This window comes from Colossoma macropomum, unplaced genomic scaffold (assembly GCF_904425465.1).
Source record: "Colossoma macropomum unplaced genomic scaffold, Colossoma_macropomum, whole genome shotgun sequence".
In the NCBI taxonomy this organism is placed as follows: Eukaryota; Metazoa; Chordata; class Actinopteri; order Characiformes; family Serrasalmidae; genus Colossoma; species Colossoma macropomum.
The window spans coordinates 26,704,187-26,984,989 of NW_023494792.1; the positions used below are offsets into that span (position 1 = coordinate 26,704,187).

General features: G+C 39.6%; 3 protein-coding genes and 1 long non-coding RNA gene across 7 annotated transcripts in view; 2 read left to right on the forward strand and 2 right to left on the reverse strand.

Annotated features, from left to right (window-relative positions):
- The window catches only part of fam135b (family with sequence similarity 135 member B), a 113,964-nt gene extending 79,829 nt beyond the window's left edge, over positions 1-34,135 (reverse strand). The window contains 1 exon segment of the mRNA XM_036575334.1: positions 34,031-34,135. The gene's annotated coding sequence lies outside the window, so the exon portion shown is untranslated.
- Positions 34,136-42,091: 7,956 nt separating this feature from the next.
- LOC118812045 (collagen alpha-1(IX) chain-like) lies at positions 42,092-115,995 on the forward strand. Of its 3 annotated transcripts, XM_036576724.1 has the most exons (38): positions 42,092-42,258; positions 51,455-51,537; positions 61,824-61,895; positions 64,311-64,440; positions 74,427-74,823; positions 75,702-75,782; positions 77,645-77,662; positions 78,723-78,815; positions 80,570-80,605; positions 82,390-82,461; positions 83,859-83,903; positions 84,431-84,466; positions 84,655-84,678; positions 86,106-86,159; positions 86,493-86,564; positions 90,078-90,119; positions 91,586-91,642; positions 94,493-94,546; positions 96,157-96,210; positions 96,369-96,422; positions 97,703-97,756; positions 98,663-98,716; positions 98,941-98,994; positions 100,519-100,572; positions 100,902-100,955; positions 103,423-103,467; positions 103,601-103,654; positions 104,196-104,249; positions 105,106-105,159; positions 105,719-105,790; positions 106,014-106,049; positions 106,139-106,183; positions 106,782-106,814; positions 106,923-107,069; positions 108,165-108,219; positions 108,552-108,746; positions 113,106-113,183; positions 115,266-115,995. In XM_036576724.1, exons 1-38 carry the CDS (start codon positions 42,230-42,232, stop codon positions 115,463-115,465), a joined length of 2,841 nt encoding a protein of 946 aa, XP_036432617.1. In that variant the 5' UTR covers positions 42,092-42,229; the 3' UTR covers positions 115,466-115,995. The 3 variants fall into 3 exon arrangements, with proteins under 3 accessions (XP_036432617.1, XP_036432619.1, XP_036432618.1); XM_036576726.1 differs by lacking the exon at positions 90,078-90,119; XM_036576725.1 differs by lacking the exon at positions 77,645-77,662.
- A 4,226-nt stretch (positions 115,996-120,221) lies between these two features.
- Positions 120,222-243,250, reverse strand: col22a1 (collagen, type XXII, alpha 1). Its single transcript, XM_036576727.1, has 64 exons — positions 242,847-243,250; positions 236,467-236,618; positions 233,659-234,225; positions 215,051-215,131; positions 202,799-202,910; positions 201,003-201,126; positions 198,180-198,455; positions 196,929-197,009; positions 193,698-193,817; positions 193,343-193,387; positions 193,165-193,227; positions 188,027-188,065; positions 179,722-179,775; positions 178,775-178,828; positions 178,617-178,670; positions 176,527-176,580; positions 175,962-176,006; positions 173,810-173,863; positions 173,573-173,626; positions 168,570-168,605; positions 166,663-166,716; positions 163,927-163,980; positions 162,850-162,903; positions 161,267-161,320; positions 161,119-161,172; positions 160,954-161,007; positions 160,684-160,737; positions 160,135-160,179; positions 159,901-159,963; positions 158,266-158,319; positions 155,315-155,356; positions 153,219-153,251; positions 152,939-152,992; positions 149,204-149,257; positions 148,406-148,459; positions 148,260-148,313; positions 146,901-146,954; positions 146,377-146,481; positions 140,608-140,652; positions 139,750-139,827; positions 138,114-138,149; positions 137,969-138,022; positions 136,399-136,443; positions 136,184-136,219; positions 134,710-134,823; positions 133,661-133,714; positions 133,371-133,424; positions 132,378-132,431; positions 131,353-131,406; positions 131,147-131,200; positions 130,902-130,955; positions 128,864-128,917; positions 128,723-128,767; positions 128,179-128,232; positions 126,897-126,950; positions 126,730-126,783; positions 126,330-126,401; positions 126,083-126,118; positions 125,949-125,993; positions 123,845-124,024; positions 123,661-123,727; positions 123,207-123,389; positions 122,968-123,045; positions 120,222-121,862 (listed from the first exon to the last, which is right to left on the reverse strand). Exons 2-64 carry the CDS (start codon positions 236,552-236,554, stop codon positions 121,669-121,671), a joined length of 4,839 nt encoding a protein of 1,612 aa, XP_036432620.1. The 5' UTR covers positions 236,555-236,618; positions 242,847-243,250; the 3' UTR covers positions 120,222-121,668.
- A 12,552-nt stretch (positions 243,251-255,802) lies between these two features.
- LOC118812048 lies at positions 255,803-265,512 on the forward strand. Of its 2 annotated transcripts, XR_005007519.1 has the most exons (5): positions 255,803-256,033; positions 256,135-256,168; positions 256,732-256,838; positions 263,761-263,819; positions 265,325-265,512. It is a non-coding gene; the product is annotated as an uncharacterized LOC118812048 (long non-coding RNA). The 2 variants fall into 2 exon arrangements; XR_005007518.1 differs by lacking the exon at positions 255,803-256,033 and having other exon boundaries at positions 256,086-256,168.
- The last annotated feature ends 15,291 nt before the right edge of the window (positions 265,513-280,803 follow it).

Sequence of the window (280,803 nt, forward strand, 5' to 3'; positions counted from 1 at the left end):
CCAAATGCAGTCGGTCAGCTAGGACACGTTTGATGTTTGGTTCATTATCTACACACATTCAAATTGCTGTCAAGGTATCTGGTAAAATTCTGATTCTCAAGTGTTTAGGGTTAGGATTAGGACCAGGGCTAGGTTTAGGAGCAGGGTTAGGGTTAGACTTCAGGGTTAGGGCAGGGGGCTGGTGTCCAGCACAGTTTGGAGGTTTCCCTGCTCAAACACACCCTCTTGACCTGGCAGTTAACAAATACGTGTAATCAAGTGTGTTGGAGCAGATAAATCACCAAACTGTGCTGGACACCGGCCCTCCAGGACCGGAGCTGTGCAGCCCTGGGTTATGGTTAAGGGTAGGGCTGGGGTTACAGTAAGGAATACCTAAGGTGCAAGTTAGATATTTAGTTGAATGTAACGCTGTTGTCCGAAGAAAACCTTGTATCTCCACAATGGTAACTTTACAGTAGAAGGAAAAAACATTCTTTACTTTTAATGTAAGTCAATGGAACCAGATATCTTTCCAAGTCATTTTGGGCCGTTTCTTTTGGTCCATTCAACATGAAATTTACAAACATTGTAATACACACATTGTAAATGGCAACAGGTATTTTCAAATTATGTCAAAAACTGAAAAGTGAGAAAAATGGAGCTTTTCTTCTGACGGCAGCGATAAGTTAAATGTGAGGTAAACATCTTAAAGCATCGGCAGTGGGCTATTCAAAGAATATATTACCAATAAATATTTGGATGAAAATAAGTTATTAGCTGTCTACCAAAGCAAACTGAAAGAGCTGAAAATAAATAATGAATGTGAGTTTAAAGTGCAGACTTTCAGCTTTTATTTAGGCGTAGTTGCATCCAGATGGCCTGAACGGTGTAGGAATTAAAACCAATCTAATACATACCCCTTAATTTTTAGAGGCTCAAAAGTAATTGAACACACATTTTCTAAGCCACTTATCCTTTTGGGTCACGGCGGGAGCTGGAGCCTATCCCAGCGGTCATTGGGCAGAAGGCAGGAAATCTGGACAGGTCACCTGTCCAACGCTGGGCAGACAGACAAACATAAATAGTCACACACACACACACACACACACACACACACACATGCACACTCACACCTAAGGGCAATTTAGCGTGTCCAATTGGCCTGACTACATGTCTTTGGGCAGTGGGAGGAAACCAGAGCACCCAGAGGAAACCCACACAGACACAGGGAGAACATACTCCACACAGAAAGAACCCTGGTTGCCCAGCCGGGAATCGAACCCAGGCCTTTACTGCAACTGTCTTCAGTTACTGCTTGCTCTTGGGGCGTTTTACCCTTAGTGTTGCCTTCAGTATGTGAAATTAAGGTCAGGTGATGGACTTGGCCATTACAGAACACATAGAACACTGCACTTCTTTGCCTTAAAAAAATGTTGGGGTGCTTTCCCAGTACACATCAGGCCCTGTCCATCTGCACTGTGAAGCGCTGCCCAGTTATTTTTGAAGCATCTGGCTGATTTTCACAAGATAATATAGCCATGTACACATCATGCAGAGTTCATCGTGTCAGCAGCCACATAACCAATAAATGCAAGGGAATCGGTTTCACTGGCAGCCATACATGCTCATGCCATAATACTACCTCCGCCATGCTTGACATCTGAATTGATATGCATGAGCTGTTCCTTCCCTTCTCAATACTATTCTCTTTACATCATTCTGTTATAATAAACTTTAATCTAGTCTTCCTATTTCTGAGGTTTACCAACGATTCACATCTAGTGGTAAACCCTCTGTATTTCCTGGTGAAGTCTTCTCTTGACTGTTGATTATGACACAGATACGCCTACCTCCTGGATGGTGCTCTTGATCTGGCCAACTGTTCTTCACCACGGAAAGAATTCTTATGTCATCCACCACAGTTGTTTTCCCTGGTCTTCTGGGTCTTTTGGTGTTTCCGAACTCATCAGTACATTTTTTCTTATTAAGAATGTACCAAATAATTGATCTGACCACGGCTAATGTTTTTGCTATTTCTCTGATGGGTTTGTTTCGATTTTTCAGCCTGTTATGGCTTGCCTCACTGGCATTGACAGCTCTTCAGACTTCACATTGAGAGTTAACAGCAACATTCCACATCTGGAATGTTGCATGAAATCACATCTAAACCTTTTATCTGTTTACTTGGAAGTGAAACAATGAGGGAATAACACACATCCAGCCATGGAATTTGGAAGTAAATATCACACTTCCAGCCCGAATTTGGAAGTAAATATCCTCAAATTAAGCTGAAAGTCTGCTTTCTAAACCCATATTCATTACTAACCTCAAGTCTAATTTGTTTTGGTAGATAGCAGAAATAATAAAAACTTCGTGGATGTCCAAATATTTATAGACCTGGCTATATTTCATTTCTTCAAAAGCTCCTTATGGTGATGCAGGCTTGGTGTGACAGTAGCTATGTATTCACAATAATTATTCACACATTTTACACAACACTGGGACTAAAGTCATCCAACTGGGAGTAGGTTTACCTGTTAGCTGTTCAGGATAATTCAGGAGTTTTGAGTGCAGTTCAAGCCCAGCACAAGAAAGCACATGTTGGTTTTAATGTTATGTTCCCACACATCTAATCACGTCACTCTGGCATTGCACGTGTAAGGTAATTTAATCCATTCTGTCATCACAGCCCTTAATGACGATTTTTATCACAGAAACTCAAATCATGACAATAGATATATGGTTTTTCGCACAGCCCTACTTATTAGCTACATTCATGGTTCCAGTGCTAAACTGCAGCTGCCAAATTAAACAGGAATATCCTGGCTGGCTGACACATAAGAATATGAAAAGCACTGTTTGAGCATGTTTGGTGAAGACGTATGTTAATAAAAATGTAAATCTGTAACAGTAAAACAGGCCATTTTGCGTTCAGAGGTCTTTTCCTACCCTTGGCTCAGAACTGGAGCAGATTTTCTGTTGGCAAACAATTTAACAGCCTGCGTTTCTCAGGGTCAACCGCAAAGACAAACGCACTCACGCATATGCAGAGTATACGCACTTCAGACCACTTCTGATACGTGTCTAATTTTGCAGGAAAACTGGCACAAGCACATAAACCTACAGGGTTTGGGCACATTTCTGTGAAAGCTCAAGCCTGATCAATAGCCCCCTGTTGCCAATAAAGCTGTTACACCACTATCTCCTCTTCGAAGTGCCAGTACATAAAGGTGCCCTGTACTCTCAACTTGGCAGGCTTTGTTCGGAGCTGAAACCCATGGCCACTCCAGAACTAGCTCCACTCTGAAAAGCTTGCTGCTGTTTGTAATTGTGATATTGCTGGACTGGCAGATGTCCAGACTGGTACACGCCAGCAGTGCAGGGACATTTAGATGGAGCAGAAGGGCCAGTTGGCCCGAGGCACCTGGGTGGACGTTTTGTCCTCTAGCAGAGAGGGAGAAGGCGATCTGAACAGAGAGAGACAATGACACAAAGCATGCTTATCTGCATTCAAACATTGACTCCGGCTGTACTACTATTCATGCAATCTGACTCTGACACTCTTCACAGCTCTAACACATAATGCTGAACATAAGCTCCCCGGACAAAAAATTAGTCACCTTGCAGGTTTAATGTGGTAGTAGGCTCCTGCAGATGGTGCTGCACGAGGATGATCGGGCTAGAAATACCCGCAGAGAGTGTGACGGGATTCATAGATTGAGAAAAGGTGGTACAGCACAGTGAAAAATGTGTGGAAAATGGGTCACTAAGCAGATGTTAATGATTGGCAAAAGGAGAGATTGCATTTGGGCAGCCAAAGATCAAAGTGTGAAGGAAGTACCTGAATTTGCAGGTATATCAAAGCATACTGTCATAAGGATCAACAAGCAGTGGCAAAAATCCCAGTCTACAGGAAATTCTCATCAGAATTGTGTCAGAAAGACAAAACTGAAAGACTGGGACTGTCAGCGTGTTTCACTGCTTGTGCATAAAAATAGCTTCGCTTTCTGGCAAGAATTGCTTCTAGAAGTCAACACACATCCTTCACAACCAATTTCTGAAAGAACACTCACAGGGAACTGCACACCATGAACATATGGAGCAGAGTGGCTCGCAAGAGGCTTTTGCTCACTTCTGCTCACAAAGCTGCCCGGCTACAGTGGACGAAGACACAGAAAAATGGACCGTTCATGACTGGAAATGTTATCTGGTCAGATGAATCTCGTTTCATCACACATCTAGACTGGCCTAGAACTGCGCAATTCTTTGATGCAAGAGTGGCTGAACATTGATGTCGTCTACATCCAGAAACATGTCCAGTCCATGCAAAATTGAATCGCAGCTGTTATTCATGCTCATTGAGGTATTACATGCTATTAGGTATGTTTCAGTCACAAAGGACTTATTTTTGTCAGGTGAGCTAATATTACACATAAAACATATAATGCAGCAGATCCTTCACTCTCTTTCTGTCTTTCTCCATTGGTCTGAGTGATTCTCTCTATTTGTCCTGTTTTCCAATCACTTTTTTGTTACACTTTTCCCACTTTGACCTTTCTACTCTGCTTCTCTTCTGACAAGCAATTGCTAAAGTTGACTCCTGGTCTGAAGACAAATTCTCCCATCCACCATGGGATCACAGTTTGGGTTGAAGGTTGTATATCATCTCATTTCAGTTTACCAAAAGTCATAAACCCAAAGTGATCCTTTCCATGGCAACCAGGTCTTTCAAACAAACAGGGGTGCACCATATGTCCAAAAGTGTCTTGTTAGCCCTTCTAAATAGTGAATTTAGCTACTTTAAGGTGCACCAATTGCTAATGTGTCAAGTTTTGCATTTAAAGCTTGTATAATCTCCATATAAAGCAATGAATGCAATACAATGGAGCAGCCACACATGGGCCTATGGTCACCATGCCCAATGTCAAATAGAGGGTTCTTAAGTCCCACAGCACTGGACTGTAGAACAGTGGAACTGCGCTCTCTGGAGTGAGGGAGCTCCATTCAATATCTTAGGGATGAGCCGGAGTGATCCAGAACTGATCATCCAACATCAGCACTTGACCTCACTAATGCTCTTGTCAAATCCTCACAGCAATGTTCCAACGTTGAGTGTAAAGCCTTCACAGAAGAGCAGAGGCTGTTACTGCTGCAAAGGAGGACTTCAGAAGAAGTGCTGGAGGAGCAGGACATACTTTTGGACATAGTGTGTAGTCGCCATGACTTGATGTCATCAGCACTCGCTACCTCACTTTCTTAGAAACTCCCACTTTGTACTTCCACTCTCTGGCCACTTTATTAGAAACCTCTACCTGGAGCTTCTACTCACTGGCCACTTCAATTGAAAACTCTACATTGTGAAAAAGATAAGAACTCTCACTAAATTATCACAGAAGAATATAAAAATGTATTGTTGTAATAAATCTCACGCACCTGTGAGTCTAAGAGCACTTAGGTAACTGCTGAACACTCTTATTGTGCAGCAGAGAAACAGATTAATGACTCCTGTGGCTTTCCTTACTGGGGAATTCGTAACTGGAGCAGCTTCAACAATGCCCGTCCCCATTATGCTCAAGTCTGCGACAGCTGAGGAAGATTATGCTTCCCAGGAAATCTTTCAGGCTTCCTTCATTCTACGCCTTGAATATTCACACTGATGCTGTCATCGTTTATCATCTTGTTCAAATTGTCGGGAGCTGAAGAGTGTCATTGTGTGGCAGCTGCCTTTTAACGAGTGATCATGATAAAAAGATTAAGCAGCGATGATGCTTCCTTGAAAATGTTTGAGCAGGCATGAATTTTACTAGTTCTTTTGTGCTATGTTGCTGAATGAGTGGCTAACACTTTATGTAAACTGCTGCCCAAGCATGTTAGTATCTGTTGCATGTATCTGACAAAATGTGACCACAGGCTGGATTTACACTGTGAAATGTTTATTCAACTTTAGCCACTTGAAATCTACTAAACTGCGCTTGATTTGCATAACGTAAAGCTCTCTGCAACTCACTTGAAACTCAGATGCAACAGTTGCAAGCAGGTCAACTTTATGTAATTAGTTTCATGAAACAGCCAATCAAAATCAAGCATCATGTGATCACGTCAAATCACATAGTTTCAAGCAGTTGAAAAGTTTTCAGAGATATGACAACAAATCTGAACTTTTCAAAGCTAATGTCTCTAAAATCCAGCTGGTAACTAGCCAGCTAACTTCTCAGAGTCCTTTTTTAGCCTGATGTTATAGTGATCTAAGTTGCATAGTTATATTCATTTTCTCCTCTTTTGACACCCTCTAATTTTACACAGAGCTCAGAATTCACTGAAGATGCAAATGATAATAATTATTACAAAAAGGAGGCCTGAAAGATGTAGTTCTAGGGCAGGATGAGTGAGGCATCTGGTAGGCTATAACCATAATGTCTACTCAAACATTCATTTTCAAAGACTTAACAAACATACAACAGATAAAACCTCAAATATATAACAAGAACCCTAGATACACCTTGCAGATGACTTTATATCAAGAACAACATGGTGAATCAAAAATACAAGGTGATACTTTGGCTAACTAGTGAAGTAATCAAAAGTGTTGCATGCAACTTATACTGCTTTTGAATTACTTCGTGTAACTGTTTATTTGCACAGAAATTATACTGAAGGCAACTCACAACATGCAACTAGTTGCATTAAAATTTACCTGTGTAAAGCCAGCCTAAATGGCACATGAGCTTCATAATGTAAAGTGTTCTGCAACTCACTTACAACTCACCCGAAACAATGGCAAGTGTCTCAATTTTATGGAACAAGTTTCTTGAAACAGCCAATAAACTTCTCTTGATTCCCAAGAGAATCTGCACTTAGGAGCATCAAGAGAGTAGAAAATTAACTATCTACATAGATCATGACAACAGCAGGCTAATAAGGATAAACAATGCCACAAGCAGCCACTTAAACAGCTGTTTGTGTTAGCTGGCTAATTATACCAGCTGTTTCAGAAAACATTAGCTTCCAAAACTTGATCTTGTTTGTTTACATGGCTCAGGACAGTGACAAAATTAAAAACAACCAACCTTGCATAAAGTCATAAAGTCACAAAGTCCATTAAGGCATTTTTTTCATGTCTGTTGATCCCGTCATCAATCGTTCAAGATGATCATGTGAAGCATTATCATTATTTTGATTTATTTCAAGAAGCTTGTTTCAGGAAGTTGAGATGGTTGCAACTGTTGCATCTGAGTTTCAAATGAGATGCAGTACACTTCACATTACACAACTCAAGTGCAATTTAATTTCATGCAAGTTTCAAGCAACTGAAGTTGCATGTATGTTTCACCAGCATAAAAGTAACAAGTTAAAAGCTAAAATAACTAAAAGTTTACAAATAGTCCAACAGTGAACCTTATTGGGTTTAGTCTGCTTTTGCATAAAGTGATTGTAATACGACTACAATTACTCTTACAGGGCTAAGTGAGTTTATTTACTGAAGAATAGCTCTCTGGAGTTTCTTAATGCTCTTTATTACTTCTAATAAGGAACCTTTCCAGGTCAAAGCTGTTTTCAACAGTGAGTAAACAGCCCCAGCACATTTCTGTACACAAGCTCTAAATCCTAAACTCTTCCCCAGTTCAGAAGCATTTCAGTGACAGCTACTTGCTGTTTTAGGGGAAGAAATAGTGGGTCAGTGAAGAAATTCAATAAAAAGCTGTTTAAACCCTTAACATTCCAGGCTTATTACATACTAAGGCTTACTATTCAGTAACTACAGGGACTTCAATGCAAAACAATGGAGCTCTTCTTAGGTTATAGAAGTGTGTAACAAGTGGTTCAATAGGTAAATGACTTATGTTATCCATGCACATCATGTAGTTTGAATACCCTGTGTAAACTGTCTGTTTTGCAACAATGTTTGTAGCGACAAGTGCTAAAAAAACAAATTGGAATTAAATGACCATAAGTATGTGTTACATGTAAAACAAATCAAATGTTTATGCTTTTAGAATATCATCACTGCCATATCAAACCCTCGTAACTATATATATTTTTTTTCAATTTGTATTCTTTTTAAACCATTTTTAAACCACCTTTACACTATGTGAGCATTTCATGATGAATGGATCAAAAGAAATGGTCCAAAATCACAAAATCAGTCAATTCAGAGATGCACTGACATGGAATTTCTGGGCCAGATAGATAATTAACAATTATCCCTTTATCGTGGCTAATACCAATATCATAAATGGATAATTTAAGTTAATGATTGAAATTTAATTCATTATTTTAATGCTTTACATAACTTCATGTACACATTTTCCATTATTTATCAACATTATTATTATTTATTAACAGATTACAACAACTAATAATGTTAAAAGATCATCACTGCCTGAAAGACTGAAGATAAGTTAGTGGAAAAACATCAAAATGATAAAAAAAGAATAGCCCCCAGCAAGTTCACACATTTGGCTCTAGTTTTGACAGCATTCAAAGTGAAACCGAGAGCAGTCACTCACCTCTCCACAGTGTTTCTAAAACAAATCTGAACACAGAGTTAAAAACAGGTTTAGCTGATTCATACAAGTTATCCTGTCACTCATCGTTCTCTGTATCTATAATACACAATTTCATCTGACCAGTCTTGAGTAATGTATGCCTCTGCCTTTTTGGAGCTTGTTGTAAAAATAAGTGTAGAAATGTGTAACACTGTTTGTTGGTAATCAAAAACTAAAAAAGTGAAGTACAACTAAATATCTAACTAACTAACTGGAACTGGAACGGTTTTCGGTCAGACTTCACAATGGTAAGGCAGTGGCCACTAAAGGGAATTCAGAGCGGCCAGCAGAGGCTACTGTGGGGTCTAAAAGAAGCGAACTATCCACCACGGATGACTACACACACTTTTACACATGCTTCAGATCAGGCGCTAAACAAAAATAGCATTCCAAATTATTGGTTGTAATTCTCTGCCATCATTTCAATATAGAAACAACAATAACTTTAAGTTGTCTTGACAGAGCCAGCTAATAATTCTTTGAACGCTGAAGCATTCGGAGAACACTGCTGACTGTTTCTGAAAGCTTGGTTCAGTTTATATAGTAATTCTAGGTAGTTGTTATGGTGTTGCTATAAAATTGCTATTGTATTCCAGTTTGCTGGTAGGGTGTTGCTTGGTGGTTGTTCAATGGTTGGTAAGGTGTTGCTAGGCTAATGCTGTGGTATCCCAGGTGGCTGTTACGGTGTTACCAGGCTAATGCTATGGTATCCCAGATGGTTGTTAAGCCATTGTTAGTCCATTGCTATTGTACCACAAGTGTTTGCAAATGTGTTGTTAGGCCATTGCTGTTGTACCCCAGGTGCTTGCAAATGTGTTGTTAGGCCATTGCTATTGTATCACGGGTGTTTGCAAATGTGTTGTTAGGCCATCGCTGTTGTACCCCAGGTGGTTGCAAATGTGTTGTTAGGCCATTGCTATTGCACCACAGGTGTTTGCAAATGTGTTGTTAGGCCATTGCTATTGCACCACAGGTGTTTGCAAATGTGTTGTTAAGCCATTGCTTTTATACCCTAGCTGGTTGCAAATGTGTTGTTAGGCCATTGCTATTCTCCCACAGGTGCTTGCAAATGTGTTGACAGGCCATTGCTATGCTGTCCCAGGTGGTTGCTAAGGTGTTGCAGGATGTAATGTATATGAGGACAAGAGTGCATGTCTTTTGTGACACAATTTGTGGCAGTCAGAGCTGAGTTTTTTAATGTTCCACCCTTCATTTCCTTTAGGGAAAAACTGTTTAAACTCACTGTACAATAATGTATGATCAGTAAAAAAGCACAATCAATCTATTCTGGAATAGGCTCTATTATACTAAAGGTTATAGCCTGAACTTAATTACATTTTCTTTTTATAGCCATATAATATATCAGCCAGCCAGTATGTGCATCCCTAAATTAAAACACTGTTTCATTCACATAAAAGTTTGTCCTTCTCCTATAAGGTTACCATTTCAGTGCCTGGTACTCCACCTTCTGTTGTATTTTCCTCGGAGATCATTGGACTCATGACGGCTGTGAAAGGAAGCTGTGGCGCTGAATGTGTACTAAAGCAGGACACTCCTCTGGGACTGAGACTCAGCTTACAAAATAAAACAGGCCTGTCATCAGCTCACATTAACATATTGAATGGCCTGAGGATGATGAAATTCTCAACTGCCTTCACTTTTTATGCCTCCTCTGATGTTTTGCAACTGTGTGTGTGCGTGCACGTTGTAATAAAATTCTTCCTGATGCCAAACACTTGCTTGAGCTGTGTGCTCAATCAATGAAATGCGCTGCGGCTTTGCGCTGAGCGAGCCGCGGTTTAATTCTGCTGAGAGTGAGTTACAGGCCCGTAGGCTGCACATGCATGTGTGTTAGACATGTGCTGGTATTCACTAATTCAGTAATTCGGTACACCTAGGGAATGGAATTCATTCTGTTCTAAAGTCTGTGCATGAAACACAGTGTCTGCTGAGAACACCTCAAGTGCCCGCCCGTCAGGTCTCTATAGCAATGACTGTCAGTAGGCCATGTGTTTGGAAAGTGAAGGCAGCCAAGTGGGCTAACTATCCTGTTATCAGCCATTGTGAGCTAGCTAGGTATCTATAAACGTATCTAAGGTAAAAGTTCGGGCCACTGTACACCGGACTCTTCGCATTGCGTAATGCCCAAACAATTCAAAACCATTGTTTTTAATGACCTCTGAGCACTGCTCAATTCCTTCTTTACTAATATTTAAGATGGACTTTCAGTGGTATGTATACATACATTTAAAAAAGCTGTATTCCTGAAAAGACCTAATGTTGTGGACACCCCAGCCCTATACCGTCCACCTCATGACCACCCCCCAAAGCCCCCAGCCTCTCAATAACACCCCCCACCATCCCTCCACCCACCAAAATCTCAGTCTAACAAAAAAGTAAAAGTTGGCAGCCCTGAAACATTAAGCAGTTTTATCTTGCTATGCATGTCTGATGCACATTTATGATTGTGTGATTAAAAGATTATCAATATTGTACATTTGTAACCACCTGCACTGTACTGCTACTTACAAAAGGACAGGGAGAATATAGTCTATCATTAAACAAGTAGTTATTTTCTTTAAATACAATATTTTGATAATGTCATAAACCATGATAGAAGGTTAGGTAATCATTGTGATGTGTTTATATCGTCACATGCCAAGTGTGTGTGTGTGTGTGTGTCTGTGTGTGTGTGTGTGTGTGAGAGAGAGAGACTTTTGTTTGTATCTCAGGCTTGTAATCAGTGTGTATGACTCAGTTTTATCACGCATTTCAGCAAAGGACACATTACATCATCAGTCCTACAAAGTGGACAGTACAGCATCATCCCAAACTACAGTGGCCAGAAAAATGGACAAAACAAATAAAAAACACTCATTCATACACACACACACACACAGTTATTATGACACACTAAATAAGCAAACTAAGCAGTGCCCAGTTTCCCCAAAGCATCTCAGAACAAAGATTATATTTAAATGGGTGAGTAAGCATCACACTGCACACTCTCTCTACCAGTTAAAATGATGTTAACATCTTTGCCAGCTGATCAGGCTATAGACCCAAACACCGCAGAACAGGTTCAATGTCGCCTTTGAACTAAATGATTAGCTGTTGACTATTAAATTAATCAGCAACTATTTTGGTAATCGATTAAGCAGTTTGAGTAATTTTTAAAAAAGTAAGTAAAAATTCTGATTCCTGCTTCTTAAATTTGAATATTTTCTGGTTTCTTTACTCCTCTGTGACATCAACCTGAATATATTTGGGGTGTGGATAAAAGAAGACATTTGAGGACATCATCTTGGTCTTTGGAAAACACTGATCGGCATTGTTCACCATTTTCTGACATTTTATAGAACAAACAACTAATCGATTGACCGAGAAAATAATCAACAGATTAATCGACAATGAAAATAATCGTGAGTTGCAGCCCTACTCCAGAATCAACAAATTTTGAAATAACAAAAATGAGACGGCACAAAAGCAACAGAAATGCTTTTAGGCCGCTTTTGCTGGAGCTTTTTCTTCATTCGTGAAAGACGCAGCACTTAGAGATGACTGTGATTGGCTGAGAGGGACCTGAGACTGGCCCTTGTCAGGTAAAGCCAGTGTAAAATTCTGAAAAACTGGTGAACCTTCTCTGTAACGTGCAACTGCAGCATGAATTGAGCATAGCTTGGTTTTGGTTGAGAGGCTGCAGCTCTGATATTAGAGCTAATTTAAAAGACTGCTGACACCCCTACAAACAGCACTGTCCATCTGAAGCAGAGCGGAACGCTGCCCAGTGCAGCGAGGACAAATTTATGGATGCTGGTGAATGGACGGTTTTGCACAGTACAGTACAGGGCCATTTTTTTGGCATGACTTTTAGTTAGCAGGGGGTCCAGTGAAGGCCACTGCAGCACTGCGTCAGCTGAAAGGGGATTAAAACCAGCCCGGCACTTTACAAAGCAAAGAGGAATTAGACAATGAATCGTTTGAGAAGCGAGTATTAGGGAATGTGCGGTTGTTATGAAGGCCTATTGTTAAGCTGTTGTTGCATCATAATGTGTATTGTTGTCTCTGTTACATCAGGTGGACCTCTAAATTAAAGCCTACTGTAAAAACACGGGGACACTCTGTACAGCTGCCCAAAGGCTTCTATGGTCTGCTGGAGGTCCATCATGAAGACCCAGGGCTTTAGATAAGCAAGATCTAATGTTTGGAACAGAAAATGAATCCAGACTAGTGTTTGATCATGTGGGAAACGCTGCTGTCGTTAGATGACATATCCTTGTACATTGTGCTTGTGCTTGGTATCACTGCTACTGGCTGCTGTCTACCGTTCCAAGTTGCTCTGAGTGATATAAGAAAGGATATAAAAGTAAACCTGGATTTATTTTTTAATGTAATGCCAGCAATGGCAGAATGGAGCTGCATATTGATGTGATGAAGAGGAAGTGGTCTCACTATATACAGGCAATCCAAGGAGTTATCAACATGTTATTTATGTGAGGTTTATGTTCTGTGGCTGAGTAAAACTTGCTGATTTTCTTAAATATTCTGTTTTCAGATTCTGACTTTAGATTCTGCAGCCTTCTACATTAATGGCTTTTCCAAATGGTGCAATTAACGTAATATGTATTTCAGTGATGCAATATAAATATTTAATATTGTTGACGAATTGGAGCCAGTTTCATACACAACACACAAGCCAAACGCATCTAATTTACACCTGGAACTGAAGCAAAAAAGCTTAACACACCGGGACCAAAGTCTGTTGTAAGAAATGCTGTACAAACAAAACTGAACTGAATTTAATTGAATTAGACGTAACTGAACTGATCTAAACTAAACTGAACGGAACTGAATTGAACTGAATGCAGTTCAATTGAATGAAACTGATTTGAACTGAACTGAATTAAGCTAAATTGAATTTAACTGAACTGAAATTAATTGAAGTAAACAACAGTAAACTAAACTGAACTGGATTATACTGAATTTGGTGGAACTGAATTAGACTGAATTGAATTGAACTCAACTGAAGTGAAGGGAAATGAACTGAAATGAACCGAACTAAACAGTACTGAACTGAACTGAAATGAATTAAACAGAAATGAACTGAACTGAACTGAAATGAACTGAACTAAAATTAACCATACAGAATTGAGCTGAACTGAAGTTAACTGAACTGAACAGAACCTATCTGAATTGAATTGAACTGAATGATGATGGAAGAGCTTGGAGCCGTGCCTGGGAGGGGCCAAATTTCTGACTGCTCAAAAAGAAAAAAAATTCAAAATGTAATTCATCCTGCTCTCATAACACAAGATGAACCCAAATGTGCTGAGTTCTTGCATCAAATTGCCTTTATTTCCACCTTAATCAAATAAAAGTGACTCGAAAGCTGTTCCTTGATCACCAGTTTTTGGTGGCCTTGGTCACCATGGCTTTGTGGCCATTAATAAAGTCAGTTTTAGAACAGCTCTGCAAATAAGTCACAGAAAAATGTTTTTTTAATGCCAGCATGTAAACACAGAATCACACTGCTTCACTGTTTCTGCAGATTGTGGGAACCTGGCTGAGCTGTGCTAGTTTCTAGCGTAGGCTGATATTTTCCTAGTTAGTGAACTGGGTAAGGAGTAAGGTTGATATTGGCAAAAAAAACAACAAAAAAAAACAAACATAAGTTCAATATTACGATGGCGTTTTAGGGCCACTGTTAAAAAAAATAAAAACTGAGAATAAAGTCATCACATTTTGAGATAAAAAGTCTTGTGGTATGATATTTTGAGAATAAAGCCATAATATTTTGAGATAAAAAGTCGTGCAGTATGACATTTTGAGAATAAAGTCAATGTTTTGAGAATAAAGTCATAATATTTTGATCATTAAGTCATAGAACTACAACATGAAAGTGGGATATTACCAGGAAAAGCCTGGTAATATCCTCGTCGTGTTAAATGAGGGGTGTTGAGTTGGTGGAGATATACTTTCATATCGATTCACCCATAAAGAAACACTCAGTCTCCCTGTCTCTCCTGCACATCAGCACCAGCCTGTTATTAGTATAAGAACCGGCTGAAACGGCTGAGCAGGAAACTGTATTTATTTAGATGAAAGAACCAAACGGAGGAAACTGTCTTTTTTGTTAAAGGAGACCAGGCAGTGTCGTCTACACGGCTATCGCTGGTTACATCTCCGTGCCATTCGAAGAGGGCATGAAGTTTCACAGGAGACAATGATGATCAAAATGATCAATCCCAAAGGAGGGAGCGGGACTCTGGCGCACTCTGCATCTTCATCATCACCAGGACAGCAACTGAGGCCCCAACACGTTATGGTGGCCCCCCATGACAATTAGCCTATTTTATCCTCGCAATACCGCGAGTTTATTCTTGTAACTTTACAACTTTATTCTTGAAATATTACGACTTTATTCTCAAAGTCTACTACTTTTATTTTTTTAACAGTGGCCCTAAAACGGCGTCAGAGCAAACCGATGAACAGTCTTCAATCAGGCAGCCCAGACATCTACACAGATCTACATACCTACAGATGCCTCTGGGACACAATGCTTTCAAAGCTTCCCTGCCAAACTTGTAACCAGGCCCCCTTAACCTCTTTCTGCAGATCCTCTAGTGTCCACTCTACTGGCGGAATTAACACTGACTGATTTCATTTTTAACAAAATAATACGTTTTTCCCCTTAAACTCTGCTATCAGACTCTACTGGCTCTCTGTGTGTGAAATGTGGCTCTATGTTGAGCTGCTAGTGAGCAATGTGGGGTGAATAACGGAAGGGGGCGAGAACCCCCTAAAAACAATTCACACCTCTCCACAAAGGCCGCCGTGCCGAGATAAAACAAACACGACTGCAGCTTCCTTCACATCGAACAATCCTGAACAACTGCCACAATAAATAAATAGAATTTAAACACAATAAAAACACTTCTACAAATGCTGACTTGCTTTCTCACCTACGAAGACAAAAATCAAGTTCACTTACTGAACTATGTCCATCAAACTCTATTCCATTAATGTTATTGAAGAAAAAAGTACAGTTTAACTGAGGGACCTCCAAAGCATCACGTAGTCCATGATGAAAGCAGTGTGTGTACAAACACTAGCTGCATGGCCCATGTGTGTCAGTGTTCGCGCAGGCAGCTGTTTTCTATGTGCGGGCGAGCACGTCTGCGTGTCCTTGTGCATGCAGCAGTGTGTGTACACACGTGTGTGTGTCCTTGTAGATGTGCTTGTACGCATGTGTCTGCTTCCTTGTGTGCGTGAGTCCTTGAAAATACGTGAAGGCCTGTCTGTGCCCTTGCATTCACATCAACTGTATTATACCGCAAATGGAGCTAAACTCATCACTAATCATTACAGAAGGACCATCTGCCTTCACCTCAGAAAGGTCAACGTAGTTCTGTCTAATACACAGATCACTTCCATAACAGGGGAAATGAGGATGTAACCTTGCATATAATAGATACCACTCCTATCGGGTCAGCGTGAAACTGCCTGCTGCTTAGTCGCAGCTAAACTGCTCAATTATGATTCAAATGTAAGAAGTAGTAATGTAAACGTTCATAACGTCACTGGCCGCTTTATTAGAAACCCCTTTCTTGTGGCTGTACAGTAAGAGACAGTAGCTTATTTGTTGTTGCACAGTTTGTATTAGCCATCATCTAGTCCTTCATCAGTGGTCAGTTTCTGACCATAGAGCTGTTTTTGTCTGGACATTTTTGGGTGGTGGACCTCAATCACTCTAGCAGTTAAGATCACTTGTGTAAATATCCTAGAAACACTGTTGTGCCAGATACACTCACATCAACACTACACACACCTTGAACACTACAGTGAACACTAGGGATGCAATAATGCATATGTTATCAAATAGTTTGGTACGCCCCCTACGGGTCAATACGATATGCCTATAATTTTCCTAAACCTGCTTATTATGCTGGACACCACTATGGACAATACCATGAACACCACCATGAAATGTAGTTATGTTATAACTGAAGTTTGAGGGGAGAAGCATGGCTGAAAATCCTCCTTCTTTAAATCTATTGCCCTATAAATTCACATCCTCACCTTCCGTTCCCGTGACGACGTGTTCGCAATGCCTACCGCCACCCCATCTCCTCCCCATGCCTCAGTCCTGCATCAGTCCTACTACAGCTATGAAGGGGAATCTGGCCTTCTAGCTACAGGCAGAAGCTGCCCAGAACTCCAGCCCAAGTTCTCAGAGTTCTCCCTCCTCCCTCAATCAATTCTTCCTCATACTACCACCACCATGTTGAAGGCATGGTCTGAACTCACAAACACTACCATAATCTCTACCATGAACACCACTATGGACACTACCATGAACTCCACCATGAACACCACCATGAACTCCACCATGAACACCACCATGGACACTACCATGAACACCACCATGGACACTACCATGAATTCCACCATGAACACCAACATGAACCCTACCATGAATGCTGTAGACTACATGCACATACATACAAGTTAAGGCTACTGCGCACCAGACGAGCCATGTCATGCAATGTAAAATCTTTGTTTTTAATGGAGGAGCCGGCACCAGCACTCTAAGTCGATATGCAGCGGTGCTCGGCAGCCAGTCTTTTAGGTGAACAGCTAATGATAAGTTACCTCAGCCAACGTTACAAGCCTAGCCTTTTTCAGCTTGTATCTTTCAGCTCGAAAACAGCCAGTTTGTGAAGGGGTAGTAAACAGGTGCCAAGCACAATAAGTGATGCTGATCGCTTTATTTTATTCAAGTTACACAAGTAGAGTGTAAAAATTAACTCTTAAACCTGGCTTTTATTAGCTGTCCTTGCCAATGTTCTATAGCAGCACTCTGTTACGTGACCCTGCACTACCCGACTGGCCTTTACAACGTCCCCTCCCGCACACATTCCAGCAGCAAAGTAATTCCCGAACTCTATGAAATATCACGGAGAGAAATTGAAAACAAATTGACACAGACACCCTATCTAGATCTAAAACAGAGAAGACAAAGCACCTACAGGTTGCCAAAGCCGAGATGCACTTTTAATTTGAATGTTTTTCTCCCCTTGATTTTAAACAGTACACACAGAAACCAGGCCTAGTCAGTCATGCTGCCATTTTTCTGAATGGAAAGTTTTAATTGTCTACAGGGCAAAATAAAGAGTTTATTGATCAAAGGGTGACATTTTTGTTTTTTAATCTAAAGATACCTCAAAATGGCCAAAAAACCAAGATACATAATGAACAGTATCGTTGCATCCCTAATGAACACCACCATGAGCTCTACTACAAACACTAACACAAACACTAGCAGGAATACTTTAATGAACACTACCATGAACACCAGCAGTAAATCTACCACAAATACTATCACGAACACTACCATGAACACTATCACAAGCACGACCATGATCACTACCATGAACTCTAACATAAACACTACCATGAACTCTACCATGAACACTACCATGGACATTACCATGAACTCCACCATGAACACCACCATGAACTCCACCATGAACACCACCATGGACACCACCATGATCTCCACCATGAACACCACCATGGACACCACCATGAACTCTACCATGAACACCACCATGAACACCACCATGATCACTACCATGAACTCTACCATGAACACCACAATAGACAATACCATGCACTCCACCATGAACACCACCATGGATGCCACCATGAACTCTACCATGAACACCACCATAAACACCAGTATGGACACTACCATGAACTCTACCATGAACACCAAAGTGAACTCTACCATCACCACCACCACCATGAACACCATCACAATCACTATCATTATCAGTATTTTCTTATTTTAAACTGCAGAGCTTATCACTGACTTATCTCATGGCTAGCAGATGTCTATCTCAACTCCTCTCCATCAGATACACACAACACTCAGAATCTCAGTGATTCTGCTCCTTGGCACAGAAACAAGGACACAAACACAGCCATGAACCACTATGTACTATGAACACTAGTAGGCATGCTGTAAAGACTGAAAAATTAGTTAAATTAGCAATTATCTATCATTTAATTTTTAAAAAGTTCAGATTTTAATGAACAATTATCAAGACCTTATAGTAGGAAATGTTTGTCCAGCAACTACTTTGTGTTAATTACATAAAAGACAGGAATACAGATAAAATTAAAGAAATTGCAAGAATATATTGTCCCTGTCCAAAAAAACATTGTATACTATCAATATGCCATTTGAACACAGCAACTGCCCTTTTATAATTTTAGAAAATTTCACCAATAGCATTGCTCCAAAACTGTATGGAAAAAAAGTCTACATTAACTACATTAAAAGGTATATTGTTTTTTGCTTTCTACTGCAAAGTTACCATTTCAAAGATACTTGTTTTATTTATTTTTTTGGACAACAACAACAACAACAACAACATGTAAATATACACCAATCAGGTATAACATTATGACCACCTCCTTGTTTCTATGCTCATTGTCCATTTTATCAGCTCCACTTACTATACAGGTGCACTTTGTAGTTCTACAGTTACAGACTGTAGTCCATCTGTTTCTCTGCATACTTTGTTAGCCCCCTTTTACCCTGTTCTTCAGTGGTCAGGACCGCCATGGACCCTCACAGAGCAGGTACTATTTGGGTGGTGGATCATTCTGAGTGGATCAGACACAGCAGTGCTGCTGGAATGTTGCTGGGTGGACTGAGAATAGTCCACCAACCAAAAATATCCAGCCAACAGCGTCCTGTGGGCAGCGTCCTGTGACCACTGATGAAGGACTAGAGGATGACCAACACAAACTGTGCAGCAGCAGATGAGCTATCGTTTCTGACTTTACATCTACAAGGTGGACTGACAAGGTAGGAGTGTCTAATAGAGTGGACAGTGAGTGGACACAGTGTTTAAAAACTCCAGCAGCACTGCTGTGTCTGATCCACTCATACCAGCACAACACACACTAACAGAAACAGATGGACTACAGTCTGTAACTGTAGAACTATAAAGTGCACCTATATAGTAAGTGGAGCTGATAAAATGGACAATGAGCGTAGAAACAAGGAGGTGGTCATAATGTTATGTCTAATCAGTGTATACATATTATATATCATTAATGCTATAATAATAATAAATACTGGAGACTAAAAAAACTAGGATTATGATGTTTTTCAGGTATTCTTCAAGGGCTTGGGCAATGCTGGAAAACTCTGATTGCTAAATTGAAAAAAAATTAAATTAACATTCAGTTGTGCTCCTAAGTTTTCTGTCTGCCCTGTTCATTTCAGACCCGCACCAGTGTTCCTTAGCAAAAAAAGCTTACCATAGAACCCTTCCTACACTCCAGTAGACGATAACTCAGCCTAGTGCTACTCAAGTGCAGTTTAGCATTTTGACAAACAGATCTGACTCACATATTATGACTCGTTATCTTTGTTCATTCTGAATCCAACAATGTCTGCAGTGATTTCCATCCCTGCTGCCTGAGCGTAGCACAGTGTGGGATGAATCCCCTTAAATTCACTGAACAAAACCTCTTCATAACATTCAACCTGAATTTGGCAAAAACAGTCTGTATGTAGAGCAGATCAGAATACTGGATAAAAAAATTACCATTACAGCATCTTTGTTTGGAGACTTCTTGGCTTCAGCTTGAAGGCTCAACACATGAGACGACAGCGTCTGGCTATGCAAAACTAATCCAATGGAAACTTGGACGGGTGCACGCTGGTGTTTGGTTTGACAATACAAAACGAAGAGAAGGCAAAACAGTGAATACACGAGCAGGGCCGCGGCTGGAGCAGAAATGCCTCAATCCTCCCGCTCATTATGTCTGCCGCTAAAAATAGCCCCAATCGACTGAGCAACAGCTTTGTTTTCTCTCCTGAAGACGACTGAAGAGACCTGCTTCATTTAACACACACACATACATGAATATAAAGTTCAAATTAGGCTTGAATCAGGGTATTTGAATATTTAAATAGCCACAAAAAAGAAAAAAGAAAAGCAAACTGGGATGCTGGATTATATGCAAATTCAATGTTACTCTTCTCATGTTTACGCATCATGACATGTCTGAAGTGCACTGTTTCTCAACCCAAGCCACAAACTCGTGGCATAAACACGCCATCGAAACGAACGTGCAAGACCTTCTTTCAACTTACAGCAACGGTGCTAATGTGGACAAGAGCTCTGAACCTGAACCGAGCAAAACAACTGAAGTAGCAGCCAAGACACCAGAAAAAGACAACACATCAGTTGTGCTATTTGTGAATCCGACTTTAGCTGGCATGGGAGCACATCCTCCATGCTGGAGTATCTGAAGAGGAAACACGATGGCCCACTGTGTGAAGATCTGTCTCTATAAGACAGCTGTGCTAGCGAGCTAGTTAGCTAACGTTAAGGTCAAAAGCCGTCCTGTAACATCTTCTATTCCGAAATGCTGTTCTCTGGAATCGTTTATGGAGCTGGAACAGAGAAGCAAGTGACTACTATTCACAGTGACGCTGTTCACTTTCCAAATAACGTTTACACTTTTAAACACTGCATCAGTGTCTTAACGTCGAAGCCACGGGTGTGTGAGTTCTCCGCTAACCTTTGCCACCACTCACAGTTTCAGGAGGCAGTTCTCAACAAACATAGAGGGGAGCTGGACGAAGGGTTACCGTTGAAATTGAATGTTTACACAAAATCGTTCAAATTTAACTGTTCATAAAGAACAAGTTTGCCACAAACGTTCACCACCGCTTGCCGAATCTGACCGCAACTCATGTTTATGGCTGGAGATATTGTTGCTCATAGATATACATACCTAGATGCCGTGTTGGGTTCAGCCAGACAAGTCAACGGCGGCAACATTTTGGCGCAGTCAACATCGTTGCTGGAGTGCATTCAGCATCTTTACAGAGGGGCAGTTTGCTGTCCAAAATTATACTATTTCAAGAATATTGCACTCAGAAAGCGGAATAGGATTATATAACGGAGGGAAGCTAATTTTAAATGCTGATAGGTACATAAGAGTTATTTGGTAAGTGAGCGATTCATAATCTGAATAATCGATTATCCATTTCAACAATCGATAGATTATTCGATTATTAGAACAGTCGTTTGTTGCAGCCCTAGTTACAACACAGAAACAACAGAACTGGCTCAAGCAGAACCTCAGCAGCACTGCAGGGACACGTGGACACGACTTCACATGGATCCCCAGAATATGAGAAATGACTGAAATGTCCATCCCCTATTCAAATTCCTAATGCAACTTACATGCCTCCTATTTATTTGGGATTGTTGAATGACTTCTATTTACCAACTCACCCACTGCTTTTTCATTCTGTAAGCTATACCTTCACTGAAGAGCATTACAATAGAAGGTAATATCATCCAGGGGAGTGGTGTGTCATTACACCATTACAGCAGAACACAGCCGCTGTTCAAACATTCATATCGCAAGTGCTCGGCCTTGGTGATTTGATGTGCCAGTGAGGGAGATTATAGAGATCACATGAGAGGCTGAATCATGAGACTGCACCACTGCAAGCCTTACTCACTCAAAACCCTCAGCTCAGCCTTCTGCACACCAGCACCAGCCCAGATCTGTACGACATGAACAAAATACTGTTGTGATTAAACTGCCACCATACTGCACCTGCAGTACACCTTCTAATGTTTAAAAATGCACTGGTGAGTCAGTAATGTAACATGGTTTCAAACTGACGTGCAATATTTTGACTTTAGCTGGACTGCATGAATACTCTGACATCAAAAAACTCTCAGAAACTCATCTGGAACTGTGATCGGTCAGGGTGCTCACAAACACTGTGACTGGTTTGAGTCACCATTGCATCAGTGTTATCCACACATAGGTTATACTTTAGCAGTGCGCCAAGGTATATGTATGCCCGCCTAAGTGTATTCTGATCGTCTAAAAAAAAAGCGTTTTCATTAATCTTTGAAAAGAAAAAGTGCTTTTATTTTGACCGCTATGTGAACGCAGCTGAGATCAGGGGGCGAGCAAGACAGAGTGAAGGAAAAGGCAGAATAAGCAACACTTGCGAAAAAGTTAGATAGCTACCCATATGGAAAAAAAATATACGGACATATATTTTTATATATTTGGTTATGTATTGTATGTCAAATACACCGCAGTCCATGCTGAAATGTATTTTACTGTATGGGGAAATATTACACACAGACAAAAATAAACATATGTAAATGTATTCATCAAGTTCATTTGGAAATGTACGAAAACAGCCACAGTACTTATCTAATGCACTTTTTGTTTGTAATACATTTTAAAATTTATTTGTGTTCCAGTATCTTAAGTATTGGCAAAGGAACCTATAACAAGGAAAAAGCAAGTGTTGTAGGTATGGATATACTGTGAAAAGGTAGATGGATGATTTGATATCTTACATTTACATTTTGTGTGAGCGCTGTTTTATCGCATACAATGGCACAGCGTACAAACCAGTGGTACAGTGATTAATGCTAAGTCAGTACGGTTCATTCAGCTCATGTGTAGTTAGTTAAATTCTTTTTAAAACTACATAAAATTGAAAAAAAAAGATAAAAATACAAATAAATACATTTTAAAAATATATTAAACAAGTTCATTTTGGCCATCTTCATACACTGCAAAAACATATTTGATAAATACATTTGGAATATATATTTTTTCCATATAGGTACTACACCTAACCAGCAAAACTGCCTTGGCTGAATTTGCTTTTTCTTACCTCGAACAAATGCCTAGCTGCAGTTACACTACTTACTGATCTAATACTGACATAACAGACTAGTACTGAGAAAATTTTACCAGAGAAACAGAGAAGCACTTTGTAGACATGAAGCTAGATTAAAGCTTACTGACATACAGTCAGAGGAAAGGTCTGAACTGCTCACACCTTTGTGCTCTCGAGTGTGTGTAGATTCTGTTCTTACCTAAGAACAAAACCCAAATAAGAAACACTGGTGAATGTCAGAACTTTTCATAAACACTGCGCAAGTGGGTTTTAAGAAGAAATTTCTTCTTAAGAACGGATGGTGAATGAGGCCCGTTATTGGAGTTTAGCTTAGATCTTCATTTTCACCGTGTTTAACCCCTTTTCCCAGTGATTGTGATTTCTTCTGTGAGTCATTAAACACTTCAGTCCACTGTTATTCTCCTGCCAGAGTGTATAAAATGGCCGGTAGGCTGTAATGTAACCTACCAGAGCGGAAAGGCTCAGAAACGTATCTAAATCAACCTCTTTTCCAGCACTAACAAAGATGCCAGGTTAAAACTGAGGCAAGCAGTAGATCAGACTGTGTATAGACAGATGTATATATTTACATGGTGGTAGAAAAACTTTAATTTCAGGGTACCGTGAATGCAGTACACTTGCTCACATACAAATTTTATAATACCAGCTTCTGAGAGCTGATATTATACAAGTGAAGTATCCTCACGCTGGTCTTCTGTATCCTACCTATCATTACTGAGCATGAGATTATTGTCAGTCTGGGTAAACATGACATCCTCCATATCCCGCCTGTCTGTGCTGTTTGGAGTCAGAGGCCTGATATAACACAAAACCTCTGTTCCATCACCAACGTCATAGATGCTTTAATTCTCACATTATTTAGAGGTGATTAACGTACTGTAAAAGAAGGATCGCTGTAAGCAGACTGGAACAGAGTTTTCAATCATCTCTAATAATTTACATCTGCTTCATTGTTGTTGGGAAACTGGGGCTTGATATCAGGAAATCTGCATTATTGATGCACCGAAATGAAAATCTTTGGCTGAAACCAAAATTCAGGACACACTAGGCCAAAAAAAACGAAAAGATCTGACAGTAAAAAAACTAAAATGATTACAGTATGTGCTTCCAAATCCAACGTCCTTGACAACAGAGAACGGTTGGACATTCAAAGCATTAACTAATTACTTGTCTACGTTCCTCGCAGACACAGTGAAATGGTTCCCCACGGCTGACGTTTTTTATTGTTGATCTACTGCGGCTCAAACTGTTTCCAGCACGTCTGCGCTGACCGGCACAGGAAAGTGAAAGGAACAAACAGCGCTTGTAACCAGTGTTTCTCATTTTCATCACCACTAAGATTATTTGTTATTTGACTCATCGTTAATCAAGTTCTGAGTTCTTTAATGCTAAGTACTGGTCGACGGTACTTAGTAAGTCAGATCTGGTAATTGTATTTTTTGTAAATAAAGCCACACGGCAGGTGCGAATGCAGCATATCCACGCGCCACACAGGAGAAAATAAAAAAGCTCAGAAAAAAACTGGACAAGAGATTTACAGTAGATCTGTCCAAAGGAGCAATACATTCGGGAAGGAATCAACAAGGGAGCTACATTTACAGCAAGCTTAATTTGGAAATCTGACACAACATACGATGCTTATGAAAACAGTAGCTGCACAGTTAATTTCACTTTATTTGTTGCCATCGGCAGCAATATCCAAAAAGTAGTGGGCGTGTAGTGGTCATTCCGTTCGCCTAATTCACCAACGGTCCTCGGTTTAAACCAGGCAAAAAGAAGACGTGGCTTTTTAGGCACTGGTGGCTTAGTGGTTAGACCTTTGGGCGAGTGAACACAGGATTGTGGGTTCAATACCCTGGTCTGCTAATTTGCCACTGTAGGTCCAAGGCACTTCACCCTCTCTGCTCCAGGGGCATCATTTCATGGCTGACCCTGCACTCAGCTTTCTAAGCTGGGATATGCGCTGTACTGCACAAGTACAATGATAATAAAGGTACTTAACTTAGTTGGGGATGAGGATTTGTTATATTAAATACACTAAATCACCACCTGACACCATGACTGCAAAAGAGGCATGAATTGTGAGCAAATGAGTAAAACAGCAGGGCCTGAAATTCATTTTTCAAAATGGAATTCCCCCATAAATGTTTCACATAGGGGGGATTTATACACTTTGGGGGGATAATACTTGTGAGCTGAACTACAGGGTTTACTTTGTCCCGTTCTTTTTGAAAGCTTTTTGAAAGAAGGACAGTCCATCTCTTTCATGAATTTAACCAGACGACCAAGTTTAGAATGAGCCAATTCGTTTTCTGCTATAAAGTAGGCGGTTTTGAGAAGCCCCTTCGTTTCCTCCTCACACCGCAACTTCAACAGCATTAGCCATCACATTCCTTTGCCGAATCTGCCTCACACTTTCTTTTTTTAGGCTGCGGTATGAAAAACGCCATCTGAGTGGCACCTTAAAGTTGATGTTTTGTAACATGAGCTGGTAAAAGGCGCAAGTTTTGTTTTTGGCCTAGTTGTCCCGCATCCCACTGTCATGCAAACATTGGCTGAACATTATTAAACACTGCTGTAAATATCTGCAGGAATTTCCCGCATCGTAAGTGTTAGACTTGCAGGAATCGATGAAATTATGTGCAATACCCACAATCCCGCACTGAAATTCAGGCCCTGAAATCAGCCTTAAGATGAACAGGAATTAGACCTGGCTTACTATAGCCAATACTGACTCATTCAAGTATGCCTTCATTTGCCTATATATCGATCAATCAGGCTGGACTGGGACATTAGATTGGGACACACTGAGCAGCCAAATCCTAAAACTTTCCTTTCCATCTTGTAGGCCTGAATGAATCACATGTATATTCATATTAAACTGCGCAACTCTACATGGCTGAGACTGCAGAACACCGGTCAGCATTTTGAAGCAGTTAGCTTGACCATCTGACCTGGGTTTCTCCACATCATAAACGGTTTGCTGGTGCCAGTGGCTTTCTTCCAGCCCCGGCGAGCGCGACCCATGTGTTTAGAGGAGTGGACAGAGTGTAACTCAGCATACAGGTCTCTGGAGACACGCAGTGTTTAATGGGGATGTCAGTAGTAATTCAGCGCAATCTCCCATCACTGCATTATTCAAAATGCCTGTTTAAATTCCAGACTATTCCAGTTTTTTTTTTAATATCAGGGCTTAAATGCCAAGGACACTGAGTCAAATGCCACAAGCTGAATGTTTTGGTCTTCTCAAAGGCATGACTAGGCTTGTGAGCCTGGGTGCACGTGAGCCTGTATGTGTGCAGCATACATATGTATGTATTTGATAACCTATATAACACAGCAGGACGTGGCTCCTGGGGGGGGAGAACACTGAATGTGAGAGTATTATAGTGTACGTCACATGCACGGATTCTCACTTAGAAAGATGTCGTAGTTAAAGATGCATGACCAAAGTCATGTTTCCTGCTTCAAGACAGTGCTGTGGATGCTAGATCTGTCTAACCACACTGCAGAAAGGTTTTACCATAAGTAGAGATGGCACCAATCCAATACTGGGTATCGGTTTTGGGTCAATATCAGCAGAAAATGCTGTACTGAATATTGAGGGGGTAAAAATGAACAGATCCAACCCAATACTGTGACTAATTCAGCCTGAAAAGAGCAGAGAATTGATTTGATGATTGATCACCACAAAACCCAAAGCGAAGCAGGTCACGTGACATCAGTAACCACATGATAGTGTCATGCGATAACAGCAGGGTTGGGTAGGGTACAGCATTTGAGTAGTCTGAGCATGATATGTGAACAAATACAGAGCTGCCACTTTTAGTGCAACACTTTCGCTGCCATTTTCAGTTTAAAAATATTTTATGTGAATATCAGTGAACTCAATACAATACACTGACTTATTCATGTTCTACTCAGAGCACTGCAGCACAAGACAATACAGTGCCTTATACATAACTTAGCAATGTTTCCCACTCACACATGCCCAGTAGCGACTTTCGCCTAAGTATAAGTTATTAATCCCTGCTTCATGATATTAATTACTCACACTGGTAGCTTGCGATTTCAAAAATGCATAGAGGCAGTTAGCTTGTTAGCCACAAGAGCCATTACAGTACTCATATAACGTTAGCTAGCAACGTTGTCCTGTGTAACTCCTTAGTTTTTCCTGGTAGTTAGAAAGAACACCTTGTTAAGGTCACTATATTAACGTACAGGGTGATTCAAAAAGATTCATCCAATTTCAAAATGATTTATTTCACTTGTGAATCATTACAGAACAATGCAGTAAACTTTAAATGGTTTAAATGAGCATAAAGTTTATTAAGTAATTTTAGAAGTGCTCAGTATGAACCTCCTCCAGCTGTACAGACAACATCAACGCATCAAACTCATCCCATACTCGATTGAGCATGTCGGGTGTCGCTGCACTTTCAGTGCGATTTCGGAGATCATCCAGTGATGTGGAACCAACGACGAACGCTCTGAGCTGTTGGAGCTTCACTGCCCCACGAAAATCACCCTGCACAGTTATGCCGGATTCACTCTTATTGAAGTGGAGAACGCAGAACGCTTTCTGTTCAGGGGTCTCCATCTCCTCGCAGACTGAAGGAAGCCATCTTCCACTGACAGTCAGAAACTCTATGACCCCCTCTTTCAACTGGTGTGTGATTGGTTCCTAGACACTTCATGATTGTAAAAATCTGGCGCTTTGAAATCGGATGAATCTTTTTGAATCACCCTGTATTTAACAACATCAGAGCAGTTGGATTATTTTTAAAAAGAGTTTGTGTGAGGAGTGTGTAGAAACTGTTGCTTATAGAATAATGTGATTTAACTCAATACATTTCACATTAAGAGGCGCTGAATAAATGTCTCACTATAGAAGTTAATGCACAAATAGTAATCCTAGCACTTAACATGTCAATATTAATTTGTGAAATTACAACTGCAGTCAACAATAAAAGGAAATGCAAATGCAACTCTTCAGGAAATGCTGTAAATTTCAGGATTCAGTCAGTGAGGGAGATGGCATGAGCAGTTAGAGCAGGGGTGTCAAACCCAACCACTAAAAGGGCCATATTTAAAAATCTCAACAAGTCCGTAGGCCAGAAGTGTTTTTATTGTATTTTTACTTATCATTTTGCCATGAGCCCAACTGGCCATTGTGCCATGTCCCCAACTGGCCACTGTTTGTTCAACATATGCCAAAACTACAATGGCAAAAATCAGGCACTGAATATCTGAATAATTCAAAACTAATTTTAAATAAAACTAATTGCGTTATATAAAACAACAGACTACATTAACTGCAGATCACAGTTAAACCACCTCTTTAAATGTCCCCAATGTACAGTAGTTTAAAACTGCCTATTCGCTTGAATGTTGCTGTTTTTGTGGTGCTGTCCCATAGATTGTTGGGGACGGGGTGAGAGCACGCATTACATTGCAATGCATGATGGGAACTGTAGTGCAGCTCATTGGGAAATGGGCTAATATTAATAGAAAATTAAAATAATTCCACAGGCTGAGCAGGATTGTGCCACGGGCCTGACTTGGCCCGCGGGCCTTGTGTTTGACACATGGGAGTTAGAGAGAAAGAGAGAGCTGTAGCTGAGGACCAGGGACAGTAGAGCTGAGAGTGCTCGGGGTGAGTTCAGTACAGTTGGGAATGACGCAGTCGATGACCAAGCCAATAAATATTACTATCGCACTAAGACCTGCTACGACTACAGACATTTGAATACTGGAGTTCTGTACACTAAGTTAGTCTCAGTTATTTGTAATGTCTGTTAGGGTTTAGAGTACAATGGTAATAAGATATAAAATGGTTTTTAAAATGATGCTGGATGGTAATTCAAAATTACCAAGTGTCAGATTTCTATTCCACGCCTGAGCGGCCAAATAAATACCACAAATAATGCATTTCGACTGTGCTCACTGAACCGGCCTAAGATTGTTTCAAACTAACCATATACAGGTTCTGGCTTAACCCTGGAGAGATATGAGATTAACCACTGAAGGTTTTAGCCTACACACATGCTCGTTTCAGTTAATACTACAGCAGGTTTTAGCATTTAGGCTAATAAAAAAAAAATTAGTTTAAACAAACAGGTTTTCAGACTACGCACAGATATGAGCCCAAACACAGACAGGTTTTAGCGTAAACACAGACACGTTTTGCGTAAACACCCACAGGGTCACCTTACAGCTAAAAGATGACCACAAAAATGCTTTAACCTGACCACATACAGGCATGAGACTAACCTCAGAAAGGTTTTAGCCTAAGCCTCAGACACTCATTAGCCTAACCACAGACTTGTCTCGGTTTAATCAAAGGTAAATAACTACAGACAGAAGTGAGCCTAACCACAGAAAGGTTTTAGCCTAATCATAGCCAGGTTTCGGCCTAACCGCCTAACCACCTGACAGAGAGAGCCTCTTTCTCCCATGCATGCTTCCTTTATCTCTCCCCAGTGTTAGTCACTTGTCCTTTGCCAAACCTGTTATGTAGGTCTCCCCTATCGCACCAGCCATGGAGAGTGAGGGCTAGCATGTGCATCTCTTCAAACTGCTACTCACGCAATGTGTCAAAGGGCAGCTGAAAAGGCTTGAAGGAAGGTGCTGACTGTCCAACTCTGTACACATCACCTAACAGACACACACGCCAGCCTCGTTGTGTATCGACAGTGAAAGAGAGAAAATAAGCCATGCTATCCATCCAGACAGCAGGACTAATCGTACTCCAGTTAACTCCAGCTGCAGGATGACTGCAGCATCACTGGGAAAAGATTTCAGACCCTTCCAATGGGACATCTTAACTCAATTAAACGTGCAAAAATATCCCTGAACCTTCTTTTTTAAGATCTGTTTAAATTCAAATGTATTAATATTGAATTTGTCACCCCTTTGGTACTTAAGTATGTGGAATAATTAGTTCTGGATCAAAAATGCCGCAGTGGAGCTTCATTTATCTGACTCATCCCAATTTGTTCAATGAAGCTTCATCCTCTCAACTGATCCCAAAGGTGTTCAGTGGAGCTTCATCCTCTCAACTGATCCCAAAGGTGTTCAGTGGAGCTTCATCCTCTCAACTGATCCCAAAGGTGTTCAATGGAGCTTCATCCTCTCAACTGATCCCAAAGGTGTTCAATGGAGCTTCATCCTTTCAACTGATCCCAAAGGTGTTCAGTGGAGCTTCATCCTCTCAACTGATCCCAAAGGTGTTCAATGGAGCTTCATCCTTTCAACTGATCCCAAAAGTGTTCAATGGAGCTTCATCCTCTCAACTGATCCCAAAGGTGTTCAACGGAGCTTCATCCTTTCAACTGATCCCAAAAGTGTTCAATGGCGCTTCATCCTTTCAACTGATCCCAAAGGTGTTCGGTGGAGCTTCATCCTTTTGACTGATCCCAAAGGTATTCAATGAAGCTTCATCCTCTCAACTGATCCCAAAGGTGTTCAATGGAGCTTCATCCTTTTGACTGATCCCACAGGTGTTCAATGGAGCTTCATCCTTTCAACTGATCCCAAAGGTTTTCAACTGAGCTTCTTCAGTCCAACTCACCTCAAAGGTGTTCAACGGAGTTTCTTCAGTCCAACTCACCCCAAAGGTGTTCAGCAGAGCTTCATCCTTTCAACTGATCCCAAAGGTGTTCAGTGGAGCTTCATCCCTCCAACTCGCCCGAAAGGTGTACAATTAAGAGTAATCACTTCAATTCATCACGAAAGTGTTCAACAGAGCCTCATCACCTCAACTGATCCCAAAGGTGTTCAATGGAGCTTCATCCTCACAACTCATCCCACAGGTGTTCAGCTGAGCTTCATCCATCCAACTCATCCCAAAGATGTTCAATGGAGCGTAATCACTTCCAACTCATCCCAAAGGTGTTCAGTGGAGCTTCATCCCTCCAACTCATCCGAAAGGTGTATAATTAAGAGTAATCACTTCAATTCATCCCAAAAGTGTTCAACAGAGCCTCATCATCTCAGCTCATCCCAAAGGTGTTCAATGGAGCGTAATCACTTACTTCAACTCATCACAAAGATGTTCAATGGAGTGTAATCACTTCAACTCATCCCAAAGGTGTTCAATGGAGCGTAATCACTTACTTCAGCTCATCCCAAAGATGTTCAATGGAGTGTAATCACTTCAACTCATCCCAAAGATGTTCAATGGAGTGTAATCACTTCAACTCATCCCAAAGGTGTTCAATGGAGCGTAATCACTTACTTCAGCTCATCCCAAAGATGTCCAATGGAGCGTAATCACTTCAACTCATCCCAAAGATGTCCAATGGAGCGTAATCACTTCCAACTCATGCCAAAAGTGTTAAACAGAGCTTCACCACTCCAACTTATCCTAAAGGTGTTCCATGGCGCTTCTTCACTCCAACTCTTTCTAAAGGTGTGCAATAAAGCTTCATCACTCCAACTCACCCCAAAAGAGGTCAATGGAGCTCCATCACTCCATCCGTCTAGATTCATGACTCCAACTCTTTTCAAAAGATTTCATTTGAGGTTCATCTTTCAATCTATTCCCAAAAGAGGTCAATGAGGCCTCATCACTCCAATCCATTTTCTGTGGCTTCTCTATGGAAATTATAAGGCACTCCGAGTACATTTTACCCTTCAGCAGTGAGTGAGTGTGTGCACCTTAAAGTAGTCGATTCCATTAATGACACGATGTGTCTTCATTTTGGACCTACAGGATTTGCATGGTCACTTATTTTCCATTCGCATTGCGATGAAACTTTGTTCTTGGATAAAACAAAGTTTAAAGGTTGACAAAAATCATCTTCTAAGATCTAAATATTGTAAAATCTTCTTACAGAATTCAACAGTAGAACCATACAGTTGTTCTACGACGTGCTTTCTGGTAGCCTATGCATATTAAAGTAACTTTCCTCTCCCACAAGAGGTCAGTTTGACTTATTCAAGGTGAACAGTTAAGCCGGAATCTCTTATGCAGGCTCTGGTTGGTGTACAAATTCAAACACAGCTCAGCCACATGGATTTTTCCTTTTTGAGAGCTGTGGGCCAGAACAGATTTCTTTCTCCTTCATTATGCAAGCCTGAGTTTCTGACTGCACTTGCAGTTTGAGGCAGTTCAGACATCTCAATGTGCTCCCACTCCACACGGTGTAAAAATAGCTGGAAAATCAGCGATGGCAGGACTCGGACATGAGCTGCTCATCCATGAGAACCGGAGACAATTCAATTAAATAAAAAGAAATTGTCTTTGGTGAGGCCTCACAAACCTACAGCCTCCTCTTCAAATAGATATATAACAGAAAATAATTTATTTTCTTAAATGATTATTATGATCGTACATTGTCTGAGAGTTGAGCACTCATGACATATCTCAGTTTTACTGGTGGATCCAGAATGAAAAGCAAAAACAGACTGGAATATAACTATAGATTGTTATTAAAAAATGTACCCAATCACGTTTTATCTCTTTTGTCACTTCTATTTGCCTCCTCTCACTGGCCCAATGACCATACGGTGCCACCAATCCCTAAAGTTATCCAAAAAATGCACAAATGACAGTTCCTCCGGAGCGCCGGCTGCATTATGTTTGTCCCATTACTAACCTACACTTATAACTCTTATCGTTTCATCATCGGCTGAGTATCTGCAGGCTGGAAAAACAGAAAGATATTAAGCCGGGGCGAGACAGATGGCCTGTCCTTCACCCTGGCAGCATGCGCATCCCATATGGTCATATCAGAGATGTGTGCAATGTCATTCACTCCCTCTGCCACAATGGACACTGGACACAATGGGCAACATGACTTGCTTGACTGAAGCAAAGAAAAGACAAACAAGCATCCACACCATTGTTTGAATCAGTTAAAGGGGAACTCCACCAATTTTTCAACAAAAAAATATATATATATAATTTAATGGTTAAGATGTAAACAAAGTCATTCAGAGTGGTTTGGTGTGAAATGCTTCGTTTTAGAAGAACTTGAGTCAGAATTGTTCACAGTGGTGGTGATAGGAACCAGACGTCCACCTCTAAAAGCTCCTTCACAGAAAGTTATTACATGAAATGATTATGAATTCACTGCCTAAGGCAAGGAAAACTTATTTTTTCAGATTTTCCACTATTTTGCCATTATCAACGTGACATATAAACACTCAGAAGACACGTGTAGGTTCAGTGGTGGTTTTGGATAGTAAATCAAATGGCTATATTTGTGTTGTAGACACTGCAATCCCTGGTTCCTACTGCCACCACTGTAAAGACATTTTCTCTACAACTGACCATTTCACACCCAACAAACACTCTCAACGACTTTGTTTACATCTCAACCACTGAATACCGCAGAATTTTTGAAAAATCGGTGGAGTTCCCCTTTAAGTCATTTCAAATGACACCACTTCTCTCAAAACCAGATATGAGCCAGCTTAGGTGTTTCACAACAACCACAGGCAAAATCCCAATACTGAATACTGACACCCACTAATGTGGGTCCAGACGGACACAGATGAAGCCGGTGAGGGTCGGTCCACCCCTGGGGGTGTTTTAATTCAGCGCAGTTTGTGTAAACCCAGCCCTGAGAGAGTCATTTCAGCACTGTAGCTAGGTGTTCATACAGCAGCACTGTGGCACTGCGCCTGTGGGACTGGACGGAGCGGCTAACGTTACATTTCGCCGTTTCGACGGTGAACAAAGAGGATTAAAAATGAAATGACCATTTTACCATCTTACCCGACACGACGACGTCTTCTAGCCCTTCTCCTGTTGTCATTTACGCTCAGGGTGCCGGCTGCTGGGGGGGTAATAAGGCGAGAGAAAGCGGCGAGCTGCTGCCACTACGGCCACTTCTCTCACTAAAACAGCCGTTATTTTTTTGTGGTTTAACCCACCCGTATTCGCAAACGTCCCGCCCCTTGTGCGCTAGGATTGGCTCGTTGATCGTTCCTCAAGCCATTCACTGATTGGCGGACGGCTTGTGTGTAGAAAGCACTGGCGAATCATAGCACAGGGAGGGCGGGGCAAGCGCAGAGGGCGAGACACTATTAGCCAATAGCAGCACACGAAAGGCGGGTCTCGTCTGAAAACAGGTAGAGAAAGGAAATAATTTAAAAAATAACGGCTGCTGCTGCTGCTGCTGCTGCTGTTGCCATGGTTATCATTCAGCTCTCGCCTCTCGCGCTTTTTTAATCTTCCTGAGTGCTTGGCGAGTTTGTTTGGGTTTTTATTTATTTATTTATTTATTTATTTATTTATTTATCCTTTGACTTTTGTTGTTGCCCTTCAAAGTTGAGAGTCGTAACGTGGATGGTTTTGACCTCTCAGAAAATAAGTAAACAAAGACGAAAACAACAGTAACAAAAAATTAAAATTAAAAGAAAGGAGAAAAAACAGGCCATTAGAAACAAGCAAACAAAAACAAAAAGAAAAGTAAAAACAAAAAAAAAAACAAACAGGTCCTCCAGGAATGAAAAAAAATCTGTACAAAGATCTGTTCCACTACTGCAAAAGTTAAAGGAGAATCCCACCAATTTTTCAAAATTCCTCCATAATTCAATTGCTGAGATGTAAACAGTCATTCAGAGTGGTTTGGTGTGAAATGGTTCACTGTAGAGAAACTTACAGAATCTGATTTCTTTACAGTGGTGGTGATAGGAACCAGACATCACAATGACTACAACACAAATATAGACATTTTATTTACTGCCCAAAACCACCAGTGAACCTGCACGTGTGTTTATGTGGAATGTTGAAAATCTGAAAAAATGAGTTTTCTTTGGGGTCTATTTTACGCTAAAACACTCTTCATGTACCTCTCCACCCTGAATGGATAAAAAATCAAATGATTAAACTAAGTTTTAGACCAAAACCTATTACACATTATCACAAAACAGTCTCTCAGTCTTCGTCTCCACTGCAGACCAGTTTCTGCTCCGCCATGTTGAACGTTATAAACTTTCACTATGACGTTATGCACATGATCAGAACGTACTTAAACTCTCCGATTGGGAATGTAATCAGATACAGGTGTTTACACGGTTATTATTCTTCTATTTAACGGATTATTTACAGGATTACCCACCTCGTTCAGTCGGATGGAAACTGTATTCTGAATGGCCTCAATCTGACTATTCTGACTGAGGTGTTTACATGGACGTATTCTATCAATCAATCCTATCACTATCAATCTGATTATTAAAGGATATTACTATTAGACTGCGTGTAAATGTGGCTACTGACAGCTTGAACCTTCTTCATCAGCTTAACTGGAGATCTGAGTGGGATGCATGTGGGATAAGGGACACTTAGTTTACAGTAAAACCAACTTCTAACTGAAAGTGAGTCTCCTGAAAAGAATGGAAACTGGAATAAAGATAAAGAGTGGAAAAATAAAAAAAAGAAATACTGAAAAATGTAAAGCTATGTTTATTAGCTGAGACGTCTGTGTAGCTTTAGATGTTAGAAACATGTTTGCTGCTTTTTCTTGATGCTGCTAAATGAATATCCTGTACTTAATGGCTGTTTTTACTAGAGATTAAATCAGTAGAAGGTCTCGGACTTCAGCACCGGTGCTTTGTGTTTTGAACGAACATTTAAAATACATAAATATAAAATAAACAGTAAGTGTTGTGCTCTCTGACTGGTTAACGTTCACAGTGCTGTGTAATGCTGCCCTCAGGTCCTCTCAGCGTATTGTAATTATAAGGTAAATGTACAGCAACACCAGCAGTGAGAAACTCCCGTTTATTTAATGAGCCTTATTTAACGAGCGCAGGATCAGATTCTCTATGGTGTAAATATAAGGAAAAAGAAAAGACCGAAACAGTCCGATCACAGAAGGTTTTCAGCTCTCAGAGACTTTCTCACAGCACTTTATCAATACAAACGTCATTAATGCAACATTATTAACTTTACTGATGAAAACTTAAACCAAGTTTTATTAATGTTTACTTTATAACTTTAACATTAATTCAAACTTATTCACTTTATTAATGCAAGATTAGATTAAGTTTTGTTAATTCAAACTTATCAGCAATGCAAACTTATAAAACTGTATTAATGCAAACCTACTAACTGTATTAATACACATTTCTTGATTAATAAAGCAAAGGTAACTTTGTTAATGCAAACATTAACTATTTTAATGCAAATTTATTGACTGTATTAAAGCAGATATATTCTCTTAATAAAGCAAAGTAAACTTTAATAATGTATTAACTTTATTAATTCAAACTTTTTTTTAAGTTTTATTAAATCAAACTTATTAGTAATGCAGATTTTTTAAAAACTTTTTTTTAATGCAAACGTATAAAACTGTATTAATGCAAATATATTGCCTTAATAAAGCAAAGTTAACTTAATTAATGCAAACTTGTTCACTGTATTAATTCAAACCTATTAACCGCATTAATGCAAATTTCTTGATTAATAAAGCAAAGTTAACTTTGTTAATGCAAACTTGTTCACTGTTTTAATGGAAATTTATTGATTGTATTGCTGAAAATGTATTGACTTAATAAAGCAAAGTTAACTTTATTAACGCAAACTTGCAAATTTATTGACTGTATTAATACAAACTTATTCACCTTATTAATGCAAACTTATTGACTTAATCAATTCCAAATGATTATCTTTATTAATGCTAGCTGATTAACCTGACACAGTGAAACCCTAATATACATTTACAGAGTATTAGAAACACACACACTGTAGATCCACAAGTATCTGAAAATATAATGATATTTAATTGTAACAGTTCCACAGTAGCAGTAGGGCTGTCCAGCAGGGCTGTCCGTTATCTCCTCTCTGATTGGTCAGAGTTGATTTGGATGTTGTTTGGCTGACTGACAGGTCTCTGTGAAAGTCCCCCTTAATGGCCTGAGCGTAATGATGAAGCCCTTCAGGAGCCGTCAGGCGTACGAGGCGCCGCCTGTTTCTCTATGTCCCGCACCATCTGCTCCCGCACAGGTGAGTCCAGCTGGTGGGTGTTCTGATCCGCTGGCTGCAGAGAGAGAAGCTCCTGTCGTACGCGAGCTCAGCTCTGAGTGATGACTGGAGCTCATCGCTGACGTTGGTGATTTATATCCAGGGTGACGCTGACGCCTGTTTCCCAGCGTGCGGGAGACGTTCACAGCCATAACGAGGCAGAGCCGTCGCAGGTAGCGATGACGACAGTCAGAGTGATAATGAATCTGTGTGAGTGAGCTCACTTCATCTTTATTTACAGGAGGCTTTCAGGAGATTTGACAAGAAAATGTACAATATATTTCAGGATGTAAAAGAAAAAAATTAATAAATTCAGTCTCTGAGGTGTAAACAGTGTCATTCAGAGTGGTTTGGTGTGAAATGGTTCATTTGTAGTGAAACTTACAGACTCAGATGTCTTTACAGTGGTGGTGATAGGAACCAGACGTCACAATGTCTACAACACAAATATAGACATTTTATTTACTGTCCAAAATCACCAGCGAACCTACACGAGTCTTGTGAGTTTTGTGGGTAATGTTGATGATGGTTAAACAGCGACAAATCTGAAAAAAATATATATAAAATATGTTTTCTTTGGGGACTGTTTTGCCTTAGAACACCCTGCATGTATCCCTCCACCATGAAAGGATTTTAATACATTTTAGGCCAAAATCATCTCAAAACTATCATAAAGCAGTGTCTCAGTCATCAGGCGATGAATTCATAACCATTTTATGTAATAAGTTTCTGTGAGGGAGCTTTTAGAGGTGGACGTCTGGTTCCTATCACCACCACTGTGAACAGTTCTGAGTCTGTAAGTTTCTCTAGAGCAGAGCGTTTCACACCAAACCACTCTGAATGACTTTAATTCTGCCAAAACATCAGCTTTGGTCTGTTTTACTTCAGTAAAAGCTGCAGTTTTTGAAGGAATAAAGCATTTTTCATTGTGAAGATGCAGAATAATCTCCCAGCAGCCACTGAATGTTCATGTTTTCATCATCACACAACCCGACAAGCGGATAAATACACACGCTGCACTCTCTCACACTCAGGCAGAGGAGGAGAGATGAAGATCACTGTCACGAGTTTTGAGCATCACAGTCATGAGACCTAAAATCACAAGTTGTTTTCTCCTTAATAAAGCATCTCTCTCTCTCTCTCTCTCTCTCTCTCTCTCTCTCTCTCTCTCTCTCCCTCTCTCAGTCTAACTCTCTTTCTCTTTCTCTTTCTCTCAGTCTAACTCTCTCTCTCTCTCAAACTCTCTCTCTCTCTCTCTCTCTCTCCCTCTCTCAGTCTAACTCTCTTTCTCTTTCTCTTTCTCTCAGTCTAACTCTCTCTCTCTCTCAAACTCTCTCTCTCTCTCAGTCTATCTCTCTCTCTCCCTTTCTATCTTTCTCTGTCTTTATCTCTCTCTCTCTCTCTCTTTTTCTTTCTCTCTTTCTTTCTTTCTTCCTCTTTCCATCTTTCTCAGTCTGTCTTTCGTTATCTCTCTCTCTCTCTCTCTCTCTCTCTCTTTAGATCTCTCATTCTCTCCCCTCTCTTTACATCTCTCATTCTCCCCTCCCTCTCTCTCGTTCTCTCTCTCCATCTCTCTCAGTCTGTCTTTAGCTGTCTGTCTCTCTCTCTCTCTCTTTTTCTTTCTCTCTTTCTATCTCTCATTCTCCCCTCTATCTCTCTCTTTTTCTTTCTCTCTTTATACCTCTCATTCTTCCTCCCTCTCTTTCTCTCTCTGTCTCTCTCTCTCTCTCTCTCTCTCTCTCTCTCTCTCTCTCTCTCTCTCTCTCTGTAACTGGCTCAATCTGTCTCTCTCTCTCTCTCTCTCTCTCTCTCCCTCTCTCAGTCTCTCTCTTGCTAACTGATGGCCGTGTCCCTTTTTTGGCCGGGTCCTCAAGCTTTTAGAAAAGGACACAGGGTCATCAGTCAGGTGTCCAGGAACTTTGCAGCAGTGAGGTGCTCACTCTGCCAGTGAGCGTCCAGTGAATGCAGTGCAGGCAGTGAGTGAGTGTGGCTCCAGTGCTGTCTGTGAACGCTGTGCTCTTTTTCTCCTGATCACTCAGCTGTCTTCATTCAGCAGCTCGTCTGCCCGACTCTCAGGAGCCTTGAAAACATCACGACTCAAACTTTGTGTGTGGTTTGTTTTGATTTTTTAATGTTTACAGCAGAGAAATGGGTTTGATTATCATCAGCTCTGTGATGGCACAATGAAAAATGAGCCAGTCAGAGAATCGTCCCGGGATTAAAGGTGTCAGTAATTGTATATTTCTGCAGATGAAAACACAAGACTGTGTGTTCCTGTAGGCCCTAAAACAGGTGCGTCCTAAATCTTCTCATAAGGTATCAATTACAATACATTTGATGTGCAAAGGAGACGGATACCAGCGTGCCTTCAGGAGGACGACATTCACTGAGTTCTGTCATAAATACATCACTGACAGACCCTCATTTAACCACTCGTTCAGGACGAACTTCCGGAGCTTTATGTATATATATATATATATATATATATTCAGTTTCCCCAAAATAGCCTCTAAAGAAAACTTATATTTTAGATGTATTACTATTTGATCATCATCATCATCATCATCATTACATATAAAACTCAGAAGATGTATCGATTTGGATGGTGGTTTTGGATAGCAAATAAAATGTCTACATCTGTGGCGTAGTCAACTTCTGGTTTCTATCACCACCACTGTAAAGAAAGTGAGTGTCTACAATCAACCATTTCACACCAAACCCCTTTGAAAGACTTTGTTTAAAGTCAACTAAATCAAAATCAAATTAAATCAAAACTTTTAAAGCTGCACCATGTAGCATTTGGGGATTTGGAGACCTCTGTGGTGATAATGTGTAATTGCACGCAGCGTGTGGAAAAACATTTTGAAAAATAGGCTGTGCTTCGAACCCCCCAACCGAGTAGATGAATCTGATATTTGAGTGTGCATTGAAAGAGAATTCAAAGAGAACTCAGTCAAAACCTGGTGAAGGATGTGTCTTCTGAGAATACGAGTGAATGATCTACTGTTGTTGTCATCAGCATAATGACACTTAAACATCATTTGACACTTAAACATCAAGCCAGACCTTCTTCTTGAGCCTGTGTGTGTGTGTTGTTAATATGTAAAGACGAACGACGTGGTGTGAAAAATTCTCAACCTGACGCCTCTGACTTTTAAATGATTATGTCAGGCTTTATGGGGCGACTCACAGCAGCACATGCACAACATATTTTGGCCTGATTTTGTTCTCATGACTCAGTAATGCTGATACTTTCGATTTTAATATTCGAATAAGAACATCTGAACATCTTACACAGTGCAGCTTTAAGAATGAGTGGAATTCCTCTTAAAAGACAAACAACATAGTTGCAGGTACATGTTTAAAATGATTTTATTTAGATGTTGTTACTTTACAACACCAATTTCAACTCATTAGTAAGAAGCTGTAAAAAAAAACAAGTAAGAAATGTTAGATGTGTCCAGAATACTAAACTACTCCTACTACCACCACCACCACTACTAATAATAATAATGCTAATGAGATTTTTTTAGATAGCACCTTTTCAGAGTGACTGCTGATATAATATGATTGCATATCATCAGAATAGCAATGAAAATTAAGGGCACGACATCTAAGAATGTAAGCAAGGAGAAGCATGTAAATATTGAAAAAAAGAGAGCCAAGAACCGATCCCTGGGGGACACCTTGAGTAAGTGAAGCAATGGAGGATGTGCGTGGATAGAAATACAATACTGTCTATCAACCAGATACTAACCAGCGCTGTGTCAGTAATACCAACGGCAGAAGACCTGGTCGACACCAACACTGTCCCCGTCAGATAATCAGCACTTAAAGCTTTCATCTCTGAGAGAGAGGAGAAAATCAAGCTGCTTCAGATCTGAAAACATCCACAGGTGTTTCTGTCCATCCTTCCACTGTGAGAAGACCACTCAGCGCTGTGGGTCTGAAAGGATGTGTAGCTGTGAAGAAGAACCTCACTGAGAAAAGGAGACGGACACATCAAACAAAGAAGCTGAGCAATGGACTGACCACCCCAGAGTCCAGACCTCAACACCACTGAATGGGTTTGATTACTTCAGAAAATGATCAACCAGCTTCTAAGACTGAACTTTGGAGGTGTGGAAAATATCCCTGCAGGTTTCTTTGAGAAGCTGAAAGTGAGACTCCTGAAAAGAATGGAAGCTGGAATAAAGGTGCAGAGTGGACACAATAAAGACTGAACAAAATAACATTATGTTTAGTTGTTGAGGCTTCTGTGTAGTTTTACATCAAAAGTCTCGGAGTCTTGCACTGTACTGCACATCTGCCCAGATATTTGTGTTGTTTGGGCTGGTTGACCACACTTGTGCTTTTTGTCTTCCTTAATCTACCCCAGTAACGAGGTTAAGAGCCTCAGTGGGATTGTTGGTGGATAAATAATCAGCAGTTATTGAATTCAGGAGTTAAAGCCTGCGAATCTCTCCGGCTGCTTACTCAACAACTCTTAGGGCTTCTTTGATGGGGATTTCTGCACGCGGCCGCGAGTCTGTATGCAAACTCCCCTCACGTCTGTTTCAGGGCCTCCCCGCAGCGCAGCTAACCATTAGCAGAATTACTGCTTGTGGGATGTGTGTTATTACCCAGTGCGGAGGGGCACAGTTGTAAATGTGCCCCAGGGCCTTTAACCATCTTTAAGTAAGGCTCATAAACGCATGCCACCGCCCCTCAGCGCTCTCTCAGCCAATGGGGACTCTGGAGGGCGTCTGGGTGGCCCGGGCCAAGCCGCTTTAATGTGGGGCCACCGCCGCAGTGTCCCCTGCACAGGCCTGCTGGAGCCACTGCGGGTCATGAGACGAGTCTGAAACTCACTTTCCTCCTCCTGCTGCTGCTTTTTGCCAAAACTTACCAGCCCCTGCTCTGCCTGACCAGACTGCACCTGTGCCTCCCTTGCTGAGGGTTGTGGACATGGCGCTGCGCCGTCTCAGCACCACACGGTAAGACTGCATCTCTGGAGCTGCTCAACGTTTAGGCCTACCAACAGCTTTCCATGACTTTTCCCCATCTTACTTTCCTTTTACCTGCTTTTTTAGTGCTATTTTTCCAAGTTTCTGTATATTCTACCTGTTGAAGTGCAAACAACGTCATTCAGAGTGGTTTGGTGTGAAATGGTTCATCGTAGAGAAACTTACAGAGTCAGATGTCTTTACAGTGGTGGTGATAGGAACCAGGGGTCATGGTGTCTACAGCACAAATATAGACATTTTATTTACTATCCAAAATCACCAGTGAACCTACACGAGTCTTCTGAGATTTTAATGATGGTCAAACAGTGATAAATGAAAAAAAAAACATATAAATGCATTTAACTCTCCACCATTAATGGATTTGAACCTATTTAATGGATTTTTTAGGCTAAAACTTTCTCAAAACTATCAGAAAACAGTGTCTCAGTCATCAGGCAGTGTATTCATATTATTATTTCATGTAATAACTTTCTGTGAGGGAGGTTTTAGAGGTGGATGTCTGGTTCCTATCATCACCACTGTGAACAATTCTGACTCTAAGTTTCTCTAGAACAGAGCATTTCACACCAAACCAGACTCAATGACTCTGCTTACATCGTTGGAAAAAGGTTATTATCCCATTTAAGGTCAATGCAATAAATTTGTTATTTTTGGTGTTTAATGTGCTCTTCTGTTAAAAATGTGATTTCTTGCATTTACTGTATTTTGCTGTGTAAATAATGAGATCTAACTAAGCTGAAAATGAGTTTTGTATTTTGTTTGTATCACAAATGACCTCTTTGGGCAAACACATGAACAAGAATCATTGTCATACTTCAGCATTAAGTAAGCATTTCTATAGCAATCTGACTGAACTGCATTCTGAACATGTGCGCACGCTCAGAAACTACCTAACAATGAAGGCAGCACAGAGCTTCTTTTACACAGTGATAGGAAACACAGTAGCGCACAAACAGCTGCCGTTCCACATGCTGGTCTATTTTACTACGAGCAACGTGGACATGCTCGCTCACCAGCTACTCTAGGGGCAGGTTTTAATGAGTTAAAGAGGACAGAGACAAAGACTCTGAATGTGTCACTAGTGAGACGTCAGGTTTGAGAGGGTTACTTTGGGACTGTGTTGCCCCTGAGGGCAGGAGAGGAACACCCTGAAGCATATGTATTACTAAGTCCATTACAGGCCTATTGTATGGGTTTCCTTTTTACCCACCTCAAATGGTCAGGCCAAGTAAATATAATGACCATTGTTTATCAAACTTCACAGAGTAATAACACTGACCTGAGATCAGCTTATGATTTTTATCTAACATTAATGAAATTCCATGACCTTAGATCAATGCTCTAGCTCTGAGGTGCTTGATGAACATGGGCCAATGTCATTTATTATCATCGTCAACTGATTTGTTTCCATTTTAATTTCTATTAACCCCTTATAATCCCACTCTTATTACATACTAAAACTTATTATTCGGTAACTACAGGGACTTCAATGCAATCTGACTGAGATTCTTAGATTATAGAAGTGTGTAATAAAACTTTGGGCCCTCTGGTGGAACTATAGCCATTCAAGGGGGTTAAATAAATAGTTTGATAAAAAAAAAAGATGATATGAACAGTTACCCTAAATGTACAGTACTGCGCAAAAATCTAGTCGCCTGAGTAAAATTGTGTGCTAAAAAGCTATTCAGTTGGCCAATTTTGTTCTCAGAAAAAAATAAACTAATAATGTTCATACAATAAAAAGTAGTTATTTTATGTATGTCAATACCATTTCCAAACCAAGCCCAGTATCATTTGTAGTTATCATCCAATACCTGGTTGGGCTAATCAACACATAATTAAATTAAATCAAGTGTGGCAGTGATGGAACTTTACAAATCAATTTGAAGGAACCAAGTTTTTCTAACTAGATCACAAGATATCATCCAAAAACAAATAAATAAAAAAAAAAACAGGAAATCAGGAAATTCTTCAGGAAACTTTTCACTGCATTACTGTTTGTTTGCATTTGCTCTACACTGTAAAAAGTGTCTCGTCGGATCGTGGTAAAAATAAAGGAACTAGTTTTTTTTAACCTAAATAAACACTTTGAATGAATGATTCTTTCAATCGATGTAGTTTTTAAGTTGAATAAAACTGGTTACTTTACTTGTTACCACATAAAGTCATTTTTTTTACATAGACCTGACGAGACACTTTTTACAGTGTAGTGGTGTGTTTTCACTAGCAACAACAAAAAAAACTCATGTTTTTAAACAGTTTACTTATGTATGACTTCTGCATGGTACGGTAATCGGTGAGACATGTTTAATGTCAGAAGTTTGCTTTTTTTAGTTTTGTATAAGTGTGCAAACTGTACAAGCACCAAATCATCACATGCTTACCTCAAAGCATGTTGAGCTGTTAAGTGATCTCAAATAGAGTCGTCAGAGCGCAGACAAACACAGGCTTCAACAGGAATTTTACTACATTTTTGTTACTGTGACATGCTTTGGTCCATGTTCATAGACAACAGTGTGTCATACCGTCTCAGAAACCACATAATCAGGTCTATTAGAGATAAACTCCACACAGTCCGAGGGAAGGGTGTGATGATTTAAGCACGCAGTTTACATGATGCTAATTGTTTCCATAGTCTTGTTTTTGTGGTTTCTGACACTATAGGATACTATGTATTAAAGTAGATGAGCACAGAAAACATTAAAAGGGTTCCCCTCAGATTTTTAACAAGTTCTACATTACTGGTTTGATGTGAAGTGCTCCAGTCTAGAGTCAGGATTGTTCACAGTAGTGGTGAAAGGAACCAGACATCTGAACAGTTTAATGCCCCTAAAAGCTCCCTCACAGAACGTTATTACATGAAGACACTGCCTGATGTCTGAGACATTGTTTATGATAGTTTTGAGAAGATGTTGGCCTTAAATTTATTAAAATCCTTTCATGGTGGAGGGATACATGGGTGTGTTGAGGAAAAATAGTCCCTTAAAGGCTTATTTTGTCAGATTTATCACTATTTTACCATCATAACAATCCATATAAACACTCAGAAGACACGTGTGGGCTCACTGGTGGTTTTGGACAGTAAATAAAATGTCTATATTTGTGCTGTAGATATTGTGACGTCTGGTTCCTATCACCACCACTGTGAACAATTTCACATCAAACCAGTAATGTAGAACTGTCTGTAATGTCTGTGAGTTTCTGTATAATGAACCATTTCACACCAAACCACTCTGAATGACTCTGTTTACATCTCAACTAGTGAATTATGCAAAAATAAAAATGTCCACTTTAAGGCTTCTACTGCTATTGTTGTGTTTAGCCATGCTACATACTTTTGTACATTACTTGTTAGCCACGTTAGCCTAATAGCTCCAGTGCAAAGCTGAAGAAGCAGACATGTCTTGGCTAATAGACCACATTTGAGAAAAAGAGGAGCTTGTGTACATTTTTGGCTGAACTCTCTCTTTACAACTGACTGTTGGATAATATCTCTATTAAAGGTTCAAAGAAAGTTTCTTACCTACATTATTAGACTACATTAGACTTTGTTGCCCCCCCCACACTCCACCCCACCTCTCCCCCCGCATCACTGAATCCGCTTTTAATGGAGAGATTTTATCGGCTTTGGTCGCTGTTGACCCAGGTTTGGGTTCACGCTCAAGCCTGTGATATGCCTCTCTTAGAAATACTTTACATTCATCTTTTTCTCGATGTGCAGCTTTGTAATTATGGCTAAAGTATTAGTTACTGCGGCAGGAAGCGTCCTTCAATCATAACACCTGGATAGGGGGAAGCAGTTGGCAGCCACGGTCTCCAAACTACAGTGCGTGAGTTACGAGTGCTAGGCTTTTAAGCACGCCTATAAAATATCCTGTCCAAGCACATTCCACATTCAGATCCGCACACTTCTGTCCTGCACATGAGCACAGAGACAATGATTTATTAACATAGCATGAGCTAAATCAATAAAACTGCACTTGTAATAGTTTCACAAAGTGATTCTGTGATTCTGGTCTTGTGGAGAATCACAGTTCTATGCTATCACACTATACGCACACACACACACACACACACACACACACACACACACACACACACACTGAACACAGTTCAGTCTTAGAAGCTGGTTGATCATTTTCTGAAGTAACCAAACCCATTCAGTGGTGCTGAGGTCTGGACTCTGGGGTGGTCAGTCCGTTGTTCAGCTTCTTTGTTTGATGTGTCCGTCTCCTTTTCTCAGTGAGGTTCTTCTTGACAGCTGCACATCCTTTCAGACCCACAGCGCTGAGTGGTCTTCTCACAGTGGAAGGATGGACAGAAACACCTGTGGATGTTTTCAGATCTGAAGCAGCTTGATTTTCTCCTCTCTTTCAAAGATGAAAGCTTTAAGTGCTGTTTATCTGATGGGGACAGTGTTGGTGTCGACCAGGTCTTCCAGGTGGTTGTTAGGAGACACATTTTCTCTGTAGTTTAATAATTTTTTAAACTTAAGTTTTCCTTATGTGGATTATGTCATCCCTAAACTCCTCAGAATATATAGTTGAATAATATATATAAAATAACATGTATATATATATATATATATATATATACATATATATATATATGTATGTATGTATGTATGTATGTATGTATATATTCTGTGTGTGGTGAAAGAGAGGTTCTGACTGATAGACTGGTGGTGGGGGGTGGGGTGAGGTTAGTCCTGACTGTGTGGATTATGATTATGTCAACTGGAGAAAATCCAGCATTTACAGAACACAGCACTGATAATCAGAGAGAGAGAGAGAGAGAGAGAGAGAGAGAGAGAGAGAGAGAGATGGAGAGAGATGGGATGGAGGAGGAGAGGGAGTTAGACAGATGAGAAACAGAGGAAGTGAGAAAGAGGGAGAGAGGGAGAGTAATGGACAATAAAGGGGGGAGATCTATGGGGGGCTGTTCAGAGTGAAATACACTGAAAAAGTTGCACACACACACACACACACACACACACACACACACACACACACACAGCTGTCCATTCTGCACAGTGTAAGACATTAAAAATATCCTCTCTCTGACTCTGAAAGGCTGATTGAACTGAGTTTTTGTTCATCCTTAAAAGAGTTTGAAAGGAGTTTTTCCAGAAGCCCTTTTCCTTTGTGCCGCTCTTATTTTGTAAAACTCTGCCTTCCTGTCACAGTGAAACGAGCAGATCACGCTAAAAACTGTGACACACGCACTAATGACTGCAGTCTGTACAAGTGTTTCATAGCTGTGTGCGAGTAGTGTGAGTGTGTGTGTGTGTGTGTGTGTGTGTGTGTGTGTGTGTGTGTGTGTGTGTTTGCGAGGGTTTCTGTTTTTCACCCTAACAGCCCCTCATACCCATAGAGATCATCTCTATTATCTCTCTCTCTCTCTCTCTCTCTCTGGTCTGTTATTAAATGTGAGTCAGGTGTTGCTCCCTCACAGTCCAGCAGCTCTGTGTGTGTGAGTGTGTGAGGGCAGTGCAGAGCTCTGGTTTGTGTAATTAAGACAAATGAGGAGAGAGAGAGAGAGAGAGAGAGAGAGAGATAGAGAGATAGAGAGAAAGAAAGAAAGAGAGAAAGAGACAGAGAGAGGGAGAGAGAGAGAGACTTTGACTTTTAACCCCCTTTTTATTGAAGCATAATAATTAAAGATTTTACATCCTATGTTTAGAGAGCTATAGGTATATTAATAATAATGAGGATCCCCAAAGAGAATCCACCCATCCACAAAGATTCACCAATGAAATGATATCACACCCAGATCACTGACAGATACAACACTTTCACCAGCACACCACTTTCTCTCAAAACAGAAAATGTTTCTGAGTAATTGGTAAAAAACAAACTCACTCTAAGGCGTACTCTACTAGAGCTCGGACCAGTTTTCAGAACATCCCCTCCTGCCCTTCAGACACCGACCTGAGGACTTCCACACTGATAACTTCGCTTGTCCCCCCTAAAATTAGCCAAGGTACATTTATAACGCTGAGCTTTAGTGTATTTACAGCCAAAGATAAACAGAGTCCGGGTGAAAAGACCCCAGCCCTCTGAGCGCCCTGTCCAGGAGCTCGAACAGAGACACAGCCCTCCGAGCGCCCTGTCCGGAGTTTTAAAAGAGGAATCAGTCTTTGACAGTCGGAAAAAGCATGAAAACAGTATCAGGGTTAATACAGAAAATGCAAAGTGGTTGAACGCCGGGTGTTAAATTTTGACACGCACCCATTTGTGGTACAGCACAGTGGAAGGATCCTCCACTGGAGGTCTCCTGACCGTTTGGGCAAGGGTCTTTTGTACAAGAGCCTCCATGAGGCCGCAGACCCTCAGGGACAGAGAGATGGGCTCTCCATTTGGAGTCACATCTCTCCTTCAGCTCATGAAAGTGCAAGTATTTAACACAGCTCTGGTATAGAGCCTTCTTTCCAGCTGTTGAGAAAGGCAACTTCTGTAACCCACTCAGAGAGAGAAGTTGCCCCTCAGTAATCTCAGGCTCGAACAAGGGGCTAACAATCAACTCTGGAAATAGCATTTCGGCCAATCCACCAGCCAGAGCCCCAGCCACAAAGTCCTTCAGATAGAGTGGAGGCAGAGAGAGAGAGATAGAGGGAAGAGAGAAGAGAGAGAGAGAAGAGAGAGAGAGAGAGAGAGATAGACAGCCCTCTCCAAACTCTCACACCACGGGGGCTATGGACATATGTGTGACAGACTGGTAAACACACATACACACACACACACACTCACACACATACACACACACACACACACACACCACACACACACACACACAGTACAGTGTAGTGTAGAGATCTACAATAACACAAACCGAGACACAGTCATACAGTCATCCATCCTAACACACTGCACCTTTGTGACCCCCCAACCGCACCTGCACACTAGACACTCTGTAATCTGTCATACCCATACATGCAGTAGTAGCTACCCAACATGGGACCCCCCTGATGGATGGATGGATGGAGGGATGAATGTATTGATAGATAAATGGTTTGATAAATGGATGGGCAGATTGATTAAATGATAGATAAAGGATAAATGGATGTATGGATGGATAAACATATGGACAGATAAATGAGTGGATAGCTGGGAGGATGGATGGTTGGATGAACAGAAGAGAGGAAAGTAGAGTTTAGCTCTATGAGGCTACATGAACGGCTCTTACTGTAATCGCTCTCTGCACAAGACAGCAATAAGACCTTTCTCTCCTTTCACTCTCCTCACCTGTCAGTCTTTCCTGCTTCTTTCCTTTTTATCATTTCATGTCTTCTTTTCCTCTCTGTGTTTAAGAATTTCCAGTTTGTGGAATGTTACGCTAGCGGGGTGGACTACGCTGTGGCTAATCCAAACTAAGCAGGTTGGAAACAACGAGGAATTTGCTAATGTGCTAATGTTAGCTCAGTTAAACAACAACTGCACCCCATCTATCCTAACAGTGTGACCCTCCACAGGCACACAAAACAATATCTGACATTTATTATGTACTGTAAATGTCCTTATTTAGATTTTTGACAAGTTTGACAGTCTGCAACCAACCATCCAACAAAGGAACACATTTCTAGGGCAGAGCATGGACAGTTCAAATGAAAGAAGTGCAGTTTAGTAACACTGTACACTGTACAGTGTAGTTTAGTGATATACAGTAACAACTGTATTAATGCATCTTAAAGTGTACTTTAGTCATCTACTGTAATAACTGTATTAATACACTGTACAGTGTGGTGTGGTGACATATAGTAGCAACTGTGTAAATGCACTGTACAGTTTTGTGTAGTGATGTACAGTAATAACTGTATTAATACACTGTACAGTGTAGTGTGGTGATGTACAGTAATAACTGTATTAATACACTGTACAGTTTTGTGTAGTGATGTACAGTAATAACTGTATTAATACACTGTACAGTGTAGTGTGGTGATGTACAGTAATAACTGTATTAATACACTGTACAGTGTAGTGTGGTGATGTACAGTAATGACTGAAGTACACTTTAAGTACACTTTACCAGTCTGTCACACATATGTCCATATGTCCATAGTCCCCCGGTGGTGTGAGAGTTTGGAGAGGGCTTTGTCTATCTCTCTCTCTCTCTCTCTCTCTCTCTCTCTCTCTCTCTCTCTCTCTCTCTTTCTCACATCACCACACAAAACTATACAGTGTATTTACACAGTTGCTACTATATGTCACCACACCACGCTGTACAGTGTAATAATACGGTCATTACTGTACATCACCACCCCACACTGGTGGTGTGGTGACATATAGTAGCAACTCTGTAAATACACTGTATAGTTTTGTGTGGTGATGTACATTAATAACAGTATTAATACACTGTACAGTGTAGTGTGGTGATGTACAGGAATGACTATTAATACACTGTACAGTTTCAGTGTGGTGATGTACAGTAATAACTGCTTTAATACACTGTACAGTGTAGTTTAATTATCCAGAGTAATGTCTACATTAATGCACTGTATAGTGTCGTTTAAAGATCTACTGTAATAACTGCAATGTACAGTGTAGTAATCTATTATAATGTCTATATCAATGCATTGTACAGTGTAGTTCAGTGATCTACTGTAATAACTGTATTCATGCACTGTACAGTATAGTTACCTACAGTAACGTCTAGTTTAATGCAATGTACAGTGTAGTTTAGTGATCTACATTAATGCATTGCTCAGTGTAGTTTAGTGATCTACTGTAATAACTGAATTCATGCAATGTACAGTGCAGTAATCTATTATAATGTCTACATCAATGCATTGTACAGTGTAGTTTAGTGATCTACAGTAATGCACTGTTCAGTGTAGTTTATTGATCCACTGTAATAACTGTATTCGTGCACTGTACAGTGTACTCACTTACAGTAACATCTATATTATTGCAATATACAGTGATCTAAACTAATGCTCTGTACAGTGTAGTTTAGTGATCTACTTTAATGTCTATATTAATGCTCTGTATGGTGTAGTTGATTAATGTAAACTGTATTAACACACTGCACAGTGCAAATTACTTGCCCATAGTAACAACTCTGCAAATGCAGTGCACAGTCAAACAATCAGCCGTTCTCTCTCTCTCTCTCTCTCTCTCTCTCTCTCTCTCTCTCTCTCTCTCTCTCTCTCTCTCTCTCTCTCTCTCAGGTCGTGGGTGTGTCAGCGGGTGATGATGGGGTTCGTGACCCGTTTGGCGCTCATCGTGACGCTGTGTGCTCCTGCTCTTGCACGTAAGTCACCTCTAACAGACTTTAACACCCCTTAGTTACTCCAATAGCCACAGTTCATTATTTTGCAGACAGTTTAAAGCAATGGCCAAACAAGCTCTCCCATTGGTTGGATCTTCAGAAGCTGGAGTGAAGGCCTAACCTGTCAGATTAACCACCAACATAATTAGGCATTATGTCAGGAACAGTAGAATGAACCAATCACACTCTGAATTACAATGGGACCAAGTTCATGAAAAGAAACTGACCGTCAAAACGAGCTGTAGAATAACCAGGTTTCAGCCAGTCAAACGCACTGGAAACACAGTCATATTACACTGGTATTATGATATTTTAAAGGATAAGAATACAGAAAGGATAATGAAGGACTGTCATGTGTACAAACATGTTTAGTATTAATAACAGTGTAGTGTGCTGGTCTGCTGTCAGGCTCGGCGTTTCTAAATCAGGGTGTTATTGTTGTGCTGGGCTGTTGCTCATTGACTCTAATGCTGATGGCTCTGCTGGACAGAAATAGCCCCTGCGTCGTACTGTAAGATTATGACAGATAATCTTTCTCCTGATGATTCGTCAACTCGATAAGCCCTGAAACGGTGAGGGGGAAGCTCAGACAGGCCGTGCTGCTCTCTAACTGTTCTACTGTTCATGCATGTTTCACAAAGGCCTTCCTTCTTACATAATACAGGTTTTTCCCTCCTGTAAGGGTTTTGTGGCTTTAATGGCAGTGGGTGGTCCTGCCGCAGAGTACAGTCTGGCTGTATTTTCACTTACAGCACCTTGGAAATGCATTGTCATGTGTTTTTCAGCACAGATGTAGGCGCAGAAAAGCACAAAGAGCTGACTTAAAGTTCATGTTTTCAACACGCTGCTAGGATCTGGTCCTCACAAAGGCATGAATACACAGACAGAGCTCAGCAGTGTGGCTACTGCTGCTGTGTCTGTACCTCATTTGCACTAATGGGGGGCTTTTAACTGGCTTGCTGTGGACATGTGCGGATTAAGCCGCTCACTCTGGTCGGGAAGACACGAAGGCCCATAAAGATGAGGTGGAAAAGCCGTTTTTATTTCTTTCCTGCTTGTTTACTCCAGGCTGTGAAGCCTGTGAACAGTTCCAGATGTGATTTTGTTCACACCGCGTCGCTGTAAAACATTGGCGACTGTGCGGACTCAGAAAGCTGTCAGATGTAATTTCATTAGTTTTAGTTAGAGTCTTTATTTTTCCCCCCTGTGGTGGAAAAAAGAAATCTGTGTCAGTTATCCTCTAGTCTTTTATTAGTGGTCAGTTTCTGACCAGCGCAAGGTGGAAGTACAAGGTAGGTGTTTCTAATAAAGTGGCCAGTGAGTGGAAGTATAAAGTAGGTGTTTCTAATAAAGTGGCCAGTGAGTGGAAGTATGAAGTAGGTGTTTCTAATAAAGTAGCCAGTGTATGAAGTTGGTCACTGTTTATGGGTTCGGCTCTGCTCAGAGGGACGCTGGTCAGCTCTCCTTGTTTTGTTTTTAGGCCTGTTAGAAGTTCGAAGTGTTCTAACTTGAATAAATCACAGAATATGACAGACGCTAAATTGGTCTTCTCTATCTGTGCTAAATCTCCGAGGGCCTTTGCAGAAAATAAAAAGCGCCACCGTTTGATTGATAGTTGTCATATTTGTTTTCCCCCAGCGAGCTGACAGATTAATGAAGACGAAATAGTCTCGCAGCGCCTGTCAGGCTGACCTTCCCGGGATGGGCTTCCCTGCATGGACGAAAAGACGTGCAGTGTAACTGGCGCTTCCTGAAAGCCCCTGTCACACGGCAATCAATAATAAATTCATCAGTGCTCGGCCCTGTAAACAATACACGTGTCTTTTGCTTAAAGGGATAGTCCGACTGAACATTAATGCTCAACAAGAGCCTTTATCCGCTGTTAGCCACGTTAGCACAGGATTTTCTGATTTAAAGGCAAGGAAAGCCCCCTTCTGATGATGTATCTTGAAGATGGGAGGGGCTTCTGAAAAGACTCCAAGTGCTTTGGGGTGGGCACATGAGGGGGGGCTGTTTAAAACGTTCTGCAGATATGTAATGCAGAAAGAATCCGGATGCTGTCTGTATTTATTAGCCTCTATATCAGTGGATTACTTTAACACTGTGGCAGGTTCCCAGTGGTTTTATGATGCAGTGCATGCTGGGTACTGCAGTGAAAGAACACAGATGAATGAATTTGATCTAATCAATACCCAAACCTAGATGACGGTAGCTCACACTGGCCCACACAGTACCCAACCAAACTACTTCAGTGCTCATATAACCTGCAAACATTAACATCACATACTTGAAAATGCAACTAAAAAACGTTTACTTACTGTTTTAAGCCCAGCTAAGCATGAGCAAAGCATCATGGGAGTCAGAGCATGCTCGGACATCACTGATTTCTTCAAAGATTGTTTATGATTCAGTTGTTGAGATGTAAACAGAGCCATTCAGAGTGGTTTGATGTGAAATGGTTCATTGTAGAGAAACCTACTGACTCAAATGTCTTTACAGTGGTGGTGATGGGAACCAGACGTCACAATGTCTACAACACTAATATAGCCATTTCATTTAAAACCAGAGTGAACCTACACGCGTCTACTGAGTGTTGATAATGGTGAAATGGTGGTAAATCTGAAGCAGTATGTTTGCCTTTAAACCCTGCATGTATCCCTCCATCATGAATAGACTTCAGAAAAATGTACCATTTTAGGCCAAAAGCTTATTGTAAAGCAGTGTCTCAGACACCAGGCAGTGAATTCACAACCATTTCATGTAGTAACTTTCTGTGAGGGAGCTTTTAGAGGTGGACGTCTGGTTCCTATCACCACCACTGTGGACAGTTCTGACTCTGTAAGTTTCTTTAGAACAGCATTTCACACCAAACCTCAACCATTTAATGCAGATTCTTTTTTAAAAATCGATGGAATTCTCCTGTAAGGTGAGTGAGTGTCTGCTGTTGCCATTCAGTGACTATTTTATATATATAATTGCAAAAGTGAGCATTTGCAGCTGTTAGTGTTGGCACTGTACAGTATGAATCTTAGAAAGGCCTGCTGGAGGAACTGCATGGGAAACTGGACATGGTCATGGCTGATTTCTGTTTCTCTACAGCCAAACAGGCCTATAGACCAAATCAGAGGGTTTGTAAGTATAAAAGTTGGCCACACTTCGGCGTGGAAAGCTGTGGAAGCAGCTCAATTTACAATAAAGGAAATTGGCCTGGTTAGACGCTTTCGAGTGAAATAAAATGACCATTAAACCCTTCATTGTGGCCATTATAATGGTTACAGCTCAGTTTCTCAAGCAGGTGGGAGATGAACTAGAACTAGAACAGTACGTTCTGTTGGTTTGTGTTCGGGTCAGTTCTTGTGTTTGTGTGGTGGGGAAAGACCCTTATTAAGCGAACGCTTCTTTATTAAACAGCGTAATGAAATGTGCAGCTGGTGAAAGTTAAAGGAGGATGGTGGTCTACCGTTGGCCCCCTTCATTTCTTTCTTTCAGTATCCTTTGTAAAGTAGTATATAATTAGAATCCAGCACAGCGTCAGCCATATTTTCAACAAATCATTTCATATTAGGTCTAGTCATTCATTTTTTCCTCTTAGCTTTAATATTTGTCTTATTTTCCAAAATAAAAGTCTATGTGCATTTAAGCTCTGTTTTCGGAGATCAAAAACTTGTACACAGTACAATAATCTGGGCGGTCTGAACTTGGACCAGCAGTGGCAAACAGTCAGTGGGGTGCTGACCTTAACAAGTAATTTACTGTAATTCTACACTTAAATTTATTTACTGGGTAAACAGTGATATGAATGCTGACTTAACAAACAAATACACAAGTGTTTGAATTATTCAAGCTAGTTTCAGTTGCATTCACCCAGCCTTATAAGTTACTCTGGATGGAAGCGTTTGTTAAATATGTGATGCTTTAAATGTTGTTTGTCTACTTTACAAAAAAAGAATTTGAGTAGCATTTTATAACAACAGTAGCATGTAAGACATGTTTTAGCTCTAATGTCACAATTAACTACTCATCAGCATGTCAAGTGTTCGTCATTATATCCCTGCTGTCAGAACAAAACCTCGTATCTTCATTTTTGTCATTTTTCAGTTTTTGACATATTTTGAAAATGCCTGTTGCTTTTTACATCGTGTGAAAATTTCATGAGAAATGGGCCAAAATAAATGCCCTAAAATGACTTGGGGAAAAAAGTGGTTCCATTGACTTACATTAAAAGTGAGGTTTTTTCCTTCTCTCTGTAAAGTTACCTTTTTGGAAATACAAGGTTTTTTTCCAACAACAGCGATACACACATACACATGTATACATATATATATATATACATGTATACTTAATATATATATATATACATATATATATATATAAATATATATATATATATATACATTATGAAGTAACAGCTAGTAGATGTCTTATACACTATCATTATTAGTCTTATACACTATCATCAAAATTCCTACTAAATATAAAAATGTACATCTTTTTGAATTTGTTTTCTTCACAATTCTGTTTGCCTCAATTTAAAAAGAAAGTTTACTTTTGGAGTAATAATTTGCAATCAAATTTATTAAATTGCAATACATTCCTATATGCCAATTCGCAAATCTTTAAACTCAAGCTCCTTATTAGTAGGACCTGTCAGTAGGTCCAAGCGCCTTATTAGTGGAAACCTATTAGCAGGTCCAAGCACCTTAATTGTAGGGATCAGTTTTTGTCAGTGTTCAACAAGCTTATTAGTGGGACCTATAAGTAGGCTGAAACACCTTATTGGTGGGACCTATCAGTAGGCTTGAACACCTTATTAGTGGGACCTATACGTAGGCTGAAACACCTTATTAGTAGGACCTATAAGTAGGCTGAAACACCTTATTAGTAGGACCTATAAGTAGGCTGAAACACCTTATTATTGGACCTATCAGTAGGCTTGAACACCTTATTAGTGGGACCTATACGTAGGCTGAAACACCTTATTAGTGGGACCTATCAGTAGGCTTAAACACCTTATTATTGGACCTATCAGTAGGCTGAAACACCTTATTATTGGACCTGTCAGTAGGCTGAAACACCTTATTATTGGACCTATCAGTAGGCTGAAACACCTTATTATTGGACCTATCAGTAGGCTGAAACACCTTATTATTGGACCTGTCAGTAGGCTGAAACACCTTATTATTGGACCTGTCAGTAGGCTGAAACACCTTATTATTGGACCTGTCAGTAGGCTTAAACACCTTATTATTGGACCTATCAGTAGGCTTGAACACCTTATTATTGGACCTATCAGTAGGCTCGAACACCTTATTATTGGACCTATCAGTAGGCTGAAACACCTTATTATTGGACCTGTCAGTAGGCTGAAACACCTTATTATTGGACCTATCAGTAGGCTGAAACACCTTATTATTGGACCTGTCAGTAGGCTGAAACACCTTATTATTGGACCTGTCAGTAGGCTTAAACACCTTATTATTGGACCTATCAGTAGGCTTAAACACCTTATTATTGGACCTATCAGTAGGCTTAAACACCTTATTATTGGACCTATCAGTAGGCTTAAACACCTTATTACTGGACCTATAAGTAGGCTGAAACACCTTATTATTGGACCTATCAGTAGGCTTGAACACCTTATTATTGGACCTATCAGTAGGCTTAAACATCTTATTATTGGACCTATCAGTAGGCTTAAACACCTTATTATTGGACCTATCAGTAGGCTTGAACACCTTATTATTGGACCTATCAGTAGGCTTGAACACCTTATTATTGGACCTATCAGTAGGCTTGAACACCTTATTATTGGACCTATCAGTAGGCTTGAACACCTTATTACTGGACCTATCAGTAGGCTTAAACACCTTATTAGAGGGACCTATCAGTAGGTCCAAGCACCTTATTAGTAGGACCTGTTAGTAGGCCCAAGAACCTTATTATTGGACCTATCAGAAGGTCCAAGCACCTTATTATTGGACCTATCAGTAGGCTGAAACATCTTATTATTGGACCTATCAGTAGGCTTAAACACCTTATTATTGGACCTATCAGTAGGCTCGAACACCTTATTATTGGACCTATCAGTAGGCTTAAACACCTTATTATTGGACCTATCAGTAGGCTTGAACACCTTATTATTGGACCTATCAGTAGGCTCGAACACCTTATTATTGGACCTATCAGTAGGCTTAAACACCTTATTATTGGACCTATCAGTAGGCTTAAACACCTTATTACTGGACCTATAGTAGGCTGAAACACCTTATTATTGGACCTATCAGTAGGCTTAAACACCTTATTATTGGACCTATCAGTAGGCTTAAACATCTTATTATTGGACCTATCAGTAGGCTTAAACACCTTATTATTGGACCTATCAGTAGGCTTGAACACCTTATTATTGGACCTATCAGTAGGCTTGAACACCTTATTACTGGACCTATCAGTAGGCTGAAACACCTTATTAGTGGGACCTATCAGTAGGTCCAAGCACCTTATTAGTAGAACCTGTTAGTAGGCCCAAGAACCTTATTATTGGACCTATCAGAAGGTCCAAGCACCTTATTATTGGACCTATCAGTAGGCTTGAACACCTTATTATTGGACCTATCAGTAGGCTTGAACACCTTATTATTGGACCTATCAGTAGGCTTAAACACCTTATTATTGGACCTATCAGTAGGCTTGAACACCTTATTATTGGACCTATCAGTAGGCTGAAACATCTTATTATTGGACCTATCAGTAGGCTCGAACACCTTATTATTGGACCTGTCAGTAGGCTGAAACACCTTATTATTGGACCTGTCAGTAGGCTTAAACACCTTATTATTGGACCTGTCAGTAGGCTTAAACACCTTATTATTGGACCTATCAGTAGGCTTGAACACCTTATTATTGGACCTATCAGTAGGCTTAAACACCTTATTATTGGACCTATCAGTAGGCTTGAACACCTTATTAGTGGGACCTATAAGTAGGCTTAAACACCTTATTATTGGACCTATCAGTAGGCTTGAACACCTTATTATTGGACCTATCAGTAGGCTCGAACACCTTATTATTGGACCTGTCAGTAGGCTGAAACACCTTATTATTGGACCTATCAGTAGGCTGAAACACCTTATTATTGGACCTGTCAGTAGGCTGAAACACCTTATTATTGGACCTATCAGTAGGCTTGAACACCTTATTAGTGGGACCTATAAGTAGGCTTAAACACCTTATTATTGGACCTATCAGTAGGCTTGAACACCTTATTATTGGACCTATCAGTAGGCTCGAAACACCTTATTATTGGACCTGTCAGTAGGCTGAAACACCTTATTATTGGACCTATCAGTAGGCTGAAACACCTTATTATTGGACCTGTCAGTAGGCTGAAACACCTTATTATTGGACCTGTCAGTAGGCTGAAACACCTTATTATTGGACCTGTCAGTAGGCTGAAACACCTTATTATTGGACCTGTCAGTAGGCTTAAACACCTTATTATTGGACCTATCAGTAGGCTTGAACACCTTATTATTGGACCTATCAGTAGGCTCGAACACCTTATTATTGGACCTATCAGTAGGCTGAAACACCTTATTATTGGACCTGTCAGTAGGCTGAAACACCTTATTATTGGACCTATCAGTAGGCTGAAACACCTTATTATTGGACCTGTCAGTAGGCTGAAACACCTTATTATTGGACCTGTCAGTAGGCTTAAACACCTTATTATTGGACCTATCAGTAGGCTTAAACACCTTATTATTGGACCTATCAGTAGGCTTAAACACCTTATTATTGGACCTATCAGTAGGCTTAAACACCTTATTACTGGACCTATAAGTAGGCTGAAACACCTTATTATTGGACCTATCAGTAGGCTTGAACACCTTATTATTGGACCTATCAGTAGGCTTAAACATCTTATTATTGGACCTATCAGTAGGCTTAAACACCTTATTATTGGACCTATCAGTAGGCTTGAACACCTTATTATTGGACCTATCAGTAGGCTTGAACACCTTATTATTGGACCTATCAGTAGGCTTGAACACCTTATTATTGGACCTATCAGTAGGCTTGAACACCTTATTACTGGACCTATCAGTAGGCTTAAACACCTTATTAGAGGGACCTATCAGTAGGTCCAAGCACCTTATTAGTAGGACCTGTTAGTAGGCCCAAGAACCTTATTATTGGACCTATCAGAAGGTCCAAGCACCTTATTATTGGACCTATCAGTAGGCTGAAACATCTTATTATTGGACCTATCAGTAGGCTTAAACACCTTATTATTGGACCTATCAGTAGGCTCGAACACCTTATTATTGGACCTATCAGTAGGCTTAAACACCTTATTATTGGACCTATCAGTAGGCTTGAACACCTTATTATTGGACCTATCAGTAGGCTCGAACACCTTATTATTGGACCTATCAGTAGGCTTAAACACCTTATTATTGGACCTATCAGTAGGCTTAAACACCTTATTACTGGACCTATAAGTAGGCTGAAACACCTTATTATTGGACCTATCAGTAGGCTTAAACACCTTATTATTGGACCTATCAGTAGGCTTAAACATCTTATTATTGGACCTATCAGTAGGCTTAAACACCTTATTATTGGACCTATCAGTAGGCTTGAACACCTTATTATTGGACCTATCAGTAGGCTTGAACACCTTATTACTGGACCTATCAGTAGGCTGAAACACCTTATTAGTGGGACCTATCAGTAGGTCCAAGCACCTTATTAGTAGAACCTGTTAGTAGGCCCAAGAACCTTATTATTGGACCTATCAGAAGGTCCAAGCACCTTATTATTGGACCTATCAGTAGGCTTGAACACCTTATTATTGGACCTATCAGTAGGCTTGAACACCTTATTATTGGACCTATCAGTAGGCTTAAACACCTTATTATTGGACCTATCAGTAGGCTTGAACACCTTATTATTGGACCTATCAGTAGGCTGAAACATCTTATTATTGGACCTATCAGTAGGCTCGAACACCTTATTATTGGACCTGTCAGTAGGCTGAAACACCTTATTATTGGACCTGTCAGTAGGCTTAAACACCTTATTATTGGACCTGTCAGTAGGCTTAAACACCTTATTATTGGACCTATCAGTAGGCTTGAACACCTTATTATTGGACCTATCAGTAGGCTTAAACACCTTATTATTGGACCTATCAGTAGGCTTGAACACCTTATTAGTGGGACCTATAAGTAGGCTTAAACACCTTATTATTGGACCTATCAGTAGGCTTGAACACCTTATTATTGGACCTATCAGTAGGCTCGAACACCTTATTATTGGACCTGTCAGTAGGCTGAAACACCTTATTATTGGACCTATCAGTAGGCTGAAACACCTTATTATTGGACCTGTCAGTAGGCTGAAACACCTTATTATTGGACCTGTCAGTAGGCTTAAACACCTTATTATTGGACCTATCAGTAGGCTTAAACACCTTATTATTGGACCTGTCAGTAGGCTTAAACACCTTATTATTGGACCTATCAGTAGGCTTAAACACCTTATTATTGGACCTATCAGTAGGCTTAAACACCTTATTATTGGACCTATCAGTAGGCTTAAACACCTTATTACTGGACCTATAAGTAGGCTGAAACACCTTATTATTGGACCTATCAGTAGGCTTAAACACCTTATTATTGGACCTATCAGTAGGCTTAAACATCTTATTATTGGACCTATCAGTAGGCTTGAACACCTTATTATTGGACCTATCAGTAGGCTTGAACACCTTATTATTGGACCTATCAGTAGGCTTGAACACCTTATTATTGGACCTATCAGTAGGCTTGAACACCTTATTATTGGACCTATCAGTAGGCTGAAACACCTTATTAGTGGGACCTATCAGTAGGTCCAAGCACCTTATTAGTAGGACCTGTTAGTAGGCCCAAGAACCTTATTATTGGACCTATCAGAAGGTCCAAGCACCTTATTATTGGACCTATCAGTAGGCTGAAACATCTTATTATTGGACCTATCAGTAGGCTGAAACACCTTATTATTGGACCTATCAGTAGGCTTAAACACCTTATTATTGGACCTATCAGTAGGCTCGAACACCTTATTATTGGACCTATCATTAGGCTTAAACACCTTATTATTGGACCTATCAGTAGGTCCAGGCACCTTAATCATAGGGATCAGTTTTTGTCAGTGTTCAACATAGAGCAGCAGAGAAAAGCACAAATGCATGGATCACATGGATATTTTGTTTCCTTTTCCAGAGCTGGATCTCAACCGATTAGATGGCGACACTGTGTGCCCAACCATGAGAAATGGACAAGATGACCTTCCAGGTAAAATTAAGAGCTTTCTTGATAATATAACGCAAGTTATACAGCAGGCATTTAAGCCACTGTCCTCACTCAACAGCAGAATTATGCCGAATCAGACAATTTGAATTAGATGGTTTACTCATAAATACCTTGCTACCCCGCTGCCTCAATGTTCTGAAGCTTTTTTATTGGTTAAAGATGGATATAGATTGTTTTAAAGCATCTCAAACGAGCCAAATAAACCAGTCCTGCTTTGGGCAGACAGCAGGAACACTTCATGCTCAGCAAGATTTTAATTGGTTGCCACTACGTTGGTTTTAGTAAGACGTGGTGGTTACAACCACCAAATCACTCTCACATGTTCCGCAGCTTGATGACTAGAAAGTGTAAGCGGAATTTTTGGGGGGGTGGGATCTGCACCTGGTTGTTGTAAAACAAACACATGTTTACATTATGACGCTCCCCACTGAGTCCACATTTATGTACAGTTAATGTTTGTTATGAGGCCTTGTTTTGTTCTGCATCTTATTAAAGCGATACTCAAGACTGAGCTGGCAAGTGCTCTGAAGAAATAGCTGAGTAAGTCTTCTCTTACTGTACACTTGTATGTAGGGTTGCCTCCTTAGCCCTGCACACTGTTTGACATAAAGGTTCTGTGCAGGTACATTTTTCGTTCATCAAGGTACAAACAGTGTAAATGTTCCCCCAAAGCTACAACAGTGGTTTTAAGGTCTGATTGTGAACCTTAAGTAAGTTTTTCCAGGTGAAAAGTTTGTATTTATTCCTTTTCATAACTGAATGTTTTAAACAGAACAGTAAAATAAAAGCCTGGAGGCGAGACGGGGTGTGTGGAGTCAGTACAGCTTAGAACATATCATTTCAGTGGATTATGGTTCAGTTATGTTCCCTGACTAAAGGTACTGAGATGGACCCTTGAGGGTTCCACCCCAGAGACAAGAGGGGCACTGCCCCAGTGACAGTTTAGTAGCTTTATTTCTGAGAGTGTAAAATTCCTGGACACTCGATCAGTGGCTTGATTTTCCATTGAATTCAGTGGACGGGTAACTAAGCTCACAATGCAATCTAAGAGAGACGGATGTCAGTTCAGCTACAGAGCCTAATCTTTTCAGTTGTCACGTTTAAGTGCTGCCTAGTGCCTAAACTTCACCAATAGTGCACCTTTTCCCAACAACTGTCCTTACACTGAGGGTAACCTGAACTAATCAAACCCCATCTTTGTATTCAAATGGGTTTGACTGGATAAAAAGAAGTTAATAAGAAGTGTCATATCATCACTGCCCAAAGAGAAACATGCATTTCCATTTTTGTCAATCTTTATTTTTCTACATTATTTGAGCTCAGCAGCTGCCTAGGCTTTCTGTAATAATTTCATGATGAATAGACCAATAGAAATGCTTCACAATTACTTTCAATAAAACCTCTAATTTCATTAACTTCCTTTTGTAAGTTCAGACCATGACTTCAGCATGGCGGTGGTAGTATGAGGAACGACTGATTGAGGGAGAGAGAGAACTCTGGGGCTGGAGTTCTGGGCAGCTTCTGTCTGTAGCTAGAATGCTGGACCCCTCATAGCTATGGTGGGGCTGATGCAGGACTGAGGAACAGGGAGGAGATGGGGTGGTGGTGGGGATTACGAACACGTCGTCATGGGAACGGAAGGTGAGGATGTGAATTTATAGGGTGTTAGATTGGAGGAAGGAGGGGTTTCAGCCATGCTCCTCCCCCCAAACTTCAGTTATAACAGAACTACATTTAAAATTAAAGAATGTTTTTGGCCTTTCCTGCACATTTTAGTGTACATTTTTTATTTATTTGTGTGTTTAATGGTGCAGCAAGCTGAAGTCTGCAGTGTTTTGGCCCGCGAGGACTGGAGACTGACACGTGATCTACACTGACCAGCTTTATCAGCTCCACTTACCATATACTCCAGCAGCACTGCTGTGTCTGATCCACTCATACCAGCGCAACACACACTAACACACCACCACCACATCAGTGTTACTGCAGTGCTGAGAATGACCCACCACCAAAATAATACCTGCTCTTTGGTGGTCCTGTGGGGGTCCTGACCATTGAGAAACAGGGTAACAAAGTATGCAGAGAAACAGATGGATTACAGTCTGTAACGGTAGAACTACAAACTGAAACTATATGGTCAGTGGAGCTGATAAAATGGACAATGAGTGAAGATACAAGGAGGTGGACAATCACTTAGACACACACTCTTAGAGACATATTAAATAATATGTAACTCTTATTAAGTCTATAATGTGATGTATGTTCTTGTATGTGTGTGTGTGTGTGTATGTGTGTGTGTGTGTGTATGTGTGTGTGTGTGTGTGTGTGTGTGTATGTGTGTGTGTGTGTGTATGTGTGTGTGTGTGTGTGTGTGCGCGTGTGTGTGCATGCTGGCAGGGTTTGACCTGATCACACAGTTCCAGTTGGATGTGATTCCTATGAAAGGCGTGAGGAAGGTGGAGGGGTCCACTCCCACTCAGGTGGCCTACAGACTGGACCGAGAGGCCAACTTCCAAATTCCAACAAGGTAACACACAGACACACAGGCAATAAACAGATTTATTTTCACTTGGAAAATCAACAAAAGATGTAATTTGAATTCTTTTACGTGTGGATACTATGCCATTTTTTAAAAATAATAATATTAAATAATTCAATAATTAGAATGTCTATAACAGAAGATAACATAGAGGGCAGAAGACCTCATAACAGGCCAGATTGTGGTGCGAGACGACAAAGTAGGTATGCTCATGTGACCAGCACAGCAGCTTCTGAGGCATAGCCAGCTGTCTCAGCTCTCTTATGGCATACAAGTGTGTAATTCTAGCCCATTTTAAGCTCAATTTGATCAAAGTTGACTGTTTATCAGGGTCAGTCCAATATTTAGCTTGAATAGCCATCATTTGCTGTGCAGTGGGGGAAGCGTTGCCAGATTAACTGCCCAAGCCAGCTCCGACTGAGCGATCAGACAATCGAATGGATTTCTGACACAAATTTTGGTCACTTTTCTCACAGTGTGAGCAGATCTTACAAACCAATTTCACAAAATAGCACTTAAATCGCATGCAGTCATGACCACTGTGGCTCACAGAGGCAAAAAGGGCAACTTTTGCAGTACCAAAGTCCATATATGCCCATTTTGCTCTGTCTGCTAGGCTAAAATTAATGTTAATATGTTGATTTTTTAAATTGTCTTTGTAAAATTGGCTGTAGAGAGGCTGTATTGTCCTACCCACCTACATACAGCTTAGTTTTTCAGCGTGTTTGCTCAGTACCCTTTAGCTGTGTTTACATGCAGCCTAATAATTTGCTCAATCAGAATAGAATACGTCCATGTGGACACCTCAATCCGAATAGTCTAGTCCGATTGAGGCCATTTGGAATACGGTTTCTATCTGACGGAACAAGGTGGGTAATCCTGTAAATAATCTGTTAAATAGAAGAATAATAACCATGTAAACACCTGTACTCTGATTACATTCCCTATCAGAGAAGTGCAGTGGAGATGAAGTTTATGCTCTGATCTTTAAAAGACGGCGGTGGGACGGACGTCCAGCTTATGTGTCTCAGAACACGACGTCTTCCTCTCGGCCTTCTTTAATAAGGACATGTGAAGGACGTTTTCCTGAGTCTGACACCATTAAGCACTGCTCACTGCTGCTCATCTCACTCTGACTGGACTCACGTGAAGCTGGTTGTCATGGCAACGTCTACACTAAGTGGTTCTCTACGCATGCACGTAATTTTGGATCTGATTACTTGTAGTGAGCATGTAAACTGAGATTATCCTCAGATGAGAATAAACACCTCAGTCTAAATCTATAATCAGAATGTATTCAATCAGATTGGACAAAACCTTTGCATGTAAACGCAGCCAGAGCTGTTCAGAGTAAAACAGTTTTGTTGGGGCTGTCAGTAGACAGAGCTGTCTGTAGGGGCTGTCAGTAGACAGAACTGTCTGTAGGGGCTGTCAGTAGACAGAGCTGTCTGTAGGGGCTGTCAGTAGACAGAGCTGTCTGTAGGGGCTGTCAGTAGACAGAGCTGTCTGTAGGGGCTGCGTATCATGTGCGGTGTGTGATTTCATCCAGCGTGAGCATATAAATCATAGACTTTGTCTGTACACGACAAGCGATTCGTACACTGTGAGTCTCCAAAGAACAAGACTGGTACAATCACACAGTGTACGCCTGGACTTACCGGACCAACTTTATGCAAATGAGCTAAGCAATCAGTTTGTTGATATGAGGCACAGAAACCGCTTGTGGCACACCCATAATGAAGTTACACATACACATCAAGCGGGAGATCGTTATAATGGTTGAAGAAAAAATGGATGGAAGTGGGAGATAATTGCATTTTCCGAAGTATTGAAGTTTTTAAAACAATATTAGGCTGTTTAAGAGCACAAAACTAGCTTTTAACTCCTACTTGTGCTTTAGCGACACTCTCCCCCAGGGGCACACTTTGCCTCTTTGGCAATTTTCCCTGTAATTTTTATCCCTGTAATTTTGTAATTAGGAAAATTCCCTGCAAAGGTCACCCAAGTGTCTTCCTCCTTATGAAGAGCAGAACATACTCTTTAACTAACTGCTGTTAGAAACACATACTGAAGCTCTTTTGGGCCTAAAGTCGTTTTGGGTGCTGACCCACGACAAGAGGACACAATATGTGGCCTGTGCTTTTACACCTGAGACAGCACTGTCACTAAAACTGTCAGTATTCATATCCCCATATGTGCTATTGTTTACTCTAGATAAACCTTCTCAAGCCTTTAATGACCTGTATTATGGAGAACTGAATTCGATGTGGTATGTAAACACTGTTAAAGTTTAGAAACGTCTAGTTCACTCCTGTCATACAGTCCATAGGTGGAAACAGCACAGTTTGGAATTTGCTGTGGTTGTGATGTCATAAAAACAACACATTTACACACGTTAGTACACAAAGGTTTGCACATCCTGGTCAAATGCCATGTTGTGTTGATTTTCCAAGTGAAAATTAGTTAATACATCCTCCACAGAGAAAACACTTCTGTACATTTTTGTGCACTTTTTCTGTGTTTTTCCCAAATTTAACATATCAGGGGGAATATGAGACATAAAATGTGGCCTGTGCAAAAGTTGTGAAACATTTTATTTTTATGTTTTAATTTTTCCAATATTTTAAAGTCAGCAAAGAAACAGTAATTGTGTACAAAAATGTGCACAAAAAATCATTTGACTAAGGGTGCCAAAACATTTGCATATGAGCTTATAACTTATATGAGCTTATAGCAGTTTGGCCCCGCCCGCTCACTATATCTACAACACAGGGCAGTCAATCAGAACAGAGCTCATTTACATATATTGAAAGGCCCAATAACAAAAACAGCCTGTTTAATTCTAAGGGATAGGGAGAGGTTGGAAAATGTGATGTGGCTCCTGAGAGGCACACCCATCTAAATATTGGCCCCTTTCATGAGGAGATTGCGAGTTTGATCCCCAGCGATGCTACAGCCATCTGTGAGTCGCTCTCTCTTGCGTGTAGGATGGCCCCCCTCTCCTCCCATCACTCAGCACGATGCTAGCCAGTGCAGGCGTTTGTCAGCTGATGGAACAGAACTGGTGATTAGTGTTCTCCTCTGAGCGCGTTCGGCTGTCCAATGATGTTGTGTTATCGGCAGGTCAAAAAGATGTGGTGGCGCTTTACAGGACTCGGAGGAAGCCTGAGCTAGCTTTTGTCCTCCTAGCGCTGGTAGTAATGTATGGCTGGAGGATTCCTAACTAGTGGGTGAAATATGACTAAAATTAGGGAGAAAATTGGGGAAAAAAGTGGTCATGTGAAAATGCATTATGACTTTTTTTGGTACATGAAAACATACAAACATCATAAGCGGACTTCAAGAAGGTAAATATAGGATATGGGGCTTTGAGATAAGATACCTTTTTGTCGCTGTACGAGTAGTCATTAGGAGATGTCGTTTGGAGCGATCCTGTGGATACTTAATGAAAAGTAAAACTATAAAATATAAAAGTAAGTATAAACACCCATACAGACTAAAGATGCAAAATCAAACGTAAATATATACACAGAATAAAGTGTGCATAAAAGAACAGTATCCATAGAATATTAACTGTCCATGAAAGAATAAAGAGTCCATAAAGGAATAAAGTGTCCAGTACTGGGAGCGATGTTGGAGGGATATTGCACAGAACAATTGCTGCGCTTGAAGGGGTGGTAGAAAATTTATTATTGCAGTTAAAGGGGGAAATAAATAGGAAACAGTCACAGTACTGAGATATATTATTGCACTGAAGAGTAATAGTACAATAATAGAAAGCAGTCACAGTGGTTGGTACACAGTGCCAGTGGATTACACATGTGGATTACTCATAGACCAGCATGTGCAGATGTGTGAATGTGGTAGCGTAGCTGAGGTCCAGTACAGTTATGGTGGTGTTGCTGCTATACGGAGTGCTGTGTGTTCAGCAGTGTGACAGCACTGGGGTAAAAACTGTTTTTCAGTCTGGTCGTTCAGCATTCAGGGCTCTGTAGTGCTGGCCAGATGGCAGAGGAGTGAAGAAGAGGAGTGTGTCTGGAGTGGGGCGGGTTTTAGCAGATGTTCATGGTGGGTTCTGTAAATATCTTCTGGTGGTGGAAGCTGTGAGCCGGTGATCCTCTGGGCCGTTTTAATGATGTGCTGGAGGGCCTTCCAGCGCTCAGAGGTGCAGCCTGAGTGCCATGTTGTAATGCAGTATGTGATGATGGACTCTGTGGTGCATTTATAGTTGCCCAGCAGCTTTTGTGGGAGTTGTGCTTTCTTCAGGCTCCTCAGGACGTGAAGCCTCTGAAGACCTTTCATGGCTATCGCTTTATCTTGATGGACCATGGCAGGTCTTGGCTGATGTGGACTCCAAGGAATCTCCTCTCGCTGTGGACACCAAAGGGATGGTGACCATTTCGTTTCTGTCTCCCGAAGTCTGAGATGAGCTCCTTTGTTTTCTTTGAGTTGGGAGCAAGGTTGTTGTCCCAGTTCCAGATCTCCAAGCTCTCAACCTCTTCTCTGTAGGCTGGCTTCTTGTCGATGTCCGCTTGATGATCATGTTGGAATCACTAATAGGCTTGCAGTCATATGTGAAGGGGGAGTTTAGAAGGAGGCTTTTTCAAAATGTCTGCGTTATTCAGTGGTTGAGATGTAAACAGAGTCATTCAGAGTGGTTTGGTGTGAAACGGTTCACTGTAGAGACTCAGATGTCTTTACAGTGGGGGTGATAGGAACCAGGGGTCACAACGTCTACAACACTAATACAGACATTTTATTCACTGTCCAAAACCACCAGTGAACCTTTTCTCTGGGAACTATTTTGCCTCACAACACCCTGCATGTTTCCCTCCACCATGAATGGGTTTAAAAATATGTTTTAGGTCAAGACTTTTTTAACCCTTTAACAGGCCATGGGGCCATCGGCAGGCCCAGAGTTTTATTACACACAATAGCACAACCAGTTTGCATTAAAGCCCATGTAGCTACTGAATAATAAGCCTTATTGTGTAATAAGCTTAGGATGTTAAGTGGTTAGAACTATCATAAAACAGTGTCTCAGACATCAGGCAGTGAATTCACAACCATTTCATGTAATATCTTTCTGTGAGGGAGCTTTTAGAGGTGGACGTCTGGTTCCTATCACCACCACTGTGAACAGTTCTGACACTATGTTTCTCTAGAACAGAGCGTTTCACACCAAACCACTGTAAATGACTCTGTTTACGTCTTTAATTGTGCAGATAATCTGAAAAAAGCATTGGAATTCCTCTCTAATGGCCATTTAAATGAATGTTGGTCTCGGTCTTGTGAACAGTTCTGCACGAGGACATGCAAAAATACCTGCTCAGTCTGTGTTACAGGTGTTGCATTATTAAAGGTTACATGCAGGTGTCACTGCTCTCCATGCAGCTTATAACTGACCTCATCTAAAAATAAAAATGCATGTCTGAACCCATTTGGCATGTGGTGGAGCCTCAAAGTGCAGAGAAGAGCTCACGTCTGCAGCTCCACTCAGTCTTTAAGATAGACTGACTCAGTAGGGAGGGATGTGAGACAGGCGCTGACCCTGCGAGATGCTTACTGAGAGAACGACTGCTTACGATTATAGACTGAAACATCCAGAAACATCCAGATTTCCACAGACATTCAGCACATGGAGCTCTGGCTGTTAAAGTGTGTCCTCGGGATGGTCTCAGGAGGATTTTCAGGGCGCTTTAAACATCAAGCGCTGCCTTTCCACACACATATTAAGCTCCCTGTGCACTGGAAAACAGCGTCTAGTGGAAAAAGGGTCATTAACAGCAAGTGCTGCTATACACAGAGCATGTGAGGATAGGAATGCTGGTCTAGGTTCACAGTTCTCCTCTGTTTTTGGTTCCCTAAAGAACCATGTTTGAGATTTGTGAGCGTGAAGTCGCTTTTAAAGGGCTCATGTCAGGGCAAACTGGATTTCCCCCACTTTTTTGTTTGATGTAGTTTGTAAACATTGCTAAAGTTTCAATATGTACTGTATTGGTGATGTCACAAAAACATGTAGCATGTATGTGCCTATTCGGCCTACAGCAGTTTAGCTCCTCCCACTTGCACCGAAGTTATAAGGAGTGTTTCAGCCCAGACTGCTTTTTCAACCAGGCACAATATGGGACAGCCAATCAGAACAGAGCTCATTTGCATACACTGACTGACCACCTCCGTGTATCTACACTCATTGCCCATTTTATCAGCTCCACTGACCATAAAGGAGCTTTTTGTAGTTCTACAATTACAGACTGTAGTCCATCTATTTCTCTGCATACTTTGTTACCCTGTTCTTCAGTGGTCAGCACTCTACAGAGCAGGTATTATTTGGGTGGTGGATCATTCTCAGCACTGCAGCGACACTGACGCAGTGGTGGTGTGTTAGTGTGTGATGTGCTGGTACGAGTGGATCAGACACAGGAGTGCTTCCAGTGAGTGGAAGTTCAAGGTTGGTGTTTCTAATACAGACCAGCCACAGAGCTGTGATAGTGAACAGCAGAGCACTGCAGAGTTTGATATGTTCCTTAATACATCACACCTGATTCTGCTCATTAGCTAAGTCTGCAGTCTTCCCTCGACTGAATCGGATGTGTTATCACAGGCAGAGCCCGACACGCTGCAGTCGGGGTTCGACATCCAGGCGTAATGTCTGGGTGTAGCGTAACGCGTGTCCACACATCTGTATTTCTTTAATTAGAGCTGTACTGTGGAGTCCTGCACGCTCGCCTGTTTGCTGAGTCAACCTTTCTGCTGCATTGCAAGTGTACGTGGTCTGGTTACATAACGCAAACAGACGTTAGAACTTATGGCTGACAGGTCGTCTAAAAGCACTCATTCATTTAGGGAGACATAATGAGGAGAGAGTTATACAGCCATGACAAAACCTCCGCCAGGCCTTTAATGGAGAAAAAGCAATGAGTCTGGCTTAACTTTGAAGTGTTACTGCCTCCTGTTCCCTTTATACCTCTCAAAGGAGAGATACAGAGAGAGAGAGAGAGAGAGAGAGAGAGATAGTGGAGTAAAGGAGGGACAGGACACAGTAATATATATAGAGGGAGAGATTCCATAGACTTCAAAATAGATAGATAGATAGATAGATAGTTATCTAAATATATATATATATATATATATATATATATATATATATATATATATATATATATATATATATGTAAAAGTATTCTTTTATTATTTATATACACATACATATACTTACATGTACACACATCTATCTATCTATCTATCTATCTATCTATCTATCTGTCTATCTATCTGTATGTTTATATATATATATATATATATATATATATATATATATATATATATATACATGCAGGGAGAGACAAAGAGTGAGAGAACTCCATTTTTGTCGTTTTTCAGTTTTTGACATATTTTGAAAATGCCTGTTGCTCTTTACATTATGTCAAAATTTCATCGTGAATGGACCAAAAGAAACGGCCCAATGTGACTTGGAAAAAAGTCTGGTTCCATTGACTTACATTAAAAGTAAAGTAAGTTTTTTCCTCCTCCTGTAAAGTTACCATCTCGGAGATACAAGGTTTTGTTCGAACAACAGCGATTTCAAATTTTCACATAAATTGCACCCATGTGGTCATAGGTGAAAGTTTGACCACCCCTGGTCAAAATACATGTTTATGTTGAAGTGTAAATAAAAACACATCCTCTACAGAGAACACACTGCAAATTACTGCTTATTTGCTGAATTTAACATACTGGGATAAAAAAGAACATTAAATGTAGCTTGTGTGAAATTTATGGCCTATTTTATATTTTATGCTTTATTTGTTTCCAATATGTTAAACTCAGCAAATAAACAAACATTGTGCACAAAAATTTGCTGAACCATGTTGTATTTAAGCGAATCCTCTATATTCATCTGTTTCATGCTTCACTCATAACTCTGACATAATTTTTTCCAACAAATGATCATCTTTATTCCATTTTCATTACTTCATTGACGTTTGTGTTCATTTTATGGTCATTACTCTTATTACTATGGTGAAATACTGCATTTCAAAATATTTAACAGGTAAAACTGTTGAATTACAGTTAAAAGCAGTATTTCTAGGAAAGTAATTGATTGTAATTTCACTAAAAAATCACTAAGAATAACAACAGAATGCATCATTTGACCAGGTATAAAAATGCACTGCTTACGAAATAGAAAACTCTTTCTCTAGGATTAAGAGTGAATAAGACAAATGTGACTAATCATAATTAACTATGTGACATAATTATTTGTGATGGATTATTTTAATTATTTGCAAGATGTAATATTGTTACTGTCCAAACAAAACCTCGTATTTCCAATGATTTTTTTAAATATTTTTTCTAAATAATGGTCCACACATTGCATGATTGAACTAATACAAATAGTCCAGCATTACCTGGAATAAAATCTTTTAACATTAAAAACCTTCATTAAAAATGTAGAGTTTCTAAACTTTCTTCCATTTGTCCAGTTGTCATTTTGGAGATATGAGGTTTTGTCCTAACAGAAACATCAAATCTACTAGAATAGAGGCGTTAGAAAAGAGGAGTCCTGAAAGTGAAGTACAGAGTGAGTTGGTATCGTGACGAGGCTCTTGAGCGGCCTTCATTTATTTTATTAGCCAACAGGAAACTCCGTTTTTATCGCTTCGCCTTGATCCCTTTACGAGCTGGTAAAGAGGCTGCTACAGGCCATCTATAAATACCCCACCTGCAGAGACCCTCAGCCTGTTAGGAAGCCCCCAGCTCAGAGGCAGCGGCGCTCACAGCTCGTCCCTGTGATGGTGCGACTCTCTCTCTGCCCATAACAAACTCCAATGAAAGTGGCGTGTGTCCCTTTGAAAGGGCGGTAAAGGCGCGGTGGGGAATTTGATCTGCCGAATGCAGCGACGCCAGGCTTTTGAAGATTAAAGTGCTGTTGCTTTTGATTCATCTGGTATTGATGATATTATCTGGGGGGCCGGCGGGCTGGCAGGGGGAAGCAGCACTTTGTAATCATGAGAACATTTCTCATTCTTTATGATCACCTGTTTTCTTGGAGATCAGTCAGTGGCAGAGATGAGGCTCGCCGTAACTCTCTGAAGACGTTTCTTGTGTTGTTTTTTCACACGTGGAAGGCAAAATATCAGGGTTTGGGTTCGAATCCAAGCCTCAGACTGCATGCAAATCTGTCAGTAGACCTCGTCTCAACATGTGACATTAGACATCATCTTAAAATGAGCTAAATAAACTTCAGCTTCTCTTAGCGTTTGTTCATATTTTTGATGATGAGCTGTGAGTGTGGTTTTCCACCCAGTTTAATCCAGGTTCAGAAATCAAATAAAAACAGTTCCACCCTCCAGATCATCAGGATAGTGTATACATTCCTCTTAGTCTAGTAACTTGGACTAATTTTCTGCCATCAACGTTCTCACTGCAGGTTTGTTACAGAATTTTCCTTCTCTTAATGGAGAAAGGAATTTTTAGAGATGATTGTGATTGGCTGAGAGGCGTGTCAGTCATAGCTTGGCAAATGGTTGATTGCGAGCCTAAATTGAGCTCATCAGCTAAACAGGCTAAACTGAACTTGCTGTGAATGCACTTTTGATGGCCTCGTTTTTTAAGAATGCATTTCATTTACGTTACATAATTATTTAAATCTACTTACAGAGTTGAGTTATTAATCATTTACATCATTAATTACATATACATTAGTTGTACATCCTGTATGGACATGATTAACTAAGGATTAATTAAGGAGTTTTCCTCAAAACAACACTGTACACACAACGATAACCATTCATAAAATTCAAATCATAATAAAATATATCTTCTTTTACTAACAAACAGAAATGCGCAATCTGCACAGTCTGGTTGTTTCAATGAGCTATGAATGGAAAATGAAATAAAATGCTTTTGAAGCAGATACACCATGGGTGAAAGTGGAGGGTTAATATGCATCTATTGTGTCTTCCCCAAAGGCTGAACTTTCCCAGAGGTTTCCCTGAGGAATACTCTTTCATGACCACGTTCCGCATGATCAAGAACACAGTGAACAAAGTGTGGAACCTGTGGCAGGTGGTGGATGAAGACGGCCTGAAGCAGGTGGGAATGCGGTTGAATGGAGACCAGCAGGCCCTGGAGTTTTTCCTGACCACCATGGACGGGGACCTTCAGACCGTGACCTTTCCAGGCCTTTCTGTGCTCTTCAACACCAAGTGGCACAAAGTCATGATCGGTGTGGAGAACGAGCTGGTCACCCTCTATGTGGACTGCCAGCCTGTTGACCAGAAACCCATAAAGAGCAAAGGCTATGTCAACACTGAGGGAGACACGCTGATCGGCAGACTGGACACAGATCCAAACACTTCTGTGGTGGTAAGGATTAGGAATGCACAGAAATTATGGCCACCAAAAATGTCAGCTGAAAATTCTAATTTCAGCTCTGTAAAACTACTATGTAGGTAAAAGAGTGAGCAGCTGAACACTCACTGGCCACTTTATTAGAAACCTCTGGTAGACTGTAGATCATGTGTTGATGCACAGTTTGTATAAGTCATCCTGTAGCCCTCCATCAGTGAACAGTTTCTGACCACAGAGCCTCACTCTCAACTTTGCTGACACTGGCATGTGTAAAAAAACCCAGAAACACCACTGATACACTAGTACCAGCACCACACACACTACCATAAACACTTCCACTAACACCAGAAACACTACCATGAACACTACCAATGCACACCACCATGCACTCTACCATGCACACCACCATGCACCCTACCATGAACACTACCAATGCACACCACCATGCACTCTACCATGAACACCACCATGAACTCTGCCATGAACACCACCATGAACTCTACCATGAACACCATCATGAACACCACCATGAACTCTACCATGAACACCACCATGAACACCACCATGAACTCTACCATGAACACCACCATGAACACCACTATGAATACCATCATGAAAACCACCACGAACACCACCATTAACACTACCATGAAAACCACCATCAACACCACCATAAACACCAGTGGCCAGTGAGTGGCAGCACAAGGCAGGTGTTTCTAACAAAGAGGCCAGTGAGTGGAAGCAAAAGGTAAGTGTTTCTGATAAAGTGGCCAGTGAGTGGACCTTTGAGATAGGATTTCTAATAAAGTGGTCAGTGCGGTGAGGTTACTTGGTAACAGGTTGCTATAAAAGAGCAATAATAATGTCTTGTTTGTTTTTTTGTTGCATTCTAGTTTGAGTTGCAGTGGATGCTGATTCACTGTGACCCAAAGAGAGCTCAGCGAGAGAGCTGCACTGAACTTCCCCAGGCTGAGGTAATCACGGCATCTTCTCTGTCACCATTGGCTTAGCTCACTGTCTGTCAATGTGACAAATCGATAGTAGAGTTTATTTGCGTTCTGATTACCTAGTTATGGACTAATCGTTTTGACTCGTTGGTCTACACAAGCATTTTTATGTCCCAGACCTGATTGTCCTAATCCAGTCTGCCACTGTATCCAAACCAATGACGAACAATAATGAACAAAGAAAGTTCGGTAACACTTTCTATGAATGCCACGTTTGTAAGCATCTATAAACACATATATAACATGGTATAATGTCCTCATATGGCACTATAAACATGATTATAAACATTTATAAAAATGAATTACACTGGATTAGACTTTATAGCCATGTTTATTATACATTATGGATTGTTAATATAATGCATTATAAATAATGTTAATAACATGTTATAATGTCAGTGCCAAAGAAGTCAGTCCCAGCTTGGAGAGCGTAGAGTAAAGACAAATACCAAGCTAACGGTGGTGTACATTACCTTTCCCACATTGGGTAAAACACTGATGGCAGCTCTAGTTTAAACTCTGACATTTGAAGCCTGTAATGTGCTTTATTGTTTATGTTTTAGTTTTCAGTAAATCCTTCAGTAAATACTTCAACTTGAAGCCTCACTCTTAACACTGGAGGAGGCTTTAGTACAGTACGCTTCACTTTACTTAGAGCAGATAAATACCACTTATGAGCTCTTATAATTTGTTATGATCAGTGCTTATAATGTATTATGTTAACAATTCATAATGTAAAGCATGGCTATAACGTGTAATGCATTTTTATAAATATTTATAGCCATGTTTATAATGCCTTATGAATGCATTATAACATGTTATGAATGTGTTTATAGATGCTTACAAAGGTGACATTCATAGAAAGTGTTACCGAAAGTTCATTAACACTTTTTTTTGGAAGGATACCTACATAGTGACTTCATAGCACAGTCATAAGCACTGACTGACACAGTGTCATTTAATTTTCTAGAAATACTGCCTTTAACTGTAATTTAACAGTTTCACTAGTTTAGTATTCAATAACAATACAGTTTGAATTAAAAAGATGAATTAAACTGGCATTTTTACCCAAAATATACTTCATAAATTACATTGCATGCAATTACATGTTTGTTACATTTAGCAACAACTTTGTGTATAAAATGTTATATCAGTAAAAAATGTTTTCTATGCATCACACTAAAATATGAACATAAATACACAATTTGTTACACTTTACTTAACCTTGCTACATGACATTGACATAACCGCACCATAAACACGTCATATTCAGTTATATGACAACGTCATGTTACTTTTACCAGTAAATTTCATGACAGATGCCATGAGTGCTCAGCAAACACTAGCATGTGACATAAGTTGTCATGACATCAAACATTATGACGTCTGACGAAATCTGTCATAACAGCGTATGACATCACCCATAACATGTTATGTCAATGTTATGTAGGGAGGTTCAAGTAAAGTGTTAGGTCAAGATCCACTGCCGGGACCTAAAAGTGCCCGCAGTTGCAGAAACAGCGAGTAAATTTCATTAAAATCATTTTATACGTTATTTGACAGATGTAATCTCTAAATGTTTACAAACAATCATTATCATTACAGCTCATTAACAAGCTTTAACGTTAGCTAATGCTAACCGTACTAGTTTAAAGGCTTCCCTGACATCAGAAGCGATTTTTACATTCCTTCTTTTTTTGAGTTGCTGGCCAATCACTGCTGTTGTTTTGAAGATGTGTTGCTTTATTTCTGATTCTGCTGGTGAGGTGTCGGGTGGCGCTCTCACTAACTCTGCAATGATTTTCTATTCTCTCCCTGTGCTTCTTCAGATGTATGCCAATGCTGAGGTATTTGATTTTTTTCACTTCACTTAAGATTTTTTTTTTTTCTTTGTCTTTTTTTAAGCGAATAATCTACTCCAATGCTTTGTTGCTTAATTGCTTTCTGCTATACTTACTGTGTGCTCCATTCACCAATATGTGACAGGTCAACTAAAAGACTATGATATGATAGGCGACCCTTTAAAAGTCATACTTATCCCCTTTAAACATGGAATTTTTCCTTTTATATTAGCAAATGCTTTGAGCTTTCAAGATAGGATTGAGAGTAAAGGGCAAACGGAGACATCCAGTGATCAGGATTCCATTAAAATGTCTCTTTTCAAAAGACAAATGTGCACCATTATAAGCCATACAGATTTTTTGGCCTTTGTAGGAAGCGTCCTTGGCTTTCTTTGAGCATGAGTTAATAAAGCCAAGCTAGAGGCAACAGGTGCTAGTTTGCGGTTTATTTTTCATTATGTCGCAGGTCGTACCATTCAGGCTGCCCCTTAAGAGGTTATGAGGAACAGATTATATAGTTATTGATTTTCTGAAGGAAAATGTTTCCAGCCATGTGAAACTGAAAGCCTCTGGCTTTTTTTTCTCAGACAGAAAGTTTACAGACAGCAGGAGAAAATATACGACAGTCCAGTTCAGTTTAGAGACCCTCCAAGCCAGACATTTCAGTAGAAGACTGCATGAAAGTGATGGACGAGCGGTCAATAGCGTGGATATCTACATGTAGAAGCTCACATGGGTTATTATCTATTATTGTCTAGGAAGTCTTTATTAAATTGGGTCAATTGCATTTCTAAAACTAGGCATCTAAATGGGTCAGACTCTAAGAGTACCATACATTTAATATAAATGAAGTGGCTTTAAGCCTCGCTCATTATGGTATTATTGGTAAATGCCTGTTACATATGAAACTCCAAGAAAGCGTAGTTTATTACTGTGTGGTAACTACATAGTTGATCCAGTGTTGTGTAGAGTTTTATCTGTGCACTCTGCTGTTCTCTGGACAACAGTTGCAGAGAAAGTAAACGTCTTTGCACTCATTTCCTCTTGTATCTCTTGTTCCGTCCAGCCGGACCCAAAACCAATCCCTGGACCTGCTGGACCTCCAGGCTCTCCAGGGCCTCGGGGAGCTCCAGGAGAGGACGGTCGCGACGGACGAGACGTAAGCTTCCCTTCTCAGTTGTTTGGACCTATATGTTTTAGAGCAAATGGTTTATTTTTCGATTAGGACACATTCATTGTAAAAATGAAAAAATCACTGTAAAATTACAGTAAATTACTGTCTACTAGATGCACTATTTTAACAGTAATGGAGTGAAATATATTAACAGTAAATAACAGTAAACAGTAAAATGGTGTACACTGTATACTGTGACACCACATGTGTGTGTATATATATATATATATATATATATATATATATATATATATATTTATATACACACAATACACATATTACACAAACAATTAAAAACTTTAAACAAATTAAAACAATAAAAAAAGTCTTTAAAACACCAAAATTTGGATCAGATTAAAATATTTCAGGCCTATTTAAGTCTCAGTTGCTGTTATATTCCTTAATGCTGTGCTGCACAGTTCAACATCAACCTCACAGTCAGTGTCACTGATGTTTAGTTAGTATGTTCCTTGCATTTATGTATTTATTTTAGTGGCAAAAATACAATGATTTTGTCACTGCAAGCCTGTTGTCACTGTTACAGAACAAAATTTCCGAAATGGTAATGTTACAGGAAAACGTTCTTAACGTGCAAAAGAAGTTCAGGTAAAAAGATTTTGTTCTAAGTAATTCTGGAACATTTCTACTGGTACATTTATCATGCAATGAAAAGGCTAACTGATGTTTTCAGATTACATAAAAAAGCAAAAAATGACCAAAATGAAGAAAGAACGTTTTTGCGCAGTGATATTTGAATCAGTATTTTGGATCAGGACCATGATTGTAACTGAATAAACAGTAGATTTCTTTAATCATTATTTTTAGTGACAGCACAACATTTACTTAAACTACTTAAGTAAGTAATATTATTTACTTAAGTATTTACATAGCTTACTTAAGTAAATATGACTAGTTTCTGCCCACCCCTGGTCATGCTATTTGATGTCATGGTGGCTAACTAGAGCACATTATAACATCTGTCATTACAATTATTGGTAGTAGTAACATGACGTTCTTATGTTACTGGACATAATCTGTCATGACGACCCCAGACAGCATATAACATCTGCCATCAAATATATTTATGGCCTGGTTAGATCTATGTTACACTACATGCTTCAAGTAAAGTGTAACCTCAAAGTTATTAGGTTACACCACTGTGTGACCAAAAAAACCTGTTATTAAACTTAATAATATATTAATAATATGGTAATAAATTATTAACAAACCCTAATAATAAATGACTCCCCGAAATACATACAGAACACGAATCTGAAGCCTCTGAACATCCGATTCTGAATACATTTTTGAAACACGTTTAAGTGCAAGTCACCAGGATGACGACTCGTGCGAGAAGGCGTGAGAATATCCTCAGTTCATTTATGACACTGCACACTTTCACTGTGCTAAGACAGGTGTTGACCTTTCACGTTTTCTGCTACTCTGACCGCACGATCACTGCGGAAAAGGCCGTTTCGGGTTTTATTTTAGCGCCGTTATTTAAGACTCTGCCCTGGCCTCATTATTTCTCTCATTGACAGGCCTATAATGAGCCAGAGGAAGTTGTTTTTCTCCTCTCCACTCTTTTTCCGAGCACCTCGTTAGTACTCTGCTCTCCCGTTCTCTACAACAGCGCCTGTTCATTAGAGATTTACCTCATGCTGCACCTATGTCTGGTCTCTCTGACTCACACCGCTCGGCTTTCACACCGTGTCGTTTGTTTCTTGGTTTCGTTCCAGGGTCTTCCAGGCACCCCGGGCTCCCCTGGCGCACCTGTGAGTAGGAGAACTTCTTCCAGCATATCAATAAGTGGAGTTAACAAGGGTGTAACCACTGTGCTACTAGCAGAAACATCACTGATGCAGAATATTACATTCTCTTCCACAGTGGATGAATTTGAAGCCGTGCTATTGTGTTAGTTTCAACACATGCATGAGGTTCATATGAATTAGTTTTGTTTTAAATTGCACTAGTTGGTTTTGTTATTAGGCAGGAAGTGTGACAGAATGTCTAAAGCCAGGTTTAACCCAGATTAAGTGCAGACTTAGGCCCAATTCCATTTCACCCCTTGCCCCTCTTAGCCATTATTACTCCATTTTGCTCGTTCACATCTAGGGGTGGGGTGTCCTGATTTTTGTTGAGAAAGAAGGGTAGGGTGAAGTTTTAGGGCTACATGGCCCTCCAAAGAAGGTTTTTCAAAATGGAGTGTTATTAGAAAAGAAGAAAAACTGGCAAGATGGCCAAAGAAACCCACAAATGTGGGGTTTTCTTCAGAAAATACAGGATAACCATTGTATTATCTTAGTTTAATGTCGTTTCAGTGTATTATGGTATTATCTTGAATGTATTATCTTTCAGTGTATTATCTCACTATACTGGCAGATAATTTAGCTTATTTCAAGCACATTTCTTAAAACAAGCAAAATGATCCGCCAGTATAGTGAGATAATTTTACTTAATAAAATGACCTAAAAGTAAAAAATGGATAGAAATAAGGAAAATAATCTTAAGTTAAGATCACAACAATCTCAACTGGAGAAATATTAAGTTATTGACTATATTTAGTATAATCTTACTTTACCAGATACCATTTTTTGCAGTGCTCAAAACACTCTTTGGCACAGATCTCTTTAAAACGCTGACCAATCGCTCTGAATTTTGGTGGGAGAACTTGGCTAGGAAATGTAGTGATGTGCCCAGAAGCATATGCTGCTTGACCTACTTTAACTATGTAAAACGGTTATGTTAATTTGTGCCCCGCGTTAGGTTGTACCCCTACCTGCTCTCATTTAACTCAGCTACATTCATACTGAGATTTCTGTGCTGGATGTGAAAGAGACAGTGGTGGTGTTAAGGTCTATAATTGAGCATGTATGAGTGTATCGAGTCCTGCATTAGTAGATACGGTCAGCATTTTGGAGATAAAAATGGGAAGGACCATTATGTTGGTTCTATAATGTTGGTGGAGATAAAGCAGACAAGAAGCAGGATGCAAGAGCGAGTTGGGAGCTTTGTTGGTGTCCATATTAAAGATGGCAATGAAAAACAGAAATCAAGGAAAAGCTAAACTAGAAACCACTGGAACAAAAACTAAGAATAAACTAACAGCACAGAACAAAGTACAAACTATCTCAGATAAATACAGCAAACCGTGATCTGAGACCACAACAAACAGCGCCAAGCAAGAAACAGGACAAACAAAAGGGGTACAAACACAGGAGGAAACGAACTGTAGAAGAACTGTACCCTGGAGTTTATGGCTTAATTAAAACTAGTGATTAAACCCTTTCTATTTAACGATCCCTCAATCTTATAAACAGTAATGAGAAATGGTCCAGCGTCCAATCCAGAGAAAGCAGGCCGCCTATCTGTGCCCTGCTGAGGATGCACCGGTGCGGAGGAGAGTGTCTCTAATTGATTTAGCATTGACCGGCCATGCTGCGGCGTATCTAAGCAACGACAGCTGCCGATGCTGCACTGTGATAAAGCTGTTTTTGTTTTGCTGTGTTTGTGTGTGTGTGTGTGTGTGTGTGTGTGTGTGTGTGTGTGTGTGTTTTAGGGCAGCAAAGGAGAGCCGGGTCAGATCGGCCTGCCGGGCCAGAGAGGCTTACAGGGGCTTCCAGGACCAGTTGTAAGTGACAAGATACCATCACAGACCACACAGGCAGTAATGCATTAGAAAACCTGAGATGCTGAACACATAAACATGTAGTGGCTGTGGGGACATTAGGCTGCTCCAACAACTGCAGCTTTTATTTTGAAAGGAAGTAAAATAGACCAATACTGATCTATTGATTTCTGATGTCAAGGGAATAGTTTGGTGAAAAATCAAGTTTGCACAATTTTCCACTTTCCTCAGATGTAGCCAAGCAGCCAAGATTTATTAGGAGTCCGAATTTTGCTTCTTTCATTCAGCACTGGAGCTACAAGGCTAACAAACACTGGATGTCAATGATCACCCAAATCTTTTCTTTAAATACCTCCACAAAACATCTCTCTGCAAACCTTATTAGGATTAAGTAGACACAGTATGACTTACTGTGCACTATAATGTAAGAAAACTTAATCATGTAGCTGAACTTTTTAGCTTTTTAACTTGAACTTTTTTAAAAAACAGCCTTTTTAGACTGGTGTTGTGCCAAATTCTGACCCCCTCTCACATTCATTCATTTCTGTTGTTTCTATTGGGGGATGCACTTATAGAAAAGCTTTCGGGGACTATTGCCTTGCAGTGTTTGTCAGCAACATTAGCCTCATAACTTCAGCGCTAAACTAAAGATGCAAAATTTGGACACCAGACGTGTAGAGGCTTATTGACTTTGTCTCAAACATGTGGAAAATTGTTTACATTTAATTTTTTTGATCGACTCCTTTAAGGTTAAATCCATAGAAAAGCACACAGAAGTTGCGTATTAGTTTAAATAAGTAATGTATTAATCTGAATGGTGTTGAAAACATTGAGGGGGCATTTTTTATAGTATATAGCTAATTTGAAGAATATGTGAAGAATATTTGAATTTCAGATGTTATTTTGACAGCCATAGTGTGAGCTGATGTCATATCATAACCATTTCAATGTGTGTGTGTGTTTGTGTGTGTGTGTGTGTTTGTGTGTTTGTGTGTATTAGTTTGCAAACATTGGGTAATGCTTTACTTGAACTCTGCTACAAAACATTGACAACTATGACGTAAACATGTCATGGCAGGTGATGAGTTGTCATGACAGATTATGTCCAGTAATATAACGCAGTCATGTTACCATAATGATGGTCATACAGTATAGAGTACACAGCAAAATGATCACGTGACATAAGCTGTCATGACATCAAACATTACTGTATCTGCAGTGACAATTACTAGTAATGGTTACAAGACACTATTATATTACTGAATCTGTCATGCCAGCTTATGAAACCATATGATGTCTGCTATGACATGTTTATGACATGGTTATGTCAATGTTACAAAGCAGGGTTGAATAAAAATGTTGCCATACATTGTAACACTGTGACTGATTTCTTTGCACAGGGGCCTATGGGGCCGATGGGACCAAGAGGGCCAGTCGGAGAGAGGGTAAGAACTCTAATCACTGACTCTCATTTCAAAAGCCTTCCTAGTGACCACATTCAAAGCACACAGATTTCCTATTTTCACTGAGTTACTACTTTTTGAGCTCCACCTACCTGTCCAGATGTTGTTTCGTTTTGGTCCATTCTTTGACATTTGTGATGTAAGTGGTGCTTTAAGGTCATTTAGACCCTTAAAAACTAGTAACAGAACTTTAAAATCTATGCTAAAAGATACAGGCAGCCTGAGTCCGAGTCTGACCGTTTCAGACACAGCAGTGTTTTGGGGTTTTTATACATGTCAGTGTCGCTGCTAGGTCAAGAATGGACGATCACCCAAAAATATCCAGACAAGAGCAGCTCTGTGGTGAGAACTGACCACTGATGAAGTACTAGAGGATGTCCAACACAAACTGGGCCTCAGCAGATGAACTGCAGTCTTTAAATGTACTTAAGCAAGATGGAGCTACAGGAGAGTGCCCGGTGATTACAAACTGCATTGTTTTTCTTATATGCTTTGTGTTCTGGATATAGGGTCTGCCAGGTTTTCCTGGACCAGCTGGACCTCCCGTAAGTTCCCTCCATCAGTCCTCCATATACACTCAAATACGTAGCCCAATTTCTCGAATGCATGTTCAGTGCTGCTGCTTGGGTAATGTATTCTGCCATGCTTGGCCATTATTGCAATTTTACAGTGTCACAGTGATATTCAGAGATGAGTCATCTGCTTGTTTATTTGTTTGTGTTTCTCTGTCTAGGGACCCGAGACTGTTGGACTTCCTGTATGTATATGATTTCTTTTTTTAAACGTGTCTCTAAAAGATTTACATATCATTCTACCCTTATGTACAGGATGTAGGACCTTTTTCAGCTCCTTCTCAACCTACATAACTCATTCTGTTTGTTTCTATATTTCATTACTATCATAGCAAAGTCTTTTTCAAATGCAGTTTCAAAGTCTATTTTAAATGCAATCATCTAGGATACCACAGCGATGGCCTAGCAATACCTTAGCAACCACATGGGATAGCATAGCAATGGCTTAGCAACACTTTAGCAACCACCTGGGATAACATAGCAATGGCTTAGCAACACTTTAGCAACCACCTGGGATAGCACAGCATTGGCATTGCAATGCCTTAGCAACCACTTGGGATAGCATTGCAATGGCTTAGCAACACTTTAGCAACCACCTGGGAAAACATAGCAATGGCTTAGAAACACTTTAGCAGCCACCGGGGATAACATAGCAATGGCTCAGCAACAGTTTAGCAACCCCCTGGGATAGCATAGCAATGCCTCAGCAACACCTCAGCAACCACCTGGGATAACATAGCAATGGCTTAGCAACACTTTAGTAACCACCGGGGATAGCAAAGCAATGGCTTAGCAACACTTAAGAAACCACCTGGGATAACATAGCAATGGCTTAGCAACAGTTTAGCAACCACCTGGGATAGCACAGCATTGGCATAGCAATGCCTTAGCAACCACCTGGGATACCATAGCAATGGCTTTGCAACACTTTAGCAACCGCCTGGGATAGCATAGCAATGCCTCAGCAACACCTCAGCAACCACCTGGGATAGCATAGCAATGGCTTAGCAACCCTACAGCAATCTCCTGGGATAACATAGCAATGGCCTAGCAACATCTTAGCGACCACCTGGAATAACATAGCAATGTCCAAGCAACACCTTAGCGACCACCTGGGACAGCATAGCAATGGCCAAGCAACACCTTAGCGACCACCTGGGATAGCATAGCAATGGCCAAGCAACACCTTAGCGACCACCTGGGATAGCATAGCAATGTCTTAGCAACACCTCAACAACCACCTGCAATAGCATAGTAATGGCATAGCAATGCCTTAGCAACCACCCGGGATAACATAGCAATGCCTTAGCAACCACGTAGGATTTCATAGCAATGGCTTCGCCAAGTTCCAGTGTTGACTTCCCCCTTCTAGTTACTTCTCTCAAACCGTAATGTGATTATTTCACCAATAATCTCAGGAAAACTCTGCTCAAATCATGACTTTATAGGAGGATTCAGTCATTTTGGACCATGTCTATTGGGTCATCATAAACTCTTCAGACAGTGTAGAGGGCAGCCGAACAGGCCGAGAGATATGAAAGTTTGATATGACGGCAGTAATCTTATTTTTGTCCGTTTGTCTCTCTGTCTCTGTTTTTCTTTGCTCCTTTAGGGACCTCCAGGAAAAGCTGGTATCCCAGGAGACGAGGGCAACATTGGCCCTGAGGTCAGTGTCTTACCTGTCTGCGCAAACCAAGCATCATTTATCAAAGCAAATGCCAGTCAAAAGTTTGGGGACATGTTTGTGATACAAATGATTGTGAGAGAAAAAGAGAAAACTGTTAAATCATTATTGAGGCAAAACTTGCCTCTTCATGAAGCCGAGTGCTGCAAAGTATTAGGACAATATCAGGTCATTAAAGCTATAAAGTAACGGTCAAACATTTCAGCAGAAAGCAAAGTCTCCCCAGACCTTTGACAGACAGTGGGGTCTGCAGGTTCTCTCATGTAAAGTGCTGTTCTTGACCAAACAGTGTTTTTGTATCTTATATTCTGACAGGGACCCCCTGGACCAAGAGGATCCAATGGCCTTCCAGGACCTCCAGGCCCACCAGGGCCACCCGGCCCCCCGGTAAGCACGTTCAGCAGTTTCCTGGTACATTTTAGCACCCCAATCCAGCCCTCTAACAAACTGTGCTCTAGCTTAATGTGCCTAAGGTCAAAGTCAAATTGTTTAAAGGGATTGATGGTCAGCAAATCATAGGTACACAGTTTATCTCATTAACTTTGAATGCAGTTGATCAGCCAAGACTTGTTTGGTGTCTTAAGTCACTTCTTTAATTTTGTACTGGAGCTTTAAGGCAAATGTAGCTATCAGGTACTATAAGCTTTTACCCCACCAATTGGCACAGTGCAAAACGATGGACAAAAAGACTGCTTTTAGCTTTCTCCAGTGCTAGAGACCCACTGCCCTGCACAGTTTCAGGTACTCTCTGCTCTAGCAGGCCTAATCAAACTCATGAAGGGCAACGTAATGAGTGGGGCTGGGCATTTAAGTAACTTTTATATTTGAATTTTTAAGGCATTATATGAAAAATATTCGAATAATAGTGTATGAACTGTATTAAACACAGAGTCGTATATAAAATACATAGAACATAACATGAAGCTTATACTTTACACTTAGTGTTACTACAAGATGGTTCTTCAAGGGTTCTGTAGTAAAGATAATGGTTCCATATAGAATCATGAACACTCAAAGAAGCCCTTGCATTAAGGGTTCTTTGTACCATGAAAGGGTTCTTTAGATTGATGGAAAATATGCATGGATGTGCTTTAGACAGTTCTATATAGAACCTTTTTGAAAAGGGTTCCATATAGAATCATTTTTAAAAAAGGTTCTATATAGAACCATCTACAGCACATTCTCCATCGGTCTGAAGAACCCTCTCATGTGAAACCTAATCACGCAAAGGATTTTTTGAGTGTTCATGGTTCTATATAGAACCATTTTCTTAACTAAAGAACACTTAAAGAACCATCCATTTTTTGTTCGCCTTGAATTGGTCTATCTTTAGATTATGATTATGTCAGTTCTCAGACATGCATGCCTGCACTGAATATCTTGAAGAACATTCTCCATCAGTCTGAAGAACCGTTTCATGATGCAAAGAACCTTTTAATCATGCAAAGACTTATTTGAGTATTCATGGCTCTATATGGAACCATTTTCTTTACTAAAGAAACCTTGAGGAACCATTTTTTTTTACTTGTCGCATTGTATCCACCTCACATCCTTTATCTCGAAAAACAGTAGGTTTGTGAAGTTAGTTGGCTACATATACACTAAATGATGTTTAAAGCTTTATTCCATCCCGAGTCTTTGCGTGTACAGTGTAAAATGAGTTTGAGCTGGTTGTTGAGCTTGTCTTATGTGCTACAGCTGTGCTTTGTACTGTCTGAGACCCTAAGCTGAGGCAGCACAGAGCTTCTCTGGTAGCCTTTAGCCGACCTCAGTAGTCTTTCTGTGCCTCCCTTTTTGGAATAAACAGATAAGAAACTTTGACCAAAACTTAAGATGCAGGCTCTATCCTGCCCTCTGGACACCATGACATCATATGATCATTATTAAAATGTAGCAGCTACCGACTGATATCAGCACTGGCTTTTGTTTCTGACTGTGTCTTAGCTCCAGGGGCTCTAAGCTATTTGTCCTACTTAGGATACTTTCTCTGAGTGGACAACAAAGCCCTTCAGTAAGCTAAATACCATAAATCTAAATGTTAATGTGAGATTCCATTATTTGTTTGCTACATCAGCTCCAGTATAAAACTAAAGAAGCAAACTTCAGACCCCAAACAGGACACGATTGATGGACTACATCCAGAATAAAGGGGGAAACTCTGTGAATGTTATTTTTGGACAAACTGTTCCTATAAGATTGTGGAACCATGCCCTGTAGAATTAGGCCACATTATCATTTTTCTATGTTGTGCTCGGTTCCTGAGCTGCCGGGCCTGCTTCATTTTATGTGCTGATAAGTCCCAGAAAGGTTGATTCATTACTTTGGTCAGACAGTGGCTGTGCCGCGCTGCTGCTGCGCTGCTGCTGCTGCTGCTGCTTTTTCCTGGCTCTGGGTGCAGGAAAGCAGAGATACAGCTGGATAAAGCTGAGTGTTGGTCCGCAGTGTTGTTTAGTGCGATAGTCCTGCTGTAAGATGTGTGGAGAAAAGAGCTTTAACTGTGGATGAAAGCTGAGCAGCGCTAATGGGGGTGTGCTCTGTGTGTACTTGTGCATACATGCATATCATTGTGAATGCATGAGTTTATTCGAATGTTTATGTATGTGTGCATCTCTGTGTATGTGTGTGATTGTGCGCGTATACACACGTCTGTGAATGCATGTTTTTGTACGCTTATGTGCTGTGTGTGTGTGCGCGCACTATAACTGTGCTGTTTGTGTGTGTGTGTGTTGTAGCTGTGCTGATTGTGTATATGTGTTCTGCTGTTATGGTACAGTTTGTGTGTGGGCTGAGTGTGTGCTGTAACTGTGCTGTTTGTGTGTGTGTATGTGTGTTACTGTTACTCAGCTGCTTTAACTGCACTGCTGTAACTGTGCTGTGTTATATGTGTATGTGCTGCTGTAACTGTGATGTTTATGTGTGTGTGTGTGTGCTGCTGTAACTGTGATGTTTATGTGTGTGTGCTGCTGTAACTGTGCTGTTTGTGTGTGTGTGTGTGTGTGTGTGTGCTGCTGTAACTGTTATTTGTGTGTGTGCTGCTGTAACTGTGATGTTTATGTGTGTGTGTGTGTGCTGCTGTAACTGTAATTGTTATTTGTGTGTGTGCTGCTGTAACTGTGCTGTTTGTGTGTGTGTGTGTGTGTGTGCTGCTGTAACTGTTATTTGTGTGTGTGCTGCTGTAACTGTGCTGTTTGTGTGTGTGTTGCTGTAGCTGTGTTATATGTGTGTGTGCTGCTGTAGCTGTGCTGTTTATGTGTGTTTCTCTAGCTGTGCTGTTTGTGTGTGTGCTGCTGCAACTGTGTTATTTGAGTGTGTGCTGATGTGTTTGTGCTGTTGAGCTGTGCTGTGTTTGTATATGTGTGTGTGTGTGCTGCTGTACCTGTGCTGTGTTTGGATATGTGTGTGTGTGTGCTGCTGTACCTGTGCCGTGTTTGTATGTGTGTGTGTGAGCTGCTGTGCCTGTGCTTGTTTGTATATATGTGTGAGCTGCTGTACCTGTGCTTGTTTGTATATATGTGTGTGTGTGAGCTGCTGTGCCTGTGCTATGTTTGTATATGTGTGTGTGAGCTGCTGTGCCTGTGCTGTGTTTGTATATGTGTGTGTGCTGATGTGCCTGTGCTGTGTTTGTATATGTGTGTGTGCTGATGTGCCTGTGCTGTGTTTGTATATGTGTGTGAGCTGCTGTGCCTGTGCTGTGTTTGTATATATGTGTGTGACTGCTGTGCCTGTGCTATGTTTGTATATGTGTGTGAGCTGCTGTGCCTGTGCTGTGTTTGTATATGTGTGTGAGCTGCTGTGCCTGTGCTACTCTAACTGTGCTGTTTGTGTGTTCTGCAGTAAGTATGTGTGCTATAGTAACTGTGTTGCTGTAACTGTGCTGCTGTGACTGTGCTGTATTTGTAGGGGTCTGCGGGTGCAGGGAATCCTGAAGGAAGCGGGGAGACTGTGAGTGCTTTTAGTCTTTAACCTCCCTTTCATCAGTCGCATGCAAACAGCAGCGGGACCCGCCTGCAGAAACTTCTTCAACATCCAAAATTCATTCTTCAAATTAATGACTAAAACAGTACTGCGCAAAATCAGAGATCATCCTTCATTTAGTTAATTCCCAGGCAAAATGGCCATTAAGTACAAGTTATTAATCTTTCAACACAAGGAAAAGGCATACATGCAGAAAACTGCACAGAAGCCTCAAAACTTAATTTAATATTAATTTATATCAGTATTTAGCGTGTGCACCCTTTACATTACATTACACACAGCGTGTGCACCCTTTACAACATTACAATACACACAGCGTGTGCACCCTTTACAACATTACATTACATTACATTACACACAGTGGATCCTCAAAAATCTCCCGAAAAATGAACAATATTGTCCTTAATGGCCCTTTTGATTAGAAATGAAACAAGTGAAGGATGGTTTCAGACTTATTTTACAGTGGCTTTGAACGTGGCTCATCCAATTAGATTCTAGAACTGTTTTACAGTGTGTGTGTTTACATGCACTTAAAAATCTGATAACTGCAGAAAATCAGATTTTGTCAGTAATTCGACATGTTTATATGCACTTGAGTAATCAGATAATGAGAAACTCCAGGTCCACATGAGTCAGACAGTAATCAGATTTCTGCTACAACCAGCCGATAGACTCACAGAAGAAGACGTGACGTAAACGTAATGTAAAACTTCATGCTTCAGTTTTTTTTTAAACGATGTTTCCCTGGAAATATAAACATGCATCGTCTAGAAGATGAAGAATATTTAAATCCTTCATTTTATCAAGCGTGAATTTCATTTCAGTGTCTCTCCAAAAGTGTTTTGCTGCCATTTAGTGGCAGTGCTGCTTGCTTATTTCCAGTACTGCAGTCTGTTTTGCACATGTGCAGACTGAGAAATCTGAAAGAAATCAGAGTAAGAGTTCACATGCACTGAGAAATCTGATTACCGAGCTAAAATCCAGCCTCTTTATCAGATTTCTTGATCAGATTTCTAGACCTTACTCTGACCTAAGAAGTAAATCAGAGTGTGCTATTTACATGACCATTTGAATAATCAGATAACGGCAGAAATCTGATTATGATCTGATTATTGAGTGCATGCAAACACACCCAATGTTGATGTTCACTCTGAGGTGACGCTGCACTTCCTGTTCTATGTGAGTATGGAAGTGTCTCGGAGTGTTAGCGCTACAGATAAGCATGCTAAGATGAGCTCTTTCCATTCTAGAAATAAGCTGCATGAATCAGGGCTCTTATGTTGGAATTGCTTGTGAAAACTGATCTTAGGTCAGTTTTACGTTTGAGAAGAGAAGGAGAGATGGAGAGTTGTGGTTGTCCTTCAGTGCTTTTGCACTCATGACCTCCCTCTCAGGAGAATTCGTCTGATTTCTGTGTGCGTGTGTCTCTGCAGTGTCAGACGATGTGTCCAGCCGGACCTCAGGGACTTCCAGGGCTGCCAGGCATGAAGGTAGGAGATTAAGGGTGAAGGACACAGAGGAATAGCTGTACTTACAGAGCAGCATGTGCTGATAACACACTGCAGACAGCATCACCACTCTTACAGCGCCAGGACCCAGCGGCATGTACAGCCACATGCCGAAATTAGGGCGCCCCTGGTCAAATCACACGTTCTGAAGATGCCCTGAGCGAAAACGCAGTTGTGTGCAAAAGTTTTGGCACCCTCGGTGGAATTGTGTGTTTATTAGAAGTGGAAATTCCTAGAAACATTTTAATTACCGTTTGTTTGCTGAATTTAATTGGGTATTGGGTAAAATTGATAAATAAACATATAATGTGGCCTGTGCAAAGGTTATGGCACACTTTAAATTTGAAGCATATCAGTTGAAAGCATATCAGTTGAAAAGGGGCACCCAAACTTTTGCACGCTGTATAACAAGAGCAACAGTGGCCGGACTCTGGGGTTCATAAACTAGCTGACTCACCAACTAACGAATCCACCAGCTGTGGTCTGCTATTGACCAGTCAGGAGAGCTCAAAGCAGTGGTGGACAGTATCGATGCATTTCACTACTGTACTTTACTATGTTTTTTTTAACTGTTCTTTCCATTTTTTGAGACTTTTACTTTTCCTCTACTACGTCCAAAGCAAAATGTTCTACGTTCTACAAGATACTGTCAAGTAAAAGCTTGTTTTTCCATAATATACGAGTGAAGCCCACCTTTCATTAAATCCCCCTTAAAAACTGAGGGCTAGATGTATGAACGAGTGCAGGCGCAGTGTGAAATGTGCTTTGATGCGACCGCAATGTTCACCCACAGTGCACCTGAGTTCAAACCTCACTGAGCCTGCAGCCCATCAAACTGCACGTAGCTCAAATCCGCTAACTGCTCAATCGTGAGGGTTTAAAAGGTGCAGAGAAATATTGACTCTGTCAACAATACAGAAAATAAAAGATCAGAGATGAAGAGACAGCAGAGTTAATTAAGTCTTTACTCAGGCTAAGCAGTTAGTAAAATGGTAACACAGACTGTGGTAAACAGTGTTAAAGCCCCGTTCCTCAATCTTCCTGCTGTATCTGCTGCAGTTGTTCAAGCAAATCGCTCATAGACACATCTGAGACCCAGTTCTGGACGACTGCTACATTGCAGGGTTTAATGTGCTTTTAAGGGCCGGGAGTTGATCCAAAAAGAGTCGATTCTCTGATTCCAGACTTTTGGGACTCAAAAGTTTTGGACTTGACATTCAGGTTTGAGAAAAATGTGTCCTTACACAGCTCACACATCGCTAGACTGGCTGTATTTTCTTTGGAAAAGGGGAAAGTAAAGTATGCACAATTTTAAACAAAAAAGTGGCTTACAGTCAATGTTAGAAGTTGCCAAAACATCTGACAGAGGAAAATCAGATCATCCGCGAGGCGTGTCATACAGGCAATTTGTTCAAACCATGAGAACAGAACATAGTTGACTTATGAGAGCCCTTCAGCATTAATACTGCTTATTAAACAAATAAAAACAAAAACAAAGGGGGAAAAAACGGAAAATAAAACAATTCCCAAAAGAGTACAGAACAAAATTCTGTGGAATCTTCTCTTGGGATCAACATCGTCTATTCTCAACACTTGGAAACGGAATTAGAGTTGATTTTAGGGCAACATCTAACAATGACTAACCTGAACCAGGGGAGACCCTTATTTCAGCTCAGGAAATTCAGCTTTTGTTGAACAAAGCAGAAAAGGCCACTCACGAACAGTCAGAATAGCAAGGAACATCACTTCTAGCCCTACAGCTCCTCTCTATGGTAAACACTAAACTCACCCCAATGACCTGGGAAGGTGGGGGTGATGCAGATTGGCACAGCTTATCATGCCAAGCACAAAGGCACCTACAGAACGCCAAACTCCAGGGGGAAGTCACCAATATCCATACACTTCACCCCGACGGTGACCTCCCCAACACACAAAAGCCACACCCCCGACACTAAACAACACTAAACAAAACTAATAGACAATAACAGTAACAACACAACAAGTCCCTTTGTCGGAGGGCGTCCACATTACCATGGGCCATCTTCCTAGCCACACCTCCAGAGTCTCTCTGTGCCAGTTCCAGCCAGTAGCAAGACGCTACAATATATCACTTTCAGTCCTTAAATCAAATGTGGTTTTACCCTCCAGGACCTGAGTTTGACACCCCTGGATGAAAGGCAGAATCTGTGTGGCGTAGATCAAAGACATATAACCTTATTCCTCTCAGAGCAGCCCCTAAGATACAGTGTTAGAGGCAGCTGTTACTTTAATGCTGCTTATATTTACTCTGTCATGACATAGTCTAGAGCACTTTTCCCCAAATCAAGTCCCACTGGGACTGAACGAGATGAATAAGGTGCACCTTTTACTGCAGGACTGAAATATAATCACTCATAGACTGGTAAATCAGGGACTCTCTGTGCCTGTTTACTAAATTACACTGGAGTCACACATTTATCAGTGTTTCAGTTAAATTGTACCATCAATATGAGTGTGTCTGAGTTTGATACCAGATTTTTTACATCTATAGTGTCTGTTCAGCACATAGTGTAATAAATGTGTCTACACTTAAATAAATAGTTAAAAGGATTAAACACCTCTGTGCTAGAGGCAGATCATCGTCCTGACAAAGTCACAGAGGCGGGGGCTCGTATAAACGTATAATAAAGTGGCCAGTGAGTAGAAGTACAAAGTAGGTGTTTCTAATAATGTGGCCAGTTGTGTACTTCAGAAGGAAAACCTTGGCCTGCACTTTGTCCAAGTGCTCTGTGAAAACTGCTCTGCTTGACCTCTTGAAAGTGAATGAAGCGAGTGTTTGTTGTTGTTCCTCAGGGACACCGAGGGCTCCCTGGTGTAGATGGGCTTCCAGGTGCCCCAGGCGAAAAGGTAAGACATCCCAAACAGAACAGAAAGTAAAGTGTATCCAAAGTGTATTTAGCAAATACATTTTGCAACAATACATATTTTGTTCCATATGTTTTTATTGAATGCTTTCACGTTGCAGTATTTTAATGCGATGACAGTATTTACACAACATGGATTTGAAACACACAAGAAATCTACCTAATCAGACTGCAAACATCTTTACTATAAGTGCTTACAAAGCTGCAGAGACAGTGTCCTCTTGTCCTGTTGAATGATTTCATCTTCTGCTCCATTATGAAAGAAAATGTTTTCAATTTTGAATTTAAAAAATGTATTTAATATGAAAAACACAAAAGTTTCAATATTTACATTAAACACACATGCTATCACATACTATATGTAGTATCTTGCAACAATTACTGACAACTTAAGTATATTTAAAATGCAGCTAAGCTATGAATACATACATATGAAATACCTGTGAACACTTTAAGTTGCACTTAAGTAGATTATAAATATGTTATATTCAAATAAATGTAAATAAATAAATAAGTAATAAAGTATAATAAGTTAGGCAGACAAAGGCAACACGTTAGCAACCACTTGGGATAGCATAGTAATGGCCTAGCAGCATCTTAGCAGCCACCTTGGATACCATATCAACAGCCTAGCAACACGTTATCAACCACTTAGTATAACAGCAACAGCCTAGCAACACCTTAGCAACCACCTAGGGTAACAGCAACAGCTTAGTAACACTTTATCAAAAACCTAAGATAACAGCAACAGCCTAGAAACACCTTAGCAACCACCTATGTTAAAAGCAATAGCCTAGCCATACCTTAGCAACCACTTAAGATAACTAGCAACAGCCTAGCAACACCTTAGCAACCTCCTTAGATACCAAATCAACAGCCTAGCAACACCTTATCAACCACCTAGGATAACAGTAACAGCCTAGCAACACCTTAGCAATCACCCAGGACAGCAGCAGCAGACTAGCAGCACCTTAACAACCACCTGATGTACCATATCTACAACCTAGCAACACCTTAGCAACCACTTAGGATAACCTTAGGATAACAGCAGCAGCTTAGTAACACCTTATCAACCACCTAAGATAACAGCAACAGCCTAGCAACACCATAGCAACCACCTGGGATAACAGCAACAGTCTAGCAGCACCAAAGCAACCTTCTAAGATACCATATCAACTGCCTAGCAACACTTTATCAACCACCTAGGATAACAGTAACAGCCTAGCAACACCTTAACAATCACCCAGGACAGCAGCAGCAGACTAGCAGCACCTTAACAACCACCTGATAGACCATATCTACAACCTAGTGACACCTTAGCAACCACCAAGGATGACAGCAACAGCCTAGCAACATGTTAGCAACCACCTAAGATAGCAACAACAGCCTAGCAACACCTTAACAACCACCTATGATAACAGCCACAGCTTAGCAGCAACTTAGCAACCACTTGAGATACCATATCAACAGCCTAGCAACACCTTAGCAACCACCTAAAACCATATAATCACAGAAAAGTGTATTCTAGATGTATTTCCACAAACTACGTTCAGTACACTATTGATGTCCTCAAGTTCTTTCTTTAACTCAAAGGGAGATCCAGGAGCAGTAGGAGAGCAAGGCCCCCCAGGACGTCCAGGAGAGGATGTAAGAGATCCGCCTGTTTGTTGTTCCAGACACTCCATCACTGTATTTTGTTCCTTGTCTGGATCAGGCCAGTATGGATTTCATGCTTTTATATAGTTCGAAAATATTTCCTATCTTAATTTTCTGTTTCTATTCTTCCTCAATTTCACATCTCACAGGGTCAGAGAGGCCCTATAGGTTACCCTGGAGACCACGGCGATAAGGGAGATCGGGTAAGAGCTTCGAGGAATGTGTGAGAAGGTTTAACGTCATTCTCTCACTAAGTCTAATCAAACCCTTAGAGCCTTCTGGACCTTCAGAGACGGCCTAATTATTTCTGGGGTTCACTGTGTTTCTGTAATATTTAATAGTAATATTTAATAGTGCTTGTAGTATTAAAACTTTGTAAGTAATAATAATAACAATAAGATGCAAACTTCCAAGCTACGAACTTTCAATCAGTGCTATCTCTGGGAATTTGAGGAAATAACACAGATGGTTTATCCCAGATCAAACAGCCAATCAAGTATTGACAAATTACATTATATGCCCTCCTGTGGGAAAACTATTTCCAATAGTGCTAAAAAGTCAAATGAAGAATCATCCTGATTATGAAGGACTTTACATACAAACCTTTACATCAAGATGGACCATAGAAACTGAGTTTTCTGATGAGAGGCTCATTCTTATGATACCCACCTTACATTAAACCATTAAACATCTGCTGATTGTCATTAACTCCTAACACTCAGCTGCTGAGACCCAACTGAGAGGAAAGACGCCCTCTGGCGTTTTGCATTCCTGTTTTGATATAGGCTCCTCATAAACCGGCTCTGTTAACACTTTACTTGAAGGCTGTCTACATAACACATTCATAACATCTTACATAAACACTTCCTAACATGTTAATGAATGTTTAAATCAACAGTTATATAGTATACATGTTTTACATGATATTAATATGACACACATATATTAATATAACACTTTTGGACTACTATGTCACTTTACTGAGATACATTTTTCAAAATAAAAGTCAACATTTTTTGTTTTGAAAAAGTATATTATTCTCAGTAAAACTCCTCATTTATGGACAGCCAAAATTAAAATGACCTCACTTTATTCCTTTGGTCATTACATGCTTTGACACTCAGGCACATTTTACTTATACTTTCTTTTTAATGACTTCTTTTCAATTATTTGTTTTTTCTTAAGCAGTTGTTGCTTTGCATGTCACTTTACCATAAGGACAGTAAATTAGTTATAAATATGCTATGAACAATCATTCAACTGAATCTTAGTTTGATGGTGGGACTTGCTGCATGAAGGAATTTTACAGGGCCATAACACTCATGTCCTCACAAATGACTTTTATTTTGAAAAAAAAAGTGTATCTCAGTAAAATGACATATTAACCGCAGGTAAAACATGTATACTTTATAAATGTTGATTTAAATGTTCATAAACATAAATAAGGTTGTAACTTTTGATGTGTTGCCCATTGTATCCTTAGGGTCCTCCAGGTTTCAATGGTATTCCCGGACCCACCGGACCACCAGGAGCTCCGGTAGGCATGCAGTGTTTCATTGATTGGATCAAACAGGAGCTGCTGTTCTGCATTAGCATCTAGCAGCAGAGCGCAGTGGTTAGCTATGACCTTGTGGTATTTAAGAGCATAATGAACAGCTGTGGTCAGGAGCTGTGGGCTCCAAGGTCAGATGGCCTTTAAAAAGTCACTTTTGGCCAGCGGGAATGTTTTATATGAAAAGGTTAGATATTCTCTGATAGGGGGAGATACAGTAGTGCACAAAAGTCAGAGACCATCCTTCATTTATTTACTTACGTCCAGTCAAAGTGACCATGAAGTACAAGAAATTCATTTTTTCAGTACCTCTTTTCAGAGTCCAGACCCATTCAGTGGTGTTGAGGTCTGGACTCTGGGGTGGTCAGTCCATTGCTCATCTTCTTTGTTTGATGTGTCCGTCTCCTTTTATCAGTGAGGCTCTTCTTGACAGCTACACATCCTTTCAGACCCACAGCGCTGAGTCGTCTTCTCACAGTGGAAGGATGGACAGAAACACCTGTGGATGTTTTCAGATCTGAAGCAGCTCGATTTTCTCCTCTCTCTCAAAGATGAAAGCTTTAAGTGCTGTTTATCTGACGGGAACAGTGTTGGTGTCGACCAGGTCTTCCAGGTGGTTGTTAGGAGGTGGTCCCATTTTCCCTGTAGCTTTTAATCTTTTTTTTTTTCTTATGCCAGTGAAGTATCTTATGGCTAATCTTCTCAGAAACATCTGAATAAAATAACTTTGACTGGATGTTAAATCAATGAAGGGGGTCTCTGAGTTTCGCACAGCACTATACTTAATTGAGTCTTAATTGACTCAATCTCAGAGTACAGTGTGATATCCAATTCAGCCTCATCTTACATGAAGAAAGTTTTGTAAATGTGTTGATGTGTTTTGTGTGACAGGGTGTTGAAGGAATCCGAGGACGCGACGGACCTCCTGGGCCTAAGGGTGATGAGGTAAGCCCTATCTGTTATTTTATTAATTATTATTTAATAACAGTTATATACAGTTTACATTCTTAGTATGAAGAGACATTATCATGCAAATGAAAAAAAATGTGCATACTGTAAAATGCATGAGAAAACATGCTATATATCAATTTGCAAACCTAAAAGAAAAACAGTAATATTTTTTCTTCACACTTTACTCTGATTATTAAGTGATGTTGTGTGTACTGCAGGGTGCAGCTGGTCCTGCAGGTGTAAGAGGAGCCACAGGTGCCAAAGGAGATACTGTGAGTTCAGATCTGTTATGTTTGAATGTGCAGTGTAAAAAACACCCTTATACAGTGTGTGGCTAGTGTTCGTCATTATGTAAACAAAATGACCACAAGTCCTGTTAATGGTGAAGTTATTGACCTGCGGCAAAGAGTTTAAAAACAGTATTTAATGACAAACCTGGAACATAACAGCTTTAGTAGCCTACAGTTTTACTCAGATCAGTGACAGCAAGATTAGGAGCAAGTAGTTTGTCAAACTGTGGATATTCAAGGTCCAAAATCTTGGTTAAACATCTGGAAACATGCTGTTGTGCCGTAATGCTGAGATAAATTGCATCATAATACACATTTCTGAATATATAAATGGATATTGTCACATTGAACAACTGCATAATAAAACGATTTAGACCCAATGTTGAAAGCCGGTAAACAACAACAACAATAACAGTCACTGTATAGTAACTATATAAACCGTGTAGTAACAAGTAGCTGATTGCATGGCAGCCCATAATGATGTCATCTTATTTACGCTAATGTTTAGCTAATGTCTATAATCTATATCTATATCTATCTAATATCTATACTCATAAATATTATATCTTAATGCAATATATCCTAAGGTATTGCAATGTTATGTTTAGGCCATATTGGCTGCCCTTAATGATAAGTGAAGAAGATAACGATGAGGATGAGGATGATGATGATGATGATATAACCTAATAGTAACTCCGATGATGATTGAAAATACTGATTAAAGGAGAACTATAAGATTCTGAAGGACGACTTTTGATATTTAACAGTAAACAGTAAAACTAACACACCCCTCCCTTTAGTGCTTTTTCAGAAACTCCGCCCCTCAAATTCATGGACGCTCATTGTTGAGGCCATCACACATTGTTTGTGGCCGTACAACCCTTCGCAAACCTTGTACACACAAATACCATGATATAAAATTAGAGTGAACAATGATACAGCAAGTAATGTAGCTAACGTTGGCTCGGTAGTGGGTTAGCAAACTGTCGATACAGTTTCTGCTATGAAGCTGACCGGTTGCTAACATAAGCATTCGCACACAAGACAAAACCATACTGACCTACTGATTCTGTGAAACAGCAAAAATGAGTTAATGTTGCCTGCCTGTCCAGCACGAGCGACCTCCTCATCCGTTTTCAGGCATCTCAACTCTCAGTGAAGCTGAAGTAGCTTCTTTTTCACCAGCTTCTTGTTTGAATTTTCCCGTTCTACCTTAAATTGTGCACGCATGCTGTGTGGGCGGTCACTGGGGAGGGCAAATCAAAATGTGGGGAGGGCCGACAAGTTCACAGGGTAGGACTAACATGAACGTGCGGCCATCCCGGCTTTGAGAACAAAATACAGAGAAGCTTGGATTACAGCACACACAGAGGGGGCATGACCTCATCCTCTGCTTAAGACACCATTAGTCAACTATAGCTTTACATAGAAAATAAATGTTTGCTGCTAAATTAGTATTTAAAATGTTGGATATGTTGGATGATGATGATGATGTGTTGGTTATAGGGTGAGCCAGGGAAGAATGGACTGGATGGAGAACCAGGCCTTACAGGAGAGAAAGTGAGTGTCTCTGTCTCTTTAATGTAATTTCTTAATAAACACCAATATTCAAACATTTTGAATAATTTTTACTTAAATAATTACTTCATTTTATTCATCAATAACTCAAATTAAATTCAGTTATTATGGAATGATCTACAGTTCTGTTCACACATATAAAACTTCTTCATTTTTTATAATCACTAAGTATTTAAAATCTGTCCGTTGCACAAGACTAGCATCGTATTAGAATTATTTTCCACAAGCGTCTGCAACATGCTTGGTTTTACATTATTGAAAACAGTGGTTCCATGTTGTTTGATGGTGATCTTCCTCTGTGTGTGTAACAGGGAGAACCTGGACTGCCTGGAGCTCTTGGAGTCAGAGGCATTGTGGGAATCCCAGTGAGTACATTACTGTGTTAGTGCATGTATACATTATATGAAACAAACTCCTCTACATTTAAGAGCCCCTTGGAAAGAATTTCCACATCCACTTTAGTGAAAAAATGCCTGAAAATGGTGTGAAAACCTGCAATAGCTATGCAGCAGTTATGCCTCAATGTAGCATCCTGTGGCAGATTTCCTTCACCTCTTACATCAAACACACACAAACACAAACATATTCCAGCCTTTCTAAATGGAAAGAGCTCAAGCTGCTCTGTATTGCCCGAAAAACTTGACCTCTCATATAATTGTTCAGCTGTAAAATGTTTAATCATGATTAAAATAAAAATAAATACATATTTTGTTGGGTCAGTGTCGTTTAGAGTTCCCTCTTAGCCACTTTATGGTGACACATTACCTCCTTCTGGTCAGTCTCTGCTCTGAGTTTAATTATTATGCACATTATACAAGAGCTCACTTGTGAGGTTCCCTTCAGCGGTGTATGATATGTCAGAAAAGGTTTAGAGGCAGTGCAAAATATTAAAAATCCTTGAATGATATTAAAATATTATTTGAGAGTTACATTAAACAACCAGCAAAGTTTGAATAAAAAACAGGATAGAAATACAAGAAAGTAAGCAAACAAAAAAGCATATCAGATCTTAAAAAACACTAATCAGACCCAGCTGAGAACGGTCTGGGCGTGGCCTAATATTCTAATGAGCATGCGTGACTGACAACCCTCAGTCCAATACTCCCAGCCTGCTACAACACTGAAGCAGAACTTCGTTTGGTTTCTAGTTTTCACTTGAGCATTAGCTTTGATCGGTATTAGCTTTCGTTTAGGCATGAACATTTGCTTGGTTATACCTTTCTCTTGGTGATTAGCTTTTCCTTGGGCCTTAGCTTTTCCCTGGACATTAGCTTTTCCCTGGGCATTAGCTTTTCCCTGGGCATTAGCTTTCGCTTGGGCATTAGCTTTCACTTGGGCATTAGCTTTTTCTTGGGCATTAGCTTTCACTTGGGCATTAGCTTTTGCTTGGGCATTAGCTTTTGTATGGGCATTAGCTTTTCTTGGGCATTAGCTTTTGCTTGGGCGTTAGCTTTTGCTTGGGCATTAGCTTTTGCTTGGGCATTACCTTTTGCTTGGGTGTTAGCTTTCACTTTGGTGTTAGCTTTCGCTTGTGCATTAGCTTTTGCTTGAGCATTAGCTTTTCCTTGGGCATTAGCTTTTGCTTGAGCATTAGCTTTTCCTTGTGCATTAGCTTTTGCTTGGGCGTTAGCTTTCACTTGGGCGTTAGCTTTTGCTTGGGCATTAGCTTTTGCTTTGGCATTACCTTTTGCTTGGGTGTTAGCTTTCACTTTGGTGTTAGCTTTCACTTTGGTGTTAGCTTTCGCTTGTGCATTAGCTTTTGCTTGAGCATTAGCTTTTCCTTGGGCATTAGCTTTTGCTTGAGCATTAGCTTTTCCTTGTGCATTAGCTTTTGCTTGGGCGTTAGCTTTCACTTGGGCATTAGCTTTTGCTTGGGCATTAGCTTTTTCTTGGGCATTAGCTTTTCCCTAGGCATTAGCTTTCACTTGGGCATTAGCTTTTGCTTTGGCATTAGCTTTTGCTTGGGCATTACCTTTTGCTTGGGCGTTAGCTTTCACTTTGGTGTTAGCTTTCACTTTGGTGTTAGCTTTTCCTTGGGCCTTAGCTTTTCCTTGGGCATTAACATTTCCTTGGGCCTTAGCTTTTGCTTGGGCGTTAGCTTTCACTTGGGCATTAACTTTTGCTTGGTTGTTAGCTTTTGCTTGGGCATTAGCTTTTGCTTTGGCATTAGCTTTTACTTGGTTGTTAGCTTTTGCTTGGTTGTTAGCTTTGATTGGGCATTAGCTTTTACTTGGTTGTTTGCTTTTGCTTGGTTGTTAGCTTTTGCTTGGGCCTTAGCTTTTGCTTGGGCCTTAGCTTTTGCTTGGGCCTTAGCTTTTGCTTGGGCGTTAGCTTTTGCTTGGGCATTAGCTTTTGCTTGGGCATTAGCTTTCACTTGGTTAAACTTTCCCACTGTATGGTTCTCTGATTTATGAACAAAGAGATCTTAAAAAAACATGGTTTTGTTAAAGCTGTGTGGGACTGGACAAATCACATCAGCCTTGTGATTCATAAGGGTACTGCTTATGCACATGTACAGAATGTGCCTACCAGAGCAAGATTAACCTACTTAAAAAGAAAACATTGACTTAGTTTCCCTGAGGCTTTAAAATTTCCAAACAACAGATAAATATTTAACTGCTCTTATGGAAGCTCTTTTGAGCAACTACTTTATGAGTTGGTTTCAAACCGGTTTCATCTCTGTAACTGTGTAATTGTTTCCTGGGACGTGTGCCAGAAACGCTGTGGTGGCTGTAAATGTGAATTCTTCATCTTCAGTGAGTAGATATTCAAGGAACACTGATGAAAGTAAAATGAATGAAACTCAGTGTTTGCCTTTTATCTAAAAAACAGGGTTTGCCGGGAAAGCAAGGACTTGTGGGACCTGTTGGTCCAAAGGTAAGGATATTAATATTATATAAATCAAAATGTTTTTTTTTAGGTCATTGTTGGTTCTCAGTTGAAAAAAGGTGAATAATTAAGCCATGACAAATACTATTTACATTTATGTGTGTTTGTGTCCGTGTTACAGGGTGACATTGGAGCTGTCGGTTCTGTAGGTCCAGCTGGTCTTCCTGGTAAACCAGTAAGTTGTTAAATAATCATTTCAAATAGCGTCGTCATGAAAGTAACTGTACAGTTTATATTAGAGTGAAATTAAACTGATAAAATTCTGTGTTTAATCTTTCTTTGACACTACCTGGGATACAAAAGTAATGACCAAGTTTTACCTTAGCAACTGCATAGGATACCACAGTAGTGGCCTAGAAAACCTTAGCAACCACCTGGGATAACATGGCAATGGACAGGCAACATCTTAGCAACTGCCCAGGATACAATAGTAATGGCCTAGCAACATCTTAGCAACTGCTTAGGATACAATAGCAATGGCCTAGCAATACCTTGGCAACCTCCTGGGATACCATAGTAATGGTCTAGCAACACCTTAGCAACCACCTGGAATAACATGGCAATGGTCAACCAACACCTTAGCAACCACCTGGGATACAGTAGTAATGGCCTAGCAATACCTTATCAACCTCTTGAGATTTCATAGTATCAGCTTTGTTAGTTGGTTCACAAGCGAATATGTGCCACAATGACCGAATCTGTCATAATTTTCACAGGGTGAACCAGGAGCTCCTGGACAGGATGGAGTCCCTGGAGCCAAAGGAGTCACTGTATGTTAATCTTTACTACATTACATCACATGTAACCTTCATTAGTTCACTTATTTAAATGAAACAGTTCCCATATGAGTGCATAGTGTTGCATGTTTTTAGAATGTTTTCTGCATTTTCTGGTAGTTATTGTCTCTATCTGGTGGAGATCATTGCTTATTGGAATGGTACCTACATAGGGACCTCATGACACATGCATAAGCATTGAATAAAATACATATTGTTTTTAAATGTATGTATTTATGAATATCGTATCACAGTATTTGCAAGATGACATCGGATGTTTATGATGTAACTGATATTGTATTGACATAGAGGCCCTGAAACTAAATAGACATTTATTTGTACCATTAATACGATTGTTATGAACAACTTCTAAAGGCAGACCCAGTTAAGATAGACATATTCCAAATGAGCTCAATGAAAAATGCAACTAAAATTATACAGGAAATTATGTATGGAAATTAATCAAATTAGTTTTAGGGCATCAAAATCTTTCGTTGATTAATGGTGTTCTTAAGTCCAATTATTTGGGAATGATGATGCAAAACCTGTTATAAATGTAACAAATGTCCCCCACTTTAGTTTAAGCGATGTCCATTCAGTGTGATGTCCAGTCAGTCATCTTGAGTATACTGACAAAATCTGATCTTTAGGTTTGCTTTCTTTGCATTAATGAATAGATTTAAGGTTAATTTAACATAATTTAATTTAACTGTTTTTTAGAAGGTTTTTCATGATTTTTTAAAATAAGCTCTTTCTTAGATCTCCATGGCCAACACCGCTATTTACTTAAGATTTATTTAACAGTTTCTTTGTTCTCAGTGACCAGCATTACCCTTTTGTTTTTTTCCAGGGTGAGACAGGGAAGCAGGGTCCGGTTGGCCCCATGGGGCCTCAGGGACTCACGGTGAGTCTGGCAAAGTACCTAAGAACAACGGTCAGCAGGTCAGAACAGTTTCACTGTTGTCCTGTCGGAGTCACATCAGTGCAGTTTTTCCTCTTTCTGGAGCTTTGTTGCTTAGGAATCTTGCACTGTTGGCTCTGTTTGATATCAGTCCTCTTGTGATTTCTTCAGTGTGTGTTATTGCTGATGGTAATTAATAATCGCAATAAATGTAAGTTATCATTGTTAACAACCAGGATAATTAGCTTCCATTTAGTGTTCCTCTGAAACTGATGTAAAACACATTGATTTTCAAGTCTGTCATCACCTCTATGAGGACTAATTATCATCTATACCACAAATGGCAATCACGGGGGTCCAAGCATGGCCTTCATTTACAACACATGTAGATTCTCAGAAGAAGATTTTGTACACATTGACCTTATGACCTTGCTATGATGAGCAACCTTTCCTTAGTATGATTCTAGATTGCTATTAAATATTGTTACATTTAGTTAGATACAGCTCTGTGGCACGTGTCAGGTTGAAAGACATTCTTTTTTCTGGAATATGTTCTCCACAGGGTGAGAAAGGAGATCGGGGTCTGATGGGTCCTCGTGGAATCAAAGGTCACACAGGTCACAAAGGAGATCAGGTGAGGCCGGACCCATAAGTTTATATAACAAATATGCACTATATACAGTTGTATGCAAATATTTTGGGCATAAATAATTAATGGCTGAATGGATGAGTTGAGGGGATGAATTCGTCTCAGTAAGCCGAAGTATCGGCTTGCATTTTTGTGTGCTTGCAGTTTTGAAAAGGTGCCGACATCATGATGTTTTTGTAAATGTGAGTGTATATGTCTTTTATTGCAGGGCCCTATTGGTCCAATTGGTCCCAAAGGAAGTGAGGTATGTGTATTAAATGATTACATTTTGCATCTTTTACTTTTCATCTAATTATAAACACGTGATTCACTTTCTTTCACCTTGATCCGCAGGGCGATCCAGGTGCTACTGGAGATCCAGGAGTTAAGGGTGATCAGGTACTGTGTGTCTCATTTTCTCATTAAAAAGGATTATATTATAGGGCAGTTAATTAATAAAAATCGTTCATCACAATTAATCATAATGTCCACAGCAATCTTATTTTATGAGATTGGTCACAAAACAAAGATTTCAATGTAAAAACTGTGAATTTAGTTGTAGCTATATGAGTGGACAAAATATTCATCAGATTCATCAGAATGTTTTTATCAGACCAGTAATTCAATAAAATTATTTTCATCATTTGAACAGAGGATTCACTAAACATGAAAAACTGAATTTTCACAAAGTGAACACAGTTTATATATATATATATATATATATATATATATATATATATATATATATATATATATATATATATAGTTCAGTTTACATTATACTTCTTACTGGCCTTTTTCAAATTCATGAAGATGACTAATAGCAGAAGTAACATGATAATGGTTTTGTTTACACAGATAGCAGGATTTGTCCTGATTTACCTAAACATTTATTTACCTCTTTTTAAAATGTATTTCCAGTTTTATTGACTGAAACTGACTGCAGCATTATTTTTAAATAAATAATTCATTAAATCATCTGAATTATTTATTACAGGGTCCTCCAGGCATTCCTGGCATCAAGGGAGAGGTATTTTACAGCACCCAGTACATTACAATGTGTACAATGAGAGCCATCAGAAATATTATTATATTTTTTAAATATTTTCTTCTCTTTCTTATTGCGTTTCTCATAAAGCGAGGAGAGAAAGGACAAAGAGGAGCTACAGGAGCTGAAGGCCGTCCAGGACAGCCAGGACATGAGGGACTGGCCGGACCCCAAGGAGCAAGAGGCCTAGAGGGAGATAGAGGACTTCCAGGACCCCCAGGTCCCAGAGGATACCCTGTAAGTGACGTCAAGATGAAAAAATGTGAAATTCACATGAAATATGAGCACCAATAATTGTTTTCACATCCTATTAAAGAAAATATGCAAATATTGAAGAGCCAGTAGTCTTTTGTATGTGTAGCGACAAAGATAGTATATATGTATATAGTATTTTGTATGTAGTAACAAATACTAGTTATATAGTATATAGTAACATATTGGGAAAAAACATAAAACATATAAATATGGCTTATAAAACAGAAATAAAGCATAAAATGTGATGAACCTGAAAGGATGTATAGATGTCACAAAGCCATGTCTGAGAAAAGGAAACAAAAAATAAAAACATAGATAAAGAAGCTGCTGGTGTTTGAGACCAAACTTTGGGGGTGTGGAAAAATATAACAGCATATTTCTTTAACAACTGAAAGCAAGGCTCTGTCATTTGTACTTTAATACTGTTTTGACTGGATGTTTGCACAGTACTGTGTGTAAATATACACATAAATATACAGTAAAGTCTAAAAATCTGAGACCTCTTTGAAAATTCCTGCAAGTAAGCAACAGAGAGTTTTAGAATGTTGAAAATTTTAAAACAACGAAAATTTAGGACGAATAAAATGAAGAAGAAATATTGAAGATTCTGCACTATTTCTAGGTCAGTATTTAAACTGAAGCAAATTGGTGTCAGTGACCCTGTGCAAAAGGTCATTTTTTCCGTCTTATTCCATTCAGTGAAGTTCTTGTTGAGGTGACTCTCAGGTGGATTTGATCTACTCACTAGAAGCTTTTGTTATTGATAAGAGCTGCACCAGCTCAAATGCACAGCAAAAGGAGGACAAACACTAAAAAATTTGAAAATTCATGTTTTCACTCAGTTTGTTGTGCTTATAATATAATTTATAATGAAAGAACTTGTAGTAAATTAAAAAGGAGTGCAAAATAGAAACATTTCCACTAGTGGTCTCAGATTTTTGGTCCCTACTGCATATTACTTTTGAAAACTAAAAACATTAGTTTAAAACAATCAGTGCTGTTATAATTTATCATGTTAATGCACCATTAAGCAAGTCTTTATATATGCCTGTTTATTCTCCTGTTTGTTCTCCTTAGGGTCCCAAAATGAGTGAAGAGAAAATCCGTGAAATATGTTCAGCAGTCGCTGAAGGCAAGATATTTTTGTATCCCATCTATCTTTGATAATAAACAGTCAGTGTAATGGACAAATCATCCTACTTCACTGCAGAACCTCAATATGCATTTAATTTTATGACAATTTATGCCTGTTCACTGTGAACAGTCCAACAGTTAAGTTCATTGAGTTTAATGCTGCTACTCTTGATGAGATGTTAAGAAAATTAATATTACTTAGTGGTAAAAGCTGTGCAATATGCCTCTGTGACTTACTTCTTAATGGCCTTAGAAAAGTAGTTTTCTTCTGATGCTTTTTACAAATTGGGGTTCAGAGAAACAGCGATGGCTGTCTTTTTCATTCTGCAGAACATCTGGATGCCTACAAGAAAGAACTAGCCAAGAAGCCTCTGCCTATTGGTGCTCCTGGTACTCCAGGCCCAGCGGGTCTACCTGGACCTCCCGGACCAGCAGGGACTACTGGAGTGGCTGGACCCCGGGGACTGCCGGGCCCTCAGGGGCCTCCAGGATTTTATGGCCTGCCAGGAAAGCAAGGCCCAAAAGGTAGAGTTTTTATCTAAAAAAGTAGACAGTGCTACTAAAGGAACATACAAAACGAAACATACAAAACGAAACATACAAAACGTACAGTCAGACTCTGACAGTCATCTGTTTTTCAGAAAGCAAAAGCTAAAAAAAACAAACAGATGTTTTAAATAAATTGAAGTACAGCTTTATTTTGATTGTAAATTTCTAAAACATATTTAAGTTTCTAAAACACTCTTCATTATTTGTTGAAAGCTTGATTTTATAATGTATGTTTTGCACCGTTTAAGATGTAAATGAGGCGAAGGGCCGGTTAGCAGATTAACCTTTTAGCATCTGCATTGTTTTCTCTTTTCTTACACTTTCAAAAAGACTTCAGCAAAAAAAAATATTATTATTATTATTATTATTATTAGTATTATTTATTTTATTTTATTTTATTTTATTTTTTTTTACAACCAGTCCAACTGTAAAGTGAAGAGAAGAAAGGAAGTTGTCTGCTGACATACGTGTACGTCTAGTCAGGAGTGGAGGGGATAATTGGTGTTCTCGCTTGATTGGTATAGTTTGATTTCTAGTTTACTTTAATGGTGCCTTGACAAATGTACAAGTTACCTAATGACACCCCCACGTCCCATGACAGGCCATATTGTGACTCTTAAATTTCACGTTTGGAACAATCTGGATGGGTTTTTTCTTCTTTGAAGAAAGTCCATTTTTTCCAAAAAACAGTCTGAAAAGTTGCTCGTCAGGCCACAATAAATGTTTCCACTGGAAATCAGTCAATTTCAGATTAGCTTGAGCCCAGAGAAGTCAGCGGTGTTTCTGGGCTTTGATGATATATGACTTCCACTGTGCATAGTACAGTTTTAACTTAGCATTTGTGGATTTCACAGCGTTCTTAGTTAAATTGCCCTGGTCCCAGTTTCAGAGTTGAGGGTATATTTACAAGAAACAATGAAGATGATAAGGTAAAACACTAAATATCTTGTCTTTGTACTGGTTTTTGTTTAAATACCGGTCAAAATGCATTTGCAAATCAATGCTTTTGGTTTTTATTTGCATTTCACATTCTGTGTCAACTTTTTTGGAATTGAGGTTATACACAAGATGAATTTCCATGGGGCCTTAATTGAATCATGGTTTTGAATAAAAGGCTGACAAGCTACCTCTGTGTATTTTTGGCATAGACCTTCATCAGGGAGAGTTTTTAAATTCATCAACTTTTCATTTACTTCACCAACTTTTCATTTACTTCACTTGTTTTAAATCCTCTCATTACATTTTAAACTCGTAAAAAGCGTCCACTGTCCATGTGGCTTCCAAATGCATTTTTTCCCAAGATCCAAAACATTATAAAGCCTACTGTGCATTCTGAATGGATTTCTCATTACAGATAATGTTGCTAACACCTGTCTCATAATTGCGATTCACCTTTGGATGCAGTACCTCGAATGACACAACAGGGATTGATTTCTACTGACGCGCTAACTCAGGGGAAGTAGCCCCTGGGGGCTTCGACATTGTGTTGCTTACAGTTTCATCGTCCCAACACATGGCACAATGTGTTCAGCTGATGCTAATTAGCCCTTTAGCTAGGAAGAAAGAGCGTGCTTCTTAATGAGTTTTGAAATGAAACTATAATAGGGAGATGATAATGAGAGCCCTCGGCTCATTCTGTGGAACTGCATCTCAATCGTTTTACAAATGAGCCAAGAATTGTCTGAGAGCCAAGAGAAAAAAGGTAAAAAGCTAATGATTCTCAGAAATCATGTAGTACTGGCATGTAGTCATTAGTAGTCACCAGGGTTGGAAGGGTTCCTCTAAAAATGTATCCCAGTGCAGATTACTGATTACGATCAGGCCTTGTTGGGTGGATGGTAGCCTAATAGGTGCACAGTAGCCTAGTGGGTGGACAATAGCCTAGTTGGGTGAACCATAGCCTAGTGGGTGGATGGTAGCCTAGTGGGTGGACAGTGGCCTAGTGAGTGGCTGGTAGCAGTGGGTGGACAGTAGCCTAGTGAGTGGCTGATAGCCTAGTGGGTGGACAATAGCCTAGTTAGGTGAACAGTAGCCTAGTGGGTGGACAATAGCCTAGTTGGCTGGACAGTAGCCTAGTGGGTTGATGGTAGCCTAGTGGGGTGGACAGTAGCCTAGTGGGTGGACAATAGCCTAGTTGGGTGGATGGTAGCCTAGTGGGGTGGACAGTAGCCTAGTGGGTGGACAATAGCCTAGTTGGGTGGATGGTAGCCTAGTTGGGTGGACAGTAGCCTAGTGGGTTGATAGCCTAGTGGGTGAACAGTAGTAGAGTGGGTGGACAGTAGCCTAGTGGCAGCTGGTAGCATAGTGATGTTAGCCTAGTTGGGTTGATGGTAGCCTATTGGGCTGATGTTAGCCTAGTGGGTTCATAGTAGATTAGTGGGTGGATGTTAGCCTAGTGGGGGGACAATAGCCTAGTTGGGTGAACAGTAGCTTAGTGGGTGCCTGGTAGCCTGGTGGATGGACAATAGCCTAGTTGGTTGGACCGTAGCCTAGTGGGTGGATGGTAGCCTAATGGGTTGATGGTAGCTTAGTGGGTGGATAGTAGCCTAGTTGAGTGCATGGTAGCCTAGTGGTGTGGATGGTAGCTTAGTGGGTGGCTGGTAGCCTAGTGGGTTGATGATAGCGTAGTGGGGTGGCTGGTAGCCTAGTAGGTTGATGGTGGCCTAGTGGGGTGGCTGGTAGCCTAGTGGGTGGATGGTAGCATAGTGGGGTGGCTGGTAGCCTAGTGTGTTGATAATAGCATAGTGGGGTGGCTGGTAGCCTAGTGGGCTGATGGTAGCCTAGTGGGGTGGATGGTAGCCTAGTGGGTGGATGGTTTCCTAGTGGGTGGATGGCAGCCTAGTGGGTGAATGGTAGCCTAGTGGGTTGATGGTAGCCTAGTGTGGTGGATGGTAGCGTAGTGGGTGGATGGTAGCCTAGTGGGGTGGATGGTAGCCTAGAGGGTTGATGGTAGCCTAGTGAGGGTGGCTGGTAGCCTAGTGGGTGGATGGTAGCTTAGTGGGGTGGCTGGTAGCCTAGTGGGTTGATGGTAGTCTAGCAGGTGGATGGTAGCCTAGGGGGTTGATAGTAGTCTAGTGGGTGGATGGCAACCTAGCCAGCACCCCCCTCGACTCCAGCGTTAGAGCCCTCACAACAGGGTGAATGGGTGACGTCTTGGTGACATAGCCAGAAAGCTAAGGCTAATGCTAACACTGAGGCCAAAGCTAGCCCACCGGAACACCACGCTCCTACGATTCGCGTGTCAAACAGGTTTGCCCCGCTCAGCGAAACACCCGCTGAGGAGCCTGTTAAAAGTGCTCTGGTTATAGGAGACTCGATCGTTCGACACGTGAAATTAGCTACTCCTTTAGGGGCACCAGCAGTAACAGTTAGCTGTTTACCGGGAGCCAGAGCGCCGGACATTAGTGTAATAAACTTAGTAATAAACTGCCTCAGAAATGTCTAGAGATTGGCTAAATAAAATCACTGCGAACTGCTGTTTGTGAGGGGGATTTTTCAGAATTCTCTGCTGGCAGTAAGACCCCCTTCTCCTCCATTGTCCCAAAATTAAAAACTCTTGTGGCATATTTATCATCCAAATCGGCAAATTTTGACAAAAGCTGACACGACTGCGTGCATATAAATAAATATAATCCTGCTGGCAATCGTCCCTGTTTTTATGACGCACCTGTAACCTGATTACTGTCTTTATTACTGTCACTGTAACTGAATACAGTTACCTGTTTTTTGTATCCTGATTACATAATGCTGTTACATGTAACACAGTCACAGAGTCTTTCTTGGGTGCTTTTTAAAGAAAATATTATTATGTGAGTTTGGGCTGGACAATATGGCAAAAATACAACATCACAACACATTTCACCATACACAGTGCAGGTGTATGCAAAAGTTTAGGCACCCCCGATGAAACGGCATGTTTTTGTTGATTTTCTAAGTGAAAATAAGTGAACACATCCTTTGTTCCCTCAATATGTTAAATTCAACAAATAAACAGTGCCCAAACTCTTGCACACAACTATATGCATGGCTATTGTTAGTTTTTCTGAGCTTTGGTAACAAAGAATTGCACCATTTTAAAATACTATCAAAAAATATAAGTACAATAATTTTCATTCAGTGTTTCAACATTTCACTGCAGTGCACTCATTAAACAATTAAACAGGATTAATTATGCTCTCTTTGTAATCAAACATGCAATCAGTGCTCTTTAAGTATTGACGATATCCATGATCGGAAAAGCAGGTTGTGACATAACGCGAGATAATCCATGATAACGATAAATATCATCTTATTACCCTCTCATAATCTGAGTGCATGTATTCGGTTCTTTTACAGGTGATGCTGGACCTAAGGGGGATAAGGGAGATACAGGTGTTGGAATCCCAGGGACTCCTGGAGAGCCAGGAGCTCAAGGTAAGACCTCATCATCCTCGACATTCACACCTGCTGGTACTGGTCTTGTTTGAAGTGAAAGGTCAAGTCAACATGAAGGTAGAGTGACATTTACAACACACACAGAAAAAAGTTCTACCGTGCCCTTCGTTTGCCTAAATGAATCATTTAAACATATTTAAATAACCTTATAGGGCAGGAATGGATTTGTTTGTTTATTTATTTACACAACATGTCCAAAAGTTTGTAGGCACTTGCTGTTTTTAGTGTTTCTTCTGACGTCAATGGTATTATTAGGGAGTTTGTTCCTCCTTTGCTGCAGTAACAGCCTCTACTCTTCTGTGGAGACTTTACAATAGATGTTGGAACATTGCTGTGAGGATTTGATTGAGCATTAGTGAGGTTGGGTACTGGTGTTGGATGGTCAGTTCTGGATCCTGAGGTACTGGATGGAGCTCTATCACCCCAGAGAATGCAGTTCCACTGCTATACAGCCCAATGCTGGGGGGATTTATACCCCTCTAACAAGTACTTAGCATTGGGAATTGTGACCTTGGCTGCTCCATTCTATTGGTCAGTGCTTTCTTTGGAGATTATACAAGCTGTACCTGCACAACTAACTGGTGCACCTTAAAATAGCTGAATGCACTGATTAGAAGGGCTGTCTGGATACTTTTGGACATATAATGTATTTGTTTTTTTTTGTGAACATTAATATTAAAACCAGTAAAGCTGTGGTATCATAACAACAGGCTCAACTGAAACAAAATCCCTAGTAAAAACACTATAAAGATCCTTCTTATTAGTGACAGCAGCAAAACATAACAACATTTACTGGAAAAATGATGTAGCCTATGATTTTTGAAATGATTTAGCCATTTTCCAGAAGCAAACCAGGCCCGCACATTTGTCATGTACTGAAGACCATAATCCGATTTTGTCTTTCTTAACCATAAGCATCTGTTCCTGTAAGGAACCTGAATACAGTAAGAGAATTTCTGAAGAACATGTCTAAATATATAAAATAACTTCTGATATTTCATTAAATTACTGATTCAATTATAAGACAGTTGCCAGGATAAAGGGTTCATAAATTAAGCTTTTGAAGGAAGCCTCTCACTTTGCTCTGGATGCCTGTTTATTTTGTTGTTTTTGATGATTGATGTAAAATTATCTTTGATAACTGATGTGAGAATCTGTGATATGAAACAGTAATATGGTCAGTTTTGTTTGAAATATGGGTGACACAAGCAACGTCTTACAGGGGTTGAACATGTAAGACACTGACAAACCTTGAGATCCCATTGACCAGGGTCTTCAGGGGTCAATCCACGTTTTTGCCAAAGATATTCAACATTACATTTTATTTTGTTACTAAAATGCTTAAAAAATACTTTTTATATTTAATGTTTTGTGTGGTATAAAAATATGTTTGTGCTCTCATTGAATGATAGGGTGGGGTAGCGGTAACTTTCTAGGGGGGGCAAATCATTCATTCTGATTGACCCTGCTTTGAGCAGTTCTGCTATAGAACCATAGAATTGTTTTGACAGAATCTAAATGCCCATACAAAAATATGAGGAATATTAAATTCTATTGACCATGGAAGAAATTTGATGACAAGCCCTGAGATTCGTCCTACAGACTCATAGTTTTTAAATAAACATGGCATTTAATTGGCCCTAATATAAGGCCCTGAGGGACACCACTCAGTTCTCTCTGAATGCCTGTTTATGTTGCATCTGATACATGTACTGTAACATTTAAATGTCAAAATGCCATTTTCTAATCAGAGACACAATCTAAATTATATGACAGCTGTCAGTATGCAACTAAAGGCTTCTCCAAGAGATAATTTCATCCTGCATATGTTATCTGACTGAATCATTACCTGACTTCCTTTGTACATTGCAACAATTTACATTCCTTTTCACATTTACATATACAGCTTATAAAGCAGAGTAGAAAATGAAATGGATGCCCTGAATAGTCTAAAAGTGTCTAAATACTAGGAAAGGTCATTTTAAATGGAACTGAATTTGACCTAGTGCGCTTGGGCTTTGACTTGGCCTTATATTTCCTATGCTTCTTTGTTTGACGCAGGACCTCCTGGCAAGAATGGCATTGGTAAGGATGGCCAAAATGGTGCCCGGGGAGAAGCAGGAACACCCGGTATCCCAGGTACCCCAGGAACCAGGGGACCCCCTGGACCCCCCGGCCTCTGTGACCCCTCAAACTGCTTCAGACCACAGCCCCTTTACGTAGTCGGTGGGAAAAAGCCCATCAACATTAAAGGCCCATGAACATGAAGCTCCTGAGAAAAAAATACATCCATCATAATCACCATTTGTCAACAGTCAACAGTGAACAGAGTGGAAGTGCATATAATTCCAATAAACTTGAAGAGACTCCAGATATGGTCATGGTGAATCAGCGGAAATGGGGGAAACTTCCGACAGCTGTATAGAGACTCTTTCATCTTTACGAAGACAGATCTTTTGAATTCCGATCCAGTGCACAGTTGTTGTTGTGACTTGTACATACAGTAGAATAAAAGGAGGAAATGCAGACGGGCATTTTCATTTCTATAGCACAGATGAGCAGCTGCAAACCAAAGCCTGTTGTGAAATGATTTGTAAAGTACAGTAAGGGGTCAGGCAGTTTTTACAAAAGTACAAAAGGTTTTTCACATGTTTTTATTTTTTTTTGATCAAAATGTGATCATCAAGGATAATTAATGGCAGTAACGCTACCAGAGAGTAAGCTAAATCAAGTCCGCGTAACATCACTGTGGTGCATTGATTGGGATACTGAAATAAAAATTCTCCACCAACGGGAAATCATTGAGGGTCGTATTTTCCATTTGAGTGCCTCACTATACATTGCATTCCACTTTACATTAAGAGTCTTTAATAACTGTAGTTGCACATTAACAATACATTCAACAACTGGTGATGAATTCACTGTTATAAATGGATTATGGAAGTACAGCGTATGCAAATCCAGATATATAAATTTTTATATATCATTTGTACTTAAGTATTTGCACAAGTGTATATAGATGGAAATAACAGTGTTCCAAACATTTAGCTAGTAGCAGTAGCATGTAGCATGCTTGGTTTGTGACATGGTAACCAAAGTTCTGACTTCAAACTAGTTTGTAGTGTGACGCTCTTTATAAAGCAGTGATGTTCATTTATAGCAGAGAGGCATTCTATGATAATGGTGCACCAAATGAATCTAAGTATTACTCAGCCCTCAGCCTTATTAGCCTGTAATGCAACAATGACAACCACTCATTAAAACCTTAATTAACCCCTTAAAATCTCAGGCTCATTACATACTAAGGCTTATTATTCAGTAACTACAGGGACTTAAGTGCAAACTGGTTGATCTACTCTAAGTGTGTAATAAAACTTTGGGCCCGCCAGTGAGCCTTGGCCATTTAAGGGGTTATGGAACAAGCCTGCAAAAAAAACAAAAACAAAAACAAAACAAACAAACAAACAAAAAAAAAAACGACAGAAAGTGACCAAAGTTAGCATCAATGAGAAAACCAGAACACTCCCATTGTAACCAATAAGCTATTTACACCAGATGGAAGTGGCAGCTTCATTTTTGACGGACACCCAGTTTCTGCATTTGACTCATTGCATTACATCATGCTGATGTTCTACCTTAAATACTGCAATGAAGCCTGCTGTCTTTCATTTAAACATGGTTAAATTAGCCAAAAACATGAGAAACTAACCCATGAGGCAGAGAAAAGCATGACTCTACCTATTATTATATACAAATATAAGAATACTGCCAGCCTGGAAGATTGAGTTAATAGTCCTTCATCTGCTGTGAGCTGCTAATATTGCTTTTAAATGTGTTGCATGTGTAAAGTATGTAGACAGATCTCTGAAGCTATTAGCTGATAAGTTCGGAGTTTGTTTATGCTTTGTCTTGATGAGAAAACTTGACGTTTCCAGTATAAACATCCTGAAGGTTTTGTGTTACGATGCTTCATTAAGTAGTGTTTATGCAGCTAAATCATAGCTATTTTTCTTTGTTGAATGTAATTGTCTCTAGATCTAGTAATAAAAATGAATAATTGGTATAATCAGTGATATAATATCAATAACACACTCAAGGTCATACTGTACTGACCTTTTTTAGCGCTTTTAGTTTATTAGTGTTGGTGCTGTTTAAATACAGTGCCACTACAGAATGGGTTAAAGCCAGAACTTTGGTTCTCATGTCACAACATAATTGTGCAATGACCGCTGGCTAAATGTTAGGAAAGTTGGCATTTCCTGGCCAGATGCATGTAGTACTTTTATAATGTACAATCAGAAACGTCCTGTTGGAAAAACAGCTGTTCACCTTATTATACATGTATAATTACTTAAGGGAAAATACGCTGATAGTGTTGTCAAGGTGCACTGTAGTCAGTACACGTGTATTTACTTAGGCTGCACTGCTGTAGTCTATCTGTGAATACATCACTGGCAGTTACACTGTTGTTGTATGTGTTGTTAATGTGTAACTACACAGTTATTACACACACTGTAAACTGGGACAATACATTATACATAAAATACATAAAACGAGTCCTTTGAAACTTGCAGCCCAAACCACTGGTTAGGCATATATGTCCCTCCATCACAGGGGTCAGCAACATGCAGCTCTTTTACTGCCCAGTTGCCGCTCCACAGCAGAATTCGATTTAGGTATGAATAAGTAAATAAAGAATGATCCTCCTTTGCAGTAAAATAAAGCTCTGCTGATCGTTAGTTCTAACACAGTTTTAACAAACGCTGGAGTCAATGTAGAACTGCTAATTCACCAAAAATTAACCCTGAAGGTTGGCGCACAGACTGCTGGTCACCATAGCAACGCAGATAAAAATATAGCCTAGCTAGTAGGCAAAGAGAAAGATTTAAGACAAAGAGAAAGCTTTAAGACGAACATCAATGATTTGGAGATGAATGGATTTATTTGCATTTATAAGAACTCAGCTGGTTTCCTGATACGTTTAATCTGCGGAGAGAAACTGTCAAACACTAAAAAGTTGTTAAGTCAGTTTCTCATTCGCCAGATTCTTGTTAGAATTTTCCCGTTCCACCTTAAATGGTGCAATTGGTGTGGAAGTGAAATTAATTCACTGCATTTCAATTTGATTTAGTAACATCAAACAAAGGAGATAAAAAAAAGAGCTGGTAAAAGGAGAGAAATTCCTCCAGACAATTGATAAATAACTTGGCAAACTAATGTTACTTTCGTTTTCAGGGCCAGGATGTGAAACCAGGCCTTTGAAGTTAAAAACAGGCTTTCAAATGGATAGATAAACTTCTCCAGCCTGTAATGTTAATGCAGCTCCTGCGAATACAGTACATTCAAGAAACAATTATGAAATGCTATGACAAAGCATAGTATAAAATCATTTCACAGCGCGCAGCCTTTTTTCACACTGACTTCCCTGTCAGGATAAATGGACTTTCGTATAAGAAAAATCAATAGATACACGTTTCTTGCTGTTCTGGGCAGTTTTTCTTGCTACGTACAGTAGATAATACGAAACAATTACACAGCTCACTGAGCTGCGTTTTAGAGCTGAATGACATGAATACTGAACTGTGTTTCAGAGGAGGGTGATAGGATGGATTATTAGAGTTTCTATTACCTTGAACATCTTTTATTTACTTATTTTCCTTCCTGTGCAGGAACTCACTGTTCTGCTCACTTGAATTGCTTAATTAATACTCAGCTTCTTACTACGCCAGGATTAGAAACAGAATATGTCATTTTGATGACCATATAAGACAAGCCTGTGACAAGCTGTGGAGTTTATCCTGTAGAGCCTGAGAATTGTCCTGACCCAGTTTGTATGACTTTTAATTGGGCCTAACATGCCACTCAGTTCGCTCAGGATCCCTGTATATGTTGTATTATTTGAGACTAAATTCATACACATTAATGTTTTTACTGTTTAATGTACATTTTTTAAATCAGAGAAAGAATCTTCATTATGACTTTCAATTGGGCTTAATATGTGCCCCTGAGGAACACCACTTTTGAGACTAAATTCATACACATTAACATTTTTGATGTTTCATATACTTTTTTAAAAGCAGAGATAGAATTATAGAACTACATTATGTGATAGCTTTGCAAATGCTATCCATTTTTTTCTAAAGAAACCAATTCACATTATTTTGTTCATATGTATACATGTAAAGCTCAAGGCTCAATTGGATAACCTGAAATTAAAAAGAGAAAAATCAGGTTAAACCAATACAATGAACAGTAAATAATTCTTAATAACTTTTACTTTGGGCTATAAACTCTGAATTCGACAATACGACACTGTGCTAATTCAAACGTCTCTATAAAACAAGGAAGATTCACAATGAAAATGCATGTTCTATAAAATGGGCCTGATCCACTCTTTATTAAAACATATATTTCCTTCCAATACATACACATTGTCCCAATTTTGATTATTTTAGCACCAAGGAATCAGTATAAACAGGTAGAGTTCATGCATAATTTATGTTATTTTACAAGGCCTGTACCGGTACTTCATTAAAATAATTTAATGCAACCTGTGATGAAAGGAAAAAAGACATTAAAAACGTATAAAGCCGTGAAACAAAAAGGCCGAGACAACGTTAGCACCAGCTGTGAAGAAAAACACAGGTGGGAGTCAAAAAATGCTGACATTAGGTTTACTTGCAAAGTGACCAAAAGCACTTAATTTACATAACTATGCGAGTGTAATGAGCTAGCTTGTCAAAACATGTCCCATCATTAGCACTTGCCATTTATCATCTGCGAAGCTAAAACAAGAGGAGCAAGCACAAACAAGCAGACAACAAAAGACAAAAGAACACTGTTCGGACGATCTTGGGTAAACAGACTTTCCTACCATCGTCCAGAACAGATTCGGTTCTGTTGTGGGCGACAGGGGAAATAGGGGAAAGCAGGAACCTGCAGTTAACAATCATTTCTTCATTAGGTACAGTACACAGATGGGTTCAATCAGGTTATACATTTCAGATGATAGTAGCCAACTCTCAAATGGAACAAAACGATCGCAAAAGTCTTGTGAGCACTAGACTGTAATCTATACAGTGACCGATAACAAGTCTGACGCCCTGCCTCTCCAGACAATCTTTCTCACTGACCAAAACCACCAAAAAAACAGACAAAACTGGTCATACTGCACAAATTATGCTTGTTTTTGTTGTTACTGCTGCAGTTGGTCATTATTTACATCACACTGGAATGAAATCCCTTGCTGAGGGCTGTGGTCATTTCATGCAATCAGAAACCGACTCTGTCTCTTCATTCAGGTGCCTTTAATTGGCTCACAAGAGGCAACGCTTTCAGACTTTTGGTGTGGAAGTGTATTATTAAACCACACATCAGGTGTACAGTGATTTTCCATCAGAGTTAACAACCTTGTTTTTATTGCCTCGGTAGGACAGCACAGGTCACAAAGACCACCGGACGGAAAAGAACAACAAGAATATAAAGATACAGAAACTTTATGAGTCAACATAACTGATTAACAGTACAACTGGTAGATTAGGGAAGGACATTACCCTCCATAGCTGTGGCTCATGGAAAAGAAAACATTCTGTGTAATGCATTCTTGCTTCTCAGCCTAATTCCAATAAAAGAAAAAAGGCAACCAATTAGTCATGCTGTTGAATTTCGTGTATATCTTGGGGCGAAGAACTAAGTACATAACGAGTGCCAAAAATAACGTTCTTAAGAGTTGGGTTGTTATTTAATATTGGATTTAATTAAGTTGAAAACTAAAAATATATTTGCAAACTGGCTAAAAGCTCCATAACTTAACAGAATATAATGAAAACGGTGGGCATAATGGTGCACGTCATCATCTCGGATCAGACCACTAATGATTGCGTCTTGAAACTTGATATTGACGTGTCAAAAAATCATGTTTCACCACTTTTCACCATCCTCCACATCAACAAACTCCAGAGGATAAAACTAGATAACTACCCCCACCCCAACTTCAAAAGACCCCCTTAACATCAAATCAGCCTAATTTATCACAATCATTTTACTCACTGGCTCAGGGGGAGTACAGTAATATCACCATGGCACCTCAGGTGAGGGCAGTAAGGGGCTTTCTGGGATATATGTTCATAGGTTACCTAAAAAGCCTGGACAGTACATCTTGGTCAACAGAGAGCGAAAATCCCTGACGGAAGAAACTGAGCTACGTTTAAATACCTAGTCTTCCTCAAATTATAGTACAAACCCCCCATTCCTGCCCACCAGACAAATTACCCACAATTCCCTATGATATCTGAGGGGCAGGACACACACACCCACACACACGCATACACACACACATGAACACACACTCATACGCACGTCTCAGCGTTCCCAAACCGAAGTTCCCCGGACACTGACAGGAAAAGCTCTGGCTTCACTGAATCTCCAAGTTCATAAATAGGTCCAGGTGAGTGGCGGGGGGGGCTTAGGTGCCCTTGACGTTTTTAGTGTGAGGTCGTGACGCCAGGCTGGCATAGTAGGCACACTGAGAGGGGTCACACTGTCCAGGGGGTCCCGGTGGGCCAGGCTGACCATGAGGTCCTGGATTTCCAGGCTCTCCCTGAGCTCCTGATGCTCCTGGAAGACCGTCTTTACCGTATCCGGGCATTCCCGCTGGACCTACAGCAACAGAGAGAGCTCAGCTCAGACTGCTGGTGATGAAGATTTCACAACTGTTTTATTTATAACTGCTTACACTACAGAAATAGAAAGTTAAAGTCATTATTGGTGCATCAGGTGGAAAGCATTCAAGAGGATTCGCCGCTATTAAATATGGAATTCTTCTGCACTTCTTAGTGCACAATTTCTATTAATTTGCTGATTTCAACATGCTAGAAAAACATCAAATATTAAATGTGTCATAGCTTTTGCAATTTTTTTTCACAATATGTTAAATTCATCGAATAAACCCATATGTAAACAGGCCAGAGCATCAGAGTCAATAGCTACATTTACGCACAGCCGAATAACAATATCTGTTAATAATCCAACTAATACCTCAATCAGAATAAAATACGTCCATGTATAAACCTCAATCAGAACAGACTAGTCCAGTTGAGGCCAATCGGAATACAGTTTCTATCCGACTGAACAAGGTGGGTGATCCTGTAAATAATCAGTTAAATAGAAGTATAATAGCTGTGTAAATGCCTGTATCTGATTACATTCCCTGTCAGAAAGTCTAAGTATGTTCTGATCATGTGCGTCGCGTCATAGTGAAAGTTTATAACGTTCAACAGAGGAGACAGCGGTGGGACGGACGTCCAGCTTATGTGTCTCAGAACACGACGTCTTCCTCTCGGCCTTCTTTAACAAGGACATGTGAAGGACGTTTTCCTGAGTCTGACATCATTTTAAAACAGTTAAAAACACAAGCACTGCTCACTGCTGCTCATCTCACTCTGACTGGACTTACGTGATGCTGGTTGTCATGGTAACGTCTACACTAAGTTGAAGTGTAATTGTGGATCAGATTACTTGTAGTGAGCATGTAAACGGAGATTATCATCAGATTGTTGAGCAGAGTGAGAATAAACACCTCAGTCTTCATCTATAATCAGAATGTATTCAATCAGATTGGCAAAAATATGGTAGAATCATGTTCCCTGAGTGAAAGTACTGGAGATGTACCCCTCAGCGTACCACCACTGTGACGGATTCATACTGTCAGCACACTGCTGCATCTCTTGCCCTTATCAGTTTCACTATTTTCACAGGGTCTTACCTGCAGGGCCAGATGGGCCAGGCTCTCCTCGCTGTCCGACGCCATCTTCTCCTTTTTCTCCTTTGGTACCTCTTTCACCTGCAATTCAGCAATAAAATGTCAAGGCCACATTTCCTACCTCTATGAATGACTGTGTAAAACGGAACATATTCAGATCAACAACAAACAAAAGTGTAGAAAACATTAATGGGGATGATTTAAACGTCTTAAAGCAGCAAGATTTTCCTGTAGCAAAGTACCTTTTGGACCCATTGGACCTCTGACACCTTCTGCTCCGTTTTGGCCAGGCATACCAGGCTCTCCAGGTGGTCCTTGTCTTCCAGGTGGTCCATCTTTACCTGGTGGCCCTGGTGGCCCAGGACGCCCAGCCGTGCTCTTAATGTGTGTGGGCTGAAACTGGGCCATGATGTAGGCCAATTTGGCTGGGAATGCATAAAAATCACAAAGGGATTAAAACACTATTAAACATACAGTGCAATATGTATCACATTACAATTACAGTTGTTTAGCAACCGATTCAAAGCATCATGAACTCGAACATTTCATCATGAATTGATCTGATTATTTTGGTACATTTTGATCAAAAATATACTGAACATTCAAATTAGTCTGACACAAAGCTCAATCAATTCCCTAATCAACAGTTATGATGTTAGATCAGTAGTCATGAAGTTAAACGTGGTCAGATCCCACCTTCCAGTTCCTTGGCGAGCTCCTCTTGAATTAACCTCCGCATCGACTCCAGCGATGGTGTTTCTCCCTAAAGAAAACACCAAAGCTGCATTAGTCTTCCTAAAACAGGCACTTGATGCTCACTTCAGCTACTTCACTCCAATATGTCTCTAATCCATCCCAATAAATAATGAAGAAATCTCACCCTTTGTCCTGGAAGACCAGGCTGACCTGGTGTTCCTGGTGACCCAGGTGGACCAACCTCTCCTGGGGGTCCAGACATGCCCATCATACCCGTGTGGCCCTTCCTGCCTGGAGGTCCTGGGTTCCCAGGCATTCCTGTATCTCCAGTTGGGCCTTTGTCTCCCTTTATACCATGTTCACCCTGGAGAACAGAGCAGATTTGGAGGACATGTTGCAGGTCCTGCAGTCAGGGCAGTTTAATGGCTAAATATATTTCATTTCACAGGTTTTTTTGAAGCCCCCTTAGTTTTCATATAGGAAAGCACAGAATTTGAAAGACAGACTTGGTCATGGTGACTGCAAAGTTAAGAAGTTCCAGTGACTCCAGCTTTATAATCTGGTGAAAACTAGTTCTTCCACACATCCAAGAACACTCACAAAATATCGAATTAAACCTCACATTACTTGTTATTTTTAGAGTTCATCTTCTATTCTGTCCAGACCACCAAAAGCTAGATTATCAGAGTATAAGAGCTGTATCACAGGAAAGGACTGTTCTCTTGTGGTTTGACACTTGATAGAGGCAAAACACAATGTCCTATCCTTTAACTGCAGTGGTGTAGAAACAGTCACACGTGGAAGAACATATTGAGACATCAACAATAAGATTTTAAAAGATAGAAGCACTTTGGATTCATATGTTGGATAATGGCACCAGCAGGCATGAATGATAAATTTAATCTTACACTTTTTCTCTATTAAATGACTTCTAATGATTATTGTGGGCAAATGTCACAGTTGTATGTAAAAGTTTCTAACACCACTGGTTAAATGACATGTTTAGATGGTTTTCTAAGTGTAAATAAGTTGACACATCCTCTTCAGAGAACACAATACTTTGCTACTTTCCTACCAATTTTGGAGCACAGTTTCTACTTATTTGTTGAGTTTAACATATTGAAAGTAAAACATTAAGTGTACCATAAATTTGAAACATTTTAGGCTTTTTATTTTTTTTCCCAATATGTTAAATTCAGTAAAAGCAGAAGGTAAACAGGCTGATCAGACAACGGTATACTGCACACAGCCTCACACAAATAGGGTGGTTGAGCATGTTTCAAAACAGGTTGAGCTATTCCTTTAATTAGATGGGCTATTTCTTTAACCCTTTAAATGCCCAGGGCTGACCGGCAGGCCCAACGTTTTATTATACACTTCTACAACCTTAGAAAAGCTCCATTAGTTTGCATTGAAATCCCTGTAGTTACTGAATAATAAGCCTTAGTTGAGGGATTAAATGACTTCTAATGATTATTGTGGGCAAATGTTACATGTTGCATGCAAAAGTTTGGACACCACTGGTTAAACGGCGTGTTTTGTTGATTTTCGAAGTGAAAATAAGTGAACACATCCTTTACAGAGGACACACTTAGGTCTGCCATTTTCAGGCCAATTTTGGAGCACAATTTCTATTATTTGCTGAGTTATTGTGTAACATATTGGAAGTAAAACGTATTAAATATACTAAAACTTTTAAACAGGCCACATTTTAGTTTTTTCCCAATATGTTAAATTCAGGTAAAGCAGTAGATAAACAGGCTGATCAGACAATGATATTCTCCACAGAATCTCATGTGACTGGCAAATTGCACCTAATAGGTATTATGTAAATTACATCATACTAATAGGGTCGTTGTTCCAAAACATGTTGATTAGATGGGCTATTTCGTTAACCCCTTAAATGGCCAGTTTCATTACACACCTCTATAATCTAAGAATAGCTCAGCCAGATTACACTGAATTCTCTTATTATTCACTGAATAATAAGCCTTAGTCTGTAATAAGCCTGGTATTTTAAGGGGTTAAACTAGTTCACTCCTATATTGTCTCATTCAAAGACAATATACGCCCTCAAATGTTGGCCTTTTATTCAATTTTTTATCTTAAGTATTATAAATTATTCATTAAAATCTGTGAAGCATGTCCACTTAGAGTTTAAGGAGACTGTCCAGAACCTTTTATTTGGCCTTAGGGGCAGGTATCTGAATCAGAATTTATTCGGACACTGTTTTGGTAAGGATTAAAGTCTCTTTTTTTGTAATGATGAACTGGCTCTACACAATCACCTTGTCTCCCTTGGATCCCCTGTCTCCAGGTCTTCCCGGCATTCCCTGCAAAACAGCCACGGTCAGTCGTTTTAGTCGATAACAGCTAATGTGAAAAAGGATGCACGTCAAAGTTGCTGTGAACGAGTACTTACTTGTTTGCCCTCAAGCCCGACAGGACCAGGAGCGCCCTGCATGGGAGAAAGCGTGTTATCATCTGACTGCTTTAAAAGACTTCAGGACACAAAGCGCTTTGAATCAAAGGAAGTGGGACAACTCAGAATGGCTTTCCAGCGGGATTCAGAGACTCACGCCAGCTTGGATTGTTCAAGATGGATAAGTGAGCGCTGACATAAACACAAAAAACGTTCAAAAGAAATCTGAAGGGACGCTTCTGCTTACCGAGGGTCCTTTTGGACCTGCAAAACCGGGTAATCCTGGGGTTCCCACCTCTCCTTTGGTTCCGGGAAGACCCTGGGTAACGCACAAAAACAGAATTTATCCCAATATCCACACGGCTTAGGCCTCTTCATGCTGCGTCTCTCATTAAGACGGATTCAGGGAGATTAAAAGTGAACTGGACAAAATCTCACACAAATCTCACTAAGAGGAAAATGCCAGCCGCAGAAGAAGATTGAGATTCATACCAATAATGTTTTGGGTCAAATGTTGTGCTATGAAAAAAGGAGCATTCAAGGGCAAAATCGACTCTGCATTAAACTGCAGATCGCAGCTTGCAGCTGTGTGCATTCTTCTCTTTGGCTGAGAATCAGTATGGTAACCTATGGGCTCATAAACTCACCGGATTCCCCGGCGCCCCTGGCTTTCCGGACGGTCCAGGCTCTCCAGGTTTACCCTTCAAAGATGATGTGAAAGTCAAGTCAAGCTCTGCTTCACTGTGTTTTCATTTCCCACTATACTGCTCACTTTCACTGCTGTGAAAAGGCAAGAGTTTGAAAACGTTCTCACCGATTCTCCTCTTGGTCCTCTGACACCTTCAAGCCCAGGAGGTCCAGTGTTGCCCTAAAAGATACACAGAAACTGCTCAGACGTCCTTAAATGCACTGTTGTTTTAACTCAACTTGTGTATCACCTGAGGTAAGAAAACCTTCAGCTACTGTCCAAACGTCATCAACAGTTTGGTTTCAGATCAATTTATGGAATGAATTTAATGCTACACTCTTAAAATGGTTCTTTAGTAAAGAAAATGGTTCTATATAGAACCATGAACACTGAAAGAACCCTTTGCATGATCAAAGGATCCTTTGAAGGGTAAAATGGTTCTTTAGATTGATGGAGAATGTGTTGTACATGGTTTTTGAAACGGGTTCTATATAGCATCATAAAGGGTTCTGCTGTTGTTACTAGCTTGTATTGTAATAATAGCAGAACGCTTTTTGGTGCTAGAAAGAACCCTTTTCAAAAGGGTTCTATATAGAATCATATAAAACACACTCTCCAGCAATCTGAAGAACCATTCCACCATGCAAAAAACTATTTAATCATTCAAAGAGTTCCAAAAAGGGTTCCACTATTGAACAAGCCAAAGAACCCTTTTTTGGTACTATATAGAATATATTTTATATATTACTCAAATGAAATGAAATATTGAACAAAACATCTGCAAAACACCTTTTGGTGTCTCTTGCTGGAGCCTATCCCAGCTGTCATTGGGCGGATTGTTGTAAGCATAATTTAAGATTATTTACCTTATTTCTGGACATTGTTTACTTGTTTTAAGTAATTTTATTAAATAAAATTCTCTCACTATACTGGCAGATTCTTTTGCTTGTTTTAAGAAATGAGCTTGAAACATGCAAAATGGTCATTTTACTTAATAAATTTACTTAAAACAAGTAATTATGTCTAGAAATAAGCTCAATAATCTTATAATAAGTGCACAACCTTCTAAAAATGGGAAATATTAGACATATTGACTAGATTTATGATCATTTCACTTGACAAGATATCATTTTTTGCAGTGTAGTGTCTATTTTATAAGATTTACAACAACTGATAACAAGTGATTCGAAAGCGCCCTGTGAATTTTGTATCCCCCAACTAACTTTAGGTGAAGGATAACAAAGCTCTTAAACACTGGGTTAGAAATTTCTGTTCACCCAGCAATGTTCAAGCAATGTAAAGAGCAGCTGAATGATTCAAATTATGAAAAATAAACAAACATAAAACTGTTATGACTGTGATTTGGCTCTGATATTATTGATATTTCTTGTGCAGTACAGTAACTCACATCTTTTCCAGGTTGACCCTCTCGTCCAGGGGGGCCTTGTTTCCCTTCCTCGCCCTGAAAGAGACACAGTTAAATAAAACCGTGTCTGAGCAGATGGCAGAAATGTTACATTGGTCATGAAGGAAAGTCGTTTGAGGGTGGATACTCCATTCGAGGGCTGCCCAAGCTGTGGACGTGGGCCGAGTCTGGCCTGCAGTGACCTTTAAGTTCTGCCCTCCAGATGGCATTTACATTGCCAGTGACACAGGTTTTATACAGTCTGCGCTGTCAGGGACAAATTGCATGCTGAAATTCCTGGTATTCTGTGGTTAAAGTGCTGAGATTACATTTCTCCAACAGGGACAATACTAAGACGAGGGGCTTCTTCCTCAGAGAGTCACAGTTTTATCTGCTCAGACATCTCAGTGAGTTATGAGTCGTTGATGAGCTGAATGCCTCTCATTTTCCAGTGGAAAAAGCACCAAACCACATTTCAACGCCTTTCCGAGACCAGTCTTCCTGATCGCTGCCCTCTGCTGGCAGAATGTAGAAAACAGTCACTAACCTTTGACCCTGGTGGTCCAGGCTCTCCTCGGTGGCCTTTAAAACCCTGGATGAAAGAAGAATGTGCAAATTGAATCCATTTTAAGTTCTAATGTAGAGAAGGCAGTTTGCTTTACCCATAATCAATCATGTTCTCACTTACAGGAAGCCCCCTCAGCCCATCTCTGCCTGGCGGTCCGGCTTCTCCCTGTTTACCCTGAAAGAGTGAAACCATTTACTTTGTTTTTGTAACACAATCTTCATTTTCCAATGATGTAATTCATAAACACTCACAGTATCCTATATAACATCATGCAAACATCCCCCTGCTTAAAAAAGATGGGTTCTATATAGAACCATAAGCACTCAAAGAACCCTTTGCATGAGTAAAGAAAGAAGAACGCTTTTACAATGCAAAGAACCCTTTAATCGTGAAAAGCGTTCTTCACATTGTGAAAGGGTTCTTCAGATTGGAGATGAAAGTGCTTGGTTCTAATGTGGGAATGTGGATGGTTCTATATAGAAGCTTTCTTGAAAAGGGTTCTATATGGCACCAAAATGGGTTTTGCTATTGTTATGATACGAGCTTGTAACAACAGAAGAACACGTTTTGGTGCTATTTAGAACCCTTTTCAAAAATATTCTATATAGAACCATCTACAGCACGTTCTCTATCAGTATGAAGAACGTTTCATGACGAAAAAACCCTTTAATCATGCAAGGGGTTCTTTGAGTGTTCATGGTTCCAGATAGAACCATTTTCTTTACAAAAGAACCCTTGAAGAACCATCTTTTATAAGTGTGTACTTCCACAATTTGTCAATTAGTCAGCAACAAAATTAAAACAGTATAAAACTAGTGAAAATATCATCTTACCGCCTTAATATTTAGAGAAAATAAGAAGAGGTGGAAAATTCAGGTCTAGAAAGCAACACCTCTGCTGCTTTTTGAGCTAATCACAGAGACAGTACAGGACTGGGAGACAGTCATTAGCATTAGCACCTCTTCTTTTCAATGGGATTTGCTCAGTGGCATGTTTACCCCAGGACGTACAGTGCCCTGCAGAGCCCATTCCTCATTCATTTAATTTTCAGTCTTTATTGTGTCCACTCTGCACCTTTATTCCAGCTTCCCTTCTTTTCAGGAGACTCACTTTCAGCTTCTCAAAGAAACCTGCAGGGATATTTTCCACACCTCCAAAGTTCAGTCTTAGAAGCTGGTTGATCATTTTCTGAAGCAATCAAACCCATTCAGTGGTGCTGAGGTCTGGACTCTGGGGTGGTCAGTCCATTGTTTAGCTTCTTTGTTTGGTGTGTCCGTCTCCTTTTCTCAGTGAGGTTCTTCTTGACAGCTACACATCCTTTCAGACCCACAGCGCTGAGTCGTCTTCTCACAGTGGAAGGATGGACAGAAACACCTGTGGATGTTTTCAGATCTGAAGCAGCTTGATTTTCTCCTCTCTCTCAGAGATCAAAGCTCTGAGTGACTCCACTTTTTGGAAACCCCTGTTGTTTTTACACTTATTTTCCTTCGACGTTCTCCTTCCTCATCCAGATGGATCATCTTATATCTAATCTCCTCTGAAATATCTCTTGAAAAATGAATCATTTGTACTTAATGGCCTTTTTGGCCAAATATTAAATAAATTAATAGCGGTCTCTGACTTTTGCACAGTGCCGTATGTGTCCTGGGTGCCACCATCTTTGTTTGATGCAGCTTTCATCCAGCACCAATAACTTGAGCTAATGATGTCATACATTTCGCATGATGACCACGTTAGACGTGGAGAAATTATGTATTAAGAGCTCTGATTGGCAGAGGTCACCATCTTCAACTCCATGGTCAGGACAACACCTAACCACCTGACCAACCACATAACCTCATGAGACAAGTACTTTTAAGGAGTACCTCCTTAAAACAGAACACTGGAAAAAATGGTGCATTCAAGCAAAGATAGAGGGTGATGTTTTATTGGGGGGGGGGTCTGAAATTGAAAGTCTATGAAGAAACATGCTCTACCATTTGGTCAATAGGGCTAACTGGGCACATTTGTTCAGCCAAACCCTGCCCCCTGAAGCTAAACAGAGACAGTTGAAACAAAGTCCTGCAGAGGATTTTACTTTCTGAACCTGAACTATGCTTCTCTGAAAAGAAGCAGCCTGTATACAATCTGGTGTTTAAAGTGTTTGTGAGGCTCTTACTGGCTCTCCTGGCTCTCCTGGTCGCCCATCTTTCCCAGGCTTACCCATCATCCCCTGTGCAAAGGAAAAAAAAAACACAATCAGGCATGAATACAATGTGAATGGGCAAACCCAGTCAACGCCAACACATCAAAACCTGATTGAAAAGAAACGAGTGCAGCACATTCCTCCAAAGATCGTAATGCTGCACTTCACAGTTTAATAACTAAAACAATAATTAATCTTATTAACAGCTAATTCCTCACCATCAAGCCTGGCAGACCCGGAGGGCCCTGGATGCCTCTCATTCCTTCTTTACCCTGAAAAATTCACACACTGACCAGGTCAGAAATAATGCGTACTACACAAGTCAACACAGTAACTCAATGTACAGTTGATCACACTGTAATAACATCCATTCATGTAAACACATGTTCAACACCATACATGTTATGCACATGATGTATTTTACCTTTTCACCTGGAGGTCCAGGGGGACCAGCGGGGCCAGGGTTGCCATCATTTCCCTGCGAACACACAACAGGACAGGAAATGCTGCAGCGGTCAGTCTGAGCTGGGAAGGGGTTTAAACTCTTTTGGTATATAAATATCAGCAAATTCTAATAGTATCTGAAGAGAATGAGAAAATATTGAAATTGACATAAAAATGAAAACATGGAACGTTTTACATTCACTTGTGGCAAGCAGCCAACATAACAAGTGATGGTTCTGTTGTTTGTTATGATATATTTTTCATCATACAATATATAAAAAATTGTCATATTTTTGTTTGAAATATTTCTGTATGTATCTTCACTTAAGCTGCTTTTCCACTGCGTGGTACGGCTTGGCTCGACTCGAGTACCAACTACTTTCATTTTCTACTGCAGATATAGAACCTCAATGTAGCTGGTCATCATAGTGACGCCGCATAAAACCGCCGAGACATGAAGCAGACAAATTTTGGCGAGAAGGCGAGAAGAGTCGAGTGGACCTGGTACCACGCAGTGGAAAAGCGGCTTTAGGTGTCATCATTTCACTTATTGTGAGATGCATTATCATCTGTCTCCCCACATTCCCTACAGTTCACACACAGTCAAAAACATATTTAAATGACTTTTTTTCAAAATTACACACAGAATGTTGAAATAACTAATATCACTGCTGTCAGAACAAAAACCTCGTATCTCCAAAATGGTAACTTTACAGGAGAAGGACAAACACACTTTATTTTTAATGTGAGTCAATGGAACCAGAGCTTTTTCCAAGTCAATTTGGGACTGTTTCTTTTGGGTTCATTCAACATGAAATTTACACACAATGTAAAGGACAACAGGCATTTTCAAATTAAGTCAAAAACTGAAAAACAACAAAAATGGAGATACAAGGTTTTGTTCTGACAGCAGAGATATAATAATTGAATATCAGAGTAAGTATAATTATCCATGTAATAGAATAAACAGTGTTTTTTTGGGTAGATCTGAACAGGCTTACTTACAGGTTGACCCATTGGTCCAGCTGCACCTGGATAGCCAGGGGGTCCAGGAGGTCCCTACACACATAAACATGATGAAGCAAAATGAGAGACTGAAAGAAGACATGAAGTCCAACACTGACATACAGACAATGTCTTTCCTCTAGACGAGTAAAGAGACACAGTAAGTAGGTAAATGAATACGAAAAAGTCTGGAGAGGCCATGAGGTAGTTATAATTTTCTGGATTGTTATGTTGAGATAATGAGATGATTATCTTGTTATGTTGAGATAACCAAGTTGTTATCTTGAAATAACAAGTTAATTATCTTGTTATCTTGAGATAACTAAGTTGTTGTCTTGAAATAACAAGTTAATTTTATTATCTCGAGATAACTAAGTCGTTGTCTTGAGACTATGAGTTCATTATTTTGTGATCTCAAGATACAGTTATCTTGAAATAACAAGTTAATTATCTGTTTTCTGGAGATAACAAAGTTATCTTGAAATAACAATTTAATTACCTAGTTATCTTAAGAAAGCAAAGTTGTTGTCTTGAGAAAATAAGTACATTATCTTGTGATCTTAAGATAACAAAAGTTGTTATTGTGAAATAACGAGTTAATCATCTTGTTCTCTCGAGATAACAAAAGTTGTTATCTTGAGATATGAGTTAACTATCTCGTGATCTCAAGATAACAAAGTTGTTATCTCGAAATAAGTTAATTATGTTGTTAACTCAAGATAGCAAAGTCGTTGTCTTGAGACAATGAGTACATTATCCTATGATCTCAAGACAACAAAGTTGTTATATTGAAATAACAAGTTAATTATCTTGTTATCTCGAGATGAAGTTGTTGTCCTGAGACAATGAGTTGTATGACCTTGTGATCTCCAGATTACGAAGTTGTTATCATGTGATCACAAGATAATTAACTTGTATCTCAAGATAACAATTCAGAAAATTATAGGAACAGCTCATGGCCTCTCCGGTCTAAATGAAGAATGGCCTCTGTACCTTTTCACCTTTATCTCCAGGAGTTCCTGCAGGGCCTCGGTCTCCTTTCACACCCTGCGTTCACAACATGGTTAATCACAGGTCACAGCAGCAGTGAGTCACTGTTCATATCTCATATTATATCTAAGAATGTTCAGTCTAGGAATGTTGGTCTGTGCTGAGTTCAGGCATCTGGACATCTCAGTTTAGCTGCCCACTGCGTATGACTGGCTAACCTTTAGAAGTCACAGTTACTGCTGTGGAAGGTGTGTGTGTGTGTGTGTGAAGTGTGTTAAGTTTCTTGCTCTGACCTTGGCTCCATCAGCTCCAGGTGGTCCCGGAGGCCCGGTTGGCCCAGGCAAGCCCTGCAAATAACAACCACTTTCAGTTACAACACTGTGAAAAGATCTCCACACACACAGTCACTGGGGTCAGGTCCTCCATCTCCTCCGCTCGTGGTTTCCCTTGACGCCGGGTGCTTTGATGACAGCGTGAGCTCTAACCTGTGTAATCCATCCTGACATCCTGACTGATGCACAGCACTCGGTTCTCCACACCTTTCCCCCCCGACGTCTGCTCTCTCAAACACTCTCTGCTTGACCTGTTTCCCCAAAGCCTTTTACCTCCATCATGGGACTTCAGAGAGGCGATAGACTGGCATTGCTGTGCCCTCTTAAAAAGATGGTTCTTCAAGGGTTCTTAAGTGAAGAAAATGGTTCTATATAGAACCATTTATACTCAAAGAACCCTTTGCATCATTAAAGAGTGTTTCAGATTGATGGAGAATATGCTGTAGATGGTTCTATGTAGAACCTTTTTTTGAAAAGTGTTCTGTATAGCACCTAATATGGTTCTTGTATTGTTACAGGCTTGACATTGTACCAATAGAAGAATGCTTTTTTGGTGCTATATAGAACCCTTTTCAAAAAGTTTAAAACACATACTCCATCAATGTGCAGATCTCTTTAATGATGCAAAGAGCCCTTTACTAATGCAAAGGGTTCCTTTAGTGTTCATGGTTCTATACAGAACCATTTTCTTTACTGAAGAACCTTTGAAGAACCATCTTTTTTAAGTGTGTGGATGGGCGTATTTGTTTGCTGTGGACGTTAGGGATGCTATTCACATTCTATGGGGTATTCTACTTCTTCTTCTTCTTCTTATTATTATTATTATTATTATTACTGTTTACATAAGAAGTAACTCATCCCACTGGAGCCAGTTGAACGAATAAGTGTAATAAACCAAACTAGACTCCATAAAAGTGCACAGAAAAGCTTTTCTATGATGTTCAGTCATATAAACTCATATCTGTGATCCAAAATGTAGTTCTGTAAGCCTGAGCCCAGTGCAGTGTCACCTGATATCCATCCTGTCCATTCTTTCCTGGAGTTCCAACAGGGCCTTTGTCTCCTGGAGGTCCGGGTATTCCTGGTGGGCCAACAGGTCCAGGGGGGCAGTCCGAACATACACCCTATGAGAACAGCAGGTGAGATTAATGGTGTTTGTGAGAATTGTGCATGCATGAAAACTCCTATGAAACAGATAAAATGATGGATGGATGGATGGATGGGTGGATGAATGGTTTTAATGGATGGATGGATAGGTGAATGAATAATGGATAAATGATGGGTGGATCATAAAACTGATGGATGGATGGATGGATGGATGGATGAATGGTTTTAATGGATGGATGAATGGGTGATTGATTATACAGGTGGATGGGTGAATGAATAATGGATAGATGATGGGTGGATCATAAAACTGTTGGATATATGGATGGATGGATGGATGGATGGATGGATGGATGGATGGTGTTAATGGACGGATGAATGGGTGATTGATTATACAGGTGGATGGGTGAATGAATAATGGATAGATGATGGGTGGATCATAAAACTGGTGTATGAATGCATGGATGGATGGATGGATGGGTGATTGATTATACAGGTAGATGGAGGGATGAGTGTCTGTATGGAGGGATGAGTGTCTGTATGGAAGGATTAGTGTCTGTATGGAGGGATGAGTGTCTGTATGGAGTGGCGAGTGTCTGTATGGGGGGATGAGTGCCTGTATGGGGGATGGGTGTCTGTATGGAGTGATGAGTGTCTTTATGGAGGGACAAGTGTCTGTATGGAGGGATGAGTGTTTGTATGAAGAGATGAGTGTCTATGGAGGCATGAGTTTCTGAATGGAGGGATGAGTGTCTGTATGGAGGGATGAGTGTCTGAATTGAGGGATGAGTGTCTGTATGAAGGGATAAGTGTCTGTATGGAGTGATGAGTGTCTATATGGAGTGATGAATGTCTGTATGGAGTGATGAGTGTCTATATGGAGTGATGAATGTCTGTATGGAGGGATGAGTGTCTATATGGAGTGATGAATGTCTGTATGGAGGGATGAGTGTCTGAATGGAGGGATGAGTGTTTGTATGAAGGGATAGGTGTATGTATGGAGGGATGAGTGTTTCTATGGGGGGAATGGTGTCTGTATGGAGGGATGAGTGTCTGTATAGAAGGATGAGTGTCTGGGTGGAGGGATGAGTGTTTGTATGGAGGGATGAGTGTCTGTATAGAGGGATTAGCGCCTGTATGGAGGGATGAGCATCTGTATAGAGGGATAGGTGCCTGTATGGGGGAAGGGTGCCTGTATGGAGGGATGAGTGTCTATATGAAGGGATGAGTGTCTGTATGAGGGAATGAGTGTCTGGGTGGAGGGATGAGTGTTTGTACGGAGGGATGAGTGTCTGTATGGAGGGATGAGTGTCTGTATAGAGGGATTAGCGCCTGTATGGAGGGATGAGCGTCTGTATGGAGGGATGAGTGTGTTCTCACCTTGAGGTCGAGCTGAGACAGGTCTGCAGCCTTACCCTGAAAGAAACCCAACGTGAGAGCGATCAGGAATCAATCTGAGCTCTGAGGCAGGTCCTACTGCCCACAAACACATCCACACTCATCCATTAAACTCACTGACAGCATCACCAGCGCACAGCAATAAGAGCTGTCAGTGCTGCTGACGGTGATGTTGAAGCTGACAGATCATCACTCACCGGCTCTCCTGGGGAACCTTTCTCTCCGGGCCTTCCCGGCAAACCCTGAACACACAAACACAAACACACACCAACAGTGACACTGTCTGCCTCTCTACAGCTGCGCTCACGTCACAAGCCTCACTGCTCGATTCGATCTTTGCTCAGATCTGATCTTTCCAACTTGGTGGTTCACATTCGTGTGGGTGATTGACTTGTATCTGTCTTTAATGTGAGCGGACCTGCGTCCTGACAAAGCTGCTTAGCAGAGCGAGCAGTTTTCGCAAAGATGAAAGCTCCAAACAGCTCTCAGCTGTTCGTTATTAGAGCAAGACGAAGGTGAAAGAAGGTCTACTGTATTACTGCTGTGGTGTTTACAGGCACTCACTTTAATACACACTGTGCGATATATCATAACTGCTACTGTAAAAACGCTCTCACTTTAGACTGTAAACACTGCTGCTACTCCTAGTTAAGCTTATACTCATTGTGTTGTAACTACCTCATACCACTTAGTGCAACACCTGCTCTCATATAGATACAACACACCTGTCTTATATGCTATGTAAATGTAGATATAGTTCTATTTCTACTCTCTCATACTTTTTATTTCTGCCTAATGTATGTCTATTTTTATTTCTGTCTAATATTTGTAAGTTTATGTGCAATTATATATCTTCTACTGTAACACTGCAATTTCCCATTTCTATCTATCTGTCTGTCTGTCTGTCTGTCTGTCTATCTATCTATCTATCTATCTATCTATCTATCTGTCTACCTATCTATCTATCTATCTATCTATCTATCTATCTATCTGTCTGTCTGTCTGTCTGTCTGTCTGTCTATCTATCTATCTATCTATCTATCTATCTGTCTTTCTGTCTATCTGCCTATCTATCTGTCTGTCTATCTGTCTGTCTGTCTGTCTGTCTTTCTGTCTATCTATCTATCTATCTATCTATCTATCTATCTATCTATCTATCTATCTATCTGTCTGTCTGTCTGTCTGTCTGTCTTTCTGTCTGTCTGTCTATCTATCTATCTATCTGTCTTTCTGTCTATCTATCTATCTATCTATCTATCTATCTATCTATCTATCTATCTATCTGTCTGTCTGTCTGTCTGTCTTTCTGTCTATCTATCTATCTATCTATCTATCTATCTATCTATCTGTCTGTCTGTCTGTCTGTCTGTCTGTCTATCTATCTATCTGTCTGTCTGTCTGTCTATCTATCTATCTGTCTGTCTGTGCTGTCTGTCTGTCTATCTATCTATCTATCTAAGTTAGATGCTGCCACCACATTAACACTGAATGAAGTAAGTTTGGAAAAAACACATACATTCTAATTTGAATGTTCTCATTAAGACTGAATGGCCACAAATCAAATATGTATCTGTTCAAAGAGCACATTTAAAATGTACTCAGATCTACTTTAACCACTTAAATGAACAGAGCCCACCGACAGGCCCCACCGACACTCCTATAATCATTATATATCATGTTGTATAGTGAGTTGGCCATAACATTCACTGTGGCCTGTATATGCTTTGGTCTATGCTGTGCCGTGTTCTGCTTGTGTTTGGGGCTTACGTTGTGTCCAGCTGGTCCCTGAGGCCCTGCAACTCCTGGAGCTCCTCTCAGCCCCTGCAGTGGCAGCAGAGTGACAGCAGTGAGATTAACGGCTACAGCTATGAAATGGGCTCAGAATGTCCTAGAAATACAACAAGTTACTCACAACTGCTCCTAATGGGCCAGGTGGGCCTGGAGGTCCCTGTGAAAAATACAGAATACAAATCAGACGTTAACCACAGAGTATGAATACTGATTCATAGAGTGTGTTTTAAGAGATGACTCTTTTGAATAAGGATGCAAAAAGCCAAATACAATCCAATCCTGTTCTGAAGTAAAATGTGTGTATAGTTTATGAATAGAGGTCTGTAGAATCAATCAATATCAAACATGTCATTGTGCCTCTAGTATCTGTCATACTAAGAAAACCCTCTGTTTGTGTTTACACCTGCATTTACATATCTGTGTATATGTGCATGTGTGTGTATGTGGTAGCAACTGGACAAGTGGCAATGCTTTTTCACTGGACTGTTGTCTTGATAAATTATGTCACAATCTGTCACAACATGCTTATTGTTGACAAAAAAACAATTCTCAAATGCATGCTTTATTAAAAGAAGAGTATAAGCTGTCTCTTTGAATTGGATGTAGGGTATGTGGTATGTAAAATGCTAAATACAAATCATTGCATTCATAGTTTTTAACTTTTTTAATCATGGCACTACTTTGACTGTTCCAACTTATCAGATGCCAGAAAAAATAAATAGCATGACATATCGTGTATCGTGAAAACCTCTTGAAACGTCGTGACATTCAAATTTTTCCAATTAAAATCCTATGAATGAAAAAACAAAAACCCAAACTAGAATTTGCTTGCTAAACATGATATATTCACAATTCTATTGTCAACATCCACCAAAACCTTATTTAACCAATAACCGCAACTGTGAGGCGACTGCTAAGCGTTACCGTTAGAGCTTTACGTGCATAGGTGCCTCTCATCACTCTGGTAGGAGAAGAATGAGTTCATGAAGTTCTGAATTAGCAGTGATACTGTCAGCATTTTGCAGTTAAATATGGATTTAAACAGCCTACAAACCACTGACAATCATCCAGCTCAGAACGACACAATCAACCAGGTCATTAACACTGAAGGGGTAAATGCTAGAAAATGCCAGCATATGAATGTTTTGTTGGTCATTATTGGTCCTTTGTGCAAAGTAAGTGAGCTCAGAATTGTATATATTCACGCCGGTGTCTCCTACTGCAAGATGTCCTGCTGAACAACATTTAACAGACTGTTTGGTCATGGTCATATATATGTATAATTATGAATTTGGATGCCGTCAACATGGTGGTGGTAGTATGAGGGAAGACTGATTGAGGGAGGGGCAGAACCCTGAGAACTTGAGCTGGAGTTCTGGGCAGCTTCTGTCTGTAGCTAGAAGGCCAGAGCCCCTTCGTAGCTGTAGCAGGACTGATGTAGGACTGAGGAACAGAGAGGAGATGGGGTGGCGGTGGGGATTGGGAACACTTTGTCATGGGAACGGAGGGTAAGGATGTGAATTTATAGGGCGTTAGTTTGGAAGGAGGAGGGGTTTCAGCCTGTAGCTAGAAGGCAGGACCCCCAAAAACTCCATGATGAACTCAGAAACTGTTGAGGTCTAGGACTGAGTGATCTCATGTATGTGTGTCAAGTCAAGTCACTGTGTGTGTGTGTGGGTGTGTGGGTGGGTGTGTGTGGGTGTATATGTGTGTGTGTGTGTGTGTGTGTGTGCGTGTGTGTGTGTGTATCCACATACAGCTGGTCCGGTGAGTCCTTCTCCTGGAGGACCTCTGGCTCCTGGCATCCCCTGCATTCCTGGATTACCTTGTGGACCCTAAAGTGCACAAACGAACAAAGAAACAACTTGACTACTCAATCAAGGTTGATAACTGATTATTATGTCTGTTACCTAGCAATCAGACCCTATTGCAGTGTATTTGCCTTTTGTTGCCTGTTTATTCTAGTTATACTAATTACCTCCACTGCACTAATACTAATGCTAATTTCTGTTAGCCTCTCTATGGGGTTTTCAGTGTTATATTAGCATTAATTACGGTGAATGCGCTCTTTCCCATGCTGGGTTTAATATTATCCTACTTAAACATGAGATGAGTTTAGATATCTTTATGCTCAGATAATCACACCCATTACGTCCACCCCTGCCTGTTTTTATGCTTGTGAGTTTCTTTCTCTTTCTCCTTCTCTCTGTTTGTGAGCTTAACCTATAAGAAAGATGAGGCCTGTTATAAAGGTGTGCATACATTTCATAAGCAACACTGTAATCCCCCCACTCAGACGGTCCAAGATGTCTCTCCCATTTTTGAACATTTTTCAAAGTTGAACTTGGGGGTGTTGTTACTCTTCAACATGTTGGCACAAGACTCCTAACAGACCAACAGGCTAAGGTAAACGTGCCAAAGGAGAATTTCTCAAATATCCCACATTCTCACACTGGTTTGATGCTCCATGAGCTCAGTAAAGATCTTGGGTCAATGCTATATAATATGCAGTAAAAACAAGGCATGTCCTGAGGAAGTACACACCTGTACCTGTCAAACCTCAAGAAGGTAACGAAGGTAGAACGTAAAGAAAAGGGCTTCTAAAATAAAGTTACCTTCAGTCCTGGAGGTCCGGGCATTCCTGGTAGTCCTGCATCACCCTGTAATTACCGAAAGTAAATTACAACACAGGCTGGGACTCACAAATACATGCACACACACACACACACACACACACACACACACACAAACACACACCACTGTCTTAAATGAGGATCATTACTCAAATGTCCTGTTTGTGTACTTTCTATAGTACTTAAAGCTCTAATTACAATTGTGGTTGATTCAGACACATTTACACTAAAGCCCTATTGGAGCTCTATTAGTCTTACTTTTTGGGGAGGCGCTGTAACTTCAGTGATAACTGATAAGGGGCCGGATTTAGAAAAGTGTCTTAAGAATGAAAATTTTCTTAAATGTGTGTTTTTTCTTAACTTCCTTCTCAAGAAAAAGATTTTTTCTTCAAATAACTTCTTTTATCTCATTTTCTCTTTTCTTAACTTTTTTCTTAAAGACTAATTCTAAGAACAAGTGGTATTCTCAAAAATATTATGTTCTTAAATGTTTTCTTAACTTTATGACAGCCTCACATTTATCTCAGGCTGTAAGCGTTGAGGTTTTTTTTTTGGAGAATTGCATTTAAGAACATTGGGCTTCATTTGCCAATCATTCTTGAGAAGAAATTTCTTCTTAAAACCCACTTACGCAGTTTGCACGAAGATTCTGACATTCACCAGTGTTTTCTTATTTGGGATTTGTTCTTAGGGAAGAACAGAATCTACACACACTCAAGAGCACAAAGATGTGAAGAGTTCTATGGCTTAATAACACGACATGAATCTGACGTAGACTTTTTCAAGGGATCTTTCTCAAAAACACATTTAAGAAAAAACTTAGGAAGATGTTGGTAAATGAGGCCCATTCTTATGAACCTCTTAATGTTTGTCTTAAGAACCTTTGCAAGTTTTTTCTCACGAAAGCTTCTGTGAATCCGCCCCCTAATCCAGCACAAATCTGCAACGTCAGTCATTTCACAAGTCTGTTAAGTGATAATTCAGGAGCTAATGACCCTCTGTAGCCCTATTGGAGCTGGATTAGTGTTACCAGAGGACATCCGGTAATGTAATGCATGTGTGATTTGACTGGCTGTTTCATACGAGAGAAAGTATCTGTAATTTTCCCAAATAACCCCAAACAGCCAGATCAAAACGTCATCAGGGAATTGTTCACATCAGCTTCCAAACAATAACGCGCAGCTAAATTTGGTGAAAAAATAAACAAAACCCCAAAATCGACACTGGATGAGGGAGGAGACTTCACATCTCACTTCAGTGTTGGTGATGCCCATTGTTTAAAGATTAAGATTAAGATATTGGGTCGAGTCTTCCAGTCACAAAAAGGAATAAATGAAGGTGCCGTTTTCTATTATTTTGTCTGTTTTGTCTTTACACTACTGTGAGGTCCATCCAGGACTACTCTCACAGGGGTTTGGTGAAATATAGAAAGTAAATCACTCTGGAATTATTACTTAATCATTGTAAAAACTATGGACATTGCAGATTAATACTGGAGTAAAATCGTAGATATCATAGGTAATCACTCAAATTATGGCACCTAAAACTAATCCAGCTCAAGTAGGGCTTATGATTCGTCAAACTGATGAATTATATATTACAGAGCTCCCTCAGTAATAGCAGTTGAACTGTTCAAACTGACCTCATGGTAATGCCCAACCAAATCCTGGTAACAGACAATAGCATCTCCTTTGTGGTGACCAGAAGACAAAGATAACCGTTAAAACTGAGCTTGACTTGGCATCGCTTCTTTATCCTCGGGTTTAATACAGCACTACCATATATTACAACACTTTTGCTGACGGCCTTATCAGAAGGAGAATAAAAAAGGACCATCTTTTACAATGAAGTACAAATAAAGTACCTCTCACAGGGCAGTGATCGCTTTCTTGTTGGGTCACATTTGGTAAACTGAATGAGCCCACTTTGCTAGGCTAATGCAGCTGTATCCAGCATAAACGGGATGTTTTTGTTGTTTTGCTGGTACTGGATTAATTTTAAGCTTAATTCTATGACGTTTTGATCCGACTCTCTCTGGGGAAATTCCACAGATACTTTATCCTGTACGAACTGACCGGTCAAATCCTTTACAAATCACATTGCCGGACGTCAACAGGGAAAACTAATCCAGCTCAAACAGAGCGTAAGACACATGTTAATGGTTTCTTGCACAAAGACACCTTTGTCTGCATTTTTGTATGTGTGTGTGTGTGTGTGTGTGTGTGTGAGCGTGTGTGGGTGAGGGTGTGGGTGTGGGTGGGGTATCTGTAGCCTGTAGCAGTGTGATGTCGTGAAACACCCACAGCACCTGCAGCCTAAACCCACTTCCTCATTAGTTTAATGGGAAGTGATTACAGAGCAGTCGGCATGTGGCTGGGCTGTTCAACACCATCAGCACATTCAAGTGGAAAACCTGGGTTTGGGAATACAGTGGCTTTACCAGGAAAGAGGAATACATGGTTACAAAGCAGATTAAGGAATAAAGTCAACGGTTGGGACTAAAACTCACAGTGGACCCACAGTTGACCCATGGTAGCTCAGAATGCACAGTGACAATTTTATCTCTCACACTGCCATTTCCAAACATTACATACATTACATAGACACACATACTAGCTCACACATATTAGCAATGGCCTTGCAACACCCTAGCAACGACCTGGGACAGCACAGCAGCGGCCTAGCAACACTTTAGCAACCACCTAACAACCATCGAGCAATGCACTGGAATACCACAGCAAGCTTTTAGCAAAACCATAGCAACCACCTTAGCAAGTACCTTGGACAGCACAGCAACAGCCTAACAACACCTCAACAACCACCTAAGACAGAATACCCTAACAGCACCTTAACAACCACCTGGGACGACGCAAAAACATCTTAGCAACACCTTAGCAACCACTTTAGCAAGTACCTGGGACAGCACAGCAACAGCCTAACAACAACTCAACAATCACCTAGGACAGCACAGCAACAACCTAACAGCACCTTAACAACCACCTGGGATGACACAAAAACATCTTAGCAACACCTTAGCAACCACCTAACAACCATCAAGCAATAAGCTGAAATACCATAGCAAGCTTTTAGCAAAACCATAGGAACCACTTTAGCAACCACCTGGGACAGCACAGCAATAGCCTAACAGCACCTTAGCAACCACCTGTGACAGCACAGAAACAGCCTAACAACAACTTAACAACCACCTGGGACACCATAGTAACATCCTAGCAACACTTTACCAACCACCTGGGACAGCACAGCAACAGCCTAACAACACTTTAGCAACCACCTGGGACAGCACAGCAGCAGCCTAACAATACCTTAGCGACTACCTGGGACAGCACAGCAACAGCATAGCAACACCTTAACAGCCACCTGGGATACCATAGCAACATCCTAGCAACACCTTAGCAACCACCTGGGACAACACAGCAATGGACGAGCAATTTTTTAGCAACCACCTGGGATACCATAGCAACATCTTAGCAACCACCTAACAACCATCAAACTGGAATACCATGGCAACCTTTTACTACCTTTTACTATTTTTCCAATCAGGTTATCCTAAATAATCAGCCGTGTTCTGCAGGTGCTGAATTCTGGAGCACTATTAGCTGCCTTAGTCAGGCCACCTTAAGGCTCGTTCACAAACTTTCCCTTTCTAGTCTGATCTGTTCTGTCATAACTGCCCTTAACGATGTGTTTAAATGGAATTAGTCGTGCAGCCAAAGACAAAGTCATTGATTAATCATCAGGCCACGCTGCTTTAGTCTGGTACAAAATCATCAGAGTCAACCTTACTGCCATTCCTTCTCATCGCAGCCGTGTGTTGAGTGAGGGATGAAATATAGCTCCTCTGGAACGCAGCGTTACAGGAATCGCACAAGCTTTCATTTTGTTTTGCTCCTCAAATTCAGTCTGGCATTATTCCGGTTGGGATTCATTTACACTGCAAGTGCTTCAGTCAGTCCAGTCAGCGTGTTATGATGACTGTGCTATTCAAATATTTGAAAACTGCATCATCACGTCTGATTTTACATATTCTAGAGTGCGCAAGAGCACAAATGGAGTGTCAAGTTATTGGCTGTAGTTTTCAGCTGCAATTCCAGTAACGGGCCAATAAATTTCCTCATCTGTCGGGTTGAGAGAAGTTTTTACTGGATGTATTTACAGAAATGATTTGGGTGACTACTGACTTCTACTGTTTGTAGCTCCTTGTAACACCATAGCAACCAGCTGGGACAGTACAGCAACAGTGTATCAACACCTTTGCAACCACCTGGGACAGCCCAGCAACAGCCTAACAACACCTTAACAACCACCAGGATTACCACAGCAACATCCTAGCAACCACCTAATAACCATCAAGCTGGAATATCATAGCAACCTTTTAGCAACACTATAGCAACTACCTGGAGTTACTATATAAATCTGTAGTGACATTAATAATTCTGGGGTTTTTGATGACGAGCTGTGCTTGAATGTGTTTCCAATTTAATAAATGAATAATACCTGAGTAACAGAGCTAATTAAATAACTAACTCATATGCTGTCCATTAATCCTAAACATATGGCTTAATCTACACTCCATCTACACAAACCAACAAGGCTCCATCCGACAAAACTCATCTTGCTTATATCACCCAAACAATTTGTTGTAAAGTCCTTAGATCTCTGGACATCTCACAGTCTTTAAAGCTGAACATTGTGGTCAAGAAGGTCGGGTTGGCTCAAGTGTAGCTTCGTGACAGACCTTAAAGGAACAGTAATGCGAAAAATCAAACTCACAATAGTTTTCCAATCACCCTAGATGTAGTTGAGCAGCCAAAGCATGTTAGGCGTCTGAGTTTTGCTTCTTTAGTTTATAACTGGGGCTACAAAGCTAATGTAGCTAAAAAACAATAGAAGTCAATAGTCACCCAAATCATTTCTGTAAATGCATCCAGTGAAAACTTCTCTCAACCCACTCAAACCTCAGCCAAATCACAGACAGCATAGATTACGTTTTTTTTTCAGTTGTTTCTTTTCTGTTAATCCTAAATTTCAAACTAAAGACATTTTTTAAACAGAAAGAACAGAAATCATGAAGCTAATCTAGCATTTACATGCCTGCATGATGTGAGTGCATGCGAAGAGGGGCCGGTTTCCGCGGGGAGTTCAAATTCAGCACTTTTGTCTAAAGTGCCTGCAGCGTTGAGCTAAACTGTAGTTTTTTTGGCATCCTAAATAAAATCTGCATCCTAAATAAAGACCATGAGGTTTGGGAGAACTTTTGGGGATATACATTTACAGAAAAGATTCGGGTGACTATTGACTTCTAGTGTCTGTTAGCCAAAGTTAGCCTCATCTTCTTCAGTGCTGAACTGAAGAAGCAAATTTCCAGACTAGTCTGGGCTGATTGACCACATCTGGTGTAAATGGAAAATTGTGTGAATTTGATTACACTGATAATTATTCAGCATAATTATTGAACGGTTCATATAATAAACACAGTCATCCCGAAACACTACAGAAAGCACAGGAGGTGACACGGCTTCTATTTCTCTGGCGCACCATGAAAGAAGAAGCTGCTTGTCATGCAGATGGAATTTCAAACTATTGTGCCAGCAAAGACGAAGCAACCAAAGAGTTAGATTAGTTAATTAATCGAATAATAAATAATAGATTAATCCATTATATCAATAATCATCAGTAATGCACTGATATATGTTGCCTTATTGCTGCAGATCAGGTCTCCTGATTTCATACCTTTGCTCCATCTTTGCCTTTTCCAGGTAAACCTACTTCACCTCTCAGACCAGGCTCTCCGACTGGACCGGGGGGACCTGAAGGACCATCCTTTCCGGCGTCTCCCTGCAGAGCAAAGTGAGATATTCAGGTCTGCTGTGGGTTTTGCCACCTGTCTATCATTTTGATGTGAAAAAATCATATCACAATATTTCAAATTTTCTTGTCATTTATCCGCATCACATTTGGTGTATAATGGCCTTTAGGGCAGACACTTCTAGAGGTCTTAGTTGACCCCTTATATGGTCAGGGCCCACCAGCCAGCCCATAGTTTTATTACACACTACTATAACCTAAGAGTAGATCAACCAGCATTGAAGTCCCTGTAGTTACTGAGTAATAAGCCTTAGTATGAAATAAACCTGGGGTTTTAAGGGGTTAATTTCTTCTCATATAAGTGCATTTAAATAATTTGCATTTTAATAATTACAAGAAACATGCTAAAAGAATAAAAGAGGGAGAAAGTCCGACAGTGTGTCTCTCACCTTCTCTCCTTTCAGGCCTGCTATGCCAGGTGGGCCGATACTGCCTGGGATTCCCTGAGAAACGAAAACACAGGGAGACGAATGATTGATAAGCTGCATACAAACTAATATCAGACAAATATCTTGTGCAAACATGTTTACACGTTTGGAGACTTAATGTTTATTAATTACACATTACACTATTAAACAGATGCTTCTTCCAGGGTTCTTCGGTAAAGAAAACCGCACTATGTAGAACCATGAACACTCAAAGAGCCCTTTGCATGATTAAAGGGGTCTTCGCATCATAAACGTTCTTCAGATTGATGGAGATTGTGATGTAGATGGTTTTATATAGAACCTTTTTGACAAGGGTTCTATATAGCACCCAAAATGGTTCTTCTATAGGTGCGATGACAAGCTTGTGACAATAGAAGAACCCTTTTAGTTTGATTAAGGTTTCAAAAAGGTTCTATATAGAACCATCTACAGCACGTTTTCCATTAATCTGAAGAACACTTCTACGATGCAAAGGGTTCTTAGAATGTTATGGTTCTATATAGAACTATTTTCTTTACGAAAGAACCCTTAAAGAACCATCCTTTTTAATAGTGTACAAAAATAGAATTATTATAGGATTATTATAGAAGATGGTTCGATATGGAACTATTTACTAAAGAACCCTCGGAGAACCATCTTTTTAAAGAGTGCATAAAAACAAAATTATTATAGAATTATTATAAAAGATGGTTCTATATAGAACTATTTACTAAAGAACCCTTAAAGAACCTTCTTTTTAATAAGATAAAAAATTGCATTAATACAGAATTATTATAAAGGATGGTTCTACATAGAACTGTTTTCTTTACTAAGAACCCTTAAAGAACCATCTTTTTAAAGAGTGTATAAAATAGAATTATTATAGAATTATTATAAAACATGGTTCTATTTACAACTATTTTCTTTACTAAAGAACCCTTGAAGAACCATCTTTTCTAAGAGTGCATAAAATTAGAATTATTATAGAATTATTATAAAAGATGGTTCTATATAGAACTATTTCAATTTACCAAAGAACCTTCAAAGAACCTCAATCTTTTTAATAGTTTATAAAAATAGTTTATTATAGAATTAATAAACACAGGTAGTCATAACTCTATACAGTTATAATGCTGTAATTACTGCATTATAATAATTAATTGCATATAGACATAGTGCTGCATAGTACTTTAATAATACATTAATAAAGATGTAGTAAAAATTCAACCACAGTGAAAAACACACAGATCCATTATTCGTCAGCATTTTCAGACAGACCACTTTTTAACCGCCAGAGCAAATCAAAATTCTTGTGGATAATTCATACAGATAAAAACGTACCACATTGCCTGGTAAACCCCGAGGCCCCTGGGGGCCGGGCAGCCCTGGAGGACCCTGAGGAGGAGAAGGAGAGCGAGAGATGAAAGTGACATCACACAGAAGATGAAGGAAACATCAGACGGAAGAAAAGCAGCAGTGAAACTCACAGGGTCTCCATTCCTGCCAGTATCTCCTTTATCTCCAGTGTCTCCCTTCACTCCCTGTTCAAAACAGCAGCAGGAACTTTTCAGCTAAGCAAGAAAAAACACCTGCAAAAGCTTCTGTAGGACAAAGCAGCTATGCGCTAATCCTTTAGGGGTATGTGTAGTTTTAAAGGCCTCATGTTCATCAGAGAGTCTTCCTCAGTATGAAGAGCAGGTTGCCTTGCATTCAACATGGCGGTGGTAGTATGAGGGAAGACTGATTGAGGGAGTGGGAGAACTCTGAGAACTTGGGCTGGAGTTCTGGGCGGCTTCTGCTTGTAGCTAGAAGGCCAGACCCCCTCATAGCTGTAGTAGGACTGATGCAGGACTGAGGAACACCAGGGAGATGGGTTGGCAGTGGGAATTGGGAACAAGGGGCATCCTCTGGTGCTGTTCCTGATTATTTTTCCTCTAAATAAACTCGATTAGTCGTTAAAATGTCAAATTATTGGGAGGCACACAATCGTTTGGATTAGAAACACTTTCTAAAAGGTGCATTTTGACCTGCAGGGCGAATGACCTCTCTCTGTTTCTGTCATCACTGTATACATGACAGTGTATGTGAAGCAAAAGTACAGCAGCTTTAATCTAAACTAGTGAGCAGACAGTGAGTGCTCCACTAGCACCTTGCATACATCTGCAGCACAAACGGATGCAAATTAGATTCTCTGTTTAATTTGCATCCTGTGGAAGATTAAATGATAATCTGAAACACTCCAGCGGTCTGGAGATGACAGGAGATGAAACAGTATTGCTCATTACCGGGGGTCCAAGTAGTCCTCTGAAGCCTTGTTCTCCAGGAAGGCCCCTTTGACCCTGGAAAGATCAGCAACCAGTGAAACTGATAAGTGAGTTTACAGAGAATTCTTCAATGTCAAGCAGCTTCTTCTGGCTGTTTTGTTTAAAATCATTGCTGTAATTTACATTGTAAGCATGCAGTAAAATGTCAAACACGATCAGTTATATGGCTAATCTATTCACATTTACATTATTCATTCATAGTATTGGATTGCATCCTTAAGAAGATGACGTCCACCTCCAGTTACAACACTGGAGGTGGATAGAAACCAAGCTTAAGAAACCAGAATGACCATAAAAAAGATGAAAACATATGTGGACGCTTTAGATGCGTCTCCAGAAATGCTACAAGGAGATTAGCTAGATTGGTAGACTGGATCTGTCTAACCTGCACATCTCCAGAGTTGAGAACATTACAGTGCGTGATGTTTTATAAAAACTAATACAAGTAGCTACCAAAGCTCTTAAATGATAAACTCATACACACGTATAAAGCTGAAGTCAGCTTCTTATTCACCAGCTGCTCATTAGAATTTTCCATTCCACCTTAAATGGTGCTGCAGTTACACTGAGGCACCTTAAATGAAGAACGAATTTTGAAAGTTGGCGAATACAAAACCGATATCAATTTACCTCAATAAATTCATTAATTTACCTCAATAATTGTATTAATTTGCCTCAATAAATGTATCAATTTATCTCAATAAATGCATTAATTTATCTTAATAAATGCATAAATTTGCCTCAATAAATGTTTCAATTTATCTCAATAAATGCATTAATTTACCTCAATAAATACATTAATTTATCTCAAAAAATGCATTAATTCAATTCAATCAATGCATCAATTTACCACAATAAATTCATCAGTTTATCTCAATAAATGAATCAATTTATCTCAATAAATGCATCAATTTATCTCAATAATTGCTTTAATTTATCTAAAAAAATGCATTAATTTACTTTAATCAAGGCATTGATTTACCTTAATCAACAAATACCTCAAACTTTCGCTTGCTGATGTTTACTGTGTACTGAGCAGCTAATTAGCACCACTCCTCTCATTGGTTGATCAAATTCCGCGTCCCAAACCACACGTCTGTACTTCACCTACTACATTATTGGGTTCACTTCTAATGGTAAATGCGTTATTTTTTGCACACTATTTAGTGTGCTGGTATACAGTTTGGGACCCGAGAACAATAACACAGTGGGAAATTTCATCTATTATCACTACAACAACAAATCAAATCAAATCAAGTCAATACATTCAAATCCATTCATTAATATGCCACAGCACCACTGAATAAACTTGAAGTTGCCTACCAAAATGGAGGCAGCGTGATTGTGACGTTATCGGAATACAGATGTATCAGTTCAGCAAATGTAGCTCCACCGTAATTTATCACAGTTCTATTTTACCAACAAAAAACATATTAATCTCAAACTTATATGCAAGGTTTGATTATTTTGTTTGACATTCAGTGTTTCTGTGAAGTCAAATCGTTGCATGTCAGTGCATTTTTACCACCCTAGTGGCTGATCCAACTGTATTATAGACTAAAAGAGTTAACACTGCATGCACCCAGATCAAGTGGAGTGGTTTGTGCAGACAGAAATAATCGCTGCTGGCTGCATTACTGAGTGCAGCGGTAATTCAACACAGGCATTTCATTTCACATAGATAAAGTTGGCTGAGAGCTGATTCATCATAGTAATAAAGCGTGTGTGTACGTGTAAGAGAGAGAGAGAGAGATAAAGAGCGAGGGAGTGTAGCCTTGGGACGATAAATGATATCATTGAATATTATGATAATTTAAATAAGTGCCGATATTAAAACGAAAGATAATTCTTTCATTGCTCTCTTGTCTGTGCAGAAAACAGTTACCATTATAAATTAATGAGTAACCTACTTGGTAATTACATAGTAATTACACACCAATAAACCAAACCTTTATGACCACTTGACTAATGTGCTGTTGGTCTGTGTGCCAACAAAACAGCTCTTACCCACTGAGGTAAGGACTCTACAAGACATCTGAAGGTGACCTGTGGTATCTGGCAACAGGACATCAGCAGATCGGATTGGACTTCTTGTTCCAGCACATCCCAAAGATACTTGATCGATTGAGATCTGGACAATTTGGAGGCCAAGACGTCACCTTGAACTCTTCGTCATGTTCCTCAAACCATTCCTGAACAATGTGCCATCACTTCCCCAGGTAAACAGCGCACACGTACCCGGCCGTCCCCATGATATCAAAGAAAACTGTACTCATCAGACCAGATGACCTTAATCCATTGCTCCAAGGTCCAGCACTGATGGTGGCCAGGGGTTAGCATTAGCTCTTCCGTTGGTTAGGCCCGACAGATGGGATGGCCTTCATTGCCCTCGTGCATCAGTGAGCCTTGGGCGCCTGTCACTCTGTTGCGGTTTGGGGTTTGTCCCTCCTCAGACAGCTGTTGGTAGGGTCTCACCACTACTGACCAGGAGTGCCCCACAAGCCTTCCTGTTTCAGACATACTCTGACCCTGTCGTCTGGTCATTACAATCTGGCTTTGGTCAAAGTTACTCAGATCTTCACGTCTGCCCGTTTCTCCCGCATCCAACACGCCAACTACGAGAACTGACACTTTGCATAATGTCTAATACACCCTAGACCTTGACATGCACCGCTGTTATGAGATAATCAATGTTATTCACTTCATCCGTGAGTGGTCATAATGATTTGGCTCATCTGTGTGTTTCCATCAGGAAGATGTGTTAAAGGCCTTTTCACACTGGCTGTGTTTACATGCAAAGATTTTTGCCAATCGGAAGACTGAGGTGTTTATGCTCACTCTACTCAACAGTCTGATGAAAATCTCTGTTTACATGCTCACTATAAGTAATCCAATCCAAAATTACACGCATGCGTAGAGAACCACTTAGTGTAGACGTTACCATGACAGTGAGCATCACGTGAGTCCAGTCAGAGTGAGACGAGCAGCAGTGAGCAGCGCTTGTGTTTTTAATAGTGTCAGACTCAGGAAAACGTCCTTCACATGTCCTTATTAAAGAAGGCCGAGAGGAAGACGTCGTGTTCTGAGACACATAAGCTGGACGTCCGTCCCACCGCCGTCTTTTACAGATCAGAGCATAAACTTCGTCTCCTCTGCAGACCAGTTTCTGCTCCACCATGCTGAACATTATAAACTTTCACTATGACGTGACGCACATGATCAGAACGTACTTAAACTTTCCGATAGGGAATGTAATCAGATACAGGTGTTTACATGGTTATTATTCTTCTATTTAACAGATTATTTACAGGATTACCCACCTCGTTCAGTCGGATAGAAATAGTATTCCCAATGGCCTCAATGAGACTAGACTATTCCGAATGAGGTGTCTATATGGACGTATTTGATTCTAATTAAGCTATTAGTGGGATTATTAATGGATTACAGGGCTGCATGTAAATGTGGCTAATGTAAAAGTCAATAAATTATGTGAAAAACTGAAATCTGTTCTCTCCCAATCCAGGTCTCTGTAAGCTTACAGCAGAAGATAAACTTGGCCTTACATGCAGCTCCACTACACTGGTGTAAACACACTCTGTGGTAAGAGAAAAGCAGCACTCTGCTGCCACCTTGTGTTGCACTGGGTTAAAAGCACAACTTAATTTTATTTATTTATTTTCATTTTTGACCACGTACCTCTATGCCTGGCATTCCTTGGTCTCCCTTTTCTCCTTTCTCTCCAGGCTTACCCTACCAAAGCAGTTAAAACATACAATAATGCTGATTATAGTACATAGAAAAACAGTAATTTCATAATATTATAGCAGAGCAAAAGGGTTTAAGGGCTTCTCATAACCTTAATCATCACATTGATCAAAGAACACAGTTTTTGCTGCCTCGCATGCAAAAGTGTTGATGCATTAGGGTGGCTGCATAACTAAAGGCCATGAAAAGAGTATCAGGTCAGAAAACGTACCGGTTCTCCAGGCTCGGGAATCACATTGGCCACCTGGAAGGAATTCAGACAAGTGAGCATTACAGTGAATCTTTCTCCCTGAAAAGCAGTGAATCTACATCATTCTAAAGCCAATCTGAGTATATATACAGTTGTGTACATGCAAAAGTTTGAACACCCGTCCAAAGAGCGCAGAGAACACACAGAGCTCCTTGGGAGCCCATGTGATAGTGGAACCTCCACAGTCCACCAATCACCATTCTCAATCACCTGAGTACTAATCTGTCTCACCTGTTCTGTTTATCATGTGACTAGATCTAGTCTAGTACACAAGCCCAGGCTTTAGACTAGCTGCTTTGTGAGGTATTGCTTCTCCTGGTAGAGCTTCTGGGTGCTCATGTATGTTTGTTTTGCCCCTTTTGAATCTTGGTTGCCTGATCTTGTTTTTCTTATGTTTATCTTTTTCTGTATCTTATCTTTTTTGGATCTGACCACTGCCTGTTTACCGACTATTAGTCATAGCAAAGCCTCATTTCTTATTTTTAACCATGAGTGTCTGGCTGGTTCTGTCACATCATACATGTTCAGTGGCGTCTCTACATTAGGGACTGGTGGAGCCTGGCCCCACCAGATGTCGCTGTGGAGCAGCGATAATTCAGTATAACAACTAATATATATTTTTTTTTCTTCGTAACTAACATGTTGCACATTTATTACATATGACAATGGGCTGTCCGATACATTTCAAATATCTTCCTGTACCTGTTGTGTGAATGCCAGTAGCCGACCTATTTCTCCTACCAGTCTTGGATTGGTGAGCGTGGGGACCGTCAGTGCTTGTCTAACCAAGTGAGCAGTTTAAAAACACTCTGTGCATGTTCAACGCACTTTCAATAACCAGCTGTGGCACACGATTCTTGTTGGCCCCATGCTGAGAACAGCCAATAAAAAATAATACATTTACATGCGTCCAGACGTTTAGTAACGTCATTTACAGTATAAGTGTTGCTACACAGCTAGCTACTGTTCCTCATTTGTTGTGGTAGCCACTCATAATAGCAAGGCAATATACTGAAACTAGAGATTAAACATTAAAGATCACACCAGCCAGAGGATTTCAACATCATTCAAAAACTGCTTGTTCAGTCCAGAGAAGTTCAAGGGAAAAACATGGCTAACTGTGAGTGCAGCTAAAAACACTCTCCTGCTTTCCTTGCCTGCTCTTGCTGTGCTATCACTTGAATTCATGGATTGGTGGACTGCGTTTTAGGGCACTATTTCCTACATTGGTCATTTTTATTTCAGTCTCTGAATTGTAGAACTGAGATTCAGAGCGATTTTGAGGACACTCGGAATCCCACAATGCACTCATCATTTCAAGAGAACATCATAGATCACTACATCAGCCACAGGTACATCAAAGTGCATAGTGAGTCGCTTGTTACTAAGCAACAGACAGAGGAATGTTAGCTAATTTTAACAATGGCTGTGACATAATCCCTTATTAGTGTTGTGCTATATAGGTCGGAACTTTTTAAAGTTGCACTATGTATGTTTTTGGGATTTGGAGACCCCTCTGGTGGAAATGTGTAATTGCACACAGTGTGTGGAGGAACATTTTGTAATTGGGGTTGTTTTTTGAGCCCCTTCCCTGAGCAGAAGAATCTGATGATTGCGAGCACGTTGAAAGAGAATTCAGAGAGACCTCAAAACTTGGTGAAGTCGGAACTTGGTGAAGGCTGTGTCTTCTGAGGATGTGAGTGAATAATCTACTATTGTCATCATATCTTCATCAGTATAATGTCGATTGTGCCGGATCTTCTTTTTGAGTCTGCGCGTGTGACGTTAAAATGTAAAAACATCCCATTCTCTTTGGGTCGACATAAACAAATTTCATTCACTGAAATGTACTTTTATTAACTTTTATCCATTTGATATGAACCAGTTACTGAAAGACAACATTAATTTATTTAGAGTCAACATACTTACAGTTTGTAGGTCACCCAAAACTGTTAGTTCAGTCTTTGACTGTAAAAGACTTTTTGGCAAAAGTCTGGATGGTGAGATTAATAATTGAGTGACTTTTATTTTATTTAATTTAAAAACACTGCACTCACATTTCCTGGGGCTCCTGGGAGTCCTCTAGGTCCTACTTCACCCTGAGAGAGAGAGAGAGAGAGAGAGAGCACAGTGTTTATCTTATGTCAGCATGTTAAGGCAATACTACACCAGAGAACTTGTAGAGAGGAGAATTTCCACTCTGTAATGTCTTCCGGGTTCTTAAACGCTAGAGGGCGCTCTCGAGTGAGTCCAAAATGAATGGATTAATATGGAGCACTTGAACAAAATCATAGTTTAGAAATACTTAAAAACTTTTAATATAAAATAATACATTAATTTCCTCAACACTGAACATCGTAAAACATCTTAACACTGCTTATATTTTTAGGAGCTTTTAAACTCGAGTTATAGGAGTTTAAAACGGCACCTAATATACGTGCACAACGTCAGTGAGCATGAACAGCCAATGAGCTGCTCTGCTCGCCAATCAATCAGCACTCAGTAGCAGTAATGTCAGCATCCTACTGCCTAAAACTTGTTCTCTTGCTGCAGAAAAAAGGAAACACACAGATCAATTTCCTGTGCTTTTTTAATTTAATACATCCTTGCACTTTCTAAAATTTAAGGAAAGTTCTGGGCAAGTGATTAAAACTATTTTAACGTTTTGTTTTTAGCTTTTTAGCTCCATTTATTACATTTCATTGAGGACTCACTGGTGGGTGCCCTCTGCTGTTTTGCAGTCCTATTTTAATATATAACGAGGGAAATAGGAAGAGGCCAGGCGCCTCATAAACCAGCTCTGACTATAACCAGGTGGAATCCTAACTTTTTGCTAACTTTCAACATCAAACTGAAATAATGGATAGAGATTCAAACATGTCAGTCAGTGACACATGAATAAATTGGTTGCATTGTCATATTTCTTGCCAAAAGAACTGAACTGACAGATAGTAACTGTGTTGTTTTTGAATAATGTAAATTCAAAGCACCTTTAAATTTACATTTCAATTTCGAGCTTTTTGAACAAACACAAAGCACATCATTTTGACCGACTCTGATACTAAGAGTAGAAAACTTCAACTATAAAACTTTAACTATGGAGATGCTATAAAAGCACCTCCCCCTGAGTGGAGAAGGGAAAGCCAGAATTAGAGCACAGTTAATGAATCCAATAAGGGCTGCTGTTCATACAACTACCAAACACATCACCTGATTTCACTAATTAGGCTCCCATCGTTAAGGAGGACAGCACAGATGGTGGTGTACGAGGACAAATGACAGAGCTTCTTGTGAGCGAGTTCCTTATGTTCCTCATAAGTTATATATAGATTTCTTGTACAGAATTTTCCCTCAGTGTTTACTTTTTAACTTTTAAACACTGAAGAAAGAAATGGATTGAATTTACTGCATTCAAATATCATTTCCACATGAATAAAATGAATTACAGCTACATAATTTGTCATTTCAGTTTACTTATTAGAACTGCATTATGTATAAATGTATTGATGTAAGGGTCACACTTTATTTGGATGGTCCCCTATAGATGCTCTACAGAGACTTAAATCATTAACTTTCTGGTGATGTTCAGTTGATTATCAACATTATGGTTAGGGTTAGGACAGCTGGGACAGGCTCCAGCACCCCACTGCGACCCAGAAGGATAAGCGGTTTAGATGATGGATGGATGGATGGATGGTTAGGGTTAGGAGTAGATGTAGGTTTTACCTTGAGATTAAGGTGAGGGTTAGGTTTAGGGTTAGGGCTAGATTTAATACATTCTTTCACAGTGAACTTAAAGTTCAGTTGAATGTAATGGGTATTTAGTTGAATGTTACTTAAAGGCCAACTGAGCATTTACAAAGCACCTACAGTGGACCATCCAAGTAACACTTAACTTCACAATCAGTTGCATTTAATGGCTATTTAGTTGAGTGTTACTTCAAGATATACTAAAGCATTTGCAAAGAATCTACAGTGGACCATCCAAATAAAGTGTTACCGATGTAATATTACTACATGTATAATAAAACAAATGTACAGGACTGTGCAAAGCTTTTAAGCACCTGGCAAAATTAGAATCAAAAAGCTGATAATCTGGACAGTAAGCAGTTATTCCCTCAGAAAAATACTAATATTACAATAAATACAATCATTTGAATTTAACAAGTAATGATTTTATTCATGTCATTGTGGTCACTTAAGCATTTCAAAGCCTCTCCTCATAGAAGCCGGGTAAAATTGGTATTCATCATCCAGTGCATGGTATTAGCTAAGTAACAGTTCACTGAGTGAAGTCTGGTGTGCTGGTGATGCAGTGCAGTGCCAGGAGTGTCGAGGAGAACTCACAAGCAGCTCACAAGATATCGTCTACTTTTCTGGAAACAAGAAATTCCTGCTACTTTATTTGTGTTTAATCTAAAATTATATTTTATTTTGCAAGCAGAAATATGCTGTTGACATAAATGGCTTTAATCAGTTTGCTTAGGTGCCCAGTACTGCATGTCGCTGCTGTTAGAACAAAACGTATCTTCTGTTTTGTCATTTTTCAGTTTTTGACTTAATTTGAAAATACCTGTTGGCCTTTACATTGTGTGTAAATTTCATAATGAATAGATCGAAGGAAGCAGCCCAAAATGACTTGGAAAAATGTCTGGTTCCATTGACTTACATTAAAAGTAAAGTAGGTTTTTTCCTTCTCCTGTAAAGTTACCATTTTGGAGATACGAGGTTTGGTTCCAACAACAGCGATATGTTATATATGTAACTGTTTTTTTTTGTCATATACACTCACATACTGCTTAAATAAAGAGTTTAAAATCATTTAATGGCTGTCTAAGCCTTTTGCACAGTACTGTATATCTGACTATGACAGATTTGATCTGATTACTTAGGTCTGACTAGTGTTTTTGATTCGTTTTCAAACGACATGACATGGTATATCTTACAATGCCCTGCTTTCAGACTGTAGCAGGTGAAAGGGTTTTTAAAGTCCAATACTCTCTCTCACCTTGTCTCCTTTATCCCCTTTAGGGCCGATGACACCGTCTTTCCCTCGTTCTCCCTGAAACGGACAGAAAAAGGTAGAGAATGTAAAGGTGTAAAGAATGTAGGGACATACACACTCTCTACTTGGTGCTTCCACTCACTGGTCACTTTATTCGAATCCCCTTTCCACTCACACACCCCACCTAGTGCTCATCCATGGAAATGACCAGAAAAGAAAAAAGTACTAGTCCGTATGATTTCTGTCCAGCTCATGCCGTCACCACCATAAACAGCTTTTACAGCGTGTGAGGGATGTTTTGGGAGAGAGAGCTGAGCCAGGCCAGAGCTTCTACTTGAGACTGGGAACCATGCCGATCGTTCAACATACAGAGTGAGTGCAGCGCTGCTAACCACCACATAAACATAAACACACTCAGTCATTATCAATATGTACCAGTTGAAGTCATGCATTGTTTTAACTTTACCTTTGATTTAATATTCTCACTGTCCACCTCATCACAACTCTGTGTTACAACTTACAAAAAATTAGCAACTTGGTGGCCTTAAAATTTTGAATTCACTGAACTTCAAAAAAAAATCTATTTTGTACAGTGTAGCCACTTTGAGCTCCAGCTACCTTACACAGGTTTACTACATCAGTTTACAATTACAGACTGTAGCTCTTCTGTTTAAACACAATTTATCAGTCCCTCTCTACCTCATTCATCATTGGTCAGTTTCTGACCACAAGACTGTTGTTGTCCAGGTACTATTTGACTGGTGGTCCATTCTCAGCACAGCAATGATACTGAAATGGTAGAGTTAATGGGAATAATTGTGGTAGTGGCTATGGTAGTGCTCACAGTAGTGTTCATGGTGGTGTTTATGATGGTGTTCATGGTGGTGTTCATGGTGTGATCATGGTGGTGTCCATGGTAGAGTTCATGGTGGTGTTCATGGTGGTGTTCATGGTGATGTTCATGGTGTTCATGGTGGTGTTGATGGTGGTGTTGGTGGTGTTGATGATGTTCGTGGTGTTCATGATGGTGTTGATGGCGGTGTTGATGTTGGTGGTGTTCATGGTGGTGTTGGTGGTATTTATGATATTGTGGTTGTGTTGATGGTGGTGCTGATGGTGGTGTTGATGTTGGTTGTGTTCATGGTGTTCATGGTAGTGTTGATGATGGTGTTCATGGTGGTGTTGATGGTGGTGTTGGTGGTGTTGATGATATTATGGTGGTGTTCATGGTGGTGTTGATGTTGGTGGTGTTCATGTAGTGGTCATGGTAGCGTTGATGGTGGCGTTGATGATGTTGGTGGTGTTGATATTGTTGGTGGTGTTCATGGTAGTGATCATGGCAGTAATCATGGTAGTGTTCTTGTTAGTTCTCATGGTGTTCATGGTACTGTTTTTACACAGGTCAGTATCACTGATAGGTTCAGATTAACTTAAAGAATCTATATGTGGTTTGTAATCTGCACATTGACCACACTCTCATACTTATTCATCCTCACAGTAGACTCTACCGTACAGTATGGTGGCCTGTTTTCACTGTGTAAAGCGCTTGATTTAAACTTGATTTCAAAGTCATTATATAAACAGAGTTTGCATGTATGTAGAAGGTTCTTAGAGGTGTTTAACTGAGTGGAAACCTACCGGCACTCCCTGTCCTCCTCTCTGTCCTATTTCACCTGGCTGACCAGGCAATCCAGCTTCCCCCTGAGAGAGAGAGAGAGAGACAGAGAGAGAGAGAGACATTGAAATAAGAAGGTAGGGAGAGAGAGATTTTGTCATCATGGTATTTAACATGCATTCAGCATGATTTAGTTATCAGCACTATTATTTCACATCTTTTAGTAATTATTTGATTATCATTACTACAGCACTCACTCTCTCTCCTGGTGGTCCCCTGGGTCCTGGAGGTCCCTCATCACCCTTGACACCAAATCACAAAATCATGAACGTTCATAAATGTTCACAGCATTATTACAAAACTATTAATTGTGCATATTCTAGCAATAAAACCTTATGTTCTATTAGCATTGTGCAAACTGCCTGCCTAAATCTCCATATTCTTGCCTCAAACCATGCTGAGTTAAGTCACCTCAAGCAGACTTGTATGTATGACATACTGTCATCTGTAAACATGGACAAAAGCAGCATAGCGACACATTCGGCATAGCTAGAAATGGCAGCAGCCTGAATTTTGTCCCCACTTTTGTCCATTTTCATGCTAATATGTGCTGTGCAAGTTACTTTTACCATTACTTTTTAGCTATATTAGCCCCAAAGTGTAAGGCAAAAGAACACTAACCATGTCTAGTGTACATATCTGATTTTTCCCCAAATGATTAGCGCTTTAATGATAATTAGTGCAGGCTGTGCCTGATGAATACTCATTTTAAAGACAGCAGGTTTATATAGAGTAGTGAGATGGACCTTTGGACCAGGTTTTCCAGGGAAGCCATCTAGCCCAGGTTCTCCTCTTTGGCCCTGTAAAAATTGCATTAAAACAGTAGATAGAAAGTAAGAACATGCACCAAACAAATAAGTAAAAAACTATATGTTAACTATATATCGATAACTATATATCTGTCATATAAGAATCTATGTTAAGTATCACTTTGAACATGTTCTGTCATGCATGAATGCAATGAAGAAACGGCATCATAAGTCGAAATTTATGATGCTGAACTTTGCAGCACCAACCTTCTCTCCATCGTTTCCAGGGAGACCATCCAGACCATCCTTTCCTGGAAGACCCTGTCAAATATATTCAGTATTCAGAGGACCAAATGACATATTAAAGAAGGGCCCGACTGTCAGAGGTGAGCAGCGTTCTTACTCCGAAGACTGCAGTCTGGATTCTCTTACCGGTTTTCCTGCTTCTCCTGGTTTTCCAGAGAATCCGATTTCACCAGGCAATCCCTTTAGAAATGATAGAGACAAAGTTAAAATGGTTGAATTTGTTTCGCATCATTGTCCAGTTTGTAGCTCTTACTGTGTTTCCATGTTAACTTACAGGAGGTCCAGTCTGCCCTGAGTTGCCAGGAGGTCCTGGAGGGCCCACAGGACCCTACAAGCAAAACCCAAAATACTAATTAACGATTGTTAAACAGGACTTTATCATAAGACTTCATCTTAAATTATGATTACAATGTCTTTGAATGATACAGTACAATGTGGAAATGGAGACTAGTTCAGGTTTAAGCATGAGTGAATCGTGTTAATGCAACACTCTTACAAAAGAAGGTTCTTTGAAAGTTCTTTAGTAAAGATAATGGTTCAATATAGAACCTTGAACACTCAAAGAACTGTTTGCATGATAGGGTTCTTAAGAATGTGCTGTAAGTGGTTCTTTAATATCACTGACAAGCGATATTAGTTTTATTTGAATGTTTGAAAAATAGGAATTCTTATAAGGTCATGTCTAATGTGAGCTCTTAAGAATCAGCCTTGTGACAATAGAAGAACCCTTCTGGTTGCCATATAGAACCCTTTTCCAAAAGGTCCTATATAGAACCATCTACAGCACATTCTCCATGAATCTGAAGAACGCTTTCATGATGCAAAGAAACATTTAATCATGCATAGGGTTCTTTGAGTGTTCATGGTTCTATTCTTTTACTAAAGAACCCTTGAAGAACCATCTTTTTTAACCCTTTAATGTCCTCATGAAGAAAAAAGCAATGGATTTTTTTTGTATTTTTTATTTGTTTGGGTCATTAATAAAAAACAAGTGTTTTGACCCCACAATTTTTTAAATATTCATGTCTACCAAATGGTCAAGATGGCACTTTGTGGCATGTATAGTAGCTCAAAATGTGCTCTACCAAATGGTTGGTAGAACATTAAAGGGTAAAGTATGTATACAAGGCACTACTCAGTATAATATTAAGCAGCTCTTATAAAGCCCATCTTACAGGGTAATACATAATGACTATGGCTGAAAATCCACTGTGAGCCACTAGGGGGAGCTCTGATGAAGCACACATCAGCTAACAGGTATGAAGATGCGCTTAATGTCCAACCCTTGCTGCTCCTGTGTTTCGTTTAAAATGAAGGGTATTAATAGGGGGTTCATCCTCCTTTGCTGCAGTAACAGCCTCTACTCTTCTGGGAAGTCTTTACACTAGATGGTGGAACATTGCTGTGAGGATTTGATTGAACATTAGTGAGGTCAGGTACTGATGTTGGATGATCAGTTCTGCATCTCCAACTCATCCCAAAGGTACTGGATAGAGCTCCATCACTCCAGAGAACACAGCTCCACAACTTTATACCCCTCTAGCTGACACTTGGCATTGGTCATGGTGACCTTAGGCTCATGTGCAGCTCGTCCAGATCATCCCACTCTATTGTTCAGTACTACTGTGAGTGCACAACTGAACACCTGTGTCAGTGATGGGTGACCTTAATGTAGCTGAATTCGCTCATTAGAAGGCCAACTGGACACTTTTAGACAGTATACATGATCATTGTGCACGTCACGGATTTAATCAGGGAAGAGGAGAATGGTGGGAAGAGCTTTTTGGAGTCGGCACTACACAGCGAGAGGTTCTGTCTGAAATCATCAGTATGGCTGTTTGTGTCTGCTGTTCTTACAGGTGGTCCAGGAAGCCCATCAACTCCAGGCAGTCCACTTTCTCCTTTCTTTCCCTAGAAAGAGGTCAACAGAAAATGAATAACAACTACTGTCAAATTAAAAAAAGAAAAGGAAAAGAAAAACTTGACTTAGGCTTTGCTGCCATCTCTTGGACAAGTAGAGCAAATGCAGCAGTACAACTTTTTTCCTTGTAGCTGAAAGAAACACATCTATACATCACAAACATCATTAAAGTATATCATTATAGTCTGTCTGTAAAAATGCAGATGAAATTACTGTTATTTTCCCGATTCTCCTAAAGTTTATATTTTATATTGTTTACTGGGCTCAGAGTTTAATACTCTGTGATGTCGTGTCCATAGACATCATTGTAATATATCGTATCTTATCTGATCCCCTACTGCAGTGTTTTGATTATATACATAGTGGTCAAATCAGTATGCGATGGGCGCAAAAGTTTTGAATCTTGAAATAAATCTGCTTTACAAAGAAAAAACACATCACTTCGCATGAGAAAGGGGCCCAGACATCAGACTGTGTCACTTGCCAAATTGTAAAATGTGTGGTGTTGTAATCATTTCCTGTGTCATTCATTAAAAAAGTTATGTGCTACCTGTACTGAACTCTGATACTGTTTAGTTGTTTAACTGTCAAATAAGTAAAAATACGGTATGAAGTAATTACACTAGTATTAGTAATACTATTCTATACTAGTATTAGTAAATGTATTCTGTTTGGAGCCTGTGAATATAAATCAATGCACACATATTTTAAGAGCAGATCTATGCTTAACCCTGTCGAATCTACCATTCTGCTGATGCTGCATTCAGAGTGTTTGTCTTAGTGTCCTCAGTGTTGCTGGTAAACGTGCATGTCCTTATTGGTCATAGTAAAACGGATCAGCATGTGGAACTGCCGCTTTCTATTTGCCACTGTGTTTCCTATCACTGTGTGAAAAGAGTTCAATGCTGTCTTTAGTGTTAGATGCACTGTGGTAGTTTCTGAGCAGACGCTTCAGGCGAAGGCAACACGGAGACCCAGAGTGCACTGATGCTCTTTAGTTTAATATGTCGTACCCTTTGGCCGTTTTCTCCAGGCTCTCCAGGCTCGCCGGGTGGACCGGGTGGACCCTGACAGAAAGAATAAAATAACTCTTCAATTACAGTCAGCTTTTTAATACCTTTACGCATGAACAGCTCCTGGTCACGGGTCGCCATGGATAACGTAACGTGTCTGAAACAGAGCGTGACATTTTCACTTAACCTCTGTTTAACCAGGAAAATCCCTGGAGGTGAAGAAGATGTTATGCGAGAGCTGATCTGACACTTCAAGTAGGAAGTCTAGTGAAGTCTTAATGCTGTACACAGATTATACTGTGTGCAGACTGTATTCAGTGCTACAGTAGCTTATAAAGCCTACCTTGAACATTGGTGTAACTACAACTATGTGTCCAGCTACAGAGAATACACATTTAAATATTTTTAAAAAGGTTCTTCCGCAAATTGTTTCCACAAAGTTGGAAACATGGAATTCTCCAAAATGTCTTGGTCTGCTAAAGCCTTAAGAGTTCCCTTCACTGGAACTAAGGGTTCTAGGCCAACCCCTGAAAAACAACCCCATAGCATCATCCCTCACAGGCACATTTTATATTTTATGTTTTATTATTTTCCAATATGTTAAAGAAAATTTATTTAAAATTGGCAGAGAAATGCCATTTGTAAGTGTGTTCTCTGTAGAGGATGTGTTAACCTATTTTCACTTAAATTAATGTATGTGAATCAAAATCAATGTAAAAATCATGTAATTTGACAAACTTTGTTTGTTTACCTGTATGTCTAACTGTATGTTAGCAACTGTATTATTGGGCATTGTTAGTAATGAAGCATTGGTGCGAGACAATATACAGTGCCTTGCATAGGTATTCAACCCCCCTTAGAGGTCATTAGATTTGTCTGGATTATTAATGACACTTACACTGATTGTTCCAGACAGTATTATATTGCAAACAAACATGCTCTTAAAAAAGTGTCATTATTTGTCAGCAGATCAAAAACTAAAAAATACTGCTTACATAAGTATTCAACTCCTTCAGACTAGTACTTGGTAGGACCATCTTTTGCTGCAGTGACAGCTTTAAGTCTGTTGGAGTAAGTTTCTACCAGCTTTGCACTCTGTTTGGCAGAGATTTACACCCATTCTGCCTGGCAGAGAAGTTGTTCAGGCTGGATGGATCAAACATGTGAAGCGCAGTTTTCAAACAGTGCCACAGATTCTCGTTTGGACTGGACTTGGCCATTGTAGATGTTCACCTTTTGATTGTTCAACCACTCCTGTGCTGCTTTGGCGTTGTGCTTGGGATCACCGTCCTGCTGAAAGGTCATACTTCTCCCAACTTTAGTTTTGAGCAGACTGAAGCAGGTTGTCTTGCAGCATCTCCCTGTGTTTTATACCATCCACTCGTCCTTTAATTTTAACAAGATGCCCAGTCCCTGCTGAAGAAAAGCATCCCCACAACATGATGCTGCCACCCCCATGCTTCACTGTTGGGATGGTGATTGTTGAGGATGGACAGTGTTAAGTTTGCGCCACGCAGTGTTTTAATTTAGGGCAAAAAGCTCAAATTTTTGTCGCATCTGACCACAAAACCTTATCTCACATCTTAGCTGGGTCGCTCTGATGCTTTCTGCCAAACTCCAGACATGCTTTATTACGTATTTCTTCAGTAACGACTTCTTTCTAGCCACCCTCCCATACAGGCCAGATGAATGCCAAGCTGTTGATATTGTTGGCTGGTGCACTTTCACTCCAGTCTCAGCCACTGAGGTCTGTAGGTCCTTCAGAGTGACGGTTGACCTGTCTGAAGCTGCCCTTACAAGCCCCCTTATTGCTCTGACGCTGAGTTTTGAGGGAATGGACTTGTCTAAGTGTCATGGTGGTTATGATGCAGCTTCCATTTCCTCACAGTCGATCCAACAGTGCTTATTGGGGCATCCGAACACTTGGATATTATTTTGTAGCCTCTTCCTACCTTTGCATGTCTGTAACTTTATCTCTGAGTGCTTTAAAAGACTCTTTGGCCTTAATTTTCACAGCTTTCCTTCAGACACACAGTCTGACCAAAGGTAATTGGATTAAGGGGGTCTTTTATCCAGAAAAGGTGAACTTTTTAAATGATTCACAGGGAGAGGCCAACTGTAAGACATCTATGTCTTTCATCTGTGAAACTTACAGCTTTCGCAACACAGCGGTTCAAAACATACGCAAGTTAGTTTCTGAGTATTTTTGATTTTTGTTTTCTTACATAAAATAAAACATTAACTCATTTTGAAGAGTCTTTTTAGTAACATATGACACAGAAACAACACATCAAAGTGTCATTTTTAATCCAGACAAATCTGATGGCTTTTAAAGGGGGTTGAATATTTCGCAAAGTGTTGTATTGTTTGTTAACTAGTATCACAATATTGGCTTTTCTATCCTGTTATTACAAAAGGCTGCAATACGCACATGAGCCTTCTAAGCAATCACACATCTGTTTACAGTGTGTTTTGAGCTTCAAGATAAATTACAAACATTTCTCGATGAGCTTATCTGGGAATTTTGGTGAATCAAGCCATTTTCTGGCATAATCATGGTCAAGCATTTCACACCAATGTATTTTAATGTATTCCAAAGCATCAAAATTGCTACATGTAGCAATATAATCACAATATGATATTTTTCTAAATCATGCAGCCATGCGAAGTGATATTTTCCCTTTCAGTGAAAGGACTTTGCTGCATGTGATGGGAGAAACAGGTTAATGGACTTACAGGAGGCCCAGGAGGCCCATCTGCTCCAGCAGGGCCGGGTGGACCTGGGACGTCCTGGAAAAAAAATAGGTTTCAGTTCGTTTAAGCACAGGTGAAATTCTCTTTAAATGTTCTACTGAAACTGAAAATCTCTCAAGATACAGTAAATTGTGATACAATACAACAATCACAAACACCTTCAGGCAGCATTAATTAAAATGAAAGGTTTAGCAGGCTAAATTAGCTTTCCTTTGATGTTAGCTGCATTATTCTTTACTGCTATCATATGTTTTAGACTTTATTAGTCAGTATACTCCCTTCAGGCCTGCCAACTGGACCTGACAGAGCACAAGGAAACATAAATGTCCAGTATGGCTATTATAGAAAACAGTAATATCAGTAATATGACAGTAATGATATGACAGTAATGTTATTCATGGAAGCTGTTGTTGCTGTGAGGAGGAAACATGCAGTTCTTGGAAAAAAAAGAGCTTCAAGATACTATGTGGCGTTTAGATTTAGGTCTCAAAGCTTTTAAATGAGGACGAGACAGGTTTTAATTTATGACTGAAATTGAATCTGTCAAAAATGGAAACAGGTCTGCCGGTGACAGCAGTGTTATCCTGTTGACAGGCACTATGATCTTTTCCCCTTCTTGCAAGATGAAATGGTCCATCATGAGAAATTAAACCCACCAGTTCATTTATATGGTGTCCACACTCAGGATAGCTCTGCTTGACTCAACATGCTGTCTATTAAGTTCAACACGTAAAATCAGAGCATATAAGAATATAAAAATAACAGCACAACGATACAGCTAGATATGATGAGACGTGTTGAAACATCTCACTCTAAGACTAAGAGCCTAAAAGACTGGCGATAATTGGAATCTGCATAACTTCCTCTCTAAAGAAGAAACCTTTCAGTAACCATGTTCTGGGGTCTTTTCAACCCCTTAAAATCTCAGGCTTATTACATACTAAGGCTTATTATTCAGTAACTACAGGGACTTCAATACAAACTGGCTGAGCTATTCTCAGGTTATAGAGGTGGCTAATAAAACTTCGGGCTCACTGGCAGGTTCATGGCCTGTTTCAACTTAAACTCTTAAAAACACGGTTCTTCAAGGGTTCTTTAGTAAAGACATTGGTACTATACACTCAAAGACCCAGGTTGTTTGCATGGTGAAATGGTTCTTCAGATTGATGGAGAATGTGTTGTGTATGATTTTATAGAGCACCAAAAAGGGGTCTGCTATTGTTACAATGTCAAGCTTGTAACTATGCAAAGAACCCTTTCACCATGCCAAGAACCCTTTAAGCATGCAAATGGGTCTTTGAGTGTTAATGGTTCTACATAGAACCACTGTCTTTACTAAAGAACCCTTAAAGAACTATACTTTTTTGAGAGTGTGTGTAAACTTGTACAGGTTCCATTTTCCCTCTAACTTTTAATTATTAATTATTATTTAATTATTAAGCTCTATTAGTTCTGTTTTTACACTTATTTGGTGGGTTTTAGTGGATCATCTTATATCTAATCTCTTCAGAAATATCTCCTGAAGAATGAATAACTTGTACTTAACCCCTTAAATGGTCAGGGTGGGCCAACACACTAATCTAAGAAGAGCTCAGTTGGTATTGAAGTCCCCCGTAGTTACTGAATAATAAGCCTTAGTATGTAATAACCCTGAGATTTTAAGGGGTTCATGGTTTTCAGTAAATTCAATTCCAATTCAATTCTATTCTTTTGACTGGAAATGGGTGGTCTCCGACACAGTACTGTACAGATTTGCACAGTACTGTACAGATTTTGATAGAATTTCTTTTTTCTGCTGTTGGGTATGGATTCAAATTAGAGGGAAACAGGCAGAAATGGCAGGAATATGGGTCTGATATTGAGTTCTGAGAAGCTAAGCAGTCACTCACCGCATCTCCAGCTATTCCAGCTGGGCCTCTCTCTCCCTATGAAACAAAAATAAATAAATAAATAAATAAATAAATAAAGAAGCAAAATGTGTCCCATTTTTCTCACAATGCACTTAACAGAGCTTGTGAGGTCAACGTCGGAGCACTACATAAGACATCTCCATGCTATAAGGTGAACTCAAGAAGAGAAAGTGCTCTTTTTCTTATAACATCCCCCAAAACCACTAAAACCATTTAAATATTAGACCGCTCATTTACTCGAGTAGAGCGCATGTAGCAGTCTGAAGTCTCTCCAGCAGAGGAGGCTATTAGCACGCAAATCACTTTTGTGTGCATCATTTAAAGAATGAGAGGTGAAACAGGTTTAAAACAGATGTAGAGTCACACCAGTGGATGTCGTTATGCACACACTGCTTATACTGGAAGTTAAACTGTGCCCACTTGTGCAATCAGCCCTCTATAGAATTCATGATTTCCATGAAAATTGCTAATGTTACAAAATCATACACACTAACAAAGAACAGGACGTAGGTATTATCTGCAGTAAACCTTGTTAATAACCAATACAGGACAAAATCATAATGTAGCCTAGGAGTTGGAAATAAGGCAAAAAATATATCACGATACTTCAAGATATTGAATATGCTATTAGGGATGCACATTCCGACGAATTTTGATATCCGAGTATCCTCGAGAGTTAATGAACGAATATCCGGGAAGAAACAAATGGCAAAAAAAAGGTACTTCAGCTGAAATGAACGTGGGGCTGAAAAATCAGAAGCACATAATTTAGCAGTAAGTTGTAACGTCGGCAAACATAACCAGACGCTTGCAGCCGAGGCTTGAGTTGAAAACTTTAATACCAAAAGGGGAATCCAAAATCACAGTCAAGAAACCGTAGCAGAAGGTCGGACACCAGCAAACCAAAACAGAACAAAGGGATAAGGCTTTAAATGAAGTCATAAACAAAAAAAAAACGGGTCATACACAAAGTAGCAGTCAGAACAGTGGGAACACTCGGTATGCACATTAGAGTGACGATACTTCGCAAAGTCCCTAAGCTAAAGCCTGGGCTTATACACTAAACCAACAAACACAAGTAACGAGAGTCAGGTGTGATCAATCAGAAGACTGGTGAACTTGAGGTGGATCTGTGTGAGTCCTGAGTCACGTGATGCAGCGAGGGGTTCTGGGAAATGCAGTCCCGAGCCGTCAGGTTGGCTGTAGGCTCAGCCGTGTCTGAAGGAGGTGTGACATAAGTAGAGGAATACATTTATACATAACATTTATTATTATTATAGTTGGATGTTGCAGGGTTGAATCTACAACTACAGCTAACTGTATGCTAATGCTTGCCATCTTACATGAGGTGCCCCACATTTTGCATGAAAAGTATGGTCACACTTTCTATGAATGTCACCTTTGTAAGCATCTATAAACACATTCATAACATGTTATAATACATTCATAAGACATTATAAACATAGCTATAAATATTTATATATTTAAATATTATATATTATATATTATTTAATATAAAAATGCATTATATGTTATAGCCATGTTTATTATGCATTATGAATTGTTAACATAATACCTTATAAGCACTGATCATAACAAATTATAAGAGCTCATAAGTGGTATTTGTCCACTCTAAGTAAAGTGAAGCGTACTGTACTAAAGCCTCCTCCAGTGTTAACAGTGAGGCTTCAAGTTGAAGTATTTACTGAAGGATTTACTGAAACACTAAAACATTCACAATAAAGCACATTACAGGCTTCAAATGTCAGAGTTTAAACTAGAGCTGCCATCAGTGTTTTACCCAATGTGGGAAAGGTAATGTACACCCACCGTTAGCTTGGTATTTGTCTTTACTTTACGCTCTCCAAGCTGGGACTGACTTCTTTGGCACTGACATTATAACATGTTATTAACACTATTTATAATGCATTATATTAACAATTCATAATGTATAATAAACATGGCTATAAAATGTAATTCAGTGTAATTCTTTTTTATAAATATTTATAACCATGTTTATAATGCCTTATGAATACATTATAACATGTTATAAATGTGTTTATAGATGCTTACAAAAGTGACATTCATAGAAAGTGTTACCAAAGGTATTTTTCCCACTGTTTCTGGACCCAGCTAGTTACCCACAGAAATATCTCAACACATTTGGTGTAAAAGTACCCCTACATGTGTCGTCTCCAGCTGAACACACTGATGTGTCTAGTTAGAGACAAAATGTGCTGTTTTTTTATCTGTTTAGTACGGAAGTCTGGAGAAGACATGAGCTGTTGCTATAATTTTCTGGATTGTTATCTTGAGATAATAAGTTAATTATCTTGTGATCTCAAGTTAACTACTTTGTTATCTTGAGATCACAAGATACTTAACTCTTTATCGCACGATAACACCTTTGTTGTATTGACATCACAGAACACTTAATTTGTTATCTCAAGGTAACAACTGTTATCTTGAGATCACAAGATAATTAACTTGTTATCTAAACTTTGTTATCTTGAGATCACAAGGTTTTTAACTTGTTATCTCAAGATAACAGCTTTGTTATATTGAGATCACAGAATACTTAACTCGTTATGTCAAGATAACAGCTTTGTTATATTGAGATCACAGAATACTTAACTCGTTATCTCAAGACAACAACTTTTTTATCTTGAGATCACAAGGTTTTTAACTTGTTATCTCAAGATAACAGCTTTGTTATATTGAGATCACAGAATACTTAACTCGTTATGTCAAGATAACAGCTTTGTTATATTGAGATCACAGAATACTTAACTCGTTATCTCAAGACAACTTTTTTGTCTTGAGATCACAAGGTTTTTAACTTGTTATCTCAAGATAACAGCTTTGTTATATTGGGATCACAGAATACTTAACTCGTTATGTCAAGATAACAGCTTTGTTATATTGAGATCACAGAATACTTAACTCGTTATCTCAAGATAACAACTTTGTTTGTCTGAGATTATTATATTATAACTACCTCATGGCCTCTCCAGACTTCCGTAGTTTAGAGTATGTAAGCTTTTAGAAAAATGGAGACACATCAAGACGCATTGAGAATCTCTCTATAATCACATCTTGGCACCCTGAGTCGAATGGAACCGATGATAATGCAGGTTCTCAGTTTTTCAGCTGTTTAAAACACACCACACCACAGAAGCACCAGACAGTGTATCATTCTTGGAATCATTTGAAAAGAAAGTTTCCACATCTGAGCAGCTTATAAACTTCAGCTGGAAGATGCGTTCATACATATGTTTGTGCTGAACCCAGTAATTACAGCCAGACACACTTAAAAATCACAGGTTCCTCAGACAGATGTGAGAGTAGCAGCACTTTAACAACCAAACAGGAGGAGGACAGTCCAGCGTGTTTAAAACCTAAAACAGAGCCGTTCACACAGTAACTGATTCCAGTGGATATGAAACGAGATCACGAGACACGGACATGAATTAAAGGTTTAGCCCAATAGTCAAGCACTTGTGATCACACATTGTGAAAAGCCAGCACACAGGGCCAAATGTAATAAGCCGTTTGCGTCAGTTTCACAAGCATAATGGACACATTCTGCCTTCATGTTTTGTAGGGAACTGGCCCAAACGCACAGTTTATGTACATGATGAAATGCGAAATTCGCTTCTCTTCCTCATGCTCCTCTGTAACACCACTTTATTATTCTAATTTTTAATTTGATTTTTAATTAAGCTAATTTAATGATTTTCTCTTTTAAATCTATTGTTTTCATCAAGTTTTTTATTTCTTTTCTCCTTTTTTAAATGCTCTCCTTTTTTCTTACTTGTAAAGCAACTTGATGACAGCAGTGTATCATAGGTGCTATATAAATAAACTTGCCTTGCCTCGCCTTTGAGGGTGGATAGGGCAAAACCATGGGAGGATCACACAAAAAATGGGTGGAGTGTATTATATAAGAAGCTTTTAAGACCAGGCATAAATTTGCATTGGGATCTCATGAGGCCTGTTGTTGAGGGACCTCCTTTAACAACAGCAGCAGACACAGCAGTTAGACGGAGGCATGGGCCTCAAACATGTGCTGGGAGAAAGTTTACCATCAGAATAAAACTGTTTAAACTGGGCTAAACTCTGTGTTATCGATTCAGCTGGAGTAAAATATCACCAATGTAGAACGCTTTTTGGGTTCATTTGTTAATAGAACTTTCAACTTTCACTGTGGACGCATATTGAGGTCTCATTTAGGCACATTTTGCACTGTGCCTGACCTCGTCTGGCCCTCAGTATCTCCAACTATTTAAGCAATAGAACATGAGAGGGAGTGTGCTATCGCGAAATAACATCACGGCTGTTCAATCCTCACCTCCTTACACTAAATTCTGAAACTGTCATCACCACTGAGCAGCTTTTCTTTTTTTTATTGCACCAGTTTTATGGTTCAGTCTGATTTGGTCAGACTCTGAAGATCAGACTACACATTTGGCGAATGGTATTGGGTTCATTTCTGGCTGATTCCAGGTTGTTTAGCTGTTCTTCTGTCTCAGCTGCCGACTGAAAAGCTGCTCAGTGGTGATGACAGTTTGGGAATTTAGTGTCGTCTCATCTTCAGAGTCTGACCAAATCGGCTGTCGGCCAAATGTGATCTTAAAAGTGTCCATTTTCTGTTTGTGGCAAAGTAAGAAGTAAAAACGTTCAAATGGCTTGAGCGTCTCCTACAGCTGTCAAAGTCGTTGCTTAGCAACGGCGTCTCAGCGGAGTGATACAGTGTTTGTGAAAAAAACGTGATGTTATGGCGAAATATCAGCACAGTTAGAACAACCAATCAGCTTGTGTGGCCGGAACTAACTGTTGTATAAAACACCATAACAGAATGTTCTTATCAGTCATCATTATTGTCTCAGAAATTCCATATCGGTGCTTTTAATGCATTAATCATCAAAATTATTGAAAAACAGACAATCAAACTGTGTAATAATGAGTGGCCTTGCCCATACCTTTTCTCCTTTGACTCCATTCGGGCCAGGTGCACCAGTAAGACCTCTCAGACCCTGTTTTTAGGGAAATTCAACATTTAATGGATAAGCAGACCTTTTTAAAAAGTAGATTGACCAATAATACACAATAAAATGTAGATAGAAACGTGGCTATGTGATGGACAGCACAAATGTTATATGTTACACTTGTACATTATAATGTGTCTAATGTGCACATTAGAAAACATGAATACCCACATCTTTTCCTGGAACTCCAGGTTTACCAGGAACGCCATCCAACCCTGGCTGCCCCTAAAAAATCAGATTCAGGGAAGACACATTTGACAGTATTATTAATGTTACATGCATATCCATTTGTGCTACATGACCAGACTCTCATTCATTCAACATGAAGTGATGATTTTTGCCAAGCAGGAAAACCAATTAGCCTGGAAATTATGCATTTAGACACTTTGTCTTCTGATGCATCCAACAGAGTATCTATATGTACCCACCAATGACACTTATCGAAGTCCTACACATAAAAAAACACAGATTTTTTACTTGTGTTTGTGGGTAAAGCCCCTCCATCTCAGCCTCTAAGACTAAGTACATCTCCAGTCTTCTCTCTACAGCTTCCTGGAGCAGACAGGTTGACCAGCGTGATGACTGTAACATAACCCTCCCTGAAACCCCTACACAAACATGGGCATCCATACGCTTCTGCAGCCCGGAGGCCCTGCCGCTGTAGAGCCGCTTACACGGGCAAGGTCAGGAGTGCGAGGGGAAATACCAGATGTTAAAAAAATCTGTGTGTAGCATGAATCACATATACAAGGACAGGCACAGGTCAGCGTATTACATGATAGCCTTGATGCCGACAGCATTTCCAGGAATAAAAAAAAAAAAAAACATTCTATCAGAAAAAGCATTAGCAGGGTTTCCAGTGTGTACACTGAAACGCTCACAGGGCTCTATGAAGTTTGCCTTAACCTTTAACTAATTGCAGCATTTATAATCCTGCAGTAATTGACAGCTGAGCCTCCACTCTGGCCTTCTCTGTTTGCAAATTACATCCTGAGCAGATGAGGCCGTTCCTGACCGAACAATAAGTGTCCCTCAGGGGGAGAGCACTTGACACACGCCGAAATGTCAAGCACCACTGATCTGTTCTTTCATTCTCTATCATTTCCATTCGCTTGGGCTCGGAGCACCGTTAGCCTTCTACTCAAGCTGAATCATCAATGCGCCAAACCTACATCCAGATTGAGTTTCCTAAAGTTTTAGAACTTTCAGCTGAGAACTCTATCCATGGTCCAGCATTTCCAGTTATCGACTATGAACAGTTTTGCATTTTGTTGACCAGGATTCTAGAACAGTTCTGCACTGATGACTAGGATTCTAGGACAGTTTTGCAATGATGGCTAGGATTGTAGAACAGTTTTGCATTAGTGACTAGGATTCTAGAACAGTCTTGCATTGTTGATTAGAATTTTAAAAATATGTTGCGTTGGCAACTAGGGTTCTGGAACAGTTTTGCATTGGTAATTAGGATTCCAGAACAGTTTTGCATTGGTAATTAGGATTCCAGAACAGTTTTGCATTGGTAATTAGGATTCCAGAACAGTTTTGCATTGGTAACTAGGATTCTAGAACATTCTTGCATTGTTGATTGGAATTTTAGAACAGTTTAGCATAGTGACTAGGACTCTAGAACAGTCTTGCATTGTTGATTAGAATTTTAAAAATATGTTGCGTTGGCAACTAGGGTTCTGGAACAGTTTTGCATTGGTAATTAGGATTCCAGAACAGTTTTGCATTGGTAACTAGGATTCTAGAATGGGCTTGCATTGTTAATTAGAATTGTAGAACATTCTTGCGTTGGGGACTAGGATTCTAGAACAGTTTTTCCAGTGGTAACTAGGATTCTAGATGAGTCTTGCATTAGTTACTAGGATTCTACAACAGTTTTAATTTGTTGTTAAGGATTCTAATATCTGGGTTCTAGAATGTTCTGCTCATTTTGCATTGTGTTTGCATTGCATTGGGTTTCTAAAACTGGAATTAGCCTTTTGCCTGACTGGAATACAGGCTACACCAGAATAACACATGACTTTTAGTGAACTCTGACCAGAGATCAGCTCAAACACACTACGCCCCCACGTCTACCTCACAGGAAATACAGAAATATGGAGACTTCATCAACACTGAGACATCTGTTGGAGCCATCAGCCCACCTCTGTATACACACACACAAGAGCAGACATCCACACACACAAACACACACACTCATGTACAAGTACACACACACACATACAGTCACATATTTGCAAGCATGCACACATGTTAACGCATGTTGCTGTTGTCTTACTGAAGCACTAGAATTTGACGAACAGAGTTAAGTGCTTACCTGCTCTCCTGCTGCTCCTTTCTCTCCTTTTTTGCCAGGATCACCCTAATGACAAAAACACACATACATAGTTAAACATTAAACTGAGTTAAATTCACAACCAATCCTCTGTGGTGGGGTTTGTTCCTAGAAGAACAATTTTGTGACTTGAACATGTGCTTAACACTTTTGCCCATGTACCGTTTTCTAGGTTTTTGACTTTATTTGTTAAAAATGTATTTCTTACCATACCACAGTTAAAAGTTAAATGTGTAAGAAATCTGGCAGACATCTTCTCTTGAGACCCCAAAAATATTTGTAATGGAGGCCACTTTGCCCATCATTTGTTGTTCTACTTGCTCATAAATGGTATGGGGTGCTTGGACCCCGATGATTGCAATTTTTATATAATTTGTAGACAGATGATTATCTTGCACAGCTCACAAAAATCAATGGAATGGAATTCAGACAAAACAAGTGGAAGCTGGAGGACTTGGTTGTAAAGATCGATCATTTGACATATTAACCGTGTCAGTAGACTGTAGGAGAAGTTTCAGACAGTAACAATTATGCAGTTTTCACTTACAGAAACGCCTTTCGGACCAGGAGCTCCAGGGAGTCCTGCTTCACCTTGGGCTCCCTACAAAAGGAAAACAGCAAGAAATGGTCAATTTCTATTAAAGATGGCATAAGTATTAATATGCTATATTGTCTAAACACCCCCTGTAATTACTCAGTCCAGGTGTTTCAGCCACACCCATTGCTCATAGCTGTATAAAATCAAACACACAGCCATGCAATCTCCTTAGACAAACATACAGAGTCATTTTGAAGAGCTTAGTGACTACTACCTTTGCCACAAGTCAGAAATTTCTGCTCGACTAGATCTGCCCTAGTCAACTGTAAGTGCTGTTATTGTGGAACAGAAGCATCTAGGAGCGACAACAGCTCAGCCTTGAAGCATGTACTGCACTTCTTTGGACTGTTGTGTAGTAAATTATCTGTGCTTTCTTTGTCCTTTGATTGGGTTTCCATGGCCAAGCAGCTGCACACAAGCCCAAGATCATTATGTGCAATGCCAAGTGTTGGCTGGAGTGGCCTAAAACGTGCGCCACTGGATTCTGAAGCAGTGGAAGCATGTTCTCTGGAGTGATGAATCATGTCTCGCCTTCTGGCAATCTAGATTTGCCAGATGCCAGGAGAACGCTACCTGCCAGAATGCATCGTGCCAACAGTAAAGTTTGGTGGAGAAGAGATAATGGGCTGGGGCTGTTTTTCAGGGTTTTGGGCCCGTTAGTTCCAGTAAAGGGTAATGCTATTAATACACCATACAAAGACATTTTAGACAATTACATGCCTCCAACTTTGTGGTAACAGTCTGGGGAAGACCCTTTCCTGTTCCAGGATGACTATGCTCCTGTGCAAAAAGCGAGGCCCATAAAGACATAGTTTGATGAATATGGTGTGGAGGAACTCCAGTAGCCTGCACAGAGCCCTGACCTCAACCCCACTGAACACTTTTGGGATGAACTGGAATGTTGCTTGCAAGCCAGGCCATCTCATCCATCATCTCTTGACTGAAAGGGCACAAATTCCCAGGCACACTTTAAAATCTTGTGGAAAGCCTTCCCACAAGAGTGGAGGCTGTTATAGCCACAAAGTGGGGTCATGTCCACATGAATGCCTGTGTATTTGGTAAATGCACGTTTGATGGTCAGGTGTCCACATACTTTTGGCCCTATAGTGATATTTTGATCACATCTTTGGTCCTTAATTTGTAACGCTTTTTCAAGAGTGATAAGAGTAAGACAGGTAAGATTCAAACAGGCCTTTCTTCTCATTCAAGTAAAACTGACATTAAAATGGACATTTTCTACCTTGCTAGGTCAAGTTCCTGGACATTTTAAATGTGATACATACAATTTAAAAGACAAAGTTCTTTCCTGATTAGGGCTGATCGGGTGCAGCAGTGGGAGCTCTACTTAAGGAGAGTTCTCCCACAGTTCACCACTCAGTCTTGAGTTCATGTTGCCATAAGCATGTATCTCTGACTAAGCCAGTAACTTTGGAATTGGTTTCTGTCTTGAGTCTTGAGCGCTATTTTCTTGAGTCATCTTTCAGTGTATGCATAACACACGCAACAAAAAACACTTTGAGTGTCCTTTTTTGTTGACTGCTTTCCCCTTTTGTTTTCAGAAACCTCTCTTTTGTTTGAAGATGCTGCTCTGGCATTTCTTTTGTTTGGCCTTAGCTCTCCCCCTTTAGTTTATCAACTCTTCTGTGAGGCTTTCCTCAGCATTGCTGTTGTTGCTTAGCAAGGCTGTTTTGGTGGCTTATCCCATAGCTTGCTGGGTATCTGATGTGGGGATTGGCAGTTCAGTCCTCACGTGGGATAAGCCAGCCATCATGTTCCTATGATTGTCTGTCAAAGTATCTTCTGATTTCTGATAAATCACAGTGCACCACTGGGTGGAGAAACACAATATTAACCAATAATTTTATTTTTCACTTCTCCCTCCTACCCCACCTACCTATGGCACTGATGAGATAGTGTTATACGTTATGATATCTGATTTAAATTGACTTTAAGGATTCATTTCTTGCCATTTGAGGTTACAGATACAGTCTGACAGGGCCTGTAGCATGTCTGGTATACTAAAATTTCTTGAACCTCACCTGTGGTCCCAGAGGACCAGGCACACCAGCAGGTCCAGTAGGCCCAGTTAGACCCTGAAACACAGATGAACACAAATACAACATTGTTCTTAATGTTTTCAAACAAACAAACAGAGAAGTGCATGAAGCGAAGTACAATGCGAGTATAAGCTGCTCACCTGTTCGCCTTTGTCTCCTTGTTTGCCCCCAAGCCCTGGCAAGCCAGCAAATCCCTGCAAAGCACATCATCTACACTCTTAAAAAGATGGTTCTTCAAGGGTTCTTTAGTAAAAAAAAATGGTTCTATATAGAACCATGAACACTCAAAGAACCCTCTGTGTGAATAAAGGGTTCTTTGCATCATAAAAGGGTTCATCGGATTGATGGACAGCTGTAGATGGATCTATATAGGACCTTTTTTGAAGAGGGTTCTACATAGCACCCAAAAGGGTTCTTCTATTTGTTATAAACTTCATATATTCAACATCATAAAGATAGAAGAACTCTTTTGGGTGCTAAATAGAATCGTTTTCAAAACCATTTTCTACATCTACAGCACATTTCTGAAGAATTTTTTCATGATGCAAAGAACCCTTCAATCACGCACAGGGTTCTTTAAGTGTTCATCGTTCTTTATAGAATCATTTTCCTTACCAAAGAACCCTTAAAGGACCATAATGTTTAAGAGTGCTACTTACACTGAGCTCCAATCTATAAACACTGCATAGGAAATTATGGCAAATTTCAAGTGATATTTCTCAATTTAGACAAAAGTAAAAATATATTAGAGTAGAACAAGTAAGAGATGTTCTCACACACTCAAAAAAGATGGTTCTTCAAGGATTCTTTAATAAAAACAATTGTTCCATTTAGAAACATGAGTTCTATATACAACCATTTGCATGCCAAATGGTTCTCTGCATTGTGAGATGGTTCTTCAGACTGAGTGTGCTGTATTTGGTTCTATATAAAAAAAACTTTTTAAAAAATGTTTCTACATAGCACCAAAAAGGGTTCTGTTATGGTTCTGATGTCAAGCTTGTAGCAACAGAACAACCCTCATTGTTGCAATATACAGTGCTTTTGGGTTGCGTTGAGTTGGACACTGTTTGCAGGTGTTTCTTACTCTCTCGCCCTTGTCACCTCTGGTCCCAGGTTGACCGCTGTCTCCTCTGTCTCCCTGTGGACAAAGAAGGAACTTAAACATGGCTGCTGCACAACACTGGATGTGGGAAGCCAGCGTGAAAGATGTAGGCATGTTCCTTGTATCTGAATCTGTCTGCATATTAGATTGCTTATGTCCTGAAATGGCCAGGGCCCACCAGCAGGCCCGAAGTTTTATTACACACTTATAACCTATGAATAGCTCAACCAGTTTGAAGTCACTGTAGTTACTGAATAATAAGCCTTAATATGTAGTAAGCCTGAGATTTTAAGGGATAAAAAATTAATTTTACTGCCTGTTTGTTAAAATGGGTCAATTATACTTTAAAAAAGTGTTGACTAACATTAAATAATGCCTCTGTTTATGAACAACACATGAGGTACTACATTAATATTGCTTAGCTAATGTTAACAAATAACAATTGCATTAGTTAATGCTGTTTTCACTTTGTTGATTAACTTTGTTTATTGAAATGTACAAGCTGCTATGTTGGTAATCAGTAAACAAATAATTGTATTAATTCATATCAATATGAACTAAAGTTTGTTACTGAACTGGTCTCTTTGTGGGTCTTTTGATGTAAAATAAAACACTAAAGCTCCGAAGTAAGAGATGTGATCAACAGTAAAAGCAGAACCAGAGCTGAACCAACACAATCATAATGAAATGAAACCCAAAAAGAGGATTATGAACTAAACCGATTAAACAAATTCTCAGTACAAAGTACAAATCCATCAGACTTTTGCTTGAGAAACAAGGAACTGAGTAACTGTAAGTAGTTACCACTCGCTCCTGCTTAAGTGTTATCACAGCCAATCAAGTTATAACTTAACAATCGCTTATTGAATCTTAGTTTATCTATGCAGTAAATGAACAAAGAAGTGAAAAAATATGAATGAATGCAAATGTGATCTGTTTAATATTAACTCAGCATTATTAATGTATGTTTCTCTTTACTGCAGCGGATCTTAGAGCTCCACTGAGCACAAATCTGAAAATAAAACTGAAATTGATCAGGTTTTTCTGCAGTGTCTGACTTTCTTATTGTACTTTTTTAGCCTTTCATGTAATGAGGGTAAAGATAAAAATACATTTGACATATTTATATAATTTATTTCAAAAATAAATGTTCTGCTTATCACAATTTCATCATTTTTGTATATTATTGATTGTATATATTATTAACATATACCACCTTGAGTCAGCCTGTAACTGGTTTAGTTGAGTTTAACTTTTCCCTTTTCCTTTTTATTTAATTACATTTTTTATTTACTTTAGTTTATTTAGTTTTTTATTTTTACTTTAGTTTGCTTATTTATCATTTTATGTTAAAATCTTATTAATTGGTTTACTATCTTGGCTTTATTGTATATTTCTTCTTTTTTAATCAAATCATAATTGTTCTCTTAATAATTTTGCTGTTTTTCTTGTCTGGTTTTCCTGTTAGCTTGTTTATGTAACTTTGTTAATTTTCGTTTAACATGATTCCTTTTTATTCCTTTTTCAATCACTTTAATGTTGTAAATGTTCAGCTTTACCCTCAATGTATTTCCATCTGAAAATAAAAGTTGATTGACTGATTGATATTAATTTTATATGTAATATATAAGGGTGATTCAAATTTTCAAACACTGGTTGGATAGGCAGTCCTACTAAGTGGCATTGATGCTAAATTTGAGCTCTTTTTGTCAAACAGAAAATAATCTGTGGCCAATTTTGTGATTCTACTTTGTGCATAAATGTGAAGAAATACATTACTTCATGTTAGTCGACACTTCATGTGAAAACAACATTAACTAATCCTGTTTTTACTTGTTCACTTGATATTAGCCTATCAATATTAATGTAATACCTCATGTGTCCTTCATGTTAACTTAATGTTAGTTAGTCAGCTTTTTTTGTAAATTGTAACCAGTTATACTGGTCTCTTATAATTGGTAAAACAAGAGAACTGCTGACTTGCAAACAGCAGCTGATTGGTACCCATCATGTACTGTTTATAATTAGTTTAATATGGTCCCTAATTCCAACAGACCTGCTTTATGTGCCTATAGTTTAGTGCACTATCCTCCAGTGACTCTCACAGACTTCACATCAGTGAAAAACCAACACAAAACCAAAATGTTATGGCTTTCTTGACTGGAACTGAGCAACAGTCTTGTTTGCAGGCCTGTAATTAAGTCACTTTGATGCCATGACATCTACATCACAGGCCTACTCATACTGAATGTCTGCGGCTGTCATTTATTCAGTGATGTGGCACTTTTATCCTTGGCAGTAAACTCAAGGATAATTCATATCATATTTTAACAGGAACAGTTATTACAACCAAAAATATGATCTGTTTACGGTTTCTCACACCAAAATATTACCAAAGACGAATCTCATTGTGCAATAATGAACATAGAACAAACATATTTCACTTGAGGAGCATAAAAACAGTAGAATAGACATCAACACAGGCAGGCATTAGCAGACAGACATCATTAATGGGACACTTCACACCAAAATGCTAGTGACAGATGATCTCGTAGTGGTCAGATATCATTCTATAAGAGGACATAGTAACTTCCTTGTAGTTTTTGTTGTTTGTTAGACGTTAACATTTTTGGATGGAAGCATTTGAGAAAGCAGAGAAATAGACACAGAAAAGCACCTCAAACACACATGCGTTTGTGGCTTCATGCAGTTTGACCAGCAAACCCCTCAGAATGACAATCATCAGCCTGTTTTAATTCATACAAAAACCAACACAACATAAACCGGACATACAGGCATTCATACAGAGTAAAGCACAGGCCTATGAGAAGACACAGTTAGAGCCTAGACTGTATGGGACTAAGTATTTGCTGTATCTAAGTTCCCTCTCAGGAAATGCCAACAACAGATTCTGCATACAAGGAGGACATTTTTCCAGCTGAGGGCGTCTGCTGGGGCCTAAAAATGGACAAAGAGCGGAAGTCTCAAAATGATCACCGGGTTGTAGCAGCACTGTAGGCACAACTAAACAATAATGCACTTTGCACCATGTTAAGCTTCACTAACTGCCTAAGTTCAGGTCCAACCCTGATCCATGACACCTAACCCCACTGATCACCGTCTCCAGAAGCCCTCAGCTGTGTTGGAAATGGTCCCTTTAATCACTACAATAGAAATGCAAAGCACTATGGCGAACTCGGTAACACTTTCTATGAATGTCACCTTTGTAAGCATCTATAAACACATTCATAGCATGTTATAATGCATTCATAAGCCATCATAAACATGGCTATAAGTATTGATGAAAATGCATTATACGTTATAGCCATGTTTATTATGCATTATGAATTGTTAACATAATACATTATAAGTACTGATCACAACAAATTATAAGAGCTCATAAGTGGTATTTGTCCGCTCTAAGTAAAGTGAAGCGTACTGTACTAAAGCCTCCTCCAGTGTTCAGAGTGAGGCTTCAAGTTGAAGTATTTACTGAAGGATTTACTGAAACACTAAAACATTCACAATAAAGCACATTACAGGCTTCAAATGTCAGAGTTTAAACTAGAGCTGCCATCAGTGTTTTACCCAATGTGGGAAAGGTAATGTACCCCACCGTTAGCTTGGTATTTGTCTTTACTTTACGCTCTCCAAGCTGGGACTGACTTCTTTGGCACTGACATTATAACATGTTATTAACACTATTTATAATGCATTATATTAACAATTCATAATGTATAATAAACATGGCTATAAAGTGTAATTCAGTGTAATTCTTTTTTAAGAATATTTATAACCATGTTTTATGAATGCATTATAATATGTTATAAATGTGTTTATAGATGCTTACAAATGCGACATTCATAGAAAGTGTTACCGAAAACTCTACTATAAGGAACAAAAAAGACCCCTAAGTACTACTCACAATGTTAGGAAATGAGAAGTGCTAGGACATTATCATAAATGGTCCCTAATAACCACCAAAATTCAGGTCTCACCAGGCAGAAAACCGAAACCAAAAAAGCTAACAAGCTAAAAACATAAACTTACTGATGTTTTACAGAATGAAGACTACAGTGTGAAATCCAGCAATCCAGCATCCTCAACAGCAGAAAACAATTGGTCATCCAAAGCAATGAGCGCTGTTATTTTTTAGTTATGTCTTCTGCTTTGGCCGTTGTTTGTACATTGTTTGTCTTTTTAAGAACTGTGGCTGTAGATGGCGCTATACTCACAAGGACCATCCTGTCAGCTTCTGCTGTTTTGCACTGTTCTGCATGTCATGCAGGGTGTTGTGTTTTCAAGTGGTATCACCTGTCAGGTATCTGTAGTGGTATCTGCAATGTATATGTTTTTAGGTGTTGTATCCTCTCTTGATACTCAGCATGATCAGTAATTACAGTTCGGTTGTCTAATGTCCCTCACAGAAACCGTGAAATAGATCCACACGGCCAGCATTTTCACTGTTGATCTGCTGCGGCTCAAGTTGTCTTCGCATCTATGCTGACCAGCGCGGCAGAGCAAAACAAAACAGAAACCACTGTTTCTTATTATCATTACCATTAAAGTTATTTGTAAAGTGTTAGATTTTTGGGGATTTTTTCCCCCAATTTAGTCATCTCAAAATTCCACCCTCTAGTCAGGACTCCCCCAGTCACACGATACCACCAGCGTTAGGAGGGTGAAGGCCAGCACAGGCTTCCTCAGAGACCTGTGAAGCATCACCGAATCTTGCCTGTTCACACTTGCGTGCATGTGTTTTTAATGATCGAATCACATTCAGATTTGACTGGACTGCATGCAATTCCAGGTGCACTGTTGGTATATATGGTATATATGGTTGTGAATGTGTTTATGAAATACATGTGGAAATATATGAAAATAGCCAGAATACTGTCTAATGCACTTTACATTCTGGATACCTTCTGAATTTTAAATATTGGCCAGTGAACCTTTAACATGGCAAAAGCAAGTGTTGTAGGTATTGACAGACTGTGAAAAGGCAGTATGATGCCCACAGTGAGTTATTGTGGTGCAGTGTGGGATTGTAAGAGTGCGCTGTTTTCAGACGACACTACGCTCCCAAAATAGTGAACTATACAGCGAATAGGGCATAGTTTTGGACATCGCCCTCGGAGTGCTGGACCAGGTGTGGAAACTCAAGAACAGGGGTCGACAACATGCGGTTCCACTGCTTCCACGTTGCAGCTCCACAGCAGAATTAGAATTATTAGGTAAAAATAAAAGAAACTTCCTTTGCAGTAAAATAAAGCTCTGCTGATCGTTTTAACACAGTTTTAACAATAAATGGTCTTAAATGCTGGAGTTAATGTAGAACTGCTGATTCACCCTTTAACCCTGAAGGTTGGCGCGCAGACTGCTGGTCACCATAGCAACACAATCTTGCCTAGGTAGCTAATGAAATGGCAAAGAGAGAGATTTAAGACGAACATCGATAATTTGGAGACGAATGGACTCATTTGCGTTTATAATCACTCCAGCTGGTTTCCTGATACGTTTAATCTGCAACGAGAAACTGTCAAACACTAAAACGTCACAAGGCTGAAGTCAGTTTCTCATTCGCCAGTTTCTCTTTCGAATTTTCCAGTTCCACCTTAAATGGTGTAGCAGTTGCATTCTGGCACCATTTAAGGTGGAATGGGAAATCCAAACGAGAAGCTGATGAAAGAGAAGCTGACTTTAGACTCATAAAAAGAGAGAGATTTTATGAGAAACTGTTCTACATTTGTGGAAAAGTGTCCTGCTAGAGATGTGAGGAAAGCATCTATAGCTGAGCTACAACTTAAAGCAGAGCAAAGTATGTCTGTGCTTTTGTTTATATTTTTAGCCTATACTAGAACATCAGCACATACTGAGACATATTTATAGCCAAGATGGTAAATGGACATAAAATATTGTGGCTCCCAAAGTGGTTTGATATTTGTTGAAAAGACAAAATGGCTCTTCTTGACATTTGGGTTGCGACCCCTGCTCTAGAATACGGTGAATCTTGTTAGAGAGGCTGGGTGACCAAACAATTACACCATATTTTCTTAACAGGCTCATTCTGATGGGTTTTCGAGACAGATGTTCGGCCTACTGCTCCCTCCCTTCTCTCCCCAGCAGGACCGTATGTGTGTGCGCCTTGGCGTGGGTGGCAGTTCGGCTCTCGGCTCGAACACCCTTGTGGTCAGCACTCCCATAATTCTGGCATCTAAAATATGAAGGCTTTTTTAGGTTCTTCTGCCCATATTACACAGCAGCTAGTCTAGTTTCAGGACACGCTCGCTCTCAGCGTGCTGAAACAGAAGAGCTGATTTACTACATAGATTATCGTCTCCCCTCAGGGCCAAACTATTAGAGTGACCTGTGAAGCATGGAGCTATTAGACTACTCACACACACACACACACACACATTTTATACATACACACATACATACACATAGGCTTGCTCTTAAAACTTATATCTCCACTGGCAGTAAATCTCCATTAAGAACAAAAACAGGGCTATTTCTGGTCTGTTAACCTGGTGCTTTAGCTTTAGGTGCATTATATCAAGGGCTGGATGATACAGACAAGGCACTATATTGTGATTATATGCTGCACAGTGCTGAATAGATATTAGAGATCATCCCTCATCCTTTTATTTCCTGTCAAAGTAGCTGTTAGGTACAAGTTATTCATTTTTCAGTATCAGGAAAAAAAACTCAAAAACTAGATATATAACATTTTTGGTAACACTTTCTATGAATGTCACCTTTGTAATGTACACCACCGTTAGCTTGGTATTTGTCTTTACTTTACGCTCTCCAAGCTGGGACTGACTTCTTTGGCAGTGACAGTATAACATGTTATTAACACTATTTATAATGCATTGTATTAACAATTCATAATGTGTAATAAACATGGCTATAAAGTGTAATTCAGTGTAATTCTTTTTTATAAATATTTATAACCATGTTTATAATGCCTTATGAATACATTATAACATGTTATAAATGTGTTTATAGATGCTTACAAAGGTGACATTCATAGAAAGTGTTACCAAAAATATTTTTCCCACTGTTTCTGGACCCAGCTAGTTACCCACAGAAATATCACATTTTTCAGTGTTTAGTGTGTCACTCTTTACCTTCATTCCAGCTTCCATCCTTTTCAGGAGACTCACTTTCAGTTTCTCAAAGAAACCTGCAGGGATATTTTTCACACCTCCAAAGTTCAGTCTTAGAAGTTGGTTCATGATTTTCTGAAGTAATCAAACCCATTCAGTGATGTTGAGGTCTGGACTCTGGGGTGGTCAGTCCATTGTTCAGCTTCTTTGTTTGATGTGTCCGTCTCCTTTTCTCAGTGAGGTTCTTCTTGACAGCTACACATCCTTTCAGACCCACAGCGCTGAGTCGTCTCCTCACAGTGGAAGGATGGACAGAAACACCTGTGGATGTTTTCAGATCTGAAGCAGCTTGATTTTCTCCTGTAAGTGCTGTTTATCTGATGGGGGCAGTGTTGGTGTCTACCAGGTCTTCCAGGTGGTTGTTAGGAGCCCTGTTTTCTCTGTAGCTTTTAATGAGTTCAGTTTTGGAAACTCCTGTTTTTGCACTTGTGATTTTCCCCTTATTTATGCAAGTGGATTATCTTATATCTAATCTCCTGAGAAGTGAATAACTTGTACTTAAAGGCCATTTTGACTGGAAATTAATACAAAATTGTCTCTGACTTCTGTACAGTACTGCATATTATAACTGTGACATGCCTTGCAATATATTAAAAGCAATGGTGACTCATTAATTTGACAGGTTTAAAGACTAGCCTGCATTATTTTTACCACATATACTGTCATTTTCTTTTTATTTGCTCTTTTATTCTTTTGATCCTTCCATTAACTGCTTTTCTGTAAAGCTGCTTTGAGACAGCACTAGTTGTAAAAAGCGCTATACAAATAAATGTTGTTTGTTGGTTGAACTGAATGCCTTGATTCATTCAAACATCCACAAGTATGTTACATACTGCAAGCCTTGACAGTTTCATTAGCATATTGCTAATGCCAACACCACAGTCATGATTGATACCTTCTATACTGCGCATCATCAGTCCCTGATCTGAGACAACAATCTCCCTAAACCATCTCTGAATTTAAATTCTAACAGTGTCAAGACAAACAGACAAAAACGACACACAGATAAACACAGAGAGAGAGAGAGACTACACACTGCACTGCATTCCCATCGACACAGCATGCCGTGTTTCAGGCCAGACTGAGGAGTTCGGCTGGTTAATCCATGATCTTACCTTCTCGCCTCTATCGCCTTTGATAGAGACCGCCTTGCCCTGCAAATAATCAATCGACATGGATCGATTATTCTCGAGGCACGAGAGCACAAGAGAGAAGCAGCACAGGTAGAAAAGGAAACGTACAGCATCTTTAGCATGAACTTTATACCTGCAGTTATAAAGAGTTTTGTAGTTTTCAGTTCAATTATGTGAATCTTAGAGGGATCATTTGGTGAAATGTATTTACACATATTTACAGTTTATCCCCCTTTACCTCAAATGTAGTCCATCAGCTATGACACGTCTGGAGTCTGAAGTTTTCTTCTTAATTTTACACTGGAGCTACGAGGCTAATGTAGCTAACATGTTATGGAAGCTTACACACAACCAGTTAGCATCTGCACCCTTTATGCTTAATCATCACACACTTACCTCACAGAACTGGTAAATAATCTTGATTAAACTCTTGATAAAAGCCAGCTGTCCATGTTTATAGATAACAGTGTGTCATACAGGGTCAGAAACCACATAATCAAGTCTGTTAGAGATGCTGAACACCTCTAAACGGTTTGAGGGAAGCGTGTGATGATTTAGGAGTTAGCGTGATGCTAATTTGCGTACTTAATCTTCCATCACTTGTTAGCCATGCTAGCTTCGTAGCTCCACTGCAAACCCTTACAAAAACAAAGTATGCTTAAAGTTCATTTTATTAGTAAACTTAAGTAATGCTCAAGTAAATTTACCAAGTATACTTTATGTAGTAAGTATACTGTACTAATAGTGTACTATTTTAATACTTCTTTGTACTATATATATATATTACACTTGAGTAAACGTCTTTTGGTAACACTTTACAGTAGGGTACTGGTCATACGGCTTTATGACACGTACATAAGCTTGTCATGACAACTGACATAAACCTACATAAATGTTTATAAATGCTTATTCCAATAGCTGAAATTTGCTTAAAGGTTGCATTTGCCAGTTTCGATCAAAGCTAGCTAAAGTAGTCGGTGACACTTTCTATGAATGTCACCTTTGTAAGCATCTATAAACACATTCATAACATGTTATAATGCATTCATAAGACATTATAAACTTGGCTATAAATATTTATAAAAATGCATTATACGTTATAGCCATGCTTATTATGCATTATGGATTGTTAACATAATACATTATAAGTACCGATCATAACAAATTATAAGAGCTCATAAGTGGTATTTGTCCGCTCTAAGTAAAGTGAAGCGTACTGTACTAAAGCCTCCTCCAGTGTTAAGAGTGAGGCTTCAAGTTGAAGTATTTACTGAAGGATTTACTGAAACACTAAAACATACATAATAAAGCACATTACAGGCTTCAAATATCAGAGTTTAAACTAGAGCTGCCATCAGTGTTTTACCCAATGTGGGAAAGGTAATGTACACCACCGTTAGCTTGGTATTTGTCTTTACTTTACGCTCTCCAAGCTGGGACTGACTTCTTTGGCACTGACAGTATAACATGTTATTAACACTATTTATAATGCATTATATTAACAATTCATAATGTATAATAAACATGGCTATAAAGTGTAGTCCAGTGTAATTCATTTTATAAATGTTTATAATCATGTTTATAATGCCATATGAAGGCATTATAACATGTTATAAATGTGTTTATAGATGCTTACCAACGTGACATTCATAGAAAGTGTTACCAAGTAGTCTTTATGACATGACTCTTACTGAAATAAACGTTTATAAACATTAATGTCAGGTTATGTCAGTTGTCATGACAAGATTATTTAGATGTCATGAACAGTACCCTACAGTACTGTAGGAAAGTGTAGTAAAGTGTTACCCTTCATTTTTTAAGGGAGCACTAAAGAAGCAAACTTCAGACACTGAATATGTCCTAAATTGTCAACTGCATCTGAGATAACAGGGAAACTGTGTAAATTAGATTTCCTTTAAAAGGAAATTTCTCAAAATATATACATAATTAAACAGGTAAGATTTAAACAGAGTCATTCAGAGTGGTTTGGTGTTAAATACTCTGTTCTAGAGAAACTTACAGACTCAGAACTGTTCACAGTGGTGGTGATAGGAACCAGACGTCCACCTCTAAAAGCTCCCTCACAGAAACGTATTACAAGACATTGGCACAGATATGCTTCCTGTTGTCTGAGACATTGTTTTAAGATTTGGCTTAAAACATAAGTTTAAAGTCTATTTATGGCGGAGGGGTACATGCAGAGCGTTATGAGGCAAATTAGACCCCAAAAACATATATTTTTCAGATATATCACTATTTTACCATCATTACCGTTACATATAAAGCTCAAAAGACATGTATAGGTTTGGATGGCAGTTTTGGATAGTAAATAAAATGGCTATGTTTGTGTTGCGACCCCTGGTTCCTGTCACCACCACTGTAAAGAAGCCAGTACAACGAACTCAATCTCACATCAAACCAATCTGAATGACTTTGTTTACATCTCAACAATTGAGTCGGGCAGAAATTTTGAAAGATCAGTGGAATTCCCCTCTAAGGTACACTATATCCACAGCTGTAATGTGAGAGGCCGCAGTGACCTTTACTTTGTGGAAAGCTATACATGATTAACCAGGGATTTTAACACTGTAGAGCAGGGATCACAAAGTCACAACACAGGAGAAAAAAAGACAATTAATGAATACATCCGCAATGCGCCTCTATAAAATGGACCGACAGTAGATAAATATTGGATATAAACTAAGAGCAACACCAAAGCCCTACCACTGAAACAATCTGCATATGCAAATGTATGGAGATGTGAAAAGCTCTAGACATTTTCAACATACCTGCAATTAACATAAACGCAATTAACTGAAACTCTGTGATGAGGGGAAAGATTGCCAGCTATTCAGTCCGCCTGGCCTGTCTATCCAGAGGCTCTGTCTGAAGAGCTCGCTCATTAACGCCGGCTCGTCCGTGAACAGAATCCCAGCTATCGGATGGCATTTAGATCAGCTCGGTGACAAAGCGAAAGCATTAAGGGCTTAACTGTGGAGTCTGATGAAAGGGAGGAATGAGGCCCACGATTCGCAGCCACGATTCGAAGTCACACTAAAGTTACACGGCCGATTTTCTCTGCGGCACTAAAAGACTGACTAGCCCTGCAGCATTGTTTTTCTAGTGGCTCTGGAGGCCTGAGTGCTCACAGCATTTCTATCCTGACGATGGAACACACTGTATATTTTGTGTTGTCCACACACTGGCAAACCAGCGCCACCTGATGCGTGTTGGAGCAGGAAAAACAGTGCTTGCATGGAAGAGTTAGCTATAAACATCCATATCCGAATCTTTTTTTTCCCTTAGTTCCTTTCCTGAGCAAAAATTCGAGAAATGAAAGATTTTTTTATATTGTATGGCCTAAAAGTAAAGGTACAGTTACATATTCAGCTAGATCCATACAGAATGGGGATGTAAATGATTAATGGATATAAGTAATTATATATGGGAATAAGTAACTGTTTGACCAATGCTGTGGTTAAAAAAAATAATACTAATAATTTTGTTTCATTTCCAATAAAAAAAGAGTTCCTATTTGAATCAGTTAGCAATGTAAAGGACGATGATTTAGACACCTCTCAGAGCCTTTTGGCTCCTGTACATTACACTACAGCCTATCAGTGTTTCATGACAGACAAGAGAAACTTGGGTAACGCTTTACAGTAGGGTACTGTTCATATAGCTACATAACACCTACATAAGCTTGTCATGACAACTGACATAACCCTACATAAATGTTTATATAAACTTATTCCAATATGCATCTTCTGTCATAATGGCTACTTTAGCTAACTGAACGAAATTGGCATATATAACCATTATAGCAAACACTGCCTATTGGAATAAGCATTTATAAACATTTATGTCAGTTGTCATGACAAGCTTATGCAGGTGTTATGTAGCCTTATGAACAGTACCCTGCACTGTTACTGAAACTTGCTATAGTCTGACTGCAATTTAGAGTTCAAAACCACGGTCACTTGCAAAATGGGTTAAATACATGTCAAAAGGATAGCGAGCTAGATGGATAACATCTTTTACTCTGGTCTGCTGAAGTGACCAAAATGCACTGCCCTAAAATAGGCAGGGAAAGACAGAGTGTATTTCAGGAATGTTTAAGCAGAAAATGAGGCACTTTTACTATGAGAAAGCTACATTTAGTCAGGACCTCTTTGCTATTTAGGTGTACACTCCTAGAAAAAAACTAGGCCAAGTCCAAAATAAAATGGTGTTGGCCTGGCCACAGTCCAGATTCAAACCCTATAGAAAATACTTGGTCTCACATTAAACATAAACTAGCTCAGCAGTGTTTTCCAGCTGTTTGAAGCTGTCAATGCTGACTGGAACAATCCTGACACTTCTATCTATAGAGTTAGAAATAAAGGTTCTGTGCTGGTACATTTTTCATTCATCAAGGTAGAAACAATGTAAATGTTCCCCCAAAGCTACAACAGTGGTTTTAAGGTCTGACTGTGAACCTTAAATATGTTTTTCCAGGTGAAAAGTTCGTATTTGTACCTTTTCATAACTGAATGATTTAAAACAGAACAGTAAAATAATAAGTCTGGAGGCGAGACGGGGTGTGTGGAGTCAGTACAGCTTAGATCATATCATTTCAGTGGATTATGGTTCAGTTATGTTCCCTGACTAAAGGTACTGAGATGGACCCTTGAGGGAACCACCCCAGTGACAAGAGTTGTCCTGCTCCAGTGACAGTTTAGTACCTTTATTTCTAAAAGTGTGTAAAAAGTTGCCTGCAAATTTTTACACAGTCTTTGTTTCGAAGATGAATTGGCTGTATTTTGTGTTTTTTACTGTGAACAGCAGAGCTGACTACCACAATATTGTGAGCCACAGCTAAAGTCACAGCTAAATTGCTTAGTGCACCAAATTTCCTTCATCAATTATCTGGTCCTGCCTTGATTTCACAAACAGACACTGCAAACTTGTAGTGTGACATCAGCTTTCATGTGAAAAAACATAAAAGACTGTGACTAGCTCTCAGTTGTTGAGTTTGAGATCCCCGCTCTTCGTGCATCACTGACTGAGTATAGTCTATGTTTTTGGGGGTCAAAGTGAATCAAGCTCATGAGAGTTAGAAAGAAATCTGTTTTTCGTACAGCTTCTCCTTTCTGTCCCTTCAGTCCTTGCGGTCCGGCAGCACCCTTAAGGCCGGGGTCTCCCTGTGGACGTACAGTTTACAGCACAGTGTTGAGGAAACACTCAGCACTCGAGAGAGAAACACAGAGCAATCGTAAAATGATCAGCGACACACTGAATTAAGGACTGCTTTATGACCTTTTCACCCTTAGGGCCCTGAGCGCCAGGCAAGCCTGTCTCACCCTGTGGAGAGCAGCGAAAGAGAGAGAGAGAGAGAGATGAGCTGCAGGAAACAGAAAGAGGTCAGGAGAAGAATATCGCAGGTAAAAAAGGAAGATACAGCTGAAAAACTGACATACGCTTGTAATATTTACATCATCAGAGCTGCAGCGCGTGTTTTGCTCACACGTGACTTTGATGAGTGTGAAAATATCAAAACTGTATGTTTGTTTTCCTTTAAATCAGTTTCTGCATTCAGTCAGATGGATATCCTTAATGCATGATGCATTTATAGGAGTTAAAAACTGTGACCCTGTGACCTTTAGGGTCTTACCCTTTCCCCTGGTGGGCAGGAGCAGTTCACTGCTTCAACTCCTCCCTGCTGCTCTACGCTGGTGGGAGTTGGAGTCACCAGCTCAGTGGGGGGAGACTCAGTCACCAGCTGCTTAGGACACTGAGGAGAGAGAGAGGTTAAAACAGTGTTACTATAAGGGGAAGAGAGAAACAGAGTAAGAGAGACAGAGAAACACCCATTAGAGCATTAGAGAGGGACCAGTCATCATTTTCCAAACATCATTTTTGTGTCAGGCTCAGTTCAGAGTCTCACAGCCCGCCTCCCTTTTTTTTAATCCGAAATGCTGCATATTCATTTACAACAATTTTGGATGTAACAAACCCTTCATATTACAGTCTGCATACCCTCCTGCGAGATACAGGGGGTACTGGGGGATCTGGGACCTCCTGATTAAACTCTTGGACATCTTAAAATCAAAATTCTGGGGTTTCTTGAAAATAAATGCAGTATGATGTTACGCTGTCATTGTTTAACCTGTTTCTTTCACAATCAGTGAGCTTCTGAGCTGCAGCACTGCTCTGCCTCAGGGTGGCGCTGTAGCAAACTGGTTCACCCAGTTGGTCCTTCACAGCCCAGCAACTGTAACTATGCCAGGAATACCTCTGAAAAACTTTACTATATGCTGTATCATATCTGTAAATCGGGAAACCTGCCCAATTTTCCCAAGAGTTTGGTGTAAAGAGTGACTGTTCCTCATTTCTCACACTGAAGACAGAAGAGGAGATGAGTAAGATCTCAGTTCATGTATTGAAGAGCGCAGAACCACACTAAAAAAGAGCCATTCCAGAGGAGGAATTGTTAAAGAAGCACTTTTTGGCGATTAAAAGGTAGCATCAGTGCTGAGACCCCACTGAATACCAGGGGTATTTCACACACTATAAACATTATATCATATAGTTTTATTTCAGTTTTTATGTCCACAGTCTAATGACGCCTATTATGTTCACTACACTGTAACTATCGCTATACTATCAGGATTTGTTCTGCACTTTGACCGATGTGGTTCAGGTTTGGTCAGACAGAATTTCTTCATATCCGAGTTTAAGAATTAAAACTTGATGACAAAATTTTGTCGGCCTCGATTTAGATTTGGGCCGGGCTGGACCCAGTCAGAAAGATCTCAGGCTGTATTTGGATTATGATCAAAATTTTAAATTAAAGCTCCAACACCCATCTGGGAAGAGAGAGAGAGAGAGAGAGAGAGAGAGAGAGAGAGAGAGAGACTAATAGGTAGAGAGAGACAAGTAGATAGACGCGTCTTGTAAAAAGGGAGAACCTGAGGGACACAGATAAACAAACTGACTCAGTGCCATCTCCGTTATGGTAATTCAGTCTTTTTATCTCATCCTAATTTGCTTGTTTGTTCCTGGTGTTTATACACGTCGGTATTTCCTGTGTGTCCGTGTACACGGACACGATTAGCATAAAGACCAGCACATCAAAAGATGACAAACAGAACCAACTTGCTGTTGATTTGTACTGAGATTGTATAATTACCATCGGTACTATTAGATTGCTTGTCATCTTGTAATTGCTTTGGCGATTTTTCAGGGCCCATTAAAACTAAGAGTGAAAGAACTGAAGGTGAGAGAGGCACAAACAGGACACGTCCTGCCTGCGTGTTAGGGATGAAACTGGTGTACGAGTCTGAAAGCCTAATTTACATGTAGTACGTGGAAAAACGCTAAATGTAGTTCTCGTCCTGATATGCATTTGAGGATTGTGCAGAAAATAAATGGAGATGTTGGAAATGCATCTGTTTGATTTACTAATGTTTTTTCTGCCTTTTAAAAGGAGACATAAATTAGCAGTAGTATGTCTGGGCGATGTATCACCTATACTGAAATATCGTGATATTGACCTACAGCAATGCTGCTTTTCAGATTTAACAACACGTTTGTGATATTATATAGATAGTGAGATTAATTTCCATCATATGCCCATAAAATAGCAATGATCCTGTTATGAATATGTTTTTTTTAGCTTTTTAATTCTACTTCGTGCACTTTACCCATTGAATCTAGTACTTTATGGTTAACCACAATGTCTGTCATTTAGTGGGTGCTTCAGATTGTAGTTTTAAAATAGGAAAGTAGAAAATAACAGTCCAAACAAAACAAGCTGTATCAGGTTTGTGAGGAATGTCTTTAGCATATAGTAGCAGCACTCAGGAAGCATGGGCTCATTAACTTTATTAACACTAAACATTTATTAATGCTAACTTATTAACTTTATTAATGAGAATGTGAATATCATCCAGGCGGCACGGCATAACGGGCCCGGGTTCGATTCCCCGGCCGGGCAACCTTTCTGTATAGAGTTTGCATGTTTTCCTCCCACAGTCCAAAGACATGCAGTCAGGCCAAATTAGCCCTAGGTGTGTGAGTGTGTGTGAATGTGTATGTCTGTGTTTCTGCCCTGTGATGGACTGGCGGCCTGTCCAGGGTGTTTCCTGCCTTCCGCCCAGAGAGCGCTGGGATAGGCTCCAGCTCCCCCTGCGACCCAGGAGGATAAGCAGCTTAGAATATAAATGAATGAATTTCATTTGATATTTGTGATTGATTCTGAAAATATCATGATATGGAATTTCATCAATATTGTCCAGGCCTAAGCGATCAGTCCATTCTGACTTGTTGACGGCCCCTTTAACTCGTTTAACTGTGTCTCCAGAGGAGTTATAGCACGTGCATGTTCACGTTCGCCAGAGTGAAACATGGCAGCATGTAGAATTTGCACTGTCTGAGTGCTACTGTGTGTCTATCACTGTGTAAAAGATGCAGAAGCACTCCTTTATCGTTAGATGAACTGTGATATAAGGAGAATTACACCTCTGTATAGTGTTTTGGTAGGAAAGAACTTCTTTTATTAACTTTTATCCCAAACTATTTCACTGAGTCTCATATAAATAGCTCAGTTAGAAGGTGGTCCTGTCCACAGCCTGCATGATTAGCTACAGCCTCAGTAAAATTACAGATGCTATTTATGTGCAGATTGAAACTATATTAAGGGCTCATTTGTTTGCTGTGTCTTACTGAAAGTTGACTTGTTGATATGGAAGGAATGTCTTATCTGAGTGGTAACCAGACAAGGTAGCAGATGCATTTAGAGAATCAGAACTACAGCGCAAGAGTGTGTGAGACACACAGAGAGAGAGAGAGAGAGAGAGAGAGAGAGAGAACGAGATGGATAGAAAGACAGATGGACACTCACTGGGCCTCCGGGCAGGTCACAGCACGTCTCCTGCTCGGCCTGCTTGGAGTCACAGTAGATCACCATCCGCTGAAGGTCAAACTATGAAGGAAAGAGTTTCACACACGCACACACACACACACACACACACACACACACACACACACACACACACACACAGGGAAGCAGGCTGTCTTAACAAAGTCTAAACTTGAAGCAACACTTCCTCTACATTCCTCCAGCGTCTCTCACGTGGTGAATGGAAACAAAACTCTACAGCCAAAACAAGAGCAGCAGGAATCCTCAGCCAGCTGGAGACGCTGAGACGGGTTGAAAAAAGATACGAAACATACTGTAACTCAGCACAATATTACAGTTTACGGCATCTACATGTACACATTAACGGAGTAGGTTTACAGGCTGCACTGAATGGAAGTTGTACTAATGACGTGGCCAGTTAGTACACTGGCTATGCTATGTAGGTTGTGATTCTGACCACATCCAGTTTCAATAATAAATGTTACATATAATTTGGGTAGCGGATCTTTCTCAGCACCGCGGTGACGCTGACCCGGTAGAGTTCACAGTGGCATTCATTATCATGTTAATGTGGGGTGTGTTCATGGTGTTTTTTAGTTGTGTTCATGGTAGAGTTCATGGTGGTGTTCATGGTAGAGTTCATGGTGGTGTTCATGGTGGTGTTCATGGTAGAGTTCATGGTGGTGTTCATGGTGGTGTTCATATCAGCATTAATGGTGGTGTTCACTGTAATATGTGTGGTGCTGGTACGAAAGCATCGTGTCTTGGGTTTTTACACACGTCAGTGTCACATCAGTCGACCACCACCCAAAAATATCCAGACAAGAGTGGCTCTCTGGTCAGAAACTGACCACTGATGAAAGACTAGAGGATGACTAACACATACTGTACATGAGCTATAGTCTCTAATTGTACACCAGCAAGCTGGTAGGGTTTATAATAAAGTGACCAATGAGTGTACGGCCCTCTGTCCACTGTTGTCTACTATCAGCTTGCATTGCATAATATCTTATACTAAAAAATTCTACACAGTTTCTTTTGATCCGATTATCATGAAATGTTAGCAAATGTAAAGGTCATTGGCCATTTCTAAATGGCGTAAAAAAGTAAATGCTTAAAAATGGAGTGATGATCTGACAGAGATGATATACTGAATAAACATATATTGCGTTTACACATGTATTCATTGAACAGTAACAGCACTATGCAGCTTGAGTTTTCTTAGTAACTCACATCAATGGGGACACTATCGTACAGCCTCTTTCCAATAACAGTTTTGCCCTGGATGTCGATGTCCTCTCGGTCTTCGATGGGAAGGGTCTGGATGTGTTTGCAGTCCAGATAAAGAGACACAGACCTGGCGGCCACGGTCAGGCTGATCTTGTGCCAGTTTCGGTCAAACAGGTTGTCCACCTCAGGGTTGCGGAAGACCGCTCGAACTGCATCTTTGGTCAGCCCCACTGCATTGTACTCCACGGCTTTATTCTCACCGTCCAGACGAATAGATACCTGGTGGAAAAGATTAGATACGCCTGACAGTCTGACATTTGTCTGGTGAAGGCCACAATGTGTGCAGGTACTGAGAAGTTCAACAAAGTCCTGAACTTAACCTCTGAACTAGCAGATAAGATTTTCTGTGCTACTTGTTCTGTAGATTTGTAACCTTTAGATGCTGCAGTCATCACCACAAGAGCATGGCATCACTTTATGCATATTTCTCACTCTTAGTTTATTTAAACAAGCAGAGAAATGATGTGAAAAGTGCAGATTCTGAACTTTCAACCCATACCACATTTGTGTTTGCATGTAGAAGAGGATATGAATTTAATGGAAAGTTATTGTTGGATATACAGTCTTGTTTGGTGGAAAGAAAAAGATTGTTTACTAGCTTTACGAGCAGATTCAAAACAGGACTTGAATCCTACGTAAATGTAATTGATTACATATTAATTACATAATTAAACTTCATTGGTATAGCAAAATGATAGTAAACAACTCTAGACTTCTAAGTGTAAAGCTGTTTCAAAAAGTAAAGCTGATCAAAGCCAGAAAAAAACTCTTTGATTTGTGAAGAAAAAAAATGTTTTATAACACTTTCTATGAGTCTTATATTCATAATCCATTGTAAATACATTTATGAAATGAAATGAACCTTTTTTTTTAGCCAACTGTGTCTGAACACATCGGAATTCGACCTCCGCATTTAACCCATCCGTGCAGTGAAACACCCACACACTAGTGAACACACACACACTAGGGGGCAGTCCTATCCACGGCGCCCTGCGGAGCAGCTGGGGGTTAGGTGCCTTGCTCAAGGGCACTTCAGTCACATACTGTCAGCTGAGGGGATCGAACCGGCAACCTTCCGGTCACAAGCCTGGTTCCCTAACCTCCAGCCCATGACTGCCCCCTGCCCCATTTATAAAGTGTATACAATACATGACACTTTATAACACTTGTCATAAGCAAACCTGCCTGTCCATTATTAACCATTCAGAACTAGAATCATTCTCTTCAGTCCTTTTCTACTGTAATCAAATTTTTGCCTTTCTATGGAAACTTTTTATAGTAGCCCAAAAAAATGCACACTGCTTGAGAATGGATGACATCTAAACTAATAACAATAGCAATTTATTATTTATTATTATTTAAGCACTATAGTGAAATTGAAGAGTGTTCAAAGTTTCATCATGTTCATTTTGGAGTATTAGTTCTACAGCATTTATTTGCTGGGTTATTCTAGAAGGACTCTTATTGTGAAGATGGGGCTAGCTCTCTGGATGTGTTCTGTACTAGTCAGTCTAACACTGACGGCAGAGGTAGAAAGACGTAGCGAGGCTTAGAGCGAGTTGTTAGACAAACTCTCTTTGTGTACGGCGTGGCTGTGGCCGACTACAGCCCTTTAATAAAGCACAATGACGTGCATCAGCCATGACTTCTTTAACAGCAGTAAACACCACAATATTTTCATTTGTTTGTAACTAAAATGATGCTGATATCCAACAGATGTGTAACTGGAAGTGTACTCAGCCTATTGTGAGGCAGAAAATATACCAAAATAATCCTGTGTTAAAGTGCATTATAACATTAGTGTTTACAATGTTTTTATGAACAGATGTTTTAATGCGATATCAAATCCGATTTCACAAAGTCATATATTCTTGCTTTATAAAGGGTTATGCATGTAACCACTTAATTACACACGTTTATGCCAGGCATTATGTATGTCATATAACACCATTTGAAATGCATTATGAATACAGGACTCATAGGAAGTGTTACCCTCTCTTTTTATGAAAACTTTTTTTAAATTCAGAACAATTCCTCATATATACAACATTTCTTAAATATTACATGACTTTCCAGTTAAACTTTGTGCCAAAATGTTATGTGATGGCTTAATGCAATGACTCAATAAATCAGGGGTGCCCAACTCCAGCCCTAGAAGGCACAGTTTAGAGGTCTCCCTACTTAAACACACCCACTAAACCTATCAATTAACATAAGTGTAATCAGATGTATTTGCTGGACTGTGCCGGACACTGGCCCTCCAGGACTGGAGGAACCCTGTGTAATATATTATTTCACCAGAAGCAGACAACACACTGCTCCTGACATCCTTGTGGGAGTATGACCTTTGCTAAAGGTGAAGATTGCGGCCTTGTTTGAGGTGGACTGTGTCTTGCCTTGGCAGTCAGCAATAGTAGCTGGTTGCATGTGGGGAAGAGTTGAGAAAAGAGCTGAGCGAAATAAGATATAACATTTCTAAATTTGAAGTTCACATGTGAATTTAAGAACCATGGACATAACACATCTGAGCAAGGATTAAACTCCTGTTGCCACCAAGTCATGTCTGAGGTATCGTGGCGAGCCACCTCACTCCTGCGAGAGTATAACAGTGTATGTCAACGTCAGGCACCAGTGGTGCTGAGGCAAGTCAGACAAAAGTCGATCTGGCATGAAGTGCACCGAGCAGGGAGGCAGCAGGTCTGCACAGTGCCACGTTAAGTCAAACAAGCCTTATCGCTCTTGTATTTCAGTAAGAAGGCTACTCACCTGAGGGATGCCGTATTTATCATAGATCTGCCACAAGTACCAGTCTTCCCTTCGAGACGTCTTCCTGAACTTGAATGTGGTAACAAAGGCATACTTGTCTGGCAGGCCCTGCGGAAACACGTCTCTATAACAGAGACAGGAAAAAGATTTTAATGATAGGTAGGCAGGTATGTGTGTAGGTAGATAGAGGCTAAAACACATTTGTTGATGCACAGTTTGTGTTTTCCATCCTCTAGTCCAGTGGTCTCCAGTCCTGGTCCTGGAGAACTTCCTTCCTGCAGAGTTTAGTTCCAACCTGTATCCAATAAGCTGCTCTGTCCCTTACTTATCTCCAGCCAATCAAGGACTTGGGAGGAGGTTGATTAGCTGGAGGAGGTGTGGCAAATTGTGGGTGGATGGTAGCTCTCCAGGACCAGGATTGGAGACCAGTATTCTAGTCCTTCCATCAGTGGTCAGTTTCTGACCTCAGAGCAGCTCTTGTGTGGATAAATTTGGGTGGGGGTCCACTCTTAACCTAGCAGTGACACTGATGTGTGTAGAAAACCCAGCAACCCTGCTGTGTCTGATATACCAGCACTACACACACCACCATGAACACCACCATGAACTCTACCATGAACACCACCATAAACAGCACCATGAACACCACCATAAACACCACCATAAACAGCACCATGAACACCACCATAAACAGCACCATGAACTCTACCATGAACTCTACCATGAACACCACCATGAACACCACCATGAACTCTACCATGAACTCTACCATGAACACCACCATGAACACCACCATGGACACCACCATGAACTCTACCATGAACACCACCATGAACACCACCATGAACTCTACCATGAACACCACCATGAACACCACCATGAACACTACCATGAACTCTACCATGAACTCTACCATGAACACCACCATGGACACCACCATGAACTCTACCATGAACTCTACCATGAACACCACCATGGACACCACCATAAACAGCACCATGAACACCACCATGAATACTACTATGAACACCACCATGAACTGTACCATGAATTCTATCATTGACACCACGATGTACACTACCATGAACACCACTATAAACACTAATATGAACACCACCAAGAATACCACCATGAACACCACCATGGACCCCACCATGAACACCACCATGAGCACTACCAAGAATACCACTATTAACTCTACCATGAATTCTACCATGAACTCCCCCATGAACGCCACCATGAACACCACCAAGAAGACTACTATGAACACGACAGTGAACTCTACCATGAATTCTACCATGAACACCACTATAAACACCACAGTGAACTCTACCATGAATTCTACCATTGACACCACTATAAACACTAATATGAACACCACCAAGAATACCACTATGAACACTTCCATGAGCACCACTACATCAGTTTCACTGCTGTGCTAAGAATGGACCAACACTCAAATAATATCTGGACAATGGTGAATGGGCTAGAAGGGAGCTGATACATTGTGCAACAAGAAGTGTGATACAGTCTGTAATACGTCTGTGTAGAGGACCTATATAATGTAGGTGGCGCTCATAAGGAGGTCAGTGAATAAACAGCATGTACATTACAACTATACACTATTAATGTGGATACAAATTCATGTAGATGACCAAATTAAGAATTTCTGATAAAGTGGACAGTGAGTGAATTTCATCTAACGTGGAGAAACAATGCATGACTTCACCTGTTACACATTGACAGTGACTGGACAGTGTTTGTGTTTATATGGTGGTTAGCAGCGCTGCACTCACTCTGTCTGTTGAACGATAGGCATGGTTCCCAGTCTCACGTAGGAGCTCTGGCCTGGCTCAGCTCTCTCTCCCAAAACATCCCTCACGTTGAAGTACTCCATCAGATCAAAACCTGCATTGAAGGGCCAAAATGATTAATACAGTCGGTTACATTATCTTTCAGACTGTAAAAGCTGTTTGTGGTGGTGACAGAATGAGCTGGACACAAATTAGATGTACCAGTGTGTTTTTCTTCTCTGGTCATTTCTGTGTATGAACACTAGGTGGGGTGTGTGAGTCGAGCACAGACAGAAAACATGATATAACAGTGAAAAAGAATCTGTTTCGTCTTACTCTTGCTTATTTACCTCTTTCATTTCTATATTTCTTCTATATCTCATTTTAATTTCTAGCTCCTATTAAGAATTACCGAAATAGTGGTATTTACAGCAGTTATAGATGGTGGAGTCTTATACATGAACATTTTTTTAAAAACCGACTTACCAGCTTGCATTGCCAGCACAGTAACTCAGCAGTAAATAATTCATATTTTTAAAAAGCACATACATTCATATACAAAGGCTGAATACTCTCAGTCAAATTAAGCCAACACATCCTCTACAGCAGTGGTCACCATGGTTGGTTTCAACCTGCATCTAACATGCCCTTATCTAACACTAATGCATCTGATCCAGCCCATTAAGGGCTTCGGAAGGAGTTAATTAGCTGGACAGGTGTGGCAGACTGTGGTTGGAACACCACAAGAAAGTCTCTCCAAAACCAGGATTGGTGACCACTGCTCTACAAACCTAAATATGGCATTTTCAGCCAGTTTCTTTTTATTTTTCTTCATTTATTTATTTATTCATTATAAACATGTAATTTGACTAACCTTTGCATACCACTGTGTTTCCCCTGGGAGTAGCAATCAAATATAAGATATTTATAAGACATATATAAGACATATTTAGCACGTGCTAATGATGGCCCCACTGAAGAACGGTGGGCACTGAGTGAAGTCCAGCTTTGATAACATTAGCGTCATATTAGTGATGCTGCTGTGATGACTACACTCTTACAAAAGATGGTTCTTCAAAGGTCCTTCAGTAAAGAAAATGGTTCTATGCAGAACCATGAACACTTTGCATGATTAAATGGTTCTTTGCATTGTGAAATGGTTCTTCAGATTGATGGAGAATGTGTTGTAGATGGTTCAATATGGTCAACATTGCTACAAGCCATAGAACTCATTTTTTGGTACTATATAGAACCCATATTTGGCTAAGAGTGTAGTTTAAAATGAGAGTGTAGTTTGTTTGTATAGAATTTGGGATAAATAAAATGAAACGTCATTCAGAATGACTGACGAAATATACTAGAATACTGGGTTTTGCTGAGTTCATCACATGGGCATCACTTTGTGTACCAAAGTGTTGCATTATTAAAGAGGAACTACACTGATTTCTCTATATTTTTGTGTAATATTATAGTTGAGATGTAAACAAAGCCATTCAGAATGACAAAAATGAAAGCCAAATCAGGGTGATGTGGCATCTAAGACTATATTCTAAACTACTCGCATCAGCAGATGTCCATATAAATGGAAAAGAAGGCCTCGCTGGGAGAAAAAAAGTGATGCTGACCACACCTCACCGCCACAGGAGAGTGTGTATTTACATCCTCACAAATGCCACTCACAGCTGAGAAAGTGGGAACTAAAACTTGGCTTTCTCCAGTTCTAGATATCAGCCCCACTAATTATAGCCAGCATTTTACATCTGCAGCCAAAGAACATTAAACTGCACTTGCTGGACAGATGTTAGTTAACATGAGAAAATATGCTGTTGGTGTTCCTGTGTGTGTGTGTGTGTGTGTGTGTGTGTGTGTGTGTGTGTGTGTGTTTCCAAGGTTTGCTCAGTCAGCCACCCTCTGCATTACACTGCCCCAAACAGGACTACTCCCGTGCACATCAGGCATGTTTCCATGGTAGTGCCAGCTGGGCATCAGGACATTAGCTGGCACTGCCTGCTGAGTGGGTGATCTGGCAGGAAGTTAATAGCCAGGCTCAAAGTCTCAGTGGGAAACACATAAACCTCAGATGACCACAAACTGGAGACATGGCTTCAATATTTCCACTCTGCCCTGCGCCCCCCCAGTGTCCCACCAGTCTCCAAGTGGCAGTAATCGAACTGTTGGTGACCTCATGCTAGTGAAGTATGGTCAGATTTTGGGTCACTTGAAATAGGTCACTGCACTGATGCTTGTACTTGAGAGTGGAAGTGGACGATGTGGCGAAAATGTAATATCACAATACCTCAGGTTTTCACGATACATGATACCAGTGCCAAATTTACAAGGTAGTATGAAAAACTATGAATATAATGGTCATAACTGTTTCTATTCAACATTTCTTATACTGTGCTGCACTAAAACTAATTAATCATACTGTTTATTCAATCAAGCATGCAGATGGGAAGTGTTTTTAAGTACCGACAGTATCCACATACAGTGGTGCTTGAAAGTTTGTGAAAGCTTTAGAATTTTCTATATTTCTGCATAAATTTGACCTAAAACTTCATCAGATTTTCACACAAGTCCTGTTAGTAAATAAAGAGAAACAAATTCAACAAATGAGACAAAAATATTAGGCGTGGTCATTTATTTATTGAGGAAAATGGTCCTTACATACCTGTGAGTGGCAGAAAGTATGTGAACCTGCTGAATTACTTGCACTGCTCTCCAAAAAAGAACGTTGCTGCCCATCTGCAGTTTGATAAAGATCACATGGACATGACTATTGGAACAATGTTTTGTGGATGGACGAGACCAAAGTAGATCTTTTTTGGTTTAAATGATAAATGTTATGTTTAGAGAAAGGAAAACGTGGTTCACTGTAGAGACGAGGGGGTCACAATGTCTACAACACAAATATAGACATTTTATTTACTATCCAAAACCACCAGTGAACCTACACGAGTCTTCTGTCCTTTTCTATGTAATGATGATAGTTAAATAGTGGTAAATCTGGGGGAAACAGTTTTCATTGGCCATACAGCACCCTTCATGCTTCTCTCCGCTATTAATATACTTAAAAAATATATGTTTTAGGTCAAAACCTTCTCAGACGTCTGGTTCCTATCAGCACCACTGTGAACAATTCAGACTCTGTAAGTTTCTCTGGAACAGAGTGTTTCACACCAAACCGCTCTGAACGACTCGGAGGTCTGGTTCATGCTTAGCTTTGTTTTGCAGTTCACCAAGAACACACCAAAAACAAACACTCACAGCTGGCTCAGGCTAACTAACCTTGGCAGGCATAGGAGAGCTTTTCTACCACACCACCACGGTCCTTTCAAAATAAAAGTCCACGAATACAGGAACCTATAAATAAACATGTAACATCTTTTTTTTTTCTCTGTATTTGCCTCATTGAATGTGGGTGCAGAACACTGAAAGTGAGTCAGCAGAGCGGCTCCCTTAAGTGAAAGTTGGTCAAAGTTTATTTATAAAGAGCTTTTTACAACAGGTGTTGTCACAAAGCAGCTTTACAGAAAATCCGGGTCTGAGCCCCCATGAGCGTCGCCAATGGAGACAGTGGCGATAAAAACTCCCTAAGAGGAAGAAACATTGAGAGGAACCAAGACCCAAAAGGGGAACCCACCGGCACCGGATAGCAAACAATAACACAAGAGCAATATGAGCAGAGAATAAGGCTTGATCATTAGTATAAGACAGGAAAAGGGGAAAAGCAGGAATGGCTGTGATTAAATAGATTAATAGTTCAGTAAAGTTGAAGCATCTTCAGACATTTAAACTCTGCTTAGGCAGACTTTCTCAGTGTTAGGCCCAATCCCATTTCGCCCCTCGCCCCCACCACTTAGCCCTTAGCCCCCCTTTGTTTTGCGTGTTAAGGTTTTCCAGAGACTCACTCCAAACGGAGTGTTATGACAAAAAACAGAAAAACCGGCAAGATGGCTTCACAAGAGACCAAAGAAACCCACAAATGTGAGAATTTTCTCTGTTAAAAAATTGCGATAACCATCATATTATCTTAGTTCAATGTTATTTCAGTGTATTTTGGTCCTTTTCTTCATAACAAGCATTAAAAATTGCTAGTAGTATGCCAGTGTCTCGGTAGCTAGCTAATTTCCTGTTCCACCTTAAATAGTCCAGCAGTTCTGACGCCTGAAGTGCCAGAATGCAACTGCTGCTCCATTTAAGGTGGAATGGGAAAATTCAAAGAAGAATCTGGTGAATATCTGACTTCAGCTTCATATCACTGAAGAATTAGGGGTGGGCGATAATAAATAATTGCCCCTCTTTGACGGCATATAATTCCTTAAATGTAACTAAAGCCCAGCAGTGAGGAGCTGAACTTTACCCTCCTCTGCTGTCACTGCAGACTGGCAGGGTCTCCTACAGAGCAGCACTGGTAGCTGTGAATGAAGTAATGCTCTCTTTCATTTGAGGGCCCCATTTCATAGGGGAAGATTCCAACCACTACCCGTTGTAACCCAGTTCTAAAGGGCAAGGTGACTCTCGAAAACAAGGGGTAGGGGTAAAATTAAGAAACGTGTTAGGGCCTTAGTGTAACCCTCTCATCGTCTCATGAATGGTGAAGCAGCTGCATTACTGGGTCTGTGTGTGCAGTAGTAGAGGGGTTGCAGTGGAGTTCCCCTTGCCTGCGTGCACTGTAGACTCTATAGAAATAGACCAGGAACAGGTGGTCAAGCACACAGGCGACAGACTCTGTTCTCCTTCAGCAACAAAGTATAAAATATCATTAAAGGCGGAGAGCGGCGGCTCCTCCGGTTTCTCTGTGTCTCTCTCTGCCGGCTGACTCTACTCCCACGCTAAAATTCCTTTAGACAGAAATGATGGCCTTCGTTCATATTTACAGTGAAAGTTGAGTGGAAGTGCAGTTTTTGCTATAATTATCCATCACTGGTGCTTTAAACACATACAAACAACTAGTTTATTTATTCAGTGTCTATTCACAAAGTACAGCTTGTTATCTGTTGTCTGTGTTAAAGGAGAACTCCACTGAAAATCTCAGCATAATTAAATGGTCAAGATGTAAACAAATGCTTCATGAATCTTTGAGCTGAGATGCTCTGTTCTAGTGAAACTTACTGAGTCAGAATTGTTCACAGTGGTGGTGATAGGAACCAGACGTCCACCTCTAAAAGCTCCCTCACAGGAAGTTATTGCTTGAAATGGTTGTGAATTCACTGCCTGATGTCTGAGACACTATTTTTTGTTCATTCTGCGAGAAGATTTTGGCCTAAAACGTATTTTTTGAACCCATTTATGGAGATGGTGGAGGGGTACATGCAGGGTGTGGTGAGGCAAAATAGTCCCAAAAGAAAACATACTTTTTTTTAGATTTGCCACTTTATTTCCATGAACAATATTACATATAAACACTCATAAGACATATGTTTGTGTTGGATAGTAAATAAAATGCCTATATTTGTCTTTAGGTGTCATAGAACAGTCTCATTTTCTTAAAGGGGAATTCCACCAGTCTTTCCAAAAATTCTATATAAATCCATCAGGACAGTGTCCACCTCTGAAAGGTCCCTCACAGAAAGTTATTACATGAAATGGTTATGAATTCACTGCCTGATGTCTGAGAAAATAGTCACCAATTTCAGATGTTCCACTGTTTTAGCATCATTAACATTACACACTCCATTTGGAGTGTGACTCTGGAAAACCTGAACAAGCAAAACAGAGGGCTAAGGGCTAAGTGGTGGGGGGCGAGGGGTGAAATGGGATTGGGCCTAACACTGAGAAAGTCTGCCTAAGAGTTTAAATGTCTGAAGATGCTTCAACTTTACTGAACTATTAATCTATTTAATCACAGCCATTCCTGCTTTTCCCCTTTTCCTGTCTTATACTAATGGTCAAGCCTTATTCTCTGCTAATATTGCTCTTGTGTTATTGTTTGCTATCCGGTGTCGACCAGAGGAGGATGGGTTCCCCTTTTGGGTCTTGGTTCCTCTCAATGTTTCTTCCTCTTAGGGAGTTTCTATTGCCACTGTCTCCATTGGCGACACTCATGGGGGCTCGGACCCGGATTTTCTGTAAAGCTGCTTTGTGACAACACCTGTTGTAAAAAGTGCTGTATAAATAAACTTTGACCAATTTTCACTTAAGGGAGCCGCTCTGCTGACTCACTTTCAGTGTTCTGCACCCACATTCAATGAGGCAAATACAGAGAAAAAAAAAGATGTTACATGTTTATTTATAGGTTCCTGTATTCGTGGACTTTTATTTTGAAAGGACCGTGATGGTGTGGTAGAAAAGCTCTCCTATGCCTGCCAAGGTTAGTTAGCCTGAGCCAGCTGTGAGTGTTTGTTTTTGGTGTGTTCTTGGTGAACTGCAAAACAAAGCTAAGCATGAACCAGACCTCCGAGTCGTTCAGAGCGGTTTGGTGTGAAACGCTCTGTTCCAGAGAAACTTACAGAGTCTGAATTGTTCACAGTGGTGCTGATAGGAACCAGACGTCTGAAGAGTTTAACACCTCTAAAAGAAAACCACTATATGAAATGGTTAGGAATCACTGCCTGATGTCTGAGACATCGTTTTTGACCGTTTCGAGAAGGTTTCGACCTAAAACATATTTTTTTCGGTTCACTTCGTTGGATCACTGGTGGTTTTGGACAGTAAATAAAATGTCTGTATTTGTGTTGTAGACATTGTGACGTCTGGTTCCTATCACCACCACTGTAAAGCTATCTGAGTCTGTAAGTTTCTCTACAGTGAACCATTTCACACCACACCACTCTGAATGACTCTGTTAACGTATCTATTATAAATTATGCAGAAATCATAAAAAATCTACACTTCAAAAACAATGGAAAGGTGTGGTATATAGTACATATTATATGTATATAATGCAGATCTAGCCACTCAAAGCCTTAAAGTTTTTTTCTGTCTTTCTCTCTGTACTGCTATTACTCTCGCGGCTGTGTTTGTCCTCCTGTCACCATGTGTGATGTCAGTATTCGGCCTGTAGCGGGTCTGTAATTAGAGAGGCAGGCTGAAGTGTATAATCACTCCTCCAGCTCTGAGCTATTCTGGACGGCCGGGTGAGCCCGGAGTGGGCGTGGCTACGGTCATATGAAAGTATAGGAGTTTTTCTCCCCCCACCATATTCTGACAAAACCTGTCTCCTGCGCAATGATTGGCCAGTGGTTCGTACTTGCAAGCAGTTTGTCATCAGCCAATCTCCAACTTTAGAAAGTGAATAAATAAATGAATTTCTATGCAATGGGAAACGTTTATTCTACCTTTGAACATTCTCTGATAAAGCCACAGATTTTTGTCATGATTGTCACTTTAAAGGAAGAAATCAATGCATAGAAACAAAACTCGCCTCTTATAGTGATTCTGATTTGGACAGAAGGTTCCTACATCTAAAATAAGCTCTTAATGACTACTTTCATAGCAAAATCTTTGATACGTGAAAACTGCACTGAATGCTGATAGAACCGTCTGTTTTCCCTTTGTCCTTACTGGAAGCACAGATGAGCGCTGTCTCACACGACAGCCTGGGCTTTTCCTGTCAGATTTAGCTCCAGATGTGTTTGGGAAAGTGTAGTTTACTGTAGGGGGGTGACCACATAATTAGCACCTAGGATCACTAGAGGAGTTGATATCTAGTCTAGTCAGTGGCAGCCGCAGTAATCAAAACCTCAAACGCATTTCTCCTCAGCCACCGTCGGCTGCTGGATTGTTCCCTGAAATATGCAGCTGAACGAACATTCTCTCAGAGAATCACTGCTCATTTACACCAGCGAAAGAGCTTCACCCTCCTAAAAAAGACATATCAGACAACCATCTAGACTATGGGTTCCACGGCCTGCAGTGCTGCTGCCTCTGAATGAATACTGTAAATCAGGGGTCTCAAACACAACTGGCCAACAGCCAGGTGGTCTTCTCCAAGGGTGGAAAGAATGCAGGGAAAAAGTATCCCATATTTTTAACTACATAATATACACAGTTGTATGCAAATCATATATATGGGTTTGCACCCCAGTCAAATTATACGTTGTGTTGCTTTTCTAAGTGAAAATAAGTTCAGACATCCCCCACAGGAAACACAAAAGAATAAGAATTTTCTGCAAATTTCAGGGCACAATTTTATATTTCTTTGCTGAGTTTAATACACTAAGAAAAAAACATCATCAAATAGAAATCGTGCCGTAACTTTTACCTGTGGAGCCCCTGAAAGGACGTGGTGTATTTTAGGTAAAAGGGACATGGTGTATTTTTTTGGGGGGGTACAAATCTGGTGTGCACCAGATACTATCAGGTGAACCCCTGATACTATGTGGTGAGCACTCGATAATATATGGTGTGCACCAGATACTAGAGAAAAAAAAAGAGGAAAAAAAAATATATATATATATATATATATATATAATATATATGTGTGTGTATCTGTATATCCATAAACAGTGTCAGTGTTCAGGTAATGATAAGGTAAGTTTATGTGTTCAGACAGCCGTAAAAACCAATTTAATAATTTACCAGTGTGTCCCTTTCAATGAGATGTAGCTAAACGTAGGCTGTCTTTGCTGATATAGTGAGCTATAAATGATATGAAAACTAGTCCCAGCTGCTGAATGAGGCGGTGACATGGAAACTGACCCACCCAGTGGAATCGTTCATTTGTCTTTGCCACTTGAAGACATTTTGCCCTCTTGCTCATTTTTGAGCGCAGTTTTAATGCAAACACATGTACTGCGTAGAGAACAATGCAAGCCTTATAGCTAGCTCAGTTACCTAGAGTGACTAGTAAATACTTCAGTGTTTCATTACATTAAGTACACTCACATTTAAAATTACAGAACATGAGTGAAGTTATCAGGACTGAGGTGTTAGTGAAGGAAAGCAGTTCATCTGCTTCCTCAGAGGATTTGTTTAACAACTGCATTCATATCTTAATTCTGAAAAGCTGTATCTACTGCACGGGCAGCACGGTGGGTAGCGCTGTCGCCTCACAGCAAGAAGGGCCTGGGTTCGATTCCCGGCCAGGCGACCAGGGTCATTTCTGTGTGGAGTCTGCATGTTCTCCCCGTGTCTGCGTGGGTTTCCTCCCACGGTCCAAAGACATGCAGTCAGGCCAATTGGACCTGCTAAATTGCCCCTAGGTATGACTGTGTATGTCTGTCTGCCCTGCGATGGACTGGCGACCTGTCCAGGGTGTATCCTGCATCCCGCCCAGTGACAGCTGGGACAGGCTCCAGCACCCCACTGTGACCCAGAAGGATAAGCGGTTTAGATGATGTATGTATGTATCTACTGCTCTGTCTTGAATGAATCCACGAAGGCAGATTTAAGTAGCTATCTGTCTAAATTAGAGTAATAATAGGTAGTTTTAGCTAAATTTCAAACGGACCTGCTCAGTGGGCAGCATTATGCTGCATGAAGTTTTCATTTGTATGGTTTCTCTTTCATGCATCACTTCATTTTTACTTTTTATGTAGGGCAGCCAGTCGCAGTGTCTGGTGGGAAAAGCGGATCTATCTGACAGATGTAAATATTTAGATGTGGGGGAAAATGGCTGGATTGAAGACTGTATGAAGCTGTGTTCATACAGGCCGGTAGTTTGAGATGCCTACTGTAAATGCTATGAATTTTCTTTATCAACTTGGTCATTTGTACCAAATTTGTTTCTTTTAAAAAGGTCATATTCTTCCATAGTAAACACGTACGCTATGCTGAGATTATAAACAGATTATTTTATGTAAGCTTAAAGTGGAATTCTGCATAATTAAACGGTTAAGATGTTCAGAACGGTTTGGTGTGAAACGCTCTGTTCTAGAGAAACCCCTCTATTTTGTTCCATATGTACTACAAACCCCTATAGAGAGTGGAAAGACAGAAGTTGTATGCTCTCTCTCTCTCTCTCTCTCTCTCTCTCTCTCTCTCTCTCTCTCTCTCTCTCTCTCTCTCTGTCTCTCTCTCTCTCTCTCTCTCTCTCTCTCTCTCTCTCCCTCTCCCTCTCTCTCTCTCTCTCTCTCTCTCTCTCTCTCTCTCTCTCTCTCTCTCTTTCTCCCTCCCCCCGTGTCTGTTTTTTAGCTCTAATCTGCTGAAGGTGAGTGGGTGGCTCACACAGGAACTCATAAACCCCCAAAGACTCAAACCAAACATCCTACCTGTCTGTGTGAGCACTGCAACACTCAGCGCTTCTCAGAAAAAGGAAAAAATTAAGTTACCCTTCAGCTGAAATCTTTAAAGTGGTGTGCTCAGCTCGGTTCTCTTAGTGTGCATGTAATGGAAAAAACAGACTCTTGCTGCTCAAACGTTTAAAAGCCAAAACACAGCAACGGAAGACAAAATCAAACCAAAATGAGCATTTTATGTTCTTAATTTGTGACTCTGAATATTGGTAATATTATCTGAGGGACCTACAAAATGCATATACATCAACAAATCTGATATTTCCATTAACAAGTAGCCTTCAACTTGCCAGATTCACACAACAGCAAATGAGATGCACCACTTAATAAATGCTTGTAGACAATACAGTCGAAGAAATGAATCCATACACTATAGAATATTATAGAAAAGAAGATAATAATCCACAAACAACCTCAGTAAAGAATTCTATACACTACAGTTGGAAATAATCCATAAACAACCTCAATAAACACTTCTATAGTAGAATAAGATACAATCTTGGCAAACTTTTCATTGGAATAGGAGATATTAGTCTATGAATAACCTGAATAAATATTCCTATACACCAGAATAAGCGATACTCTATACACTACAATTGGAGATGTTAGTTCATAAACACCCTCAATAAAAACATCTATAGAGTAGAATAGAAGATATTAGCCCATAAGCAACCCCAATAAACACTACTATACACCATAATAGGAGATATTAGTCCATAAGCAACCCCAATAAACACTACTATACACCTTATTAGGAGATATTAGTCCATAAGCAACCCCAATAAACACTACTATACACCTTAATAGGAGATATTAGTCCATAAGAAACCTCAAAAACACTTTCATACACTGGAAAACACTCCTACACTAGAAATAGGAGAAGTATGTATGTAAGTATGTAAGTATATAAGTATGTAAACAATCTCAAAAACACTCCTGTACAATAGAATGGGAGATATTAGTCCATTAATGACCCTAATAAACACCCTTATACACAAGAATAGTAAACCACCTCAATAAACATCTGTATATACTACAATTGGAGATGTAAGTACATAAACACCCTCAAAAAACCTATAGAGTAGAACTGGAGATATTAGTCCATTAACAACCTTGATAAACACTCCTATACATCATAATATGATATATTAGTCCATAAACAACCTCAATAAACACTCATATACATCATAAAATAAGATATCAGTCTATAAACAACATCAAAAACACTTCCATACATTGGAAAATACTCCAACGCAAGAACAGGTGATTTAAATATATAAACAACCTCAAAAACACTTCTGTACAATAGAATGGAAGATATTAGTTCATTTATGACCTCCATAACCACCCTTATACACTAGAATGGGAGATATTAGTCAATTTATGACCTCAATAAAAATTCTTATACTCTAGAATGGGAGACATCAGTCAATTAATTACCAATAAAATAAAAACCTTTATACACTAAATAAAAACCTTTATACACTTGAATTGGGGATATTAGTCCATTTAAAGACCTTAATAAAACCCTTACACATTAGAATGGGAGATATTAGTCCATTAATGACCTCAATAAGCATCCTATATTAGTCTATGAATCAGCCTACTAGAGACAACCAACTCAAACACTCTTTATATCAATAATGATATATATATATATATATATATATATATATATATATATATATAATGATAAGGACATGCATCAAGCAGCTGGACAAACTCTGTTGACTGGGTCATGCTGGTTTGCCCATTATCTCTAGTTTTACATGAAAAAACTGCATCTCTCACTCAAAGAAATGCGAAGCAGCGAAGGCCTAAAAACAATGTCCTCCTGTTAGTGGAACAGCTCGTCTGGTAGGATTAACTAGACAACTTCCAGAACGTCCAACAATCCAGACCATTCAACAGCAACCCCACTTACTTCTCTTCTTATTGTACGCTTTCTGGTTTTGTGGTTCAACTACCTGGAAAACCTATAAATCTCATTTCCTGAAATGCCCCCCAGCTGACCACCACAGTAGGCCTACACCAGAGGATGTGGGTAGTGTGAGAGGAAGCATGAGAATTAAGTCACCTGGAACTTCCTTCTGGCCAGCAATCGTAGAGTTGGGCATGAAGCGGTCCGCCTCCACCTTCATATTACGGCACAGAACATCTGCAAAAGAAAGAGACATAAACTGTTAGGACGTTGTGGTGAACAGGCACCGTTATTCCACAGTGCTTATTGCTTTAGCTTGAATCATACAGCACTGTTCCCTTCGGTGCAGTGTCTGTATTGGAAAAGTCTTATTTTAATAACCTCCCTCTTCACAGCGTAACCTTCTCTTGTGACACTACACAGCAACATTGTGTCTAGCAGGCAATTGAGCAGTGAGTAAAAACGTCTGGAGAAAATAGAGTGCTGTACAATGCAGCTGCCTTTTGGTCGCACTTCAATACCTGCAGCAGTTTTCAAAATTGAAATGTCAAATTTCATGGGATTGTTTCATATGACATTTCCTTTCATGGAGCTGTTAAAGGCAACTCGGTCTGCACTCTAAAGACCTTCATGTAGTGAGTGAGAACACCTTCTCACGTACATTGCCTCTCAGGCGGCATAAATAAACTCCCTAAAATATCAAAATTCAATCTCATACATTTGTCCACATTCAGTTCTGTTTCCTGGGGGTCTATTTATGACATTTTTGGCAGTTTATGTGACAAAAATAACATAATTCATTTTTACATGGCTGTTCCTGTGCCTCTAAGACTATATTAGTCCATTAATTACCTCAATAACCACCCTCATATGTTAGAATGAGAGCTATTAGTCCATTTATGACCTCAATAAAAACCCTTACACACTAGAATGGGAGATATTAGTCAATTAATGACCTCAATAAACACCCTTATGTACTAGAAGCGGAGATTTTAGTCCATAAGTGCCCTCAATAAAAACCCATATACACTAGAATGGGAGATATTAGTTCATTAATGACCTCAATAAAAAACATTACACACTAGAATGGGAGATATTAGTTAATTTATGACCTTAATAAAAACGCTTACACACTAGAAAGGGAGATATTAATCGATTAATGACCTCAGTAAAAACCATTACACACTAGAATGGGAGATATTAGTTCATTAAGACTCCTAAGTCTCCCATAAATATATATACACAACAGTCCTTATAACCTCAGTATGAATGGGCGGCAGTTTAACTTGACCCGAACCTTTTTTTCAATGATTTTTTTTAAGAAAGACCTTTTTGATATCTTTTAAAGCGAAGATGACTTAGATTTATCATCAGCTTAATTTTTAACAAAAAAATTTATCCAAAAATTGCTGTCCGACACGTTCATGTCACTAACAAAATGCAAAGAGTTTTAGTCTGTAGGCGGGGCCTTATTTTAGCCGCGCCCCTGCATGTTAGAGCAGGAAGTGAGGCTGCATCCCTGTCCCTCATGTCCACATGGTGAGCAGTTAGATCCCACTGTTTTGAAGTAAACGTGTCCCAAAGTCTGAAAATCAGTGTCACCACCAAAACACCTGTTAACACATGATGATTTTATGCGTGTACAGCTGTTCAAAGCTGTGTTTGCTGGTTGTGCACTGGCTGGTGTTTTTGAGTTCTGTTCAAAATTGTTTCTACCAAAACAGTCTCTACTGAAACATTTGGTAACGTTTCGGTAGTGTTCTGTCTGTTTTTGTTAAGATGCTTTAACACCTATCTTGTTTGGTGTGAACCAGTTGAACTTGTTCTTTATTTGGGTTTGTTTTGACAGGTGTAAACACTCCACCCATACTTGGGTGTGCACTAAACAACTGAACTGCACCAAACGAGAGAATTCAATATCAGAGCCTAACAGCAAATCAGTGCAGTACCGTCTGCATAATCTGCCTGTTTTAACATCTGACTCTTGCAAAGCTTTATAAGGTGCTAATAATGGCAAACAAGCTATAAAATATTGGCAAAGCAATGCATTTGATTTTGACACATGGACTGTGGAACGTACTGCATCTGTTATCTAACTGGTTACATTCAGATTGACAAGCCAATCATAAAGAAGCAGATATACAGCAAGGTTTATTAGTGACTGTTTCTATTTTCGTGTAAAGTAGGACATGTTTAGCTCAGGTGTGTGAGAGTAACAGAGCTCTGCCATCCCTGCAGCATTTCTGACTTATAAACAGCACTGATGTGTTTAATGTGGTGCACTTTAGCCGTTTGAATGTGAAACCAACCAAAGCAAATAAAAAAGACACAATGTCAAAAAAGTCTGGTACACTCATCAGCAAACCAAAGAGGTGTGAAAACAGCCTTAGTGATTAAATGGAGTGTTCAGTCATTTGTTTTCATAAAATAAACGTGTCTAAAGCATAAAGTCACTCAAAGCAAAAGGAGTCTACAGTCCAGGTCAGTTAACCTCTTATTCTCCAGGGTATGTTTTGGTTTGGCCATCTGAATTTACATGACCAAATCGTAAGGCTAATTATTCAGTAACTGCATGAAATAAATGTAAATGTATATTTTATTTATTTATTTATTTTGGTAAAAGCTCCCCTCAGATTAACAGAACATGTGTTTTATGATCACACATATTGGTATATCCTTACAATTTACTGCTGAAAGCCAAAAATCTCAGACGCTCTTTGTGTTATTTTATAAAAATAATGTTTTACAGAGCAGATCACTGAAGAGACGCCATCTGTTTATAGTTTATAGCCCAGATTTGTGGAAAAATGGGTCGACTTTCAGTAGAAAAAAAAAATTGTGAGTTCAGCTTCTTTTATTATAAGGGTTTAAAATTACATCACCCATCTATTTGACTAAAAGAAGACTCTCATACGACCCCCACCTTTTGAATGTAGCTTATGAAATATGAAAGTTATGAAGAATATGACAAAGTGCGTTTTGGAACCACTGGTGGTCCCAAGGAGTTGAAGAGGTTAAAAGTCCAAAATGTGACTTTAAACCAATTAAATGGTCCAAATACTACACCAAATTCTTCAAAAAAGTGAGTAAAATTCAGTGATTTCACGATATATTTGCTTTTTTGCTTTCAATAGCTTTCAATGTACATTATTAGAGCACTAAATAAAATAAAGTGGATTAGTAATGAAGGATCCAGGCAGATCCCATGGTAATCAGCACTGCCTGAAATCATAATGTGGGACCAAAAAAAGCAATGGCGATGCAAATAGGGTTCTAAGGCTCCTGGCAATGGCAAGCATGCACTCGAAATTACTGACATATACATGTGTGAAGCTGCACACATTCTAATATGATATTTTGCTTGGCGCAGTCATATTTACCAAAGAGCCTTTATCCTAAAGTGCCCCCCCCTGGAGAATATACCTTGGATTCATCATCACACAGATTAAAACTGAAGGAATCTCTGAGAATAAAAAAGATAATAAGGTCTAATTTGAGTGGGTGTAATAGCCTGACTTTATCGCCCATCTCAGAGTGAAGGTAGTGACCCGGAGTCAGGTCGTGTCCATGTAATTATATTCATTAGGACATAAATGAAATGGTCTTTCTCTCAGTCGGACGACCGGCGGGACTCTTTATGCGTGCGTTGGCCTTTACTTCATTGTCATTTGGGACGAAGCGCGACTTTAATGATCATAAACTTCTCTATTACACCTTCACGTTCCCATTACTATAATGGAACACAAACTGCTGGTAGTCTAGCACCTTCAACCTTTCCATCCTCCGTAAATGAGCGCTTCGGCACTGCTTGGCATTTATTGAACAACAAAGCCGCGTTTCACGAGAGGTTTATAAGAAGTGGGATTCCTTCCACGGCTGCTGTTACTGTTATAGGAGCCGTCTCTTTTCCTCAATGATGATAAGCTGAAGTAGCATCCATCATTCGTTCTGCCTATGAGGACAGCAGGGCGTGATTTATGATTGTAGGTTGCTTTGACTGCAGACACGGGGAGCGCTACCAGTGGCTCCAGCGTGCTGCAGGCCTGGAGGGCCGACCGCATGCCAACGCCCAAGCGGTGACAGTTTTGGACGTCCACTGAGGGAGATTTCAAAGGCCTAAAGACACTAAGTGATAGCTGTGGTGACAGGCTAGGAAAACGACACCAGTAGACTTGGTTTACTTTGGCAGGCGGAGCAAGAATCTGCTATTTCTGGAGGAGGAAATGTTGCTAACGCTAAGGAAGGATGCTAATAAAAGCTGCCATGCGTGGATCTCAAATGGCCCCTTCGGATCAGCGCTGTAGAATGGGCTGGTTGACATCCATTTTCAGTGGGATACTTTCAGTATACATTTAGAATTAATTATACAGTAAGAATATACACCATACGCCATAACATTCTGACCACCTCCTTGTTTCTACGCTCATTGTCCATTTAATCAGCTCCACTTACTATATAGGTGCACTTTGTAGTTCTACAGTTACAGACTGTAGTCCATCTGTTTCTCTGTGTACTTTGTTAGCCCCCTTTTACCCTGTTCTTCAGTGGTCAGGACCCCCATGGACCCTCACAGAGCAGGTACTATTGTGTGGTGGATCATTCTCAGCACTGCAGTAACACTGACGTGGTGGTGGTGTGTAAGTGTGTGTTGTGCTGGTCTGTGTGGATCAGACACAACAGTGCTGCTGGAGTTTTTAAACACCTCAGTGTCACTGCTGGACTGAGAATAGTCCACCAACCAAAAATATCCAGCCAACAGCGTCCTGTGGGCAGCGTCCTGTGACCACTGATGAAGGACTAGAGGATGACCAACACAAACTGTGCAGCAGCAGATGAGCTATCGTCTCTGACTTTACATCTACAAGGTGGACCACAACGTAGTTGCATCTAATAGAGTGGACAGTGAGTGGACACAGTGTTTAAAAACTCCAGCAGCACTGCTGTGTCTGATCCACTTGTACCAGCACAACACACCTCTTTCAAGTTTGTGAACTAATATGACAGTGCAAGTAAATTCTTCATTAAATGAAAAGGCCATCAATGAAAGCAGACTGGGATAGGTTTTTCAATATGGGCAGTACATTAGAATACGTTTAGAATATGTAGCAAAAACTCTGTGTTTGTCATTTTGTCCCTGATTTTAATGTCATGGATTTTCCTAGTTTGACACTTTCAACCATCTGTAGTTTTTGTCAGTAAATATTTTTCAGTCTGAAGTGTCATTTACAAACAAAACACACCACTGATGCCAGCAGTGCCAGTAATAAAAAGCAGAGGTGGCAGAAGCACACAAGTACACACGTCCCTTACTTAAAGGGGAATTCCACCAATTTTCCAAATTTTCCAAATAATTTAGTCCTTCAGATGTAAACAGAGACGTTCAGAGTGGTTTTGTGCAAAATCGTTCACTGTAGAGAAATTTGCAAACTGGGCTTCAGGCGCTGAGTAAGGGTTGCACTGTGTTTATTGCATGGGCATCACTTTGTGGACCAAAGTGTTGCATTATTAAAGGGGGACTACACTCTCTATATTTCTGCATAATTCAGTGATTGAGATGTAAACATTCAGAGTGGTTTGGTGTGAAATGGTTCACTGTAGAGACTCAGATTGCTTTACAGTGGTGGTGATAGGAACCAGACGTCACAATGTCTACAACACAAATACAGACATTTTATTTACTGTCCAAAACCACCAGTGAACCAACACGAGTAATGTTGATGGTGGTAAAACAGTCATAAATCTGAAAAAAGAAGTCTTTGGGAACTATTTTGCATAACAGCTTCCTGCTTGTTCCCCTCTGCCATGAATGGATTAAAATACATTTTAAGCCAAACTTTTATTATAAAACTACCATAAAACAATGTCTCAGACATTAGGCACGGTATATCTAACCATTTCATGTAATAACTTTCAGTGAAGGAGATTTTAGAGATGTTAAAACACTTCAGACGTCTGGTTCCTATCACCACCACTATAAACAATTCTGACTCAGCAAGTTTATCTAGAACAGAGCTTTTCACACCAAACCACTCTGAATGACTCTGTTTACATCTTAACCATTATGAATAAATGTAGAAAATTAAGTGGAGTTCCCCTTTAAGTAAAAGTACATGCTCCTAGATATGCTTAAAGTAAAAAAGTAGAAGTATTTATTTAAAATGTGTTTTGAATTCAAGTTTTGAAACATGGTGTTCAACTATTATATACATACATATATGTGTGTGTATGTATATATATATATATATATATATATATATAATTTTTTTATTATTATTATTTTTTTTTGTAGAGCATGCACCATTTTTTTGATCCCTTAAAATCCCAGGCGTAATACATACTAAGACTCATTATTTAGTAATTAAAGTGACTCAAATGAAACCCGGTGAAGCTATTCTTAGGTTATAGAAGTGTGTCATAAACCGCTGGCCTTTTAAGGGGTTAACCACCGCTTGGTTGGAACAGGCCTGTAACAAGGATCGGAGCAGATCTTAATGAGCAGCGCTGTGGGCGGGAAGTTCAACACCACATCACACTAAATGTACAGAGTAAAGAAACTTGCACTTATTGCGGTTCTTTTTGGAGGAGAAACACGGGGAGAAAACGTCCACCAGGTTTAATTCTTGCTAATCAGCCCATGTGAACATTAGCAACGTTAGCAAGTGCCTTGAACACCACAGTGACATCACTGTATTTCTGCATTAAAGTAAACTTCTCACCGAGCTACAGTGGTGAGGGGAACTCGCCATCTGTTTCTCAAAGTTTTTACCAAACCTCAGTGACAGCAGTGTACAGGGTGGTACATACAGCAGTCAACTAACAGTTGTGACTTTACATTTGTTTACACATCCAAAAAAAGTCAGAGGCACACAATTTAAGTATAAGTTAAAGGAGGTAGCTGGAAGTGCTGTGTAGGGCTAAGTATTCAAAGTACTTAACCCTGAAGAAACATACGCCTACTCATTACACCTACAGGAGCTTTTATAATCCCATTCTAAATCCTTAGGCATTAATATGGAGTTGGTCCCCCTTTGCAGCTCTAACTGCTTCCACTCTTCTGGGAAGCTTTCTACAGGATTTTGGAGAGTCTGTGGGAATTTCTGCCCATTCATCCAGAAGAGCATTTGTGAGGTCAGACACTGATGTTGGACGAGAGGGCCTGGCTCACAGTCTCCGTTCTAGTTCATCACAAAGATATGTGATGGGGTTGAGGTCAGGACTCTGTGAGGGCCGGTCAAGTTCTTCCACACCAAACTCACCCAGTCAGGCCTTTATGGAGCTGCTTTGTGCACTGGGGCTCAGTCATGCTGGAACAGAAAAGGTTCTTCCCCAAACTGTTCCCACAACATTGGAAGCGTAGAATTGTCCAAAACGTCTTGGTGCTGAAGCATTAAGATTTCCCTTCACTGGAACTGAGGGTTCTAGACCAACCCCTGAAAAACAAACCCCATATCATCATCATCCCTCCTCCACCAAACTTTACAGTTGCCACAGTGCAGTCAGGCAGGTAACGTTCTCCTGGCATTCACCAAACCCAGACTCGCCCATCAGACTGACTGATAGAGAAGTGCGATTCATCACTCCACAGAATACGTTTCCACTGCTCCAGAGTCCAGTGGCAACATGCTTTAGCTGATTGGTCATGGAAACCCATTTCATGAAGCTCCTAACGTGCCGTTCTTTGGCTGATGTTGCTTCCAGAGACAGTTTGGAACTCTTTAGTGGTTGATTCAACAGAGCTTCAGCACCCGTTGGCTCCACTCTGTGAGTTTGTTTGGTCTACTGCTTCGTGGCTGAGCTGCTGTTGCTCGGAGACGCTCCATTTCACAATAATATCACTTACAGTTGACGGGGCAGATCTAGCAGGACAGACGTTTCACAGACTGACTTGTGGCAGAGGTGGCATCCTATAACTGTGCCATGTTTAAAGTCACTGAGCTCATCAGTTCGACCCTCTACTGCCAGTGTTTGTCTATTGAGACTGCAAGGCTGTGTTTCATTTGATCCACCTGTTAGCAATGAGTGTGGCTAAAATACCTGACCTCAATAAGTAGGAGGTGTGTCCCAATACTTTTTTCAATGTAGTTCTTCCACTGGCATTGTTTTAAGTATGATTTAATATTTTCACAGTAAAGAATTAGAAACTTGCTCTGAGCTCTTAATATATCTGACCAGAGTTCACTTTAGGGGTAAGAGTGCCTTTAGTCCTGTGGATTGGATTAACATTGATATAAAGTTGACATAACTTGGCTTAAGCTTGGATTTAAGGTGTGGGTAAGAGTGCAGTTGCTGTCAGAACCTGCTTTATAGTAAATCTGTAGGAACAGCCAGCATCACTGTTACTTTGGCCATAACATTCCAGTGATGTTGGAAAAGACTGGTGGGAATGAAGCGTCTGGTATTTGAGAAACAATTTAGACTTTTAGACTTGGCTGATAACAGTTATTAAAGTAAATTACATAGAGTTGGTAGTGGCTATTCTTAGTGAAATCTTTTGTAATTGTCATCATTGTAATGCTAAGTAAGTAATGCTAAGTGTGTGAGTTCCCTGTGCAGAGATTATGTTAGTGCTATCAAAACTCTCAGCATAACACCTCTCTGGAAACACAGTCCTGTCCCTTCAGTTATTTGACTTCCAGTCAAAACTGCCATGAAGTACGTTATTCATGTTTCAGCATCGAGAAAAAATATGTACCAGAAAATTATACAGAAGCCTCAGCAACTATATATATATATATATATATATATATATATAATCATATTATTCGGTACTCAGTGTGTCACTCTTCTCCTTTATTCCAGCTTCCACTCTTTTCAGGAGACTCACTTTCAGTTTCTCAAAGAAACCTGCAGGGATATTTTCCACACCTCCAAAGTTCAGTCTTAGAAGCTGGTTGAACATTTTTTGAAGTAATCAAACCCATTCAGTGGTGTTGAGGTCTGGACTCTGGGGTGGTCAGTCCATTGTTCAGCTTCTTTGTTTGATGTGTCCGTCTCCTTTTCTCAGTGAGGTTCTTCTTCACAGCTACACATCCTTTCAGACCCACAGCGCTGAGTGGTCTTCTCACAGTGGAAGGATGGACAGAAACACCTGTGGATGTTTTCAGATCTGAAGCAGCTTGATTTTCTCCTCTCTCTCAGAGATGAAAGCTTTAAGTGCTGTTTATCTGATGGGGGCAGTGTTGGTGTCGACCAGGTCTTCCAGGTGGTTGTTAGGAGGCCCATTTTCTCTGTAGCTTTTAATGAGCTTTTGAACTCTAATTTTGGAAACTACAGAGTTTATTTAGCTTATTTTACTTTCCTTTGGATTATCATGTATCTAATCTCCTCAGAAATCTCTCCTGAAAAATGACTAACTTGGCTGTGTTGACAGGAAAGTAAATACATAAAGGGTGGTTTCCTACGTTTGCACAGCACTGTACGTTCAGCCCTTTATAGCACCTGGGCATCTCTCATCCCCCCCCCTCTCTTTCTCATGCACAGACACACACTCTCACACATATGTACACACACACACTCTTGGCACGGAGCAGACAGACGCCCAAACCGCAGCGCCCAATCGAGTGCCTGACAATCATGTACAATCAGACCCTGTAATTTTCTTTAATCGCGCCTATAAAAAGCACTTTGTCGACTTTAAGAGGCTTTAACTTCACCCTGAACTCCAGTTTAGTGCACTTGCAATTGCTTTCTCCCCTTCTAATGGTGCAGTTTTAGGTATGCACGCTGGGGAACTCCTGCTAACCCTTGTACGCCTCAAACTCCTCTATTTAACTAACCTTAATAAATGATTATAGGCTGGGTTCTCCTTCTGCTAACTGGTTGCGTGTTCTCCTTTAACGCAGTCGGCTGTGCGTTGCAGTCGTATTTTATGTGCTGCCATTTGTTGATTTGGAAACAAGCAGTCTGTTTTTTCACAGGGCTGATTTTCATGGGAGAAGACATGCTAAACTGTTTGGTTCGGCAAGCTTGTGTCGACTGAGTAGCAGCTGGAATTGCAGATCAATTGCGTCTTTCATAACGGCAGATGTGCCACACGGAAATCTAATATATAGCCATATATGTACGTATATCATAGTCAGGCATACATTTCAAAATATATGTACATATATGTAAGTATCAAACGTTTGACATGTGTGATTGATATCTGGACCATATATTTAAGTCCCATATACTTAATATCTAACAAATAGTGTCTGGAGCCACAGTTATAATTGTGACTATATTATCTGTTTGCTTTCAAATAATGTTATATATTTTCATTTATTTCATATTTTAATGATTTTATTGCATTTTATTCTAACTTTCACTTCACTGCATGTCTAAAAATTAAACGTATTCTATATCCGTTGAGCTATTTACATTCATATGCATGTGTGTACAGTCTTATCCACAATCTTAGGCAACCAAAAACATTATATAATAGGACGCTAGTGTATATTAGTAATGTATCTCATCCATATATAAGAATCTTATATTGTTATGTTGTTAAATATATGCGTTACACATATGTTTGTGTATGTTGATATATGTCTGAAATATGAGTCCCATATTTGACAATGGCCAGTTTCAAATAAGTTGGCATATATGTCCATATATGACTCATAAGTTGGATAAAAGGGAAATCCATATATGCTAATATATGTCACATATTTGAAAAACATATATTGACACATATCAGATTTCTGTGTGGGTTAAATGTCAGAAAATGTGCTGTCCGCAGCTTTAAAATGCAAAAAAGAAAAGTGTCTCGTAAACTATGTTTGCTTTTAAAATGTAGTCTGTGTCCTATATGAGTCCTGATATGTTGCCTGGCTTCAAAACCTTCTGTAGCAGCGTGAGGCAGCACTGTTTTTAGTGCGGTCATGCTTGCTAAAGACATACTGTCCTCATCAAAACATGAACGTTGGCTTAACTGACTGACGCTGTGGTTCCATCAACGCAGATAAAATGAATAGAAACTGTCACATATATCCCAGCCTAATAACAATAGCAGGCCACAGTAACAGTAGCATGTAGGTATTTTCTTAACAAGAACTCCTAGAGTGTGATTTTAAACGGATAGTTCCAGTCCTGAAACCTGATTGGCTGAGCCGCCTCACAACAACTGAATTCTGAATGTCCCAAGTCGCAACGAGCCCTTCTGCTGTTAATGGAATGATCTCTGACTGTAATGCTGCTCACACTGACCACCGAGAGTACCGGTGAAAGAAGAACCCAGCTCTGTTTAAACTGAGGGACTGACAACTTATTTTCTTAACCACACTTCAAAAAGATGGTTCTTCAGGGGTTCATTAGTAAAGAAAATGGTTCTATAAAGAACTATGAACACTCAAAGAACCATATGCACAATTAAAGGGTTATTTGCATCATAAAAGGGTTCTTCCGATTAATGGAGAATGTGCTGAAGATGGTTCTAAAACTTTTTTTTTAAAGGTTCTATATAGTACCAAAAAGGGTGTAATTTTTGAAAATGGTTCTCTATAGCACCAGAAAGGGTTCTGCTGTTGTTACAAGCTTGACATCGTATAAATAGCAGCACTGTTTTTGGTGATATGTAGAACGATTCATGATTTTATATCCTTTGTTTTGTCCATCTGTGTTTTCTGACTACATTACCCAGCATGCACTATGCAAAGACATCATAAAACCATTGGGAATCCCCCACAGCGATAAAGAAATCCGGACTGCTAGCAATAGCCCCTGACATAGAGTCCAATAAACGTGATATTTGGCTTCCTAGCAGTAAAGTTAGCCATCTGGCTTCCATCAGTCTCAGCCAGCTAGCAGGAAAAACAACAACAGAAAATAAACAAAACGGTTCAGCTTTCTCCCACCTTCAAGATGCATCATCAGAAGGGGGTCTTCCGAGTCTTTAAACTGGAAAATCTCACTACAGAGACCACTGCAGTCCCACTGTAAGAGGTTTACAACAGATGTAAGAATGATAAACATGTAATTCAGTTCAGAGCGTCTCTTTAAGGTAGCACTGCATCAAGCTGAGCTTAGTTTAAGTTCACATCCAGACTACCTTAAATTGAACCGGTTAGCCACTGGCTTATTAAACACAGACACCCAACCATCTTCTGCTTGACCCTTTGTCTGCAGAGTTTAATGCCTCTAACTGTCCTGCACAGTTTGGCGTTTTCCTACTCAGTCAATCCTGATTCAACTCAGCAGATAATTGCCAAGTTTAGTAAGTGTGTTAGCAGGAATAACACCAAACACTGCTGGACACCGGCCCTCCAGGACCACCGTTCCCTCTTCCCTGCTCTAAAAGAACGTTCCTACATAAAGCGGTTATGAATACACTGCCTCAGCGTCTTAGACAATGATTTGTGATAGTTTTGAGAAGGATTTGCGGTGGAGAGGTACATGCAGGGCGCTGTGAGGCAAAGTAGTCCCCAAAGAAAACTTATTTTATGTATTTTTTCCAGATTAATCACTGTTCCACCATTATCAACACTACTTATAAACACTCAGGAGACTTGTGTAGGCTCACTGGTGGTTTTGGATAGTAAATAAAATGGCTATATTTGTGTTGTAGTCATTGTGACGTCTGGTTCCTATCAGCACCACTGTAAAGAAATCTAAGTCAGTAAGTCTCTCTACAGTGAACCATTTCGCACCAAACCATTCTGAATGACTCTGTTTACATTTCAACCATTTAATCCTGCAGAAATTAAAACAAAAAAAAACAATGGTGGAGTTTCCCTTTAACTGCTTCAGCTGCAGACAGAACTGGCTGGATGCTCCTGAGGACTGGATTGAAACCCTCTGCTTGACTTCAGCTTCCAGGTTTCTGGCATACATCCGAAAAAGGGTTAGAACCAGAACTGGCCCATAATTCTGCACCACAACAGCTCTTTAAAGAGGTGGTTCGGGCATTTTGGTGGTACCTACGTTTCCCTCTGGCTGGCCAGATGATAAAGCAGTGTAAAACCTGCTGTGCGTCATTGTTTTAAAATGGAGCTGCATGTGAACTCTAAGTCTAACTCTGAGCTACTTCCCATCATCGTCCCTGCGGCCTGCGCACTGTAATTTACAGAGTGACCCAAAATGGCTAAACAGGACGCCGTATAGGGTGTAGCTCCACAGTTCAGGCTACGCACAGTTTAGCATATGATCCATTTAGGTCGTGTTTTTCACTGGAGATTGCAAATGATAACACTGATGGTTGAAGTGCATGAAATTGAAATTAGAGCAGGGAAAACTCTAAACTGGGCCGTGATGTGGCCACGAGCTACACGGCTGCATTTAGGCCTCTCTAGCTAACAGCCTGGTACCTGCATACTTCAGTAATGCAGACTGTTGATCAGCCAAAGGCAGTTATAATAAAGGCAGCGAGGCATCTGTGATCATTTACCCATAATTACTACAGCAAAACAATGAAATACGAATAATATGATCATAATTATCCTCTTACTTCAAGCCTATTATTCAGTTATTAATCTTAAGGCATATAATTGAGATTCGAGGGGAATTAAAGGGCCCCAATCTAACATGGGGAAAAATGTAATTCAGATTTTTTTTTTTTGGAGTTTAACAGGTTGGAGCAGAACATGCTTTGGTTCACCCTTTCGTATTCCCACAGCAATGTCGGCTGCAAATTCTCATAGTAATTTGATAGATGTTTCTCAATATTCAGAGATGAAGATCTGAAGATGTTTTATGCCACCAAAGTACATTGTTTCATCATAAGTGTTTATTGATCAGAAAGGACTGTGTATAAGGGTTTACTATATTATACTATATCATTTTAATCATCCTCTTGGTTTCAGCTAGCCAGGCTAATGTACAGCCAACACATAGTGGAGTTAGTTTCAACACTGTTTTGTAGCACATAAACAACGCACAGTGAGAGCTAGCAAGGCTAAAGTACAGCCAACACACGGTGGAGTTAGTTTTAACACTGTTTTGAAGCACATAAAACACTCACAGTGAGAGCTAGCCAGGCTAAAGTACAGCCAACACATGGTGGAGTTAGTTTTAACACTGTTTTGAAGCATATAAACAACTCACAGTGAGAGCTAGCCAGGCTAAAGTACAGCCAACACATGGTGGAGTTAGTTTTAACACTGTTTTGAAGCATAGCCAGATTAAACTACAATTAACACATGGCTGGGTTAGATCCCTAAAGTAAACAGTGAGAAAACTCCATACAAGTATATAATATAATCAAATAATTGTATACATTCAAAACAGTTAATTGTTCATTCAGATTCATCAGAAATGGACTATAGATGCCACGTAAATTATATATCCTTCAGTTTTATTTCGCTAATATTTGCCATTCTACCCTGTAGTCAACAATAAATTAGCCTGTGTTTGACAGATACCTCTTTTGACGAATAATATAGATTTTGATGCTGTTATTTTTCATGTATTAAAGTTGGAAGGTTCATGGGAGTTATATTAAAATGGTTATGTTTGCAGACATTTATCAGACTTTTATAGCAAATAGTCCCTAATCTCTTACAATTAGCCGTACTTATGGGGTAAGTTGTAACATTTGCAATCATGCCACTTGCGGCTGAATTGTTTATACATATTAGGTGCTTGAAAGTTTACATTTTTTTGTTTTTGTAAGACTCACAACATGCCGAAGAATGCGTCTGTTGCTTTCTCTCATTGTTTGTATCTTGCAGCCCTGCATTTGGGGTTGGAGTATATGAGTGACAGCAACGGGTATCAGCCATTCACTCAGTCAGGCAGTGACTCTGTAAGAGACAGCGGCTCTCATAGGCTGGTTCAGCAAAACTATTAATTTTGTTAAAGTATGTTCTTTAAGTTATATACAAAATATGGTAGGTCAGGTTAGCTCTCACCTGTGATTCAGAACTATTTGATATTTGATGATTAAATAATTCGGTTTCTACTATAAAACTATGAAACTACCATGGTTTCTTGGAGTTTAGAAGATTTATTATTGAAGATTGTTGTAAAAATTCTATTTTCTCCCCAATTTAGTCGTTTCCAATTCCACCCGCTAGTTAGGACTCCCCCAATCACACGATGCTATCAACGCTAGGAGGGTGAAAGCTAACACAGGCTTCCTCCGAGACCTGTGAAGCACCACCGCTTCTTCTCGAACTGCCGCTCACGCAACATCACTGGACAGCTGAACGCGCTCGGAGGAAAGCGCCAACCGCCAGATCTGTTACGTTATCCAAATAAGACTAAAACCGCTCCACTCTTAAGACTATGACATTTTGTATTTGCCATAGATGCTGAAATATTTCAGCAAATTCTGACTAATATATTCGTAGGTGTGCTTGTTAGATAAGAACAGCAGACTCTCCCTCAGGAACCTATGCAGCACAGTAGGGTAAGAGGGAGGAAGCCCAGGGAGGAAAGGCCTAATCGAAAGTTTCCTGATGTCTGACAGAGGAGCAGCTGGCTAATCAAAACCAGATTTGGGGGTAGAAGAGCTGCGGCGGGGGAAAAGAAACATGGGGATTAGTACGCCCAAACCTATTATAGCCTGTTGCTGTTGGATTTAGCAGTGCCGTGTATTGGATGTGATTAGAGACTTGCTGCTTTGTGGCTAAGGGTGGACCACCGCTCTGAGTCAAAGCCCAGCGGACATGTGTGATGAGATTGTCCTTTCTGAATAATAAAAAAAGAGAAAGAAAGCAAGACAATGACTCTGCTTAACACACCTTAAATTGGTTTTTACTAACAACGGTTAGTTCTTTCAGCCTCTAAAGAGCTGTCTGGCACCGTCCAAATCATTATGCATAAAATTAAAACCATATTGTCGTGCATAACAATCAGCAGAGGGAATTCATTTGAACTCGAATACTGAGAAAAGAAGGTAAGCTTTTCTTAAGGACGGTAGGATAAGGAGGGGGAGCTGCCAAACAGAGTCTCTTATGCATCCGTTAAACTGACAGTATTTAGACCTTGAAGTTTTAGTAATTACACCACGGAGCGGTTGCCTTTGGTCCATGCTGATCATGTGCAGCTTTTAAAGGAAAAGCTGCAGATTAAAAGGTGCAAACGTGCCACACTGAGGCCCAACTCCACTGGAAACATTAGAGCTGTAATTTTCAGAGCAGAAATAACTCTCTCCATGCACATGCCATGTTTTCTATCCACAGGTATTCTTAGACGTAAGTATACAGTGCCCAGTCAAGCTGGACAAGAGGCATATTTGGAGGCTACGCTAGAGAAAGGACACTCCTCAGTTCCCAAGCTGACAGACGTATTTCTTAGTACGAACAGAGAAAGAATGCATTAGTGAGGTCTGCTTGATCTGCGTTCAGCTGTACAATATTTGATGCCTTAAACTATGAAATCTCCTTTTATTTGTAAATTTAAGCAGTACAAAGTAGGTGTTTCTAATAAAGTGGCCAGTTAGTGGAAGGACAAGGTAGGTGTTTCTGATAAAGTGGCCAGTTAGTGGAAGTACAATGTAGGTGTTTCTAATAAAGTGGCCAGTTATTGGAAGTACAAGGTAGCTGTTTCTAATAAAGTGGCCAGAGACTGGAGGTACAAGGTAGGTGTTTCTAATAAAGTGGCCAGTTACTGGAAGTACAAGGTAGGTGTTTCTAATAAAGTGGCCAGTGAGTGGAAGTACAAGGTCAGGTGTTTCTAATAAAGTGGCCAGTTTTTGGAAGTATAATGTAGGTGTTTCTGCTAAAGTGGCCAGAGACTGGAGGTACAAGGTAGGTGTTTCTAATAAAATGGCCAGAGAGTGGAAATACAAGGTCAGAGTTTCTAATAAAGTGGCCAGTTAGTGGAAGTACTGGTAGGTGTTTCTAATAAAATGGCCAGTTAGTGGAAGTGCAAGATAGGTGTTTATAATAAAATGGCCAGTGAGTGGAAGTACAAGGTCAGAGTTTCTAATAAAGTGGCCAGTGAGTGGAAGTACATGGTAGGTGTTTCTAATAAAGTGGCCAGTTAGTGGAAGGACAAAGTAGGTATTTCTAATAAAGTGGCCAGTGAGTGGAAATACAAGGTAGGTGTTTCTAATAAACTGGCCAGTGAGTGGGAGTACAAGGTGGGTGTTTCTAATAAAGTGGCCAGTTTTTGGAAGTACAAGGTAGCTTTTTCTAATAAAGTAGCCAGAGAGGGGAAGTACAAGGTCAGGGTTTCTGATAAAGTGGCCAGTGAGCATATCTCTCTATATAAAACTAACTTTAATGATAGAATCGTCTTGAAGTTACATAAACACTTCACACTCATGCGCACACACACAGATAGGAACACGCAAAACACTACTTTCACTAAAATAGCCGTCTCTCGTTCCAGCCTGCATGCCTCAGTGCTCTGCTGAGGGCTGTTCGTTTTAGAATCTGTATTCATAGTGTTTTAATATAAGCGTGTTGTTTGTAGTGGCTATCTGAGCTGATCCCACATATCATTCAAAACGGTACTTATGCGTGAGGAGGAGAGGAGATGTGTAGGACTGAGATCCCACTTTTACTCTCTACATCCCCCAAAACCCCACCAAGGCATCAAACCACAAAAATGTCTTTGTCAGAAAAGCCTTAGTTACGCGCCAAATCCTGTCTCATGTAGCACAGCACTGTGCTATTCTGAATACACACTAAAGACAATATACTGCAATTTTATATTAAACCTCTTAAACATGATGGTTCTGCATAGAACCATGAACACTCAAAGAACCCTTGGCACGATTAAAGGTCCGTTTACATCATTAAATAGTTCTTCTTCAAATTGATGGAGAATGTGCTGTAGATGGTTCTATATAGAACCTATTTAAAAAAGTGTTTGGTGCTATTCAAGAACCCTTTTCCAAAAAGGTCCTGTACAGAACCATCTACAGCAGTTTTCCATCAATCTAGAGAACACTTTCATGATGCAAAGGAACTCAAATGGTACTTTGAGTGTTCATGGTTCTATATAGAGCCGTTTCTTTACTAAAGAACCCTTGAAGAACCATCTTTTAAAGCATATACTTCAGATTAATGTAGCCCATCTGAGTTTTATCTTATCTTATATCAGATTGTGATCTAGCTATAAGTGTTTTTGTTCTTCTGAAATGAAGGGTATTAATAGTGAATTTGTTCCTCCTACTCTTCTGGAAAGCCTTTACACTAGATGTTGGAACATGGCTGTGAGGATTTGATTGCATTAAGCCACAAGAGAATTAATGAGGTCAGGTACTGATGTTGGATGATCAGTTCTGGACACTTCAACTCATCCCAAAGGTACTGGATGAAGCTCCATCACTCCAGAGAACACAGTTCCGCTGCTCCACAGCCCAATGCTGGGCTTTATACCCCTCTAGCGGACGCTTGGCATTGGACATGGTGACCTTAGGCTCAAGTGCGGCTGCTCCAGAGCTTCCCATTCTATTGATCGGTGCTTTTCTATGGAGATTATAGGACCTGTATATAGTAAGCAGCTGAATTCATTAAATAGATGGGGTGATGGACACTTTTGGACATAGTGTATGTTTGTTGGACCCCCTTTTGCTCAGCACTGCCTCCTATGATAAACAAAACACCATTGGCCAAGTTTTGAGAAAGTTTGGATCTATAAGAAGCCATTTGAAAACTATTGGTCAGGAACTTGACCTAAAAATCTTCACAAACACTGATCAAAGTATTTAAGTGTTTTTAAGTATTTAAGTATTTAATTCATTAGATTAAATTCTTCATATCAGTGTTTTTATGTGAGTGTTGTGTTTTGTGTTTTCTATTCCTTTTGGCTCTTTTAGACCTTTCCCTGCAATTTTGGTTGCTATCTAATATCCCTTCGTCCTTATTGTGCAAACAAATGAAAAATATACTCACTCTCACAGAGTCTACTCCTCAGCCTTCCTCTGATTCTATCAATAGCATCGAAATCTGTCACATGGAAGACGTGGGCATTTTTGGGTTCGGCCGCAATTTCCTCCAGCTCCTCTTTCAGCGCCTCCCCGATCCCCACAGCAAACATCCTGATGCCGGCTTTGGCTGCTGCGATAGAAGGCTCCAAAACGTAATCCTGACTCCTGCCGTCTGTCAGCAATATGGCCACCTTCTGGATGCCCCTGGCGGGGGGCCGTGCCCCTGCCTGGACGGTGAAGATGTTGGTGGTGGTGTAGCTGATGGCGTCTCCTGTTTTGGTGTTTCCGCCCAGGTAGCGGATGTTCCTGGCAGCCCTCTTGACCTCCTCCAGGCTTTTGTACCTGGCCAGGTTGAACTCAGTGGTGGGACGGTCACTGTAGCGCACTACAGCCACCCGTGTCTTGTCGTCTCCGACGTCAAACGACTCCACCAGATTGGACACCCACTGACGGATCTTCTCAAAGTTCTCCTTGCCCACGCTGGAAGATGTGTCCAGAATGAACACCAGGTCATAGTGGACGTTCTTACAACCTGGAAATATATGGTTTATAGCTTAAACGCATCTTAAAAACATGGTACATCGTAGTGCTTGTGAAATAAACAGGACTCAGCCACTTTACTGATGATGGGAGCTAAATCAAGAAGAGCTAATTGACCTTTTGCCTAACTTCTCCCCAAAATAGTGATTGTCCAGTCGTAGCTTAGCAACTGTAACTAGACTTGGGCACCTCTGACAAGTAGGCCTGCCACAGTTATTACATGGTTGCAATTACTTGAGCTGATTGCAGTTATTTTCCATAGTTGTTAGCTTTTTATAATCATGTTTACATTGCAGAATGTGAATTGGGTGCTTTTTCAACCACTGGGTTGAGGCAATAGCAACAGTTTTAACGTTGCTATAAGACCTTTGATGTATTCATAATGCCTGTAGAGGGCGGCGGTGAGTGACGTTTGTTTATTTGATGTTTGTTAATGACGCCTTTAGAGGGCGGCGGTGAGCGACATTTGTTTATTTGATGTTTATTAATAACACCTTTAGAGGGCGGTGGTGAGCGACATTTGTTTATTTGATGTTTATCAATAACACCTTTAGAGGGCGGCGGTGAGTGACGTTTGTCTTTTGATGTTTATTAATGATGCCTTTAGAGGGTGGCGGTGAGTAAGGTTTGTTTATTTGATGTTTATTATTAACTCCTTTAGATAGCGGCAGCGGGTAATGTTTGTTTATTTGATGTTTATTATTAACTCCTTTAGATGGCGGCAGCGGGTAATGTTTGTTTATTCTGTATTTATTTATAACACCTTTAGAGGGCGGCGGTTAGTAAGGTTTGTTTATTTGATGTTTATTAATGACACCTTTAGAGGGCGGCGGTGAGTGACGTTTGTTTATTAGATGTTTGTTAATAACGCCTTTAGAGGGCGGCGGTGAGTGACGTTTGTTTATTAGATGTTTGTTAATAACGCCTTTAGAGGGCGGCGGTGAGTGACGTTTGTTTATTTGATGTTTATTATTAACACCTTTAGAGGGCAGCGGTGAGTGACGTTTGTTTATTTGATGTTTATTATTAACTCCTTTAGAGGGCGGCGGTGAGCGACGTTTGTTTATTTGATGTTTATTATTAACTCCTTTAGAGGGCGGCGGTGAGCGACGTTTGTTTATTTGATGTTTATTATTAACTCCTTTAGAGGGCGGCGGTGAGTGACGTTTGTTTATTTGATGTTTATTATTAACTCCTTTAGAGGGCGGCGGTGAGTGACGTTTGTTTATTTGATGTTTATTAATGACTCCTTTAGATGGCGGCAGCGGGTAATGTTTGTTTATTATGTATTTATTAATAACACCTTTAGAGGGCGATAGTGAGCAGTGTATGTTTATTTCGGATTAAGCTGCATCTATTCTCAGCCGGGAGCTTCTAAGTATAGCTAAAATAGCTAATCACTCACTTTTGACTTTAATAGTTACATACAAAGACAATTCAATTATCAATGTCAATTATTTACATGGCAATTAATCGTCAGCTAAAGTTTCATCATCATGACAGCCCCACTGACAAGATTTCAGTATCCGAACTTTGTATGATGTTCTGTTACCTAAACACAGTGTAGAAAACCACATGGTCAAATTCAACCTGTCAAAAGTCACAATCTTAGCCTGCTCCAGATTAATACGGCTGATTAGCTAACTATCAGTCTGGTTAGCTGGTGTTGTAAATTTATTGGATTTAGTAGAGAATGGCAGCAGCCTAATCACTGTTTGCTAACTAGCTTAGCCAACACTGGGCCCAGCAGGACATACACTGTAAACGCTAAAGTGCACATAATCACACATTTACCTGTTCTAAAGATTACTGCTATTTTACTTTCATGTCATCCATATGGATTATTGTTTAATAAGGCTTTTTGACAGGATCTGTAGGCTGTAGCTTCTCTCTTTACCCTTTTAGCGCTAATAGGCTGCAGAGAGGTCTCAATGCTTTGCAAATCTTCTACCCTTACCATTGAATACTCATAGTTTAATAGCTTTAATGTAGCAATAGTAACCAAGGAGGGGCGGGGTTTAGCAAAGCAGCCATAGGCTAAGCTTTGTTCACACACTAAATCCATTCAGTATCAACCACAGCAGGCCAATGTGGATCCATATCAAGTTTCTAGTCTGTCCAATCATCACATTTGAGGTTATAATAAACTATTACCAGCATAAAGTGATCTAGCCTTAATAGTACAGTGATGTTGTGCCATTATAAGTCAGTATATGACCTCTGTTGATCTTACCTGCCCTCTGTCCCTCAACCCCATCACTGTACAATGTCAGGGCTATAATGGTCAGGACCAGAGCGATCCTGAACCCAAATCTCGGCATCTCGCCTTCTGCTCTGATCCTCTTCTGTGCACGTTAGGCTGTGATGGTCATCAAATCTCCAAACCTGTGGAGACATGGCTGGGATTACTCTGAATTCCCCTCCATGCAGTCTGAGAGAAACTGAGCCTATATTGGGTTATACTGGGCGGTAACAGATATGAAGCAGGGTATTTGTCTTGGCGAAGCACTGCATGTTGGGAAATACAATGAAATATAGCCAGCTTAGTAAGACATCGAAGAATCAGGTTTGGTTCTTAATGATAAAAACCACAAAGGGGAACCGCAGTCATAAATATGGCTGATCTTGAGTCATTCAGTTTTCATACTTCATCCACAGTTTCCTTCGCTGAGTGTTGGAGAGTGTGTGGGATGTGATACATGGTCATAGAGAAGCATTGTGTTTTCACTGCTCATGTGTGAGAGTGCATTAGGGACACTCATACATAGATGATGAAAGTAGGAAAACTTATCTAAAAGTTCTGAAATCCCACAAAGTAAGAAAGTAGCAAGCAACAAAGCAAAGTTTCATGTTTTAATTCATTCCCCAGTTGACTGAAGCTGACACAGAGGCACTGCTGACTCACTCCCCTCCCCGAGCGCTCTGAAATGGATGTTTTGCTGGAAGTTTTTGATTTAGCGAAGGAGAGGAGGCCTCTGGAGCGCACTGCAGTCAGCAGGCACCAGTAGGAAACACTGAATTACGGACCACAGAGCTGTGATGATGTGGCAAAGGCCTCATGTCCACTTCGAACAAACAACAGCCGCTAGTTACACCAGCAAGACTATCCATACCAGAATCTGACATATGGCAAAATGTCGCTGTTGTCGGAAGAAAAACTCATATCTCCAAAATGGGAACTTTACAGGAGAAGGAAAAAACCTACTTTACTTTTAATGTAAGTCAATGGAACCAGATTCTTTTCCAAGTCATTTTGGGTCGTTTATTTCAGTCCATTCATTATGATATTTACATGCAATAAAAAGGGCAACAGGTTTTTTCAAATTATGTCAAAAACTGAAAAGCATCAAAAATGGAGATACAAGGTTTTATTCCAACAGCAGCGATATGTATTTCAAATATATGACATCTATTAGCACTTTACATGAAGCGCGTCTACATAACACATTCATAACTTCTTACGTAAACACTTCCTAACGTGTTCATGAATGTTTACATCAGAATTTATAAAGTATTCACGTTTTACATGATATTAATGTGGACTAATATGTCATTTTACTTAGAAACATTTTCCAAAATAAAAGTCCTAATTTTTCATTTTGGAAAAGTACATTATTTCAGTAAAACGTCTTATTTCTAAATAAAAATGATCTCGCTTTGTCCCCTTGCTCATTATGTGCTTTGACACTCAGGCACATTTCACTTATACCTTCGACATCTTTTCAAATTATTTGTTTTTCCTTAAGCATTTGTTGCTTTGCATGTCACTTTACTATATGGACAGTAAAATAGTCATAAATATTTACAGGGCCATAACACTCATCCATTCCCCATAGATGCTGGATAGCCACTTCAATGTAAGTAGACTACTTTGCATTGCAGTTTAAAGATCCAGATAACATGCATGTTAACTTCCATTATTTCTGAGGTAAAGTCAAAACAGAATTTATTAATCCTTGGGATAAGAGTGCAACCACTTAACCCCAATAGAGCTACACTTGGGATAAATAATGTTTTCCTCACCAATATATCGACTGTTGAATTAACCATTTGACACAATACAATTCTGAAGAAGACACAGTCAAAAGGAGAAAGAGTAACAAAGTGGAAAATAAGTAAAAGAAGTTGAAAGTATAAGCAAAATGTGTCAAAGTGTCAAAGCACTTCATGACCAAAGGGGGTAAAGTGAAATCAATTTTATTTTGACTGTCCCAAAATGAGGCTTTTTATAATTTATTAATTCAGTTTTTCAAAATAAAAATATATTTATTTTGAAAAATGTATCTCAGTAACATGGCATAGTAGTCTATATTAATATCATGTAAAACCATGTATGCTTTATGAATGTTGATTTTAACATTCATGAGCATGTTATGATGCATTTATGTAAGGTGTTATGAATGTGCTATGTAGACACCCTTCAAGTAAAGCGTTACCCAAATTTCCTCTTAAATCCAACTTACATTAGTGGCATATGGACATATACGTGACATATATGCCAAATTATTTGAAACTGGCCATTTTTAAATACGGGACATATATTTCAGCCACATATCAACATACACAAACACATATGTGTAACATATATTTACCAATGGATGATAGAATCCATTACTCATATATGGATGGCATATATTACTCATATAAGCTGACTGTATGTTACATAACAGGGTCTTCTTTGTTTGTTACACATACTGCCTATGCATTGTGCATATATGTGTTCACCCACCTTTTGGTATGGTCAATATATTATGCATATATGTCCAATATTTGATGAGTGTACACAGCTTATATGCACATATATTTTTAAAACATATGCCTGACTCTTTATGATATATGTGCACATATGACCACATTTTATCTCCTCTTATTCATGTCATTTGGTTAGGTAGCTGGTTGGTTAGTTAGTCATTATGTTTGCTTTCATTTTTTTCCACCATTTTTTTCATCTGAATGTGCCGTGTCGGACCCAGGAGAGTTAGCTAACCCTGCTCTTGTTCCTGAGCGTCCACAGCTCCTCCTAGCATGGTTAACCTCTGAAACGGGTGAACAGCCACATTTAGAACAGGTCCTTCTCACTTTTCTTAGAGATCACGAACGCAACTATAACCTGTGATTTTACAAGCAGTAAACAACCATTTATTCACTTGCAGTGGGCTGCAGAGTCTGAATAGTGCTGTGTTTAGACTAAACAGGAGTTCATATTGGTTTCCTTTTGCTTTTAGTTTCTCATTTTTGTTTTACACTTTGGATTTTTCTGACACTAAACTTGCTCATGAACATGAGCCTGAAACCTCAATACTGATTCATATAGGGCTGGTTTCCCAGACATGGATTAAGCCTAGTCTTAGACTAAACTGCGATGCCAATACAAATTCTTTTTGGTCTTAGATTAGCCTTAATCTGGCTCTTTGAGACCGTCCCATTTATTTGCTCGAAATACAGACTTAATGTCTCATTTTCTTGAGATTTTGACATACTATATCAAAATTATGAGTTACTATATTTTAAGAAAGTAAGTAATCATTAGTAATCATTAATCGTCAATAAGTCATTATTACAAAATTACAAGATGCACCTTTATTTTGACACAGTAAGTCATTATTTCAATATCGTAAGTCAATATTTTAAGAATGTAAGTAATTATTATGGCAAAGCATAGCAATAACTTGAAAATCTAATTCATTCCTCCAAACTACTAAGTCAATATTTCAAGATAATAAGTCAATATTTTCAGAAAAAAAAAGTTTTTTTAGAGATACTAAGTCAATATTTTGAGAAAGTAAGTCATTTATTTAAGATACTAAGTCAGTATCTGAGAACGTCACATCTTTGAGATACTAAGTGATTATTATAAGAAAAAAGTTTAAGATATCAAGTTAGTATGTTGAGAAAGTAAATTGCGTATTTGACATACTAAGTCAATATTTATAAAATGATTTTTCAAGATACTAAGTCAGTATTTTGAGACAGCAAGCCACTTATTTGAGATATTTTGAGAAAAAAAAGAATTTTTTCAAGATACGAAGTCAACATTTTAAGAAAAAAGGATATTTTAAGATACTAAGTCAGTATTTAGTGTGTTTAGAGTAAACAGGAGTTCATATTGGTTTCCTTTTGCTTTTAGTTTCTCATTTTTGTTTTACACTTTGGATTTTTCTGACACTAAACCTGCTCATGAACATGAGCCTGAAACATCAATACTGATTCATATAGGGCTGGTTTCCCAGACATGGATTAAGCCTAGTCTAGTCTAGACTAAATTGCAGTGCCAATACAAATTCTTTTTAGTCTTAGATTAGCACTAATCTGGCTCTTTGAGACCGTCCCATAGAGTTGTTGCTATTGTTAGTAGAGAAGCTGAATTTCCATAAAACCTTTGTTTGTGGTAACTGACCTGTATGTCATGCATTGACAGTAGGCTATGACTGAGTCTGTGAGTCTAGTGACTGAGACTGTAGGCCACAGTTGGTCCCATACAAATCCATGGTGTAATAGTTTAAACTAATGAAGGCTGTGTTATTACTGTGACTCTGCTCTGGCTCTGGCTGGGTTGATTGATAAAATGATAGCATTTAAAATTATTACATAGACTGTTCTATGATTAGAAAGGGAGATGGGGAAAAACAGAACTCTCTCTGTGTGTAATCACATAAGAAGCACTCAGTGTTTGTGTAGGTCAACACCCAATCCTGTTTCCCTGGGTCTGCTGGTCAAAAACAGTGGCCGTTCAGCAGATATAGCCCATATAGAGTGGTACAGCCCAGAAGAACATGAATGTTACAGTTGTGGACCTTAAAAAAGGATGAATATGAACTCTGTCCTAAAATAGCTGTTTGTATATTGAATACTATTTTACAGGGCTTTTAATTACAAGCACAGAATTCTATTTACTTACTGACCTAATGTCTCAAAATGTTCTCAAACAGTTGACTTAGTAGCTCAAAATAATGACAGATTTTCTCAAAATATTGATTCAGCGTTGCAAATTAATGACTTATTTTCTAAAAAATATTGATTTATTTTCTCATAATGTCACAATAATAATTTATTCACTTAAAATACAGACTTAATGTCTCATTTTCTTGAGATTTTGACATACTATATCAAAATTATGAGTTACTATATTTTAAGAAAATAAGTAATCATTAGTAATCATTAATCATCAATAAGTCATTATTACAAAATTACAAGATACACCTTTATTTTGACACAGTTAGTCATTATTTCAATATTGTAGGTCAATATTTTAAGAATGTAAGTAATTATTATGGCAAAGCATAGCAATATTTTGAAAATCTAAGTCATTCTTCCAAACAACTAAGTCAATATTTCAAGATAATAAGTCAATATTTTCAGAAAAAAAAAGTTTTTTTAAAGATACTAAGTTAATATTTTGAGAAAGTAAGTCATTCATTTAAGATACTAAGTCAATATCTGAGAACGTCACATCTTTGAGATACTAAGTGATTATTTTAAGAAAAAAGTTTAAGATACTATGTTAGTATTTTGAGAAAGTAATTTACTTATTTGACATATTAAGTCAATATTTTAAAAATGTTTTTTTCAAATACTAAGTTAATATTTTGAGAAAGTCAGTGTTTTGAGAAAGTAACTTCGTTGAGATATTAAGTCAATATTTTACGAAAAAAAGGATTTTTCCAAGATACTAAGTCAGTATTTTGAGACAGCAAGTCACTTATTTGAGATACAAAGTCAATATTTTGAGAAAAAAAAGGACTTTTCCAAGATACTAAGTCAATATTTTAAGAAAAAGAGATATTTTAAGTCAGTATTTTGAGAAAGTAAATTACCACTTATTTTGAGATACTAAGTAAATATATTGAGAGAAAACATAGTTGCTATGAGATAGTAAGTCAATATTTAGACTTACTGCTGTCAGAAACAGAAAAGCAGAAAAACGTAGATGATTTTTCTTTTCTATCCCGGCAGGAATGGAATTCCATTGAGAAAAATTAAAAAAGCAAAAAAAAAGTTTTGAATCCCAGACCTAAAGGCAGGCAGGCACTCAGAGCTTCAGGCTATGTACCACCATTGTGTCCTTGAGGAAAACACTCATAGCTCTCATACGCTCCAGTCTCCAGTCCACTATGTCTACACACTGGACAATGCATGTTCCATTCTGATATTTCAATAATCACATCAAACGCCACACTGAAATCACAAGCAGCTGAATAAGAATGTAAGACTTCCTCCACTGTAGGTGTATTTCCAGACCGGATGTGTTGGCTAACCCACTGGAGACCCAGCCAAGGGCCAAACCGAGGGCCAAAATCCAAAGGCCCTCAATACGATAGGCCTGGGAGAGAAGGGCAGATGAACAAACCAGACCCTCCACTCTATCACTGCCTCAGATGGAGAAAACAGCTTCCCCTTTTCAACAGTGTGCCAGAAAAAAAGAAAAGAGAAAAAAGTGGAGAAGATCTGTAGCTGGTGGAACATGACGAGCATCTAGAAGTTGACAGGCTTCCAGCAACTCCAAACAACAAAGAGATATGGCAACCATTGACCATGGTGGCATCAAATTGACCAAAAGATGTCACAAGTCTAAAAGCACTGACTATATAAGAAGAAATCTCCATCCATTCCTACCTGTCAGTCCTCAGTGGAGACTCTGCAGCCCTCATAAACACAGATTCTCTCTCCTGTCAACATCAACACAGCATCTTGGGATGAAGAACCGCTGCAGGTGTAAAAACACCCCCACTCTGACCCGTGCAGTAATCCGGAGAGCTGGGAGGCAGAGTGGAGTAGGAACAGTGGTGGAGTTGGTCTTTGAGGGAGTGAGCTTCACTCTGCTGGAAGGTGGGAGGGGGTGGAACTGCTGTTTAGAGTGTTGGGTTTCAGTGGGGACGAGGTGGTTGGGTGTGCAACCCTGCCCTGCCCTTCCCTGCCCAACAGACATCAAAAAAGGGGACTGACGGACCTCGCCAATTATAGACCGACCCTTCTCGGATATTTCTGTCGCTCTTTTCCTCCTCATCCCTCGCTCTCATTCTTTCTGTCCCTCTCTACCTCCACGTGTTGGCCTTAAATGCTACACTCCCTCTCTTCTTGGCTTCCCCGGCCCGCCTTACCCAACCACGGGGTAAACCACCCAGGGCCTGCCCCGGTCCTGCTGTGGTTGGTGGGATGCTTAGAAACAGTAATTCTGAAAGATGCACTAAAAAAAGTGATGCATTGAGTCACGACAGCCACATCAATGACAAATAGCATTTCCACAGTTATTTCTAAATGGAAGTCGACATTGTGTTGATGTAACATCTTTTGTTAATGTAGCAATGATGTGCATTTATTTTTCAGCCTCTAAAAATGGGGATCTATGTGTGAAAATGGTGGTAATTCACACAATTCAGCCACTTTGCATGGAAATCCCTTCAAATTAAAGCTGAAAATCTGCTCTTTGACCTCATATATAAGCTCAATTTTTAATTTAATTTCAGCTCCAATATGCTGTGGCTGACTGCTAGAATAATAACTTCATTCATGGACTGTATATGGACCAGTTTAACCAATTAGTCCAAACTTTCAAAAAAATTATTTAATAAACAACGAAGTATACAGACTTATATATTTACAAGAATAATGTTATGATCTATTTAAACTCTAGCCATCAATTGAGACAGTAATAGGTTAAATATATACAAAATCAACACTTTCTATTGGCCAGTTTCTGTCTCAAACCCTAACCCCTAAATTTATACTTGCTAAAATAACACTTACATTTTTCTTTGTGTATTTTAGTTTTTTTTCTTTTTATAAGGTGATGTTGACAAATTTCGATTCATCATGACTTCAATTTTTGAATAAAAAACTTTATTCAAAAAAATGCAAAAATGAAAAAAATGTCACTACTGAAACACAACGTTTTAGTGGCCACTCACATGGGGAGCAGTCAATTGTTTTGAAGTAAATGTGTGTGTGGAACATTAAGAATTGTCACTACCGAAACACATATTTTCTGAAATTGAGTCATTTTTTGTTGCTTTAATGAAATGTATTATGATTTTATGTGTGTACAGCTGTTCAAACCTGTGTTTGCTGGTCATGTACTGATTAGCGTTTTTGAGTTCTGCTTAAAATTAGCTTCACAGACGAAACAGTCACTACTGAAACATCTGGTAAAGTTTGAGGGGGTGTTGGGATTGTTTTGGTAGAGACAAGATAGAATGTTCAACCATTCATTTTAATACAATAAACATAATTAAGGTATAGAGTCAGTAAAAGTAAAAGGATTTAGTTTAATGTCCAACTCAGTTAAAATTTTAAATGTGCTTTATGTCCTGACTTTGAACCAATTTGGTAGTATGATGCATTTAAGCAACATATGCATTTGCTCAGGGTACCCAAGCTATAAGAGGCCCAGTAAATGTTTTATATATATATATAAATATATATTTTATGCAGAAAAACATCTCATGAAGACATCGATAATGACCTTGCCCGCAGGTAGGACCCTGGCCTTGAGGTTAATGTAGCTAACAAGTAAAGAAGCTTATAATGATCAATTAGCGTGGTGCTAGCTGCATGCCTAAATAATCACAGACTTTCCTCAAACCGTGTTGAGTTGCTATCTCAACTAGTCTTACTTATGTGGTTCCTGACACTGTATAACACACTGTAAACATGGACTACAGGATAGGTGCAGTTCAGGCTTGAAGACGGCTGCTGCTGTTTTTAGCTATGCTAATGTACTTTTGTCTGTGTTTATAGATTACAGTGTGTCATTCAGTGCCAGAAACAACAAGCAGGTCTATTTGTGATTACTTAACAACTCAGCACAGTCTGAGGTGAGTGTGATTTAGGCACACAGTTAGCATGATGTTAACTGATGGGGTATAAACTCCCATTACTTGTTATCTACATTAGCTTAGTGCAAAACTAAGCTGCCAAACTAGCAAACTAAGCCACCAAACTAGCAAACTAAGAGACCAAACTAGCAAACTAAGACACCAAACTAGCAAACTAAGACACCAAACTAGCAAACTAAGAGACCAAACTAGCAAACTAAGAGACCAAACTAGCAAACTAAGAGACCAAACTAGCAAACTAAGAGACCAAACTAGCAAACTAAGACACCAAATTAGCAAACTAAGAGACCAAACTAGCAAACTAAGCCACCAAACTAGCAAACTAAGACACCAAACTAGCAAACTAAGAGACCAAACTAGCAAACTAAGCCACCAAACTAGCAAACTAAGACACCAAATTAGCAAACTAAGACACCAAACTAGCAAACTAAGACACCAAACTAGCAAACTAAGAGACCAAACTAGCAAACTAAGAGACCAAACTAGCAAACTAAGCGCCAAACTAGCAAACTAAGAGACCAAACTAGCAAACTAAGACACCAAACTAGCAAACTAAGAGACCAAACTAGCAAACTAAGCCACCAAACTAGCAAACTAAGACACCAAACTAGCAAACTAAGAGACCAAACTAGCAAACTAAGAGACCAAACTAGCAAACTAAGAGACCAAACTAGCAAACTAAGCACCAAACTAGCAAACTAAGAGACCAAACTAGCAAACTAAGAGACCAAACTAGCAAACTAAGCCACCAAACTAGCAAACTAAGAGACCAAACTAGCAAACTAAGACACCAAACTAGCAAACTAAGAGACCAAACTAGCAAACTAAGAGACCAAACTAGCAAACTAAGAGACCAAACTAGCAAACTAAGACACCAAACTAGCAAACTAAGAGACCAAACTAGCAAACTAAGACACCAAACTAGCAAACTAAGAGACCAAACTAGCAAACTAAGAGACCAAACTAGCAAACTAAGAGACCAAACTAGCAAACTAAGACACCAAACTAGCAAACTAAGAGACCAAACTAGCAAACTAAGACACCAAACTAGCAAACTAAGAGACCAAACTAGCAAACTAAGAGACCAAACTAGCAAACTAAGACACCAAACTAGCAAACTAAGACACCAAACTAGCAAACTAAGAGACCAAACTAGCAAACTAAGACACCAAACTAGCAAACTAAGAGACCAAACTAGCAAACTAAGCCACCAAACTAGCAAACTAAGAGACCAAACTAGCAAACTACGACACCAAATTAGCAAACTAAGAGACCAAACTAGCAAACTAAGACACCAAACTAGCAAACTAAGCCGCCAAACTAGCAAACTAAGAGACCAAACTAGCAAACTAAGAGACCAAACTAGCAAACTAAGACACCAAATTAGCAAACTAAGAGACCAAACTAGCAAACTAAGACACCAAATTATCAAACTAAGCCACCAAACTAGCAAACTAAGAGACCAAACTAGCAAACTAAGACACCAAACTAGCAAACTAAGAGACCAAACTAGCAAACTAAGACACCAAATTAGCAAACTAAGAGACCAAACTAGCAAACTAAGACACCAAATTAGCAAACTAAGAGACCAAACTAGCAAACTAAGACACCAAACTAGCAAACTAAGAGACCAAACTAGCAAACTAAGACACCAAACTAGCAAACTAAGAGACCAAACTAGCAAACTAAGCCGCCAAACTAGCAAACTAAGAGACCAAACTAGCAAACTAAGACACCAAACTAGCAAACTAAGAGACCAAACTAGCAAACTAAGAGACCAAACTAGCAAACTAAGAGACCAAACTAGCAAACTAAGCCACCAAACTAGCAAACTAAGACACCAAACTAGCAAACTAAGAGACCAAACTAGCAAACTAAGCCACCAAACTAGCAAACTAAGAGACCAAACTAGCAAACTACGACACCAAATTAGCAAACTAAGAGACCAAACTAGCAAACTAAGAGACCAAACTAGCAAACTAAGACACCAAATTAGCAAACTAAGAGACCAAACTAGCAAACTAAGACACCAAATTAGCAAACTAAGAGACCAAACTAGCAAACTAAGAGACCAAACTAGCAAACTAAGAGACCAAATTAGCAAACTAAGAGACCAAACTAGCAAACTAAGACACCAAATTAGCAAACTAAGACACCAAACTAGCAAACTAAGAGACCAAACTAGCAAACTAAGACACCAAACTAGCAAACTAAGAGACCAAACTAGCAAACTAAGAGACCAAACTAGCAAACTAAGAGACCAAACTAGCAAACTAAGCCACCAAACTAGCAAACTAAGACACCAAACTAGCAAACTAAGAGCCAAACTAGCAAACTAAGCCACCAAACTAGCAAACTAAGAGACCAAACTAGCAAACTAAGACACCAAATTAGCAAACTAAGAGACCAAACTAGCAAACTAAGAGACCAAACTAGCAAACTAAGCCACCAAACTAGCAAACTAAGAGACCAAACTAGCAAACTAAGAGACCAAACTAGCAAACTAAGACACCAAACTAGCAAACTAAGACACCAAACTAGCAAACTAAGAGACCAAACTAGCAAACTAAGAGACCAAACTAGCAAACTAAGCCACCAAACTAGCAAACTAAGACACCAAACTAGCAAACTAAGACACCAAACTAGCAAACTAAGAGACCAAACTAGCAAACTAAGAGACCAAACTAGCAAACTAAGCCACCAAACTAGCAAACTAAGCCGCCAAACTAGCAAACTAAGAGACCAAACTAGCAAACTAAGAGACCAAACTAGCAAACTAAGACACCAAACTAGCAAACTAAGAGACCAAACTAGCAAACTAAGAGACCAAACTAGCAAACTAAGAGACCAAACTAGCAAACTAAGCCACCAAACTAGCAAACTAAGAGACCAAACTAGCAAACTAAGACACCAAACTAGCAAACTAAGACACCAAACTAGCAAACTAAGAGACCAAACTAGCAAACTAAGCCACCAAACTAGCAAACTAAGAGACCAAACTAGCAAACTAAGACACCAAATTAGCAAACTAAGAGACCAAACTAGCAAACTAAGAGACCAAACTAGCAAACTAAGACACCAAACTAGCAAACTAAGAGACCAAACTAGCAAACTAAGACACCAAACTAGCAAACTAAGAGACCAAACTAGCAAACTAAGAGACCAAACTAGCAAACTAAGACACCAAATTAGCAAACTAAGAGACCAAACTAGCAAACTAAGACACCAAACTAGCAAACTAAGAGACCAAACTAGCAAACTAAGAGACCAAACTAGCAAACTAAGAGACCAAACTAGCAAACTAAGCCACCAAACTAGCAAACTAAGAGACCAAACTAGCAAACTAAGACACCAAACTAGCAAACTAAGACACCAAACTAGCAAACTAAGAGACCAAACTAGCAAACTAAGCCACCAAACTAGCAAACTAAGAGACCAAACTAGCAAACTAAGACACCAAATTAGCAAACTAAGAGACCAAACTAGCAAACTAAGAGACCAAACTAGCAAACTAAGACACCAAACTAGCAAACTAAGAGACCAAACTAGCAAACTAAGACACCAAATTAGCAAACTAAGAGACCAAACTAGCAAACTAAGACACCAAACTAGCAAACTAAGAGACCAAACTAGCAAACTAAGAGACCAAACTAGCAAACTAAGAGACCAAACTAGCAAACTAAGACACCAAACTAGCAAACTAAGACACCAAACTAGCAAACTAAGACACCAAACTAGCAAACTAAGAGACCAAACTAGCAAACTAAGAGACCAAACTAGCAAACTAAGAGACCAAACTAGCAAACTAAGCCACCAAACTAGCAAACTAAGACACCAAACTAGCAAACTAAGAGACCAAACTAGCAAACTAAGAGACCAAACTAGCAAACTAAGAGACCAAACTAGCAAACTAAGCCACCAAACTAGCAAACTAAGAGACCAAACTAGCAAACTAAGACACCAAACTAGCAAACTAAGAGACCAAACTAGCAAACTAAGAGACCAAACTAGCAAACTAAGACACCAAACTAGCAAACTAAGAGACCAAACTAGCAAACTAAGCCACCAAACTAGCAAACTAAGAGACCAAACTAGCAAACTAAGACACCAAACTAGCAAACTAAGAGACCAAACTAGCAAACTAAGAGACCAAACTAGCAAACTAAGACACCAAACTAGCAAACTAAGAGACCAAACTAGCAAACTAAGACACCAAACTAGCAAACTAAGAGACCAAACTAGCAAACTAAGAGACCAAACTAGCAAACTAGAGACCAAATAGCAAACTAAGAGACCAAACTAGCAAACTAAGACACCAAACTAGCAAACTAAGACACCAAATTAGCAAACTAAGAGACCAAACTAGCAAACTAAGACACCAAACTAGCAAACTAAGAGACCAAACTAGCAAACTAAGAGACCAAACTAGCAAACTAAGACACCAAATTAGCAAACTAAGACACCAAACTAGCAAACTAAGCCACCAAACTAGCAAACTAAGACACCAAATTAGCAAACTAAGAGACCAAACTAGCAAACTAAGCCACCAAACTAGCAAACTAAGAGACCAAACTAGCAAACTAAGACACCAAACTAGCAAACTAAGACACCAAACTAGCAAACTAAGAGACCAAACTAGCAAACTAAGACACCAAATTAGCAAACTAAGAGACCAAACTAGCAAACTAAGAGACCAAACTAGCAAACTAAGACACCAAACTAGCAAACTAAGACACCAAACTAGCAAACTAAGAGACCAAACTAGCAAACTAAGACACCAAATTAGCAAACTAAGAGACCAAACTAGCAAACTAAGCCACCAAACTAGCAAACTAAGAGACCAAACTAGCAAACTAAGACACCAAATTAGCAAACTAAGAGACCAAACTAGCAAACTAAGACACCAAACTAGCAAACTAAGCCGCCAAACTAGCAAACTAAGAGACCAAACTAGCAAACTAAGAGACCAAACTAGCAAACTAAGACACCAAATTAGCAAACTAAGAGACCAAACTAGCAAACTAAGACACCAAATTCAAACTAAGCCACCAAACTAAGAGACCAAACTAGCAAACTAAGACACCAAACTAGCAAACTAAGCCGCCAAACTAGCAAACTAAGAGACCAAACTAGCAAACTAAGAGACCAAACTAGCAAACTAAGAGACCAAACTAGCAAACTAAGACACCAAACTAGCAAACTAAGAGACCAAACTAGCAAACTAAGAGACCAAACTAGCAAACTAAGAGACCAAACTAGCAAACTAAGCCACCAAACTAGCAAACTAAGAGACCAAACTAGCAAACTAAGACACCAAACTAGCAAACTAAGACACCAAACTAGCAAACTAAGAGACCAAACTAGCAAACTAAGACACCAAACTAGCAAACTAAGAGACCAAACTAGCAAACTAAGACACCAAACTAGCAAACTAAGAGACCAAACTAGCAAACTAAGAGACCAAACTAGCAAACTAAGACACCAAACTAGCAAACTAAGAGACCAAACTAGCAAACTAAGACACCAAACTAGCAAACTAAGAGACCAAACTAGCAAACTAAGAGACCAAACTAGCAAACTAAGAGACCAAACTAGCAAACTAAGACACCAAACTAGCAAACTAAGACACCAAACTAGCAAACTACGACACCAAATTAGCAAACTAAGAGACCAAACTAGCAAACTAAGAGACCAAACTAGCAAACTAAGAGACCAAACTAGCAAACTAAGCCACCAAACTAGCAAACTAAGACACCAAACTAGCAAACTAAGAGACCAAACTAGCAAACTAAGAGACCAAACTAGCAAACTAAGAGACCAAACTAGCAAACTAAGCCACCAAACTAGCAAACTAAGAGACCAAACTAGCAAACTAAGACACCAAACTAGCAAACTAAGAGACCAAACTAGCAAACTAAGAGACCAAACTAGCAAACTAAGACACCAAACTAGCAAACTAAGAGACCAAACTAGCAAACTAAGCCACCAAACTAGCAAACTAAGAGACCAAACTAGCAAACTAAGACACCAAATTAGCAAACTAAGAGACCAAACTAGCAAACTAAGAGACCAAACTAGCAAACTAAGACACCAAATTAGCAAACTAAGAGACCAAACTAGCAAACTAAGACACCAAATTAGCAAACTAAGAGACCAAACTAGCAAACTAAGAGACCAAACTAGCAAACTAAGAGACCAAATTAGCAAACTAAGAGACCAAACTAGCTAAACTAAGACACCAAATTAGCAAACTACGACACCAAATTAGCAAACTAAGAGACCAAACTAGCAAACTAAGACACCAAATTAGCAAACTAAGAGACCAAACTAGCAAACTAAGAGACCAAACTAGCAAACTAAGACACCAAATTAGCAAACTAAGACACCAAATTAGCAAACTAAGCCACCAAACTAGCAAACTAAGACACCAAATTAGCAAACTAAGAGACCAAACTAGCAAACTAAGCCACCAAACTAGCAAACTAAGAGACCAAACTAGCAAACTACGACACCAAATTACCAAACTAAGACACCAAACTAGCAAACTAAGAGACCAAACTAGCAAACTAAGACACCAAATTAGCAAACTAAGAGACCAAACTAGCAAACTAAGAGACCATACTAGCAAACTAAGACACCAAATTAGCAAACTAAGACACCAAATTAGCAAACTAAGAGACCAAACTAGCAAACTAAGACACCAAATTAGCAAACTAAGAGACCAAACTAGCAAACTAAGCCACCAAACTAGCAAACTAAGAGACCAAACTAGCAAACTACGACACCAAATTAGCAAACTAAGAGACCAAACTAGCAAACTAAGACACCAAACTAGCAAACTAAGCCGCCAAACTAGCAAACTAAGAGACCAAATTAGCAAACTAAGAGACCAAACTAGCAAACTAAGACACCAAATTAGCAAACTAAGAGACCAAACTAGCAAACTAAGACACCAAATTATCAAACTAAGCCACCAAACTAAGAGACCAAACTAGCAAACTAAGACACCAAACTAGCAAACTAAGAGACCAAACTAGCAAACTAAGACACCAAATTAGCAAACTAAGAGACCAAACTAGCAAACTAAGACACCAAATTAGCAAACTAAGAGACCAAACTAGCAAACTAAGACACCAAACTAGCAAACTAAGAGACCAAACTAGCAAACTAAGACACCAAACTAGCAAACTAAGAGACCAAACTAGCAAACTAAGCCGCCAAACTAGCAAACTAAGAGACCAAACTAGCAAACTAAGACACCAAACTAGCAAACTAAGCGACCAAACTAGCAAACTAAGCCACCAAACTAGCAAACTAAGACACCAAACTAGCAAACTAAGAGACCAAACTAGCAAACTAAGACACCAAACTAGCAAACTAAGAGACCAAATTAGCAAACTAAGAGACCAAACTAGCAATCTAAGAGACAAAACTAGCAAACTAAGACACCAAACTAGCAAACTAAGCCACCAAACTAGCAAACTAAGACACCAAACTAGCAAACTAAGAGACCAAACTAGCAAACTAAGCCGCCAAACTAGCAAACTAAGACGCCAAACTAGCAAACTAAGAGACCAAACTAGCAAACTAAGCCACCAAACTAGCAAACTAAGAGACCAAACTAGCAAACTAAGACACCAAACTAGCAAACTAAGAGACCAAACTAGCAAACTACGACACCAAATTAGCAAACTAAGAGACCAAACTAGCAAACTAAGAGACCAAACTAGCAAACTAAGACACCAAATTAGCAAACTAAGAGACCAAACTAGCAAACTAAGACACCAAATTAGCAAACTAAGAGACCAAACTAGCAAACTAAGACACCAAACTAGCAAACTAAGAGACCAAATTAGCAAACTAAGAGACCAAACTAGCAAACTAAGACACCAAATTAGCAAACTACGACACCAAATTAGCAAACTAAGAGACCAAACTAGCAAACTAAGACACCAAATTAGCAAACTAAGAGACCAAACTAGCAAACTAAGAGACCAAACTAGCAAACTAAGAGACCAAACTAGCAAACTAAGCCACCAAACTAGCAAACTAAGACACCAAATTAGCAAACTAAGAGACTAGCAAACTAAGCCACCAAACTAGCAAACTAAGAGACCAAACTAGCAAACTAAGAGACCAAATTAGCAAACTAAGAGACCAAACTAGCAAACTAAGAGACCAAACTAGCAAACTAAGCCGCCAAACTAGCAAACTAAGAGACCAAACTAGCAAACTAAGAGACCAAACTAGCAAACTAAGACACCAAACTAGCAAACTAAGACACCAAACTAGCAAACTAAGCCGCCAAACTAGCAAACTAAGAGACCAAACTAGCAAACTAAGAGACCAAACTAGCAAACTAAGCCACCAAACTAGCAAACTAAGCCACCAAACTAGCAAACTAAGACACCAAATTAGCAAACTAAGAGACCAAACTAGCAAACTAAGAGACCAAACTAGCAAACTAAGCCACCAAACTAGCAAACTAAGCCACGAAACTAGCAAACTAAGCCGCCAAACTAGCAAACTAAGAGACCAAACTAGCAAACTAAGAGACCAAATTAGCAAACTAAGCCACCAAACTAGCAAACTAAGACACCAAACTAGCAGACTAAGAGACCAAACTAGCAAACTAAGAGACGAAACTAGCAAACTAAGAGACCAAACTAGCAAACTAAGCCACCAAACTAGCAAACTAAGAGACCAAACTAGCAAACTAAGACACCAAACTAGCAAACTAAGAGACCAAACTAGCAAACTAAGACACCAAACTAGCAAACTAAGAGACCAAACTAAGCCACCAAACTAGCAAACTAAGAGACCAAACTAGCAAACTACGACACCAAATTAGCAAACTAAGAGACCAAACTAGCAAACTAAGAGACCAAACTAGCAAACTAAGACACCAAATTAGCAAACTAAGAGACCAAACTAGCAAACTAAGACACCAAATTAGCAAACTAAGAGACCAAACTAGCAAACTAAGAGACCAAACTAGCAAAGAGACCAAATTAGCAAACTAAGACACCAAACTAGTAAACTAAGACACCAAATTAGCAAACTAAGACACCAAATTAGCAAACTAAGAGACCAAACTAGCAAACTAAGACACCAAATTAGCAAACTAAGAGACCAAACTAGCAAACTAAGAGACCAAACTAGCAAACTAAGAGACCAAATTAGCAAACTAAGAGACCAAACTAGCAAACTAAGCCACCAAACTAGCAAACTAAGAGACCAAACTAGCAAACTAAGAGACCAAACTAGCAAACTAAGAGACCAAACTAGCAAACTAAGCCACCAAACTAGCAAACTAAGACACCAAACTAGCAAACTAAGAGACCAAACTAGCAAACTAAGAGACGAAACTAGCAAACTAAGAGACCAAACTAGCAAACTAAGCCACCAAACTAGCAAACTAAGAGACCAAACTAGCAAACTAAGACACCAAACTAGCAAACTAAGAGACCAAACTAGCAAACTAAGAGACCAAACTAGCAAACTAAGAGACCAAACTAGCAAACTAAGCCACCAAACTAGCAAACTAAGAGACCAAACTAGCAAACTACGACACCAAATTAGCAAACTAAGAGACCAAACTAGCAAACTAAGAGACCAAACTAGCAAACTAAGACACCAAATTAGCAAACTAAGAGACCAAACTAGCAAACTAAGAGACCAAACTAGCAAACTAAGACACCAAATTAGCAAACTAAGAGACCAAACTAGCAAACTAAGAGACCAAACTAGCAAACTAAGAGACCAAATTAGCAAACTAAGACACCAAACTAGTAAACTAAGACACCAAATTAGCAAACTACGACACCAAATTAGCAAACTAAGAGACCAAACTAGCAAACTAAGACACCAAATTAGCAAACTAAGAGACCAAACTAGCAAACTAAGAGACCAAACTAGCAAACTAAGACACCAAATTAGCAAACTAAGACACCAAATTAGCAAACTAAGCCACCAAACTAGCAAACTAAGACACCAAATTAGCAAACTAAGCCACCAAACTAGCAAACTAAGACACCAAACTAGCAAACTAAGAGACCAAACTAGCAAACTAAGACACCAAACTAGCAAACTAGCAAACTAAGAGACCAAACTAGCAAACTAAGACACCAAACTAGCAAACTAAGAGACCAAACTAGCAAACTAAGACACCAAACTAGCAAACTAAGAGACCAAACTAGCAAACTAAGACACCAAACTAGCAAACTAGCAAACTAAGAGACCAAACTAGCAAACTAAGACACCAAACTAGCAAACTAAGAGACCAAACTAGCAAACTAAGAGACCAAACTAGCAAACTAAGACACCAAATTAGCAAACTAAGAGACCAAACTAGCAAACTAAGAGACCAAATTAGCAAACTAAGACACCAAACTAGTTAACTAAGACACCAAATTAGCAAACTACGACACCAAATTAGCAAACTAAGAGACCAAACTAGCAAACTAAGACACCAAATTAGCAAACTAAGAGACCAAACTAGCAAACTAAGAGACCAAACTAGCAAACTAAGAGACCAAACTAGCAAACTAAGCCACCAAACTAGCAAACTAAGACACCAAACTAGCAAACTAAGAGACCAAACTAGCAAACTAAGAGACGAAACTAGCAAACTAAGAGACCAAACTAGCAAACTAAGCCACCAAACTAGCAAACTAAGAGACCAAACTAGCAAACTAAGACACCAAACTAGCAAACTAAGAGACCAAACTACCCAGATAGCAGCGGACTCCGTTCCGGATCCGCTTTTCCTACGGCAGATCCGTGTCACAGTAACCTCCGTTTAGCGTATTCGGCCCGTCTCCAATTCGGATTCGGTTCGCGAGTCGATTCACTGTGACGTATGCACTGATTCACAGCCGCATCTTGCACGGAGGAGATGTTCCATTTGAAATTTGAACTTCTTCGGTTTAACCGTCGCCCACTGCTAACGGTTTTCAGCCGTCTTTGGTGAGTAACTTACTGCTTTTAATTTTATTTAAATAAAAATATAACTTTTAGGTATCTATATGATCAGCACTGCCTGAAACGTGTTTTTCTTGTTTTTAAAGCTATCCTTAACATCTCCGGCAGTTCATTTTCGAGGTAACGCTAGGCTAGCAGACTCATATTCCAGCCTATTTGGGAAAAAAAAATAGCTAGTTAGTTAGTAGCCTTGTACTTGTAAACGTGTACTATTTATAGATTAATAACTACTTAGTGTTATTTTTATTGTTAACTTATTGTTTACCAATTTGAACACTTCATAAAGAAAAATCCACACGTTTGGCCAACATTTCCTTGACTAATAACTGATCAGCTAATAGCTAACGTTAGCTAACCTAGCTACATCTGCTAACTTTAGCTGGTGTGTTGTGCAGTGATGTTCTCGTGTTTCTTAGCAAACGTTAGCTGTATGTCACCAGAAGTTTTGGGTTTTTTAGCTAAGACTTTATTAATTGACTATTGTATTAGTTTATTGGTTGCTGATTGGTATTAGCTAGCTTGCATGCTCTCAGTTACATTTATTTTTGAGAATAAATGATCCCGCTAGTTTTAGCTGTCTAGCTGTCTGAAGCAATGCAGTGTTTATTCAGACTGCATCAGGTGAATAAGACCAGTATTGCTGATTTTAACCGGTGTCCTCTGCTCTTTTCTGCATGTCTCAGCCTTCAAACAGCCTCAGCAGCTAACCTTACTTCAGTGTTGATTGGGCTGTCTTTTGGCATAAATACCTACTGACCTACACTGAATGAAGCCTGGCTCAACAGTTCTGGTAAGACACTCCTGTTAGTGTGTTTTACACTGTTTGTACATTGTGTTATATGGCTTTTTGTGGCATGCTAGTGAAATGAATACCTTAGAAAGAATTCGAACTGGTATATGAAAGGTTGGTTTAAATTTACATGATTCAAATGTGTACATTGGCTCTGCATGAATGGAATGTTACATCAACATAATTACTGTAAGTAATCAATTATATTAAACTGATTTAACATATTTCAGTTATGTGTAACCAGTGTGTTCTTCTGAATCATGTAAATTCAACCACTTTTTTCATTGCACTACTATTGTCAAAAAATACTTGTGTTATAAATTTTAATATAGGCATTTGTAATGTTGCATGTCAGTCAACACCGCTGAAATGTTATTTAGTTCTGTCTACTCACTCAGTAGCTCATGTGCGAGTTAGAAATTGCCTTGTAGAATTGGTCCTATGTTTCGGTGTCTGCCATCATTTTAAGAACCAGTATGAGCACTATAGAGGACCAGATTTGGCCAAATGACTTAGTAAATTAATATATGAAGTAGAATAGCAAGGAGTAATGATGTAAAATCTAAAAATAAATATTCATAACAATTAATATATTAATAAATAAAATCTTATATAAATTAATATGTCTGCATTTACATTTTTTTTGTTTTTCTATTCATTTATTTCCATAAATGTTCATTTCTGTATTTATTAATTTCTCTATTTATACATTTCTGTATATCCTTGTCCTTATGCTAATAAAGGGGCTGTTAGTTAATGATGTCACAGCGTGTTAATATTCCCATTGGTTGATCACTGTCAGATTCTGCAGATCGATTGTATATGTCTTACTCTCTTAGTGGTAACCAAGGACAAGACAGTACAATAATGGCTTCTTACAGGCAGCAGACAGACAGAGATCCAAGACTCCTGGCTGATCTGGCTGAAAATGAAGGTCTGGATTATTGACTCTTTTGAGCAGAGGCTGTGTGGACAGTTTGCTCCATTTAGCTGATCTGCTGATACGGAGGTTGACCTGTAGTGTTCAGAACTTTGTAGAAGGTGGTTCATTTTCTTTTTCAGCAAAATTCAGATCACACTCAGACATTTGGATGCTCTTCTCACATATGGCCTGTGGAAGCCATTGAGAGTTATTTGTTGGCAGGTTTGTCTGTCTGTGGCATTGCAGCTCTTTATGGAGTTGGTGAAAGAACAGTTTAATCAGCTCTTCTCCTCCTGGTCTTGATTGCTAAGCCTGAACATGAAAAACATGCCCCCTCATTATCACATGAATGAAGAAATACAGAAATAAATAAATGTATTAATGAAAAAAATGAATTAATAAAAAAATAAACAAATACATGAATCCATGAATCAATGAAAAAAGTGAGCAATTGTTAAAACTATAGACACAGAAAATGTATTAATAAAAGAAAATAAATAATAAATAAATTGTGGAATATATAACTGTAGGAAAATCTTATTTTTTAAGGATGTTTTTATTGTAGTATTTTAATTATTTCATTCAAAGGCATACATAAAAAGATAATAATGATACAAATTAACAGTATTTAAGATGTGACAAAGTACGTCTTAAGTTTTTTGTTTACAGAATGTTAAATAGAATTTTTATGATAGAAAGTCCTGAAATTTGGATTGGGAATGAAAAGGTACATCAGCTTTATGGGAACCCTTAACCTAGTAGGTCTGTTGAGCAACAGGCCAATTCTAAAAACGTTGGGACAGTAATAAAAACACAGCAATGATGTGCGGTTCTTTTGAGACCTGTATTCAATTTGAAAACAGTGTAAGGATAAGATTTAATTTCCTACTCAATATTTTTTTAAAAATATAGGCTTATTCTTAATCTGATGCATTGAACATGTTCCAAAAAGGTGGGACAGGGGCATGTTTATCACTGTGTTACATGAACTTTGCTTTCAACAATGTTCAGTAATCATTTGGGAAATGAGGACACCAATTGTTGTAATTAAAAAGTATATTTTATCCCCGTTTTTGCTTGATATGACACTTCAGCTGCTTAGCAGTACAGGGTCTCTATTTTTTGCCTTGTCTTGCCTTGCCTGCATAGATTTCTCTGGATTCGCTAAATCTGTTAACTATGTTACAAAGTGTGTATGGTTAGATCTCTACGTTTCTTGGAATTGTGTGTTGGGAAATTGTTCATAAACTGTTGATTTATATCTTTTATATCTAAATCTGGCATCATGTTACCTGTTCTTTTGTTTACCTGTTTCCACAAATTTCCCTATCTCATATTGCACCTGTCCCAACTTTTTAAATTAATTTATGCTTTCAAAAATCAATAAAGTTTATATAGTTTATTAGAGTAAAAATGTTAAAAACCTCTATCATCTGTTTTACATTAAATATCATAAAAATATTTTTAAAAATTGATACCCCTTTCATGGAATTGGGTTTGTTAACTGTGTATATTTTAAAAACATCCAAAATTAGATTTTCCCAATTTTTGAAAAAATGAAAGATTGTGGCAAAACTGCTGCAGTGACTCTTTTCAAACTTTGACCAGTCTGAAAGAATAGAAAGTCTGGTCCAATCTCCAGTTCAGCTATAAGACGGAGGGTCCATGTAGACCTAAATAGACATCTTGGACAAATTAGAGATGACTGTAAAAACGTCACTGTTGACTGTGGACCAAGTGTAGAGAGAGACCTTGGAATGGTTATTGGGGAACCTTTTGCAGGAAGTCCAACTCCAGTCACAGAAAGTGATGGGGAAGAGCACATGGGCATAGATTTAGGTGGTGTAGACTGGCACAGTTCTGGTGATGAAACCTTCCATGAGTCAAGTTCTCTCTCTGACACTATTGCTAGCTGGGCCGTACAGTTTGGCATTTTTCTGGTTGCCTTGACAGCACTGCTAAGCATACTTCGTGTTTACAACCTTGATCTTCCGAAGGATGCAAGGACCCTCATTAAGACCAAAACAAATCACACTATTGTGGAAAGGGCAGGGGGACAGTACCACTATTTTGGGATTCTGTCATTGCTTGAAATGACTCTTTCTCAGACCATACACACTCTTGCTGATAATTTCATCTTAAAGTTGCAAATAAATATAGATGGACTTCCTTTGTTTAAGAGTTGATAGGCCTCAGCTGGCATGCAGCTGAGGCCTATCCTTGGGCTGCTAGTCAGTGTTCCCATGAAAGAGCCAGTATTGATTAGATTTGTTTTGTGGCACAAGACAACCTGACTCAGCTAGGGAATTTCTTAAAGATTTTGTCAGTGAGCTACAAGACCTTGAACAGGGTTTTGTTTTAAATGGTAAAAAGATTAATCTGAAGTTGGACAGAGTCATTTGTGACACACCAGCCAGAGCCTTTGTTAAAAAACAGAGTTACAATGGCTACTGTGGTTGTGATAAATGTACACAACCTGGGTTTTACACTAATGGCCATATGACATACACATGTACAACCTCTGCTTTAAGGACGAAGTAATCATTTGAAAACATGCTCGATGAAAATCATCATCATGAAGGGCCACATCCGTTCCATGGTTGCAGTGTTGGCATGGTTTCACAGTTTCCTGTTGATTACATGCATTGCGTCTGTTTGGGAGTTGTCAGACGTTTACTAAACATCTGGCTCAGGGGTCCTCTACAGTTCAGTGTCCCTGCAAAGGTAGTTGAAAGAATGTCAGCTCGTCTGTTAGAGATGTGTCCACATATTCCAGTTGAGTTTGCCAAAAAGCCTAGATCTCTCTGAGAAATAGATCGTTGGAAGGCTACTAAATTCAGAGAGTTTTTGCTCTACACAGGGCCTGTCATTCTAGCTTCCTTTCTTGAAAGAAGTATGTACACTAATTTTATGCTGCTCTTCTCTGGTATTGCCATTGTAGTATGCTCTAGATGGTCATGTCACAGCCAATATGCTCACAACCTGCTGATATCTTCTGTTAGTCACTTTGGTGAGATATATGGCAAAGACCAAATAGTTTATAATGTACACGGATTGGTACATCTGTCACATGACATAGAGCTGCATGGCTGCCTTGATACAATATCTGCATGTCCGTTTGAGAACTAGTTACCTACAGAAATTGAAAAGGCTAGTCAGAAAACCAGATTTTCCTCTTGCCCAAGTAATTTATAGAGTGTCAGAGGTACAAATCAGTAGCCATGTTTACATGCAGCCTGATAATCCGTTGATAATCCGACTAATAGCTCAATCGGAATAGAATACGTCCATGTAAATAGTCTAGTCCGATTGAGGCCATTCGGAATACAATTACTATCCGATTAAACGAGGTGGGTAAACCTCTAAATAATTCGTTAAATAGAAGAATAATAGCCATGTAAACGCCTGAATCCGATTACATTACAATCGGAACGTGTAAGTCGGTTCTTATCATGTGCGTCGCGTCATGATGAAAGTTTATACCGTTCAGCATGGCGGAGCAGAAACTGGTCTGCAGAGGAGACGAAGTTCATGCTCTGATCTTTAAAAGACGGCGGTGGGACGGCCGTCCAGCTTATGTGTCTCAGAGCACGACGTCTTCCTCTCGGCCTTCTTTAATAAGGACATGTGAAGGACGTTTTCCTGAGTCTGACATCATTTTAAAGCAGTTAAAAACACAAGCGCGCCAACTGGAAACTCATCTCACGCGGACTGGACCTCACGTGCTGTTCGCTGTCATGGTAACGTTTACTCTAAGCGCTACTCCACGCATGCGCGTCATTTTGCGTGCTTACTTGTAGTGCGCATGTAAACGAAGATTTTCCATCAAATTGTTGAATAGAGTGAGCATAAACACCTCAGTCTGAATCTGTAATCGGATTGTATTCAATCGTATTGGAAAAAATCTTTGCATGTGAACACTGTTTGTTTCAAAAGTGTCCACTTTGAAAAAGCCACACTTTGTTGGACCGATCACAAATGGTTTGTCAGTGAAAGCACAGTATTGTGAAATGCAGTGTGAAAAATGGACTATAAAAGTATCTACAGGAAATAATGTATTTATGATTGGAAAAGATATTTGTCTAATACATTACATTGTAGAATGTAGTGATGGAGTGTATGTAGTGTATAAAGTATTTTCAGAGAAGTCTTGTTTCTTTACCTATCCATTCAGCTCTTTTTAAATATCTATACAATTTCCCACACATCAGATTTTCTCAAATGTGCCAAGGTCTCTGAGCTTGTACAGAAATGTGCTGCTTTGCCTCATAGAGGTGGTTTTGTGGCCATACCTTTATTTCACACATAACATGTTGTTTGATAGGGTTTTTTTTTTGTGTGTGTGTGTTGTTTTTTTGTTGTTGTTTTTTTGTTTTGTTTTTTTTTTGTGTGTGTGGTTGGAATATGTGCATAAGTAATTTGGAAGGAGCTGGCATTAAATTACAAACGTGGTCTGCCACCTTGGGCATCAGCTCTTAGCACATAAATTGTCAGGACCCCGCTCTCCCGCACAGTTTTAGGTTTTCCCTGCTTTAGCACACTTGATCCAACTAATAACCTGATTATCAGTTCCTTCTTGGGTGGAACATACACCAATCAGACATAACATTTTCTGTGCTCATTGTCCATTTTATCAGCTCCACTTACTATATAGGTGCACTTTGTAGTTCTACAGTTACAGACTGTAGTCCATCTGTTTCTCTGCATACTTTGTTAGCCCCCTTTTACCCTGTTCTTCAGTGGTCAGGACCCCCGCGGACCCTCACAGAGCAGCTGGATCATTCTCAGCACTGCAGTGGTGCTGGCATGGTGGTGGTGTGTTAGTGTGTGTTGTGCTGGTACGAGTGGATCAGACACAGCAGTGCTGCTGGAGTTTTTAAACACCTCAGTGTCACTGCTGGACTGAGAATAGTCCACCAACCAAAATTATCCAGCCAACAGCGTCCTGTGGGCAGCGTCCTGTGACCACTGATGAAGGACTAGAGGATGACCAACACTAACTGTGCAGCAGCAGATGAGCTATCGTCTCTGACTTTACATCTACAAGGTGGACTGACAAGGTAGGAATGTCTAATAGAGTGGACAGCGAGAAGACACAGTGTTTAAAAACTCCAGCAGCACTGCTGTGTCTGATCCACTCAGACCAGCACAACACACACTAAATCCACACCACCACCACGTCAGCACCACTGCAGTGCTAAGAATGATCCACCAGTACCCGCTCTGTGAGGGTCTATGGGGGTCCTGACCACTGAAGAACAGGGTAAAAGGGGGCTAACAAAGTATGCAGAGAAACAGATTGACTACAGTCTGTAACTGTAGAACTACAAAGTGCACCTATATAGTAAGTGGAGCTGATAAAATGGACAATGAGCGCAGAAACAAGGAGGTGGTCATAATGTTATGCCTGATCGGTGTATGTGGTAGAACAGGCAAAGTATAACGCTGTGCAGGGAAGAGCGTCCCTGGGACTGCACACATTGTGTATTAGTTTACATCTGTCTTGTACCCTAAATTGTTGTAGTTCAGAATTAATCCTTTGCATATGGTTTATTTAGATTTGGGTTGATGGGTTATACAAAATGACTTAGTGACTATCAGATACTATGACAAAAACTGACTGCATCAGCTACATCAACTGCATGCTACTGTGAAAAAGGATATCAAATGTGAAACAGGATAAAACTTCACTGTAAGTACTCATTGTGTAGGTAGCTTTTGTGCTAAATCTAAAGCTAATCCAGTGGTTCCCAAATGTATTTCGGTTGTATCCCCTGCCCTGCACATTTTTAGTGTTTTTCAAGCTTACAACCCACCTTATTCAACTAATCAGATAATTAACAATCCCTAACTGAATTGAAGTATTAGACTTGGGAAAACGTTGGGCGTGGGAAACAATCTCTTGTGTAAACTATTTATTGCCATTTAATCATCATGACCATGATATGTAGTGTCCAAAATTAACAATTTGTCCTGTGTGCTTTATTTTCTTAACAACAGGTAATCTGGTCATAAAACTGCATCACATCGAGGTGATTGGTAACCGCATCATTGTTAAGGTGAGAGTAATTTAATTTTTACACAACTATTTTAAGTTTCACTTCAGGGTAGTTTGCAGTTCCAACGGGTGTTTGCCATGATGCTCCATTTTTGTGTTCACAGTGACAAATACGAGTAAAATACATATGCAGAAATTTGTAGAAACCTGGTTGTCCAATGTTTTTTTTTTTTAAATTAGTGGTATTAATAGGGAGCTTGTTCCAGCCTTCGCTGCAATATCAGCCTCTACTCTTCTGGGAAAGGCTTTACAGATGACAGAACATTGCTGTGAAGATTTGTTTGCATTAAGCCACAAATGAATTAGCATTAGTTGGATCACTCCAACTCATCCCAGAGATATTCAGTGGTGGTCCTGGGCCTGTCGCAAGAACGACAAATCACCTAATCTCAATTATTTGAGAAGATCTCAGTTTTTTTAGATGACTTCAATAATTTGCCACAGTAAGTTAGATTTCATAGTCAAATTATGCTGCAACTAACAAATTTTGAATTGGTTGTAAAGGTTCGAGGTGAATATGTTTAAATTAACAGAAGCAGTAATGCAGGGGTGTCCAGTCTTACTCGCAAAGGGCTGGAGCTCACATGATCAGTTGTTTAAAGACAGAGACTGACTGATTAAACTATTAGAATCAGGTGTCTTCCTGTTGTTTGGAACAAAAACCTGCACCTACTCTGGCCCTTTGTGGATAACATTGGGACGCTTATATCAAAAAGAAAGTATCCACTCTCCCTAAACTGCATGGAGTGCTAACCTACAATCTCAAAGGAAGAACCAAGCAAAATTGAGACTGGGAGGTGGGACTTTTCCTAAACTTTAGAGAGATTTTCTTCAATGGAGCTCAGTAATCCAGTAAAAATGTTTTACTGTGATAAACATACTACACAGCAGTGCATGTACACCATATTTTAACGTTTTAATGTCCATCCTGACTCAATAATGCTACCTCTTCTAATTTTAACATAACAGTCATACCTAGTGCAATTTAAAATAAAATAAAGTAAAAGTTTAAAGTTATTATGGTTTACAAATGCTCAGCTTGTGACAGACACCTTTACTAAATATTTTGTTGATGTCACACCAGAGAACAAATTTTTACTGCCAATGGTTGAAAAATTAGGTATACAAGTATGTAATTTTATGTGAATATAAGAAAAAATTCCAACTTAAATTTGAGCTGCCAAACTAATTTTTATCTGCACTGTTGATAATTTTGTCAGTAAAAGATGCCTGATCTTTGACATAAAATATTTTTCCATTTTTTTATTAGCATTTCACATACTGTCCCAGCTTTTTGGAACATGGGATTGTACATTCTCATCAACAGAAACAACCAATAGACAGTCGAGACAAAACAGTGGGAAAACAAAAAAGGGACATTCAAGTACATTGCTTTAGGCAAGAAACACATTCATAAGTACTTTGCCTTAAGCGAAAGGTTTTTTTGGTCAGAAAAAAGATAGTTGAATGCCATGGTTGCTTATCACAATCTCCTTGTGATTACAGATGCTGTTAAAAAGAGCCGTGTGTCCCGTGATGCCACCCACACTGAAATATATAGACATGTTATAAGATGGTTCAACCTGGCTTCTGACAGGGGCAGCGGTAGGAAACAACGTGTCAGTGTCGCTTCCACAGAGGCCTAGTGAAGGTTTTTTTTAGAGATAATTGTTATAGATATATAGAGATGTACAGATATCACACATATATATATATATATATATATATATATATTATATATATATATATATATAATTTTTTTTTTTCTAAATAGATTTAGGTTAGACTTTGATGGTTATGTTTAATGAACCATTAAACAAATTCATTAGCAAATCATTAGTCTATAAGAATGTACAGATGTTTATAAATAATTAATGTAGTTGTGTATTCATATTTAGAAATGATTTACGTGCTGTTTTTCTCTACATTTACAACAAACTCATTTATTAACAAATAAGGAGTTAAAGATTCTAAGATATCTTTTGGATAAGTAATTAGATAACAAATGTGTGAAGTTATAACTCTTGTTAACAGATGTTTGTAACATCTTTTCTACATTTTTGCAGTAGCTAGTGTAAAGTGTTTAAAATTAGCTCATGTTTAAAAAAAACAGCTGATCTTTGGAGTTTACTGCGTATTCAAAAACACTCTTTGGGATAGAAAAGCTAAAATTGCACAAGGTGAAGAAAGAGAAGAGGTGGAGACACTGCCAGATGAGTGCAGAAACTGCAACATGGTGGTCTTATTTCACATAACAGGCATGTTTTTGCATGATAGTGTAATTTCATGACAAATAAGACAAAAGAAAAGGCCCAGAATGACTTTGGGGGGGGTGGTTCCGGTTCCGTTCACTTACTTTACAATGAAATTTTTTCTTTCTTCTGTAAAGTTACCAATTTGGAGATACAATGTTCTGACAACAGTAATATACAATATGTATACACTATATTGACAAAAGTATTCGATCATCTGCCTTCACATGCATATGAACTCGAGTGATATCCCATTCTTAATCCATAGGGTTTAATATGATGTCGGCCCACTCTTTGCAGCTATAACAGCTTTCCACAAGGTTTAGGAGTGTGTTTATGGGAATTTTTGACCATTCTTCCAGAAGCGCATTTGTGAGGTCAGACACTGATGTTGGACAAGAAGGCCTGGCTCGCAGTCTCCACTCTAATTCATCACAAAGGTGTTCTATCGGGTCGAGGTCAGTCAGGTTCTTCCACGCCAAACTTGCTCATCCATGTCTTTATGGGCCTTGCTTTGTGCACTGGTGCGCAGTCATGGTGGAACAGGAAGTTGGGAGCATGAAATTGATGAAAATCTCTTGGTCTGCTGAAGCATTAAAAGTTCCTTTCACTGGAACTAAGGGGCCGAGCCCAACTCCTGAAAAACAACCCCACACCATAATCCCCCCTCCACCAAACTTTACACTCGGCACAATGCAGTCAGACAAGTACCGTTCTCCTGTCAACCGCCAAACCCAGACTCATCCATGGGATTGCCAGACGGAGAAGCATGATTGTTCACTCCAGAGAACACGTCTCCACTGCTCCACTGAGTCCAGAGTCCGCGCTTTACACCACTGTCTTTGACGCTGTGCATTGCGCTTGGTGATGCAAGGCTTGGATGCAGCTGCTTGGCCATGGAAACCCATTCCATGAAGCTCTCTTTGCAGTGCTTGAGCTCATCTGAAGGCCACATGATGTTTGGAGGTCTGTAGCGAATGACTCTGCAGAAAGTTGGTGACCTCTGTGCACTCTGCACTTCAGCATCTGCTGACCCCGCTCTGTCATTTTATGTGGCCTTCCACAATCAACTGTCAGTGGTGTTATAACAAAGTGGAAGCAATTGGGAATGACAGCAACTCAGCCACGAAGTGGTAGGCCACGTAAAATGACAGAGCAGTGTCAGCGGATGCTGAGGCGCATAGTGCGCAGAGGTCACCAACTTTCTGCAGAGTCAATCACTACAGACCTCCAAACTTCATGTGGCCTTCAGATTAGCTCAAGAACAGTGTAGAGAGCTTCATGGAATGGGCTTCCATGGCCGAGCAGCTGCATCCAAGCCTTACATCACCAAGCGCAATGCAAAGCATCGAATGCAGTGGTGTAAAGCGCCGCCACTGGACTCTAGAGCAGTGGAGACGTGTTCTCTGGAGTGACGAATCACGCTTCTCCGTCTGGCAATCCCATGGACGAGTCTGGGTTTGGCGGTTGCCAGGAGAATGGTACATGTCTGACTGCATTGTGCCAAGTGTAAAGTTTGGTGGAGGGGGATTATGGTGTGGGGTTGTTTTTCAGGAGTTGGGCTCGGCCCCTTAGTTCCAGTGAAAGGAACTCTTAATGCTTCAGCAGACCAAGAGATTTTGGACAATTTCATGCTCCCAACTTTGTGGGAACAGTTTGAGGACGGCCCCTTCCTGTTCCACCATGACTGCGCACCAGTGCACAAAGCAAGGTCCATAAAGACATGGATGAGCGAGTTTGGTGTGGAAGAACCTGACTGGCCTGCACAGAGTCCTGACCTCAACCCGATAGAACACTTTTGTGATTAATTAGAGCGGAGACTGCAAGCCAGGTCTTGTCCAACATCAGTGTCTGACCTCACAAATGCGCTTCTGGAAGAATGGTCAAAAATTCCCATAAACACTCCTAAACCTTGTGGAAAGCCTTCCCAGAAGAGTTGAAGCTGTTATAGCTGCAAAGGGTGGGCCGACATCATATTAAACCCTATGGATTAAGAATGGGATGTCACTCAAGTTCATATGCGTGTGAAGGCAGACGAGCGAATACTTTTGGAAATATAATGTATATACATGCTGGACAAAATGTAAAGCTTATCTGTTATAAAGTTCTGCATTTCAGTAATTTGCTGCAATGATTTGTATGTGAACAGATGCTGAGCAACTCATTATTTATTAGTGAAAGGGTTTGTTGTACATGAACAGCATGTACAGTGTTTATAAATGTTTACAAATTCTGATAAAGTAATGATCTGTTTACAGCTATTCATGGTCAGTTAATATTTATTAAAGTTCATTATTATAAAGTGTTACCTATTTTTATCATTTTACATTGTTTGGAATACTTTAAAATATACAAAATTAGCTAAGTATGGATGTTGTAATATTGGTTCATTGTATTTGTTCCATATTGAATTGGTGTAATATATTTTACACCATAAAATGCTATATTCACTAATACATTTGAATCAGATTTCTTTAATATATAATGGAATCAATTAGTGTGCGTGTGCGCGCGTGTGTGTGAGAATCTCCATTTTTATTGATTTTTATTTTTCTACATTGGCAACTGTTCTTGTGCTCCAATTTCATGATTACTGTAAAGAGATTGTTTTGTTTGTTTTATTTGCAGTATGTTTTTCTTTGAACAGTGAGGATATTTATAGTTTAAATATGTATGTTTTTCATTATTAATCAATAATTATTAATATTTAATGCCTTATTGTATTTATGTATGTCTTATTATTGCCCTGTTATTATTTAAGGATAATATCTCAATAAACATATTGCAAAGATGTCATTTGTTATGAAACTTACTTTTAAATTTTAGAAAACTGTTCTTTGCAATGTCACAGACTTTGGACGTTAATTGTTACATTTGTATGCGTTTTGTCTATAATTGGTCAGAATAATTATCTAGTACAGTGAAAAAAGGAGTAGTAGTTAAACAGCAGAGGATTAGATGTGAGATGTGGATTGCTTTTAGATTGAATAATTGAATGAACATTTATTTAATTCACTCAAAAGTAGTTTTAAAAAGTTTTAAAAGCAGTTACATTAAAAACCTTGGTTACGAGCCGGAGCTGATCCTGAGCTGATCCGGAGGAGGATGGAAGTAAGAGCACAGAAAACATAAAGATCCGGGCCAGTGCCGTCCCAGTATTGTTCCAAGTCCGGAATCCAGATCCGTGCCGGATTTGGTCCGTTGTGCAAGTGGACTTTGGACCAGATCTGTTTTACGGATCCGGTCCGGATTTTATGATGGATCTGGTCCGGATCCGTGCCGGATACATTTTGCTATCTGGGTAGCAAACTAAGCCACCAAACTAGCAAACTAAGACACCAAACTAGCAAACTAAGAGACCAAACTAGCAAACTAAGACACCAAACTAGCAAACTAGCAAACTAAGAGACCAAACTAGCAAACTAAGACACCAAACTAGCAAACTAAGAGACCAAACTAGCAAACTAAGAGACCAAACTAGCAAACTAAGACACCAAATTAGCAAACTAAGAGACCAAACTAGCAAACTAAGAGACCAAACTAGCAAACTAAGACACCAAACTAGTTAACTAAGACACCAAATTAGCAAACTACGACACCAAATTAGCAAACTAAGAGACCAAACTAGCAAACTAAGACACCAAATTAGCAAACTAAGAGACCAAACTAGCAAACTAAGAGACCAAACTAGCAAACTAAGAGACCAAACTAGCAAACTAAGCCACCAAACTAGCAAACTAAGACACCAAACTAGCAAACTAAGAGACCAAACTAGCAAACTAAGAGACGAAACTAGCAAACTAAGAGACCAAACTAGCAAACTAAGCCACCAAACTAGCAAACTAAGAGACCAAACTAGCAAACTAAGACACCAAACTAGCAAACTAAGAGACCAAACTAGCAAACTAAGAGACCAAACTAGCAAACTAAGACACCAAACTAGCAAACTAAGAGACCAAACTAGCAAACTAAGCCACCAAACTAGCAAACTAAGAGACCAAACTAGCAAACTACGACACCAAATTAGCAAACTAAGAGACCAAACTAGCAAACTAAGACACCAAATTATCAAACTAAGCCACCAAACTAGCAAACTAAGACACCAAATTATCAAACTAAGCCACCAAACTAAGAGACCAAACTAGCAAACTAAGACACCAAACTAGCAAACTAAGAGACCAAACTAGCAAACTAAGACACCAAATTAGCAAACTAAGAGACCAAACTAGCAAACTAAGACACCAAATTAGCAAACTAAGAGACCAAACTAGCAAACTAAGACACCAAACTAGCAAACTAAGAGACCAAACTAGCAAACTAAGACACCAAACTAGCAAACTAAGAGACCAAACTAGCAAACTAAGCCGCCAAACTAGCAAACTAAGAGACCAAACTAGCAAACTAAGACACCAAACTAGCAAACTAAGAGACCAAACTAGCAAACTAAGCCACCAAACTAGCAAACTAAGACACCAAACTAGCAAACTAAGAGACCAAACTAGCAAACTAAGACACCAAACTAGCAAACTAAGAGACCAAATTAGCAAACTAAGAGACCAAACTAGCAATCTAAGAGACAAAACTAGCAAACTAAGACACCAAACTAGCAAACTAAGCCACCAAACTAGCAAACTAAGACACCAAACTAGCAAACTAAGAGACCAAACTAGCAAACTAAGCCACCAAACTAGCAAACTAAGACACCAAACTAGCAAACTAAGAGACCAAACTAGCAAACTAAGCCGCCAAACTAGCAAACTAAGACGCCAAACTAGCAAACTAAGAGACCAAACTAGCAAACTAAGCCACCAAACTAGCAAACTAAGAGACCAAACTAGCAAACTAAGACACCAAACTAGCAAACTAAGAGACCAAACTAGCAAACTAAGCCACCAAACTAGCAAACTAAGAGACCAAACTAGCAAACTACGACACCAAATTAGCAAACTAAGAGACCAAACTAGCAAACTAAGAGACCAAACTAGCAAACTAAGACACCAAATTAGCAAACTAAGAGACCAAACTAGCAAACTAAGACACCAAATTAGCAAACTAAGAGACCAAACTAGCAAACTAAGACACCAAACTAGCAAACTAAGAGACCAAATTAGCAAACTAAGAGACCAAACTAGCAAACTAAGACACCAAATTAGCAAACTACGACACCAAATTAGCAAACTAAGAGACCAAACTAGCAAACTAAGACACCAAATTAGCAAACTAAGAGACCAAACTAGCAAACTAAGAGACCAAACTAGCAAACTAAGAGACCAAACTAGCAAACTAAGCCACCAAACTAGCAAACTAAGACACCAAATTAGCAAACTAAGAGACTAGCAAACTAAGCCACCAAACTAGCAAACTAAGAGACCAAACTAGCAAACTAAGAGACCAAATTAGCAAACTAAGAGACCAAACTAGCAAACTAAGAGACCAAACTAGCAAACTAAGCCGCCAAACTAGCAAACTAAGAGACCAAACTAGCAAACTAAGAGACCAAACTAGCAAACTAAGACACCAAACTAGCAAACTAAGACACCAAACTAGCAAACTAAGCCGCCAAACTAGCAAACTAAGAGACCAAACTAGCAAACTAAGAGACCAAACTAGCAAACTAAGCCACCAAACTAGCAAACTAAGCCACCAAACTAGCAAACTAAGCCACCAAATTAGCAAACTAAGAGACCAAACTAGCAAACTAAGAGACCAAACTAGCAAACTAAGCCACCAAACTAGCAAACTAAGCCACGAAACTAGCAAACTAAGCCGCCAAACTAGCAAACTAAGAGACCAAACTAGCAAACTAAGAGACCAAATTAGCAAACTAAGCCACCAAACTAGCAAACTAAGACACCAAACTAGCAGACTAAGAGACCAAACTAGCAAACTAAGAGACGAAACTAGCAAACTAAGAGACCAAACTAGCAAACTAAGCCACCAAACTAGCAAACTAAGAGACCAAACTAGCAAACTAAGACACCAAACTAGCAAACTAAGAGACCAAACTAGCAAACTAAGACACCAAACTAGCAAACTAAGAGACCAAACTAGCAAACTAAGCCACCAAACTAGCAAACTAAGAGACCAAACTAGCAAACTACGACACCAAATTAGCAAACTAAGAGACCAAACTAGCAAACTAAGAGACCAAACTAGCAAACTAAGACACCAAATTAGCAAACTAAGAGACCAAACTAGCAAACTAAGACACCAAATTAGCAAACTAAGAGACCAAACTAGCAAACTAAGAGACCAAACTAGCAAAGAGACCAAATTAGCAAACTAAGACACCAAACTAGTAAACTAAGACACCAAATTAGCAAACTAAGACACCAAATTAGCAAACTAAGAGACCAAACTAGCAAACTAAGACACCAAATTAGCAAACTAAGAGACCAAACTAGCAAACTAAGAGACCAAACTAGCAAACTAAGAGACCAAATTAGCAAACTAAGAGACCAAACTAGCAAACTAAGCCACCAAACTAGCAAACTAAGAGACCAAACTAGCAAACTAAGAGACCAAACTAGCAAACTAAGAGACCAAACTAGCAAACTAAGCCACCAAACTAGCAAACTAAGACACCAAACTAGCAAACTAAGAGACCAAACTAGCAAACTAAGAGACGAAACTAGCAAACTAAGAGACCAAACTAGCAAACTAAGCCACCAAACTAGCAAACTAAGAGACCAAACTAGCAAACTAAGACACCAAACTAGCAAACTAAGAGACCAAACTAGCAAACTAAGAGACCAAACTAGCAAACTAAGAGACCAAACTAGCAAACTAAGCCACCAAACTAGCAAACTAAGAGACCAAACTAGCAAACTACGACACCAAATTAGCAAACTAAGAGACCAAACTAGCAAACTAAGAGACCAAACTAGCAAACTAAGACACCAAATTAGCAAACTAAGAGACCAAACTAGCAAACTAAGACACCAAATTAGCAAACTAAGAGACCAAACTAGCAAACTAAGAGACCAAACTAGCAAACTAAGAGACCAAATTAGCAAACTAAGACACCAAACTAGTAAACTAAGACACCAAATTAGCAAACTACGACACCAAATTAGCAAACTAAGAGACCAAACTAGCAAACTAAGACACCAAATTAGCAAACTAAGAGACCAAACTAGCAAACTAAGAGACCAAACTAGCAAACTAAGACACCAAATTAGCAAACTAAGACACCAAATTAGCAAACTAAGCCACCAAACTAGCAAACTAAGACACCAAATTAGCAAACTAAGCCACCAAACTAGCAAACTAAGACACCAAACTAGCAAACTAAGAGACCAAACTAGCAAACTAAGACACCAAACTAGCAAACTAGCAAACTAAGAGACCAAACTAGCAAACTAAGACACCAAACTAGCAAACTAAGAGACCAAACTAGCAAACTAAGACACCAAACTAGCAAACTAAGAGACCAAACTAGCAAACTAAGACACCAAACTAGCAAACTAGCAAACTAAGAGACCAAACTAGCAAACTAAGACACCAAACTAGCAAACTAAGAGACCAAACTAGCAAACTAAGAGACCAAACTAGCAAACTAAGACACCAAATTAGCAAACTAAGAGACCAAACTAGCAAACTAAGAGACCAAATTAGCAAACTAAGACACCAAACTAGTTAACTAAGACACCAAATTAGCAAACTACGACACCAAATTAGCAAACTAAGAGACCAAACTAGCAAACTAAGACACCAAATTAGCAAACTAAGAGACCAAACTAGCAAACTAAGAGACCAAACTAGCAAACTAAGAGACCAAACTAGCAAACTAAGCCACCAAACTAGCAAACTAAGACACCAAACTAGCAAACTAAGAGACCAAACTAGCAAACTAAGAGACGAAACTAGCAAACTAAGAGACCAAACTAGCAAACTAAGCCACCAAACTAGCAAACTAAGAGACCAAACTAGCAAACTAAGACACCAAACTAGCAAACTAAGAGACCAAACTAGCAAACTAAGAGACCAAACTAGCAAACTAAGACACCAAACTAGCAAACTAAGAGACCAAACTAGCAAACTAAGCCACCAAACTAGCAAACTAAGAGACCAAACTAGCAAACTACGACACCAAATTAGCAAACTAAGAGACCAAACTAGCAAACTAAGAGACCAAACTAGCAAACTAAGACACCAAATTAGCAAACTAAGAGACCAAACTAGCAAACTAAGACACCAAATTAGCAAACTAAGAGACCAAACTAGCAAACTAAGAGACCAAACTAGCAAACTAAGAGACCAAATTAGCAAACTAAGACACCAAACTAGTAAACTAAGACACCAAATTAGCAAACTACGACACCAAATTAGCAAACTAAGATACCAAACTAGCAAACTAAGACACCAAATTAGCAAACTAAGAGACCAAACTAGCAAACTAAGACACCAAATTAGCAAACTAAGACACCAAATTAGCAAACTAAGCCACCAAACTAGCAAACTAAGACACCAAATTAGCAAACTAAGAGACCAAACTAGCAAACTAAGCCACCAAACTAGCAAACTAAGAGACCAAACTAGCAAACTACGACACCAAATTAGCAAACTAAGACACCAAACTAGCAAACTAAGAGACCAAACTAGCAAACTAAGACACCAAATTAGCAAACTAAGAGACCAAACTAGCAAACTAAGAGACCATACTAGCAAACTAAGACACCAAATTAGCAAACTAAGACACCAAATTAGCAAACTAAGAGACCAAACTAGCAAACTAAGACACCAAATTAGCAAACTAAGAGACCAAACTAGCAAACTAAGCCACCAAACTAGCAAACTAAGAGACCAAACTAGCAAACTACGACACCAAATTAGCAAACTAAGAGACCAAACTAGCAAACTAAGACACCAAACTAGCAAACTAAGCCGCCAAACTAGCAAACTAAGAGACCAAATTAGCAAACTAAGAGACCAAACTAGCAAACTAAGACACCAAATTAGCAAACTAAGAGACCAAACTAGCAAACTAAGACACCAAATTATCAAACTAAGCCACCAAACTAGCAAACTAAGAGACCAAACTAGCAAACTAAGACACCAAACTAGCAAACTAAGAGACCAAACTAGCAAACTAAGACACCAAATTAGCAAACTAAGAGACCAAACTAGCAAACTAAGACACCAAATTAGCAAACTAAGAGACCAAACTAGCAAACTAAGACACCAAACTAGCAAACTAAGAGACCAAACTAGCAAACTAAGACACCAAACTAGCAAACTAAGAGACCAAACTAGCAAACTAAGCCGCCAAACTAGCAAACTAAGAGACCAAACTAGCAAACTAAGAGACCAAACTAGCAAACTAAGAGACCAAACTAGCAAACTAAGCCACCAAACTAGCAAACTAAGACACCAAACTAGCAAACTAAGAGACCAAACTAGCAAACTAAGACACCAAACTAGCAAACTAAGAGACCAAATTAGCAAACTAAGAGACCAAACTAGCAATCTAAGAGACAAAACTAGCAAACTAAGACACCAAACTAGCAAACTAAGCCACCAAACTAGCAAACTAAGACACCAAACTAGCAAACTAAGAGACCAAACTAGCAAACTAAGCCGCCAAACTAGCAAACTAAGACGCCAAACTAGCAAACTAAGAGACCAAACTAGCAAACTAAGCCACCAAACTAGCAAACTAAGAGACCAAACTAGCAAACTAAGACACCAAACTAGCAAACTAAGAGACCAAACTAGCAAACTAAGCCACCAAACTAGCAAACTAAGAGACCAAACTAGCAAACTACGACACCAAATTAGCAAACTAAGAGACCAAACTAGCAAACTAAGACACCAAATTAGCAAACTAAGAGACCAAACTAGCAAACTAAGACACCAAATTAGCAAACTAAGAGACCAAACTAGCAAACTAAGAGACCAAACTAGCAAACTAAGAGACCAAATTAGCAAACTAAGAGACCAAACTAGCAAACTAAGACACCAAATTAGCAAACTACGACACCAAATTAGCAAACTAAGAGACCAAACTAGCAAACTAAGACACCAAATTAGCAAACTAAGAGACCAAACTAGCAAACTAAGAGACCAAACTAGCAAACTAAGAGACCAAACTAGCAAACTAAGACACCAAATTAGCAAACTAAGCCACCAAACTAGCAAACTAAGACACCAAATTAGCAAACTAAGAGACTAGCAAACTAAGCCACCAAACTAGCAAACTAAGAGACCAAACTAGCAAACTAAGACACCAAATTAGCAAACTAAGAGACCAAACTAGCAAACTAAGAGACCAAACTAGCAAACTAAGCCGCCAAACTAGCAAACTAAGAGACCAAACTAGCAAACTAAGACACCAAACTAGCAAACTAAGACACCAAACTAGCAAACTAAGCCGCCAAACTAGCAAACTAAGAGACCAAACTAGCAAACTAAGAGACCAAACTAGCAAACTAAGCCACCAAACTAGCAAACTAAGACACCAAACTAGCAAACTAAGACACCAAATTAGCAAACTAAGAGACCAAACTAGCAAACTAAGAGACCAAACTAGCAAACTAAGCCACCAAACTAGCAAACTAAGCCACGAAACTAGCAAACTAAGCCGCCAAACTAGCAAACTAAGAGACCAAACTAGCAAACTAAGAGACCAAATTAGCAAACTAAGCCACCAAACTAGCAAACTAAGACACCAAACTAGCAAACTAAGAGACCAAACTAGCAAACTAAGAGACCAAACTAGCAAACTAAGAGACCAAACTAGCAAACTAAGCCACCAAACTAGCAAACTAAGAGACCAAACTAGCAAACTAAGAGACCAAACTAGCAAACTAAGAGACCAAACTAGCAAACTAAGACACCAAACTAGCAAACTAAGAGACCAAACTAGCAAACTAAGCCACCAAACTAGCAAACTAAGAGACCAAACTAGCAAACTACGACACCAAATTAGCAAACTAAGGGACCAAACTAGCAAACTAAGAGACCAAACTAGCAAACTAAGACACCAAATTAGCAAACTAAGAGACCAAACTAGCAAACTAAGACACCAAATTAGCAAACTAAGAGACCAAACTAGCAAACTAAGAGACCAAACTAGCAAAGAGACCAAATTAGCAAACTAAGACACCAAACTAGTAAACTAAGACACCAAATTAGCAAACTACGACACCAAATTAGCAAACTAAGAGACCAAACTAGCAAACTAAGACACCAAATTAGCAAACTAAGAGACCAAACTAGCAAACTAAGAGACCAAACTAGCAAACTAAGAGACCAAATTAGCAAACTAAGAGACCAAACTAGCAAACTAAGCCACCAAACTAGCAAACTAAGAGACCAAACTAGCAAACTAAGAGACCAAACTAGCAAACTAAGAGACCAAACTAGCAAACTAAGCCACCAAACTAGCAAACTAAGCCACCAAACTAGCAAACTAAGAGACCAAACTAGCAAACTAAGAGACGAAACTAGCAAACTAAGCCACCAAACTAGCAAACTAAGAGACCAAACTAGCAAACTACGACACCAAATTAGCAAACTAAGAGACCAAACTAGCAAACTAAGAGACCAAACTAGCAAACTAAGACACCAAATTAGCAAACTAAGAGACCAAACTAGCAAACTAAGACACCAAATTAGCAAACTAAGAGACCAAACTAGCAAACTAAGAGACCAAACTAGCAAACTAAGAGACCAAATTAGCAAACTAAGACACCAAACTAGTAAACTAAGACACCAAATTAGCAAACTAAGCCACCAAACTAGCAAACTAAGACACCAAATTAGCAAACTAAGAGACCAAACTAGCAAACTAAGACACCAAACTAGCAAACTAAGAGACCAAATTAGCAAACTAAGAGACCAAACTAGCAAACTAAGACACCAAATTAGCAAACTACGACACCAAATTAGCAAACTAAGAGACCAAACTAGCAAACTAAGACACCAAATTAGCAAACTAAGAGACCAAACTAGCAAACTAAGAGACCAAACTAGCAAACTAAGAGACCAAACTAGCAAACTAAGCCACCAAACTAGCAAACTAAGACACCAAATTAGCAAACTAAGAGACTAGCAAACTAAGCCACCAAACTAGCAAACTAAGAGACCAAACTAGCAAACTAAGAGACCAAATTAGCAAACTAAGAGACCAAACTAGCAAACTAAGAGACCAAACTAGCAAACTAAGCCGCCAAACTAGCAAACTAAGAGACCAAACTAGCAAACTAAGAGACCAAACTAGCAAACTAAGACACCAAACTAGCAAACTAAGACACCAAACTAGCAAACTAAGAGACCAAACTAGCAAACTAAGAGACCAAACTAGCAAACTAAGCCACCAAACTAGCAAACTAAGCCACCAAACTAGCAAACTAAGACACCAAATTAGCAAACTAAGAGACCAAACTAGCAAACTAAGAGACCAAACTAGCAAACTAAGCCACCAAACTAGCAAACTAAGCCCAAACTAGCAAACTAAGCCGCCAAACTAGCAAACTAAGAGACCAAACTAGCAAACTAAGAGACCAAATTAGCAAACTAAGCCACCAAACTAGCAAACTAAGACACCAAACTAGCAGACTAAGAGACCAAACTAGCAAACTAAGAGACCAAACTAGCAAACTAAGAGACCAAACTAGCAAACTAAGCCACCAAACTAGCAAACTAAGAGACCAAACTAGCAAACTAAGACACCAAACTAGCAAACTAAGAGACCAAACTAGCAAACTAAGACACCAAACTAGCAAACTAAGAGACCAAACTAGCAAACTAAGCCACCAAACTAGCAAACTAAGAGACCAAACTAGCAAACTACGACACCAAATTAGCAAACTAAGAGACCAAACTAGCAAACTAAGAGACCAAACTAGCAAACTAAGACACCAAATTAGCAAACTAAGAGACCAAACTAGCAAACTAAGACACCAAATTAGCAAACTAAGAGACCAAACTAGCAAACTAAGAGACCAAACTAGCAAAGAGACCAAATTAGCAAACTAAGACACCAAACTAGTAAACTAAGACACCAAATTAGCAAACTAAGACACCAAATTAGCAAACTAAGAGACCAAACTAGCAAACTAAGACACCAAATTAGCAAACTAAGAGACCAAACTAGCAAACTAAGAGACCAAACTAGCAAACTAAGAGACCAAATTAGCAAACTAAGAGACCAAACTAGCAAACTAAGCCACCAAACTAGCAAACTAAGAGACCAAACTAGCAAACTAAGAGACCAAACTAGCAAACTAAGCCACCAAACTAGCAAACTAAGACACCAAACTAGCAAACTAAGAGACGAAACTAGCAAACTAAGAGACCAAACTAGCAAACTAAGCCACCAAACTAGCAAACTAAGAGACCAAACTAGCAAACTAAGACACCAAACTAGCAAACTAAGAGACCAACTAGCAAACTAAGAGACCAAACTAGCAAACTAAGAGACCAAACTAGCAAACTAAGCCACCAAACTAGCAAACTAAGAGACCAAACTAGCAAACTACGACACCAAATTAGCAAACTAAGAGACCAAACTAGCAAACTAAGAGACCAAACTAGCAAACTAAGACACCAAATTAGCAAACTAAGAGACCAAACTAGCAAACTAAGACACCAAATTAGCAAACTAAGAGACCAAACTAGCAAACTAAGAGACCAAACTAGCAAACTAAGAGACCAAATTAGCAAACTAAGACACCAAACTAGTAAACTAAGACACCAAATTAGCAAACTACGACACCAAATTAGCAAACTAAGAGACCAAACTAGCAAACTAAGACACCAAATTAGCAAACTAAGAGACCAAACTAGCAAACTAAGAGACCAAACTAGCAAACTAAGACACCAAATTAGCAAACTAAGACACCAAATTAGCAAACTAAGCCACCAAACTAGCAAACTAAGACACCAAATTAGCAAACTAAGCCACCAAACTAGCAAACTAAGACACCAAACTAGCAAACTAAGAGACCAAACTAGCAAACTAAGACACCAAACTAGCAAACTAAGAGACCAAACTAGCAAACTAAGACACCAAACTAGCAAACTAAGAGACCAAACTAGCAAACTAAGACACCAAACTAGCAAACTAAGAGACCAAACTAGCAAACTAAGACACCAAACTAGCAAACTAGCAAACTAAGAGACCAAACTAGCAAACTAAGACACCAAACTAGCAAACTAAGAGACCAAACTAGCAAACTAAGAGACCAAACTAGCAAACTAAGACACCAAATTAGCAAACTAAGAGACCAAACTAGCAAACTAAGAGACCAAACTAGCAAACTAAGAGACCAAATTAGCAAACTAAGACACCAAACTAGTTAACTAAGACACCAAATTAGCAAACTACGACACCAAATTAGCAAACTAAGAGACCAAACTAGCAAACTAAGACACCAAATTAGCAAACTAAGAGACCAAACTAGCAAACTAAGAGACCAAACTAGCAAACTAAGAGACCAAACTAGCAAACTAAGCCACCAAACTAGCAAACTAAGACACCAAACTAGCAAACTAAGAGACCAAACTAGCAAACTAAGAGACGAAACTAGCAACTAAGACACCAAACTAGCAAACTAAGCCACCAAACTAGCAAACTAAGAGACCAAACTAGCAAACTAAGACACCAAAACTAGCAAACTAAGAGACCAAACTAGCAAACTAAGCCACCAAACTAGCAAACTAAGACACCAAACTAGCAAACTAAGAGACCAAACTAGCAAACTAAGAGACCAAACTAGCAAACTAAGA

Bases quoted from the DNA above. Each gene is read 5' to 3' on its own strand.
- LOC118812045 (XM_036576724.1), top strand. From the start codon at position 42,230: ATGGCGCTGCGCCGTCTCAGCACCACACG. The intron at 78,816-80,569 runs GTAAGCTTCCCT...GTTTCGTTCCAG, and splicing joins ACGGTCGCGACGGACGAGAC to GGTCTTCCAGGCACCCCGGG. The intron at 105,791-106,013 runs GTGAGGCCGGAC...CTTTTATTGCAG, and splicing joins CAGGTCACAAAGGAGATCAG to GGCCCTATTGGTCCAATTGG.
- col22a1 (XM_036576727.1), bottom strand. From the start codon at position 236,554: ATGCCGAGATTTGGGTTCAGGATCGCTCTGGTCCTGACCATTATAGCC. The intron at 202,911-215,050 runs GTGACTTAATTC...CCTTCAATGCAG, and splicing joins TGGCCAGAAGGAAGTTCCAG to GTTTTGATCTGATGGAGTAC. The intron at 197,010-198,179 runs GTGAGTTACTAA...TTTCCTTCATAG, and splicing joins ACGATAGTGTCCCCATTGAT to TTTGACCTTCAGCGGATGGT.